Raw genomic sequence first — 249,682 nt, 5'->3', positions numbered from 1 at the left:
TTTACAGCCAGGCCGCTACAGACCCGCCCCACTGCTGCTCTGATAAGAAGCTGATGTTGGATTCTGTCAGCGTCGGTACGCTCTCGTGATGAATGTCAGATTAAAACTGGTGCTAACCTTGCAGCCACATCTCAGTCAAGTTCTTTATCCAAGTCACAGCAACAAAGTCAGTTCTGTTTTCTGGATGTGGAAAGGTCAGAGGTCAACCTCGAAGCCTAAGCAACACAGATTCTTGCTGATCTATTGGTAAAAGACGTTTGACAACATGTAAGAGATGAATGAAGAGAAATAAATACACATATTTTAGGACCCCTTTATTATAAACCCTCCACACATTTTTTTTTATGTGATATCTTCAACTTGTGCACACAACACTGCTAACAACCAAACAAATGGAGCAGATTACATACAGCCTCGCTTTGAGGAGAGAAAAAGTTACTGCTTGGAGTTTCATACACCAGCTTTACTTCATCATTATTGTTATGGCAGTATTAACCTAAACGAACTTTGAACTGGGTTTATTCTAGGTTTACTTCAGAAAACTAGTACTAATCTAAATCTACAAACTTCTTCCATTTACCAAAAGACCACCGAACAGCACAAGGCTGATGAAATTGAATAGTTCACCTTCATGTCTGTTAATGTCAGCTTGTTCTTAATGTGGAGCTTTCTCTATTTTCTAGCTTGAATATTTCCCTGCTCTCTTACTTTTGCTTTCTTGTCTTTCCCGGTTGCTTTCCCTTTCTTTTTCTCACTTACTTTCTCTTTTGCTTTCGTGCTTTTCCATAATGTTAAGCGATCAGACACACTGACTATTATTTATATTGTAAAATACTCGGTTAACACATTTGCACTATTTTAACTTCTTTAAGTTTCTTCATGTAATCTCTCTTGAACTTTCTCAACAGAGGTTTGTGTAATTCTTCATCTGTGGTTGGTTATTTCCTGGGGTGCAGATCCCGGGTGGGTAATTTGACAAAAATAATTATGAGTAATTTGGTTTTGTCCCCAGGTGACATTTGAGAATGTTATCCATAGCCTGTCATTAGTTATGTGATGATGGCACAGATGCTTTTGGTACAAACACACACATCATATCGTTTTCCATTAATGCCCGAGACCTCATGCTGATAGCAGCAATCTGTTAATGTCTTTTAAGCAGATTATGAAGCGAGGAAATCGCTGGATTGTTTGATTTACAGATGCGACTCTGTCACGCTCTGACCTCACGAGTCACTGGGACCAGTGACCAGCACAGTGGATTTTAAACCAAACAGTCATGATGTGAGTCTGTGCAGACTTTCAGCTTTAATTCAAGAGGTTTGATAATCGCAACCTTTGGAGTTTCCAACTAACTATGCAATCTGGTCAAAATCGTCTGCAAGAGCAACATGAGCCTCTAAGAATAATGAGCTGGGAGAGTTCTGTACCAGCAAAGACTACAAGTGGGTCTTTTCCAAAGGAGAAGGGTTAATCCTATGATTCTCTATATATATTTTAAAATATACCAATAACCTCTTATGACTCCATCCATTCGCTTCTGCTTATCTTTTTCAGGGTCACGGGACCTGTCCCAGCAGTTTTAGGGCAACAGGCAGGATACACCCTAGACAGCTCGCCACTCTGTTGCAGAGCAAACACATATACACAGACAACCATTCACATTCACTCCCACGGGCAATTTAGAGTTTCTAATTAACCTAAACCCAATAAGTGCATGTCATTGGGAGGATCCAGGTAGAACCCACACAAACACAGGGCGAACATGCACACTCCACACAGGCTGATGGTAGAATTGAATGCAGAACCTTCTTACTGTGAGGCAACAGTGCTAACCACCGTGCAACCATGCTGCCCAGATACCATTCTCGGGCGTGCTAAGGGTCGTATGGCCATAAGCTAAAAATGAGGAGCGCTTCACAAATTTGCGTGTCATCCTCGCGTAGGCGCCATGCTAATCTTCTCTGTATTGTTCCAATTTTAGTATATGTGCTACCGAAGTAACACATATACTACTGTATATACTGTTGTGGGACATGATCATGCAAAAAGTTGTTGAATTACTGCATCATGTGTAGTGATGGCTAAAAGAGTGTTTTTTTGAGCTTACATTAGTATTATTTTTATAAACGTGGAGATCTTGAAGGCCTTAAACCGCAGCTGTTCACAATTCTCATTCACCCCGTCAAATCTAAATGAGGATGCGTTCCCAGGTAGTGAAATGAAGGTTGAAATTTCCCACTCCTTGCGAGTGCGATCGATTACACAGGTCTGGAAAAAAAAAAGTTTTTTTCAGCCGCATGGGATATTTTTGTTAAATTTCATGTTTTTTAGGGTGCTGAATTCAATTTTCCTCCATCATGTACAGTCTTTTTTTGCAAAAAAGGACAACAGCGATGAAAAAAATCTATATTTTGTTACAATTAACTATGTATCATTTTTCTTATAATTAAAGAAAGAAACAAAAAACTATTCCTTCACAATATATTTACTACTTTTTGTCTGTGAAACCTTTTCTTCTTCTCTTTGATGCTCCTCCAAACACGCTTTCGCTTTATTTCTCTTGATTCTCACTCTTAGAAATATTACATTAATATAAGAAATTATTACTAGATATGGTTTTTTGACTCTAGTATAGGATACCAGATTAAAAAGGGAAATTATACGCTTAAGTAAACTAAAAGCATGAAAACCTGACTTGATGGAATTTAAAAAATATTTTTCCAGGTTTCAGTGATTATAAATCTATAAGGAGCAGTCAAAAAATCCTATGCAGTTTTTTGGTTGCAGACATGTGTTATTGAATTCAATAACAGAAAAAAAGTCAGATGTTTCTGCGGGTATGTGGTCACACTCCCTGATTGTGACTGTGTTCACTGGTCCCCCCTCACCTTCACATGTCCACATCCTTCACTGTAGGGTTTAACATGTCCTCACCGGTGCCTCTCTCTCGTAAATAGGCCAGTGTAACCTCGGCCCTCAGGCAGCCTGTTTCGGTGTGTTTGCAGTTTGGAAGTTGTGAATGAGGCCAGGCTGTAACTACCACCGAGCTGAGCAACTGGGGCTGAACGGGGACATGTGTTCACCTGATGCACACAGTCGTAACTGTGTCATTGGGCCTTTACCCATCCTCTCATCCGAGTTACCTGCCTAAATGCAAAAGGTGTGAATATGTAAGTGTTCATGTAACAAAAACCCACCATAACCCGCTATCATCCATCCGTGGATTTGACAGAAGAGCTGGATCTCGAAGCGTCCTTACTCACCTGTAGTTGTGTGTGAAACCACGTGACACGTCACTAAATCAGTTCCACAGTGGACATCACTTCACACATTGATGATTTATATTCAAATTCTGTCTGCCTTTTTCTCACCATCATGCCCTGTGTGCGTGTTTCTGTGAAACTTGTCCCCGTGCCAGCGTGCATTAATCTCCATTATTGAATCACGTGTATTAAGAGTTTGCAGGGGGGGAAAGAAAAGGGAGGACAAATGGGGGAGAGCTCTGCTTTGTTTTCATGCCGCGCACATGTCGTGGGTGCCTACCCCAACCTTTTGCCCTTGTGCTGTACAGTTTCAGCCGCTCCTTTCGGGCCTCATAATGGCCGCTGTCATAGCTGATTGTGAATCACACGTCATTAAGCTGATAGTTTTCTGCTATGATTGAGTGGCGCACGTGAAGGTAGATGTAAAATTCAAGAGAAATGCACACTGTCGCCTTTCTAAACGTATGTGTAGTTAATCTTTTATGGGGTAATGCATTCTCCATGTGCAACTGTATAGCATGTTTCATTTGGGATCTCTTATTCCGACCTTTAGCCGACTCTTTAGCATAGCCTTTCTCTGGACTAGGATTGGTTAGATCAATTGGCCCACCTCTAGCTCCAATAAAAAATGGTGTGGATACTTGGGGTTAAGGCTACGTCCACACGTACCCGGGTATTTTTGAAAACGCAGTTTTTTCTATGCGTTTGCTCCTTTCGTCCACATGTAAACGGCGTTTTCGGTCACTGAAAACTGAGATTTTTAAAAACTCCTGCCACGGTGGAGATTTTCCAAAACTCAGTTTTTGCATTTACATGTGGACGAGAAAAACGGAGAAAACGCAGCGTCAAAGGTGTGCGCCTTTTTTGACGTCAGACTGTGCGCCACATTATTGTTTCGGTGAAATGGATTTCTACAATGGCGGACTTAGACAAAATACTGTTATTGTTAACTTTAATCTCTGCAGTGTTTACATGCTTACATATACAACACAGTTTCTGTCCCTCCACACATAGGACTCAGTTCTGCTTCTATGTGCTATCTTTGTTTACTCTTTCCCGCCCAGGTTTCTAGACTTCTGATTGGCCAACATTTCTAAACGGTTAGGAATATATCGCCACCTGTTGCTTTAGCATGTTCCTAGCAGCGTTTTCCTTTGTTTTTGCGTTTACGCGTGGACGGGATTTAAAAAAAAAAAAAACGAAAACAGAAAATCTCCGTTTTCAAAAATACCCGTGTACGTGTGGACGTAGCCTAAGTTTTTAATTTTTTTGCTGTTTTGTTTTATCAGTTGTTCTTAACTTATTTACTGTATAGCACATTGGTCCTGTGTTGGCTGTTTTAAAGTGCTTTATAAATAAAGTTGGATTGGAACTTTCTACCATAAGCTTTTTGCTGTCTATTTTTGCGGAAATTCTAGTTTTATTTTGGCATACCCATGTCTACAACAAAAGCTGTCACAGTGCCATATAAGCTATGCTGTAGCATTATGCGCACCTTCTTGTTACTACTACTGTTACACATCTCAGCTGCAGCTCTGATTTAATGATGTGAAATACCAGCAGGTCACATTTTTCACCAGCGTACGTGTGTGTGTGTTAAGCCAATCTCCATCAAATATAGGGTGAGAATGCCTTATACAAATGAGGCCCTGTAAGTTTGGCTCCGAGCAGAAGCAGAGATGCCAAAATGATTTTTGCGCCCATCGATTTTTGACAGGGTAGTCGATGCTGTTGACTTTGTGGCTTGGCCAGAGAATGTAAAACCTCCTGCCTCAAGTTTTCTTATCTACAGGCTCAGGAGAGAGGAAGCGGAAGAAGGAGCGGGGGTAAAAACCAGCGTGTCTTTCTCATGCAGAGTGTTTGCCCTGCTGTTCATGACTTAAGCACTTTTTCTGTTTAGTTTGTCATCAAGTTCACTTGCAGAATTAATCTCTCACATAGCAGTTCCTTCATCTTATTATATAAGCATCCTCCTCAGTTGTCTCTGTCTGTAGACTGCTCCACGACTCTTGCAGGAGGCACTTGATGACATCACTGTTGATTGTAATGCTGCCAGTGATGCCCATCATTGGACACAATTACTTTTATCGATCATCTCTACCTTCTCTCCTCTCCTTTGCTCGCCTCCTTTCAACTTTGCAGACACTGCTGTTGGCGTCAGATCCATGTGTGTGTGAGTGTGTGTGTGCGCACAGCAGGAAATGTCTAACTCATATCCAGAGAAATCTTCTTTAAAACTTGGATAACATCTTTAGCAGCAGACCAGCTTTGACTTAATCTCCAGCGAGCTTTACACATCAGATATAATTGTTGTCCTCTTTTACTTGCAGCTACATGACTAACAAATGTGCTGCTAACAGATGGGACATAGTGTATGGCACAGACGTGGGAGTTTTATCAATGTCCCATAAGAGGCGATTTGTTCGGCTGAGAACAGGAAACAGACAAAAGACCTGGAGGTGAGGGAGAAAAGTTTCACCAGTCAGTCATAACCAACTGTAAAATAATATTGATTTTATACAGCCACGTGTTTCAGATTTGCACCATGACAAACAAGAAGAAAGAAATAATTTTTTGTTTCGTTTTTACTATTTAGACAATTTGCGATGTCTGTTGCCAAGCTTTAGATAGAATGTATCACAAATTACATCATTATCTCAGAGTTCTGACTAAATCTTACAAAATCTGAACTTTTTAAAAATCTCCTTTTGATTGATAGCTGTGACAATTTGCAAGTAACAGAGTCACAGATTCGGTTTCCATTTGCACTCCCGCGGGCAGCAGTCACTTTCTGGCATACAATAACTTTTTGGCACAACACCTGTAGCTAAGGGGGCAAAACAGTCGCATGAATGCTGCTGTTTGACTGAGGAAGAATAAAGTAGTCGTGGTAAGCCAATCACACGAACACTTCAACATGACAAAGCAACAAGGTGATGGATACCAGTTTTGAAATTGTGTCGATAGGCCACGTAAAACCAGAGTCATGATAAACAATATACACGCGTGTTTTTTCCTGAATAGTTTCGTCATGTTTACTGTCTAAGGACAGCGCTAGCAAGCACTCTCTGCTTATGAGCAAATCCCCCCCCCCCAAACAAAACAAAACCTGCCCTTTCGTGTTGGTGGAAAAATGCACCACGTCGACCAATCAGAAAATGATATGGCAACATGACATTTGGTTGTTTAGGAAGAGGGGGAAGTTTTAGGAGTGATGGTGAGAGAGAGAGAAAGTTTTGAAATGTGAGAGATTTGTGACGTTTAGCGGGTTTGGAGTGTGTAGTTAATGTGTTGTCTTGTGTAGTTAGTGTGTAGTGTTGTGGATAGTTTTGTGTTGTGTGTCAGAATGAGGCGACTGCTGACTACGGGTAGAAAACAGGAGGAGTGATACACCTGCTGCTGTCAGACCTGCAGGTATCAGGCTGTGATGTTCTCCTTTATAGTGGACAGAAATTTTTGGAGTGGCACAAATAATTTGTGTTGCATCTTATTGAATGCAGAACAGCTGACTGTTATGTAAATAGTTTGAAATGGTTATTTAAAAAAGGGGTAAAAGGTAAATGGCTGCAAATATCTTTGTTGTTTGCAAAACTTGTGCATAGGATTTTAAAATTGACCATTTATATTTGCATTTAAAGTCATGAAACATGATTAAATAAACATGTTTGTGGTTGTTACAGTAAAAATATAACTTTTTCTACTCAGATTTCATTTTTTTTGTCTGATTTTAGATCAATTGTGTTAATACAGTATGTCAAAATGAAAACATAACTGTAAATTCAGACACGTGAGGTTGTGCTGAAAAGGATGATACCAAACAAGGCAAAGTAAATAGTTTTTAAAGGTGAAATGTGGAGGGAAAATCAAAAGTAGTTAAAAATGGCCAATTATACCCTGGACCCCAGAGAGTTAAACGTTTTTTTTTTTTTAAAGTAACGCAATAAATTAATTACTTTTAGAATCTCGTAACTCAGTTACTAACTCAGTTACTTTTTTTGAAGAAGTAACTAGTAACTATAATTAATTACTTTTTCAAAGTAACTTGCCCAACACTGGTTAGTCTGTTGTGCGGTGTAGTGCGGTACTTAGACGGCCATCCGTACTCTCATTAAGATGTCACTGAGGTATTGCAACTCATTTGGCTGCTATCTGCCCATTGAATTCTTATCAGCTGTTATCAGTCCCATACGTATCACTGTGGGTGATACGCCCGCGTAGCAGGCTCAAAAGGTACTTTTCATTACTTCAAGGGGGTTGCCCCTCCACCCCACCTCTGCTAATGTGGACTTGAGCTTCTGTTTTAAACTAAGCAGACGTCGCCCATTACCTCTGTTCATGACATGGTAACTAGCCACTTGAAGGAGCAGGAGGATGCCTGCTTGTGATGTGGGACTGATAGCAGGCGATAAAAGCCATGAAGTGGGTGACTATTCAAATAGGTGGGGGAGGTTTTAATTGACTCATACCTGCTGCTTTTTGTCTGCTAAAATGTAACAAGTTCTAACTAACTACACAAATCAGGAGTTTGTTATTTTTGCAGTATGGCCTCACCTGATAGGCAGACCACCTGCAACCAGCCCCGTCAACCTGCTTTCTCTTCTTCCCCTCTACACCCCTCATTAGCCTTTCGTCAGTACAGAATTATGCTGTCGTTTTATTATCCTCCTGAGGCGCCTGGTGCTGACGCAGCACTAAGGAGTTGTCTTGTGCCGTCTGCGTTTTTTCTTTTCCAACCCCTTTTTGCTTCCGCAGCCCAGGAGAAAAGGAAACGAGGGAGGAAGGAGCAGGAGGAGAGGGAGGTGATAGGATGGCTACCATCCTAGATGGCGGCATGGAGAAAGAGCAACGGCAAGGCTAGCAAAGACACGTGTGATGGAGAGGCAAACCATACACATTAAACTTTACAGCAAGAAAATGACGAGACAGATGAGAGACTGACGTGTTACGCATCTACCAGAGATTACTGGTCCCAGCTCCGGCTCACAATTTGGGATCTAAAATAACTCGTTCTGCCTTGGCTCACTAATCTCTCCCTCTCTTTCTTCTCTTTTCCTTTTCCATCTTTTCCTCCGTCTACTATGAACGTACAGTTCAAAGACCCCTCCTGCTCCTCCCTTCCCGTTCCCACATTAATTAAATCTGTATGTAATTACTATCGTCAAGAAGGGAATCTGAGACGAGCAAAGAAAATTGGTCACGGCCTCGGTATCTTTGAAGTGAAATTACTTGAGCAAAATTTACTACCCGAACATAAAGATGCTTCATCGGGATCGACACGCAGAGGAAGGTGGAGGCTTAAAATCTTAATGTCCAAAATGTGACGCTGGGAACGAGCTTTCACTTGTTGCAACCTCAATGTGACATCTGACCCCACTATGAGGATACAGGAGGGGGAACAGGGAGACTGAGAGGGGTGAGAGGACAGAGCCTTCAATAAAGATTGTGCAATGATTTGTTGCTGTATCTCGCCTGCTTGTCCTCATTTCCTGACCTCAGAGCAAATGTTTCCCCGTAGCATCTTTAATAGTTTATTTATGAAAAGAGACTAATTATTCATAGCTGCTACAGGCGCTGGAAGACAACTATGTGAAGCTGTGACTTTGTAGGAGAGCGACGAGTTAAACCAATAGTACAGATTACATGTTGAGTTTGTGGTGTGACACGCTGAAAGCAAATTAGAAATACTGAAAGCGGTTTTCATGTGTACCTTCTCAGCTGAATATAGACAGTAATAAACAGGGCAGTCTGTAGACGCTCATGTTAAAATCCCCAACTTTACAGGAGAAATAGATACACTCAGCTGGGCCATCAACAGTTTGAGTATCTGTAGCTAATTTCCTGTGTTTGGGACAACTGGTGGTGAATTTTGAAAGTCTGAGGCCTTAGACCAGGGGTGTCGAACTCCAGGCCTTGATCTCACCCTGGATCAACACACCTGAATCAAATGATTAGTTCATTACCAGGCCTGTTGAGAACTTCAGGACATGTTGAGGAGGTAATTTAGACATTTAAATCAGCTGTGTTGGATCAAGGACACATCTAAAACCTGCAGGACACTGGCCCTCGAGGCCTGGAGTTCAACACCTGTGCCTTAGACTAACAGGTCCAGATCGCCTTGATCGATGATCCCCTGGCAACCACAAGGATAAAAGGTATATTCTCTCAACCGGTTGGCAAATGGCTCGTAGCTGTCGCTAGGTGAAATCAATTCCAAAGATTGCTTTGGTTGCTAGCAGATTGCTGCAGTTGTCCGTAATTTTACTGGTAAGATGCTGACTTGTCTGTAAACATATGCTAACTAATCACAGTCCCTAGCACAGTCAGCTTCACTTAGTTGTGCAGGTAACCTCTTTCAACCACTCAAGGAATTCACATTTTTCCCAAAAGGTGGGTGGTTTTCAGGGGGTCAGTGATGGTGAACACACTTAGAAATCTACCTGTTACCAGTGCTAATTTCTTATCTGTTGTTTAAAATAGATTACGCAGAGTGGGATTGCCATACTGACGGTAAAATCGATGTATTTTGGTAGCCTTGTAAAAACAATGTTTTTTTTAAATGACAGAGATTGGGACAAAAAATTGTTTAAGCAATGCAAATGCAAAGGGTTTTTAATCATATTTACAGATAAATGGTAAATGGCCTGTATTTGTATAGCGCTTTACTTAGTCCCTAAGGACCCCAGAGTGCTTTACACTACATTCAGTCATTCACACACTGGTGATGGCAAGCTACATTATAGCCACAGCTGCCCTGGGGCGCACTGACAGAGGCGAGGCTGCTGGACACTCTGACCACCACCAGTAGGCAACGGGTGAAGTGTCTTGCCCAAGGACACAACGACCGAGATTGTCGGAGCCAGGGCTCGAACCGGCAACCTTCTAATTACAAGATGAACTGCCAACTCTTGAGGCACGATCAGCTAGGACACTCGCTCAGAAAAAAAAAAAGACCTACAGTATAATAAAAATATAGCACCCAGCAACTTTGTGATCCGAGGCAAGCTAGGTAGCCAGTGCTAATTACACAAAGCAAACGTTTTCCAGCTCTACCCTCATGTTCACATATTGCCACATCCTTTATTGCAGCGGTCCCCAACCTTTTTTGTGCCGCAGACCAATTTATGTCCGACAATATTTTCACGGACAGGCCTTTAAGGTGTCGTGGATAAATACAACTAAATAAAACCAGTACCAAAAAAAAGTCGCTCGCCAGTCTCGAGTTCACAAAAGTGCTTCAACCTTATTCCAGACTAATAACATGTGAGATGTCAATCATCCTCTTTCCCTCCAGGCTAACCTGCTGCCATCATCGACTCTTCATTCTGTGATTATTCACCATCCCTCCTACATGAACTGCTCAGGCCAGGGGACGGCAGAACACATGAATAATTCTAGCAGAGCTGTATTTATTCTTGCATTTAGTTTAATAGGACTGAGACTAATACGAGTGTGTTTGTGCATGTGAGCCTCTCTTTCACCCATCAATTTGTCCTCCATCAATTGTACTCTCTACACAGAGATGGAAGCTTGTTGGCATGAATAGAAATGTACCTCTCATCATGAATATCCATGGTCCATGATGCAACATTGTGTATGTGTTGTTCCAGCTTTTATTGACACTGATGACAGGGAAAATAAGTAATGAACAGAAGAAGAAACCTCTGTATGTGTGTCTGCACGCACGCATGTGTGTGTGTCTATGTGTTAGCCTTTAAATGTGTGCTTTTACAAAACTGTACTTTTCCCTAAAATCTACATGTGTACTGTATTTCTGTGAGTGTATGTGCATATATTTACATACACTAAGCACACAGATTTATACACACACACACATATATATGTATACATATATATGCAGAGCTTATGATTGGGCTCAAAGGTGCTATTTCAGATATGACTTAAAAAGGCAGGTAATCCATTTTTGCACACACTTTTTCCTCTGGGTGTGTGTTTGGGGAAACGATAGGAGGCTGTAGTGACGGGAAAAAAGAGGTGAAAACAGGCTGATTGGAAGAATGGTGGAATACTCCAGGGAGAGATAATGGAAACAGATGAAAGGAGCAGAAAAATATGGAGATATGATATAGAGTAATAATCTCAGCCTTATATTACCTTTCATGTACGGGCAGTGGTGCGAACTTACATTATACAAACAGCACAAGAGGAGCAGCCAGAGAGCTGGTGCATGTGTGTATGTGTATTCATACTATGTGTGTGCATGTTTTTTGTGGGTAATTCATCATTTGCTCTACTTACAATACAAAGCAATTTTACAAGTAAACATACAGAGAGATTACAGCCCACAAAAGCACCACAACAGAACTGTTGTAGTAACTCACTCTGTGGCTTGCACACACACACACACACACACACACACACACACACACACACACACACACACACATTGTTACGGCAGACCTCCGGCACCCAAAGTGCAGAATGCTGTTTACACTCACTGCTGTGTATGTTGTTGGGATTTAATACTGACAAGAAACATGCGACAGCTACAAAAAACAAAACAAAAACATATCAGATTGTTTTGTATAATGTGTAGGAAGGCAGAGCTGTAGTGTTCAAAAAGTGGGTTTTATTTTAAACCCTAAAATATGACAAAATTATTACCTAAAAGCGATGATAATAAAAGAGATCAACTAAAAGACTGCCACATGAAAATACTGCTTAATTCATTTCATTTTTATAACAGTTGCCCCAGGGCGCTTTACATTGTAAGGCAAAGACCCTACAATGTTACAGTCAGACGACCCCCTACAAGCCAGCACTTGGCGAGAGTAGGAAGGAAAAACTCCCTTTTAACAGGAAGAAGCTGTATGCTAGTGGAGCAAACCATTATAAACACAAAAGGGTGTTTATATGGAGTTAAACCTCTGCAAAAATAAACATCGACGTTGCTCCCGGCTGGAAAAATGAAGCCCATGAGGAGGTGCCTAAAAATGCATTCTATGTGAAAGCCACATTGTGATGGATGCATGCAACCACACAACTGAGATACTTAGTTACCTGACCTCCACTCCAGTCCTTCCTGGTTTGGCTGAAAGAGGAGGCTGAGGGTGGAGCTGGTTTAAATGCAGAAGCCAATAAAGTGGACTGAACCATCTATTGTGATCATGCAGGGGGAATGGGGTTCTTCTTGAATGATGGTTGGCTGTTATCTCTTTAGTTTTCACCTTTGGTGTATATAATGGTTTATTCATTTGCTATATAACTGGAGCTGTTTCTCATTTGAGCAGGTCAGTTTGTTGAGTTATGTTTTTGTTAAGTGACTTTTGAGTAGCGTTATGTTATGTTAACCTCTTTTACGGGCCCACTTGGTTCTTAAAAACTTTATTGTTGATATCTTGAATTTTTGTAATCATCTTGTCCTTTTTTGGGGGTATAATAAAACCTATTTTTTTGAAGATTACATTTGTGCCTGTGTGTTCCTGGCTGCTTGGATCATGACACACATGATGATGATAGCTGCGTTTGTTAAAAGATTTCTGCTTCTACAAAAGTCTGTTTTACACATTTAATAAAAATACTGTTAATTTTCACGTAGTTTCAACAGAATTTTGTCTGCCACCCATTGTTTCTGGACTTTAGTAATCAAAATTAATGTTAGCAAAATGGCCACCACCATCTTGGAGCCAAAAAATATCATGTTATTGATTTATTGGGTAACAACTTTGATTAGCAGCCGACATTAATAAATTATACAGGCACAAAAAATGACACACGATACCTGCTAATTCCTGCTAAGTAACACACTAATCAAACACTACAATTTCGCTTACCAAAGCTGGAGCACATTGTTCTTAGATGGACTGTACCTCACAGAAAACCAAATTTTTTGTTAGACATTTCCATTGAAATGCTATAAAATGAACCAACAGCACAACCTTGATCGAGAGGTTGAGTTCAGCAGCTTGACATGGCAGAGTAAACATGCTTTTTAATGTAAAGTTGGGCAATTTTAAGAAGTCTGACCCAGTTCAAGTCTTGCCTTTTGTGCATCGGTGGTATGCTAGCTTTATTTTCCAGCCCTGGGTGCTACGTTGCATGCTAGCTGTTATCTATTGGCTAGCCTTGGAACCAAACACAGTTAAGACAAACCTCTATGCTATGTCGGGAATTTAGGACGGTCGGGATATAATGTAACTACGGTTACACCTTTCTGCATTTTCTTGTAACTTTAAAGCATTTTCTCAGATTTCCTTGTAGCATAAGGACAACATTTGTTAGGTCTGATTCACTAGTTTGAAATAATCTTTGTGCACAGAGATGATTAATCTGAGGAAAGAAGCTAAGCTGATTTAAATCCTCTTGAAATTTGGAAATTTTCTGCATACAGCTAGCATGCTAATACGTAGCTTCCCATGTGATTAATGGCTACATATTCCTGATCCCCGTTGGCAACACATTTGTAAAATGATATCATAGGCACACATGTATTCTATGACTCAGTTTTTTAATATTTTTTTTCCACAGTAAAATTTGAGCACACATGTACCGTGAGAGCAACGGGACTCTGGCTCATGTCGAGTCTCTGGTGCTGAGTATCTAGTGATGTGTACAGTAACAGCCAGCAGCAGCAGCAGCGAGGTGACATGAGGTGGCTGTCATTCAGCTCTATCTGCATATATAACATGTGCTCCTTTGTCTCAGCCACTTACTCCTCTTGTCCATCAACGTCTACATGTGACAGAGCCGAGCTACGGCTCAGTGCTTCATAGACGGAGACAGAAGGGGGGGGGGGGGGGGGGGGTGCAGGAGCGAGAGAGACCACAGGAAGGACAGTGAGGGAGACGAGAAGAGAAGCAAGTGCTGCGCTGAACACAGACAGCAATTCACGTCTTTCACACTGTAGGATGAGTCATCGCACTCGGCACTGCGCTGTGAACGAAACAGAATGGGGAGAGACACCTGCAGAGAGGGGCTGTAGAGTGTGACAGAGGGCTAGAAAGCATCATACAGTCACATAGAGGAAAAAACAAACAAGCAAACAAGCAAAAAAAAAAACAACAACCCTAGTGTCTGCCGAATCTCCTGCTGCAAATAGGAGGAAAAAGGATGAGTGACAGACAGGAGGGGGGACAGAGTGTTTGAATAGAAACCGCACTGAGTTATAGAGAGAAATTGAATGATGATGCATTTGTGCAAAGTAAAATATAATATATAAAACAAAAAAATATATCAAAGTGATTGCTATTAAGTGAAAGGTTCCAAAGTTGTACGTATGAGATGCTGAATGTTTGTAATGTTGAAGAAAAACTACACAGAACTGGTGAAATGGCTCCTGTTTTTATGGATAAGTCGTCATCTTAGAAAGATGCTCCGGATCCTGAAGAACGCAGCTCACTCTCTGGGCAGTATTTACTTGTTATATTTTGTGTATGTTCTTCAAATGTACTTTAAGAATTTTCTATGGTTGTTTGCAGAGGTGTGATCTCTGGTTCTGCTGCAGGACAGGAGTCATGCAGCGAGCTCCAGGGACAGTACCGGACATGCTGGCAGAGCATGCAGACTGGAGGAGCCAGGGATTGAACCACTAACCTTCTGATCAGTAGGTGACCTGCGCTACCTCCTGAGCTACAGCCACACCTGTAGCCTGCTGTAGTCCATCCCAGTGTTACAGCAGCAATAAAAATTTGCTTACGAGAGCGTTCCATCTGCGAGTGGTGACTGGAGTTTACAGCTGTCATCGAAGTGCGTTTTTCAAACATTATATTCACTTTAAAACGCTTTACGTTGAACCCTAAATGTAGTCTATACATGTATTAGTGCTACACAATGAGGTTGCCCATTGGTTTCTCATTTTTAGCATTGTGTCAGTCGACATTTTAAAGGGAGAAATTAATTCTAGAGGCCAGAGATCAACATGCTTTTTGAGCCTCCCTCAATTGGCCATTCAAAGAACTGCACTTCCATTGCAATCGCAATTTATCAGCCTCAGGTCGATAAAGTAGATGCACCTGGTGATCCGGGTTACCCTTCACAACTATAAATACTTTGTATCATTCCTTAAGCAGTTGTAGGTGCAAAACATTTCTTCTGCTTTCTTCTCATTGATTGCCCAGTGATAAATCGGCCCTGGTAAACAGTCCATTTGAGCAGACACTCTGGGATGGAAGATCTAGCAGAGGACACTATGTTGTTAGGAGCAGAGCGTTATGGATCCCTGCCTCGTGTTTTTCTCGCAAACCTTCCCCCTTTGATTTGAGTTGACAAAACCTTTTCCAGCCAGCTGGGAACAAAAAGATCTTCAATTACAGGCTTTCAAAAGCAAGGTTGATAGCAGAGGACACGCTTGGGTGTGGAGGAAGAGTTGATCCACGTCATTATTCAACAGTACACTCAAATGTATTCAGTAGGTGTATGGGAACAAATCAAGGGGCCAGGGTGGAGGGTATGGCAGGAGCTGGGTTAGTGTCGCTAAACAAGGTCAAAGGAGAAGCTGAGCTGGAGGAAGATGCAGAAGTGAGAACACATGAGTCATCTTCAGACTCATCTATCTGAAGGATTCTCGCACTGTCCTCTCACAAAGTTATGCAGTTCAGTTCATTATGGAGGAACGAGATTAAAGCTGACTTCTGGGATGGCAGTTGTGTTGTGTCCATGGCATCACTTCTGACCTACAATTTTTGTGCTGGAGAAAAAGAAAGAAAAACAGGTTAAAAACATTTTAATCTTTGGTAACCATTGTTTTATGACAGGAACCAAAAGGTAGCTGTAGGAAACAAAGCCGTAAGTATGTTGATGTCACAACAGCCTCCTTTGTTGGCACTGTTGTTCAATTATAGCACCTTGACGAAAGTTTAACTTGATAGTTGTGCACTTCCTGTTGCCAGTGGTTATTTCCTGTCATCAGCACATGCAGTCACTGAATGCCACTGACTTTTTTTCATCTCAGCTAGTTAATTTCTATGAAGATTAGTCTGGATTAAAAAGTCTTTTATCAAGACTTGTCATAGAGAACTGCTGCATCTCTCTAAATGGCTGAATAGGATATTCCTACAGCATGCATGCGATTGTGGATACTCATACATTCAAGTCTTTAGTTGGTATTGATTAAAGTATATGCTGTTGTTTTCCTTATCTTGAGGCATTTAAATGTAGGACATGAACCAATTTTAATTACAGGGCAATAAGTTGGTCAATCAAATCAATTATTTGAACCAATCGCCTGTATTGTCATTTGTCACTGTTCACTAGCTCCTATTGAGTGGAGAAGGGAACCCTGTCAAAGAATAACACGAGTTAATGGGAAAACTCAAAGGAAAGTCAAAAATCTACGAAAAGCAGATCAAAGCAGAGGCATCAATATCAAATTGCGAATGGAAGCATCAGTTGAAGCGGATAACGACAAAACCACAAACGAAGGAGAGCAGATCGATAAATGGAATTGGAATCTTTTGCTGAGCCAGTGGTTGGGTCAACGACTTGAAGCTGGATGGAGATCTATAGATGTGGTTCCTTTGAGTTACACTGATAAGAGAACGGAGCTAAAGATGAGGGCTCCATCGGGGTCCACCCACTCAGTGTTTTCTGCTAACTCTTCTGTTGTTGTGTTGGGCTCATATCTCATGTATGATGCATACTGCAAGGCATATTCTTTTAACACCATGCTCTAAATGTTAGATTTCAGATTTCTACAGCTTGCAGTGATCCCAAAAGGAGTCACAGCTTTTTACTCATATTTGCATTCAGAAGTCAAATATAATCAAACTTTAATAAATGATAAGGTAGCATTAAGGTCAAATACTCCAGGAGCCTGGAGCCAATAAATGCGCTCAACATACATTTAATTTTGATTAAGCCCCTTTAATGAGAAGTAATTACAGCAGTCACTATACACAAGGTCTATGGCTTATGGGCAGCTTGACCTGCTAGTCCTTTTAATAATGTATTTAAGTGTAATGGGGTGAAAAACATTAGATGATGACACAACAACTGTGTAGTCTGAACAAATTGCTTTTGGTATGACAATCAGCCAATGAAGATATAAGGTGTCATTGAAAAGTTCTGACACAGCTCAGTCTGGCCCTGTGGTCCAGTTCCTCTGTGGAGTTTGCATGTTGTGACTGTGGCTGCTTGGGTTCTCTCTGAATACTAACTCACAATTCTGAGTCAGGTGTGAATGTGAATGTCATGTTGTGTGTCTCTCTGTGTAAGCTCTGTGTTATGCTGGCGACCTGCCCAGGGTGCACCCTGCTTCTCGACCAGTGGCAGCTGGGATAGATTCCAGTTCTCATCACCGGAAGTGATCATGGATGCAAAATGTGGATCAGTCTGAAGCAGAACTTTGATGATTGATCTTTGTGCAAGTTTGAGCTCAAACTGGTGAGAACAAACAAAGAGCAGTCTGGAGCTATACAAGGCATGCCCAAGAAGACCTTGAAGGTGGGATCGGACAAATTGGAATGAGAAAAGGTTTTTGATTTTTTTTTAACACACCACACATGACACATATTGTAACTAGCAGTTCTTTTGGCTCCCAAACCAAGCAAGTCCTCATAGACTTCCATGTTAGAAAGTATTACTTACATTTATTTAGGCTGTAGAAACAATATAAACGAAAGGCCGAAGTGAACAAAGACGAAGTTAACCACAAACAAAACTGGGAAAAAATAACCTAAACAATGAGCACTGAACACTGAAACACTGAAACCTGGACATGGAAAGACCTGGAACATGAAACACAAGGAATAGACGATCTGACGGGGAACAAAGGGAAACTCACACAATATAAAAAGCACAAAGGTGATTAGGGAGAGAGGAAACTCATGTGAACCCAGAGGAGGCAAATAGACTAAACGACACTCAGGGGAAGCAAAACTAAATTCAATTCAATTTCAATTCAATTTTATTTATATAGCGCCAAATCACAACAACAGTCGCCTCAAGGGGCTTTATATTGTAAGGCAGATCCTACAATAATACATACAGAGAAAACCCAACAATCTTATGACCCCCTATGAGCAAGCACTTTGGCGACAGTGGGAAGGAAAAACTCCCTTTTAACAGGAAGAAACCTCCAGGCACAGGGAGGGGTGGCGATCTGCCACAACCGGTTGGGGTGAGAGAAGGAAGACAAGATAGAAGACATGCTGTGGAAGAGAGACAGAGGTTAATGACAACACACTGAACATTGGATGAGAGACTGTCAAATAAAACAGGAAACACACTAAGGCACACACTAAAACTCCCTTGACGCGGGGACAAGAGGAAAGAAACAGACATGGGGAAGAGATGGACTGAGGAGGCAGAGAGATGAACCACAAGGAGAGGAACAAGGACATGACTAGGACACACAGAGGGCAAGGGAGACGTAAACACAGATGACACAACAGGCTCACACAAGTGACACAGGGGTGAGACGAAGACACAAGAGGAATCTCGCAGCCAATAAACCATAAACTGGAAACACAAGAAAAGTCAAAAACACAGAAAAAACTAAACCCAAGGCTAAACTGTAAAACTTAAACTCAAAATGCAGGGTCAAAAGACCCAGCGCCCTGACAATGTGTTTGTGCTGGTGGTAACTTTTTGGCATTTTATTAGAAGCAGCTGAGTTTCAGTATGGCCCGCTGTGAGGTACAGCCCGTCCTAGAAGTTTGTGGTTTAGTTTTAGTGTGTAAATTCCTAGTATTTTATTAGTCGCTGATGTAGCAGTGTTAGTGTGTGTCTGTGCATTCCACCTGTATGGTTTAAGGATGCAGCTTGCAAAGTGCAAAGTTAAATAATAATTCCCCGTGTGCTCATAATAGCTACCATTTTCACATTACATACAAATATTCTGATGTTAATATAAAAATCTAGATTGATGTGGCTTCAAAGTTACATTGGTAAAAACTGAAATGAAAACTTTATGCTGCAAGCCAGCTGCTGATTTATGCATGACAAATGTTAGAGGCCTATATTTGGGGAATTGGTTATGGCATTTCAAAGATTAAAATTCAAAACTGAACAGCTATATGTTCAGGAATAATGCATTGTGTTACTGACTGACCCTGTGTGTGTGCGTGTGCATCATTTGCAGAGGATGCTTGCTTTGTGGATGTGCATGTTCCTGGTTTGTTATATCACACTGGGGTTAATCACAACGTGCTGTCCTGATTGGTTTGAAGCTAATCCCCCCTGGAACATTAGCACTAACGGACATCCTCACACAGATGAATGCACACACACACACGCGCACACATAGCCTTTGCCAGACACACTTGTATAGAGCCATTCATCAGTGAGTTTTTTCTCTGCTCCGATCCTCAGGCGAGCTGGTACTGCTGATGAAGATTTAGGACCTCCGCTATGAGGTGTGTGTCTCCCTGTTAACACTACGTCTGTCCCCTTCCCCACACAGTCGCCCATGTGAATCCTGACATGTATGTAAGCTGCCCACACAGGCACTCTCATGATGTGTGTGAAGTGGGATACTGTTTAAATGAATGATGACACTTCTTAGGTTTATTTTCCAGCTTGTTTTCACGTCTTTGTGCGTTGCCAACAGACAGAAAATGCTCTGTTAATCTCTGTGTGTCTCTGTGTGTCTCAGTGGTATTCCACAAGACCTATAAGAAGGATTGTGTAAGAATTACATCAGAGAAACACTCTGCTCTGATTGGTTGGTTTTGGAGGTTCAGAGGCGGGGTGCAGTGCATTTTGTTTATCAGTCCATTACCCTTGTAGGAAGATAAGGATTGCCCACTAGATGTTGGGGATGCATTTGGGTAACGGTGTGCAACTGCCACACACATGAACAACTCAGATCTGCGTACAAAGTGTCGCCTTGTGTTTTCCAAGCTGGACAAGGTCACAGGAGGCATCTAGAGTATTCCTCCACGCAAGCAGTCAGTCATAGCAGAGCTGCTGATCCACTCACCTCTGTAGAGGTCATATTTGCCATCCCCAAAGCCCAGAGGCCTTTGAGGGAACATCAATCATTACAGACCTTGGATACATGAACACACACGTATACTTTAACACTATAGAACTATAATGTGCCATAGGAACAGCCATGGCTATCCCTTTCACCGAGGGATTTCTGTTCCTTAACACCCAGGTTGTATTTCCAAAGGGCATGCATAGAAGAATTTTAACTGTTGTTGAAATGAGAGCTTTTGATGTGAGGTAAAATATGTTCTTTACAGGCTCCTGCTGGGTTGACTTTGGTAAGTACAAAATGTCAAAGCATCTCAAACACAGATCAAGGTTGTTTCTGTTGCCGTCATCAGTCACTGTAGCCTCTGCAACAATTTCTCACCCTTTGCAACATAGTAAAAGCACAAGGACATGAAGGCTTCTCTTTCTTACAATTTCCATTAGCACTAGCTCAAAAATAGAGCGATTCATTTTCGTTCGTGCACTACATTCTGAATACTACTGAATATTGGAAAAGAATGGTAAATGTAGGACTGATGGTTATCTGCTTGAATCAGAAGAAGGTGCTCTTGTGTCTGTGCATCTTATTATAGGACGCAAACACAAGGTGTTACAATCTTTTGTTGCCAGACAGAGACATCCACGCGACACTATTGTATGCCCAACTTTTTCCCAAGTGGACTGTGAGAATAACAGCTTTAGTGCAATGTTTGCAGTTATCTGGATGTGAGTTTGCAAACGTGCATAATCCGGGTCTTGAGCTAGCCAGATGTAGCTCTGTACCAAATGCACAGGCAAAATAGTTTTTGATTGGTGAACAGGTTCGTCTGACCTACGCTGGACAACTTTATATTAACTCACTTTGCTTTGTGACAATAAAAAAGTTAAACCAAGCTCAAGTTGTGAATTAAAAAGTTACATACCTGTAAAAATCTTAGAAGATATTTTTCAGACATTTCATGAAAAACAAAAAATACTGGTATAAAGAGCAGGCCAGGACTTTATAAACCAGACAAAATAATTTAAAACTAGAGGACTAATGTACAGAAGAGGCTACCACAGGGCCTTGTGAAGTTTACAATGTCACGTAGTAACGAGGACTGCAAACCAAACAGAGATAAGTGCTCTGGCCTAGATTGTACGAGTTCTCGCCTGCCTTCCAGCACAGTATCAGCACTACTGTTACTTATGCATGCATAGCTGGTCAGGGCTGCACAGATGAAGTTGGCTCGGCTTAGCAGAAGCAAAAGCCATCTTCTTCAGATAACAGCAAATACTCTTACGGTAATTTATATTTTAATTTTTGTCTTAAAATATTCAATCCCCCTACCCTTACACGCACACAAACAGTGTCTTAAGAATTCAAACCTTCTGGCAATCCAAGCTGTTTGAACTACAGACGTATTTAGCTGACTAATATACAGAGCTAAAATGTATTCAAAATATGGAGATATTAAACATGAATACATTTACTGTCCAGTACAGTCAGCTGGAAATTCTACTTTGTACAGATTGTGAGCAGAATATTATTTTAAAGGATGTGTAGCATAGCAATGCATGACAGTGCCACCTGATTATAGCCCTTCAACCTTCCTCTGAAGAATTCTTGAAAGAGTAGTTGTCAAACAGCTGGCTGATCATCTGCATCCACATCGCCAGTCGGATTCCATCACAGTACAGAAACAGCATTAGTGATGGTTACTAATGATCTTCTTATGGCTTCTGACAGTAGACTCGTCTGTGCTTGTCCTGTGAGACACGAGTGCAGCCTTCAATACCACTGAGTACAATATTTACTGCAAAGAGTAGTGCATGCTGTAGCTACTGCACCGCAGTGGTTTGAATTGTATCAATCTAATGGACTCTAATGTGTACATGTAGTTATGGAGCTCCACAGGGTTCCTTGCTAGGACCAATTATTTTTTTCATTATACATGCTTCCCTTAGGCAATATTACTTAAAGCTAGATCTAGATGATGCCCATCTTTATCTATCCATGAAGCCAGATAACACACAACAACTACTTACACTTAATGGGGCGATTGTGGCTCAAGAGTTGGGGTTTCGCCTTGTAATCGGAAGGTTGCCGGTTCGAGCCCCGGCTTGGACAGTCTCGGTCGTTGTGTCCTTGGGCAAGACACTTCACCCGTTGCCTACTGGTGGTGGTCAGAGGCCCGGTGGCGCCAGTGTCCGGCAGCCTCGCCTCTGTCAGTGCGCCCCAGGGTGGCTGTGGCTACAATGTAGCTTGCAATCACCAGTGTGTGAATGGGTGGATGACTGGATGTGTAAAGTGCTTTGGAGTCCTTAGGGACTAGTAAAGCGCTATACAAATACAGGCCATTTACTATTTAAAGAATTTCCTGCTTCTAAATTCAGGTAAAACTGAGGTTATTGTACTCCGCTCTAAAAATCTTAGAAACAGAGTATCTACCTTGGCCTCCGGTAACACTATGAGGAATCTTGGAGTCTTTTTTTTTTTTTTAACAGAATACGTCCTTCAATGCGCATATTACACAAATATGTAGGACTGCCTTCTACCATTTGTATAATATCTCTAAAATTATAAAAATCCTGTCTCAGAGTGACACTAAAAAACTAGTTCATGCATTTATTACTTCGAGATGTTACTATTGTAATTTATTATTATCAGGATGTCCTAAAAACTCCATGAAAGCCTCCAATTAATCCAAAAATGCTGCAGCAAGAGTACTGACAGGGGCTAGAAAGAGAGAGCAGATTTCTCCTATAATGACTTCTCTTCATTTGGCTGCTTGTAAATCCAAAATCAAATTTAAAGTCCTTCTTAAAGACCTCACAGTACCCTATCACCCCATTAGAGCACTTCACTCTCAAACTGCTGGTTTTGAGAAAGCATATAGTTAGAGCTAGATCAGGTGACTCTGAAGACTCTTATTTTTTAAGTTTGATGCCTTCATAAAGCAAAACTATAATATCTTAAATATTATAGTCATAGTTAAATTCTCTACCTTTGTTTAAAAAGAGATTTATAAACTAAATGTATTAGTAACCAAATATTTCACTCTCTCCTGTGGTGTCCCCAGGGCTCATTTCTGGGACACTGTTTATTCATTTTATCTCTGCTGTACTTGGAACAGATTACTAAGCATTTCAACATGAACTATTACTTATGCCATTCAGCTTAACATGTGACTGAAATGATAAGGTTTACAGATTATCCAGGTTAATGGACAGTCTAAATACTATCAAATACACTGATGATAAGGCAGAATCTTTAATTGTTGCACCAGAAAATGCTGCCTACATTATAATCTCGAGCCTATATCCTCTGTTCACGTCAGTGTGTGTAGTCTAAGATTTTTGTGTAAAACAGCTCTGTTGCTGCTAGGCTACATCCTGGAACAAACAGAAGGTTCCACATCACTCCCTCACAAACTGTTTCCTCTCCACTGGCTCTGTATCGACTCCGTTTAAAATTTTCACGGCACAGAGACTTGCATTGTCAGTTGAAACACGGTCGAGCTGCTTCAAGCTCTCTCCCATATAAGTCAACCGGTCTGAAATGACTGTTTTTAAAAATTAATTCAAAAATATTGTTAATAAACAGTCTCTTCCTGGCGGAGTGAGCCGTGTGGTGTGGAGGAAAGGGGGGACCCAAAATGCAGGAGTGACTGATGATACGAGTGATGTTTATTTACAAAGTGACAATGGCAGAAACAGGCAGTGAGGCATGACAAAACAACTGAAGAAACCTAAACTGGGAGAACTAAATGACAAACCTGAGACCATACAAAAGGGGTGCGGGGCAGAGAGACGCAGAGACAGGAACACCATAGAATGCAGACGAGCCGACAATGAACACAGACCGACACCCACTAAATATACACACACAAGGTAATCAGGTAATCACACACAGGAGGGAAGAACAGCTGAACCTAATACACATGAGGACCGGAGGACACAAGCTGAACACAATGACAACAGACACAGACCTTCAAAATAGAATAGGAAATCCAGAACATGAGCCTTCAAAGTAAAGCAGGAACACACAGACTGATTTACAACACAACACGGGGACATGAACAGAGCACCAAGGACAGACACAGGTAGGGCTGAATACACACACACACCAAACTACAGGTTCAACCCTAAACCAATACAAAATCAGAATAAACACAAAGCACAAAAATGAACTTCAAGGAAACACAAAACGCTGGGCCAAAATGATCCAGGACCATGACACTTCCCCACAGGTTCCTCTTTCAGCACATCTGAGATACTGAGCTGAAGGTGGTTTGTAAAGGTGGCCCGTTACTTTTCACATGGAAATCATGTAAACACTTTGAGGAGGGGGAAATGGCATTTCTGTAAATTCACTTCTCACTGTATTAATTTGATCCTCTTATAATAGAAAATAAACTGTTAACTACATTTATTTATTTTGCTTCACAACAAACTGTTGCTGACTTCAAGAGAGATCCGATCCCAACCTGTGATCCTCTGGCGCCCGCAGAAACATTAACTCTCTTCATGTAAAACAGATGTTCCTCATTCCTCAGCGCCGGTTACAGCTGCTGCTCTCCACTCGAACAACACAAAATAGATAAGCTCTCCAGGATATTTATCATTAAGTAATTGCGCACGGATCCAAGTGAGAGTCATTATGCTGAAAGTAGAAAATAATCTGGGGTGATTTGGCTCCCCACCCATCAGCCTTCCTCTGCGTTCTCTCCCATTGCCAGCCATTTCCCCTCCTGGTCTTGCCATCCTTCTCCACTTAATCCACCTTGTTGTGCCCTCCCCCCCTTTGCCGATCTCCTCCCTACTTCCCCCCCTCTCCCTATTCTCCTCTCCCCCCAAAAGTGACCAGATGCTGGCAATTTCATGACTGTTGACTTATTTACATTTTTGCAATCATGGGAGCGCATGAATATTTATGCCGCTGGTCTCTTGCTGCGGGGCATCTGCCTATACAGCCTGCTTATTTGATGTGTGTTTGAGCGCATCATTTCCATGACACCGTGTGTGTATTCACAGTTGCATTCTGTGTGTTCCTCAGCCATACATTTCAAGTGTGTACTTTTGTCAGCAAGCAGTGAACAGCTGGTGTGTGTGACTGTGTGTAAAGCAGTACTGTACTTCGTTCCTCCTTTCTGTGAAGGAGCGTGAGGACGCAGATGAAGAAAGCCAATCACTATTTTATGAGGACTAAACCCTCATGGCACACACATTCTGTCTTTTCTCGCCCTGAATGCTGTTTATAAATGGATTATTTTCAGAGTGCTGGAGGATGTTCAAGGAATGAACTACCCTGACTTTGAGGCTATAAGTACATCTATGCTTGGCTGATACAGTACAAGTTTTTTAACATAGCAGTTCTCATAACATAAAACTATTTCGTACTTTAATCATCGTGCATTTTGGCTCAGTATATTTTTTTATTGAGCATATTTCAGGCATGTAAAATAGGTTTGCAAAAGTTGCTACTTTCCTCACTTTGAAGCAGCTGGAACAAAGTGAATTGGCATGCTGTGTTGTTTTGTTATCCTTTTATTCCTTGCCTAAGGGGCTGCTGCAAGGTGTAGTGGTTAGCACTGTTAGCTCACACCAAAATGGCCCTGGTTTCGAGTCAACTGGGCCCCACTGGGACCTTCCAGCATGGAGCGTTCGTCCTGTTTCTTTGTGGGTTCTAACCAGGTAAATACCCACAAATTAAATAAATTAGGCCTAAACTGGCCTATGGCATGAATGTGAAGGTGTGGTTGTCAATCTCTTTGCGTTACCGCTATGGTAATTGGCAGTCTGTTGATGGTGCACACTGCCTGTCACCCAGTCACCTCAGGCAGGTACCAGCCTCCTGTGATCCAGACTTGGGAAATTGGTTAAAAAAATGGATGGATGATTATACAATCTTCCAGTCCTTTTAAATAAATATCAAAATCTGTAATGGCATATATCATTTAAAAAGTTCCTTACAGAACCATTCTGTGATCGTCGCCTTTATGATTATGGTTTAATTCAATTCAAGCACAAAACACTCAACTATGATGGCTTGAGCGAACACAAATACACTGCGACTTAAAAATATCAGGAAATAGAAACATGTCCCAAAAGCACACAAAACATCTTATGAGGCAGATAAAGATGTAAGGTAATCTATTTTAATCGCATGATTTATGTAATATTGTAGATTCATGTTTGCTGTTAGCCGTTCACTGTTAGCTTGAAGGGAGGGTTACTGACTTTGCGGTCCAAAGGCAACAATTAACAGGATTATTGTTATCTTCATGGCAAACTCAGCCATATGCTGTTTTACACTCATGTATTGAGGGCTGATGTACGGGGACTGCAAATCCGCCAAGACTCAAGCTGATACATCAAAGTAAATAAGATCAAACACTGAATTTCATTTGTCAGCAGGTAATATAATCCACCTAAATGATCATCGCTGCTTTTCACAAACAAAGGCATCTTTATATTGAGACTAAAACGGGGCAAAGCATTTAGAAACACGATTAGATTTTTCATGTGGTTTGTAGTTTTAAAGGATGGTTTTGTTGGAACACCCTAATTCACAAAAGAGGAAGTGGTTTTGAACTCTATCATAGGAAAAAAAGAGTTTTTCTTAATTTTTCATTGATTATGCCCCATATTTACTGCTTTCTATGTCTTCTAAAAACAGCAGAACTGGATGTGGCTCACGTGTCACAAGTTAATGTAGCAGATGATGGATTCTACCTTTTCCTTTAATGCACTTTTAAATTGGTTCTCACCAACTTTCTGCCACACTGCACATACCACACAAATGTAATTAAGTGAATTTCCCGCTTTACTGTGATGGAGAAATTAAAACGTAAAACTAAACTAAAAGTCAGATCCCTTTGATTATTTGTAGAGTTTAGTTTTGTGTCTTTTTTAAATTCCATGTTGACTTGTAATGATTTTTGATGTGTGGTTTGTTGCAGTGACTCATCTTTTTCATGCAGTTAAACCTCCCAATGAAGGTTAAAGACTCTTTGTACATGTGTTTTTAGATTGTGCACCGAGGGAGAGAGCTGAGTGTGCAAACAAAGGTGACATGCACAAGGAAAAACATTAGCGCTATTTATGCCACTGGCCGAGGGAGCGACTGCGTGCACACACATACACGCTGCAGCATGACAAGCGAGGGCTGTATGATTTAAGACTCTGGTCATGTTCTCCTCCATTTCCTCTTTAGCATAGCCACGATAGCTTTCTCTCTCTCTCTCTCACACACACTCACATACACACAAACATGTAAAATGATATAGAGAACCTAAAGCTCTGTTGCATGATAACAAAGGATACATTTGTGCAGACGCAGCCGTGTGCACTCCACAGTAAACAATTCAGGGTTTGCTGAGGTCATGAAAGGTTAACTGAGTGATTTCACCCAGTAATCATTTCTATCTACGAAGCAGAAGATAAACAATCACTTGCATCTTCCACTCTTCATTACCCGCTTCAACCTGTCCCACTAACCAAGCACAACACTGCACATAATGCATGGTGTTCGCTCTGTTTTCAGTAAGCCACCTAATACCTTGAAGACCTTTTAATGTGGTCTGGAAATGATCTCCTAGCAAAAGCTTCTTCATCAAGCTGCACAGGCTCAGCAAAATGTGGAATATTTATGTTGGTTCACAGTAAACCTTGTTGTGGGGCTTCTTCTTTAAACAGAATTCATCAGCACACACATCAACACGTACCCAATTTATTTATTTAAATGTATTAATTTATTCTTTAGGCACTTTATAACTGGCAGCCTGTCACAAAAAACACATCACTTGCTCCTGATTCTTTAGTAAATTCTATCAAAAATGCCAAAGATAACACAGTTTGACAGACATTTTTGCACCAAAAAGTGATTCCCAAAGCAAACGTTTGGTATGTTTCAGGATGATGTGCAGTGTGTCCTTAAAAAAACAAAGAACAAAGGAAACTGGACAAGTGGAGGATAAAAGAAGAAGTTCCAATCCTAAAAAGAAAAATATCTGCAAAAGATTAACAGTAAAAAGTTGGAAATAATCCAGCAAAGACCTGACACCTGAGAGTCCTTCACTCTCCATCGAATGTTCGCTGAAGCCTCATCAGAAACATCTCAGCTTAAGCGAAACAGAGAAAATGCTGAGGTAAATTACACAAGAACTGGATGCAAAATGAGTGGCAACAGGTCTTGTAGAGTGGAAATGTCAACATTATTGAAGCAGTGTGGGATCATCTCGACAGAGAACGGAACAAAAGGCAGCCAAGATCCAAAGAAGAGCTTTGAATGTGCTTCAAAGAAGCGTGGAGCACTCTTCCTGAAGACAAGAGCTGAAGTATTTGCAAGAACCAACGACAATTCAGGTTGTGTTGACGAATGAAGGTGGTCATTGTGACAAAGTGGAGAAGCAGTTGTAATTCTCTCCATTTGTCCCATATGTGTTTACCTTTTTTTTGCACATTGTACACATTATTCTGTTTCTATGTATTTGCTATGATTTGCTATTTGTCAAGTAACATTGCTTCACTCACTATCCCGGGTTTGTTTGTGTAAGCGTTTTGTTGCCGGCAAATCAAACATTCTGCAAATTAAGACAAATACTAAGTTATGTTTCTTTATACTTTATTATGTTACAGATTAAGTCATTTGTTCATACTTACTCTGTTTGTCTTTTCAGTCTTCATGAGTGTCAGGTGTGGGGAAACGCCCGCTTGGCATTTCCTCATTTTAAAGTCCTGATCATGTCACACATGACATCATCAGGTCAAACCATGTGGAGGGGTTTCTTTTTCCAGAGAGATGCTTCCTTTTGTTTGTGTTAATGTTTAAAGGGATTTGTTGAATGTTTTTCCTTTTGTTAATACTGCCATTTAGTTGTGTAAATGTGCATATTAGAAGTGTGTAGAGGTTTTGTGTTTTTAGATAACCTGAGTAGAGTTTTAGATCCCTCAGTTGAGTGAGTGGTACTGGCTGGGCAATTGGAGGGAAATTGATGGCCCTATTTAAAGCCAGTCTCTACCAGATGCAGGAGAGAGGAGAGGTGAGCTGTGTCACCAGAGCCATGTTATGTTGAGTTTTGTTAAATGAATTGATTTGGGGAAAGTTTTGTTAAGTTATACATTAAATTAAGTTCACTGCAAATAAATTGCTCACCTTGGAAACCCAAAATGTCTGCATAGTCTGCTTCCCTACCACCTTCCTTGACGTTCGAGTGTGACTACCTCACAAATGGTGGCAGCAGTGGCTCCAGGCCAGTAGGTAGCAGCAATGCAGAAAGGGGCCAGACCAAAAAAGCACCAAGTGCCAATGGACTCTGCAAGTGAGGAGCCTCCAGTGCTCAATCAGCTAGAGGAAGCAGAGCAAGAGCAAGGTACTGAACTGCATAACCTTGCTGAACTTTCAAACCTCCTGCGTGGTTTTATGAGGCAACAAAGCGACAGAGAGGCCCAATGGGAACTGGAGAAGCAGCGGCAGGAAGATCGCTGGCGGAAAATTCAGCACCAGTTCACTCAGCTCCAGCAGGAAGTGCAATCAGAACGTCGAGAGCATCAGCTGTTGGTGGAAGGTGCAACAGCAGATTCAGAGACACGTTTGAGGCCTACTGCGGAGCATCCAGCAATGCCTCAGTTACAATCTAACGTCATGGAGGCCGCAACAGCATCTCAGTCTGCCTCCTTAACAAGACCACCAGTTTGGAAAGGGCCTAAAATGCAGCCTTATAATGAGGACGAAGACATTGAGCATTACCTAACAACCTTTGAGAGGATCGCAAGCGGGTGCCAGTGGCCACACGAGGATTGGGCATTACATCTTGCTCCACTTCTCACTGGTAAGGCACGAGCTGCTTTTGTAGCCATGGACATTGATGAGATTATGGACTATGTAAAGGTGAAGAAAGCTGTTCTTGAAAAGTTTGAAATATGTGCAGAGACTTACAGACTCCGATTTCGCTCCACTACGTTGGGCGATGGCGAGACACCTAAAGAGTTAAGGACACGCTTGAAAGAACTGTATGATAAGTGGATAGTTCCAAGAGAAAAGTCCAAAGATGAAATAGGTGACGTCATTGTTTTAGAGCAGTTCCTGAGAGTTCTCAATCCCGAACTGCGCACGTGGATAAAGGAGCATAACCCAACCACGTCTAAGCAAGCAGCAGAGCTGGCTGATGCTTTTCTTGCAGCCCGTCGGCCACTAAAGAACTATGCAAGTCCCAAACAATTAGCCCCTGTAATAGCAGGTAGGACAGAGAGTGGTAACAGTCAAAAAACTAGGAATTTCAGGCAGGGCCCCCATAATTCCACTAGTAGTCGGGCTAGGGAAATCAAGCAACGTGGGCCTTTAGTGTGTCACTCCTGTGGTCAAACAGGTCACTTTAGGGCAGATTGTCCAAGTCAGACTGTCAGTAACACATATATGTGCTTTTCTTCAAGGGGTGTCGAAGATGAAGTTGAGTCTTCAGCGCCCTCTTCTCAGCATGAGCGCACCACATGCGTTTTTATTGAGGAAAAGCCATGTGTGGCTCTTCTGGATTCAGGAAGCAGCCGTACCTTGGTTAGGCAGGAATGTCTTCCTAGGGATGCTACATTTTGTGGCAAGGTAAAAGTTTGGTGTGTTCACGGTAATGATGTGGATTACCCAATTGCCAACATTAATATTCAGATTGACGGCAAGCTGTATTTACTTTCCGTGGGAGTTGTGAGTAAACTGCCATATCAGGTTGTGTTGGGCCGTGATCTTCCCATTTTGCGAGATCTGATAGCCAGGGGAGAGGAAATCAACCCAAGTGTTACAGCTGAGTCTATGGTAGCAGTCACCAGGTCAAAATATAAGCATCACGCGGAAGAAGGTTTAGGTTGGGGTGAATTTCCTTTCGCTAACAGTGATGTTACTGATTTTGAAGGATTAAGTCAGGGTCGCATAAGAAAGAGCAGAGCCCAGAGACGACAGGCTAAGCTGAGGGGGACAAAGTTCACTGAACCAGTTCCAGTGCCACAATGTGATGAATTACTAGTCGTACCTGATGAAATGGCTCAGCTTCAAAGAGAGGATCCATCTCTAGCTCCCCTGTTTTCAAAGAGTGTCACAAACGCAACAGAGGTCACTGAGAGAGGCAGAGAGCTATTTTTCCTAAAGGGCGAGCTATTATATCGCCGTAGTAGGGTTGGAGACCAGTTGGTTGTGCCTAAGAGTTTAAGATCCACAGTACTGCAGTTAGCTCACTCAGTCCCTTGGGCAGGACACCTGGGTCAAGCCAAAACCTTCTCTCGTATGTCAACTAGATTTTACTGGCCACAGCAGTTTACGGACACTGTGCAGTTTTGCAAGTCTTGTCCCGAGTGTCAGTTAACAGCACCCGGAAGGAAAGGTGACAGGGCTCCCCTGATCCCTATGCCAGTCATAGACACCCCGTTCTCTCGTGTTGCGATGGACATCATAGGCCCATTAGAGAGGAGCAGTGCAGGGCACAGGTATATTTTGGTAGTGTGTGACTACGCTACAAGATATCCCGAGGCTTTCCCCTTAAAAAAGGTTAAAGCTCGTCAGATTGCCAACTGCTTAATACAAATGTTCTCGAGGGTAGGCATCCCAAAAGAAATCATTACTGATCAAGGGTCCAACTTTACATCTAACTTCATGAGAGAAGTCTATAGATTGCTGGGGATCAAAGGTATTAAGACAACTCCCTACCACCCACAAACAGATGGCCTTGTTGAATGTTTCAACAAAACCCTTAAAGCTATGTTGAGGAAGTTTGTGAAAGATACAGGAGCGGATTGGGACCAGTGGCTTCCTTTCTTGCTCTTTGCCTACAGAGAGGTACCTCAAGCTTCCACAGGGTTTTCTCCTTTCCAGCTCTTGTATGGCCACGCTGTCCGGGGTCCCCTTGATGTGTTGAAAGAAGCTTGGGAGGCTCCAAATTCCAGAAAACAATGCAATGTTCTTTCATATGTACTGAAAATGAGAGATAAGCTTGAGGAGCTCCAAGAGCTGGCCAATACTCATCTGGTTGGTGTCCAACAACGTCAGAAGCAGAGTTATGACAAAGCAGCTCGTAGGAGGATTTTTCAAGAGGGACAAAAGGTTTTGCTGCTTCTTCCATCATCTGAGAACAGTCTCCTTGCCAAGTGGCAGGGACCGTATGTGATCAGTAGGAAAGTGGGTCCAGTTACCTATGAACTGTACATGCCTGAGCGTCGCAAGAAGCATCAGATATTTCATGTCAATTTGTTGAAAGAATGGTGTGATCGGCCAGCATCTTCACTAGAGTGTTGGGCTCGTGCCGTGGTCGAAGAGGAGGAACCACGGGAGCTGTTCTTTCCTTCTCCAGCAGGTCAACAACTAGTTCCTGATGTGAGTCATCTTACTTCCAAACAACAGACAGAGGTGAAAGCAATTATGCCTGCTGATCTTTTTAGCACTAAACCAGGTTGCACCAATCTCATCCAACATGAGATACGTCTCCACTGTCCCAATCAAAAACCTATTAGGGACACCACCTCACGGGTTCCTGCGAAGCTGATGCCAGCATTAAAACAAGAGGTGGAAGACATGCTTGACATGGGGGTCATTGAGCCATCTAGAGGTGAGTGGTGTAGTCCAGTGGTTCTAGTGCCGAAGAAAAATGACCCTAAACAGAGATTTTGTGTGGATTTCTCTAAACTCAATGCTGTTTCTGCTTTTGATGCTTATCCGATGCCAAGAGTAGAGGAACTGATTGAGCGTTTGGGGAACGCTAAGTGTCTTACGACATTAGACCTTTGCAAGGGCTACTGGCAAGTACCTTTGACTGAGTCTTCGAAAGATTTGACAACTTTTAGAGTTCCCAGTGGACTTTATCGCTTCAGAGCAATGCCTTTTGGTCTGCACGGTGCACCAGCCACATTTCAGAGGTTGGTGGACGAGGTTTTGGGAGGTGCAGATGGGTATGCTGCAGCATACATTGATGACATTGTGGTGTTTAGCGAGACCTGGGAGGATCATGTTCAGCATCTTTCTGATGTCTTTCAACGGATTAAGAGAGCCGGGCTTGTCATAAATGCACACAAATGTCACATTGCTAAGTCTGAGGTGGAGTACTTGGGTTACGTCATCGGGGGTGGGGTCATCCGCCCTCAGGTGTCAAAGATTGAAGCCCTGAGTGCCTACCCACCTCCTACGACCAAACGGAAAGTGAAATCGTTTTTGGGTCTGGCGGGGTGGTATCGCCGCTTCATTCCCAACTTCTCTGCTAGAGCAGCAGTCCTTAGTGACCTTACTCGCAAATCTAGCCCCACAAAGGTTAAATGGACTGCCGAGTGTGATGCAGCTTTTGTTGATCTTAAAAACTGTTTGTGTAGTGAACCTGTTTTGCAGTGCCCGGATTTTACCCGGCCATTCACTTTGCAGACGGACGCTTCCGGAGAAGGACTTGGAGCAGTGTTGCTGCAGGGTGAGGGTGAGGATAAACGACCAGTGGTGTATATAAGCCGTAAGCTCTTTCCTAGGGAAATGAAATATTCCACTATTGAGAAAGAGGCACTGGCAATAAAATGGTCTCTGGATACATTGAAGTACTATCTAATGGGTGATGAGTTTGTTTTGGAAACTGACCATCGTGCATTACAATGGATGAACAGAATGAAAGACTCTAATGCCAGAATCACTAGATGGTATCTGTCCCTACAGCCATTTCGCTTCAGGATCCAGTATAGACCAGGGCACAAGAATGTGGTGGCCGATTTTCTGTCCCGTTCCATGGAGGAGTGAGTGCCTTAAGGGGGGGGGAGTGTGACAAAGTGGAGAAGCAGTTGTAATTCTCTCCATTTGTCCCATATGTGTTTACCTTTTTTTTGCACATTGTACACATTATTCTGTTTCTATGTATTTGCTATGATTTGCTATTTGTCAAGTAACATTGCTTCACTCACTATCCCGGGTTTGTTTGTGTAAGCGTTTTGTTGCCGGCAAATCAAACATTCTGCAAATTAAGACAAATACTAAGTTATGTTTCTTTATACTTTATTATGTTACAGATTAAGTCATTTGTTCATACTTACTCTGTTTGTCTTTTCAGTCTTCATGAGTGTCAGGTGTGGGGAAACGCCCGCTTGGCATTTCCTCATTTTAAAGTCCTGATCATGTCACACATGACATCATCAGGTCAAACCATGTGGAGGGGTTTCTTTTTCCAGAGAGATGCTTCCTTTTGTTTGTGTTAATGTTTAAAGGGATTTGTTGAATGTTTTTCCTTTTGTTAATACTGCCATTTAGTTGTGTAAATGTGCATATTAGAAGTGTGTAGAGGTTTTGTGTTTTTAGATAACCTGAGTAGAGTTTTAGATCCCTCAGTTGAGTGAGTGGTACTGGCTGGGCAATTGGAGGGAAATTGATGGCCCTATTTAAAGCCAGTCTCTACCAGATGCAGGAGAGAGGAGAGGTGAGCTGTGTCACCAGAGCCATGTTATGTTGAGTTTTGTTAAATGAATTGATTTGGGGAAAGTTTTGTTAAGTTATACATTAAATTAAGTTCACTGCAAATAAATTGCTCACCTTGGAAACCCAAAATGTCTGCATAGTCTGCTTCCCTACCACCTTCCTTGACGTTCGAGTGTGACTACCTCACAGTCATACCAAACAAAGTCTGTACAAACTCTGTTTATGCCTTATTTACTGAATTTCCATATACTTTTTCACATGTTAATAATTTGCTGTACTAATTTCCCATTTCCTCAAATTCCTTCCTAGTGTTACAGATCACTGTAGGTATGCTTAATCATTTTTCCTGGCACAAAATCAACTAATTCTCTCTACAGAATGTTTTACTTTGAAAGGTTTTTAAACTGAAGACTTGACAAAGAGTACCCAGAACAAAAAAGGAAAAAAAAGAAGCAGCACATGAAATGCTGAAAAGTGTGTTTTGTTGTGTTAACTAATTATTGTGGAAAGTTAAATCACATTAATTTAGTGATCATTAAATGTGTTCAGAATTTGCAAATTAATGATGATTCATGTCATAAACCACTGATCTCCCCTACATACACTGTTTTTATGGGTCAGAAGTATTGGTATCGACAACACTCGCCCTGTAGTGTTTTCCTTGAGAAGAAGTCTACTTGAGAGAGCAGATTTCTCCTGTTTTGGCTTCCCTTCATTGGCTCCCTGTTAAATCCAGAATTCAAAATCCTGCTCCTCACATACAAGGTCTTAAATAATCAGGCCCAGTTTGGATTCGGGAGACAGACACTATCTGTACTTTCAAGATTAGACTTAAAACTTTCCTTTTTGCTAAAGCATATAGTTAGGGCTGGACCAGGTGACCCTGAATCCTCCCTTAGTTATGCTGCAATACACGCATGCTGCCGGGGATTCCCATGATGCATTGAGTTTTTCCTTTCCAGTCACCTTTCTCACTCACTACAGTGGGGCAAAAAAGTATTTAGTCAGCCACCGATTGTGCAAGTTCCCCCACTTAAAATGATGGTAGGATTTGTAAAGAATTTATTCGTAAATCAGGGTGGAAAATAAGTATTTGGTCAATAACAAAAATACAACTCAATACTTTGTAACATAACCTTTGTTGGCAATAACAGAGGTCAAACGTTTACTATAGGTCTTTACCAGGTTTGCACACACAGTAGCTGGTATTTTGGCCCATTCCTCCATGCAGATCTTCTCGAGAGCAGTGATGTTTTGGGGCTGTCGCCGAGCAACAGGGACTTTCAACTCCTGCCACAGATTTTCTATGGGGTTGAGGTCTGGAGACTGGCTAGGCCACTCCAGGACTTTCAAATGCTTCTTACGGAGCCACTCCTTTGTTGCCCGGGCGGTGTGTTTTGGATCATTGTCATGTTGGAAGACCCAGCCTCGTTTCATCTTCAAAGTTCTCACTGATGGAAGGAGGTTTTGGCTCAAAATCTCACGATACATGGCCCCATTCATTCTGTCCTTAACACGGATCAGTTGTCCTGTCCCCTTGGCAGAAAAACAGCCCCATAGCATGATGTTTCCACCCCCATGCTTCACAGTAGGTATGGTGTTCTTGGGATGCAACTCAGTATTCTTCTTCCTCCAAACACGACGAGTTGAGTTTATACCAAAAAGTTCTACTTTGGTTTCATCTGACCACATGACATTCTCCCAATCCTCTGCTGTATCATCCATGTGCTCTCTGGCAAACTTCAGACGGGCCTGGACATGCACTGGCTTCAGCAGCGGAACACGTCTGGCACTGCGGGATTTGATTCGCTGCCGTTGTAGTGTGTTACTGATGGTGACCTTTGTTACTTTGGTCCCAGCTCTCTGCAGGTCATTCACCAGGTCCCCCCGTGTGGTTCTGGGATCTTTGCTCACCGTTCTCATGATCATTTTGACCCCACGGGATGAGATCTTGCGTGGAGCCCCAGATCGTGGGAGATTATCAGTGGTCTTGTATGTCTTCCATTTTCTGATGATTGCTCCCACAGTTGGTTTTTTCACACCAAGCTGCTTGCCTATTGTAGATTCACTCTTCCCAGTCTGGTGCAGGTCTACAATACTTTTCCTGGTGTCCTTCGAAAGCTCTTTGGTCTTGGCCATGGCGGAGTTTGGAGTCTGACTGTTTGAGGCTGTGGACAGGTGTCTTTTATAGAGATGATGAGTTCAAACAGGTGCCATTCATACAGGTAACGAGTGGGGGACAGAAAAGCTTCTTACAGAAGACGTTACAGGTCTGTGAGAGCCAGAGATTTTCCTTGTTTGAGGTGACCAAATACTTATTTTCCACCCTAATTTACGAATAAATTCTTTACAAATCCTACCATGTGGATTCATGGATTTTTTTTTCACATTCTGTCTCTCACAGTTGAAGTGTACCTCTGGTGCAAATTACTGACCTCTGTCATCATTTTAAGTGGGGGAACTTGCACAATCGGTGGCTGACTAAATACTTTTTTGCCCCACTGTATGTATTAATAGACCTCTCTGCATTGAATCATATCTGTTATTAACCTCTGTCTCTCTTCCACAGCATGTCTTTATCCTGTTTTCCTTCTCTCACCCCAACCGGTCGCAGCAGATGGCTCCGCCCCTCCCTGAGCCTGGTTCTGCCGGAGGTTTCTTCCTGTTAAAAGGGAGTTTTTCCTTCCCACTGTCACCAAAGTGCTTGCTCATAGGGGGTCATATGATTGTTGGGTTTTTCTCTGCATGTATTATTGTAGGGGCCTTACAAAGCGCCTTGAGGAGACTGTTGTCATGATTTGGCGCTATATAAATCAAACTGAAATTGAAATTGAATTTAAACTTGTAGTATCAGATTGATACTACAAGTTACTTTGCAGTATGGACAATCAATACTTTGAATACACTCTTGCAGTATAATATGTGCTTAGCTCACAGAAAGTAACACTTTATTCCATTTCTCATGGTTTTTATCCTGTTCATGGTCAGAGTGTAATGCACTCACAAGACACGGATTGTTCTGTGTAATACAAGCACAAGATAATCAATCCTTACTTTGTTCATAATTCCTTTCAGCTTGACTCGAAACAGAAATAATCAGTAAACATAATTTCTTACACATGTGATCATCATTACTGCAGTGTAAATTCAGCATTTTTGGAATTTCACTTTTGGCAGTAAGTTTAATTTTAGCAGCCATGAACTTCCATATCTGATAATATCTTTTACATTTTTTAAAATGTCGTTTTTATCTCCTTTGCTGCCTCCAAACAACCCTGAAAGCGCACCTAAATCTAACAAATACAGCATCCAGTATCTATTTTTACTTTCATCAGTGCCATCTTTCAGCGCACTTCTTCCCCTCAGGAGCTTGACTGCCTATGAGCCTTTCATCATCTCACCCTCATAAAGTCAGCTCCACCACCAATGGTTTATTAATAACATTACGGGCTTCTAATCAGATTATCTTCTTGAACTTCATCTCTGGAGAACTCTCATTATCCAAACAAATGCTAAACAAGCTTCTGATCCGGGACTCAATTTGATCTCCAAGTAGCCAGCCAATCAGCTGCTTCTTGAACTTTTTCCAAGCCTCAGGACACCCCCCACTCAGTGTGTGGGCCTCATCCATGGTGACCGATCAGCTGTTGACCAGGCTGTATGGATGACTGTCCCCTGGCTACTGCTGTCAGATTCGAAAAGCTCAGCAATAATGGCTAATCCAATTTAGCAAATCCCCGCTGTCAAAAACTCAACATACAGCACCCAATACAGTGGGGAACAGATCTGTAGAATACACATAAGACCTCATGCTGTGCCATGTTTCATCATGATTCATCGTGGAGAAAAACTCTCTAAGCTAGTAAAATCAAAGACCGGTCTCTGGGCTGTCTTCATGTGCCAGGCAGACTCCAACAGGACAGAGCAGTGAGTACAGAAGAAGAAGAAGAAGAGCTTCCACACGAGGAGATGTCATAATTGTTGGGATCAGAAAATAAAGATGAAAGACTGAAAGACTAATTTACCCAGAGGGTTGACTGCCTTCTCAAGGTAACACAGGGGTGAGATTACAAAGACACAGAGCCTGAGGCGAAACCTCAGGAAGACAAAGGATGGAACATAAAGTGATGAGAACATACTGGGGAAAAATTCTGCATGTGTGCTGAAGTGATACAGTGGCTGTCATCCAATCATTAAATATAGCAAAGCTGGGATGCAACCAAAGTGCAATTGTGTTATTAGGAAATATGGAAGAAAAAGGAAGAAAGAACTTGTCTTCCTCTCTACTTTAGAGCATGCTCCTAGCATCGCATGAAAGCAGCTCTACAGCTCTATCTCCACTTCCCTCTCCATCCTTCGCTTCCTCTTCCATCCCTCTTTTCTCCTGTGTGGATCATGGCAGACTAATCTCAATCTGTTTCGCTGAGATATCACACAACAGCTCTGTAGCTGCAGCGGCGCCAGCCCATTGGGCTCGCCGGTCTGCCAGCCGGCACCGGCTCGCGGCAGCTCTGGCGCTCGCCTAACTTTAGTGTTGGGGGGGTTTCCATCAGCCGTGCACAAACACTCAGCTCAGCTGCTCCAACAGCGTCTCTCTGCCATTGTGCCGATTGTTCCGTCCCCTGCTTCACACACTGAGACGTTCACGCTCCGCTTTCCAACGACACTGAGACTAATTAAGACTGCAAGTAAAATGCTCAGGCTTTTAAGCAATCCTATAATTTTTTCTTAACTGAAATTAGGAGTTTTTAATGAACACATGGGAAGCAATTGCTTCGCTTTGATGGGGTTTCACATAAAGTTGCTGAATTTTCCCAAAATCCCAACAGTTTTTAATGACAGTTTCACTTTTAGTGGCTCCGGTTGATGTGTCTCCACTGAACCAGCCCTTGATGGGAGCTCCTCTGTGAACAATTGCTTAAACGTGTTTAATTAGATGCTACACTGTGTGTCTCTGCGTGTCTGCGTGTCTATGCTGTTACACAAAGTGAGAGTACAGTCTGTAAAACTGTGCCTCTGCTGAATTTCCCAAGTGTGCACACCTTCATTTCTGTCACTTTTACCGTCGCTACAGACTTTTAATCACAGATTACAGCTTCTTAATGCCAATTAGACCGAGATCACATCATTATTATAAGTTCATTAGATTTAAGAGACCTCGTCATATTTCTGAAACTCTGAATGCAATACTTCACCGCACTTTTTATTTGAAACTTTTGTTCTTCTTGAGGCATTCCCAGTCTATTTGGCTTATGACCTTGGCACCAGCAGCATTTTTCTAGGAGTGGAGGTAAATCAAAGTAAATCAAAGACTCATAATGTGCTACTTGAATACTTCATAGCAGGGATGTCAAACTCATTTTGGATTGCAGGCCACATACACACTTAGATCTTGAATCAGTGTTAAGAAGTGTAGTATTTCCAATGTATGTCAGGCTTTCTACGTGATAAAGAAATGTTGCTGTAGATGAAAGACATCTGTCAGCATAACTCTTTGGGCTTTCTAAGAACTGTCCTATAGTTATAAAATAGAAAGTTTTATTGAATTCATAGAAAAGTGGCATTAAAAAAAATGCATATCCATTGTAAATAAAGAAATTTTTCCATTAAATCGTCTTTCATTGTTTATTTATTGCTTTATTTCTTTGTTGTAGTATGAATGGTCAATTGGGAAGTCTTTATTAGGCGAAAACGTTGTAAAACTTAAAATATAGTTAAAAGTCCAAATTTTATGACCTTCTTCACATTTTCTAAAGCAGCACAGTGGTTCAGATTTGAGTCTTTGCTGGTCCCTGAGCCTTATGTTTGACACCCCAGCTTTATACAGACCTGAACCTTAGAAAAGATTACAAATAATTCTGGATAATTTTGTTTCTTGATCTCCTGCTGCCCCAGATTTACTATGACACATGGGTCCAAATCCAGAATGGCACCCTAACAACCAGTCAGTTGCCTAAACTAAGACCAGTCTGCCTCAGTTTGGCAGTCGGTGCTGCCCGAAGGCTCACCATTGCTGTTTTTTTTTAAAGCTACTATGGCATCAGCAAAGTCGCTTCAAAACACGACTCCCCGACTGAACCTATACATCCATCTATTGCCTGCAGTCTTTGCCGAAAGGCGAAGACTGCAGGCAAAGATGGCACTGACCACCAGACACAACTAATGATTCCAGGGACACAAAGAGCTGCGGTTATCTCAGGCAGAAAGCTTTGGGGGAAGTATTTCAGTCTGGCAATAAATTCCTATAAGGCATCAGTTTCTGAGGTAAACACAGTTCTTGGTCTGCCCACGTTTTACAAGACCCAGGATCCAGTACCTCAGCTACTATTCTGCTCATCCTCAAACTACTCCTTTATAATTTGAAATGGTCAAGATTGTAGGAGTTAATTAAGTTTGTGCTTTTAAGTTAAACAAATCTAAAGAGTAATTGTACTTTTGATTATTAGTAACTGGGTAAAAATTCAGTTGTTTTACCAGTTTGAAACAGTCTGTTTTTTACAGCATAAGAAAACACAGTAAGCGTTTGCTATGTAGTCTCTCAGCTTATCCTTCCCTGGATATATTATTCAAACCGAAATATCTGCAGGTAGATGTTGGGGCGGTGGAGGGGTTGAAACAGCGGACAGGGATGCAGTTCCACTGACATGTCAGAAGGATATTAGTGACGCCTGCCTGAACTTAGTTGCAGTTCCATTAGTTTCCCACTGCTTTTGTTTTTTGAATGTTTTCACAGCAGTTTCACCGACGTCCCCAGATACGAACACTGCTACTTAGATGAATGCAGGACAACCAGGTTTGTGAAGATATACCAATAACTGGACAAAGCTGTGGATTTATCCGTCTTTTCCACAGCGTAACCCACCCTCACTTTGACCATGAAGCTGTTTTCATTTTCCACTCCACTTAATCTGTACTGCATTCATCTCCTTAGCTGTTTGTCAATAAACCCCCCCCCACGTATCACTCTGCATATTGATAGCATCGCCACGACCTCCTAAACACCCAGAAGTCATCAACGGCTTTAATTAAAACTTCAGGAATAGAGCTCATTTACGTGGAAGCAGACATGCAGCAAGCAAACGGTGTGATGGGGTTGAAAGTTGAAGTTGAAAGTTTTACAGTTGTATCGTGCTCGCCCCACTTCTTCCACAACTCTCAAAGGGAGTAAAGAAAGTTGTATTGAACAAAATGAAGGAGCTGCTGGAGGCCTCTGAGCTGCGCCCAGCGCTGCGGAGAGATTGTCCGCTCTGCTCGACTGGGTGTTCGTATCTGCTCGAGACAACGGGTCAGTTCTCTTCCTCCTGTCTCTGTGTTGCTCAGTCCGCTGTGGCTCTGTAAGTATTCAGAGCTGCTAGCCTTCTCTTCTGCTCCTCTAACTCTGTCTTTTTAAGTGGCTCTAATACTCCCTTGTCAGCTTCCCCTATTCTCCTTCCTTTTTCCCCCCATCTCCTCTTTCCATTTCCTTTCATGTCTTCTTTCCCTCATCAGCATATTTCTGTCCGCAGACATAATGTCAGTGTCCCCTCGTGTCTCCCGGCTTCTCTGTCCCTTTTTCTTTCTCTTAAAATGTCATATCTGTGTTGCATTTTGTTGCCCTGTCACGTCCTGTCCTGCTCTGTCTCCTCAAATAAAGCGTCAGTGAACCTACCTGCTCTGGACCTCTGCTTATGAGTCTAGTCTTACAGTCTGTGTTTGTGCCCACACATGAATATTCATGATCTTGCCTGCAAAGGAGACACATACAAAGAGGCAGTGTGTGTGTGTGTGTGTGGAAGAGAGTGACTGGTTCGCAGATGGAGCTTCTACTCTTCGTCTCATACTGTATACTCAGCAGCAGGAGCGCACACACACAGCACTGTAGATGAGAGGAGAGGGCTGTTCCTTGATCCGTGTATTGTTTTGGAGATTGCCAGAGAGCCTTCTGAACTGAGTCACTTTCATTTTGCTGAAAAGAGAAGTTTGTTGTAGCAGCAGCTGCTGGGATCCTGCCTTAATTGCCTTGATTCCTTTGGTATCTCCGCCCCTTTGTTCTTAACTGTGTGTTTTTATAAGAGAGCAGATCCACAGAGGCACCCGCGATGTACAGTGCTGTAGTTGGTCCATTTCTACAGGGAACCCTTCAAAGTCGAAGAGCAATACCGACTGAAACATTAAGTGAGCTTCCGTCCACCTAAATTTAAAGGGACCTATATACAATATATTCTGCCAAAACAATTCACTCAGCCATCCAAATCATTGTGCTCAGATGTCCCGATCACTTCCATTCAAGATTCAAGATTCTTTATTTGTCACGTGCATGGTCATACAAGTACAACACGCAGTGAAATGTGACCTGATACGATTCACAACTGTGCAAAAAGGACACATACAGTGAGTGAATATATACAAAGAGACATTATGTGCAGCAAGTGGGTGAGTTATATACATCATATAAATAAAATAAAGTCGGTGATTCACTGGAAAAGCTGATAGAAAAAGTTCCTGTATAACATTGTTGTATATTAATAAAGCTCCCAGTAACCATAGATGGATTCAACTTTTAGTTATTGAGTCATTTATAAATTATGAGTAATTTTCATTACATGGCATCTGTGTCCCGTGTCTCTGTGTCCTTTCTCATTCTATTGTGTCTGCTGCTGAATGGGATAATCACATAGAAAAACAGTTCGTTCCAGCATTTTGTACTTTGAGAAATAGTCTTAAATCATCTATGATCTCATCATCATCACCTGTCTTTTCACAATCCTGATTGGTTTGTTGGGTAACCACTTGCTCCGAGCAGGAAAAACAACCTTGACTGGAAGTCATTACACCTTCATCCCTCAATAAATACACAGTGTCACAGAAACAGTCCAAGGTCTGGCTTTGCTAAAATAAATGGCAACAGAAGGTAGTGTAATATTTATGACAAGACAATAACAAGTCCAGCCAAACCTCAAATCTAATGGAGCTCTTAGCAGCACACAATGTTGACCCGAGGCAAAAAGCTGTGCTGTGATTTTATGCAAATGCAGGCATTTTTGTTTGAAGCTGATATCTAGCACTAATATCAAGCTTTGCTGCCTTGAATGTTTAGAAGAGTTTCATATTTTTATCTGCTAACATAGAGCACGAGTTTGTATTTTCAAAACAAAAGAAGAAAAAACAGGCAAGAAGGTTAATGCCACTTTGTTTGGTGAAGACTAAATAGCAGAAGATTGTGTCCAGTAAGAATTAAGCACATATATTCTACTCATATAGCATATCAAGACTCACACTTTTCTCTTTAGCTGAAACTAACAGCGCCTGTACTCATTAATTGTCATTTTGGTTCCAGACTTTGGCCCCAGGCTGTTTGCAATGTTTTTTTTTTTCTTTTTCTTTTTCTTTTTAATTGAATTCTTAATGAATTTCTGTGAGCTGCTTCCTTGTTACTTGTCTTGTCCTGCAGACACAGAATTGAAGGGAGGGCTGCTTTGCTGCACCCACATAATCACTTTTTGTGAGGAAAACAGGGGTTTAGTTCTTTCTGCATGCTCAAATTAGAGATGAAAAAGTTGGTGGGTTGCACAAAGGATGCAGAAATTGTGGCTAACTAGATGGGTAACTTGCGAAGCAGCAAGCAGTACGCATTTTTGTGTGACTACTGCTGTGCAGCTTAGAGTAATGTGGTTGAGCGCTGAGAGACTGGCCAGCTTTGTCACGGGTACAGCATGGATTACAGCTGGCCATGCTGTTTCTGGCTGTAACTGGTTAGATCGTATGGTGTTGAAGAGCGAGTACTTTCACTGTGTGTATAGCTTCTGCCTGACTGCTTGAACAGCTGTGTCAAGTCTAATATCTAGGGGCATCCCCGTATACTAAACTGTTTGGACATTTGGTACATTGATAAGAATGAACCCAAAGTCGTCTTTAGTCATAACTCTATGATATCAGAATTAGTTTCAACATTTTCTCCCCAGTCTTGGCAAACAGAGGACAAAATAATGCAAGTAAGGTTGAAAGTTTCCACATACTCATCATGAACTTAGGTGTCATCATAATTTTGGGCTTTTAATCATTTCTTTAAACTGTTCTTTTCCAGAGTGGAATAATTGTATAGCATAAATGTGACTTCAATAATGACTTTAAAAGGAAGATTTGGGTTCAGAAGTTGGAAATTGAGTTTTCTGTATTCCAAACAGGCTCAAAAGTAAACATATAACTTACCTAATATTTGGTTTAATGTCTCCTAGCAAGTCGCACAAGTACTAAATGCTTTTAGAAGCCATTGACAAACTTCTGGCTGAATATTTGTTCACTCTTCCTGGCAGAATTAGTAGAGATCATTTAAATTGGCACGAACCAGACTTTTAGTCATCTGCCACAAATTTTCAATGGATTGAGGTCTTGGATTTGGGAAGGCCATCCCAGCAGTTAAATGTTAGCTTGCTTTATCCATTCCAAAAGCAACCTTGATGTGTTGTTTAGTTGGAACATGCCTCTTTATATAGTTCTCCTTCTTCATTATTCTAACCACTGGTACCATGGTAAATGGACTGATCTAGCATTCACACACATACATACTCCAAATTGCAATTCGGGGTTAGTATCTTGCCCAAGGATAGGGCTGTAATGGTCCAGGTGAGCTCCAGTGTTTTCCTATACCTTCCTGCGTTCTCTGGTATCCACCCTGAATGAAGAACTTGTCATGCCTTGAGGCGACTTTTGTTGTGATTTGGCGCTATATAAATAAAATTGAATTGAATTGAATTGAATGCCACCTGCTCAGCTCACCTGTTCCTGATCCGCAAGCTATCGGCAGCGTCCTCATCTTTCCTTTGCCAGTTCGTCAGCTAAAACCTCAAGTTGGTAGCAGGCCCTCACTTCATGTTCCCTGTGAAAGACTCGTACTTACCATATCTTCTCTGCGCTTCTAGTTGCCACGTTTCTCCATCATTCTACTGCCCGCAGCTCAGGATCTTCTGGACGCTGATCTCCATGACAAGGCTTCGTTTTATCGCTGCACACTTCACCGCTCAGGTTAGACTCCTTTCCAATACTCCTCACTTCTCCTGTCTAGTTTCCCCTGCAGTCCTCTCTAACCACACTCTCTCTCTGCCCAGTTCAGACCTGCTCTCCTCTGTGTTGACATTAATTCCGGTGCTCAATTAAAATTAACTAGTGGAAACCTTACCATTGCCTTCTGTACTTGAATCTGCTTTTGGCTTCCCGCACTAGCCTCCGGGCTCTCCTGACAGTAGAAGCAGGGATTGAACCACCAACCTTCCAATCTGCTCTACCTCCAAAGTGGGGACACATCTGAACAACTTGTTCTTGCCTGCAATTGTTTGAACTAATGATTTTTGAATCTGCAGTTGTTTAGAAAGGGCCCATTAAGCTTTTAGAGTTGACTTCCCAAAGCCATGACCTCAAACCTATTGAAAATTTGTAGACTGTACTTAAAAAAGCCTGGTTTGTGCCAACAAACCAGCTAATTTAAATGAACTCTACCAATTCTGCCAACCAAATATGGTTGCTGGTGAATGGAGCTGCGTGAACCAGCTCTTCATTTGTTCTCCCAGTTGCACTACTAAACTTTGCCTACCAGTAACCTCCAATACAACGAAGAAGGACAAACAGGGGATAACACAGAGCATGCATGTTGCCTTGTGCCTCGTTTCTTGCACGACGCAAGTTAAACACAGATTAGCATCCTGGTCCAGTCTCACTTGCCACCACTGAGAGATTTATTTGCAGCACCTAGGGAGGCCAAAGCGGTGGATACCTTCATTATGTGTTCATTAAAGCCCCCCCACAGAAATACCCTCCACATCAATCCCAATTTGGGGCTCATTTCTCTCAGGCCTGTACGAGTTAAACGGCACTGACTGACACAAAGGAACGGTGCATTATTGGATTATTTGAGACAGCGTAGAGCCGCTGGGGTGTAATTTACCAGCATCTAATCCACAGCTGTACCTGGAGATTTAGAGGTTAGAAGGGGTAGAACAACACCAGCAATCACACATAACGAGGAAGCGGAACTCGTACACCATGTATAAAACACACAAATGATAAACACGCACTTTTTCCAGCCTTCAGATCGGCTTTGACACGGCTCCGTTTATGGTTTTATAAATGCGTTGTATGTATTTTCTATCTTTATTGGGTATATTTATCTGTGACACCAAAGTCCCAGCATGACGTAGGTTGAAATATGGCGCCATAATGCATTAGCGCCCTCAGCTACCTCCGTGCAATTGCTGATGTCGAGATGACAAATCCTGAGCTATATGTTGCACAGCTCATATTTTTTTCTGTACACAGTATAGATGCTTGAATGCAATAAAAAGCATGCAGTCCTTCATTGTTGCACGCTTCAACACACATCCCAAAATTCCTTCCTTTGAATTCGTCTGCAGCATGAGACTTTATGAATTAGCCTGAGGCTTCCTGCTGTCACATGCAGTATATACTGTGTATATATGCTAACCTATATAAGACAAGGCTGCAGCCCTCTGCACTGCTTTCTTCTGCTACACTTCTTTACACACACATCCACTCCTGCTGGCTCCCAGCAGGGGGAGAAAGGGTGGGTGACAGATAACCGTGCATGAATACTGTACAGCAAATGAGGCATGAACCGGTTAGCATGAACCATTACTTTTATTTTTTGAAGTGGTGTTTTTCACTTTGACTTTCCGCTGGTGAGTCACACACCATCACAAATAAATGGCCGTGTTGTTTGGGGAGGTTAAAAAAACACAACAAGGAGCTTAGCTGTCTGTAAATGTGCAGCCTATGAATTTTCTTCCAACATATGTTGCAAACAGTAGTTCACAACCTTCAATCAAAGATTCCTCAAAGCCACAACTTGTATATTTTGTCCAGCACCAAGAAGTGTGTGCCAGTCAGTACCCAGTTTTATTCGCATTCAGTTGAGCAGTTTTTACCTTTTCCATTCCCTGCTGCTTTTTGTGGCATTTTATAGCCTTCGCTGAATCCCTGAAATCTGAATATCATTGAGCCGCCCACAGCGAAACACTCACTGTGTCATCATTTTTTTAACTGAATGCCTCCCATCTGTTTCAGGGAAAACAAAACAAAACCATGTAAGTGATGCATGATATTCACTCCTCACTGTTAGAAAAAACAGAAAGATGATGAAGAAATGGATGGTGAAGAGAAGTTTTGCAGGTTGTTGATTGCTGACACTCGCTAAAAACAATGAAGAGCTTTACATTAAACACACTTGCTTTCTTGTCATTACAGTTTAATGTAAACCTTGAGTCACAAACAGGTTTTTTTTTATAATGGGAACTCCCCCTTTGTACATTTTCTTGAGGGTTGCAAACAGAGTTTGTGAATCACTTCTTACTCTAAATTAACTGTCATGTTTTGAGCTAGCCTGAGAATAAATTAGCATTTAGTTTTCATATGTATCAGTCAATATGACGACTAATATCCTGGCATGCAGGGAACAAAAACTAATGTAACATATTGTGTGAAAATAGTTATTTAATATTCCCACTTGATCCCAGTTCTTTTGATAGATTTGTGAAAGAAAAAACCCCGTATGCTAACAGTCTTGCTAGGTGTGAAAGCTAGCAGTCCTGTGAGGTTGGAAAGTCCATTGCTAACAGCATAATACATTTTTAATGCTTCAGAAATATTTATCTGTACAAAGTTTCAAGTACTATGACTTGGACTTCAAAACGGATTTCCGCTCTCCTCATTTATATCCTGAAAAGGCGAATCATCATAATCTGGTTAAATTATAACCTTGGAACAAAGTCAAAAAAACTTGTATGTGTGTTTGTAACCTGTGTAATTTCTCCCAGACTTCTTACGTGATTTGGTGCGTCCACTTGCAGCCACAGTCTTTGCAGTCTGTGGTTTTTGTGTCTAACTAAAGAGTGATGAGTAAGAGGAAGCTTATGGGAAAGTGTAAACTGTCAGTTGGGTGGCTAGATCCGTGTCATCAAATTCACTTGTCTCACACACACAGACCCACAAATGAAAATGTGCACATCTTGCCCTCTTTGACCTTCTTGGTTTTATTGTCTCTTTCTCTCTCTCTGTATTTATGTCCCTGTGTCTTGGCCAGCGTTTGTGCTCGTCTCCTTGGCAGTTCTGCTCTCCCTACTGGTACTATCTGTACTGTGTCTTGACACATGGGTGCCAAGTAATGTCTTGTGCCTCTCCACAATCTCCTAAACCAAAAATCTTGATGCACCAGTTGTTGTTGGGACTGGACCCTCTAAGCTGCCAGGCTTAAAAGGTGCCAGAGTTGGCACAAGGCATGATTTAAAAGATATGGCAGAGGCCGGTCGTGGTAGGATGACTTCTGATGTGGGTTGGTGTAATTCTGTAGAGAGTTATGGGATGGCCTGGGGGTGGGATGTTTGGGAAAGACACCCATACTGCTGTAAGAGGAGAGTGCACTGACAGAAAGAAAGGTAACTACTATTTTAACAACTTGGGAAACTGCAATACAAGGGTGTTATGTGCATATATATGCGGGGCTAAGTGGGTATTTGCTGGGGGTGGGGAGGATCCTGCAGTCCAGCAGAAACAGCGAGGAAGAGAGACCAGTGACAGGTTTGCCTACAAATCACAGAATCATCTTACATTTGCCTTCTCAGGAAAAAGCTGGCCGCTCCGGGGGCTGACACACTCTTGTTTTCCTGCCATTACAGTTTCATAAAAATCTTGAATCACAAACAGGAGAGGATCTGGGCTCCATTTTTCTTTTTAGCTTATGTTATGAGTTTTATCATGGGAACTCCCCCTGTAATATTTCCTGATGGTTGCCAGTAGAATTTGTAAATCACTCCTTACTGTAAATTGACTGTCTAGGTAAATTAGTATTTAGTTTCTCTTCACTATTCAGGCTGAAATCCTGTCCATGTTTTGTGGGCTGCTACATTCATATCAGGCTCGGGCTAATCAGGAGTGTAGCAGTGGTCTCACCAATCCCAGGGTACGTAAACAGTGATTCAGCGGCAGTTGCTAGGAGTTCTTAAATTAGCCCTGGGGACGTTCTCGTAAAGAAACAAACACTGTGGCTAAGTTTAAGTGCTGCGAAGCAGGTGCCATATTTCTTCAGTGGTCCCTTTTTATGGACGTTGCAACACCGAATCTATTTTGGCTCTGTGCATAAATGATGCTCTGAGTGTCGTGTCCATCACCATTTCAGCTGTTCAAAAGTACATAGTGCCAATGTGCTTGGGAAACATATTAGTCATACCAAATGGGAATGGGAACGCGATTGCTTTTCTACTCTTACACTAGAAGTACACTGGGTATTGGGCACACTCTCTAATTTTATGGTAGTTTCATTTTAACGAAGAGAGACAGCGTATCAACCAACAATCAAGAAAAACATGTTACATAAAAGTCATAAATAGATTTGAATGTCATTGAGTAAAATAAGTATTTGATCCCCAACAAGCAGCCAGAATTCTGGCTCCCACAGACTGGCACTGTGGCCATGCGGCACACAGATCACAACTAACCAACCAACCAACCAACCAATCAATCACAGATACTCCTGATCTCTACTTGTATTTTGTATGAGGCATAATTGTCAACAGCCGTTAAAGGTCAGGGACAAGACTGTCGATCTGCACATGGGTTGAATGGGCTACAAGAGCATAAACTGTTGGTGCCATTATTTGGAAATGTAAGAAATATAAACCATCAATCACCATCGGTTGGGAGCTCGATGTAGTTTTGTGCTGTTTCACCACCTTGGCAGTTGGGCCAATTGTGGTCATGGGGTTAATGACCAGTCAAAGCTCTTCATCAGTCCCTTGACTACAAGTCACATTTAACCCTTAAATTCACATACTCAATGTACTTGAAGTACTTTATGTACCTCAAATCTATAGTTAACTAACCAAACATGCATGTGTTTGAAAGTAGTTGGAACACCCACAGAAAAAGCCACACAGGCGCAGGTAGAATATACTCCATATTCAAGACCAGGATCCTCTCCTTATCAAGCACCAACCTGTTCCCCACTCATACAGTACCAGCTTGTCATTCACACAGTAAGCCTGTGCTGAAATCAATCCATCAAAAAAAAAAAAACATGTACCCTATATTATATAGGATATATATGCAGAGATGGGCAGTAACGCGCTACTTGTAACGCGTTACTGTAATCTGATTACTTTAAAAAAAAATAACGAGTAAAGTAAGGGATTACTATCGCAAAACAGTAATTAGATTACCGTTACTTTCCCGTAGGAACGCTGCGTTACTGCGTTACTAAAACCGTGATTTTTTTTTGCGAGAATGTCTCATGACATTGACGTAAGCGAGTGCGACGTTCGTGACAACAGCTGTGTGCAGATCAACAATGGATAATATATTGAGTGCAGGAGAGAGTATGAGCGTGCAGCGTTTAAAGCGTGGAGGTACTGACCTTACTTTCAGTTTGATTCCATAAAAAGTGACAAAAACATTAGCGTCCATCGTGCGTGGGAAGAAAACTTCTTTTTACAGCGAAAAAACCCCCTAAACTTCCAAGCAAGCACCGAGTGCGCAACGACGTAATGGGAAACTCACAGAGAAACTTGCGGATTCTTCCACTGACCGCTGCGGCACACCTGCACCAGGGTAAACCTCCGCCTACCCTACTCCTGCTTTACAGGTGAAAATAGAGCAACAGGACCGTTAGTCTTTGATTTTATTTATTTTCTGCTGTGTTTTACTTGATTCTATTTGAAAGACTGAGTGTAAACACAAAAAATATTTTATTTTATGTGCTGGAATGTGCAGAAAATAAGTTTAAATATTAAACTAAGTTCTTCAAGTCAGAGAATGGTGCATATAATTTAATATTTATTTGATGCATAAAGTTAAAAGATTAAAACTGATAAAACAAGTTAAAAAAAGAGACTTTTCCATTTGATTACATTTTGTATGATGGATTATGCAGAAAAAGTAGAATTGGGCTGAAAGATCTATCGCTTTATCACCTATTCAGGTTGTAAATCGTGTTTTTAAAAAGTAACTAAGTAACTCAGCAATTAATTACTTAAATAAGTAATCAGTAAAGTAACGGGATTACTTTTTTGGGGAAGTAATCAGTAATTAGTTACTGATTACTTTTTTCAAGTAACTTGACCAACACTGTATATATGCTATATTATAACATTATAGCGTATATTATAGACTTATACAGCTGAACTTCTTGTTGGAAATCATCAGAGAAATCACCCACTGCTGGCCATTAAAAAAAAGAGAGGTTTAAGACACTTCCATAAAGATTTTTGCTTGATATAAAAAGTAACATTTGGTGGTATACTGGTGAAAATATGTGTTAAAAGTAGTGATTGGGCATTCCAAGAAAAAGTGCAGGTTTACTGGGAATTCTTTTAATGAATTTTTTGGTTCTTTCTATATCATGCCCACCCCAAAATGGTGTCAGATGTGAGTGCATAGTTTAAGAGAGTCCTAACTGCAGAGCACCACACATGCTTTATTGGTCTGATGCATGCAGTCAGGAATGTGTTCCTCTATTTTTGTCGCTTAATGGGACTCAGCAAACAACTTCTAGGTGCATTGATGGGAAAATATTGGCAATGAAAAACACATTTTAGACAAAAAAAAAAACAGCTGCAAAAACTCTTTTTTGTTAACATTTTTTAGTATTTGAAAATTTGAAAAAAAACCATCATACAGCTCTTTTTTTATTTATTGATGAATGTTGAAGAATATAAATGCAGAAGTGTTTGTGCTTCTGAATCTCTTCACCATCAGTCGATTATCTCTCGGGGTCTTTTACATATAGTCAAGTGGATTTCATTACCCTTTTTTTCTTTGAAATTACTTACAAAAGCTTGTACAGTCACATGCCTTGCTTGATTTGAATAAGAATTGTGTGGTAATTTCATTGTTGCTACTTAACTCGATTCTTATTGGTCCAATAATCACTGAATAGGTGAACAGACTGATAAATGACAGATAGAGAGGTACGATGTGATTAATTGCCATAATTTACCATATTGCTACATCCTTGGCAACTGAGTGATGTCCTGCTGCCAGCTTACCACCTGTGTCATTCAGTCTGGGCATTCATAAATTTGCCCTCCGGCATCAAAATTTGAACATGGGCCAAAAGAACAGAAATATGTATGGAGATGTCAGCTGAAGTTAGAGGCAACTGCCAGTTCTCTCACAAGATTAAATGCACTCTAAATCTGTAGCTACTCCTGCCTTTCACAATCACCTGCTCAAACTCCCAAAGTGCTAAACTTGTTTTTCTTTCTTTCTTTCTTTCTTTCTTTCTTTCTTTCTTTCTTTCTTTCTTTCTTTCTTTCTTTCTTTCTTTTATTTTTTAATAGGCCTTAATCAGTGTAGTCTTTAGAGATTAAAACAGTTTTTATCTGACAGTGTAAGAGCCTTGGTGGAAGTGGTAATTACAGGATGTTAGCTGAGCAAGCAGTCAGCACAAGTATGTTTATTTTTTTTTTAAAAAGAATGACTTACTTGGATTATTGGTGGGTCCAGAAAATTTTAGGCATCATTGATGGAACATCAGAAGTGTCACCCAAAAAATACTACTCAAGGTCATAATGCTCAAAGACTTTATTTGACCATTTTCACATCTACCATGTATGCTAGACAGAAGCTGGACATAACAGCATTTCCAACAAAGTGGCTGGCGAGCCCAAACTAATAGGCAGATAGCGCACATACAGTGAACTTGTGTTTATTGGTGTGGCCAAAGTTTTTTCAAGTATGTAGGCCAGTACCACAGAATACTTATAATAGACCTCAGTCTTTATATGCAGAATAATGACAAAAAACCAACAAACAAAAAACCAACAAACCCAAAAACAAACTCTGAGGACACACCTGATCAAGCTCCTGAGATGATGTGCCAGTTCTGGTTTAGGAGGTTGAGCAGATCATCTGATAATTGAAAGGCTGGTTTTTCGATCCCTAACCCGAAGTTGCTCTCCGATGAATCCTTCAGAGTGTGAATGTTAGAGAGAAAGTACTTATTTAGAATAAGCATTGAGGGCAGGGAAAGTGTGGTAGTTTAAATACAGCAAGTTGTACAAAGTGCTTCGAGCACTCAGGTAGAGTATACCAACATCTTTGTACTCAGCTACATCGCTCAACAAAGTCAACAGGACCACATCATCCACAAAGCATAGATATCATCCTGACACCACCAAACCTAATACCTTCTAGGCCCTGGCTGTGTCCAGAAATCCTGTCTGTGAAGGTTTTGCAAGAAATAACAGTTGGACACTGACACCCAACGGGTCTAACAGCACCAAAACATGCTCCCGAACCAACTTTCCAACTGATTTGGTTGAATTCCTTCTCCAAGGCCACAAAGTAGGCCGACTGGACAAACTACCACACACCCTCAAGTATCCTTGAAAGGTTAGCAAGCTGGTCCATTGTTCCATGAATACATAATTTCAAGGCAATTCATCAAATATATTAATATTTTATTTTTTACATTTTTTTTTGTCTTTGTTCAGGTTAACTGCACACGTCTGGGAATGTGCATTAGTTCAATATGGTCAGTTTGGTAAGAAACCGGGACACTATGGGTCAATAATTAATTCTTATTGGAAGAACGAACAAATGCTATCAGAAATGCTACGCGTGGAGCGTTTGAGTGTTGTGCTTGAGCTGGAGGAAACTGAGCTCCAGCCTGAATTACAGAAAATGGAAACTAAGAAGAACAGACAGCGTCTTGTTAGCCACGGCATTAAAAGTGAGTATCTGCCTGTTCTAAGTTGAGAAAAGTGAGTTCTGGGTAAATTTACATGATGTTTAATGTACTTTACTAGAGCGTTTAATGAGCTAGCTGTCTAGCCTGTCTTCCATACTGGTGTCTGTACAAAACCTTACAGTGCAATTTAGGCCCATTAACCAAAGTCTGGGTGTAAACACTCTCGTTTCATTCTGCGTGATATGACCCCATAACTATGTGATGTTGTGTTTGTGTGCAGATAACATGACGGCAGAGATAGGAGGTCCTGACTGAATCAGGCTATGTGTCACAGCATCTGTATGTCCTCATCACGGCGGAGAATGCAGCACCGACAACCTTGCTTAGTTGGACTCTTTAAGGTAACATCACTTTAGATGTTGTGGAGTGGAGGTGGCTTGGTCTGAACTGGTATAACATATGAGAGGTGATAGATGGGAGATAGGGGAGGAGGCGACGGTGAATCTCAGACGTAGAAGGAGAGATCTGAATGACAGAGGGGGAGGAGAAAAGGGAGGGAAGAAGAGGAGCAAAGGGGAGGGTTTAGGGAAATAGATTTGAGAAAGAGTGAGGGAGGGAGTGTCTGTGTGTGTGTGTGTGTGTGTGTGAGAGAGAGCGAGAGACAGACAGAGCGAGAGGAGGGAGGGATTGAGCGTGTGAAGCACGCTGCCAGCACACGCTCGGTGAATGCACTGTGAACGGGAACATGCCGGAAAGCGAGTCACACATGCACACTCACACTTACACGACATGCTGGTCATCTGTGTCACACACCCTCGCACCCGTACACCTTCACAGTGTATACACATGCACACACACCCATCTCCCATATTCACTCCCTTGCACGTGTGCAATCGGGCTGAGAGAAGCCTTATACCGGAGACACAGACTTTCCTCTCACACGGACGTGGACTGTGCAGGTGGACTCGGCAGAACCACACCACACTGCTGTCACCCACCAGTAGACACTTTTGCACGCGCACCGGCAACACAGCACCCACCGTAAGGCAGAGCTACCTGCTTGCACACCCCCCCTTCCTCTGTCACTCCCTTCTCCTCATCACCTCTCCCTCCCACCGTCTCTCTCTGTCTCCCTCTATTCATTCATCTCTCTTCCCCCCCGCTGTGAAGTGGCATGAGTTTCTGAAGGACACAGCGCTCCGCTCTGCTGTGGTGTAGTGCGCTGCTGTTAGAGTTGGTGAGCCTGATCCGACAGGAGGGATAGATAGACTCACTGCACTCCCTCCCTCTCTTTCTTTCCCTCCCTCTCTCTCTCTCTCCCCCCTCTGTGTCGCTGTCTGTCTCTCTGTCCCCGCGCTCTCTCGTTCATGAATGTCACCTCTATCTCTGGGAAATGCTGGATTTGTCAAGTCTCCGTCTTTTTCCCTGTCTTCTCTCAGGGCGCGGGTGAACGCGACGGGGATTCCAGGGGAGCCTGAAAGATGCTGAGGAAACAAGCCGCGCTCCGTTCAGCAGAAGCCGCATCCCTTCATCAGCTTGCAGAGCTGATACCTCAGGTCGGACAGTCACTACTTCTTCCTCTACTTCTCTTGCTCTGACTGTGTTCGAGGTGGAGAATTTTTACAGGTGAAGGCAAAGAAAGGACGGGAGTCACAGGCTGTCCCAACAGTGATACTCCTGTCATTTTGGAGAGTTAATGTGTGGACCCCTTTTTTGTCCCAGTGAACAGCATCAGGCTTCTTATTTTTGGGACTGAGCAGGTGAAGAGGACTAAATTTCATCGTTTTTTTAATGGTTCTGGTTTTATAATGCGACGAGTCCCGTTTTGAGACAAACTTCATTTGTGCTTGGAGTACTCTTAGACTGGGACAGAGGTGTCAGAGGGATAGCGGCTACACTGCACTGGAATTTGGGTGGATAACAACATGACTCGTCCTGGCAGAGGTAGAGTGACATGTGAAAGCTTTACTTGAATCGGTCTCCCAACCACAACGCACAAATCCCAGAAGGACATATAAAGGCAAACGACCACTCATCCAAACCTCCGTGAGCAGTGGTTGTCAGACTTGGGAGGGCTTTTAAAGGATCCACCCTTCTCTTTCCTCCACCTCCAACTCTTCCTCCCTTCCTCTCCTTCATTTTCTGTTCCCTCCCAGTTGATTCGTCCTAGGAAGCCCCCTCCTCCGCTCTGCACCCCTCCCTCAGTGGTGCTCCGTCGCCCTGGGTGAGTGGGCAGGGGGGTGGCCCACGGTACCCCCCGACACCTGGGTGCCACCGAGCCGCCAGAGGCTGGTGAGGGGGCAGCTGGGTCAGCACTGGGAAGATGGCCGCTCTTGCCAGTTCCCTCATCCGCCAGCGCAGGGAGGTCAAGGACCCCCAGGCAAACCGGCAGATCGCCAGCAAGCGAAAGCCCTGCCCGAAGAGCAACAAGTCACTTTGCCAGAAGCAAATCCTCATATTAATATCAAAAGTTCGATTATGTGGCAGTCGAGGGAGAAAAATGGAGAAAAGACCAGGTGAGTTTGTAAAGGCCTTCCTCATTCAAATCCCCTTTTCCAGTTTGGCACTTCCCCTCTGTAACCCCCACCCAATCCCCTCTTTTTCTTTGCTCTGTTTGCTGGATAACTGAATTTTAGTTGACTTGCCAGACGACAGATTAATCCTCAGCTGTAAAGCCTGTAATTTCAGAGTTCAGGACTTAATCTGAATCTGGGAAACATTCCAGCCCATCTTCCTGGTAGCTGTACCCAACATGTCCTGTGTTTATTGTAACAGGGCTCGTACAGGAAATGGACAGAGTAAATTCCAGCTAATACACTCAGCTCTGTAACACTCACCACAGGCATCAGCCAACCTGTGCTGTGACTTTAGTGATGACTTTGTCAGGGTGCATGTGGACACATTCACACTCATACACTGACATAGACACGCACACACACTCTGGTAATCTGCAAGCCTACGGTAAATGTGGCCCATGCATGCAGTGATTTACTGGGAAGTAAAAATGTCAAGAGGTCTCTCATTTGTAATTCTGACAGCCATTACTCTCCCTGTGCTTCCTTCAAAACAGGTTAAACACACTTTGGACTAACATGTCTTGTTTGCAAGTTTTTTTTTTCACACTGAACTAAACAGTTGATTTGTTTGATTAGGGTGACCTTGCTGCACAAGTTGCACAAGAGGGTTTGTGCCCCTGATATAAACCTTTGGGGTCTGTTAGAAAATACTTTTCTAAATTTAGATAAAGAGAGGCAGGACTGGGTCGTGAAACACAGGCACACGTACAAGTGGAGTGGACTTGGTCACTGGCAGTGTTGCCAACTCCTCAGTAAGGAAAATCGCTATTGGCTGTCCTAAAAGTCGCTAGAAGTCACTAAATGACGTCATCACCTAATTTGCATAATTGGTCATGCTAATGTAATTGTAACCTACGTTGTTGGAGACAGAAATGACATCGTGGAAGAGACATAAAGTGAGTAAAAAATGTCCTAAATGCACTTAGAATTTATTTAGAACTACAAATAAAATTTCTTTTAGCAGTTATTGTTTTTTTAATGTCACAATTCCAACCCTGCTCCTCTATCCGGGCTTGGACCGGCAGAAGTGACCCGAAATAGGCACTCTGGTAGAGTTACTTTGTGTGTGTTTATAAGTAGTTTTAAACCTTGTGATCCACATAACAGCAAAAGAAGAACTGACTGTGTTACAGTCAGTGCGCGATTCATTTACAGTTTGGATGCATTGGTGTGAACATCTCCTGCCCTGATAGCGCTTTGGCACAGGCAAGGTGCCCACGGCAGTACCCGCCGCTTGTTGACTGTAAGAGTGATACGCGCTTTCACATCAAAAAGTCGTCATAAATAAGTCTCCAATAACACCAGAAAAAGTCGCCAGATTTGTTGCTAGTCACTTTTTAGAAAAAAAGTCGCTAAGGTGGCAACACTGGTCAACTGGTCGACTGACTTACTTGAGCCTTGAGCCTCACTGAATTAACAAAGGATTAGGAATAGGTGTAACTCTGAGGTTAGAGCTAGCCATATATGCTTTAGAGACAGGGGAAAAAACCAAAATAGATGAAGCACATCATTTTTCAGGTATGTCATTTTATTATATTTGTGCCTTGATTTTTTTTTTTCAGATTTAACCCTACCATCAGATTAGTATGGAATTAAAAACGTATCGATAACTCGAATTTCGAGTTATCTTTCTCGAAATTTTGAGTTTGAGTTTGCTCTTCCAGTCAGTAATCTACATGGAATGCCCCCTCAAAACCGGATCACAACAAATTGGTGCTTTCGAGAGTACGTTTGCTGATAGTAACGCCATTTAATTCAGCTAATAACACAAGGATTTCATCACTTGTGAAGCCACGCTGAAGATAATCAGCAATTTGTGCTTTCATGACTGGCTCTAATACTGATAGCTTAGCTGTAGTATTTGCAGCTGAGGGCTTCAGCTTCCGGGTAATAAGGAAATGACATCATTCACGTAATTACTGATTGGCAGTGCTAACTCAAAATTTTGAGTTATTAACTCGAAATTTTGAGAAAAGTAAGTCAAAATTTCAAGAAAATAACTTGAAATTTTGAGTTATAGATACTTTTTTTTTAGTGGCAGAAATGGGCTTCCATAGATTAGGGATTTGGGGATCATAAAACTTAATTGTATATTTAATTATTTGTCTTTCTTATATTTTTTAAGCATCTAATTGAACTCAGATGATTGGGAACTACATTGAGGAATATCAACATTCTGCTGTCATTACTATGTTTCACATTATTAATAAAAGTTTTGACAATCTGAACAGGTGTGTGACCGGATGTGATAGTCGACTGACCAGTTTGGACATTGCCTTTTCCCGTCTACTTGCCCTCCGCTGTCCTTTATTGCTACTCTGTGCAAAGTATGCATGTTCCTGTGCACCTGTGTGATATTTATTAGCGGTATGCCGAGTTCTTTGTGATAATTACGTAGGGAAACCTCTGGCGTGTGAAGCAGCATCTGCCATAGAGGCAGCTGCTCTCTATATTATAATTATGGTTGTAAAATATGTTGGACAGGCCGTGGCAGTGCCAGCTCCTTGGGAAAAGGCCACGTGCGCTACCATTCCCATTGTTTAAAGCCATTTACATCCTGCTGGCTTCACTGCTTCTCACACTGCTGTGGATTTATTATCGTAATCACGGGCACGTATGGAGGCTGTGGTTTGAGACACATTACCAGCTTCTCCATTTCAAGTTATGATCTACAGAAGCCTGTGATGAGCACCGCGTGTGACAAGATATCTTCATCATGTGTGCATGTGTCATGGACCCCCCGTGTGTCTGTGTGTATGCTAGCTGGTGAGTGCGAGTTTGAATCCTCATCGTGTGTGAGTTTCTCCCTCCCTCTCAGAGATTTACCCGAGGCTACAGTTGACCCCTGGCCAGGAATAAACAACTGGAATATTCTCGAGCTGTGGCCTCTACCTCCTCCTCTTCTTCCTCCTCCTGGCATCACTTCAGACCAGCTTGCTTACAGCTTACCTTCACTTTGCTTCCAAATGCCTTCCATTGTTTCCATGGGCTTCATTTGCCTTCTTTTGGCTTATTCTGCATGCTGTGGCTTACAGTCTGTTGAATAGTCATGTATTTTCATTGGTCGCTGTTATCTGACATGAGCTCCTTTGGCTCTGGTTACCTTTTATTGGTTTCTTTTAACTCTGAGACTGTTAAATTAAAATTCAGCCCAGATTTAACTACAGACATATTACAACACGAGAGCTTTCACAGTAAAAAAAAGAAGAAGCTAAACACATGAACTTATGAATAAGGTGCACATGTGCAAGTATCCCCAAGGCAGGTAGAGAAACACTGATCAACCCCAGAGCACCATTAACTCACTCAAGTTACACGTTAGTCCACAACTCACCAGAAAGCAGCAGTGAATCTTTAACTCCGAGCCAACGTTGTAACATCAGACCACTTGCAATGTGATCTGTGCTGCTTTTTCTCCTTGTTTTTTCCATTGTTCATTAAAAATCGGTCTCTGTCACCCTTACTTGTTTCCATCTGAAGTAACTGGACCTTTTTAGTCCCAGGAAGTCTAAAATGTTTGATGGGTCTTGTTGTGTGTTTAAAAATAAAGCCAATATTACTAGTCTGCTGGTTATTGAAGAGATTGCAGGGTTAAAGTGCTTCTACATTGACTTTACCTTTAAGAACCTGGAAGTTAATCTATCTTTGCTTCCTACTCTATAGCGAATGTTACACAGCTTGAGTTATTGTTGAATGTTCTGATACAACCTATTGGAGAAAAATGTGGAAAGGTTGGTAGTTTTGATACCACTTATGATGTGCTGCAGGTCTTTTCCAGGGAACCCCAAAGGAGATTACACAGCTTGGTGCAAATTTAGGTGGGGATTCAATCCTTTGACGAAGCACACAAAATGCCATATCCTATAAGTAAGCAGAAAGCATTAGTGAAATGATTTATTCAGCCTACCAGAGCTCATTTAATTATGTAATCTTGTAGTGCCATTTTGAATACATTAACCGATGGAAAACTTCAAATCTAGAGAGTTGTGTGGCATGAGTCAGCACAGATGAGCTGCTGTGTGCCAGTTTAACAATCTGCCCACCGTATTTACAGACCAGTGTGTCAGGGACTCTCCACAGACACCTCAAACGTGCACCTCAGTCTTTCCGTATGCCTGTAAGCGTGCGTGTTTACGCTATCGTGTGTCAACCGCTCTCTGCTAGTACGTCACTACATTGTGACTGGATACTTCAGGTTCCCTTTGTTGAAGACCATTTGAGGCTATTGCAGGAGAGGAGGAGGTGTACTCTGAAACAATTGTGTGTGCGTGCGCACGTATGTGTCCTCAAACATTCGCTTTGTACCTGTGCTGTAGTGACGGCCGGAGTGACGTGTGTTTGTGTGTCCTGGCCCGACCCACATACATCTCCCCCTTACCTTCCCTCTTCTACTGTCACCCCACGTCTCCCGCTATCTCACTCCTGCACCTCCACACACACACACACACACACACACACACACACCCTCTAACCCTCACCTAAACCATACTAATGATGCCCCAGCACTACAGCCCACTCAGCTTATAACAAGGTCATCTTGCCCCACACAAACACACACACTTACACACACACAAACCACCCTGAGCAGAGACACAATTTCAAGTACAAACATACAAACCCACACACTCATACAGGGACAAACACAAACAAATGATGAGATTTTATGATAATTTAGGTAGAGTGTGTAGGAGAGAGATAATTTCACCCCGGCTTTGTGCTTGTGTGTGTAAGCAGGGTTGATATGATCTAATGAGGATGTTAAGCCGCCTATTGGATATCAAAGCGAAACCAGTATAGCTTGTCTTGTCCTCTGACTGCCGGCTGGAGCTGCTGTGGAAACCCTCCTCTCTTCTGTTAACAGGATAGAATAACACTCGGAGTTGTTTCTGCAGCACGGGGGCCAAGTGTTCATCCAGCAACGGCAAATTGGTGTGTGTGTGTGTGTGCAGCACAGAGAGAAAATCTGCGTGCATTTGTATCAGAGACAAAAGAGGAATGACAGTGTGACAATAGTGGGCATGCACACACATGCACACACACAGCCTGACTCTGTGTGTGTGCGTGTGAGTGTGTCCGAGGCTCATTGTTGTGTCGTGATACATCAGGGCACATCAGCTCCTCTCATTAACACACACTGATTTATCAATAACGTGCGGCAGCGTTTGGAGAGCACACATTGAACCGGGGCGATTTACTGCCTCGTAGACCGGACACTCTGGACAGGCCACACGAGGGAGGACTATATTTCTTTCTCTGCCTCTCTGTTTGTCTCTCTCTTTATCAGCGTTCTCCCTCTCTCCTCCTGCTGGTCAATCCATCAGCTTTCTCCTTCTCTCTCTATCTCACCTCTCTTTTTTTCTCTTTTCGCCCATAGCTTTGATCACCCCGATCTTCCTCCACACACACATACACTTATCTTTTCAAGGACATCTTGCTTTCTTATAACTGTCCGTCTCTCAGTGTCTTCCTGTGTCTAATCATCTTTTCTTTGGTCCTTTCTTTGTTTATTCACTGGACACTAGAGAGACTCTTGTTATTGTGAATCCATGTGATGTAACATGTGGTTGAGTTGTTAACTGATCACCAGTGGGTGTGATGCATGCCCTATACCAGCTTTATCTTCTAAAATTATACCGGTGTACTAATTTTCAGCAGATGATACATTCTAGGAAAAGTTCAACCCACCATAGACTGTATGGATGTGATAGACCTTGCCACTGTGACATCACACATTGGTGCGCCACCGCAAGGTTGCATTTATCACTATCAGAAAACAAACTTATTATCCACAAAGACCAAAAATGTTGTTTTTACAAGGTTGTAAACTGGATTTTAACTGCAATGTTATTGGGCATTACAGATAAAGTGACTGGAAAGACAACATGTCTATTTAATTAACCCTTTAATGCATCAATTATGACAACAACAATCAGAATTTCATGCATGAAAGGGTTAAATAACAATAATTACAATGAAACACGTCATACATCTATAGTAACATTAAACGACCAGTGGGTGGCAGGATATGGAGTGACAGATCATTGCCCAATGTAATGGTTTATGTGCAAGTGCACCATCAACACTGACACAAATAGGAGAAAACAGCCTTTGAATAGCTGTCCACTGTAGTGACAACTATGCGTGAAAGGGTTAAAACCACAGTCCTTACCCAACATTAGAAAATGGCCCATGTTTATTAAAATGCAACTATAGACAGGAGTTTAAAAGACAACACTTCAAATATTTGTAGCTCTTTCAAGGGTCCCAAAAACACACTCTGATATCACTTGAATTAATTGCATGTTAAAGAAAAATGGATGGATGGATTTAATGGAGACATTGTTACCAGAAAAATCTCTGATTCAGCTTTTCATGTGGTGCGAGTTCACAGGAGCCATCGTAAAGCACTTTTTGTGTACCACATTTTTATTTTCAGTTTCTCTGTTACTGACAGTTAGTTAGAGATAACCAGCCTTCAATCTGCTGTCAGCCAAACTACTACTACCACATGCTTCATGCAGTGCATTAGTAGCTGATTACATCCATTGTTTTATAACCGGTTCTGCTCTCCGTCTTTGCCAGTGCGGCAGATGTTGTGTATGAAATGGGGCCCAGAATAAATGATTCAGAGATGCTAACATTTGCCCTGTGTGATGATCAATGTGGGCTTTCAGTCCCGCCCCTCCCAAACAATTGATTTATGGAGACAACCGGCATTTGTTTTTGCTGCAGAGTTTTTTTTTGGATCAGCATCAATCATCATTATCAAACAAAATCGAATATTTCTGGTGGAAGTGCCCGTATCTGTGTGTGTGTGTGTGTGTGTTGTATTTTATCTGGCATCTGTCTGAACTGTGGGTGAGCGCTGATTGGGACACGTTTGGTTTATGAAGTCTAGTAGTTCCTACCCTAGTAGGAATAAAGCGAGCTGCTTGTATGGCATTTTGTTGGCACGACACGGCACAGCGAGGCACTGAGTGCGTCAAAGTGTAATTAGAGCAGGGCAACGAGTGCCACGATGAGTTTCAGATCTGAAGACGTTGCTCTTCAAATGACCTCCAGTTGAGATCGTATCACACACAACTGAAACTCAGTGTTTGTGTGTGCATGGGAAGACGTTTGAGTTCATCAATCCTAATACTCAACATCCTGCTTTGGCATCAGACACTGTGATTTACCATCTTGAGAGCCCGAGTAACAAATAACAAATAACGTCAAGCCAACGCTACCACCATCACCACCAACCCAACATCGCCTTTCTCAATGTCACAAACCCCTACAGGAAGACTGTCCCTTTAATCAATGCTTGTAGTTTAACCCATTATATTAACATGCTGAGGGCAGCGAAGCCATCATTTGCATTTGATATGCAATCAATTTGCCGCATGGTCTCTGTGCGGAACCGGGCGAAACGTGCATCACATGGCGATGACAGTTTAGGGGTACAGGGAACACAGACAGACGTACGACTGCAGCAACAATCAAGCGGCACGAGACCCTTCTGTCTAACATGATGACACACAGCAGTGCAGGGAGATCCACATAAGCACACAACACACACGCACGTACATGTCGTGGTCACGCGTTCGGAGTCTGATCTCTCTTTCAGCTCCACCACACAGTGTCCCTGACCGAAGTGAGGCTCTCCAAAAGAAAACTCATGAAATCAGATGCCATTTTTATCTCCCTTTCTTACTCTCTCTGTGTGCGTTTGTGTGTATAAACCTCTCATTCTAACACATACGCACCACATCAAAAGTGCTGTCGAGTGATGTGCAAAGATAAGCTGGCCTTATGGGAAAAGTCTCTGTGTGCATGCTTTTCTGCTTGCGTCTGTATCTGATTAATTTACTCTGATCACAGGGTGGTGGTGTAGGATTTACTGACAGGTGCTCTGGCCCGTGGCAGATCAGCACACAGCACACACGAGCAACCCTTTTCTTTATAGCTTCTTTATATAATTCTTTTAAAATGTTGCTAACATGGGGTTAGACTTGTTATGTTTTCTTCTATAACTGGTCATAAGAAGTAGATCTCCAGGCTTTCTGAAGGTCTTTTAGAGTTTTTCTTTGGACATTTCTTTTCACTTATATCAGTCCAGTCCTTGCACATGATCATTTTCAGAGGAATAACTAAAAGGACGAACCAGTGTTGTGTTGCACTGACAACAAATAATTTTAAATTATTTTTTTGGGCACTTTGTTACTAATAACCTGTCATAAAAATATAATTTGTTCGATTTTCCTTTAATTGAATCAACAACAAAAAAATACCACTACCAACAAGATGATTCTTAAAGAGCTCTTAGCAGATTAGCAAAACATGCTAATCTGCTAGTAGTTTAGCATGTTTTGCTAATTGGCTAATGTCCCTACAAAATTTGAGAAACTGGTTAAGTGAAGGACAAAAGAAGAAGTGGCATGCCTAAGAACTATCTGCGGCACATGAACAGCATAGAAAGTCGTGTCTTTAAGAAATAGGACAAAAGATCCAGCAAAGACCTGACACAGGGCTTGAATAGCTTCATTTATTAGCATGACAATCCCAAACACGCTGCCAGTTAAAGCATACCTGAAGAGGAAAACATACCATTGATCACTGAGAGCCTGGACATCAACATTAATAAAGCAGTGTGGGATTATCTTGACAAAGAATGAAAGAAAAGAAGAGCTTTGAATACCCTTTAAGAAGCCTGGAGAACTATTATTGAACACCACTTAAAAAAATTACAAGAAAACCTGTCTAGAAGAGTTCAAGCTGTGTTGTTCAGGTTTTTTTTTTAGTTTTTTTAGGTTTTTTTTACCTTTTTTATTATAGGTTAGCATGTTTTTCAACAAATCCCTGCACCTACCTCCTGTTTTCCTAGAAAAATATAAAGAGTGTGGTTCAAGACTTTTGCAATCTACTATATACCAACCAAAGTGTGATCTAGTTTCCAGTCCATAAACTTCAGCTTGCACAAGTCATTCAAAGTAAATTTATAACAGAAAACCTGCCCAATGAGCTGGGTTTGGACTTTAACAGCCAGGGGCTTCTAAGACTGCTATGAATGATATTAACCTAAATTACAAGATCCAGAGCTTCTGGCATATGATCCATCCAAAGAACTCAGTGTGGCAAGTGGACTACTGCTGCTTTCATTCCAATTTTAACTAAATTCCTCATGGAAGTGTAATACTGAATCAAGTGTCCCTTTTATTGATGTCTGAGCAAGAGCGGCTATATGGCAGCATACTGTATGATAAACAGGGCTGCTTCCAATATATTTGTATTTTGCAGTGAAGAGAAACGTATTCAGCCACAAACACAGGGAGACACAAGCACACGCAGGACCAAATCCCAGGACCCCCACAGATATTTACCACTTGTCCTGTACTGTATTTACAGTGCTGTTTCCAAGTCACTGCACGAATAATCCTGCATTACGCCTCTTACGAGTGTCTATAGAGAGGCAGCAGAGGCAAATGTCTTCCTTATATAATCATAATTGATTGTGTTAGTGTACAGACATTGAACAGGTACAGCTTTTCAGACAACTCTCCAACGGATACGCACACAATGTGTGCACAGTAACACAAACACTACTGTACTTGTTTTGGAAAGAAATGTGGCAAATTGCATAGACAGACTTGCAGTTTACATTTGCAGTACACACACACACACACACACACACACACACACACACACACATACACATACACATACACACAGGTGATAAAAGAGCTGCAGTCTACACTGTATCACCCTCTTTAGGCAGGTCTGTAGTTTTAATACTGTGTAAATCTTAAACTGGAACCTACAGCACACACGTTTCTTATGTAAAGGATTTTCTGTTAATTTCTTTTATATGTCACACACATAATTCATATGTATATGCATGTGTTTGTGTGTGTGTGAGTCATCTTGCTGATTGCGGCATCCTGTCTACCTGTGTGTTGTTCCCCAGCGGTACACAAGCACAGGTGCATAACGTGCCCTTCACTTTAATGTGCCATCAATCTGGAAAGCTGGAGGCAAGCCAAAGTGCAACCTTCCCAAGCCACTGCACACATCACGTATGGACACACGCAGCCATACGTGTGTGTGCGGTTAATGTATGGTGGAAATGCTTGCCTTAACATGAGAGTTTGCATAGAATCGAGAGGAGAATTTCTTCTAATCCCGGGGCTTTCCCTGTGCCATTAAATTATCCATCATGCAATTAGGTTGTCATTCATCAGAAATGGGCAGAGACGGATCGAGAGTGATAGAAGGTCCTCTTCACCATTTATTAAGTCTGCACTGAGCATTAAAATCTTATAAGTCAAATGAAAAATTTCAATTTGTAGATCTTTGATCAGCCTGCTCTGTTATTGTCCTTAAACCAAGCAGAAATATCACAAAAATGTCATCTCTCAATTTTTAGCAAAGATGAATTGGCATAATAATCTGCAACCAAATTTTTTAAGGTGTAAATTGGACACGAATAAATGCTACACTATATGGTTGAATTTTTGTGTGTATAAGCTGCAATAATTAGCACTCTTACACCAACTATGTTTTAAGCATCTAAATCAGTGGTCACCGAATGGTGCACCGAAGCCAAGTGATTATATCATAATTATTATTATAAGTCATGGTCCTTGAGATTTGTTCTGAAGTGGTGTAATTGAAATCAAACTGAAACTGGTTCTTTGCTAATTAGCATACAAGATGCTTGCAGCTACAATAACATCAAATGTTTGTTTGGAAAAACCCGTTTTGAAACTGTGAAATGCCAAAATCCAAATACATGTATGCAATGTACGTTTATATGTAGTCTAATAATTTGCCTCAGCTGCTTTAGCCTACTTCCTTTTCACAAAATAAAAGGAAATACTTAGCTTATCCTTTACATCTTACAGGGCAAAGCTAGCACAGTGGGCTACTTCTATTTACTATTTCTCTTACTTCATCATGCAGCACATCTTGGCGAGCACAAGCTCTCTACAGGAGTGCAGGTGTGTTGCTTGAGTGGAACAGCTCGGTTATTAGTTCTTAATTTGCATACTTAACATTAAGACAAATGCATCAGTGGCAGCTGTCGTCGCGGGCCGCCTAACGGGTATTAGCGGTGTAGAAACTATTGGCGTTGCAACTGCTGTGTTTACACAACTCTGCTAGCCAGCAAGACAGCGGCTGGTCTAGCTGTACACTAACTGCACCTTATCCGGTCTTTAAGTCTGACATCATTAGCCTTGTCTGGGCTCAAACTCCGCTGCAGGTCCATAAGTCAAACAATCACTGCGGCATCACTGAGAGTTGAAAACTGTCTAAATTCTTTCATCTGTGATAAAATGATCAGTGTGGCTGCTTTACCAGGTGTAACAATTACGTTTAACATCCAGGCATCCATGAAAACGGAATTTATGACATTTAACGGAGTTAGAAATTAGCAGGAAGTTAGCTCGCTACCTTCCATCATACATAAATACAATATAGCATGTCCTGACTGAGGGATTTTGGAAACAAATTAAAACGTACAGCTCTGCTATCACTTCCGACATAAATGAAGACAGAAAACTAAACAGCAGTGACGTTTGTAGGGTTACTGAAGTTTGGCTAGCTGGTATATAATGATGTGCTACGTGACCGCTAGTGACACAGCTATGTTAGCATAATATAAACACGCAAACTTTTTTCCACTCAATAGTTAACATGAGGATTCTCAATGGTCAGCGACAAATGTAATCGCATGGCAGGATGCTGTAAACAGACCAAACTTCAGCCAGGAGAACAACTGAGAGAATCCATCCACAATATGAGGTTAGTCATTCATATAGTGCTGCATGAGCTGTAGTTACATCCAGAGATGGGCAGTAACGCGTTACTTGTAATCTGATTACTTTTTTCAGGTAACGAGTAAAGTAAGGAAATACTATTGCAAAAATGGTAATTAGATTACCATTACTTTCCTGCAGGAACGCTGCGTTACTGCGTTACGAAAACCGTGATTTTTTTGCGAGAATGTCTCATGACAGTGACGTAAGCGAGTGCGACGTTCGTGACAACAGCTGTGTGCAGATCAACAATGGATCATATATCGAGTGCGGGAGACAGTATGAGCGTGCAGCGTTTAAACCGTGGAAGTACTGACTTTATTTTGAGTTTGATTCCATAAAAAGTGACAAAACATTAGCGTCCGTTGTGCGTGGGAAGAAAACTTCTTTTTACAGCGAAAAAAAACCCCTAAACTTCCAAGCAAGCACCGAGTGCGCAACGGCGTAATGGGAAACTCACAGAGAAACTCGCGGATTCTTCAACTGACCGCGGCACACCTGCACCAGGGTAAACATCCGCCTAACCCACTCCTGCTTTACAGGTGAAAATAGAGCAACAGGATCGCTAGTCTTTGATGTTATTTATTTTCAGCTGTGTTTTACTTGCATCTATTTGAAAGACTGAGTGTAAACACAAAAAAATATTTTATTTTATGTGCTGGAATGTGCAGAAAATAGGTTTAAATGTTAAACAAATTTCTTCCAGTCAGAGAATGGCGCATATAATTAAATTTTTGCTTGATGCATAAAGTTAAAAGGTTAAAACTAATAAAACAATTTTTAAAAAGTGTCACGGCTGGCGGAGTGAGCCGTGTGGAGTGGAGGAAAAGGAGGACCCAAAATGCAGCAACTGATGATACGAGTGAAGTTTATTTACACGGTGGCAGTGGCAAAAACAGGCAATGAAGCATGAGTAATGACAAACCTGATCTGGGAGAAACTAAAGAGCAAACCTGAAATCTACAAAACTGAGAGCGGAGCAGAGAGACGCAGACTAAGGAACAAGATACCAAGAAACACAGACGAGCCGACAACGAACAAAGACCGACACACACACACACACACACACACACACACACACACACAAGGTAATCGGGTAATCGCACACAGGAGGGAAGAACAGCTGATCTGAATACACATGATGACTGGAGGACACAAGCTGAACACAATGACAACAGACACAGACCTTCAGAATAGAACAGGAAATCTAGGGCACGAGCCTTCAAAGTAAAGCAGGGAACACAGACTGATTTACAACACGACACGGGGACATGAACAGAGCACCAAGGACAGACACAGGTAGGGCTGAATACACACCAAACTTCAGGTTCAACCCTAAACTAATACAAAATCAGAATAAACACGAGGCACAAAAATGACTTCAAAGAAACACAAAACGCTGGGTCAAAATGACCCAGGACCATGACAAAAAGAGACTTTTCCATTTGATTACATTTTGTATGATGAATTATGCAGAAAAAGTAGAATTGGGCTGAAAGATCTATTGCTTTATCACCTATTCAGGTTGTAAATCGTATTTTTAAAAAGTAACTAAGTAACTAAGTAATTAATTACTTTTGAAAATAAGTAATCAGTAAACTAACGGGATTACTTTTTTGGGGAAGTAATCGGTAATTAGTTACCGATTACTTTTTTCAAGTAACTTGACCAACACTGGTTACATCGTACAGTTTTAAAAACTGAGCTTTAAAATGATTAGCAGTAATAAAAGTTTTTAGGGGCTTTTTGAGAATAAATAGAAGAAAATACAAAACATTAAACATGTTAAAAACAGTAAAGCCATATTAAACGAGACTACTTTGGGCCCGGAAGCAGGATTTGTCACGTCATCACTTAAAGACCGGATACTGACAGACGATGTGCTTTGCTTTCATAGCTAGGGATTCCATGCCTTTTACCGTCTCAGTAAACTACGACCCATAGTGGTCAAGCAATACTAACTTAATTCTACTAATCTGAGTTTGACATACTTGCCTTGCAGCACTGAGTGGATGATCTTTCACCAACCTCTCTCTTCCACCGCGCTTTCCAAAAGCCATACCCGCAACCTTGTGGTTGTTAGTTCAAATTCATTGGCCAATGTTTAGCGTCATTTCGTTATGTGTCCCAACATCCAATGGCATGTCACATTGTTTTCATGACCGTGCCCTCGCCCCAGGTGCAGAGGCCTATTTCTGTTCAGGAATGTTGCAGTTCCTACCTCTACATTTATTTTTTAAAATATATAATTAGCACAGCGTGGCCGTGCAATGTTTAATGTTTTTTTTTTTTTTTACGTTTTTATTCATATTAATTATATTTTCACTTATTACCTCTGAATTATTGAAACAGACCAAGATGACATAAAATTTTCAGCAAAATTATCATTCAAATACTCCTTTAATTATTAATTGTTCTCATTAATTTTTGATCATTTTATATATTTTTCCATAGTATTACATTTGAATTTAACAGTTCACAGTTAACAATGTAACTATGCATATGTATAAAAATATATTTAAAAAATAAGAAAATATGTTTTATTACATTTACAGTGATTTTATGTTATTTTACATTTGACATGTAAAATCACAGTTTATTTATGTAAATTTAATGATATTCTAGAAAAACAGTAAAAAAAACTGTGAACTACACAGTAAAATAGAGAAGGTCTCTCCTTCCCTTCCCCCCCAACCAGTCACTACAGATGCCTGCCCCTTCCTGAAGCTGGTTCTGCTGTAGGTTACTTCCTGTTAAAAGGGAGTTTGCCTTTCCCCACTGTCACCAAGTGCTTGCTGTTAGGGGGTTGTTTGATTGTTGGGGTTTTCTCTGTGTTATTGTAGGGTCTTTACCTTGCAATATAAAGCTTGAACAGGTGACTATTGTTGTGATCTGGTGGTATTTAAATAAAACTTAGTTGAAGAAGCAGAAGAAAATGGATGGATTGACTTGATGTTTTATTCTGTATGACCAAAAGCAAGTGAATGGGCCCAAAACTCATCAGCAAAGTATTTACTGAGGTCAGGACCCTTTTTCCCCATTAGACTTCTATAGGACCAGAAGTGTTTGTGCAGTCACAGTTCAAGTCAGGTTTGACTTATTTAGGAGTTACTTAAAGAATCTTTACGCAAAAAAGCTAACGCAGTCTGCTTTAGTCTGATTCCGTCATTGATATGGTTAAAATATTTACCTGTTCTAAATTTGTATACAGATATAGAAATGAAAATTATACCCAGCTCAATGAGCTGCTACTGTTATGTGTGGTTATGTGTTTATGAAAGGCAGCCAGGGTACCTAGCTGTTTTTAATCCTTAACCTCCTAAGACCCGAACTCTTCCATGGCATGCATTTTTAATTTCTCTTTGATATTTGGGCATATTGAATGTAAAAACAAAGAATTACAGATTTGTTTTTTTTTTTACCTAATTTTTGTTTCCAAGAAAAACGAGAGCTACATATGAGGATATTCGTTTAAAATTTTGATAGAACAGTAGCAGTATAATGTCCTCATAAGTGGATATCAGGTGCTTGTAGAGCAAAATTGAGAATTTTGGTCTAAAAACCCAAAATGTGATGTCCACATATGTGGACGCCATATGCTGTAAGCCACCCAAGGCCTTTGCGCCATGAAGACAGCCATTCAAAGATATTTATCATCATTATTTTTAAACCATTTGAGTTTCATTAGACATTCAGTAAGGTCACAATGCAGATTTAGACTCATGACGTTTTCTTCCATAATGACTCAAATCTCTAGAACATCAATCACGTCTTTAATAACTAATAAGTTAACCCATGTTTTCATGCAGGCATAGGTGGTGAAGCATTGAATACTTACATAACTTATAACTTATTTAACCCCTTTTTCATCACAAATTTATGTCCGTCTTCTCTTAAATGTAACCTCATCATTTCAACACACCTCATTGCAGATCTGCAATCAGTTGTAGGTTCATTGCACATTCATACAGGCTGAGGTATTTCACATATGTAGGCTTGTATGTTTATGACAGACTAACAAGCTAATGCCTAGTGCCTAATGCAGAGCTGAGGAAATTCCAGTGTTGTGTACCAACTCTACTAGAGATGGCACGATACCACTTTTTTATGTCCGATACCGATACCGATATCATAAATTTGGATATCTGCCGATACCGATATGAATCCGATATAGTGTTTTTTAATCAACAAAACTGTTTTTTAAAATATCTTGCTGCATTTTGCAAGTCTGCAAGTTCATACTCAAGTTTAAAACAACAACTACACTAAAGCTATTCTGTTATACCTGTATACAAAAAAAATATTTCATAGTTCAGCAATACTGATCAATCTAATAAACTTAGACCTACACCATCCTCCCTATTCTGGTATTTTAAAGAGTACTTAGCGTAAATATTAAGCAACCTAACTAATAGGGTTCCAACTCCCAGCAACAACAAAAAGAAATAAATAAAAAAATAAGGAACCACCCCTCACGCGCCACCTCATGATGCTTAATCGACGTAATCAACCTTAATTTGATGCAGTGTGAAACAAAAAGCACAGAAATCAATTATTTTTCAAGAAATATTAAATAGATTCAACATCTTTCTTCAACAAAATTGCAGACTGCACAGATGGTACCTTCCCAAAGTAAAAAGTACTATAGCTTACTAGGGTATATATTAGACTTAATAGTCACTATATACAGTAATTGACTTCTATTCATTTTACATCAAATTAAAACTTTGGGTGTCAGATAATTATTTATTAAAAGCTCGGCATTTTAAATGAGGATAAGAAAGAAAAGTATGTCTTTGTGCCCCCTTTTCCCTGTTCATGCCCTATCGGCCCCCCTGGCTAAACTTTGCTAGATCCGCCCCTGCACAGTTACCAGCGTCAGCTACGTAGAAAAAGATCCTGGTGTAGAAATTAATATTAAATAAATTCTAACAACAGCTTATCAAGCTTAAACGTGCTGCTGTTGTTCAGCCGCTGGTTTCCTCTTTCTGGTGCAAAGTGGGCCAAAAACAAACAAGAGACACGGACTCGCGACAGAAAAGCCGATCAGCTGATCATTTAAGCAGTTTCACGATTGAAGTAGCAGCGGAGAGCGAGAGGCAGTCGCTTGTTAAGCTTAACGCAGGAATGCTTTACAAACATTCAGAGATGGACTTACACACTTGCTTTACTTCTCTCGGGGATAACTTTGTCGGAGATGAAATGCCAGGTTGCTAGCGAAGCTCCACATGCTATCCAGACCACCGACAGGTCCGGCATGCCACAGCTGCTCTATCACGTGATGCATACTGCTCCGACTGCTAACGTTCTGAGGTGAGTTACGGCGTGTTGCAAGTTTTGTGAGGTGCTTTCGTGATATTTAATGGATCGGATTACATTTTTTATTTTTCTCCGATATCCGATCCAGTAATTTAGGTCAGTATCGGACCGATACCGATACGTAATATCGGATCGGTCCATCTCTAAACTCTACCCATTCACATAAGGCTATGCCAGCGTCTTATATGCTTTCTCTTGAGTGCAAGGACGTTTCTTGGTTGATTCTAATTGAAAAAACAAAACTGAAAAAAGACCTTGTGATTAGGGTTGGAAGACCTCTCAAACGATCAATTCTCAAAAAAGTGCTCCAGCTTACTACACATAAGTTCTTGTACAACTATAATCCAAGTGAAAATGAACTTTATTTGACTTTTTAAAATTGTATTTGTATAGCTCTCTGCCACTACACCTTTCAGATGCCGGTAGGTGCTGTTGTTACTTTGCTGTGTTTGGCTAAGTTTTGTACTTCTTCTAACAAAATGCAGAGAGCGTAGCTGAGCGGTGTATCGTGTGTCCGACAGGTTTTCTTTGTGATACCTGGTTCAACAAAACCTAAGATCTCAAACAAAGATAATGGCTATCATGGCAGAAAAAAACCCTTTTCCGTTAAGCTACGATTTCTGCTTCAGGCTCAGTGCACAGAGCCTTAAACATGTCTGACACTAGGACTGACACTTGACTCTTCTTTTACACAAAACAAACCTATCAGGAAGAAACCAGAGATAAAACTTATTCTTGCATTATCTAAATTCCTGAAACAGAATTCATGTAAATTCCTTTGTGCTTACAGTTTGTGCTTCTTTAATGCGACTGCATGGGGCCATCTGGGTGTATCAGCCCCACAGGTTTCATGTATAATGTGTTCTGTGATCTTTTAGTGTCACTTTGGTGCTTTTTATAAAAGATTTTTTCCATGACTCTGAACACAACCTGGTCCACAGCTTGTTATATGTTCAGCATAAGTTACCACGGCAATTCTAGTGCCAGAGTTAGATGCCCCTCCCACTGTCATGGAGGAGATCTTTGCCTAATCTGGCAGATGATTGGCTGACAGATGTAAGGAAGCTCACAGGGGCGTACAAAACTACAGAACGTTTCTCAGATGTTCTCTGGTCGCTCCTTCCTTTCACCTTACGTCAACCTTCTTTGATCTTTATGTTAGTTCATGTTTAATAAATTATATTTTCTTAGAGTAGTTCTCTTGTGTTGGCTCCTTCTCTGTCATTTACCTCGAGCCATTTCCTGACAAATGGGGGTTCTCGTCATCTTGGGTGCAAGAGATCCAAGGCGGTGATGCTGGATGATTCTCCTATTTGACACAAATTTGCATGAGGACATAGACAAGTGAGAAGAAGTGATTGGACACAAGACAATTTCTTAAATAAAAATAAATAACCATAAACATAGAATGTGGGTTAATCCCCAGCGGTACAGTTTCCTAATAGCTTGGAAAAATGTATTCTCCAGGGTCACATGCTTGCTTGTATGTGATTTGTTAGCACAGCTCCTTTCTCCAGTTGGAGAAATGATTGACCAGTTTACTATGGAGCCAGAATTTTAAACAGGGGAAACTACCCATCTGTATTCATTAGAAACTGCAACAGGGTAATGACCACAAAGATTGCATGTAGCAGATGGACAAAGCTGTCTGCCGGTTTATTGCATGCACTGGCAACACAGAGAAAACAATTTAAATTCAGAATATGTGTAAATAACATGAACAGCTGAAATCAGCAAACATGAACACAATGTTGGGCTGAATGAAGGAAGGGAAACACCAGGGCCCGACTGCACACAGGGCTGTCTCACAGAAGGCTGTGTCTCTGTCCATATATGCTACCATAAAATAAGTGTGATCCATGCGAATTACACTATCAGTACAGCTTCCTCAGAGTTCCTGCTGTTTTTCTAAGTGTGAAATGAGGAAGCCGCTGATTTTACTATAAAACTGTGCAAATGCTGTTTTTTAAAAAAACAGGAATGTGGGCTATGAAGTGAAGCATCCGCTGCTTCCTCTTGCTCTCTCTTAGACTAAAATTGAGATGGGAGATGGTGTGATTAGAGCAGACGAGGACAGACTGAAGTTTGACCTCTAGCTGAGGATATGGAGAGAGTGGATGAGGAGGAGGAGGAGGAAGGAGAGATAAAGAGAGATGTAAGTGGGATCCCACAGGTCAGAGGTCCAGCGGAAAGAGAAACGATGATAGTTGTGTTTTTAATGTGATCAGAATTCAGATGGAGGGATTTTTCTTGTGCTGTGCTTTTCTGAGTATTGCTTCGTTGAGCATGAATTGGACAGAAAGGTCTATTTTAGTTGCTGCTTGTCATGTCTGGGTGCAGTAGGTGCGATTATTCTTACAAAGGTGGAGGCTGATGGAGGGTATTGACTTTTTGTCAGCTCTCGTTGAACTAGAGACTTTTTGGAGGGCTTTAACTTTGAAGAGCTGCGAAATGAAGACATTTCTGTTTGGACCTGGAGATAAAATAAAAAAAACCACCCTGACAAAGAGGGAGTGTTTGTTCACGCCAAATCTACTTGAACCTTTGAGCACACACACACACACACACAGGTCCTTTTTCATATACTGCTGCTTAACCTACACACTGTGCTGGCTGCTCTGCCATCAGAGGTAGAAGTAGAAAAAGAAAGTCTTAATCCAAGAAATTCAGCTTCATACGGACCATTACTCATTCCTGTGTTAATGGGCTAATAACTGAAAGCTTTAAGTTAAGACAGAATGATCCAAAACATGGCACCTCTACAGGTTTAGTAAGCTAGTTAAAACAATTTGATTTCTCTTGAACCCCAACACTGCTGTGACTGAGGGCAGGAGTGGGAACATTTGGTTTTCCAGGCTCTGACGCCTGTGCGTTAGCCCCAGAAATGACAAGATCTCAGCTAAAAGCTCATACAAACCATTTCTACGACCAACAAACACAGCTAAACAGCAAACTATTAAGAGCGCAGGTAGGCACATTTTGCGAAATGATGCAAACACAAAGCTCCAAACACCCATTCACTCGACAGCACATAACGCAAATTAACTGGACCAGCCACAAAGACCAAAGTCACGCTTCATGTTTGAAAAACAGTAGCATGAATTGAGCTTTCATTCCAAAACTTAAAAATTTGCGGTTATGTCTCATTCCCTGAATAACTCCATTTCCCACAATGCCTCAGAGCTGTTTCTCATCAAAACACAACACCAGTTTTCTGCCCAGTTACAGCGATTTAATTGGATGACAGCGAGTGTCTCGAATTTTGCGTCACATGGAATTCTCGCCTTGCAATCGGTGATTTATGGGATTGATATAAACGCAGGGATCTTACTGTAATTCTATTGGCTCATTTAATCAAGATCACGATTGGCTCAATCATGCTAATAGAAGCCAAAGTTACTGCCCCTCAGAATTTAAAGTCCCGGAAATTATTTTCACTGTGCAAATTACATTCATGCAAGCCACATTACGAACATGTGTGGGCAATTCTTTACAAAATATTCAAAGACAAGCATGTTTCAAGCAGGTAAATAAAGTAAAATAATTTCTGCTGTTCAATAACTACAACATTTCAGCTCTCACAGACTGAGCCAAATGTGCCAAACTGCAAAATGACTGGCTATGTCTTCACTAAAACCTCTGTAACTTCAGCCTCAGCCTTTGCATAGATAATTTCCACACATTGATTCATGATTTTCTGGAGTTTGTTGTCTACTACAGCATATTTTCAAAGGGGTTATATGCTATGAAATAAAATAAATAAATAAGCAAGCAAATCTTATTTTTCTGTGATCCATCCTCAGTTACCTTTATGTCTGTGAAGGTTCTCAGTCATCCAGGTCATCGTAGTCAAAGGAGCTTGCAAAGAAAAGCGTCTGGACTTCTTTAAGTTGCTTGAAGACGTTTCACCTCTCATCCGAGAAGCTTCTTCAGTTCTTAGGGTCAAATGGTGGAGAGTCCCAGATTTAAACCCAGTGGGAGTTTCCCCCCAAAGAGGGACAAAGGACCCCCTGATGATCCTCGACCTAATCACATGAGCCAAGGTGTGAAAATGGGTGTGGGTCACAGTCAGCCAGGGTTTCGGGTGAGCTCATTGTGAAACCTAGCCCCACCCTACACAGCCAAATCTCCAGTGTTAAATTAACACTAGAGAGTGTCTATATGGGTCCACACCTCTGAGTGTTAAATACAACACTGTTGAGTGTTAAATTAACACTTTTGACAGTGTTATATGTTTAAAAGTAACCTAGTCAGTTTTGAAGATTAACAATGGCTAACACTTAGCAGTGGTGATTTTCTAACACTGGAAAATAACTCAAAATGTTAGAAATATTCCAGTGTTAGAAAATCAGCAGTGGCTGTGGAAGTGGCTGTTTGGTCTCTCCAATGTAGAGGTCTGAGCATTCCTCGCTGCACTGTACAGCATACACCACATTGTTAAGTCGGTGTTTTGGAGTTATGTCTTTCGGGTGAACCAGTTTTTGTCTGAGCGTGTTGCTGGGTCTGAAGTACACTGGGATGTCGTGCTTGGAGAAAACTCTCCTGAGTTTTTCTGATACACCGGCTACATAGGGGATGACAATGTTGTTGCGTCCGTCCTTCTTATCCTCCCTCGCTGGTGTCTGATCTTCTTTTCTGTGCCTCTTTGCTGACTTATGAACGCCCAATTAGGATAACTGCATGTTTTGAGTGCTTCCTTTACATGTGTGTGTTCCTTCTTTTTCCCTTCAGGCTTAGAGGGAACATGTTCTGCCCGGTGGTGTAGGGTCCTAATTACTCCAAGTTTAAATTCCACTGGGTTTAAATCTGGGACTCTCCGCCATTTGACCTTAGAACTGAAGAAGCTTCTCGGATGAGAGGTGAAAGGTCTTCAAGCAACTTATAGAAGTCCAGACGCTTTTCTTTGCAAGCTCTTTTGACCAGCTACCTTTACAAAATACCATCTTCTGTAATATTTACACCTCTGATGAAGTCTCACAAGCATTAGCTTTATTTTGATACCAAGATTGTTTATACAGAGTTTGTAATTGCAGACAAGTTGAGCAGGAACTTAAGAAAAAAAAACAAACCCTTGGGGTTTAAGAGGTTTAAAGAAAAGGGGTGAAAAAAAGCTTCAAGGACTTAAATTTTTCAGGAGCTAAGGAGATAATAAGGGTATAGGAGGAAAGGAAGCAGGAGGCAAAAGCCATATATCTTGGAAAGCCAGAGAGATACAAAGATAGGGAAGAGGAAGTAAGAACTAAAAGCACTCTAAAACAGCGAGGAGGAGATAGTGAGATAAGGATAAAGAAGGACAGAGATAGGCAGGTGGAAGCAAGGAGGGAGGTAAGAAGAGGAGGGGATGTAGGGATAGGAGGAGGTTTAAGGATGGAGAGGAGGAGAGAAGAAGGGAGGAAAATTGGGAAGGTGTAAGAAGGAGGAAAAGGTTCGAAAACTGTGGATTGAGAGAAGAAGGCAAGGCTGGGAATAGTGGTGGTGGTTAAAGGTAAACAAATTAGGCTGGAGTCAGTACATGACGCTCTGAGGAACTTTTATCAGATAGATTATCTGAAAAATACCCGTGTGTGTGCGTTTGTGTGTATTAATGAAGGTTTCAGCAGTGAGCAGGAGAGACCTACATGGATAAGAAACAGAACATGTGAGAAAGACTGGATGTAAATATGAACATGCCGTGTGTGTGCGAGCGCTGTCGTGTAGCTGAGATTAGAGTCAGGGGCAGGGTCCTTTCTTTAGGAGAAGATAAGCAGACATAATTAAGAGGCCATCAATAAACTTGCTAATAAGCACTCCACGTAACAGACAGACGGAGTGAGCGAGGATCATGTGTCATCGTGCATGTGTGTAACGCAGGGAGGGAGGGAGCCGTGCTCACTTTGCGAGCGTCTTTCATTTTTCCTATCAGGCGTATCTGCTGGCTTAGATAACTTATCATTATGAGATATATCCTGCCTGTGACACATACACACTGTCGTCTCCACTCCATTTGCATAAAGAGGGCTTTTAGCGATGCCCTTGTACCCTTAATGACAGTATCTCTGCATTAGTCAGTGTTCACACACAGATATCCTCACGCAGAAGCATTGCGTATTAATTGCTTAACATTCTGCCACATTTCAGTGAAAGGATGCTAACGAGCGAAGCGTAATGTTTACCATGAAACGCAGAATTATTCAGCGGGACAACAGCTTCACAGACGGCCTCTCAGTGAGGTCCAGAAAGCCCAAAGAAGCTGAGGGCAGATAAAGAGAGTGGATATTTGGTAATGAGCCTTTTTAAGTTTTTTTTTTTAGCAAAGAAATAACATCAGTGGACGTTTGGTGCTTTGCACTGAAAATGAAAGTCAACAGAAGTATGACTGATTTATGTGGATGATAAAGAACAACCGTCGGTGGCATTTGTGAAACTTTAGATTTCAGTTTAGAGCGACAGGTTTAATAAAATGCATACAGACAGAAGAGTTTCTCTAAATACTGAATGAGAGTTACGTACCATTATTCAGCAGGATATACTGGATTTAATTCACACTAACTGAATCCTCTTCCTTCTTCTACATGTGAGCTCTCGAGCATCAGCGGCAAATATTCTAACCCCCTCCCACACACTCACCTCGTGGAGCGTGTTTTGCTACGTGTGACTTTCAGCAGAAGTCTAGATGTTAAGATTAATGTCAGTCAGGGAGCTGGGGAGTGCTTGTGTCGGAGAAGTAAACAACATGTTGAAGTGCATGTGTGTGCACGAATCACGGTTTACATTTGATCGTGTGTGAAGTTCAGGTTGCGTGCGGGGAACCATCCTGGGAAACACTGACTGGGCTGCAAAAAACGAAAACAGGAGGAGCATTGATTCTTCCTCCGCAGAGATCCGATCTGATACCGAGCTTGTGCCACGTGCACCGCTGAGCTGGAACTCTCAATGCATTTCATTCTTTTAGTTCTTTTAGTTTGAAAATCCAAAAAATGTCTGTCTATTAAAAGGCTCAGCCTGACATGCGAGTCAAAACCCTGCTGTGGAAATGCAGCTAATGCTCACATTACTGTATATTTTATTCTGTGAATGCAATTTCCAAAAGATTGGCATTCAATTTAAGAATGTGCACACGTTATACTTACACACTTGGACACTTGGGCAACTGCTTTATTGAAGCCTGACGTTGCAGCGCTCAGACTGTAATGTGTAGTGTCAGCATGATGTACAGCCTAGAGGTTGTCCACTGACAGTGATTTTGTGGACTTCCATGTGTTTCTGAATTTATAAAATCAAACTGGCTGTAATATTGTAATCAGTCCAAAAGGAAAAGCACTACTGAGAGCTCCTGTCCAGTGTCTGGTAGAGCTGAATGATTAAACATAAGCTGATAATGCTAAATGCAGCTTGGCAAAGTCCCAGCCCTAAAAGTCCCTTATGAATCCAGTATATTACGTACATTCATCTATTCATTTGTCACAGTTGTTTTTATAGGGTGTAATTATAGGAAAAACAAAATTAGCTGATTTGTGCGGTGCCCAGCAAATAAAGACTTCTGTCTACTTGCTGTGTAGTAATAAAGCTTTATGGTGACTGAGCACTATTTATTCAAAACAGACGGTGGGATAAGAACGTGGTTAAAGGAAAATTGAAGTTTATATATGTCAATTATTATAAAACTGCACTTAACAAAGGTATTTGCTGACGTTGCCAAACTCTGTCACTGCCCTTAACCTGCCAGGCAACCAGATTGTTTTTATGCATACATGAATGAATGTGCAGTGTTGCTTACAAATTTCACAATATATATGTATTTGTTTCTCTGAAGACATATCCACATTTCTGTATATATTTTTTTAAATCCACAATTTTTTTTATAAAGATTCGTCTTCTTTAGAAATGTATGAAAATACATAATGACAATATATATTAATAAAATAGAGTGAATTTTAAAAATGTTGCCAACATTATAATACACTGACAATTTAAGTCAACTAATTTAAGTTTTTTCTACTTTACACAGCAAAATAGGAATATATTTTTATTTGATGATCGAAAATATAATTGTCTACCTACTAACTAGTAAAAGCAAAAGATTAGAAAGAGTAGAACACCAGGGTGAAAACAACATCCAGATAAAGGGGAAAATGAATGTGATAGCAATAATATAATATTCTATCAATCATTTTTAAAATACTATTTTTAATGTGTCGAACAAGCTATTCATTAGCTCACTGCTAACAAATGATTAGCTAAATGTCCATTTGAAACATGATGTCTGTGAAGTAAGATTTTGTTGCAAAGTTTTATTTTACATAATGGTTACACAGTTTATTTACAACGAAATCTGAATAGCACATTGATAGCTGTGGTCAGGGGTGGGCAACTCCAGGCATCAAGGGCCGGTGTCCTGCAGGTTTTAGAGATCACCCTGGGTCAGCACACCCAAATCAAATGATTAGTTCATTTTAAGGTATGTTGAGGAGGTAATTTAGCCATTTAAATCAGCTGTGTTGAGGCCTGGAGTTCCCCCAACCCCTGGCTTAGGTAAAGCTCAGATCAACACTGATAGTTCTGATAACCTCTTTACACAGCTGGTTTCTCATCACGCCCATATTACTGGTGAATTTAGCTAGTGAGATGTCATGTCTGACATTAAATGGCTGCTATTTTAGCCAGTTTACATTAATGTTCTGGTTGTAGTAATATAACTGTTTTACTCAAGGAACATAATTATTAGTTTAAATTAGTGCTGTCAGCGTTAATCTCGTTAAAATGACGTTAACGCCATAACCGCATTAACGCAGCAAATCTCCGTTAGCGCGTTAGCGTGGATCGCCCCTTGCGTGGGGCTGGATGGCACTAAGGCGTTAACAAGCTAACCGCGCTAACATGTTGATGCTGTGCAGCCCCACGCACAGGGCGATCCGCACTAACTCGCTAACGGAGATTTGCCGCGTTATTGCGGTTATGGCGTTAACGTCATTTTAACGACATTAATGCTGACAGCACGAATTTAAATTATTATTAGTATTAGCACTAATCAGTGTTGGGTAAGTTACTTTAAAAAAGTAATTAATTACTAATTACTTAATCAATATTGTATTTAAAATACTTATCTAATTACTGTGTCAGAAAAGTAACTTAATTACTCAATAAGTAATTTAACTAAATACTTCTCAAAATCCCTATAAACCTTGAGTGGACAAACAATAGAAATTAAACTCTTTAAATAATAAATATATTTTTTTAAAGACGGAGACTCTACAGTACGCAGTGGTAGCATCTCTTCCACAATGTAGCCTGCAATCATTTTTTAAGCTCACCTTTTTAAGCACCTTCCGTGCTGCTGAAGTAAAATCAAGTTTTGCCTGCTTAGCAGGAGTTGCCGCAGTGTTATCCATGGATGATGAACAAGGATCACTCAGAAGTGTTCGTCCATGCTCTCGTGTCAGGCGCTTCAGTAATTACTCGTGCTATTAACAGCGGCCGATAGTTTTTTTCTCCCCAGGACATAGCTTACATACAGTATTACTGTAATATTCTTGTCTGCTTGTTTCAGAAAAGTGAAGAGACGGGAATATGTCCATTTCATAAAACAGCCACTCGCTTCAGCCGAGTCCGACATACCTAAAAATGAACAGTAATCAGTTACTCTACTTTTTCAGTGGAAAAGTAATTTAATTACAGTAGTAACGTGTTACACCCAACACTGGCACTAATAACAGTACTACTCATGTTAGATTCTTGTTTTTTGCTCATAATTGTAAAACCAACATGTCACATCTTTAAAATAACAAACAAAAAAACTTTCTACACCTCAGCATCTTTTACTGACAATGCAAAAAGTGTCTCAAATCACAGTTTACTAGAACTGCTTTGTAAACAAGAGGTGAACAAGAGAGTGGTTTCAGATAAAACATATGCTTTCATACGTCCATGGATTGACAGTGTTTGCCGTGATGTTTGACTTTACTGCAAAGCTTGTGTTCCTCTTTAAGCGAAAGCATTTTGCTCTCCTCCCCCATTTCCACCTTTCCCAGCCTCTCCGCTCTCAGTCCTCCTGGCTTTTGGCTTAAATGTAATTACAAAACTCTACTCCCACACCTGCAGCAATTAGACCGACAAAATGGCTGAGGATCTGCTGCCTCCCACTCCCCACGCCTTACCAACAATTAAACTACAGAGACAGAGAGAGGAAAAATGAGTAAAGCAACACGGGAAAGTTGATCATGTTATTGAAAACCCGCCTCTCGCCTCTTTACTTCTCCATGAGCCATCATTTATGCACAAATTATTCCTGTTTTTCTGTGCTGTTGCATGACAGTAATGACTGGGCTAATGATAGCAAATATGGCTTTACATGTTGTGCCACTGTACAAACTTGCTGCCGGATCCTTTGCATTTTCATCCTTGGCCTTAAAAAGATATTATAATATTCATTGTCAATAGTTATAATGGCCTTTTGTATTCCTGATCCTGCAGTCCTCAAATACTCTGCGAATAATGTATGAATTTGACACAGCTTTAAACATTATTTAAAATTTCTCTCCACACTTAAAAACAGATTGTCATAATTGTCATTCTGTTATTATCAGTTCTATGCAGTGGCCCTGAAACACAACAAAAATAGAAATAAATACTGTAAAAGCTTGTAAAGAAAACACAATCAGGGTACTTTCTGGTGAGACAACGGACCAACTGCAGAAATGACAAGCTAACAGTAAAGCTAAAAGCGAGCATGTATCTGCATTTTATATGAATAATGTGAATAAAAAACACATTACTTTAAGCTTTTTTTTACCTCACAACATCGATGAATCTTCCACTTCTTTTAAATTCTCGGTTTATTCAGCTGTTTTTTGTCTATTCACGTTGTGTTTTATTCAACATCCAATGTGGTTCTTGTGTTTCTGCAGCATTTTATTACTGGCTGGTATTTTCTTATGTCATAGAAAATTTGACCTCACAGGGCCACCATAGTTCTAACGTTTTACTTTCTCAGAGGCAGAATAAGTGCCTCTCTGCACTTATCATGCATAAGCAATTATCATGCATAAGCACTGTTACTACAGTAGCTGTAAGGGTGCTAAATTCCTAATATTTTGTCCAGCCAATGCACCTTTATTACTTCATGCATATAGTGCTGATTTTAAATTTCTTTTGTCAAAACTAGTTGAAAGTAATGAAAACATTTTGGCAAAAAGGCTTTAAAAATATCATAAAAGGTAGAATGTGCAGTGTCCATCGACTGTGTACATTAAAACCAACTTTTAATACTGTATAAGGTCGTGCTTCTGATTCTTGTCAAATGTGCGCACTGGCCTGTGTCCAACTGCCTCAGCCAACGGGCTCAGACATTATTTAGAGCACCGCTGATGGTGACTCAGGTTGATCGTCAGACTTTAACATAGACGCAATGAAGTGTGAGCAAGCCTGAGTGGGTTTTCTGTTTTCCTCGTGTGTGTGGGATATTTAATTTCATATTCACATGTGTCAGAAGACAAGTGTTATTTTCAGCACAATATGAAAAGTGGACAGAATTTAATTTAGACTCTGGCTTAATCTTGTAGTGCACCTGAACGCCTCATTAACTCACCCGCAGAAATACAGTCAGCCCTTCTGCGCAAGTACTTGGTTACTGCTGGATAACGCAGAGGACTAAAGCCAATATAAGCTGCGAGCTCTGAGGTGTATCACATGGATCTGTGGCCCCGTGGGCAGCCCTGCTCTGCTGCAGCCTTGTAGAGACACACGATTGCATGAAACGAATCACTAGCGGTGAGCCAGACAGACTGACCTACCAGCAAAAAGGAGGAAGAGATGTACTGAGGGGACGACTGGGAGAAGATAAGCGACAGATGAACAGGCGAACAGATGTAGGAGGACATCACCAGCTGGACATGATGGGGTTGCCCGGTTGGGTTTTAAAGGGGAGGCCTGCCTCCTTACGCACAGAGGGAATTATCCACGTCCAGTACAATAAAGTATGGTGTATAATTACAGTGCAGTTTAGTAGCTGGAAGGAAATTGAATCCTTCAGAACCGGGACGAGAGCAGCGAGGGAAAGAGAGGGAGGTAGATAAGCAGGTGAACAAAGGGGAAAAGTCTAAAGAGAGGAAGCCTACTGTAGCTTCACTTTTTCTATTATCTTGGAGGAGCAAATTAGACTCCGAGGCACCGGAGCTACTGTACAAACTGTGCCTGTGTGCTCTCTCTAGTTTCCTGTGATTAGCTGTGGCCACTTTAAAAAAATAAGAACGCTGCTGCGCTGTGAGGATATCCCCATCTAGCTGCTTTCATTTTAGCTGACAAATGAACAGCAGCCTGTGACAATTTCCCCTGCTCCACCCACCCCGAGGTGTCACTCCAGGACACTTTGGGTGGCTGTTTGTTGTTGAGTCATCGCTGTTTGGCGTCACCAATCAAAGCGCGGTTGTACTGGATGGGAAACAGCTGCTTTGATGAGATCAGGAAATAATTAGGAGTAACATTTTGCGAACTGCGTGGCATTTCGGTTGATTGCAGAACTGCCAACGAGAACATAGTGGAACGAGCGTAAGTGTGCATGTGCTTTGGTATGAGGGCACGAATGAATTGAGGACAGACCAGAGGAGAGAGTCTCTGCAAATCAGTTTAATTAAAGAGTACCGATGCATGAGATTAGATTGGGAGCCTATGGTGTAAAAGATATGATTACACAGTGAGAGAGACACAGAATAGGAGATGGAGGGAGAGGGAGAGAGAGAAAGGACAGAGTTAAAGAGAGAGAGAGTGATGGTGAGAGGTTGGGAACAAACACAGCGGCACACTCCTGTGGTAGTTGTCGCCTGTGGTGATGCACAGCATGCCGGTCCCACGGTGCTCCTTAGGTTACCACAGCACCTGGGGTGTTTCCTGTCTTGACGATTTGGTACCTCCCGAGTCAGGAGGGGTGTGCGTGTGTGTGGCTGAAACTTCTCTGGCTGTGCGGACTGTCTGTCGCTGAGAGCCTAATTAGTAGTGTCGTTCAGAATCTGGTGACAAGATTCAGCACAAGTGCTGCAGGATGCACAGTCACCCACACACACATGCAATGTCCTTGTTCGTGAGAGAAGTGAATCCCACGTGCACTTTCTTGGATGAAATCCTCAGACCTAAGGCGACTCTTTTAATGTCATTAAATAGAGAGCTTTAGTCAGAAGTCATGTTTCAGCTACCGTTTTCTACAGTCTTTGTTACAAATTGTTACAATCATTGATGATTGCATAACCTGAAATTCAGGTCTGAGTAATACACTGGTGAGGTGTATGACCACTGACATGTGGAGTGAGTAACATAGTAGAGTAAAATTATGTCTTCATCACGGCACCTGTTGGTGGGTGGGATATGTTGGGGAGGAAGTGAACATTTTGTGTTTCGAGTTGATGTTTTAGAAGCAGGAAAAATGGGCAAGTGGAAGGATTTGAGGGAGTTTGCAAGGGCCAAAGTGTGATGGCTAGATGACTGGGTCAGAGCATCTCCAAAACACCAGTGACAGGGTCATGAGTGGCCAAGTGTCAATGAGTTTCAGTTTCAAGTTTCAAGTTTGATTGTTATGTACAGATAAACAGTGTAGCCACACATTTATCCAATGAAATTCTTTGGCTCGTGCTCCTTAGCTTTACATGAGCATGTAGAGAGTGTGCAGTTATATTAAGAAGAAAATAACAGAAATTAAAAGTAGTAATACAAATGGTGATGCACGTAATGTGGTCCGGTCCAACAGACGAGCTACTGTAGCTTAAATTGCTGCAAAAGATGAGGCTGGCTTTAATGGAAAGGTGTCAGAATATACATTGCATTGCAGTTTGCTGCCTATGGAGCTGCCTATCTTCAGTCTGGTCAGGGTGCTGATGCTGACCCCTATCCACTACCGGATGTGCCAACAATGGGCACATCTGTATCAGAACTGGACCATGGCAGCATGATGTGGATGACTGGGTAAAGTGTGCATCACTTACCTGGGGAATACCTGGCATCAGGATGCACTATGGGGATATGGCAAGCCGGCAGAGGCAGTGTGATGCTTTGGGCAATGTTCTGCTGGGAAACCTTGGTTCCATTGGTCTGATATGTTGACTTGGTCTCCAAATTAAATTAAATTAAATAAACCTATATAGCATTGATCATATAACACTGATCATATTCGGAACAAAGGTTCCCTCAAGGTGCTTTGTATTATAAAGCAAAGATGCTACAATAAAACAGAGAAAATAGAAAAAATCTGCAACTTTCATATGACCCCTAATGAGCAAGCACTTGGGAAGGAAAAACTCTCTTCTAAACAGGAAGAAACCTCCAATAAAAAAGGCTCAGGGAACGGCAGCCATCTGTCTGGGGGTTTTCTGAAACAAATGCATGTGTTTCTGTTGACAGTAAAACTGTTAAAACCTAGCATCTGCTTTCTTGCTACTCCTCTATGACATACATTAGCAGCTAGTTTTTCTGTTTTCTTCTTATTATTGATCTTCTTACCCACTTTAGATCATGGTGCAGTGCCTTTAAAAAACAATGACTATGGATAATAAAGCATACCCTGCACTAGGCCAAGTCAGTTTGGACCTTGGCCATTAGCTGTGAACTAGCCAATTCCAGAACCAACAGTATCAAGTAAACTCATAAAGCCTCTAAAAACAGACACGATAATTTAAATAATTTGTAGAATACATTTCACATTACTATTGACATTGACCACATGATCTCTGCCACACATTACACTCAAAAAGATTCATAAACACGAAGCTAGCAGTACCTAGCTTTGTGCTAGCAGTAGCTAGCTTCATGTTTATGAGCTTTCTGTCTCGCTAGCTACTGATAGTGAAGTGGGAAATGAACTTTTTCTACATACAAGCGACAGTATCTCCACATTGTTAGTTGAATAGCTTTGCCAGGCTACAGCACACCTGGTTGACATCACATCACAAGTCATCATTATCACATTTATTTACTTATTTATAAAAGGCGCTGACCATAACTCCTAGTTAGCTGACAGCACCTGTTGAATTGTAATATTTGTGTTCTTGAAATTAAAAAAATAGGTAACTGCATGTATGTCATATGTTAAGAAAAATGTTGTTATGCATTTATTACTTTTAAATTTGACAAGTGTAGGATGCAGCGTCTCCACGAAAGACAAGATTTTATTGGCATTTAATGGCCGATATCAGCCTGATTTAGCACCACTGTTGTTCTGCTTGGAGTTAGAAATATCACAGCCAGCATGACAGATGGCTGTGAAGGATTACGGGTATAACCTGAGGAAAAAAAAGGTATTATAGTGGTATTATGGTTACATGAGTGCCGATGGCCTCATTTGGGACCTGATAAAGGGATAAGCAAGACAGGGGGAGGAAAAGTGAGGCCGCTACACTGCGAGGCAAAGTTTGTTTCCCTTTTATGACTTCAGTCACTTGTTAAAAGGAGTTTTTCTAGCTTGTAGGAGTAGAGAGAAAGTGAGAGGGAGTGTATGAGGGGCTGATTAGCATTGTGCCCCATGTTCCACTGCTGCGGCTTGGAGAGAGAGAGGGAGAGAGCATGAGGAAGACTGAAAGAGAGAGAAGTGCTGGCTCAGCACCGTACCAAAGGAAGAAGGAGAAGACGAGAGGAGGAGAAGGAGAGGAGAAAGGAGATGAGAGGTGTTAGTTCCATATGTTTAAAGATGACTGAGAGCAGAAAACAGTGTGGGGCAAAAAGGAGAAGCAATTAACTGAGATAAGGTGCTCCCTCTCTCTCATTCTCCGTGCACTTCGTGGTTCTGGGCTGTCCCAGATGGAAGCCCGACAAACGTGGAGACTAACCCTTGTTCGAGCCAAGGGAGAACAAAGGCAACAAAGGCCGTCTATTTCAAAACTTGAAGACGCAATTATCACATCGAGATTGTTGCCACGATCGACATCGACAAAACAGCCAGTCACAATGCAGCGCAGCCACACCGTCTGCTAATAAGGTTAACTTCACAGGCATGTGCAGAACGATAGTGTGAGCTGGAGGCATGTCTGCAAGATTGCAGACCACAGTTGTTAGCTTGCGCTAAAATTCATTCTGCATGTTACAGCGTTTGCGATGTAACTACCGTACATGTGGAACACCTTTACCAGACATGCTCATCATAACAGAATCACCGCAAACACATGCAAGATCTACTCTGAGCTGAAACCTCATTTAGCAGCACGTCAGACTGATATCCAATATAGTTCAGTTTATGAAATCTATATTGCCTGTATGATTCTGAGTAGTAGTAGATCATCTGAGATGATCTACTACAACTAAGCCGTGGAGATCTTCAACTAACATCCGAGTATCTCATCCACCCGGAGATCGTTAAGCAACCCCCGGGGCTACCCGCAACAGCAAGCCGCAGGAGGAGACGTTGCGAGCGGAGGCAGAAGAGAGGCAAGTGGGGAGGCCTGTGGGCACGGCTAAAGACTAGTCCGTTTAAACCACCACTCCCGATCATATTCCTCTCCAACGCCCGTTCAATCCGTTACAAACTGGATGAAATACGACTGCAGATCGCCACTCGACGGACTTTTAATAACTGTTCGTGCATGATTTTCACTGAAACCTGGCTGGACAGCGCCATTCCCGATGCGGCTATCGATCTAGCAGGCCGCACCGCCTATCGAGCCGACAGGTCTGCGGACTCGGGTAAGAAGACTGGCGGGGGGCTGTGCATCTATATTAACAACCTTTGGTGCACGAACGTCACGGTAACGGAAAAACTGTGCAGTACAGAGGTAGAACTGTTGGTGTTAAAGTGCCGTCCATTCTATCTCCCTCGGGAATTTTCTGCCGTTTACATCTGCGCTGTTTACATTCCACCAGATGCTAATGCTAAGCTAGTGTTAGCACAATTGAGCAGCAGCATCAATAACAGCCTGGTAGCACACCCGGACAGTGTCTTTATTGCGGCTGGGGATTTTAACCACGCGGACCTGAAATCTGTACTTCACAATTTCCACCGTAATGTGAAGTGTGCTACCAGAGGAGATAGAACGTTGGACCAGGTGTACACCAACATGGCGAATGCGTACAGAGCCCAGGCTTATCCCCACCTGGGTCTGTCAGACCATCTCTCCCTTCTGCTACACCCAATATACACACAAAAGATCAAGAGCACTGGGATTACAACCAAAACCGTGAGAACATGGCCGCAGGACGCTATTTCGATGCTTCAGGACTGTTTCCACTGCACAGACTGGGATGTATTCAAGGTGCAGGACACTGACAATCGTGTCGCATTGGACAGTTACACCTCCACTGTCTTGGACTACATCTGTTTCTGTGTGGACAATGTAACAACTTGGAAACGATTCCGTGTGTTCCCTAATAATCCACCCTGGATGACACACGGAGTTCAACAACTTATTCGAACAAGGAACAGCGCTTTCAAATCCGGGGACCAGGAGGCATACAGTGCTGCCAGGGCCAACCTGAGAAGAGGCATCAAGACTGCCAAGCAGCAGCACAGGAGGCGTATCGAGGCCAGGTTTGAGAACAACACAAACCCAAGGCAGGTCTGGGAGGGCATCAGGGCTATCACGGACTACAAAAGAAGAACACCATCACCCTCAGCCGACAGTTCTACTCTGGCTGAGGATCTAAATCTCTTTTATGCCCGTTTTGACAGGGAGAACACCGACCCTGTCCTGTCCCCTCTCCCCTCAACCGACCCTGCTCCGGTCCTGAGCACTCATGAGCTGAGGCGTGTGTTCCGGAGCATTAACACCAGGAAGGCGGCCGGGCCGGATGGAGTGCTGGGCCGGGTGCTAAAAGACTGTGCTGCGGACCTGGCGGACGTCTTCACCTCTATATATAACACCTCGTTGTCCTGTTCACTGGTACCATCCTGTTTCAAAGCAGCAACCATCGTTCCCATCCCAAAACAGTCAAATGTCACATGTCTGAACGATTTCAGACCTGTGGCACTCACCCCCATTCCCACCAAATGCCTGGAGAGACTGGTCATTAAACACATCAGAGCTGCTTTTCCACCATCCCTGGACTCGCACCAGTTTGCATACAGGGAGAACCGGTCAACCGAGGATGCGATCGCCACAGTGCTGCACACATTACTGAAGCACTTGGAACACAGGAACACCTATGCACGGCTCCTCTTTGTAGACTACAGCTCGGCTTTTAATACCATCCGGCCATACAAACTCCGTCCCAAACTCCACCAACTGGGACTTAACTCCTCTCTGTGCAACTGGATTGTGGACTTCCTCACTAACCGTAGACAGAGTGTCAGAGTGGGTAAGAACACCTCTTCCACCCTTGTGGTCAACACCGGTGCCCCTCAGGGGTGTGTTCTGAGCCCTCTGCTATACACTCTCTTCACCCATGACTGTATTTCCTCCTGCGCGTCCAATCTCATTGTTAAGTTTGCAGATGACACTACAGTGCTCGGACTTATATCCAACAATGATGAGACAAACTATAGGACAGAGGTGCAACAACTAGAGTCATGGTGCCACGACAATAACTTGGTCTTAAACACCAAAAAGACCAAGGAGATCATTGTAGATTTCCGGAAGAGGGGTCATAACAACCATCTGCCTCTCTTCATTGGCAGTGAGGCGGTGGAGAGGGTGAGCAGTTTTAAATTCTTGGGGGTAACTGTGACCGAGGACCTGTCCTGGGGCAACCATATCACCTCAGTTGTACGGAAGGCCCAACAGCGCCTCTACTACCTGAGGAGACTGCGGAGCGCACACATTCCCAGATCTCTGATGTTGAACTTCTACAACTGTGCCATCAGCAGCGTTCTGACGTATGGATTTCTAGTGTGGTTCCCCAGCTGCACCAAGGCCGATCAGCAAGCACTCCAGCGGGTGGTGAAAGAAGCTGGCAGAATTATTGGAACAAGTCTGCCAGAGATCAGTAATATCTTCCCCACTCGCTGTCTGAGGAGGGTGCACAGTATCCTGCGGGACCAACATCACCCTGCGCGCCACCTTTTCCATCTGCTGCCCTCAGGGAGAAGGTACAGGTCTATACAGGCCAGAACATCCAGACTGGCCAACAGCCTGTATCCACAGGCTGTGAGGCTCCTGAACTCTCTGCCCCCCTCTCACGGACAATAACCATATCCAACTTCTTAATAGCAATGAACTGGTCTGCATTGGTGCATCATATCTTTATTCTCTTCCCCCTCCTGCCCCCCCCCCCCCCTCTTTCTTAAATAGATAACTATCATATCTGATATCATATCTCACAGTACAATAATATTGAATGGGTTGCATTGTTGTATTTTGTCATGTTTCTCAGGTCTTTGTCTGAATTTCTACGAACATTATTGCTAAGGATTGTCTTATTGCATTGGAGTCACACTGGGTTAAATATGTACACTTGGGTTTTAAGGGGTATTTATTATTTTCTTCTTTTTTTTGGGTTGTATGGAAGCCCCAAACGCAATTTCATTGTTCTTGACAATGACAATAAATAAATAAATACTAATACTAAATACTAGTAGAAGTGAGTCCGCTCTTAGCATGTGGGGCTTTCTCTTGCTGTGAATTGTCTTCCAGATGTTGGCAAATAATCTGCAAAGAAATACAAATGTGATGATATATTTTAGTGTACTGATTATTCTGTCTACAGATAGAGTGCTAAACCATAGGTGGTTAATGGTGATAATTAACAAATGCATAATAGGATAATAATAGAATGTAATATGTTACCGTAGGCACACTTTGTTTTACTTCAGATTCGTTTTTTCTCACTGACACTCACACTGTCTGTCACTTAATTTTCAGCTGTCAGCCTGAGTTTCCTTTCTCCTGGTTTTTAAATGCTGCCTCTCGCGTTACATCGTGCCATCTATACTGTGTGTAAGACACCCTTTATCATTATATTAACAAGATGTGATGATAAAAAGCACAAATGTCATATTTATATGTCATGTTCCTTTCGATTATGTGACTCATTATGTTTGAGATTACATGATGATGATCACTGCGCTCTAAAAAGCTTGTTCAAAAATGCTCATAATCTAGTTTTTCCTTCCCCGTAAACTAGACATAGGAGAGCCTTCAGCTCAAACACTTTTGTGATTTGTCTTTGAGTTTATTTCATTTATTAGGGTTTGCTTGTTTCATCTTACTTTTTTATTCTTCAAAAAAAAAAAAAAGTTTAAGCATAGTTTTATTGTTAGCTACAGTATTAATATTGTTGTATTTTTATTATTTCAATGTGGATTTATTAGCTTAAAAATCTAATGAGCTAATCGATGACATTTTTTTTTAGGACAGTGGAGTCATGATTATGGCTCAGTGGTTGTGGCCCCATGCCCCCCTTTAGACTCACCCCTGCTTTTCACAGAGCTGCGCTAACAATGAACAGCTACAAAGTTTGGTTTGCTTCATGTTGGCCTTTGTTGAACAGGTGGTTTGATTCAGCATTCCCACAAACTTTTAATGGGGATAAAACTAACAAGTGCTACAAATTTCTTTCACTTACTGTTAGGCTCACAGTCTCAGTAAAGGCTCCACCTCTTTAGTCTTCGTCGGACTCCGCCCCTATGTTAAACTACGTAGAAAGTGACCGCCTAGTGCTACAGAGTCGAGGATTAAATAAAGCAATGAAACAAAAAAATTTGCATCAAGACTTTTTTAAAATTGAGTTATTTGATGCATCGCTGGAACCCTAAGCTATAATAATCGTGTAGAGAGCCACATAATCACACCAGGTGATATTTCACCAAGTTCTCGTTACCACACAGATTTGTACTGTAATAACTCAATCCCACACCTCCCTGACATTGTTATTAGTGGATTTATTCTCAATCTGCTACTTAAAATATTCCCCAACAAATCATTATGTCCTTCTGTTTGAATAATATTTGCATAATCCTGCACAGCCCGTCTGTGTTTTATGTTTCAAGCCTTAAAATATGAGTAAAATAGCCACACATCTATGAAAGGATCATTTTAGTTTCTCTGACTGCAATCCTTTGACATCTATTCTTCACCTTTTTTTAGTGATAGTGTCGTGATCTTCTGAAACATTGAGTAAGCTGGTCTTTACATTGAGACAGTGCAGTTAATTTCTCCCTGATTTCCTGCTTTCGAGGACCAGCACATACCGAGCTGTCAAGTCTCTCATAACAATGTGAGCGCAAATTGATTTGTCCTCTTTCTCTCAGCGTCTCTGCATGAGATCCAAGTGAAGGACTGAGCAAAGAGTCCTTCTGGGTTGTTTAAATCCGTCAAGTCATCGTCGATTCACCCTTTCCCGCAGCCCATTATCCGTCTGCTCCTACGCACTCACACTGCTGCTACTTGAGGATGAAAAACCCACCTGAGTGTGTGTGTGTGCATGCGCGTGTGTCGGAAGGCAGGAAATGGTCATTAACTAATGCACGGTGGGGAAGCATGTCCACCGTTGCTGGCCTAGCTGAGGCCGGAGGTCACTGACGCAAAAGCACACCAATCCCTTGCAGGGCTGACTCTGTCTCATCCATCTCTGTCAGAGTCTCAGCCAAGAACACACACACAGACACAGCCACACACACACACACACACGCACACACCAATGCACAGAGACACATATGTAGGTTATCCTCAAGTCCATGTGTGAACACGCGGGCTCGCATGTCAGACGTGCGCACAAACACGAGCGAGTAAACATACATGGCCTGCGATCTCACACACACAGTGAGCGCACAGAAACAGATGGAGCATCCGCAAAGCATCTGGCATCACTTCCACGTGCGATTTCGTTGCGCTCTCATGGGAAACGATTGTGAAGCAGAATGACAGCAGCAAGTGTCATGACCCATTTCTATTTATTTCTTAGTGTAACGGGATCTTCAGCTGTACACATTCATGAACCCAAAGATACTTGATGAACGTTCATGACGCACCATGAAGATATTGAGCTGGCTCTCAGGAACACGGAGGCCTGCGCTTACTCTGGAGCATGATAGCATTGCAGAGATCTTCGCTTAATGCCTTTATTAGCGTCATTTAAAGCTTTTTTGCTGTCTACTCTGACTCTTTTGTTGGGGACATATAGCAAAGCAGTGCACAAAACAAATGTAAAGAGTCCAAGGTGCTCTCATATTACGTGAACTCATCCTTGACCTTTTCTTTGTGCGTCTACTAAGGTGCCCTAGTTTATCGGCACAAAGACAGGCGACATTAAAGGAGCAAAGTACAAATTCAGTGTTCTATAGATTTCAGTGCTTCAGCTAAAACTACCATGACCTGGTCTCACAGCGGAGACAGTGTGAAAACACAAGTATTATTAACATGTGTGCACAGAAATACTTCAGAATTCTGCCTTATTGTGCCAAAACATGTAAGATGGTAAAGTAAGAAGATATTGTGTAAGAGCAAAGAGGGTGGCATTTTTAAACCGTTTTTATCACACATTACTGGTGATTCTACAATTGGTTTTTTTTTTATAAACCAGTAACAACTGAGGTGTTACTAAGGCGACTAACGAGGGTAGTCTTTTTTTTCCAGATTTACAAAGTTTGACTTACAGCTACAAACTCAAATTATATGTCAGCATCAACATAATTTGCAGCTGTAGTGTACTGGCGTAGCTCAGGAGGTAGCTCAGGGAATTACTGATCGGATGGTTGGTGGTTCGATCCCTGGCTTAAACCACCAACTTAGGGTTAATATCCTTGGGCAAGGTATTAAGCACTTAAAAGCATAGAAGATGTTGTATGAAGTGCTTTGAGTGCTCCAGGAGACTAGAGTCCAATCAGTCCATTTACCGAAACAAAGAATTTGATTGGCTGGGGCACAATTTTGTTAACCAACCAACACAGGATGCTAAAGCACAATAGTATTAGCAAACTCTTAATTTCACGTGTGACATGAAGAGATGCAAATGAAAAGTGAAAACAGGCCAAATAAAACCTTTTATTGCTGATGATTGATTAAAATGTGTGCTTTGCTTGGCATGAACCTTTCCTGTTTCTGAAGTTGGACGTGCAAACATAATTCATATCGAATCAGATAATTTAGGGATGACCCCACGCTTGCCCTCGTTTGGGTTTCTGATGTTTCTCTGCATTTGTTAGTGTGTTATTTCCATCAGGTTTGGTATTGATGTGACTGTAAGATAAATTTCGGTATGATGTGGGAATTAATTTTTCATTGCTGTGAACAGATGATGCAGATTAATCTCACAGTGTCTACAACAAAGATTTATACAAACAAGGAAAAGATTTTGTAATGCAGAAATGCACCAATATAACTGTTATCCTCTTCCAGGCGCTTTTCGGACTCGAAGAGCCCCAGCTTTACACTTTCATCGGTGGGAGTTATAAACTTCAGAAATTTGGCCAATTTGTGTCTTTAGGGCTGTTTCTCGCACATTTTCATGCGTGATATTTATTTCTTCCACTTGCGCGTTACTCTGAGTTATTGCATAATGTGGTTTAAGTGTCATCCAGAGAGCTCCTATAGACAGGAAATTGGCTCGGATTTACCTCTAATGGGTCCAAAGGGAATATTCCTATTTATCTCCGTGTAGGTCAGCACTTACCAGGAAAGAGCAGAAATATAGCGTGGTGTTAAAAGGCTGAGAGATGTAAGGTGTTGTTAAAGGGAGTGAGGAGGAAGAAAGCAATAAAGTGAGGAGGACAGAAACACGTTGAGAAGGTTTTCCAGAGAAGAAATAGAGAGATGCTGGCGACGAAGAGAGAAAAAGTGTGTGGGTGGAAAGTTTGGTTCCCGGCCATTGACTCTTTTCAGTGTTACAACACCAGGGCCACTGGTGATTGATCTCTCCACTCGCCTCCCACCCTGCTCTCTCCCTCTGTGATGGCCCTCTGCTCCTTTTTCTCTTGCTGATTCACTTCTCTCGCTTTCATCCCCTCCTTCTGCAGATGTTTTCACATAGTTTATCTCTATCCGTCGCCCTCTTTTTCTCCCTTGCTGTTTACCCTGATTCCTCATTCTTCACTGTCCTTCCTTCCTCCTCTGTTGTTCCACTTTGTATCATTAATTCTATTGTTCTCTCATTACTTGTCCCTCCTCTCCTCTTCTTCCTTTTCATGTTGCACTTCCTCGTGGTGCTCTTCCCTTCTTTTCTTTCTCCTCCTCATCGTTTTCCCCCCATTGATTCTTCTTGTGCTTTCAAACTGCTCTGCCTTCTCATTTTCCTTCTCATTTTCCTTCCCAAGTCCATTGCACATGTTTGCAGTGTTTCTCCACAATAGTCCGCCCATCAGTCATTGTCACCCTCTTCTCTCGCTCCTTTCCCACTTCTCTCCTTCCTAACTGCTTAATTTTCTCCCCCTTGTTTCCTTCCTTGTCGATTGCCTCCTTTTCTTCCTCGCCCTTGTCTCTTTGTCCTTTCTCCTTCCCCCTCAGGTGATATTGGGTCCTGGCCTGGGTGGGCACAGTCTTCCTCCTGATCGTTACTCTAATTAACATCAGTAAAGAAGGGTCCTGGGATACTGAAAACCTCTGCACTGGCTGACTCACATTGCTCTCTATCTCTGTGTTGTCTTCGATCAGGCCTCTAGCGCAGGCATTTACAATAAAGACATAGTATTGGGAGACTGACTCATTTTAATCTTGCCGTTTTTATTTGATTTTATTCAAGAAATGCTGGTTTCCCTATAAATAGCAAAAGTCCTCAGTGTTGTGCAAGTTTCTGTAGCTCTAGTTTGGTTCATTAGTAGGTCTGGAGAAGAAAAAATGACGTTTTTCAGGAAATCCTCCAACACAACCAATCATCCAACATCTAAACTCAGCCATTCAGTAAAATCCTCAATTTTACAATATTTAAGCACAGCAACCATTTTCTTAAAAGAGACCAGTTATGCTCATCTGAGGCTATTATTTGTTATTCTTGGACTCTAGAGCAGCTTGGCCTGGTTAATAGTTCAAACAATCCGGATTTATCTTGGACTACAGTTTGCATAAGATGATCATTCCGACATCATCTTATGTTGGAAGCAGGCTATTTTAGCTCTCTTTCTCTTTGCAGGATTTTCCAAATCAATGTTGTGTGCTTGAAATGAACACATTAGAGATATCTGCTGTCGTAGAGCGCCAAGAGTAGAAAAAACCCTGTCTAACGTTGAGTGTTTGCAGCAGTCATATGTCTGAGCTTTTGGGTCACATAGGTTACGTGCCCATTATGAACACCAACCCAGAACAGAACAGGATATTAGGATGTGTTAAAAGCCCATACACTACTCCACCACCAGCATTATTTCTATCTACTTAGCATTAGGCACAATTCCGGCTGTTGAACTGGACAGCACGTTGCTCCTGGTGTCCATGCTGGGATACAAGCACCAAATTAGTTAAATGAAATATTGAAAACCAGAGTCAACAATGAAGGAACCAATCATAAAATACCTTAAATGACCTGCAACTGCCTACTGAAAACCCAAGCTGTTGGGGCTCATTTACACCTCGTGAATATGGGACAGAACAGAAATAGCAGTGGCACTAAAACTCGATTTTCACACTTTAGTTTTAGAACCTGTAAACAGGACCTTGAGATCAGGTAATAAAACACTGACACTGACAATTGACACATGAATTTTACTCAGTGGAAGAGGCTTCCTGGCAATATAATCAATGGTGATTTCAAATGTCTACGCATGTAAAGCAGTGTGATGTAGCGGTTTAGTTTGAATTCAGTTCCATTTTCTTTATAAAGCTCCAAATCATAAGAACAGTCACCTCAAAGTGCTTTATATTGTAAAGTGAAGACTCTACAATAATACAGAGAACGCACCAGCAATCAGACGACCCGCTAATGGCTCCAAAGGGACCCAGCAAGTACTTGACGACAGTGGGAAGGAAAAACTCAGTGTTAACAGGAAGACAGCTCCGGCAGAATCAGGCTTAGGGACGGGAACTGCTGGGACTGGTTAGGGGTAAGGGGAGACAAAAGACACATTATGGAAAAGAACCAGAGATGAATAATAACAAATAAATGTAAAGTATCATATAAACACTTACTAAGACTTACTGGTAATGTTGTATGTTTCAGTGCTGGGTATTTGGTAGCTTTATTTCTCTTTTCACTTCCAACGGTTTTCCTCTCTGCACCCACCTGGGCCCCTAACTTCTCTTTAACTTTTATGTTTGCCTTTCTTGTACTCCCCACATCTTTGTGCATATTTTGCAAACGCACAGACAGTGCCCTCCCCCTTCCTCCTCCTTCATCTTTGCTCTTTTCTTGATTTATGCCCACCGTCTTTGTCCCACTCTTTCTCCTTTTCATCCCATTTTCTATCTTGTTCTTTATCCCCTTTCCTTATCTTCCTCTCCATATACTCTGCCTCACTCATTTTCTGAGACAGCTGCTTTTGTTTCTGTCTCGTCTCTCTCTCTCTCTCTCTCTGACTTAATCATTAGGCCATTCATTTAAGCTTTAAATCATTAAGCTTTGGAGTGCAGACTGAAAAAGTTCACCCATTGCTTTTCTAATTAATCCACAATGTCTCGCTCTCTCTGCCCTATAAATGTGTGTATTGTGTCGCTCTCTGTTCAAGTAGTTCCTAGTTCCTGGTCACCGTTTTTCTTGTTGTGTGCATTGGATCAATTTGTGCTTGTCCAGGTGTGGTTGCTTTGTCAATGTAGTGAATCATTTTTGTAATTACTGTAGAACACAGCCAGCATTCATAGCCATTATATTCATATTGGAAAATCCTGGAGGGCACAATTTATTCGCTGTCCCAGTGTTCAGTGTAACATATTTTCTCAAAATGATTCTTGCATACTAATAATTTGTTCAGAAGTACAAAAGCAAATGACTTTTTCTAAGGGTAGAGAGAGGTTTTAGTTCATAGTAAATACTGCAACATCTAAAATATTCTGTCCAGTGTGTCAGTTGTGTTTTTATAATCTAATATGACCCCAGAAGCAGCAGTTATTTCTTACTAGGACATATAGGAAAACAACTTAATTAAACCATTTTACCATTTTACAGAATTGCATGCTATCATGTTTTGCTCATTATGTTTTGATTTGGCAAATAAGTAGATACAAGCCACCACAGGCCACCACTCATGCTCAGCCACAATACCAACGGCTCATCTGACGTTAATGCCAGCTCGCGTCAGCTGCTTGCTCAACCGACACCTACCGACACCTTCTATGCATCAGAATGTTAAATCTCATATAGGGTACACTGTTTAAGCTGCTGTAGATTGCATAAAGTTGGATCTGCAAGCTGCTTTGCAACCCACCGATACCAAGTGCATCTTTTCATGCTGTGACTGCCTGATGCCTGTTCTGTACTGTGCTGGAGTCTTGCTGATGCTCTCCCTGCATTACATTTTCCACAGATAGGGTTAACAGACTTCTTTTGGCTGTACTGGTCCTGAGCAATGTTGGTCAAGTTACTTGAAAATAGTAATTAGTTACTAATTACTGATTACTTCTCCAAGAAAGTAATCCCGATACTTTACTGATGACTTATTTTCAAAAGTAATGAGTCTCTTTATTACTTAGTTACTTTTTAAAAACATGATACACAACCTGAATATGTAATAAAGCAACAGACCTTTCAGCTCAATTCTATTTATTCTGCATAATCCGTCATATAAAATTGAATCAAATGAAAAAAGTGTTAGCATGCAGAGTGCACAGCGGACGCTAATGTTTTTGTCACTTTTTACAGAATCAAACTCAAAGTAATGTCAGTACTTCCAAGCTTTCAACACTGCATGGTCGTACTCTCTCCCGCTCTCCATATTATCCATTGTTGACCTACATGTTGCTGCCTCGGACATCAGACGTTCGTACGTCATCGTCATGAGACACTCCCACAAACAAAATCATGGTTTAGTAATGCAGTGGGCTTACTTTAATTTTTTTGCAACAGTAATCCCTTACTTTACTTGTTACTTGAAAAAAGTAATCAGATTACAGTAACGCAGAACTTTTAACGCGTTACTGCCCATCTCTGGTTCTGAATAAAATGTGATTTATAGGACACAGTTTTGCAGATTGTCTGTGAGGAGAGTAGTGTGATCTTTCTGAAGCCAGCGTGAGGAGTAGGAAAACTAGCATATACACGAGGGTACGCATCGGTCTAAACTGGTCATCCACCTCTGCTCATGTCAGAAGAGAAAACACGTTCTTACACCGTTTATAAATAGTGTGAAGTATTCCCCATAGCTTTTAGTATATTCTTCTAAAGCAGCTTCTCATGCTGTGTTTGCTCGATTTGACTGTTGACTTGTTTTGTGTCCGAAATGTAATGAGAAGACTATCTCACACACGAAAAAGTAAAATTCATGGCTTAATTGTAGCTTCACTCTCACTCCAAAAAGTCCACGCATTACAGTTTCACACGCTAACTGTCTATCTTCATATCACAGCTTCCAAAAGACACACACTTAAGGTATAATAAGAGAACTGGCTCAATAATGAGCTAATAATGATGATAGCGGCCAGCTTTTCGAGCCAGCTGACATTCTGTTCTCCTCAGCTCTTTCTGCTGCTGTTTGTGTGGGGGCATTGATCTCTCCTCTGCAATACAGAGTCTGACACATCAGAATCAGATTTTCACACACACGTTAATTTAATCTTGCCTTCCTGAGCAGTTACTTTCCCTGCAGATTTACTGGGTACCCACTTCTTCTCCATTTCTCAGCTAGCCACTGTGCTTTCTTGGTTTTCTTTTCTTTTTTTTCTACTTCCTTTTAAATGGTGTTATTTTTGTAATTTTAATTACAACCAACAGCATGTCTTAAGTGCGGGCCTGGTAAACTTTAAGCAGGATCGCAATTCATCGGTTTTGTCAGTATTGATTTTCCTAAAAGCTGAAGTTGGACCGCAGTGGGAGAGAGAGAGAAAGAGAGAGAGATTGAAGGGGAAAGAGGGAGAAACAGTTTGCTTTGAAGGCATCCCGCCCCTTTCTCGCTCTCCATCCTATGAGGGATGAGGCGTCTGGCGGTTTGGAGATGATTGATGCTCCTTGTAAATATGGCCATTACCATATAGGCTCTCCCCACCTCTATCCCCATTATTCACTGTCACCTGGGGCCACCGTGAACCCCCTAATTTTATGCAATTTAGCAGCACTCTTAATGTGAATATGAAAACACAGGAACTCGTGTGGCACTTTCTCATCTGAATGTTTTTCAGCTTTCTGGAGGAGCATTAAAAAAAAGAAATAAAAAGGCTTTTATTGTGATTTGAAAAATCATACTCCACTTGTTCCTATTTCAATACAGGATGTGTTATTGCTTTTGCGGCTGCTGCCGAGCGTTTACCAATGGCTGCAATAAATGCTGGGAGATGAAATACTAGCAGTTGTAAAATCCATATGTCCATGGATTAATAGCATCAGGCTTTCATGCTAGTGGTGAGGAAGACAATATTAGAGTCAGTGGGGAGTTACAAGCTTATTATCTGAGGAGAAGCCGAGGAGTGTTTCGGGGACCAGTGTGCAGAAGCATGACGTGTTAAGTAGCGGTGACCAAGGACTGAATTACAGTACCCACAGAGCTGTACATGATGGAAGAGAGATAGGAGGAAGTGATCCTTGCACACTGGATGGGATAAACAGAGAAACTGATTTATGGCATGAAAGAACCGAACAAACCAAGTTTGCTGATGAAGATGTGAGATGCAGGGCCCTGGCTGCAAGAGGAGTTTGGTTCACTTGTCTTGGCGAGAAATTACAGGCGTGAAATGGAACTAGATAAGATATTATGTATGTGTCTCTTACTCCTTTACAAAGGTGCACTTAAAACAAAGGATGTGTGAGACATTGTTTTCTCCTAATGCATGATTACGGAGGCAGGAAGTCTGTCCACAAACAACTCGTCAAATTTCTAACTTCATTTTTGTGTCTTGGCCTCACTGCCCTATTTACAAAATCCCTGGAAAAGCCCCTGGTACTCTTGCCACTGCATGACACAATGGCAAGAGCAAGCGTGGACGGTAAAGACGACACTCTTTCACATGAACAGCATGCAGCTGTAAATTACTGCTGCACTGCTGCTCAGCCTCGAGGAGTAATTACCTGTTTTTTGTTTCCACCTGTCACGCGGCACAAAGAACAATCTGTCAGCCAGCTCACTGAGTTACAGTAGGTGTTTCAGAGGCAATGCGACTTTACAGTTGCACTTGGAGGCTATGGATAGAAACAGCCCCGACTTTTAATGCAGTTCATTTCCCCCACTAAACTTTTAATCACATCTTAATAAAAAGATGCAACTAAATTAAAAATATAAAGCTTTAAATGACTGGTAGTAAGTGGAAAAGATTCACACACTTCCTGTCAGGATTTCTGTACGGAGCCCCGCAGGGGACATGGGAGAAAAAAAATAATTAAGATGGACTTTTGCGAGATCTTGCAAAACAAACTCGGGATCTCGCAAAAGTTTTGCGAGATCTCGCAAAAGTTTTAGCCGCATTCTTCGGAGGCCGCCAGCTCGAAGCTCGGGAGGTCGAGGCACGATGTGCCGGGAAAGCGGTGTTCCTCCCGGCTGTAGTAGGTCTCGACCTCCCGTTAGCTTCGAGCTAGTGGGTGTCAGATTTCCGAAAACGTCGGACCACTTTTGCAAATATGTGATGTCTTGTAAACCGAGCAGGTATCTGACGTTTACACAACTACATTCACTCCTCAAAATATCTTAAAAGTGTATTTTGTGACCCAGAAAGAGTAATATTACAACTAATCTCGCAAAAGTCTGTCTTAATTTTTTTTCTCCCATGTCCCCTGCAGGGCTCCGTATTTCTGGTATTAGTGTTCAACTAGAACTGCTATTTTTCTGTTGCTCCTACATACCACCGCTTGTCCAGGTTTAGCTTGACAGGTGAAAAAATGACTCTAGGTTATTTGTACAAGCAACTAATTATGAACCTTTAAGTTTTATTCACTTAACAATAAAACTTAAAAGTTCATAATTTGTGCAAGACAGTAAAAAGATACAAAGGCATGTTATTAACGAAAGACAGGGATAATTTAATATTTTTTTCTATTCAGTTCATCTAATAGAATGAAGGTTTTATATTCCGCAGGGTAAATGAATCCACTGTTGCATTCATAACATAACATGACATAATGCAATGCAACAACACATATTAACAAACTTCATCCTTAAATTAAAGCCTTGTGCAACATTAAGACGTAGGTTCATCATAGATGGTTTTTGAGTGTGTCTTTTTGAATGTGATGTATAAAGCTGCGGATTTTCTCCCAGGGAAGGTTTTTCTTTTAATTGTTCCAAGAGTTAATGAACTACAATGACCATATTTCATAAGTGATGTTGCACATCTGTGCTCCCTGGAGTTTGACTGTGCCGCTGCTGACAGAGACGGAACAGAGAACGCGTAAGATGACGACTCAACAAACAGATGGAAGTATAATCATCAGCTCTCGCCGCAGTGCCATCAGCTTCAAGAGCTTTGGCAGTCTTTAATGTGCCTAAAGGAAAAGAAAAGAGTTACAGTGGAAGGATAAATGAAACATCAGTATCTTTAATGTTTCCCAGTGAACTTACTACCTGTGGGGAACACATGAAAACACATTATGGTCCAATCATAGATATCTTTCTCGCTCTTTCTTCTTCGCCATGTCTGCCTTGCTACATCTAACTCCTCTTCCTGCCCGCTCCTCTTCCTCTGAGTGACAGTCTGTCATTCAGCACTCTCTGCTGCCGATAAAGTGCTGTCCCCCCTTTTCCTCACTGCTTCACTATTTAAAAACAGCAAAAGTAAGGATTTCCCTGCAGGCTAGGCATGCAGTTTTTGGGGATGAGATGAGTGAAGATAGAGAAAAGCAAAGATGCAGGAAAAAAAGGAGCGCTCAAAGAAGAGAGAAGAAAAAGAGGGGAAAGTTAGAAAGAAATCTTTGAATTGACCAATGTAGATTGCTGTGAGGACACTTAAGATGGGAAAGACAGTCAAGGAGAGAGAAATATTTCTACTGTGTGTGTCTGGTGTGTGTTTGATGACTGAAAGACAGACACGATCCTTGGCAGACCATCTCTGCTTCTTCAGCAAAGTCCATTCTGTTGGAGCTGTCAAAACACACACACACACACACACACACACACACACACACACACACACAAACTTTAAGAATTGCAGTGTGTAATGGCCGTGAAAATAACACTAGCTATTGCCCAGTTGTCATCTGACTCGAGGCATCGGGCAGCTGGAGGGTTCAGGGTGACTTTGATGGTTGAAATTCTTAATAAGTGAAATTAATCCCGCTCTTTATTAAGGTCACTCCATAATTGGCGTTGAATGTCTGTGGGATTACGAGCACAAATCCTCGTCTGTATAAACACACGCACAGCCACATGCTCTTGCGTTGCAGGATATGATTCGCAAACTCTGTTATCTGTCGACTAATGCTGCGATTTTCCCGGGGATACATTCTGATGGGACAGAGTGACTGCTGTCCGCACAAGCACGAATTTGTTTTAGCTGTAAGAGGCTTTTCCACACTGCCAACAATAGAAATCCAAGGGAAACTCAGCAGAGTTGTAATTAAAACAAAAACAAAAACAAGTAGATGTCAGTAGGAGCTTTAAAAATGTCTCCTTCAGTTAAACCCAAGCTTGATTCAGTCTTTGCCCTCAACTCACCAGGAGTCCTGGACAAGTGGTACCACTTACCGTATGCAGGATTTGCCAAAGTGTTTGCTTGCAGTCCTACAAAACCCAAGTAGTAGCTTAACGGGGATGTTCTTAGGTTGAATGCTGATTGGTTAAAAAACTGGCCTGAACGGGAAAGGAACTGACATTGGAGTTCAACACAAAGAGGCAAAAGGGTGAAAAGACAACAATGGCTGCTGTGGATGATTTTTATTGATTTGAACACACTTCGCTCTTTATAGGTTATAACTTTTCTCTGTAACTGGAGGAAGGACAAACAATGGCTCACGCAAGAAGAGCCCACACACCACTTGTTTTCATATTTCTGTGACCTGCGTGAAACATCTGCAATCAGCTGTGTATAGGCTCTGTGAAGATGTCCTGGGGGACAAAAAAATTCAAAAAGATAGTCTGCATTACAAAGGAAATGAATAAAGGGACTAGAAGATGCTATAAAGTGTGCGTTTTTAGAGCTTTGCAGATGACTAAAAGCATTTTCACACCTGACTGGTTTGTTTGGACAGGTGAGATAGCTACCAATTGGAACCTGGTGAGAAACAACTGGACTGAGACTATATTTCCAAATGTCATTTTGTTTACTGTGGTGCAGTCTAAAAGCAAAAAGAAAACCACGATGTTATGTGATAGCAGATGTGTGATTTTAGCATGAGTGGAAAGCACAGGAAGAGCAGCGTGATCCGCTGTGAGTCATGAGGGTCCTGATGAGGCATCGAGGATGAAGGATTACATCAAGAAAGCTGCATTACTTAATAACTTTGTTTATAAAACATCAGTGGGAATATGATTCATATCTTTATATCTTTCCTTTGGTCTGGGTTAAATGAAGCACACTGCACCAATGAGGACATGAAAGTTGTGATGCAAGCTTGTTTTTTTGTCCTAGCTTGATGGGAGCTCTGCTGAGAGACAGGAAATGAGGGAGAAAGCTGAGGACTGACATGTAAATGTTCTCATAAACAGACAAAAAGAAACTTTTTTAATAAGAAAACTAAACTCTTTATAATCATAGCTCCAGGATTATTCATTTTTCTCTTTTGACGTCAGAGGATTATTTCAGAGAACTGAAGTTACGTCTTTATTAGCTGACTTGTCTGTCTCATTTACTGTGCTCATTTCCGTTTCTATGTTTTCTTCTTGTGGGCCTTTGTGCAGGCCCTCAGTTCACTCATTGTCTGAACCAACTTCATATGATCTTCTCTGCTGGCTGAACTGTAGGTTGTGGGGCTGCGGTGGAAATGACCACGTTAGAGACAACCACCCCTTCTCGCTGATGTCACACAGATCCAAAAGTAGAAAAAACTTTCTGAAGCATGAGCTTTTGAATCATTGAGAGTACTTGTACATAGACTGACCTCATTATTTGAAGCTATCTTTAATATGAGCATGCACAGCTATAGCAGTATATTTATGACAGAAACTAGGTCCCCTTTAATAACTTTACAGCCACTTGCTGATTAATCAGCTGCTTGGCTATCAGCTGAGTGTAATCTTTAAATACCCTCAGGCATGCAGTGCAGCCATTATAAGTGCGTGATACATTCCTCCTTCGACTCTTAACTCGATCCAAGACGAAGTGTTTCAAAAACTAAATGTGTGATTGCATAAACGGTTTCTTCAGTATCAGGGTGAATCTTTGAACTGCAAACAAATGCAGCTTCAGTGACTTAAATTTTATTTTAAAGAGAAAATGCAAACCCTAATTTCTAAATATTATAAAAAACGTGTCTGTATTTAGTTTGACTTTGTTGGTAATGTTCGCCTTTTTCTGCAGCATCACTCTGGATCTGTTTCTAAGTGTGTGTGTGTGTGTTTGTGTGTATTTAAACTCTCGGTTTAACTAACATCCTGCCTGAGGTATGACTCAAGGCAATTTCTCCTCATTTTAGCTCAAGCGATGCTCTACGTGTGTGTAAATACAATATCTCTGCTCTGCACATGCATCAGCAGTCTCCTTGTGTCCAAGCAGCACTTCCTATGTTTTGAAACACAGCATCATCACCAAATATCCACACGGAGGCAGAGTCACGCAAAAGGTCAGCGTCAGCCTCCCACCTCGTGCCCGTTTGTCACCGGGCTCTGCCCTTCCCTGTAGCAGATGTGTTAAGCAGCACATGGCCTGGTGTGTGGGCTGAAGCTTAATTTGGGATTAACACTCAGGATATTACAGATTACCTCACTCTGCGTTTGACCTTCTGTGTTTAGTCAGCCAGCGTTGGATGGATGAGCTCTTATCTTTTAGTAGTTACAGCGACTCAATCTCGCCGCTGAGGCCGGAGCCTCTAATGAAAAGCTCCCAAAGATGTTGTGTCACGCTGTCAGCATGAAAGCAAGGATTACACATCACAAGTCTTTTGACTAATTCACAGATATAGTGGGGGTTGAACATTTAAGAAGTAATCAGCTTCAATTCATAGATTTCCGGAAAGATGTTCGAGTCACAAAGCAAACAAATAATTTCAGTCGCACACGGCATCGGTTTTGATCGCAGATGTACTACAAGTGTCAAAATGCTCCAAGCGTTAGAGGATGTATCTAAGTCAGTTGTGTCAATATGACGCTTTCCTGTTTTTTTTAGGAATCCATTAGTGTTGGACCAAAAAGATTGTGCCTCTTTTCTTTATTCAGCTCTTACTTCAAAACGCTTTAGTGCTCTGTAACTGCAAACAGTAGTTATGACAGGCTGAAATATCTACTACACACACACACACACACACACACACACACACACACACACACACACACACACACACACACACACACACACACACACACACATACCCCTGCTGTCAACTGAGGACCAACTGCCAGCTGCCCCCATACTTCTCTGTCCTCATCTATATTTGATGCACCTCATTAAAAGTTGATTGTGGAAACACTTCAGCATTCCCGACATTCCTTTTGATCCACTATTTAGTCTCCCTCAGCACTTCGGACCGAAAAAGTCCCCTCAGTCATGCGTGAGTCAGTTAAAGGCAGGAAACAGAGCGCGTGAGGAGAGCTGAAGACATGCCAACTTATCTGTAGTGCGACAGCTGGTCCAATACAGCTCATAGTTGAGAGCAGGCTAAACAAATGTAGGGAGATTGTTCCTTGCCGACTGTCAGTCATGTTGCAAAAACCAGTGAATTTAAATTTCCAAAGCAATAAACGTTCAGAGGACGGAGAGGGAAAAACAGATATGGAATTTTTGGATGGATCTAGTAACTTGTGTTAGTATTTAGCCGTCTAATCCTACCCTGCACTTTGGGAGATCAGCACCAACCACTGCTAGCAAACAGTGCTTTCCAATATCAAACTAAAACAAATACCTTTGAGAGTTAAAGTAAATTTAATGGTAAGGTAAGTAAAGTGCACACATATCCACCGATTAATCAACAGACCAACAGCATACCAGGTGACATTTAACTTAATATGTGGGTCTGTGGGGATTAACTTGCTAGGAAGCAGTTTTGAGTGGCCACCCAAGGAGCTACAGCTTCTAGTCTACAACAAGATTAGTGTTTCGGGCTGATATACCACTAAGGCTTTACCTCAGTGAAATTTACTACACGTCTAAAACAAATCTTTTGACAAAAATACTAATAAAAAAATTAATAATCCTGCTCTCATAGATATGTTTTCCTTTAGTATTCCTCAAACAGCTGACCTTGAAGTTCTAACACTTTTCTACGCGTGTTAGAAGTGGTCACCTTTTGAAGTGACGTGCTGCTGCGAGGCCTCTCGTGCACGAATGCAAACACGCACACGGAATAAAGCATCTTAAACAGCTTGCCTCCCTCGCTTGAAAGATGCATGTTTTAACCCAACGCCGAGGTCCCATCAATCGTGTTGAAGGCCACAGTCACACACGCATATACGAGTACACATACTTCACTGTTTGACTGTTTCGCTGGGTAAATATTAAGACCTGCCTCTTAGGTAGCCGTGTGCATTAATATATGTCACCTGATGAGAGTGTATGTGTGTTCTCGGACGTTAGCGTGTTTAACATTGTGTTTACTCTGCAGAGCCTCAGCTGAAGGGCATTGTCACGCGGCTCTACTGCAGACACGGCTTCTACCTCCAGATGCTGCCGGATGGCACCATGGAAGGCACAAAGGACGAAAGCAGCTCCTTCTGTAAGTAAAGGAGGACAGACTCTTAGATATTGTTGCTGTACAAGGGTTCTATTTCATGCCTGAGTCAGTACATGCACCTCTAGGAGTTTCCCCTGCTTCCATGTCAAAGTGTGTTTAAATGGGATCTTCCTGGTAAGACAGATTAACATCCTGAGAGCACGCAGAGGCACGACAACCCTGCCATGCTTTCTGGTTTGATTTGCACCAGGATCGATCAGGCTGAAAATGCATGCACACTTGGCGAGGTGGACTAGGGGAACAGCTGCCAAATGGGATTCATTCTCATTGCATAATATATCACAGAAGATCTCTGGCACTGATTAAGCTCTTCAAAGACATGCTTTTAATTGTTTTGCTTACAATCATTCTGACCTTCAGGTTGTAAGCCTTATGTGCCTATGAATAACTCATCTGTGAGTATACACACTGCAATGTAAGTGTGCATGTTGTGCTCTCAGTTTCAGGCACAACACCCTGAATTATTTAGGTACATGTCAGAGTGCAAGTTTCCAACAGAGTTCAATGAAACATTAAAGGGTCTTTAACCTGCTGGGTCCATGTGCTGTTGGAAGAATCCGTAGCAGCTAATATTCTGGTGTATTTATCACTAGTAAGTAGATGTCATGTGATGTCTCCTAAATGTTCTATCCAGGCAGTTCAATCACCACACAGACTGGATGTTACAGTGGTCACAGCTGTTCATTGGAACAACGTGTCAATGCTGCCGCCATATCGCTCAAGGGGAGACAGGCTGTCTAATGCATGCACGTCTGCAGTCTTTACACAATTAAAAATCCTCATTAATCACTGATTTTTCAAGTAGCTTTCAAGACAATTTTTTTGTTGTAAAAATGGTTTTTTAGCAACAACTCTTAAACCATTGGAAGTCATGTTTATTTCCTATTAAATGGTGACACTTGTGAGGAAAATACATTTGTTAGTTGAGCAGCAGAGTTGTTGGTTGAAAGATGTGGGTTGCACCTATTAAAAACTTCCCAAATCTTCTCTGCCAATGCCAAACAGCTTAATCTGCTACTCCCTCTTCTTTGGCGTCGTTCAGTTGATTGGATGGTTGAAGTATGAAGAAACAAGAAATTTTGAAAATTTTGCAATAATTTTACAATATATTCCTTTAAAAAATTGGGGCCCTCTGTAGCATGTGGAAGAACTTGTGGTGATTTTCGTTGGTAAGTTAGCCATTGTTTGTTTCTGTCTATCTGCTGGTCTGACTTTTCTCAGCTTCAATCATGGTTTTTAAGAGAAACTTAACACCCTTTAAGGCACAAATACTGTAACTGAATTATCCTGTTAAATTAACACGCTCGATCTATTGAAAGGATATTTCCTACCTAACTCTAATGTTATAGTTTTATTGTTAGCAATAGCTGCTAACCGCTACCCAATGATAACTTAATAGATGGCTAATGTGGCTACTGGATAACTGCTAACAGTCTTTGCTGGCTGGGTTAATGATTATGATAACTGTTTAATGCTTCAGTGTTGTTGAAATGGGAGATTCTCTGACCTCTCGAAATTCCTCATGAAACAGCGTTCAGTGTTGTGAACACTGACTATTGTTCATGTGTTCAGCTGCTAGCGATTCAATTTCTAACTATAGTATTTCAAAACTACTTAATGGTATCAAATAACCACTCTGAAGATTTTATTGAAGACCTACAGTTCTTAACAGTCACACAAAAACCTGCTGTCCTTCTTTGGTTGCTGAGTTTGTGATTGTGCACACACACCTAACCCTGCGAGGGGCATCGCCTAGAACATTAATGACTCAAAACATCCTATCCCATGATTCCCTAGAGTCTCTGGATGGACTCCAACCTTTCCAAAGAGATCAATATTATATTACAGGAAATCCCTGATGTGGCAACACGGCAGCTTTTTTCTGTCAAAACACCAGTTTGGGTGGGAAATATGAGCTTAGCACAATTTTGGATTTACACTCTACACAGGGAGGGGAGAAAATCACACGTTGACACTCAGCTGTGGTTCCCCTGTACAAGATTATATTTCAGCATTCTATTAAGACGTCAGAATCCTTGTGGCTGCAGGATTGTTACTGGGTTGGAATAACCTGGATCTAACCTTGAGGTGTTCGTTGTGAGGTTTTCCCCTGGCATTTGTCCTGGAGACTAGCTTATGTAACTTGGCAGGATGATATTTGCTGATGGGAAACATAGCAGCGCATAAAGTGTTTATTTAGTGAAATAAACAATGAGTGAAATATTTCAAGACAACTCTCCAGAAGACTGATTCTCCAGATTCTCACATAACAATCCCCGGGACTGTTATCCCTGAAAGCTGGTTTGGCACCGAGGTTATGAATCCTCTAGCCCAAGGAGGTTGGTTAAACACCTCCATAAAGTGATTAGATCTGCACTCACCTCTCCCTCTTATGTAACTGCACACCTACGCTGAGGCAAATGTCGGCTGAACATTCTGTCTGAAGTGATCACATAATACCGCTGGGCACATCTGAAGGCGAACAGGGCTCATGCCCAGACAGATGTAAAGACGAGCATTGTGTAACAGCACCCCTAGCGTGCAGTGGCAATAAACTTCAGTCGGCGGAGGTCAGACCGCAACTTGTTTGCAGGGGTTAATTTTTATAACAACACTAATTCCATCAATGCCAGTATCTGGTGCATGGCTTCCCTGAGCTGTTACATTTTCAAAGGCGGCATGTGATAAACTCTGCAAAACCCAAACTGTGCACTTACAGATTATTTATTAATTCAAGCAAACAGTCTTCTAGAGATTGACATCAGTGAAATAGAGTATCAATCAGAGACACAATCATCCACCTGGCTGCACAGAACATTGAATGAGCAGAAATTGCTGTGTGAGCATCAACTCTTATGAACTGTATGAGTGTGTGTGCATGAGAATGTGTGGAAATTCAGACCATAAAATGCAATGTGACCGACAAACAGACACCTTTTGCTTTAACTCAGTTTCACTCTTGCATATAGAATTCACCTGTTTTTTTTTTTGCTTTCTTTTTTTTTTTGGTGATACATTGGGCTGATCTGACCATCCAATGCAGAATCACGATACAGCCAGAGAGAATACTCTTGAAGTCGCGTTGATAGAATCTCCTCAAACCTCCTCAGCAGCCGCAGAAGGAAGAGTTATTGTCTCACTGCTTTTGTGACCAGCTCAGATCCTCACTGACGTTGAGCCCCGGAAACTTATTCTCTCCTCCTGTGGAGAGAGTAACCCAGCAGTGTAACCTGCTTAGTTACACACTGAGCCCAAAAGCCATTCGATTCTACCAACTCTGTTCAGTCTGTCCATTGTTACTTTCTCTCTTGGTGCTGCTAAAAATGAATTAGCTGTGACACTGGGACTTTCTGTGTGCTTGGCCTTCTCAGATCCTGTTCTCACTCCCGAGGTATCAAATGCTATAGATGGTAGAAGCTGTCAGAATCACAGAGATACACAGAAGGCATCCTTTAGTGTCAGTTCCATGAACCACTGGCTGTGGCAAGAGTAAGATAAATCTCAGCGTCCCAACTTGACACATACATTTTAAAAACAGCTGATATTTTTTTTTGTTTAGGAAAATTCCCAGTAGCTAACTGAAAACTAGGAAAGCATATGAGGAACTAACTTTCAGAATAAAACATGAAGTAAACACAAAGGACAATCCCCCCGTAGCAGGAGGAGGAAGAGGACAGAAACAGGTATTATTCCCAGTCTTTTTACTTTACATCTATCAACAGATACCCCTTATCCCAAACTCTACACAGGTTACAGGTGATCTATCTTAAGAAGTAAATGTATTTGGACTTTGGAAATAGACTAATCACTGCCTAACATTTAAAGAAAAAAAAATCCTTATTGATCATGGGGACAAAAGCAAACCTTAACCCAGGTTTAGGGGCAAGATTAGGGTGAATTGTTGGAAGTTAAAGTATTTGTAATTTTTTTCTTATATCTGAAACAGATCAACCCTTATATGTAACAATAGCCACCTTCTACCACTCATCAGCCTCATTTTCAGCAGTGATTATGCACCCCACTGAAGTGTATAACACAAAAGTGTGTAACACCAAAAAAGGCCAAATCAGCATCAAATGGGATAAATAATTAAGGGAGGAACAGGGAAGTTCATATCTGAGGCGCTGGCCCATGCAGCCAGCTGTGATACTCATCGGCTGATCTCCAGGATGAAACTTTCGCCTGTGACCTGCTGCAGTGAACGACCTCCAAGGGGCAGGAGGGAGCCCGGTCCATTGGCTCCCTCTTGTCACCTCTCTACCTGGGGTACCAGGCTTTACAGCAGCTACCTTAACCTCCTGTTTCTCCTGGACCCAAATGTGTCAGGAAGGCAGGACACTGAAAGGAAAGCCAAATGGAGGGAAAGAAAAAGCTGGGAAGAGGTACAGAAGCCCTGAGGGGATGTAATAGAACAAAAAGTGACAAGAGTGGCTTTTGTATGGCCTTGGAATACTTTTATCACTTTTTTAAAGCAAGCGGCTTCAGGGATTTCTTAACTAGGTGACAGAGGAAGCTGTCACCAAAGCACACTATATTTTTGCAAGTGAGAGATTGGTGGAAACAAAGAGGATCACAGAGGAGTGGAGAATGGGAAGACGGGCCAGAGCAAACTGAGCCAGTGAGACAAGATGGGCTGGCAGAGAAAGAGAGTAAGTGAGACGGAAGGAGGGGGGGAGACGTGAGGATGACGGTGAAAAAGGCAGAGGGACAGGAGGGAGTGATGGGGAGCACGAGGAGCAGCTGGCATACAGCTGATGGCTCCTCAATCACTGTGTCTCCCCCCTTTGGTGGGAGGTCAGAGGAGCTGCCCCCCTCTGCTCCTCCTCTCCTCTCTCCTTGCCTGTTCTTGGCTCTTCCAGGCTGTTATATAATAAAGCTGGGAGAGGAAAGAGGGGAGGGAAGAGGAGCAACTTTAAGATTTACTTATCTTTTCAATGGAAATGAAGTTGCTGTACTGTGTGTTGCTCTGACATGTTTTAGCCACTTTAATAGAAATCAATTACACTTCATAGTTGGTTGAACATTTGTTTAAGTGCAACGCAGATTCTTGGGTTTTTAAACTTTCCATTCATTTGAAAAGTTCATGGAGACTCTGAATTTAGTTGAGATGACCATTAAAAAAAGTTTAATTATTTCTGTAATGATTAGAATTTTCTTCTAAGTTGTAAAGATATGGGAAATAATTCTACGTCTAGTAGGGCTGCCACAATTAGTTGAGTAGTCACGATTATGCCGACGATTTTGTCGACGACTTAATTAATAACCCTGTTACCGTCGTTTGAAGCTCTGTAAGATCCTGAAAGACACAGGAATAAGTAGTAAGATTTAAGAGTGTAATAATGGACTGAAACAGAAGATGGCAGCAATGCATCTACAAGGATGCCAGCTGCCATTAAACGCCAAAGAAGAAGAAGCATTCCCCGGTATCATAGCTATCCCAGAATTCATAGCGCGAATCAGCCAGTTCCAGTTTCAAACAATTGCGGCAGCTACTTATTTTTAATTTGACTCTTTCTGGGTCTCTTAAGTTATTTTCAGGTGAGAATGTAGCTGTGTAAACTTCAAATATCTGCTTGATTTATCAAAACATCACATATTTGTAAAAGTGCTCTGGCATTTTTGGAGAAGTCTGTTAAGATAGCTGACCGGGAGGTCAATGTTCACCAGAGCCAGCGAGAACACCGAACCCCGGGCACATAGTTTTCAGGCCCCCTACAGTCTTTCGCTACTCAGTTTAAACATGATATATAATTCACTTAGATAACTTAAAAATGTTATTGTTTGGCTTTTTCCAGTGTTTTATTTGTTCCTGACCAACTGAAAGTACCACCAAAGGAGCAAAGAATGCTGGTAACCGACATGTGTCTGTGCTGGAAATGTCAGATGATTACCAATTTGTCCAAAGATGCTAAGGACTAAATCCAAATCAAGGGGTGATGACCAAATTGCTTTCTACGTAAACAGTGTTTAAGTTATGGATAAAATTGTAACTTGAATAATGTGCCTCTTCAGGAATTTGAGTGGTTTGACTGTACTGCTGCCAAACAACTGTGGCTACATTTAAGTTACATTGTGTTCTTATAAATGGCCTCGGGCCATTTCGAAAGTGTTTCAAAAGGTCACATGTACCTGATGTCAGTACTGGTAAAAAAAATCTGAGACAGGTGACAGAGCAAAGGAAGATTTAAAATACCTTAAAAGAAAGAAGGGAGAGAATAAATTCTGTGGATAGGTCATGAGGGATTGATCTTGATTTCCTTCGGGGGACGAAGAAAGCAAAAATCCCAGAAGGAGACAGATTGATGGACACAGAGAAAATGGAAGAAAAATGGACACAAGAGAAAGATAGATGAAAGCTATTGACTCTCAGCGTGTACATCGGGAAGCCATGAGGAGGAACTTGATTCCCAGGCTTTTATCCACTGTAATTACCATCTCCCACAGTTGGAAGGAAATTTTACTTATCTCGCTTTGCACTCTGGAACAAGTCTGTTCTTTTTTTCTTTAACTTTCCCCCAGTGCTCGATAACGCTCCTGCGCAGAGGGCAGGGAGGCAAAAAGCTTGAAAGGCAGATGAGGGAAGCTCAGCTCTGTGTGAGAGCTGAAGCATCCAAGGATTTCCTCCTTGGAATATGTGAATATTGAAAGCCAAAGCTCCATCTGACAGATGAGGAGAAAGGTGGAAAGAGTAGCAGAGCGGGCTCACAAGGATGAGAAGAAGAGCATGAAGAATACCAAACAAGAAGAAGTGAGGATACGAGGCAGAGAGAAGAAGAGAGAGCGATGAAGAGCCAGACAGATGAGGCTGCAGGGTAAAATAGGACAAAGATGAATGGGAGAGCATTGGTTTCACAGGATGGGGAGAATGACAAGAGGCAACAGGGGAACTGAAAGGGAACAAATAAGGAAGAAAAATGGAGAGATGTGTAAAAAAACCCAATAAGATAAGAAAAAGGGACGTTAATTCATGACAAAGAGGGCTGAAAAGACAAAAAAAAAACACCAGGGAAAGAGAGGAGAGAGATGGATGGAAGTGAAAGGAAGACAGATAAAGGCACAGAGAAATCAGTTATGGAGAGGAAGGTCTAGAGGGAAGAGGTGGAAGTTAAATAACAGGACTGTGAAAGTAGTTGTCTTGTCATCAGAGCCATCGACCACTGGGGAAATCAGGCGTGAAGCTCAGCTGCAAGTCATTTAATCTGCTCTTGAGCCATTAAAGCTCATTTCTTTCCAACACAAATGACAACGTGCGAAGAGGCTATTTCATTTGTTGCCAATGCAAATCCACTTTTCTGTAGCTTTATTAGTTCAAGTGTCACATTAATGATCCCAGTGCAGTGGGCTGTCGGGAAAAGACTCCATTTCATATTCTTGCGACTATGTTGGGATTTTGATTATTTAAGTACAATGTTATTAAACAATGTTGTAAATTAAATAAGATCATGACTATCATCCAGTAGCTTTCAGTGCAGCTTAACTTTTGATCATTCCAGATAATAAGGAATTATTCACGAATACGTTAGAGTTCACAGCTTGACGTTAACGCTGAGCAAAAATACACGTTATTTAAAGTCATGTTAACATATCCAGTTGTAATGTGGTAGGTTACCACTGCTAGATATCGTTACCTTTAAAACTTGTTACGTTAAAGGATTACGGTCAATAATAAAATTAAAATGAAATTTCTGGTTCAAATCCACGTCAGTAGGTACGGAGGAATTCAGCGTCTAGAGCCACCGCCACTGTAAAGCACAGTGGAGGCTGTGTCATGGTTTCAGGCTGCATCTCAGCCAGTGGTGTTGGAGATCTTGTTAAAACTGACAGAATTATAAACAGAAAAGCACTGAAATTCTTGGTCAGCAATGCTTTACCATCTGACGAGCTTCTAATTGTCAGCGGCCTGGACCTCAACTTTATCAGAGGACTGGGGATGATCTTAAGAGAGAAAAAAAAGAGACTTTAGGGATGATTCATCCCTAAAATAAGAGCCTTTGGGAACTGACTCGATTGTGTAACCAACCAAGAACTCCAGACTTGTCATGTAACCATTGGCTTCATCTTTCAGCTGAGGAGGTTACTTCTTGGATTAAACCATCATGGGTCCTTTTTATGTCGAGTTTGCATGTTCCCCCTGTGCTCAGTGTGGGTTCTTAGCTGTCAATGTAAACACAAGTGGTTATGTAGCTCTGTGCTGTACCTCTCGGTTTTAACAAGATAGAACCTGGATTAATATTCCAGGCTATATTCCGGTTCTCACTTGTTGTGAGTGGGGAGAACCTTCAGCTCCTCTGTGACTCCTCCTCACGACCACACTGGTACTGGGAATTCCACCGTGCTTGTCCTTTTGCTTGTCCTTTAATAAACACACTCTCCACCGGCCTTACAAGGCCCGTTTGAACGGCTGCTGGCTTATCATACATGAAGCGAGCAGTATTCATACAACCCGTAACATTACTTTGAGTTAGGGAGTTAAAAATATGAGGTCCATGCGTCCATGTGCAAGAACGTTTCTCTCACACTCCACAGTTAGCAGTGGTGCACACCTGCGACATCACCAAACACTAAACTAGTTTTCCCAAGGAGACACCACACAATTCCGACTATTACAATAGGTAGCATAGCAAATGGACAAAAGCTATAGGCAGGCAGCAGTGTGTCTCTGTGATCCTCTTGCTCTACAGTGGTAACACTGTAAAGAAAAGAAGCTACAATAATCTAAAATCAGAGTAAAACTGAGTATTTTGTTTAGAAAATATTGTATAGCCAAGATAATTGGGTTAATTTAGTTACTTATCTGCGCTTATCTCTTATAGCACTGGTAAATTGAATGATTCTACTTAAAACCTCCTTCAGTTTAAAATGCCTGCCCTCTGGAAAATCTAGCACCATATGCAAAAGCTATTCATGTGAAAACTTCTAACTGCTGAACTTTAGATGTCACCTACATCACCGAAAAGTTGCATCTGAGCGTATGTATACCACATTACACCAATCCAAATCATATACTGAGCCGTGACTGGCTTCTCAACCAGTGGTGATGTCACAAAATCAATATCTATAGACACAGAGAAGGTCAAACATCTATGTGTGGCACATTTTTAAGGAGCAGGGAACTTTAAATAACTGCAAATAGTAAAGACAGATGTGAGGTGAAAAGGGGAATGTTAGAAAGCAACAGATGGGTGAAAATATTGAGAATTACTTACTGCTGAAGACAAATCATTGAATCTAGTTTTATCTTGCATGCTAACAGCAAGTTCATTTATATGTTTGCTTGAATGAGCCTATAGGATTTTAGCCTAGTTATGGAACAGTCTGGACGACTTACAGTATTTGAGATGCATGAATGATTTGAGCTCACATTGTGTGTCATCACTGACGAAAACTTATACTGTATCTGTAATTCCCTCGATTTACTCAGTGACCATCGACATAACTCATAACTGAAGGGTATGAGTGGAACATGTGCAGGAACATTATAATCTTAATAGTGTAGGAAACTCAAATGCAAGAACATAACTCGTTCACAGTAGCTCAGCTTCTCTGTAAGCCCTGTTACCGTTTATGCATTCTTTAGTCTGTTCAACATAAGTAAGAAATAGTTTAGACATAACCTTGGAATGAGTCAGTTTTAGATGCATCAGCATCTCGTGACAGTGCTCTTATCCAACCAGCTTCACTGAGACTGGAAACTAAATGAAGCGCAGCTGTCCATAAGTTAAACTCTGTGTGACTTCTCAAAGATGACTGTAATCCTCTTCTCATTCCTGTAGAGACCAACTGTGCTGCACAATGCAACACTGCAGAGCAGCAGCGCAGAGTGCAGGCCTGCAGAGGCCCTCCTTACAGCTTAACTCTATGTCCTGCTTCCCAGTGCTGAGCCGCCCCTCCCTTTCCTCTTCCCATCTCTACTTTCTCCTTGTTTATTTATTGTGTAGATGATCTCAAGCCTCAAATTGACTGTGGGATTGATTTGGCAACGGCCTCCCCTTCATTTCCCTTCCCCTCTTCTTCTTTCCCCTCCCCCAAAAGACTTTTGATTAATCTAGCAGTGTCCTCTGTTCTACTAGAAGCGACTCAAATGTAACGACGGAGAGGAAGAGGGATGAAATGGGATGCCTCCGCTATCCATGCAAACAGTTATGTTATACATGCGATTAGCAAAGCTCTTTTTGATGGAGGATAAGAAGGAAATAAACAATCTGAAGTGTGAAAGCAGGAAAAAAGAGAGTGAGAGAAGGAATGAAGCAAAAGCTAAAGCCTGATTGTTTTGACCTTCTACTGGTGTTGTCCAAATACAGCTTATAATGATATCAGGGACATGCACACACAAATGTCTTTGTTATTTTGTTGAGGGCAGAATATTATTTTTAATGGCTACTATCAATTTTGAGCCTGTCTTATTCCCAGGATGTCAAAGTATTAAAAGAATCAGCAAAAACAAGGCAAGTGCAAACCAGCCGCTGGACTGCTACCAAAGAATATCTCGTGTTTCATAGAGGCAGCTTTTGAAGTAACAGGAAGTAATGTCTGACTTTTTAGATTCATAATTCTGGGAGTGAGCAGAAATTGCAATCTCATATATCGATTTTATCACTTATAAAATATTCTAAATATTTTTGTCTTTTAAATTTTTTCCCACCTGACTACCATTAAAACATAGATCATGAATGTTACTCAAAGAACACTTAATAATTATACACATGATATCTTGCTAGAGAAAGATACAAGCTTCATGCTAACAGCATCTTTGTTCCTGTTCTGCATGTAGAACAAAAAATATTGTCAGCAATGTGAACTGACACTTCTATCACACTTTTGCTGCTTAGCTACATGACGTTAATCTCCAAATCCAACAAAACAGGCTAATGTTAGCCAAAAACTCTTATGCTGTAGCTGTTGACATAGACTGATGACTTTTATATTGTCACAGCTATAACCCTTCAAAATATCCTGTATTTTTACAGAACATCTAGTTATTTCTGTAGGTTGTGTGCTAGCTACAAATGCTAACTATAAAGTTTTTGTATCTTTATGTTTGTAAAATGTAAAACTGTCATGCAGGGACTACGGCTCATTTCTGTCTTTATTATCTTGGACAGTGTAGTCCACCTGCATGTGTTGTGGTGGTTTTCTTCCTGTGTGTATAGATAACATGCAGTTATCGCCACAACAGTGCACCTAGCACTGTTAGGAAGTGAGAAGCAGTAGGAGGGTGACAAGAAGGTGGGAGGCAATGTGTGTGCATGTGCCCAGCTCTATTTGTCATCCCAGCCATGCTCATTGGTGACACCTTGTTCATTTGCGAAACCAACTCTTTGAAATGCAGGAATCGATTGAGCAAATAGAAGCAACATGCTGAAGATGGAGAAAGGAAAGAGAGAGAGAGAGAGAGAGAGAGAAAGAGTAGGGTGGGCTGTCTTTATATTCAGTGCAGGTGGTAAAAACTGTACGTTACAGTGACTGTTCTGTGGAAAGTTGGAATATAATCTAAGTTTTTAAGTTTTCCTCAACAAAAAGTTAAAGAGCATAAATGCTGCTCGAAAAAGAAGGAATGTGTTTTGTTTTCCAAGTTGCCGTACTAGAAAGAAAATCTTAACTCTTAAGAGGTCAGAGCTTAATCTTCATCAGAAATAATACTGACAAGTTGTTAGTTTTTAATCACGGCCAGCATTGACTTTCTGACACCATCTGATAACTTAACTTCCATCCATTATGTTGGCAGAACTTTTGATTTGAAATTGATTTGTCTATTAGTGGCTAATGGCTTCATGAATCTAAAACATGCTCCTTAGACTTCATTTTTCATCCGTGTAAGAAATCTGTCACTTTGACAACTGGGCTCTGACTTTATAATGCACTCTTGCAATTTGCCAAAAGAAGACGAAATCACTCACACATACTGCATCCCAATTATGCTTCAGTTTTTATATTCTCGACCAGAGTTTAAACGAAAAGCTTAGCAGTGTTGTCTGCTTTGGCCTTTAGGACTAATGGCAGTATGGGAATTTTGCCAAAGTCAAAATCAACTTGATTGTAACAGACATTGTGTAAAGAAATGAGTAGTTGCTGGTAACTATGTGATGGTGGAATGCTTCACAAGACAACAGCAAGTAGAAGCTGATACTCTAAAACACAAAATATGAGCACCTCTCCTTAGCGTAAGAACTAGAAAAGTGAGACACAATACGCTGGTAGGTGCATGAGTCCAGTCTCTAAAACCCAGTTATTAAAATGTTCTGTACTATTTCTCCAATCTTTATACAACGTCTGAGGTCGTGTTTGTTGTGTGCGGCAGGCAGAACTCGACTCAAAATTCAGCTTTATTGCTGGACTCCAAAAGAACAAACAAAAACTGGGATACACATGAACTAAGCAGGCAGGCAGGCAGAACAACAGCAGGGAATGAGGGAGAAAGCGACACTGGACAGACGGAAACAGGGGGCTTAAATACAAGAGGAATGACGAGGGAACAGGAAACACATGCATGAGGCAAATTAGACACAACGAGACAGCAGAAGCAAAACTAAACACACCGAACATGGAACGCAAGACTGTCAGAATAAAACAGGAAACACTAAGACGTAGACTAACTCACAACATGACATTTTTTGCTGAGAGGAAAGAACAGTCAGGGAAGCTAGATGGATTAAGGAGGCAACGGGAGGAGATAACGAAGGGGACGCAGGAACAGTTAACGGAGACAACACACAGGGAGAGAGCGAGAGAGCAATGATTCGAGACAGCACGAGAGAGCGAGAGGAGAGGCATGATATGACGGAAACATGGGATAAACATGACAGGCAGGGGAGGCATGGAATTAAACATAAGGAGGAGAACATGGAAACAGAAAAAGGAAAGAAGACACAAGGACACTCACATAAACAGACACACACAGAGAGTTCACAATTAGCATAATTTCTGACAGATTTCAAAGGGAGCCTTCAGAAGTTGTTGCTTCCAGACAGTAATCCCAGCCTAAACACTCTTACGGCCAAATGGGCTTTAACTGAGTGAGCAGTAATTGATGCAGACAGGAGATGTTAATATGTATACAACCTGTATCCATTTGGTAGATTATACCAACAAAACCTTTGGTTTCCTGTCGGTGGGTGATGGTAATATTACTAGCTGTTCTATTAAAATGTCATTTTTACTGTGGCGTAATTTCTTTTTCTAGCAAAACTCAGAAATGAAGCAGAGTAGTCGTATCTGACATTGTTGACTAAAAAACATTGTTGAATTTCAATAACTGAAAGACATTGTTGTCCAGCAGTGTGAACACAGACGTGACATTTCTATCCACACTCAAACAAGACACACATTACTGTGACATGACTTCAGACTGTCAAGGAAGAGAGACTCCTTGTAAGCCATACCACCCTTATATATATATATATATATATATATATATATATATATATATATATATATATATATATATATATATATATCTATCTATCTATCTATCTCTATATATATATATCTATCTATCTCTATATATATATATATATATATATATATATATATATATATATATATATATATATATATATATCTATATCTATCTATCTCTATATATATATATATATATATATATATATATATATATATATATATATATATATATATATATATATATAGATACTGCGCAGGACCCTCAAGCTCCCAGGCCTCTGGTAGAGGACCCGAGCTTGAAGGATAAACCGCCCGCAGGGGCGTGCTGGGTGTTTTTTTTTTATATATATATATATATATATATATATATATATATGAATGCCATCATGTCACTACTGACCTATCCAGAGTTAGGGTTATTGTAGAAGGTTAGTTTTATTTTAGAAACCTGATAAATCAGACATATTAGAAAGTAGAAGTTGCTACATTTTGAATGAAGTCTCATATAGTTTATCTACAGAAGCATTTGGGTGTAACGTTCTCCTAATCCTAGATGGGTCACCACTTATCTGGTAGATTTTATGAGCTTAAGTGTTTTTCATAGTTATATTGTTTTGTTTGATCTTTCAAAACTCATGTGTATTTTTTTTGGCTCAATCCATGTGCTTCAGGGGCTTTAACCCTCCTGCCATCCTTTAAAAAACTCACACCCATCACCCTAGGGACCATTCTCAGCCACGCCATAAAAAGACCATATATCCATATCTTATTCCACTTTAAATTAGCCAACCTTGTAAAACTACTTCTCCCTGAAATATTCATGTAAAGTTTTAATTATATTTTCGTTGTTTTAACCCTTCAAATCCCAGTGTTATTACATGAGCGCCCTGTGTTATAAGCCCCAAAAACCAAAAAACAAAACTAAATATTTCCACAAAAAACCAGTTGAAGTAATATGTGATTGTCATTATAAGTAGGCCTTTAGATGGACCAAAGATTGGCACCAACATACATTTTGACCTGCCATTATTTTTTTGCATTTTTTTTGCAATTTAAAAATTAAAACTTCAAGGCCCTGAGTCTTCATTGACATCCAAGAAAAGAAGAAAAAATAAAATCATATGATGATAATTTGGGGTTGAAAAATAGCGTTTATAATGGAAGTCAATGGGCAGAAAATGGTCCCCAGGGTGATGGGTGTGGGGATTTCTGCTGCTCAGCCATTTTAGGCTGATTTAAGGAATTCACACTGGAATATTAACATTGACAGGTAAAAACTATCCTGTGGCAAGTTTGGTTATATTCCACTGAACACAGTGGAAATGGCAGCCATTTAACACATAGCAGTGGCACAAAAAGGTCCCAAGAAGGCAGGAAGGTTAATCATCTCAGTAGCATTTGGTCATCATGACACTGTGACCACAGAGCAGCTGGCAGCCACAGGCTGCTTTGTCAGTACCGTTCAGCTTACCATGCCACATCATATAAGAAACTTTTTTAGACACTCAGACACGATCTACATTCATACCAGAAAAGCTTGTGCATCTACAGGAACAAAAATGAGAAGGAAACAGTGACTGTTGTTCTGGTGTCCAGGCTGAAGTTAGCTCTTATGCAGAGCTATGCATGTAGGAGATCCAAGGTTTCACAGGAGGACATTCAGCAAACTACATTACAAAGTGCTGTTTAGTGTGTCGGGATGCAGAAAATGAATTCACTTTCTAATGCACGCTATTCTTAAAACTCTCTGCTGAGCTACCTTCTCTCTCTCCTTCTCGCTGTGTCTCTATCTCTCTGTGGCATGAATCTAGATTTTAGGGAGAATCCAAAGGCCTGCCCGGCGACCACCACCACACTTAACCTCTTCACTAAAAGACTATAAATGTCAAACTATGGAAAATTCTTTATGCCCTTAATGAGTTTTTGGGGGATTGCATTCCTCGCATTTTTAGCCTAAGCTATGACCTGCATTACTTAATAATCTGGTTCACTTTCAAGCTATATACAGCCTTTAAAATGTGTGGCACACCTTGGGATGCAAGATTACAGAGCTTTGATTAAAATGAGCTAATGCTGATTTTTCTAATAAAATGTTCAGGGTTCATGCACACGTTCTCTGTGAAAATATCATTATGACTGTCAGAAATCCCACTGATTAAAAAAAAAATTCACAGCTGCATGTTTTTTCTTTTCTGAATTTACTTCATTGTAACTGCCACGTTCAATAATAGATTCGTGTATTGCAAATGAAAGTATTCCTATGGCATGTAGGGCAATGTTCTGTTTTTCTGATGTACACCTGGTGTATTCAAGAACAGATAAAAGAAAGCAAAGGAATTTGCCAGGTCTCTGTCCTAAACAAGGCACTCAAATGTATCTCGATATCAAGCATTAAACGTATTGAACTCTTACTCTCACCCCAAGAAAGGTAAACACAAAATTTCTGTCTCCAAATCCTTTCCGCCCTCTCTCTTTGCCTTTTTCACAAACTTGCTTTTCTCACCTTTGACAGATAAACTGTACAACAGGGAGTGTGAAACAGGAGACAGCTGGAAAGCAATTGTCTTTTTATGCCACGAGAAAGCACTGTGAACGTTTAAGAGACAGAATGATTGCTCTAACATCACTCCTCCCTCTCTGTGTCTTGCAGTGCAGTTCAACTTGATTCCTGTGGGGCTCAGGATAGTGGCCATCCAGAGCACCAAGACAGGGCTCTACGTTGCCATGAACAGCGAGGGCTACCTCTACACTTCGGTATGAATAGCAAACACACTGTCATTCCATGTTTGTTTGCTCCGATAGAGCTAATACAGATATATGCCCAAAGTTTACAGGCTTATCAAGGTCATCTGTAATTGCAATCGCTTTTCTTAAATTGCTGAGTGACATGTGATAGCTTAGGCCTCAGTCACACAGGAGTACAGAGTGGTTGGAGACTGCTTTAGGGAAAAATCTCCATTTGCAAGTGGTCGCTGGCAGTCACCGGGTAAAATTGGTCTTCCAGCAACCACTTGCCAACTACTTGGGGAATACATATTTTCTTTAGCGTCTGCAGATTGCCAGATGTGAATGTGGTGACTACTCTTTAAGGCATAATTAACACAGTTCTGCTGATCTATGTGCCAGTTTCCATTATAGTGGACTGATAGCAGTGTATTACTTCAGTGAAACATGAATCTCCCTCCATACACACAACTTTTCTAAATAACCAGCTTTGCTCACAGTCAGTGAGGCAGAGGTGGAGACGTCTGAATCTGCGCAGCGCTTGTAAAGATCTGTACATTAAACAGTTTCCTGCTCTCGGTCACAGCAGCACTTGTATGCCACCATTTTTTGAAAAAGCACAAACGACGCTCCCGCTGAGGTTTCGTATTGATGTGAAGACAGAAGCAGCAGAGCCACAGATTTGGAATAACAGGTGATCCGAGTGCACTCTATCAGGATGCAGAGAAAAGCTTTTCTTTTTTTTTCCAGCTGTTTTTTTCGTCCTCTTGGCAAAATGGCAAAGTGTGTGAGATCTTGTTTGAAGTGCATCGGTGCGCTCACTTCAAAGTCCATCCAACGCTGCCTGCGCACATACTGCCAGAAATGAGGAGGGGAGGTAAAGGGTTTCTGTCAGGAGCAACAATGCAAAAACAAGCCTGGAAAGAGCGCACACACATAAATCATCCCCCTGTGCTGCCACACATACAGTATGTGAACAGCAGTTTGTCCTTAATTCTAGCAGCTTCTCACTTTGTCAAACACAAGCTGCACTGAGCATAAGACAGTTCTTACTTTACAGTCATCCTGGCCTAGAAATTACATAATATTAAGTAAAGTTAGTTAATAGGTTTGTTACCTCATGTTTGCATGTATAGATAAGTTGAATGTAGCCTCATTGATACTATCTATTGATCGCTGGACTCATTTTGAAGCTTCAACATTAGCATGTTGTCTTTTTGGTGTCAGGAGTGACAATATGTGGATGAGAACTTGTCCACAACCACAAGCAAACTTGGTAAGTGAGCCATGTCCACAGACAGTATGGGTGCAATGCGCAGATGGATGCCTGCTAATTAGTAACAGCTCAATAAATACTAGAAGAAAAAAAATAGGACCACAAAATTATTGGATGAGCTGTAACATGCAGCAGGTGATATTCATTGCCAGATATCTCTTGTCAAACACCACAAATATGGTGAAGAGGTCCAGTTCACTTACTTTAACTTAGTTTATTTTAGGTTTAGCACTTTAATATTAAAACAAAAACAACTACAAACATATTATATCGTTGGCTGAATTTGGACATTTTAATATGGAAATTGAACGCTTTGGAGACTACCTCAAGTGTCAGAGGAACTGGCACATTAGCATTTACTTAAAGCTAAACCAAGCTAGCTGTTTTGCTAGGTGACTTTGCAAGCTAATGCTACATTAATATCATTATTCATAATAATAGAGACCAGCTGAAAGATGCAATTATAAGTAACTGTAAGTTACTTATAACTGTAAGTTACTTATAATTATAAGTAACTGTAATAACATTTGTTTACAGACTACTTATAATCAAGTGGTTTGATCACTTGTAGTCAGTTGTCAAACAGACTTTGGTTGCTAGCAGTGTGGGGGACACATGAGGGGTTTGTCTAAATGAATCAGTTTATCTGATAATTGACTTCATTATTTCTTTATTAATTTTGTTTTATTATTATTTTTAGAATTTACCTGAATTAACCTGTTTGATAAACAATAACCAGCAAATGGACCAAAAAAAATAAAAGACTGGATATCTTCATGCTACACTGGAAGTCCCTGAAGAAATATACCTTCCCCCCTAATGAGACCCAGAAAATGGTCCTTGCATGACTTTTCCAGGGCTTGGAACCATTTCTCGATCATAAAAAACCTTGAATACACACACACACACACCTCCAAACACACAGATGCAGAGGTTATACTTACCCAAGCATTCTCCTGACAAAAAGAAAGGTGACCCATTTTCACTAAGGGAAATAACCACAGGGAAAGAGAGTGTTGAAAAAAAAATGTTTAAGAAAATCCCTCTGAGATGGGAACAGACGGAGGACAAAGGAGTGGTGTTGGATTTTTTTTTATTTTTTTGCTCTCCCTCACCTTAAGTAGCAGCTCTGCTATTGTTCTGCACAAGTGAGCCCCAAAGACAGAGATGGGGAAGAAGACCCAAGGCAGGTTTTGTGCTCACCGGCCTCGGGGTCTGGAGAGAGGGAGAGTGGAGTCTTGACATCCTGTTATGCAACCATTAGTGTTTTAGGAGCCTGCATAATTTCTTGAAAGATAGGGGAATTTTAGGAAGTGGTCTCAGAGAGAGAGTTTAATATGAACATCTAGTGGAAACTGCTGTGCGACGTGGGAGAAGGAGAAATACTCAGTTGTTGTTTAATTTATCTGCATCCTTTAAAGTTTCATTGTTTTTGGAGGTAATGCCTGTTGGTGGTTGGTTTGTTTTACATTTGCCTTGGAGCTGAAGTTGGAGTTATCTGATAACTGGGTATGAAACATTGGTGTCTCAGTTAAAAGACAATAAGTTCAATGAAAAATGAGCCAATGTTATTTTAACTGGCTGTGTCTAATAGTTAATGAATAGTTAAGAAAAGGCAATATAGAAAACATAATGTAGTAAGTTGATAGTAAGTAGTATAGAAGCTCTGCTTAACATAAGGCAACTGACAGCCATACAGCAATTAGACAGTAACTCTGCTATCAGTGTGCAATTCAATGAGGTCAAGTTTGCAATCACATGCTATCAGTCAGTGATAAATGTGGGATCTGTTGCTATCAGCTGCAAGCGTTGACATCTACATACACAGAAATTCACGATAACTACTTACATTTGGAGTCCAGCCAGAACGGATCCATACCATGTTTTTAATATGTGCATTTAACCCCAAACCACAATATGCACATGTGAACCTCAACAAAGCAGTTTCTGTGCCTAAACCCACTTGCTTTGGTTCCTGTATCCTATCAAACACAGAGACACGGATTAAAAATGAATATAAACTGTGTCTGAAAGGAAAACCTACAAACTGAAAACTGTAGCTAAAACACATTAACTGAATATAAAAACAAAAAACTAGAGTTCAGAAACGACTGAGTGAGAGCACGGTTGCTACGTCCATCTTTTATGTACAGTTTGTGGTTACAACAACATCTGCTGTGAGTTCTGCTTACACCAATTTGTATCGTCCAGAATGAGTTTCTGGCTAAAAGCAAAAAGGATCAGTTGATGGAAGCACTACATTAATGTGAAGAATCAGTTGAAAAATAGCAACTGCACAACTAGGCAACCAAGATGGTTTACAGAAGTGTATACAATATATTTATACTTTGGTTATATTAGTGTTGACTGAAGTATTCTCCAGCGGGATTGTAACCAAGGGGTGTAAAGTTGTTCCCGTCCTTCTCCCTTTTGTAAAATAAGAAAAGCTCACATACACGACATCACTGCAGTGGCTACTCAGCATTAATCTTTCATTGGCCTCTGTGGTAGATGTCATGTGCTCTGCAACATGCACGGTAAATAATTCCAACAGTTGTTTGAAAGACATGGAAATGAAGCACGTTCTGGGTTTTTTAGGCAACGGCTCAGAGAAATGAGAAAAGTAGTTTTCTGTTTTCTGCCTTGGTCTTCCCCCAGAACTGTAATTTATCTTTATTCATCAGTTGCATCCTTCCCATTTGTTGCTCCTTTGTTGTAATTTTCCTCAGTATTCTCCATCTGATCTGTTCTCATTTTTAAACTCAGCACTCCTCTGCTGCCACAGCTCATTTTCCCCACGAGGATCACTGGGATTTAATATAATCACCTAATCTAATTTAATGATGACACCATTTAAATACTTCAAATATTTGTGATGACCTCAGTTTATCTTGCAAGCTGTGTAAACAGCCTCAAACAAAGATTTTGTTTAAGTCAGTGTACTTAATCATATATTTTACATTTAATTTGTTGTTTAATCTTGCACGCCAAAAGAGAAAGGAGCCAGTGACAGAAAGGAAGCAAGGAAATAAGTAGATACAAAACGACTGAGTCTCTTAAGCAAATTTTTCTCCTTTCCACAAACAGAAAGGTCAAAGCTTCAGAGCTATCCTTCTCTGCTCTGTAACGCAACGTGGCTTGGAACCAGGATCCAGTATTAGAACCACACTTTTTTTGAAGTAGAACAAATGCAGCAGTCGACCAAGTTTGTTGATTTCTGCGAATAACTCGTTAAGGAGCAGCATCATAGATGAACTAACCAATCAAGGGGACAGTAAATGAAAAGCTTGAAGTGGAGCTAGTGGAGCGCATGGCTTTGCCTTCTTCCTGTCTGATGGCAAAGTGTTGAAAATGCTCTGACTCTAGCAGGCACTTAAACCAGTATTTCTCAGGTGGCTAAAATCTGTTTTGCTGCTGTTCATAGCAGCACATGGCTTCACTTTCTAAATCGCTCAATTTTCTGTCTGCTTGGGGGGGAAGTTGCCTAAAGACATCTATTACTGCTAACGCACTCACTGTGGAACAGACAGCACTTCAAAGAAAGTGAACTGAGTGAAGTATCCCAGCTGAGTGGACAGTTTATCCTGTGAAATGGGTATTATTTTAAAAATCAAAAAGAAATATGACTCATTTCATGGAAATCAGTCAGGGCCTCCCACCTGAGCCCCTCCAAATCTGCTTTGTTTTGTACAATAGCTGTAGAACATCTAATGAAGCCATGCAGAGTTTTGCTTTCATATTATGAAAATATCCCAGTTACAGGCCCTGAAAGTGCACAGGGGTGCACTGAAATGTGGCGCTTTTAAGTTACTTTCAGCCCTCATCACTTCCTAAGCACAGGAACTAGCCAGCAATGACTCAAATACCAATATTTGCCATTAGAAAACAGTAAACGTCTATATACAGTACATGAGGTTGATTGCTTTAGATGGCACTGTGGTGTGACACACACACACACACACACACACACACACACACACACACACACACACACACACACACACACACACACACACATCATGAATAATACATATTTTTCATTATACAATGAACACCCAATTCCACAGCTTGTTTTGTTTAAACAGTATAGACATTCTCTGACAACCACACACAGCATTAATGAAAGAACCTTCAAAGGAAAAATAAATAGAAATAATTGAAGAAGTATTTTTCTCTCTCGAGTGTTGACTTACCTGCCTCACCAAGAATAGGCGGCCTTGAGAGATATTTAAAGACCACCAAACAACATAGCCTTGCTTCTTGTAGCAGTTAGCGAGGCAGAAAAGGCTGGGACGTGTGCACGTTGCTGCAAAGTAATCTGTTGTAAAAAAAAAAAATAACACGCTTGTAATACCTTAAAGCATAGGTCAGGAAGTTGTTGTGCACGAGATAAACAAGGCAGTGTGGGAGCGACAGGCTAAATGATGGAGCGAATGTCCTTTTGTCCCTACATGAGCCTCTTGTTTCGGGAGGATAAAGTGAGATGATAATAGAGGTGAGAAGGAGAGAAGGGGAGTGAGTCACTACATTGTATTTTTTTTTTTTTTTGCATTTACATAAAAATATGCAGAAAGGAAATGGGCTTTGTTTAAAAATGAGATCCTGACTTAGAAATAAGCTTAGAGATTGAATTGAAAGATGAATTAAAAGCTGATACAGATGTAACATTTTCAGGATTTTCTTCCGTGCTAGGTGGTTTTCATGAAAATCAGTATTCAAGGCGAGAGCCCCTTAAACTCCTTGAGAATAGAGTGGCCGGTGGGGCAGTTTGATTGACTGGAATGGCTGAATCTTAGCACCAGTAATAACAAACTGGGCTGACTGTTGAAAGGAAGGAAGACGAAAAGATCGGAAGATGCTGGGGAGAGAGAAAGGGAGAAGGATGGCCTGACAGCCCCAGACTTGGACCGAACATAACGTCCCCTCTGGGAGCAACAACCACGGCCATGCTCATCTTTCTTCCCCCACCCTCCTCCTTCCTTAACCCCACCCCCCCCCCCATCTCACTTGTATAGCTTTTACTTGCCTGTCAGTCTGTCTTACTCTCCGTCTGAACATTTGTGTCTGTTGGCGTCTCTTGTGGTTTGTCCTTTTCCTGTTCCCTCCTTGCTTTTTGTCACTAGCATATCACTGTCTTGATGTGTCCCTTATCTGCAGTCCTCGTCCTTGCTGTGTCCTCTTTGTCCTCGTCTCTCCCTTTGTCCCATTCCACCTCATCCTGAAACCTTTCCTTTCTGCTGTCAACCCTCCCTTCTTATACTTTTATCCCCTCCAAAAAATGCTTTTTATGCTTTGCTGCAGACAAATGAGATTTATTTGTATTTATTCTAGCATACAAATGTTGATGTTGAAAATCACGCAAACATTAGATACCATCTACACACAAATGCAGCATCTTCACTCTTACAGTCACTAGACTGATACTACTGTGTAGGTTTAATTGTTGATTAATTGAATGTGCCAGAATACTGTTCCTGATAGTCCCTGCCCACTTTAACCCACGGCCCTATGAAACCTACATTGATGCTTTATCTCAGTGATAGCTAAAGCTTGACTCCGTGATCATAACATGCACAAACATAAACTTCGTTCCTTCAAGAGACAGATAGTCCAGCTGTATGAGGAAAGAGGCCAGATGGTCTGTGTGTATCCATCTGTCTTTACACATCCCCAGCAATACACAATTCCTCTTTATCATCCTCCTGTCGCCTTCACCTCTGCAGTACCTTTATTCATCTGGCCACCATACATCTCTCTTTATTTCCCCATCTAGCACTTCTCTTTCAGTCTCGTCTGACTGCCTACAAATTTTAAATCATGCATACTGAGAAAGCACTTAAGAGCAAATGAGCATGTTGCAGTTATCTGCCCTTCATCCATTCTGATACCAAGTAGTTAGCAAAGGAATGTTTGTTTTAAGTTATTAATATTAATTCTGGGACAGAGAGCAGGCTTGTGCAGGTTTGTGGAGTTCTGTGCAGTGGCTGGGCACTGCTCTTGGAGAACTGGGGCATGTGGTTCAGCTCAGCAGAGGTTAATGGCGAGGGGAAACTCCTTGTCATGGTTCTATTGTCTGAGGCGGCTGGGACCCGCTTACCTGTGGGCACCTCCTGAAAATTGCTTTCTGATAAAAATAGTGCTCAGCCGTGGACCTGGCCCACTTTATTAGTCGTATGCTCTGGAAAAGCCTCCGGGGTAGAGAGATGGCAGCGGAGAGGGATGGAGGAGTGATGTGTGAAAGGGGTGCGGGTGGTGTTTTGAGATGCAGTCACACACAAAGCAACAAAATGAACCTGTACACCACACACCCACACTCACATTCCCTTGTGCAATTTAGCCACCCTCCACATCCCCACAAACACACATGTGCAACCAGGTATAAACAATCTGACAGAGGCAGGCAGACATAATTGGGCCGAACTCCGATACCCGGGACCGGCTCTGGCCAAGCTTTCCGCAGTTAACAGGGGAAAGTTGGACAAAGTAAAACTTTGCTCGAATGACATTGCGAATATACACCCTGAGGATAAACGAGCAGAGCCCCACTTCTGTCTTCTTTCACATGCGAAACATATTGTACTATCTGAATAAGCTGTTATTGCAGGATCACGATTACACATAAGTTAAAGACATTTTCCAACACAGAGGTTTTGAATTTCACATTTCACAGCTTAAATTTAAGCTTTAAATACTGTAGAAGAACTATATAAAAAACACTTGTAGTTATGGTTTGGGCTAATATGACCTTCTAAAGTAAAAAGACTATATTGAGAACCTCTGCTAGCATAGTCTAGTTGATAAAGGATAATGGATGGAAGCAGCTGCATAGACTATAAAACAGTAGGTGTTTAGCTAAGCTGTGGATCCACACTGACCTTCTTCTTGCTCAGACCTTGTAAAAGCAACATCTCGGGATTTCCTTCTTTCCTCCTGCTAATTGTTACAAATGCTAAAGGACTTAATCACATGGTATTAGTCTGAGGTTATTCTTGGTACCCTTAAAATAATACAAATACAGAAAACAAAGAATGCAGCATACAAACTGTTTGTATGTTGTAAATTGTGTTTGTATGTAAAAGTTTGTGGATTGCTGGGAGAAAGGAGTCATAGCAGTGAAAATGTTTGTCCTCTTAGCAGTCAAGCTAAGCTAAGCTAAGCTAACTGCCCAACATGCTGAAGATTTGCATTAGTTAGACTAGTTTACCAGCTAGCCTGCTAACTAGCCACTTCTACATATGTTTTTTACACTATGAGTTGACTGTCCCTAGCTTTTTAGTTGGCTGCACTGTTATTATCACCAATTATTTTTGAGAGTAGTTACAGAAATGCAGTTTATTTCTCTCATGTTCTTGTTCCTTTGTTCCTTCGTTCGTGTTCTCTGCACTGTTTGTGACCTCCTCTAAGCTCTCCACTGGGAACTTCTTTTGAAATGCATTGAGGTACAGGTCACTAAATTGCCTTTGGTCACAAGACCAACCCGGGAGAGGAGGTAACGAGACGTGAATTAGAAAAAGGAGAGAGGGGTGGTGACGAATGCCTGCAGGTAGGCATGTGGAAGAAATGAGAAAGGGATGGCACAGGAAAACAGTAAAGGAAGATTTCATATCCGCTTTATAATGCTGCAGCTACAGCTAGAGCAGGCACAATGGCCTTGCTATGATTTGACAAGAGTTACGGCCGTCCCAGTGAGCTGAGAGGGTAAATCCAAGTTCTGCATTCTGATCAGTACCAGCAACTAGTAAACACGCGCACACACAAAGGGGGTAACATGCACACAAGCAGACAGCTATATTTGTAGACACATTTTATACAGTAATTTATAGGATACAAAACATAATTTAGAAAAGGTTCAAGTAGCAAAGCCTTTTACTGTAAATTAATTCCTGTAAGAGGGCTTTCCTTTATAAATCTCATGCTGTGGCATTTTGCTGTCATGTCTCACAAAACCAGTTAATTGGGATGGATGGTCTTTGGTGATATAGAAAGTTACCACATCCATCATTGCATTGTGTTCTATAAGAGCAAGCAGCTCCTTTCTCTGTAGAGACTGGCTACGAGGCAGCGTGTGTGTGTGTGTGTTTTTCCCCCAAGATATTTAGTTCACTTTGTTTTCCTGCAGAGATGTTGTGAAGACTTCTGTGCGGGGATAACAACACCAATAACTTCTATGTAGCTCATGAATGAAAAGATTATGTTTATGTATTAATTCATATTATCAATTTAGCAGTGTGACAAAGTGGGTGAGAAGACCATTTGTCTACATTCTTAGTTAACATTCTTGTTTTGATTTAACCATATTTCACATGTAATCTGCAATAGGCAAACATCTACTATCCCGGGTTTGTTTATGTTCTGCACTTTTACAGATTATATAATATAACATCTTGGTTTAAATCAATTCATGCAAGTTTGTTAAGTTAACATGTTATTTATTTCAACTGTTAATTTGTATTGTTTGAACTTACCTTTACCTACCTGTCTTCCAGAAGCAAAAGGAGGAAATGTAGTTCTACTTCCTGCTTTATACCTTCTGGGTTCATCTGAGGTCACAGGAAGAGACCAAGGGCAGGAGGGGAAGAATTCTTATAATTTAATAAAGTTGATTTTAAAGGGTTTATAAAGAAATAGATTTAATGTTGTGATATGTATTGATTACACCAGAGTTTGTTGCCAGTCAAGAGGAGTAGTAGAGGATGAATATAATCATGTTCATCTCACCTACCTACTGAATGGAATAGTCCAGAGGAGAAAGTGTTTGATTAAGGGGACTATTTAAGCAGACGAACTCAGGTGTTTCAGAAGAAGGGTTCAGGTCAGTGTAGCTGTGTGCAGTTTGACCTTAATTTCCGTTGATTTAAGTTCAGTTATGTTTATTTGAATTGAGTTTATTATAGAGTTGAGTTTCTTATTTGTTTCTTTGTAAATATTCTTGGGCCACAGAATGGTGAATAAATCACTTGCTACACTGGACAGCATCAGTCTCCTGCACTTCTTTGACCGCTTAAGTCGAGTCCTACCACATTTGGTGGCAGCAGCAGTGGGATTCCAGGCCAATTAAGGAGTGGAGAAGATGTCTACCCGAGCAAAGAGAGGGCATGTTCCAGAATGTGAAGCAGATGATTTACAAGATGGCAGCGACCAACAAGGGGCAATAAGTGGCCATATTTCTGGACAAGAGAATGTGGCTGAATTGTCCAAACGTTTTGCAAACTCTGATGCAACAGCAGGCTGAACGCGATGCTAAACTGGAGCAAGAGCACAAGCGCCAGGATGATAGATGGAGGCAAATCTGGCATCAGTTTGCCCAGCTTCAACAGCAGATGCAGCATGGCAATCTAGAGCATCAGTTACTTGAAGTACAAGCATCTACATCGGCTTCTTCGAGAGCACCTACTCCAGAACCATCTGCCAGCACACAAGAATCAAATAGGCTTGACTTGGAGCCGGCACATCAACGCAGTGAGGCACAGCTTTCAACACTGGTGAGACATTCAGGCTGGAAGGGGCCAAAAATGCAACCTTACAATGAAGGTGAGGACATTGAACATTATTTAATCACCTTTGAAAGAATTGCTCATGCTTGCCAGTGGCCGCGAGATGAGTGGGCTCTTCACCTAGCACCACTGCTAGCTGGTAAAGCACGTTCCGCTTATGTAGCCATGGATATTGATGACACTATGGACTATGCAAAAGTAAAGTGTGCTGTCTTGCAGAAATATGAAATAAGTGTTGACACCTATCGAATGAGGTTTCGTTCTAGTACCTTTGGAGCAGAGGAAACACCAAGGGAGCTGCAGGTCCGCCTAAAGGAGTTGTACATCAAGTGGATGAATCCTGAAACAAAGACAAAGGATCAAATCGGAGACGCCATCATCATGGAACAGTTTCTCAAGGTTTTGAATCCTGATCTTCGGACGTGGGTTAAGGAACGTAACCCAAAGACTTCCAAGGAAGCAGCAGAACTGGCTGAAGCTTTCTTAGCAGCTCGTCGACCATCAAAAGACTTCACACCAGTTAAGTCAAATTCCAACGTGCCATTCAACAAGTTAGGTGGTGGCCCTGACTTGAAAGTTAAGCACACAAGACAGAACTGGTATAACTCAGATCCTGCCAGATCTGAGACAAAAAATAAAACCAATAAAGCATGTCATTTGTGTGGTCAGATAGGTCATCTTAAAGCTCAGTGTACAAAGATGTCTGTTAGTAAAAATTACATGTGTTCTGCTAGACAAACTGAAGTCAGTAAGAATCACAAAAATGAAATTGAATGTCAGCAATGTGAGCCATCAATTGGGGTATTTGTTGAAGACAAACCCTGTGTAGCTCTGTTAGATTCAGGAAGTAATCGCTCTCTGGTTAGACAAGACAGTCTTCCCAGGGATGTGATCTTTTCAGGAGCAACAGTGGATGTGTGCTGTATTCATGGTGATAAGGTATCATACCCAGTTGCTGAAGTTGCAATTGAAGTAGAAGGCCAGTGTTACACTCTTTCAGTGGGAGTGCTGCAAACGCTGCCTTATCAAGTGGTGTTGGGCCGTGATCTCCCAATACTCACAGAGCTAATAGCCAAGCATCCCTGTCAGACTGAAACCGTTGAAAGTTTGTTAGCGGTCACAAGGTCAAAAGCTAAGGAGCTACAGGTTAATGCTTTGGGTTGGGATGAATTACCTTTTGCAAATGAGGATGCCCCATTGGATGAGTCTAGCACTCGTTCTAAACCAAAAAAGAGCAAGAGACAGAGAAGACATGAAAAGGTGAAGGGAACAAGAGTAGCTGAACACATTTTAGATCCTTTAAAGACTGAGTCTCTCCCCAGTGCTAGTCAGGTTGCTAGGCTTCAGAAAGAGGATCTAACACTTAAACCATTGTTCTCTAAATGTGTTCCAGAGTCAACTACAGTTGAGGGAAGGCAGGAAGTGTTTGTGGTTAAGGGAGATTTGTTGCATCGCCGTAGCAAGATTGGTGACCAGTTGGTGATCCCCCAGAGTTTGAGATCTACCATTTTGAAAATGAGTCATTCCATTCCCTGGGCAGGACATTTGGGACAATCTAAAACATTTTCTAGAATGATTCCCAGATTTTACTGGCCCCAACAGTTCAGTGATACGGTACAATACTGTAAAGCTTGCCCACAGTGCCAGTTAACAGCTCCAGGCAGGAAAGCAGAGAGCTCCGCTTATCAGTATGCCCATCATTGATACACCCTTTTCACGCATTGCCATGGACATTGTTGGCCCACTAGAACAGAGTAAAGCAGGTCATAAGTACATACTTGTAGTTTGTGACTATGCCACAAAATATCCTGAAGCCTTCCCTCTGAAGAAAATAAAGGCTCGTCAGATTGTTAACTGCCTGATTCAGTTGTTTTCCAGAGTAGGTATCCCAAAAGAAATCATCACAGATCAGGGGACCAATTTCACTTCTAAGATGCTTAAAGAAGTATATAGTTTGTTAGGGATCCAGGGTGTCAAGACCAGTCCCTATCACCCACAGACTGATGGCCTTGTGGAGCAATTTAACAAGACCTTAAAATCAATGCTCAGGAAATTTGTGAATGAAACAGGGTCAGATTGGGACCAATGGCTCCCATTTTTGTTATTTGCCTACCGAGAGGTTCCACAAAGTTCTACTGGGTTTTCACCATTCCAGCTACTTTATGGGCATCCTGTCAGAGGTCCAATGGATGTTCTGAAAGAAGCTTGGGAGGGTTCGATGTCAGAGCAGAGGTTTAGTGAACTCTCACATGTCCTCAAAATGAGAGACAAACTAGAACATTTCCAAGAACTTGCTAATAACAATCTGGCCCATGCGCAACAGCGGCAAAAACAAAGATATAAAGTGTCAAGAAGAAGAGTCTTCCGTGAGGGACAGAAAGTTCTTCTACTTTTGCCAACTTCTGAGAGCAGTCTTCTTGCAAAGTGGCAGGGGCCATATGAAATCACAAAGAAGACAGGCGCAGTCACATATGAGCTTCATTTACCAAACCGTCGAAAGAATCATCAAGTGTTCCACGTCAATCTTTTGAAAGAGTGGACTGACCAGCCACAGGACTCAACATCCATGTGGGCACATACAGTTGTGGATGAGGAAGAGCCTCAGGAGCAGTACTTCCCTTCTTCAGCTGTCAAAACTGTTTCCAGATTTAAACCATTTGCCTTTGGAAAGACGTCAGGAGGTGCAATCACTTATGACCAAAGAACTCTTCAGTCTAAAGCCAGGTCGTACACACCTCATTGAACACAAAATCACTTTGCATTCTCCAGACCAACGGCCAATTAGAGATACCACTTGCCCTATCCCAGCTAAGCTATTGCCTGAGTTGAAAAGTGAGCTGGAGGAGATGCTGGCTGCAGGAATCATTGAGCCATCGCACAGTGAGTGGTGTAGCCCTGTTGTGCTTGTACCAAAGAAAGATGATCCTAAGCTTAGATTTTGTGTAAACTTTTCTAAGTTAAATTCTGTGTCTGCTTTTGATCCTTATCCAATGCCGAGGGTTGATGAACTAATTGATCGTTTGGGAAATGCTAAATTTCTGACTACCCTTGACCTCTGTAAAGGTTATTGGCAGGTTCCCTTGACAGACTCATCTAAGGACTTAACAACATTCAGAGTGCTGAGTGGACTGTTTAGATTCACAGTGATGCCCTTTGGTTTGCATGGAGCACCAGCTACATTCCAAAGGTTGGTGGATCGAGTGTTGAAGGGTGCAGAACAATATGCAGCTGCCTACATTGATGACATTGTTGTTTATAGTGGTACATGGGAAGATCATCTGAAACATCTTGCTGATGTGTTTCGACGTATCGCAAATGCTGGACTTGTCATAAATGTCACATCGCCAAGCCCGAGGTGCAGTACCTGGGTTATGTAATAGGGGGTGGAGGCATTCGCCCTCAGGTTGGAAAAGTGGATGCAGTTGCTGCAGCACTCTTGCCAAACACAAAGAAAAGGTTGAGATCATTTTTGGGATTAGTAGGTTGGTATCGTCGACTAATTCCAAATTTTTCCTCAAGAGCAGCTTTATTGACTGACATGACAAGAAAATCTAGTCCTACAAGGATCAGGTGGACGAAAGATGCTGAGGATGCATTTAATGATTTGAAAGACTGTTTGTGTCAGAAACCTGTTTTGCAGTGTCCAGATTTTAACCTTCCATTCACAGTACAAACAGATGCCTCTGAGGTGGGTCTGGGAGCTGTTTTACTGCAAGGAGAGGAAGGGCAGCAGTTGCCTGTCCAGTACATCAGTCAAACTTTTTCCAAGGGAAATGAGGTATTCGACCATTGAAAAGGAGGCATTGGCGATTAAATGGGCTCTAGACACCTTGCGATATTATCTTGTTGGGAAAGAGTTTGTTCTTGAGACTGATCATCGTGCTTTGCAATGGATTCATAATATGAAAGACACTAATGCCAGGATAACAAGATGGTATTTATCTCTCCAGCCTTTTCGTTTCCAGGTCCAGTATAGACCTGGACATAAGAATGTCATTGCTGATTTCCTGTCCCGTGACTCAGAGGAGTAACGGTCTTAAGGGGGGGGGGGGGGGGGAGTGTGACAAAGTGGGTGAGAAGACCATTTGTCTACATTCTTAGTTAACATTCTTGTTTTGATTTAACCATATTTCACATGTAATCTGCAACAGGCAAACATCTACTATCCCGGGTTTGTTTATGTTCTGCACTTTTACAGATTATATAATATAACATCTTGGTTTAAATCAATTCATGCAAGTTTGTTAAGTTAACATGTTATTTATTTCAACTGTTAATTTGTATTGTTTGAACTTACCTTTACCTACCTGTCTTCCAGAAGCAAAAGGAGGAAATGTAGTTCTACTTCCTGCTTTATACCTTCTGGGTTCATCTGAGGTCACAGGAAGAGACCAAGGGCAGGAGGGGAAGAATTCTTATAATTTAATAAAGTTGATTTTAAAGGGTTTATAAAGAAATAGATTTAATGTTGTGATATGTATTGATTACACCAGAGTTTATGTTGCCAGTCAAGAGGAGTAGTAGAGGATGAATATAATCATGTTCATCTCACCTACCTACTGAATGGAATAGTCCAGAGGAGAAAGTGTTTGATTAAGGGGACTATTTAAGCAGACGAACTCAGGTGTTTCAGGAGAAGGGTTCAGGTCAGTGTAGCTGTGTGCAGTTTGACCTTAATTTCCGTTGATTTAAGTTCAGTTATGTTTATTTGAATTGAGTTTATTATAGAGTTGAGTTTCTTATTTGTTTCTTTGTAAATATTCTTGGGCCACAGAATGGTGAATAAATCACTTGCTACACTGGACAGCATCAGTCTCCTGCACTTCTTTGACCGCTTAAGTCGAGTCCTACCACAAGCAGTTAAATACTGTAGTTTCTATTTGTGACCCACGTATTTATCCAGGAAACATCAATAAAATATTTTGTTATTTGGTTTGTTTGTTCCACCACCTTTATAAAGTTACATTTGTATTCGTGTGAGTGTGAAATTCATTGTCTTTTACCTCTGCTTTGGTTAACCAGCTGCTCTATACTCTGTTTATGAGCTCTGATACATTCGTCTGTATTGTATGAAATTAAAACAGTGAGCAGAAAGAGACTACAACATACTCATTCTGAACAGCATTTAGTGTATACAAGTCAGACATCAGGTTAAAGTTAGGCAGCAAAAAACACCCAGGATCAGGCTAAGATACCTCCCGCTTATTTCTGGCAACAGATTCAGCATCTTCTTGCTTGTGGCACTGTGTCCTGACAATTATAACTAAACATCTTCAATTTTTTTTGTCAAAAGAGATTATTTTGTCATAGCAAAACTTCCATGTTATCATATGTTTATTTGACCTCTAACAAATACGCTGGCTTTTGTTCAGCTATTTTTCTTTATTTCCCTGCCGTGTTGCACGTTCACATTTTTAAACTTACAGAGCGTTATTGCCATTTTCATGAGTGTTGCAGGGCTTGAATGCATTAAAGACTTTCATTTCCAAAGAGGACTTTCTATTGTATTAGTCATGCACTGTTACATCAAAATATCATCAAGCCAGGAATGTTTGACTTGAATAAAGTAGCTACAGTCTTTTATCCATCCATCCATCCTCTAGACACGGGGAGACTCCACATAAAAAGGACCCCATCAGGTGGAGTCAAACTCAGGATTTACCTTCAAACTGTAACGTAAAATTAGTGCGCAATGTTAAAGGTCTACTGCACTTGTTGTGAGAATGACCTATTAAAGATTGAAAGCAAGTTACATCTCATTGTTTTTGAGATGTAGCTTAAACCTACACAGTAGTAAAAACTGAAAAAATATAACAACCCACCACCACCCGCACGCACGCACGCACACACACACACACACACACAAAAACCCACTACAGGCTGAGAGGACAGACAGTTAGCAATAACCTGTTAAATACCTTTGTATTTCTCCCAGGTTGCAGCAAAGAAACCCTACATATCTCCAACAGCTGTTTAGCAATATACACCTGTCTCCAAGAAAAGACCAAATGTCTGTGAAGGGAGGCTGGAGCTGATTAATGAATGAACACAGGGCTTTCATATGAGTAATTTATGCCACAAAACTGCATAGTTAGACTTAGGAAGCATGACACTTAAGGATATTTCACAGAATTAGCCATGTTGTAGAAAATCATCTCAGAAAATCTTTCTGTCGATCTGTGCATCAGTGGAAACAGTATCTCATATACCATGCTGTATACACCAGGTTCTAAATAGCTTCAAAGCTGCAGCTTGGGGACAAATGTAAGCTTGCTTGTTGGTAAAGTACTGCTAAACCTCATTAGGATGCCCAATATGTATGTAGCATGTAAAATCATCCGCCAGCTTCTCCTCAGCCCATACTAATACATGTCTATGTGCCCTGTCACGCACAAACTGATGCTCCTGACAGGTGGCAAACTGGCAATTAGTCAGTTCTCTCAAAAAAGTCTACTTAGAGTATGACCTGAAAGCTGCCTGCCCACACACACACAAACACACACAAAAACTCACACACACTCCCAGCTCCTGTCCTCTGACCTTCCTCACCCACCCATCGAATCAGAAAATGCTTATGTCTTTTTCTTTGAGTCAGCACTCTTTTTTACCTTTCCACCTTTCTCTCTTTCTTTCTCTCTTTCCCCTGGTCTTTTGCATTTTGACCCCCACCCCACAGCCCAAACTAAGTCTCATCTGGCAGCTAAGATGTGCAGACACGTGACAAAGAAGGAATGGGGTGAAATGTGAAACAAGGCAGGAATGATACTGAGATAAAGAGAGGATAACAGGATGGTCGGGGGGTAGAAGCCTAATATAAAAGGAGAGATGAAAAAGATATAAAAGGCAGTGTACAGGTAAAGACGGGTTATCTTTGGTTGCCTTTGGAAAATCCCCAAATGCACAGCGAGGGTCTGGCACTCAAGGTGAGAAGCAGAGGACATCCCTCCCTCCGTATCCCTCTGCTTCTTCCCCCTCCTACACCCGCCTGCACCCTCTCCAGCTGTTCTCATCACATTCGGCTTTTTTGTGTGCGCGGGGTTTTTTTCTGCTTATTACGAGTCTGCTTTCTGCTTCATGTGCACTTGTTTATTCATCTTTTGTGCAGACAAATATCATGAACATGTGTTTACAGACATTCATGCTGAATATATTTTGTTCCGGTATCTATGTGTGATGCCACAAATGTCTGTCTGGATATCATGACCATTCATGCCTGATCGAGCTCCTTATGCCGTCCCCTGTAAAAACCAAAATATTATCAACAAAAAGACATTGCCAAAAAAATGTTTCTACTCTCCGTAGGATGGCAACCCAGATGCACGAGAGGGTTCAGCGAGAGGCCAAAAGGTGGAAAACAGAGAAAAGACAGAGGACAGACTTTTAGAAAAAGCAGCTGGGTTGTTATTATCCTGTCAGATAACAAAAAATTCACTGTTCCTTAAAGAGAAATAAGCTCGTTGTATCTGAGAGCAATCTGGATCATGACTTGGATATCCAAATCTGTGGCAGCTGGTGTTCCCCGGTGTCATGTTATTTTATTTATGTTGTCAGATCTCAGTACTTTCCCATGGCTGAGAAAAGTTAACTTTAAACTCAGTGAAGCAATAGACAAGTTTTCTTAAAAATAATCACTGTGGGCTGTAGAGGGAAATGATCCTTAGTTTACTGTGTGGTCAGAAGCCTGTCAGCATCCAGTTGCTGTATTAATGGCTTGGATGAACTTGTGGCTCAGGAGGAACAGCAGGGCATCTACTAACTGGAAGGTTCGTGGTTTAATTCTCCAGTCTGCATGACAATGTATTCTGATTCCCAATACTTTTGTGTGAGTATGTAAATGTTAGGTAGGAAGAAGTGCTTGTGTGAATAATGTTGTATAAAGTCCTTTGAGTGTTCAAGTAGGGCAGAAAAGCGCTATATAAGAATCAGTCTATTTACAAGAACTACAGTTATTAATTTAGGCAATGTCTCAATGCCAATTGATAATTATGAATATTTCTTTAAGTTGCTGCTTTTGTGCTGTTCAATTCAATTCAATTAAATTTATACAGCGCCAACTGACAACAACAGTCGCCTCAAGGTGCTTTATATTGTAAGGTAGACCCTATAATAATACATAGGGTCAGAAGAACCCAACATAAAGAGAAAAACAACAATCTTATGACCCCCTATGAGCAATCAGTTTGGCGACAGTGGGAAGGAAATACTCCCTTTTAACAGGGAGAAACCTCCGGCAGAACCAGGCTCAGGGAGGGCTGGCTATCTGCCGTGACCATAACATACAACCATCTACAAAAGCATTGGACCACACTTCTTAATGTTTGCATTCACATGTCTTCAGTCTCATTGCAACAAATCTATATAGTCAAGTATGCAAACTGCCTTTAAAAACATCTGTGAAAGAATAGCTCATTCCAGGACCACGATACTGTAATGGGACGCCACTGTTACAACAGGTTAGATCAGGAAACGTCTTCCCTCCTACATGAACTGTAAGTGGTTTTACTGCAGAGTGGAAGCGTTCAGGAGCCACGGCAACTCAGCCACTTTAGGAGTTGTAAGTGAAAAGACAGCTTGGATGGACAGTTATTGACCTAAAAATGCATAAATAAAATTAAAAACTGTCACTCTTTATTAATACTTTGAGTTCCCTCTGTCTGTCTTAATAATTACAATAGATGCAGCCTCCTCAGCATCAGCCTCCTCTGATCCAAATGCACCTGAGAATGTTACTGAGAGGCTGTTCAAAAGCAGCTTACACAGTCTTTTGTGAATCCTGTTATTTTTTTGTAGCATACTGTCCTACAGCAATAGAGCATACTTACACAGCTACAATGAGGATGACACATCCTTTTTTCAGAGTGAAGCATCTTTTCGCCTCTGAAAAAAAGGTCCTAACAGCCCCGTGTACAGTGGCAGTCCAAGTCAAGCAGAAAAATGCTGCTTTTAAAACTCAAGCAAACAGGCTCTTTTCTGGTTTGACAAAATTGCTTTGAATGTCAGAGCTTGTTTTTCATTTAATAGCTGTGGATGTTGATGCGTTTTAGCACTCGAGCTGACTAGTTTATCCGCTAGAGAGTACAGCGCTCACTTGGAGATGGAACTTTCCTTACCTAAAAGCTGAGCAGCTGCTTAAATGCACAGTTTGAAAGAATGGCGCTGATGATAGTGCGAAAGAGCAAAGCAGCAGAGCTGTATGTTGTCCATAAACGATATAATAAATGATAATTATGCCTATCTTTAGAGAATTGTTTTTTCCAAGCTCCTGTGATGCTTCCTCAGCTGTTTGTCCTCAATTAAAGTTGTTTTTCTACTCATTTGCTCAGATAATAATCGGCTTTTCTCTAAACAAGCATTTGTGAGGCTAACCTTGCTCTGTGTGCAGATTGTTATCCTCCTGACAAGAGTTGCATCTGTAGGTAAATATTCAACATGCACTTTACAGAGACACAGTCATTGTTGTTTTATTCCTCTGTCACGTATGTCCTCTGCCAAAATGCTGCACTTCCATGGCTTTATTTTGTTAATAAATATTTGAGATTTGAGGTTTTATTAATCAGTCATCTTCATTCATCTTCAGAATAACAACTAAAGTAGAAATATGCACAGAACCAAGAGCCTTTCAGGTGAAAGAAAACAATTCCTGTTCAATTCAGAATATTTTACAACCCAGCTATCTTTTTAAACTTTTGTGCCCTGCAGGATATTTTTATGACACTTCTTTTTTTTTTTTTATTCGATTGTGAAGTGAAAAGACAAGATAGATGTGACAGAGAAACGAGGGCTGATAATTTCAGCTGACAGTCGTCTGATGGACTTAAAGTTGTGAAGCCAAATTTGGCCTGTAGACCTTTGTGATGACACGATGCACTCGTCTACATGAAACACAAAGGAGATTAAAATAACTCGGTGTCACTTTGACGCTGATGAAAATGTGCACAGTACAAAAGTTTTGACCAAATACGTTAATGTGCACTCATCTTATAGTAGTCACATCTACTAAATGTAATGTGAATGGAGACGAACCCACAAAGAATTATCAGCAGATTTCTGTAGAGTAGCATCTGTTTACCAAACGCTTGCATGACTGTCCCGCCCTTTTAATGAAATGATTGTGTGAATGTTGTGTTTACAGTTTTTTTCTGCTTGCCCCAAGTGGCTACAGACATTGGTAATCCGATTTTTTTAAATTAAGTTTTCTCTTGTGTGTGTTACGAATACTTGAATGTGATCAACTTAGCAACTGTGACTTCACACTTTAGTTTCTGGACTCTGGATTTTGAAACCTCATGATTACCATTTTGGTCAACACCATGTTAGCTGCATAATTCCAGTCAATGCAATTCCGTTTATTTATGTTTTACATTGTAAAGTAAAGATTCTACAATGATATAGTGAAAACTCCAATAACCAAACGACCCCCTATGGGCAAGCACTTGGAGACACTGGGAAGGAAAAACTCCCTTTTAACAGGAAGAAACTTCCAGAACCTCATGGTGGGGCAGCCATCTGCTGCAACTGGTTGGATGTGAGGGGAGGGACACAGGACAAACGACACTGTGGAATAGAACCAGCGTGTAACTAAGGGTCACCTAATCCAGCCCCAACTATCCGGTTGTTCAGTCTGACGTCACTAGCCGTGTCTGGGCCTAAACTCCGCTGCAGGTCCATATATCAAACGATCACTATGGCATTACTGAGAGTTGAAAAACTGTCTAAAGTCTTTCATCTTTAATAAAATGATCAGCGTTCTGCTCTACCAGGTGTAACAATTGAGTTTAACATCCAGGCATCCATGAAAACGGAATTTATGACATTTAACGGAGTTAGAAGTTAGCAGGAAGTTAGCTCGCTAGCTTCTATCTAAATACAATATAGCATGTCCTGACTGCGGGGTTTTGGAAACAAATTAAAACGTACAGCTCTGTTATCACTTCCAACATAAATGAAGACAGAAAACTAAACAGCAGTGACGTTTGTAGGGTTACTGAAGTTGGGCTAGCTGGTATATAATGATGAGCTACGTGACCGCTAGCGCCACAGCTATGTTAGCATAATATAAACAAGATAACTTTTTTTCCCCTCGATAAAAGTTAACGTGATTGTTCTCGGTGGTCAGGAACAAATGTAATCGCATGGCAGGATGCTGTAAAAGGACCAAACTTCAGCCAGGAGAACAACTGAGATAATCCATCCACAATACGAGGTTAGTCATTCATATACTGCTGCATGGGCTGGGCTGTAGTTACATCCTAAGGTTTTAAAAACTGAGCTTAAATAAATGATTAGTGGTAATAAAAGCCGAGGGAGGTCAACAGTGATCACTGACTGTTTTAGGAGCTTTTTGAGATCAAATAGAAGAAAATACATAACATTAAACATGTTAACAACACAAAAGCCATATTAAACGCAGACTACTTTAGGCCCGGAAGTAGGATTCGTCACATCATCACTTAACGACTGGATAAGATTGATGCTAGAAGTTATGCTAATGCTAATACGCTTGGTTAGCAACCTGCACTGTTAAGCTGTACAGCCTAAAATGTACATACTAATTAGTGTAAAACCAAAGCACAAACTCCCTGGAAGACTGTAATACACATCAGACCACATTATTTATCAGATAATTCAATTCAAATGCTCCCAAAGGTGCCAACACCACAACCAAAGTTCAGTTCAGTGATTTCAATGACCAGAGATAAGGCATAGAGCAGGGGTCCACGAGGGCCGGTGTCCCTGCAGGTTTAGTGTCCTTGATCCATCACAGCTGATTTAAATGGATAAATTACCTTCTCAACATGTCTTGAAGTCCTCCAGAGGCCTAGTAATGAACTAATCATGTGATTCAGGTGTGTTGACCCAGGGTGAGATCTAAAACCTGCAGGGACACCGGCCCTCGTGGACTGCGATTGGGGACCCCTGGCATAGAGCCAAACCTTTTTATATTTTTAGGAATATTTATTTATATACATATAACATATGTTCAGAAATTGTCCAAAGCTAAAATAAAAAAACAACTCCCTTCAAGTAGAGGAGGAGATGGTCTGGGCAAGCTTCGCACATTTCACATAACTTCCTGTACGGGCGCATGAGGCGTCCTGTACTGTAGCTCTTTCCTTAACAGTCGCTGCAATGTTCAAATGAGGTCGCATTAATGTAAAAGTCACCCATATGTGAATGGCAAAGCCATCACTTTAACTGCCTAATGAAGCCGGCAATGTTACATAGTTGATGTCTTAAAAGGACTTTACTGGGTCACAGGAATTAAACACCTCAGCACCTCATCTGATTGGTTTCACTCCACCAAAGCTGTTTTTTTGTTTGCATTTTGAAACTAAGCCAAATTTTTGCAAAACTTTGTAGAGGGATGGTTAACGAGCAGTGAAAGTATCCATTACATTTTTATGCAGTTTATTGTGCCTTTAAAAAAAACAAAACAAAAAAAACCGGAAACTGGATATGATCTGGATCTGCTGCTGGATTTAAATGTAACAATATTTTTTTTAAAGAGATACTAATTCTCATGACAAAGGTTGTAACAAAATATAAGATATAGATAGGAAGAGCACATAATGAGTTGTGTAAGGCAGTCAAACTGTTTGCCCTTGACTCCACAGCCGTGACTTACTCCTGTTGTTATCCAAATGAAGGCTCATTATTTTAGCCCATATTCAGATTATCACAATTTTTCCTTTTAATATGTTAAATAAAACATGTAACACGTATCTCCGACCAGCAGCATCCCCAGGACACAATCCCTAAGTGTCTGTGGCTTTGATTGAGGGCCACTGATTAACCTGCAGTGTCAGCTCAGCTTACAAATTGTTTTAAGTTATTCACGCTTGGTTGTGTTGCCCTGCCGTGTCACATGTCGTATGGAACCCTAATCCAGGTTGTTGTCTTTTTTTCTGCACCAGAGCTTGTTGTCTTTTTGCAAAGGTCTCACATAAAGTCCCCCATCTAAGTGAACTTGAGGTTCATTGTTTAATAGCAGCTGTGTTGCTGAGAACAGGGCTGAATGATGTTTTTGATGATAGTAAGAGAGTATTCCTAAAATACTTTCTCAATTTCTCCTTCCTCAGCTGTCATGTTTCTCCCCTCGTTTCCTTTATCCTCATTTGCTTTTTTAAAATTTATTTATTTTATTTTTTTTACCACACCTCCTCCCCCTGTCCCCCCCCTCCCATCACTCGCCCAGTGATCTGTCCATCCGTCACTATCGATGTCAGTGTGGTGTGTGTATTTGTGTGTGTCTATATGCATGTCATCTGGCACTGGGTGGCCTCCCACTGATGTAAGAGGGATCTGTCATGTCTCTCTGTCACAACAGACACGCATGAGTAGATGTACACACACACACACACACACACACACACAAACACACACACACACCTAAATGCGCATGGTGGACTTGTCTCTACTCAGTCTGTTCTTAGTGAATGCATGAGCAATTTTTCCTCTTTTCCTTCCATCCTAACCCCTGAGATTTACTAGACATTTATATTTTTCTGCTAAAACAACCTTCAAGGCTGCCAGTAGGTTGTGGAGTTGTAGAAGTTATTATTTGTTAGGGTTATATCCACTTCTGCATCCAGAGGTATGAAATACAACATGATGGGACATTTCAACTAAACTCTCCTTAAAATGTGGTTTGTTAAAAAGCTGCAGAGAAAGAATCCCTGGGTGGATTCGTGGCTGTTCTCCAGCTCGAGTGGTTTTTAGCAGGCTAAACGAAGCCCTTCAGGGGGTTACAGAGTGACAAGTGGACACCGGTTAATTTTGTAGCATCAGGAGCTACAGCAGCAGCAGAAGCCCCGGCTGTGTGTTTGGAGCAGCACCTGCTGAACACAAGAGGAACTGCACTGGAGATGCTTTAATGTAGTTTGTCTCTTGGATGAGGGGAATGAGGGGTTATTGGGCTCAGGTGACAGATCGTATTCTCTGTTATTAGACTGAGGCTTGTTGGTGTCCTCGGTGAAGAGATACGAGGATGGCTGCCTTTCCTCAGCATTGATGAAGGGGAAATGATCAGTTAGAAAATCAGCCTGAAGTCCACTGAGAGCAAATCATGAAGACAGATGCTCATCTGTCCCCTGTGTGTATGCTGCTTGAATAATGTGTGTTAGTGTTTAATTTTGAAAAGTCTAAACTCTATAAAACAGCATTGCTGATCTCTCCCTGAGTGCATGCTTTTAACTACGTGCACAAAGCTTTCTTCTGCGTACAATTATATGATTTATTTGATATGTTCGATACAGTAGAAGTCATTTTAATCTTTTTTTAGTCACTAATGTGAGATGGAGAAAAATATCTGTTAATTAACTATTTAATAGGGCTGTGATAGACTGGCGACCTGTTGAGTGTGTACCCAGTCTCTTGCCTTAGTACAGCGAGGATAGGGTCCAGTCAACTTGAGACCCTGAACAGGACAATGAACTGAGAAAATGAATGGAATATATTGTAAATATCTAGACCACTGGTGTCACACATACTATGACCTTGGCCTTGATTTGGAAAGTGTGAAATTTGCAGTGAAGTCATGAATTACTCATTAAAAAGCATTTCTAGCATTTCTAGGCATTTCTAATAAAATATGTGGAAAGTTATCCGTATTTTAAGTCTGTATTTTAAATCATTTAACAGGAAATAAAACCCTCTGCTCTCTGTTTTTTAAAGGAGGGGCTGACAGGTATCACTTTGGTTAGTCTTGGATTGTCAGCTTTTTCTTTCTTGTTTCCTTTGTTAGGTTTAAATCTTGGCTGTTTGGCAGGTGAACATTGTCAGGATGTACTTTTTTACACTTGAAGTAACTTGTAATATTTTTTTAACCTGTTATTCAAGATTTTTACTGCTCTGACTGAGTTTAAATCATATACAGGCATGATTCAGACACTCCATCTAACTGAAAAAAGAGTCTTATATGTGCTCATGCATGCAGATATTCACTTTAGTGCCCCACTCCAGATAGTGTGTTAGTTTGAAGGCTTAGTACACTTTTGTGTAGTAATACTGTATATACCGATTGTGTGGTACTGTAGTTACACTTTGACAGCACAGTAAGTGACTCAAATCAAGCTGTTCTCTTTAAACCTGACATTCTTCTTACGCTTTGGGAATGGACTGGCTTTTATATAAGCCAGTTTTCTAGTTGGACTACACTTACTATACACTTTAAGCACTTTATCTACCTCCCATCTACAGCCAGTTTGAAATAAGTTGATCTAACATGCATGAAACCCATACAGGCACAGGTAGAACATGCCGACTCATCACACAGAGGCACCAGCTTTCAAACCAGAAGTCTTCTTGCTACTTGTTATACGTTTAATTCTTATTCGTTTTCAGTGTTACTTTAATATTTTATATTTCTGTATTATTTTTATTGTAGTCTCTGGATTTTGTTTTGTCTCTAAGTTGGGATAGCTATCATTAAGGAGCAGACTGTAGTAAGCCCAGAGTGCCTAAATTGCCGGTGTAAAATGTGGGCTGGCAGATGCAACAACAACTTGATTGTCTTAAAACCATACTTGACTGTGTACTGAATGGAGATCTTTTTCCTTAACTAAGATTTTTGAAACCCATGTTTAAGATGTCAACACTTATTTTAGAAGGAATTCAAAGCACTGGCTAACCATATATTTGGTCTTACCCACGTCGAACTCTTAGTTTGTTTTTATTTTCTGTCAGCATAGACACTGAGTCAAGATGACAGATGAGGGAGCAGCCTGCCCTTTAACATCAGTCTGCACCTCAGCTTTGAGTGGACTTGGCATTTTGTTGAGGCTGAGACGTTAAGAAGACACCAGACACTCACAAGCACATTTTGCACATCTAGCAAAAACACAGTAACTGTTATAAGAAATGGCCCAAGAAATTTAAAATGTGGGGGAAAGTAGCCCTGATATCTGGTTTGCTGCTGACATGACACATGCTTAACAGAAAAGTCACAATGATCTCACACACATAACTGCACCATTAAGTTACAGTGAAGGTTTACCTCAAAGCAAACTTAAAATAGTTCGAGTAAAGGTCAAAATTTGAAACAGCTAAAATATCCACAAACCACCAAAACAATCTCTTTTCATATACAATTAAAACGCTTATATTCTCTGGTGTGGTTATACTGTACTGTATGGTTCAACACACTGAACAGGAATATGTCATGAGTCACTCTTGTATGCTTTTCATACAAGTTTCACACGAGACAGATACAAACTTCATAAGATTTATATATATCTTTTCCATATGGGTAGCAGCGGTCCCCAACCCCCGGGGCCGGTCCGTGAGTCGTTTGGTACCAGGCCACGAGAGTTGTGTCTTATTTTGAAAGAAATAATTACGTGTTACTATAGCGACCAGAGATTAATTAAGGGGCAGAGAGGAGGATGTTACTCTCAATGTTGTTGGCAGATTTCAGGAGGACGCTGCTAATAAAGTTACACAATTACACAGCGAATTTGTGTTTATTATTATATAATAAATACCACAGTTTTTGTCTTGGGCGTATCATTTTATTGTGTTGTATTTATCTGCAACACCTTAAAGGCCGGTCCATGAAAATATTGTCTTACATTAAACTGGTCCGTGGTGCTTAAAAGTTTGGGGACCGCTGAACTATAGTGATGCCGTGAGAATAAAGGCATGTTAATTGTACGTGAAGAGTGAGGGCCTTAGAGCTGTTTTATGTTTTACCTGATATAAAATGCACCACCAATCCAAGTGCTCCTTTTAAAACAGTTTAAAAATGACGTTTGTTAGAAAGCTGTAGGGAGCACTGCGTCAACACACTGGTCGCTCAAAATGATTTAGAACTTTTTGGAAGTGGAAAGACTGTCGGAGAGGCAATGAGTGAGGATTGCTTTGATGCACCTGAAGTCATCATATATGTCATCATATATCTTCAAATGTAGATGTGCCTGCACATGATGGCACTCTGGAGCAGTTCAAGTCATTTCCATCAAACGTTCTCCCCTGAGGAAACTGAGGACTTCACAGTAGGACCCTGTGTTGAAAACATGGTCCTTGTTGGAAACTGTGATGTGGGCCAGTTCCACTTTTCAAAAAATGTAATAAATGGGGTGTCCCAAGAAAATGAAAAAGTAAAGCAGAAGAGTTTCCATGTGAAAATTATACCAGGAAATTACATTGACAGGAGTGCAAGAACACTGGGTATTAGAATACAGTCAGTTTATACATCTGTGTTCACAACCCTGCAATAAAGTCTTTAAAGATCCTGCACAGAAAAAATGTCAAAACAGCAGAGCTGATGAAACATCCACTGAAAACTATAACAAGTTAAAATAAGCCAGGGTTATCTTTAAAATCCTTAAAGCACACAATTTAATGCAATGTGATCACTTTGTGTTACTTCTCCTAATCATGTGACCTTTTGTAGCCTGCAAAATAACAGAGCCTATCACAGAAAAGATGCTGCATCTTACCACACTTGCTTACTTTTGAGGATCTCCTAAATTTGCTTATCTGTTTCAGGTTCAGTTTAATTCACATAATTAATCAATTAATGGTCTTGAGCATGCATGTCTGATGATGGTGGTGGTGGGGTGGTAATGAGCTGCTGATCAGCTTTAAAGTTACCTTACAATCCTTTAAAGTTCCTACACACACACTGCACAGAGAAGATGAGACACATCACACTGCAGCGAAACGAAGTTAATGATAGCAATCTGATTACACCTTCAGAGACACTGCAGACCTTTGGATTTCACTCTGTGCTAATAGAGCTAAGGTAATGGGTGGGCAAGGGAATGAATGGCTGTCTAAGTGAATGGATGTGTAATTAAAGAATGGGCGATACAGTCGATGTAATTAGCTTGTTTATGTGTGGTACAATGGATATGGGCAGGCGTGAGGATCTGGGCCTGGAATGGCAGACGGAGAGAGGGAGACGAGATAGGAGACGGCGAGGAGGGGCGAGAGTGGGAAGGAGAGAAAGAGAGGGAGCAAACTCCTTATTCAGGCCTTTTCTGCTCACCCGTCACATCAAGGCTCGAAATCAATCCTGCAAATTGGTTTGTTCCTGGACAAGGTTACCAAATGACGGAGGGATGGAGAGAATGAAGTGGAGGAGACACGGAATATGAGATAGAGAAGGAATATGTGAGAGCTGTAACCAGAGATTGTGGGGAGGACGATGAAGGGGAGGAGGGTGGGGATGTCCCGCTGTTGACGTATTGCCTAATGCGGGGGCTCTGTGTGTGTATGTGTGTGTCTGAGTGTGTGTGTGAGCTGAAGGCCAACAGCGACGTCATTAAACTATGAAGGAGGTGAAGGATCCAGTTGATTGTTGTTTGTTACAGGTAAACCGTAGAGACTGAGTTATGACCTGCTGGCTCACAAAACACTTTGTCCGTGTGGCAAAGAGGCATGTACATGTTGGGACTGAGTTTGTCTGTGTGTGTGTGTTTGTGTGTCTGTGTGCATGCCACAGATGTTCCTGTAAACCTGTCACAATGAAATGTGGAACCCATTTCCTCCCATTCCCAGCTGAGCCAGTGGAACCGGAGAGTAAATATATAAATAATAGAACAGATAAAAAATGATGCAATCTCCAAATGTGTTATTCTTCTCCATTGACCTGACGTGTCTTTTTGTGTGTGTGTGTTGCTTACAGGAACACTTTACACCTGAGTGTAAGTTTAAGGAGTGTGTGTTTGAGAACTACTACGTCACCTACTCGTCCATCCTGTACAGACAGACCCAGTCAGGGCGGGCTTGGTACATCGGCATCAACCGGGACGGCCAAGTCATGAAGGGGAACCGCGTCAAGAAGACGAAGGGAGCTGCTCACTTCCTGCCCAAGCTTATTGAAGGTAAGCTTGTACGGTATGTACATGTAAAGCATGTTGCTCTCTATCATAAAACAATAAAAATTTCAATTTCAACAAGGGGGCAAAGAAAAAGATCTAAAATAAAAAGACAAAAGGTCATACAGAAGGAAAACCAAGGATAACACAAAAAATAGCAACTGTAACAAAGGAAGCAAGAAATTTCATCAGTCCAGAAAACTTTTTACTTTCCTTAACCTTCATGCAGGATATGAAAATAATAAAGATACAGGATAAGTTATAGAGATTAAAAGTTACATTAAAATGATCAACGTGATCACTTCACGTTGATCATTTTTCAAACCCCCATGAATAAAGTAACACTCATAATCTACTCATGACCTCAATCCATTGTTGAAAAGTTTGAACACATCAGCATGTCAGGAAATTACTATATCATCATAATCTGAGTCACAAATGTGAATCATGTCTTTTCTGTAAATGAGTTTTAGTGCAGAACATTAGATGCATGTATTGAGATCATATCATCAATTATTAGAGAACATACCGCTGAAACTTGTTATCATCCTTTTCTTCTCTTTTATGCTTTATGAGTAGAATTTATAACAGCAACAATAAAAACCTACAACGTTTTTCAAAAGCCATTTAATAGTGCATGATATTTCCTCGTTGCCCGGCACAGAACAGGTGCTGCACCTGCAGATAGTGAGCATGGATCAGTGCACACTCAGCGATGGTGGGGTTTATAACCCATGCCCACTAAGGCTTTATTTGATGATTTTCAGTGTTTATTTACTCCTGATTTTCTAACTGTTGTGTGTAGTCTATATTTTGTATAACCTGTACAGCACTGTGGTCAGCTGAGATTGTTTTGAATGTGTTATGCTGTAGAAATAAACTTTGACTTGATTTGACCTAAGACAGTGCAACCTACAAGGAAAAACACCAGCAGAAGTGGCAAAAATGAATAATAGAGGATCTATTGCTGCTTTTCTATTATGTTATAATGTCCACTCCCTAAGCCAGGATCTGGTTTCTTCCTGTTAGAAGGGAGGTTTTCCTTCCCACTGTCGCCAAATGTTTGATCTTAAGCTAAATTTAGACTTCTGCAGGAAACCTACGTCCTAGCTGGTAACCAGAAACTGCTTTAATCCCTACACCACAACCTTCCATGCCTTTAGACTTGTTGTGGTATACGTCATCCCAGCGTGTAGTTACATTTCTCAGAAGAAGCACTCAAGGTTACGTAGAAGGTTGCAGCGTAGGGTTAAAATAGGGTTCTGGTTATGGCGTCAGTTACTCTATGCCGCATTAGTATTAGTATAATTCACGTGTTATGGGGTCATCTGATTGTGTGTTTATTCTCTGTATTATTGTAGGGTCTTATCGTAGGGTCTTTACTTCACACTATAAAGGACTTTGAGGCGACTCTTACTCGACTCGATTTTCTTATTGTGATTGTATAAATAAAATTAAATTGAATTAAAAGTAATCCATATTAGCCAGTATACTGTATATATTCAATTCAATTTTATTTGTACAGCCCCAAATCACAACAACAGTCACCCCTAGGCTCTTTATATTGTACACTGTAAAAAAAAAAAAGTAATATAAAAGTATTTTACTGTGTATTTTACAGTTTTGTACTGTTCTTCTAGATTATCATTAAATTTACATAAATAGACTGTGATTTTACATTTCAAATGTAAATTAACGTAAAATTACTGTAAATGTCATAAAACATAATTTTCTTGTTTTTTAAATGTATCTGTCTGTACATGTGCATATTTAGATTGTTAAAATACTTTCACAAATGTATCATAATTTCACAAATATGTGTAAGTTATTTGAAAGATTGAACTGTTAAATTCAAATGTAATGCTATGGAAAAATATATAAAATAATTCCTATAAACTTTTTTTTACATCAAATAATTATTATTATTGTTGCAATTTAGGGTGATCGTGGCTCAAGAGTTGGCAGTTCGCCTTGACACTCTCGGTCGTTGTGTCCTTGGGCAAGACACTTTACCTACCGCCTACTGGTGATGGCCAGAGGGGAATTGTAAAGCGCTATATCAATGCAATCCATTATTATTTAAACCAACTGTTAACTGTATATTTCTGTACATTTAAGTATTATTATTCATATTGCCACATTCATTGACCTTGTTTATGGGTAATTTCATTGTTTAATCACGTTAAAATATTTCTAATTTAATGTTTAAAAGCACTTGAAAAAGGCAAAATCCCATGTAAAATTAGGGCAACAAACTGTATTGTCATTACTGAAAATAACCGTATTTTTATGGGAAAGTTATTTTCTGTTATTTTCTGGTATTATTTTGGCGCCCCAGCTGCTGGAATATTACTGATTTTTTAGGATTTTTTTTTTACGTTGTAAGGTAGACCCTACAATAATACATACAGAGAAAAACCCAACAATCACATAACCCCCTATGAGCAAGCACTTGACAGTGGGAAGGAAAAAGTCCCTTTTAACAGGAAGAAACCTCCAGCTGAACCAGGCTCAGGGAGGGGCGGGGCCATCTGCCATTACCAGTTGGGGTGAGAGAAGGAAGACAAGATAAAAGACATGCTGTGGAAGAGAGCCAGAGACTGATATAATATACTGTATGCATTTATGTGTCCAATCTTTCTAATTTTTCTTTCTCCCTCCCCAAAATAAACTTGCCTTGCCCAGTGGCTATGTACAGGGAGCCCTCTCTACATGACGTTGGTGAACAGAGTCCGCCCAGAAAAACGCCCAAGACCTCCAGTGATTCGCCTGTGCTCCAGAACGGCAAGAAAGATCCTCAATCCAAAACCAAAACCTCCTCCTCCTAGCACTCAGAGACACAGGAGAGAGGAGTGGTAGACAACACGTGGACAATGGGCACCAGCGGACACCTGAACAAGTTTGTTAGGGCTACCCTCCCCCCCACATGCTGCCTGTAATACTGATCCCATAATGCACTGGTGACAAACTGGGTAAAAAGCAGAAGCAAGTCCAGGCAGAGTGGAGTTGGCCAGTGGGAGGCCCCTTTTACCTTTACAGAAGCCCATTCACACCAGCCCACCATGTTCTTATTTAATGACCTTTATGATTAGCAGAGCCTGGGATCTAAAAGCAATAACTCCGCAAAGAGGTGAAAAGTGGCCTAACATTGTACAGCATGTCACCACAGCGTGTTCAACCAGCTGGAAGGGAAAACCCCCCACACCCTCTAGACATCATCATTGAGATCCTTCCAGTCAACCAAATATCCAAACAAAGTCTTCCTGGGTTTAACACAAAGAGTGCACTGGGTAAATCTGTCCCTCTGCTGCACATGCTCCACAATTGGGTTACGTCTTTATTCCCCTATGGGGTTTAATGCTAAGGTTAGCTTGACAAAGAGTCATGCTAATGTGAGGCTGTCACACAGACCCTTTGGTTCTAAAGCCATCTGCTCACTCCACATCTTCAGCGTGTGCGTCAGCAACTTTGTGAGATAGCCTGAATATGAGTCAGTCCTATATGCGTGTGTGTGTGTGTTCCCTTCTTCCATTCACCTTTGCTACGATTTTATTAGTTCGTGACATGGACTCAATTTTCCACTCTGCGGCACAAGAAAGCCCCTCCCTCCTCTGCGGCTCCGTTAATGGAGTCTGGGACTGATCAGAATCTTTCGACCCTTAAACGAGGGGTCAAAAGCTCCCCCGGCACATTGCGTAACCGCATAACCCACACTCATTTATACACTTACATCTACACATGCATGTTTGTGGTTTGTGCAGCACGTGCACACACTTTAGAGCCCAGATGTCCATGAGCATCGGCCGCTGAAAACCATCTCACACCTTAACACACTTAGCAAAGTGACACGCACGCTCGTGACTGCGCCCACTAACATGACACAGTGGTGAGTGTGTGTACGGGTTCTGGGAGATGATGAGGATATCATCAGCGAAATGGGTTGGTAATGGAGCCTGGCTGTGCGGTTTGTGATTGTGCTGCAATAGCTGTTTTCACTGTGGCCGGCCATGCATTGCACAAACCCTCAAGGGCCACACACTATCTGTGCAAATCATCTTTTGTTTCACTGCACACACACAAATACACACACACATATATATAGAAATGCCAATTTTGTATTTTTTCATCATACTCTGCCATCATGTTCAGGGGGTCTGACTTGAGATTTTGACCTAATTTTGTGTGAAATAGTCAATATTCACACATACACTGATATTCCAGTGAAAGGCTAAAACTAACAGAACAACCTTTCATTGGATATAAATCACAATCAGTAATCCTTTTAATTGGATTTAATGTCAAGTGGCTGTCTTGAAACTAAAGATAAATAATATATGACAGCTGGCTACGCAGCGCTGTGAGTAAAGTAGTCTGAAAGTGTCTGCATTTTCTGAGTTTTAAGCTGTTTCACTAATTTGTCATACACTAAGAGTTATCTTGCATCCGTATGAGAATTACACTTCCCCAAATTTTCGCGCTGCATAGCATTGTTCAAATAAACCGTGTTTATTCCTTAAAGATAAAGATAAAGTTAGAAGACATTATGGAAAGCAGCTCTGGTGGAAAAAGCTCAGTTCCCCCTGAGCAATGAGGCAGCAATACTCAAAAAATAAAAAAATGCCCAAAATGCTGACTTTAAGTAATTTGATTTAATGTAAGTTTCCATCTATTATTTATTTATTTTATCATGTAAGTACAATGTAAAAGGTTCACTTTAATGGTCAAATGAAATTTAGTTGATTGATATACCTTCGGTTTATACCAAGGTGATCCTTATTTGAATAAAAACCTTTGATTTTAGAAAGATTTAAAAATTTTAATTTTAATTTTTAAACTTGTAATTTTCAGGTATAAGTTTGGGAGTTTCAAAAGTTACATTTTCAGAGACTTTATTTGCATGTATTCCCAGATATCAGTTTGGGAAGCAGATTGTACTTTGAAAGAGTACAATTAAATGAACTATGCCACCAAATTGCATTATGGGAAATGTAGTAACTAATGATCTGTTTTGCTGGAACCAAAGTCAGGATTTCTTCAGCTTCTTCTGCACTGATTTTTCATATAAAGTTCCCATACTTCATACATAAATTAGTGTAGGGTACTCAGTTAAATTACTGTAACATTAACTAAAGAAACTAATGCCGGGGAATCATTTGTTAATGTAATTTTTAACATTTTTAGAAATGAACTCTGCAGTTTTTTGGGGGTTTGGTTTTATAGTAAATCTCTCCCAGAGAGTTTGATTTTGATGCAAAGAGGAATTCAAGCCTTCTTTACTTGTCACGTCCTTACAGTTATTATTTAGAGCTTATATACTGTGATCCCATGATATGACTGAGGCAAAAATAATTAAAGTTGTATGAGCATAGATGATGGTACAAGAATGATGGCTCTGAAAAAAGGAAACTTAAGCGTCTCACATCTTTTTGCCAGTGTTTATTTGTTAGCCTGTCCTGGTAAAGAAAATCACTAGCATATTTAATATTTCACTCCTTTCTTTCCGGAGACCTTGTTTGGTGCATTTCCATTTGTTGTTTCCATTGAACACAAAAAGCAATCATTTTTCATATCAAACTTGCTACAATATGCCAGGCAGGGTAATTGTTTCTGCCTTATGTTTATGTACTGTGGGAAGCGAGGGAGTCCTTTGTGTTCGGGAGGTAAAGGCGAGGCGAGATTGATGATCAGGGCAGAGGGAGAGAGAGAGAGAAACAAAAGAAATGAGCGAGAGAAGAAGAGAAAATTTTAGGGAGGATAATTATGATGATGAGCACAACAAAAAGAGATTTAAAAGGGAATTATGCTAAGGTCGACACTCTTGCCTGAAGACACACATTTACTAGCGCTTCTCCTTATGCGCGTAATCCTCTGCCCCCATGCAACCTGTGGTTGTAAATAATAATAGCTGATAACCCAATCAGGATGGAGGCGAGGGTGCTGAGCAATGTAATCTTCTACCTGAGAATTGAAGCAAATTGTACCTCTGCTTTCCTGAAGGAAGAAAGGAAGGAAGGAAAGAGCAATCCAGTGAATACTTAAAGGAAAGGAAGTGGTCTGAGAGAGAGGAAATAAATAAAAGAGGGGGTGAAGGATATAAAGGAAGGTGATTCAATACATATATGATTTAAAATAATATATATTTTTTAATTTATTGTACTTAAGCTACTGTTAAAACCTTACTTTCACACTGAAGACCTTAATTAAACTGTTAAATAGACATTCAGGTTGATGTGTTTGACCAGACACCCTCCCTGGATCACACGATCCAGAACACAGTGTTTGACTATTATTTGCAGAGTAATTAGTGTTTAATTAAAAGAGGCTCCCTCCTCCCAGAACTGAAGCAAGTCTGTCTGAGACTGGATTCTCTTAGATGGAGAGAGGAGTAACTCAACAAACAGAGCTTTTGTAACATCTATATTATGTATTTTAAGGGCTGGGAAATCTATGTTCCAATATTTTTTTATGTATGTCTCATGACTGTTGTTTTTGGGTTTTAAATAGGGGTTAAGGGCTAAAGTTTTAGTTTAAATAATCTTTGTGGAAGAGTTTAAGGAGCACGGATTTCGCACAGATTATTTTTACCATATAGATAAACAAACGTTTGAAAGTGTGTTCAGACAGAGCACCACCAAAGGCATTGGTGTTACGATGATAAATGACAAACTTGGCTCGTGTGTGCAAAGTTAAGCCGCTGTAGGAGTGCTTTAATCCTGCATTCTCTCTAATGGCCAGCAGGGGGCGACTTATCTGGTTGCACGAAAACGTCAGATTCTATAAAAGCCTTTGGGACAATGACCCAAAACCTCACTCCATGACGGTCTCGTTTGCTAGTTCCAAGATTTAATCCCATGTAGAGAGAAAAAATGCTAAAGCTCAAATCAGTGGATAAGAAAAATGAAATAATCTTTTCTCAAGCATTTTACAAAACTAACTATAAAGCATTATTCTACAAACAAGTAAAAAGCATATACCAGTTAAGGGCAAGCCAGTGCATCTCTTTATGTTTATGTGAGAGCTCAGCCATTAGCTCATCTTGCCAGGAACTATGCGGTCACCCTCTATTCTAGAATACTGTTGATATTGCTACATTCATAAAGGTAATTATAAAAGTGGCTTTTTTTTTTTTAGCCCACAGCTGTTTTCATTTGCTAAACCAGTCCTCATCTCATCAAAAAGGTGCCCCGTGTCCTGTCTGAACACACCTCTGAGGGTAAAGTGACTGTGATGAAGTCTTGATCCACATTTTTAGGTTTGTGGTCTTTTGACAGAAAACCTTCGATACAAAGCTAAAAAGAACGTAAGAAGCAATGAAAGTGGAGAGGTGTCAATATGGGAAATGTGGGGTCCTGCTAGTTTGGATCTTGTCTCGTGAGAGTGAGAATATCTTTTTTAGTCCCTTTGTAATCCTTTCCTGACTCTTAAATACAGAAAATCACTGGAGGGGCCCTTTAACTTTCAAAATAAAAGCTGCATGAGAGCAAATAAGGAAAAAAATATTAAATTTTTATGGAGTAAGTGTAGGGCTGTGAACATTTTGTGTCATGCCTCATGTCATGTCATACAGTGACTTTAAAGCCAAACTTTTGTTAAACCAGTCCATCTTTGTCACTTCACTGACCCCACGTCAGTCAACACTGACATCTAGTGAATGATGGATTCAAAGCTAACTAAACTTCGGTGTGTTTTGCATGTGTGTGTGTGTCGATTCAGCAATTAAATGCAATCCATTAGAAATGATCCATCAGCCACTTAAAGCTGGATCAGACATCTGAGTGTCCCACTGTAAAATATGTAGACACGTTTGATTTTTATCCGACTGTTATTTAAATACTAGGTGCAGCCTGATTACTGATGTTAGTACCCATATTTTTTAAGTAACAACTCCGATTTCCAGTTAATAATATCATCGTCATTATTGTGATTTTTTTAAGCTCAACTGAGAAGTAATCAGATTAATCCTGGAAGGTTTTATCTGTTATTTTTAGTCTATTTCAAGCTATGGTGGTGATCTTAAAGAGGATGTTGCTTTGTTTGCAGTCTTATTGATTTTACTTTTGCGGTGGCAGAAAAGTAGAATTACTAAATCATTTATAGCGGGTGGAAGGTTTGTGTGGCCACACGTGTTTGCACCGGTTTGTGTGTGTGTGTTTTATGCTGTGTTCGTACACACCTTCTTTTCCCTCCGTCTCTGTCCTGCGAGTCTTTTGTGAAGCCTGAAATCAGCCCGTCCGCTCTCAGCCTTCAGGCTTCACTTCAAACGACTCTGCGTAAATTACAGGATGTAAAGTTTGCCATTTCTCTCGGCGGCCGTCTCTCTGAGCACATGTTTGATTAGTGGACACCCCACTCCCCTCCCGTGGCTGAATTTACTGCTTTTAACTGGCTGATGAATGTCTCCGGATTCAGCTCTAAGCGTTAAATATTGGCCCTTTGGTGAGCTCGGCGTCACTGCTTCTTTATATATGAAAGGGATGGGGAAGGTGTGCCAGCTTGCGCCTAGATATCGAAGGGAGCTAAATGATGTCTATCTGATGCAGCTGCACCCTTCACACACACACACACACACACACATACGCACACACATACGCACACACCTCTCCCCCCAGGGACTCCCTTCCCTCCCATTTCTCCCGAGTCAGGGCCCTCCCTGCTTACTGAGCGAATTACAACTGCAGTGAGAGTGAGAGGGTCATCTGGGGTTGTGAAGGACTCAGAGAGAAAGAGAGAGGCATGTGTCACATACTGTAGAGTGGCTACCTCGCGCCTCAAAGCCTCTCTTTGAAGTTCCATTTCCTCTCGGTGAGCCTTTTTTGCATACAGCTAATATGACTTCCCTTTGACCTGGAGGCAGCGCGTTTGTGTGTGTGTGTGTGTGTGCAGATATCCCACCTGCCAATTCTGGTAATCGTATGTAATGTTTGTGTAGCTGTTACTGAATATTTCTGTGTGTCCTTTATGTGTATCCAAGCAGAGAGAGAATAAAGTACAGAGAGCGAGAGAGAATAAATCAAGAGGCCAAATCAATAAGCATGAGTCCTTGGGCAGAAAGCAATAAACTCTTATTAACAAGGTGCAGCCACATTATCTGGGAGGGTGTGGAAAAAAGGGGAGAAATATTGATATAGAGAAAACAACTGCGTGTTTTATTAGAGCTTTTATTTTTCTAACACTTTGCCCTCTTTTGTGTGTGTGTGTGTGTGTGTGTGTGTGTGTGTGTGTGTGTGTGTGTGTGTGTGTGTGTGTGTGTGTGAGCTAGCAGAGCTGTTTAAGCGTGCGTGCGTGCATTACTTCGAGGTGGAGTCCCCTCACCACATCTGCAATGCAGCAGAAAACACAAAAAAAAGAGAAAGGGAGGAAGAGAGAGACTCACGTGCTCTGACAAAAGAGTGACGCCTTCCTCGGGTGTTTTTTTTTTAATGAAAAAAAAAAAAGCTTTTAAATTTGAGAGCTGGAGTATTCAATGTCACACCCTGAGAAGCATTAATGAAACTTCAGCTATAAAAGTTTTGCATTTTTGTTGTTGCTTTTTTTTCTTTTTTTTAAAGGCACACCCCACGATCTCTGAACACATCTGCATTGCACACACACACACACACACACACACACACACACACACACACACACACACACACACACACACACAACCCCCTGCATAGCCAGCGCAGATGTGGCTAAATCGGGTGACCTTTACAAGCAGATCATGGAAGGACTTCACCTCTTACAAGCTAATGCACCATCCACGCTTTAGTGGTGACTTTACTCTGTAGTGTTTCTTTACCTGTTTTCTAAAGTGTCATTTGTCAATCTAAGTACTTTGGGTGACTCTCGTGGAATTACTGTGATTTATAATGATATGATGTGAGGTCACATGTGATCCACGTAACTCCTGGTTAGTCACATTCACGTGTGTTTGCTGATTTGATGTGGTTTTGTTGCTGTTTAAATACATATCTGTGTCTTTTACTCTCATGTTGTGGAACTAAAAAGCTAGATCTGTAAAGAATGAGAATTGTGGGGTTTCAAACCCTCTCCTTCCGATCCCCCAGAATCCACCTGTCTGTCACGTACCGCCTGACTGACCAACCTCTGACCTTCACTGTCATCTGTCCTTCAAACATGCACACGGACACATTTCACGTGTGTGTGTGTGCTTGTGTCTGTGTGTTATTCTCTGATCAATCTGTCACTCGTTTTTTTTCCGTTCTGTTGGTTTTTATGGACGATCCAACTTATTGTGAGTCTTCCAGAAAGAATTTTAAGGAAATCATCTTAACATTATTTTAATGTTAGACATATTCTTGTCTTCCAAATGCAAAAAGAGTGCTTCAGTCTTCCAGCTATCAAAGCCACAATGACACTATTTTTGTATTCAAAATGGGGCAAAAAATATATCTATATATCTCTCTATATAAATATATACACGCAAATGTGGTTGGGGTGCAGTAACTCCCCCTGTTGCTGGCAAGGTGGAACAACACAACATTGAAACACCATCCAAACCCATGGATCGCTTGGAGGAAGGAGCTGAAAAGGACTACAGAGAGCCCTGGGAGTTCGGAGACTCAGACTTGTGGGCTGAGATGGAGGATCACAGATGGGCTTGACTACAAGCATGCATGCGCCAATCATTTACTGGACACCTTCAAAGAAACAATCCTTCCCCAATATTTACTCTTTGACACCCTTTAACCCCTTGACCCTCCCCCTCTTCAACACTTCTACTATCCCAAACTCTTCTCTCTGCATTTGCTATATGATCTGTATTTATTTCTATAATAACTTACCCAAAGTCAAAGGAGACATATTATTGGATATAATTGAATAAAACAAACTAATATATTTGTATGATTGTAACACTGGTCTCTGGAGTTTTTTTCTCTTTTTAATCAGGTCTTCTGTATCATTACATCTGCTTATTAGCTCTATGTTTGATTTATTAAAAAAACATCTAAATATCTACATACATATACATTCAATACATGCAAACCAAGTCAATTTAATGTCCATTTAATGAGCAAGAAGATACTTTTGGATGTGCCCTTATTTCCCAAAGTGAGACTGCAGCAGATGGCTCCACTACAGTTTACAATATGATATAGTATGGAAGATGGATGTAAATGCCCCCTGGTTATGTAATCCACACGTTAAAACCTCAATATTAGCCATTTTTGGGAGCTAAATGTTACCATATTTGATGGAAGAGTAGAGTGTGAATTTATCAGCTTGGTTAGGAAGCTGTCTTCATAAACTCTAACACTCACAGTCACAGCCAGTCGAAGTAATAGACTAATAAAACACAAGAAGAACTCGGAAAGCACAAACCTCTGCCAAGGTAATACTTACTTTTATGGGAACAACATTTTATTTATGTAAATTTATTTTGTTGCTTTTAAAAATACTTTAAAATTTCAGTGCTGTAAAAATCAGATAAAAGGAGCATGACAAACTGTTACTTTGATTCCACAGACATTCTGTAGGAGTAGTAATGGATAACATGAATAACTTGCGCTTATTAAATATTATTCTAAAATATATTTCTAACTAACTGGGCACTCTTTCTTTTGACAATACTTTCTTTAAAGATATAAAGCATTTTGGGTTCAGCTTGAAAGAAAGCCAGATTTAAAACGCACAAGTGAGATCAAATGTGATATGATTTTTTGAATCTTTATGCAGCATATGTTGATAATACACACTACAGTTATTAAGACGCTAGCTATAGGTTATAAGGCTTTTTGTCTGTTTTTGACCAATACATCATTGCTTTGGATGACCTTAGTGGATGTAAGCCAAATTTTAATGGACTGTTAACTAGAGATGGCACGATACCACTTTTTTATGTCCGATACCGATATCATAAATTTGGATATCTGCCGATACCGATATGAATCCGATATAGTGTTTTTTAATCAACAAAACTGTTTTTTAAAATATCTTGCTGCATTTTGCAAGTCTGCAAGTTCATACTCAAGTTTAAAACAACAACTACACTAAAGCTATTCTGTTATACCTGTATACAAAAAAAATATTTCATAGTTCAGCAATACTGATCAATCTAATAAACTTAGACCTACACCATCCTCCCTATTCTGGTATTTTAAAGAGTACTTAGCGTAAATATTAAGCAACCTAACTAATAGGGTTCCAACTCCCAGCAACAACAAACATAAATAAATAAAAAATAAGGAACCACCCCTCACGCGCCACCTCATGATGCTTAATCGACGTAATCAACCTTAATTTGATGCAGTGTGAAAAAAAATGCACAGAAATCAATTATTTTTCAAGAAATATTAAATAGATTCAACATCTTTCTTCAACAAAATTGCAGACTGCACAGATGGTACCTTCCCAAAGTAAAAAGTACTATAGCTTACTAGGGTATATATTAGACTTAATAGTCACTATATACAGTAATTGACTTCTATTCATTTTACATCAAATTAAAACTTTGGGTGTCAGATAATTATTTATTAAAAGCTCGACATTTTAAATGAGAATAAGAAAGAAAAGTATGTCTTTGTGCCCCCTTTTCCCTGTTCATGCCCTATCGGCCCCCCTGGCTAAACTTTGCTAGATCCGCCCCTGCACAGTTACCAGCCATCAGCTACATAGAAAAAGATCCTGGAGTAGAAAGTAATATTAAATACATTCTAACAACAGCTTATCAAGCTTAAACGTTCTGCTGTTGTTCAGCCGCTGGTTTCCTCTTTCTGGTGCAAAGTGGACCAAAAACAAACAAGAGAGACGGACTCGCGACAGAAAAGCCGATCAGCTGATCATTTAAGCAGTTTCACGATTGAAGTAGCAGCCGGAGAGCGAGAGGCAGTCGCTTGTTAAGCTTAACGTGGGAATGCTTTACAAACATTCAGAGATGGACTTACACACTTGCTTTACTTCTCTCGGGGATAACTTTGTCGGAGATGAAATGCCAGGTTGCTAGCGAAGCTCCAAATGCTATCCAGACCACCGACAGGTCCGGCATGCCACAGCTGCTCTATCACGTGATGCATACTGCTCCGACGTGCTAACGTTCTGAGGTGAGTTACGGCGTGTTGCAAGTTTTGCGAGGTGCTTTCGTGATATTTAATGGATCGGATTACATTTTTTATTTTTCTCCGATATCCGATCCAGTAATTTAGGTCAGTATCGGACCGATACCGATACGTAATATCGGATCGGTCCATCTCTACTGTTAACATGACCCTACTCTAGACCCCTAAAAAGTTTCATCATAATTTATTCAACACTTTTCAGGCTATGGTATTTACAAACAGAATAATGAGACACATCAAATGCTACCAAAGAACATGACCTCCTTGGCAGAGGTAACTAGAATTTCACTCGAGCACAGAAAGTAAGTAGCAAAAAGATCTGCATTGGCTTCATTTTTCTTCTTCAAAGGTTGCAGCTTAGCTTCAACATGCCAAGAAAATCACATCGTGTACTTTGTTTGCACTGTAAAAAATTTCCAATGTTTTTACAGTGCACTTTTAGTTGACCTCGGTTGGCAGTTGGCAGACTTTTATTTTGAAACTCTAAGAAAATGCAAAAATTGAAAGGATAAAACAAGATAAAAAGAAAATGATTAAATTGATGCTTTTTAATATACATACAGATGAACAAAAAGGAGGAAAGTTGACACTTTCAGTGAATAAACTATAATGACTTCCCCAAACATTTAGAATAAAGTTACACAACACAGGTTAACACATAATCTCTTTTTACTCATATTTGTAGATAAACAATCAATGTAATTTAGCTTAACTACTTCAGAATTAAATAATCATCTCTCATGAAGTCCTAGTTTGAGTTACTGCCAAAAAAAGCTTTATGCACTCTCCCCTGACCGGTGACGTGATGTGTGACTTGACACCGGGCGCTAGCTGTTAATAGTTAGCTTCTATGGTAATTAAATTGGCAGCAGGCCAAATGGCAGTGACAGTGTGTCATAAATTATGGTGGCGTGGATGGTCGACGAATGTGTGCAAGAGCAGTTTGGCATGAAGAGATGAGAGGAGGGACATAAAGACGGGGATGTAGATGTTTTACTGCAGGGGCAAATCAGAAAATACAGCAGTGTCTGGAGTGTTTCATCAACTTGACTTTATACTGAGAGAATAACAGCTGCTAATGTCTGGTCTGTTGGTTCTGCGTGTGTCCTGTAGAACCAAAACATACATCAGAACTGAATGCACAAAAAGTTTAAATACAGTTTAAATAGGATCATTTAACCCCTCAGTTGGGCAAATAGGTTAAGCAATTAAAGGAAGTGATCGCAGCATGTGGGTGTAGGCAAGAGGAAGCTGGGGAAGAAGACTCAGCTGGAGGTAATGTCTCAGTGACATATTACAAAATAGGATTTTAGGTCAAAGGGTCATGAGATTAGAAAAAGAAAAGAGAAAGTCATTAAATAGATCAAATGAGCTGATAGTGAAAACTCTTGAGAACAAGAAGTTATTATTATTAAGATGGCAGCTGCCAGCGTGTTTTTGCATTCAAGAGTTTTGGAGCTGAGGAGAGCACTTACTGAAACAGCTTTCAAATCCAAATGTTTTCCAATTAATGTGTGATATACTCCAGGATTTTAGCATCTCAACAGTTTTGGGCCTAATATTTTAATTTCATAAAGCACTACATGTTTTTGTTAGGTGACAGGTCTGGTCAGCAGGCAGTTTAGTTTAGCACCTATTTCATCTTTATATAATAATACATGCAGAATGCGGTTTGACATTGTGTTTCATCGTGTCACCTTTGGACTGGATGTTGCTCTAAAACCTGTAAATATTGTTTAATATGAACTTTACAGGTACAAACGTTATCCATGCCATTTGGACTGATAATAACCTGATTGCTCCCTTTCCAAAAATAATAATTTTAAATTATTATCCAATAGTCAGATTATTTCAGATTATTTGAGGCCCATGCAATTTTGGACCTTGTTTATGTATGTTTTTTGTTCCTCTGAATTATAGAGTTTTATCTTATAATGTGGCTACAGAACTGGCTTCATGGTTTTCTGAAGCAGAAAGCCAAAACAGCTGAACTGTCATTCTGTCAACTATCATTTCATAGGTTTTCTTTTTTCCCCCAAAAATTCTCAGAATCTCTTTTAGCTTCACAGTTACATAAACAGCAATCTAACTTTTTGGGGAGGGTTTTGGAAGAGGAAATATACCAGAAAAAATTATACAATTTTTTTGCATATAAAACCTCACAAGAATTTCTGCCAGTTTGATGCTTGTGTGTATCCCCAACCCCTTCACCAAAGCCCCACCCCTTCCTGGAGGTAATTGGAGTACACAGCAGCTGGCATGGCTGCCTGACTGACAGACAACAACAGTACAAACTGAGTACTGACCAAGTCAAAGTTTAGCTGTAGAGTTCCAGTGAGCTGAACTGGTAAAGAAAGCTAAGCAGGGAAGAAGTTTGATTCACTCATTCAAGATCTATTTCCGGGGAGGACAAGAGTTTGGTTTTGGGCCTCATCATGAAAAGCCTGGATCTGTTCCTGCTGGCATGTTGCTTATACAGCCTGAGCACATTGGGAGGTAAGTACAGGCTGACACAGTATACTCATGTAACAAAGCGTTAGTTGTCATGCAAGGCCAACATGAATACTCGTGTAGTATCTAATGTAGAATAAGATCATAGAATGGAAAGTACCAGAAAAGAACAAATTCATAATAGAAAACTTTACAGTAATACTTGAGAATATGATTTCTCTGACACAATGTCAGTTCCTATTGGAATACTGTACAATAAAAATGTTTTATTAGCACGTTTCGACGTAGGCTAGACATTAATACAGGCCCAGCAGTTTATGTGTTTTCTTCTGCTCATGTTTCTTTAGCTTATCAATCTGGTTTGAGTGTTTAATGTCTTTTCCCATTCGTATTCTATTTTTATCTTATTGTATATTTTTATTCTATTTTATTCTACTGTATATAGTATATTATTTTATTCTATTCTGTACAGCTGTGTACTGTATTTATTCTTATTGTATTCTAATTTTTGCGTCATAACTTTTGCACTGTCCACTTCCTGCTGTGACAAAACAAATTTCCCACGTGTGGGACTAATAAAGGTTATCTTATCTTATCTTATCTAATTTAGAAAATGGCAGAAATCACAGTGAGTCATTTATCAAGAGAGACATGTAGCATATCGTGCTGGTGTAACTGTGTAAAGAGCACAGAAAGAGCACAGAAACATGGTCATTAAACATAAAAATGAGAACCTTCAGTGGCTCTGTGAGGCTGTACCTCTTTGATCTGTTAACATTAGCATGCTAGCATTTGAAAAGCAGACAATATAAAAGATGGATGTGGCTATTGTGATGTCGCTCACTGGTTTCTGAAGTCCCAATTTGAAACATTGAGCTAAACATTACTTCCCTCTTGGTTGCAATAAATGTTAAAAGATGTAAGAGTTTATTTCCAGATTGACAACAGGAGGAGGCTAGTCTTTGGTTGATTGGTGAGGGAAGAAAACTGTGAGAAGTGTTGTGGAGCAGCATGTAATGGAATGTACTCAGATAGCAACAAACGTTTGCAAACCTCTTTGGGCCACAACAAGTCGTGAATGACGGCATTGGCTCATCGGGTAAGTCTGACTGCCTTTAGTCACAGGGTTACCTTTGGTGGGTCACATGCAGGTACTGTTGCAGGTATGTTGTAGCTTTTGGGCCACATTACACTTCTTGTAGCCCATGTTAGGTCCCTTCAAGAACTTTGGCTCATACGAGTTTACCATTACTGTACAGTAATCGTGCTGTGCGTTCTGGAAGTAGCCCTAATTAGGCCAAGACGTGTCTGCTATTGAGACAAGTGACAAACTTATTTCATTAGCAGACAGGAGCTGATGTACAGCTAAAGTTGATGAGTTTAGAGGATCGAGGTGCGGCATCCACACGAGCTCCAGAGTGACAAACGTGGCATACAGGGACAGTTAAGCACAGGGATTATATCACGTAGGGAGCCATGACAAATTTATGATATGTACCTCTCATTCAAATTGCATCTCATAGCATCAACAAACTAATAAAACTCACTAATGAATTTATGCCGAAGACATTTTTGAAAGATAACAAGAAATGATGAAATAGCGAAACAAAATACCTGTAACACAATGGCAGATTTCATCTTTAAGGACTTGTGTTCACAGCAGTTATAAACTAAAGAAAATACGATCAGAGACACGACAGTCGCAGAGAATCACAGCCAGTTAAGTTGAACACATTTCTTCAGAGAAATCAATAACTTCATTTTTTCATACAACTTATTTGGTAAGTTGCCCGGTGGTTACTGGACAGTGCGCTCAAACCACTCTGAGAAGGATGTAGTGTATACTGAACTTTATTGCAGTCAGTTTCAATTTTAAACCATGTTTATCACTGCTGAGCCACTACTCACTCGGTGAGTTTATGAGAAAAAAGCTGAATAACTGGGTCTTTTCAAGCAGATACTCACATATTCTCTCCATAAAAGAAAAATATAGTACAAAATCTTTTTAATTTTAACTGGTTATACAACCATCCAGTATTTTAGTTTTAGCTAATTCTTTAGTCAGTCTTGTTATTTACCAAGTGATCTCAGCTGGGTAGTGAGATAAAAAATGCTAAATTCTGGCCTTCGATAGTCACCTCCCGTTCCATCAGCAGCCATGCTTCCTTGTGCCTAGCTAATGGGGTGCCTTGCTGGGTGATCGTCATCATTTATTCCTGTCAGGTCAGATCCTGCTGGGGCCACAGCAATGCCAGACGTGATGAATGCTGCGTCACAAGAGCTGCTGATTATAAATGCTTCTAACCTTCCAACACCAAGGAGGAAAATGTTGCAAGTAAATCAGGGATTACGCATGAAAATGCAATGGAATGCAAGTGTTTGAGTAGGTTTGCGATTATGCAGACCTGAAGCGAAACATTTAGCATTGATATAAAAACAGGACCTTAGAACCTCAGGAACTTATTTGAAATACATGTCTTTTACTTGTTTTAATTAGAGAAAATAATGTGGGAATGCACTACTACTACTTCACATGGTAAGCCAATCCATCTGTCAATCCTGAATTCCACTTAAAGCAGTCTATCCACATCCAATAGCAGTACAGCTTTTCTGACTGAAAGGTCTGACTGATTGATTCTGGACTTGAAGGTGGTAATTGTCATCTAGTCACTTTTTTGGGGGGGTCATTGGTCAGTGAAGTCAACAGCATAGCATAATTTGCAAAAAGCAGAAAGACATAGAGCTGACCTTTCACCCCTTGGCTGGACCTAGGAAATTGGTCTGTAAAAGCAGTTAACAGAATTTTTGGTATTAAACAATCAGGAACTTTACATTGAAACATTATAGTAATCATCAAAATGAATAATCAATCATTTTTTTTTATCAAACATCCACTTGTTGCACACTATTGACTTCGGTATTGAGACAGTCGTCGATTGATTATATTTTGATGCACAGCACAGCTTGCTCGGCGACACAGTGTCACCAGTGTGTATCTAGTGAGTGAACTCCTTTATTAATTCAGTGCATCAATGCAGTCAGCAGCTGCTGAGGCTTTTGGAGGGACATATCTAGCTAAATCTGAGTGAATGACTAGCAATTATTAAAGGCCTTCAGTTTGAAGCCTGCCATCACAACTGACCTCTGTCAATGTGTATTACAGGTGCAACTGAATCAGAGAATACTCTGATGAAGAGCCTCTTTTCCAAATACAACCTTAAGGTCCGACCAGCTCGTACCCCTGAAGAGAGGGTGGTGGTTCGCGTGGGCATGATCCTCACATCCTTCGTCGGACTGGTGAGGCCCAAAACCCCAACACAAAAGTACACACAGTAAACAGCAGGTCACTGCAGATTTAAAAAAAATCTAAATTCTAGCATAGTAGAATAAATTTAAACAAGGGCTGATTCTAATGGATTATAAGCCAGGTCTCCATCGACCCCTTTCGAGAACCCAGGACTGACTGTAACCCAGCATGATGTAACAGAAGTTTCGACCAGTTTAATGCTGATTCCCAGCACCAAAATGTTTGCCATTAGCTGACAATTCACAAGAACAGTCGCCTTAAGGTGCTTTATATTGTAAGGTAAAGACCCTACAGCATTTGGGAGAAAACATCAACAAACTATGACTGCCTATGAACATCTGCTTTGTGACAGTGGTCAGAAAAAACTCCCTTTTAACAGGAAGAAACCACTCCCAACCACCTGTCCTTTAAGTAAGACTGCAGTCTGAACAAAATGAAGAGAGCAAAGCACTCCGTTGGCTAATACGTTATGAGGTCATGAAGATACAATGGAGCTTAATTATTTAAGGAACTATATATGAGAAGGATTTTACTTCTAGTCTGGATTTAGCAGAAATCCAGTGAAGAGAAGTTAATACTACTAGACGCTGTTACTGCTCTTTATGCAGTGTTCTGAATCGACTGACGGCTTTTCAGAGAGCTTGTAGAACAGCCTAATCATAAAGAACTGAAACTGTCTAGCCTAGAAGCTACATTCCTTTAATATCTTTTCCAAGATCTGAAAAGATGAATCTGTCATAATCGGACACATCAAAGTCTGTGACCATGCTACAGTAACTTCATGCTGGAACTCTTAGCCAGAGAGACGATGGTTTTTCTGTGGCTTTGCCTCTGAAATGTAAATGTAAAGCTTATCTTCCATATTCTCCACCATGAATGAATCCCAGTGCCATCTGAATTTAAATTCACAACCAGATGGCAAAAATGAGTACTACTACTGAGGTGTAGTGAAGTACTATAGTTTTATTCATTCATGCTGGGAAATAGTGTTTAGTGGCATGCACTGATTGGGCTGCTGCCTGTGTGACTGCATTAAAGGATAAGCCGTACACACACACACTCACACACGGTCACTTTATGAGCTTTTTATTTTCCCCTTTACTCTCTTCTCCTAGGCAATCAAAAACCAACACACATAGTGCATCCACACACCCACACTCCTTACACCTCCACTCAAGGTCACGCTCTCTCTTCCTCTCTCGTCACGTGGATCATCTTAAGCTGTGGAGTTGACCTGTCTTGAAAACTAACCCACTTGGATTCTTAGTTTGACAAGTAACTAGTCCAGCTGGGTAACTGCAGAGTTATTATTAACACTGGGCCTGATGGGTATTGATATGCAGGCAATGACATGTGTGAGGTAGCAAGATGTGTTTGCATGAGGAAGACATCCAACGTTTGCTGCCCCCACTCATGCTTTGGTCCCAGCTGTCCCAGTTGGGGTTTTAAATAGCAGGCCGAGGAGCAGAGAAGCTTAGCCAGAATTCATGACTTGACCTTCACATCATGGGTACAACAGTCCCACAATGCAATATGTCACATTTTGTACATGCAAAAATGCCACTCATGCAGCAAATCCCCTCATGTCTCTGCCTCTTAGTCCTTTTGTAAAAGAGTTGTTTAGAGACTACATGTGTCCCCTGCTTGTTAAGCTAAACTAATATCCCAGTGGTTCCAAAAATTCCCAAAACATTAAAAATTCCTCTGCAATAATGTTAACTAGTCCAATAAAAGAAAATTCCAATAAAGTCTTGCAAAAAAAAAAAAAAAAATCTGAGTAATATTGCGATTTAGTTAATAAGTCATTTAGACACCTTTGTAACAACAAGAGGTCGCGCCTAAACACAAACATAAACTACTCATTCAACCAATAGATTCAACTCCAAACCCTTCTTTCAATAAAGTGGTATTGCCTATCGCTGCAACATCATGTCCCCTGGCCTCAGGGCTGGACTGGGACAAAAAATCGGCCCGGGCATTTTGACTAGAGACGGGCCAACCAGGTATTACAGGAAAAGGCATAAAGCCTTTGAATGAAAACAGACGCTGTGATGTACACCCTCTTGTTGGTATATGTATGATTTCTATACATTTTACATCAGATAAAAACTTTGGTTGTAAGATTCAGATAATTATTTTTTAAAAGTGAGACATTTTAAATGAGAATAAGAAAGAAAAGTATTTCTTTGTGCCCCCCTTTCCCTGTTAATGCCCTACCTGCCCCCCTGGCAAAACTTTGCCCAGACCCGCCCCTGCATAGTTACCAGCTGTCAGCTACTTAGAAAAGGATCCTGGTGTTATTTGTCTCTCATAAACAGTTCATAACTTCCCTTCAACTCATTCATGTCACCTAAAAGGTAAACCTGTTTCTCCATCACCTGTTCAGCTCTGATGATTCAGTAAGGACATCTCCTGGTTTCATCTTCATGTTTCCCTCTCACCAGATAACCAAACCGACATCATGACCAGCAGCTTTTACAGCTGTGGCTCCAGCAAACATCGGCTGATACTAGAAATTAATATTAAATAAATTTTAACAACAGCTGATCAAGCTTAAACATGCTGCTGTTGTTTACCGCGACATCCGCTGGTTTCCTGTTTCTGGCGCAAAGTGAGCGATAAACAAACAAGACAGAAAAGCTGATCAGCTGATCATTGATCAGTTTCATGATTGAAGTAGCTGTGCAGCATAAACACACAGAATAAATCCAGCTTTGTGTGTTTTTCCATTATAGCTAAACTACGGGACAAACTGTGTTCCTTCTCAGCTCAATACGAAACGCATAATGTTTTCTCTGAATGAGGGACCATTCCATTTTTTAAGGAGCGGTTGGCAACTCTACTAACTAACCTAATGAATAAAATAAAGTTCACTATCAGTAACATCAAAGCACCCACCCAGCTGTATAGAAACTCCGTCATGCTAGCTAGCACGCAGTACGAGTTATTGTAACTGACTGTAAAAAGTCAGCACAATGAAAATAAACTCCACCTAAACTTGGTTTATATCTGACCCAGATAGACTGCAGGTCATAACTTCTTACCTGAAGTTCAGTTCACCTGACACTCGGACCGGCGGCCGCCTCGGGTCTCTGCTCCTCCTGCCTCTCCTTCCCTCATCCACCTGCTGGCCTCTGTGGAAGCTCTGCCACAGCCACCACCAAACAACTGAGTTATTTTTACACATCAGCCAGCATCTGGCCAATCCATCACCTCTCATTGTTCATGCCGTTACAAAAACAAAACAAAACAAAACAAAAAAAACATCGGCCCATAAAAACGAAAAATCAAACGCAAATGATGCCCGATGGCCAGTCCAGCTATGCCTGGCCTGTTGGAACAAATGGTTTTAACTATATAAAGGCGCTTACTACAAAGTTCACCACTGAGTGTATGTCATGGCTGTCTGATCACAGTGATGTAACAAACACATTTCCAGAGGCAAAAAATGACACAGGTATTAACATTAACAGTATGAACTACTAAAACTTAACTTTTAACCTGGTTTTAACTTTGAACTGTATGTATTATTTAGATATCTTTTAGACATCACACTGTACTTGCTGTCCTTCCATCAAAAGGTTAAGGCTGAAAGACGAACAAATAAAAAATTTTGAATCACATTGAGGTTCGATTAACCTCAGTAGAATGTATCCTGACTGTGGGGGGAAGTCCATGCAGTATGCACACTCCACACAGAAAGCCCTCAGCTGGCAGCATAGTCTAAACCAGGGGTGGGGGAAGTCCAGGCCTCAAGGGCCGGTGTCCTGCAGGTTTTAGATATCACCCTGGGTCAACACACCTAACTCAAATGATTAGTACATTACCAGGCCACTGGAGAACTTCAAGACATGTTGAGGAGGTCATTTTGCCATTTAAATAATCTTTGTTGGATCAAGGACGTATCTAAAAACTGCAGGACCCTTGAGGTCTGGAGATCCCCCACCCCTGGTCTAAACCAAAAACCTTCTTATTATGAGGCAACAGTGGTAACCAATTCTTGCAATTAAATGCTTGCAACAACCTAAAAACCTAACTTTTCATGCAAATGGAAGGCTTTTCATAGACTGATGATTGACTAACCGGATTTAGTCCATTAAACTGATGGATGGTGTTTGGTGGGAATGGTACTTACAGCACTTTTCTGCTTTTGCTGAGCACTCAAAGTGCTTTCTTATTATAAGCCCCATTCACAAACCTATTTCTACACCTAAGAGCTGTTTTAAAACCTGTCTTTCACATTTCATTGAATGCTTTGCAGGCAAATTAGGATTCAGTATCTTAACCACAGATACGTTGACATGCACCTTAGAGAAACTGAGGATTGAACCACTGACCTTCTGATTAGTAGACAACCTGCTCTGCCTCCTGTACCACAGCTGCCCTGAATACCATTTTTCAAACTCTCACCACCACAAAACCTGTAATGCCATTAGGGTGTTCTTTGTGCATAACTCTGTATCTGTATCCCTACAAAATGAAAAACGATCTGAAGCAAACAGTTATGAAGTACATACTGAAATGCATATTTTCGCATTTTTATAACAGAATATGAAAAATGAAGAAATGAGCACCACTGTTGTCATGAATCTGGTGAGTCTATTTGCATGCCTGCTCGTCATACTTGCAAATTGAAGTAAATCTTAAGCCGATAGAATGAATTATCCAACAGCTTTCTGAGTGTACTCTAACTGAAAAACTCTTTCACATCACACTGAGCAGCTCATCCGTGACTCCTACTCCAGTGGCAGTATGTTTATTAACACAGGGCCTCGTCTTTCGAGTACAGCTCAGTGCCAATGCACACTGTGCATATAATCAGTAGAACAGTTGGAGTAGTCATAATAGCAGGCAAAATGAAAAAATATGCAAATTGTGTTTTGTTATGCAAGGACAAATGCACAGGGAAGCCATCCCTGTGGAATCTAATTACAGAAGTGGAGAAATGAAAGATAAAGTGATACAATGACAAATTGGTTGCATTTGTTAAAGAAAAGTTTCTGCTTGCTGTCATTTTCTGCTTTAATCCCAACTCTTTTCATGGACTTGTGGATAATAACATCCCTACGTATTAAAAAAAAACAAGCTTTTATAAAAATGTTCAAACAGGAATGGACAGATTATCGGTTGTCATGGAAACCGAAGGAGCACAATGGGATTCAGGTGCTACGCATCCCCTCTGGGAAGGTTTGGCTTCCTGACATCGTCCTCATCAATAAGTAAGTATCAGCATTGCAACTCGCATTAGCATTAGCATCAACGTTAACATTAACAAAGACTTGAAAGGAGAACGTTTTTGATCTCTTTGTTCCATTTTTGTATTTGTATGCAGTGTTTGCAACCTTTTGTACTTACTAATTTACCCCTACCTGAGTGAAATAAACAAGTATTGCCATATAGTAAATATTTTCATATCAAATCCGTATCCATCGTACTATATTGTTTTGAAATTGGACAAATTGCATACCCCTGTAGCTTGTAGCTGCAGGCCACTGGAGACTAGGTGATGGGCCAGGTAAATTATAGTAGTGCTCATGTGTATTGGAAAAACTATATAACACAGCATTAAATTAAAGATTTAGATACTCAGAACAGCAAGTTTAGTCTTTTCCCCATATTGGCTCACGCAGACACGCTCCCATTAACACCACTGTAAATATCCCCACTGCTCCATTCATCAACACTTTATAGGCAATTAAGCAGCATGGCTCCCTAATAACTGAGCTGATAGCACCGCTCAGCTACTTCAGCTTGTGAGGCGTTCATTTGGAACCGCACGGATACACACAAATATGCACGTCCACACAAATGCAAATTTGCGCGTGCTTCTCTTGGGTTGTTCAATGCCGGCCATTTTAGCAGCAGCACTTTCACAGGGACAGATTTTTAGGAGGGCCCGGGGTAAAGACACAAGCTTCTCATTGTTCAATTATCAGAGACATAAAACTCAAACACTGTACACTGACAGAAGGCTAAATCTGTGTCTAATTGACTTGATGTCTTTGTTGTGCATTGTGTTATGAGCCCGACAGCTTAGTATAGGAACAACATTAGCGCTGCACTTACAGTCAAAGTGCTCCATAAAAAGTGTGCAATCTCCATTTAATGCCAATTACAATGTTTAGATGTGGGAGTGGAGCTAAATGTTCATATTCTACACAGCCGTGACTTTGCCTTGTCTGTCTCTTTCTAAGCTTTGTCAGAGGAACTGAGATGATAACAAAACAAAGACTACAACTGAGATGCAAACTTTGATTGCTGCTATTTTGCAACTTTATAACTTAAGTCAGCAGCATAGAGAGTTGTTATTGCTTCAGTACTCTAATAATGCCTTGGTGGTGCAGCTGCGGAACAGAGACACCTCACTGTTTGTCACATTTTAGTTTATGCTGCCTGGATTTCCTCACCAAGCCCTCTCAGCTATCTTTGTAAAAGCAAAGTCACAATAAACCATCCATCTCCAGCACAAAATAGATTACTTCCCATAGTACGGAGGGAGGGGGGGTGTCTCTGACCTTTACAGAAAAGTGAAACCAAAAAGTCATTTCTTGTTACAGTTTTACTCAATTGCTCTGTCACATTTTTGAAGTTTTCTTAAAAACACATTTTCCAAAGCAGATCATACATGGAGCAAAACACTATATAAATACAGACCTCTGATAAAGAAAAGAAAAAGTTTTCACAGAACTTTGTGGAGTATGTTCTTAGTGCATCTATAGAAATTAAGACAGTAAATAGCAGCCAGATGTCACCAGCCTAATGCAATTGAGGAACTGATCATCAGCAAGTGTCACCGTGTCTCTAAAAAGTAGAAGTTTTGGCAGTTTGCAGGTCTGGAGCATTCAGCTGTGTGTTAACACAATGCCAAGGAGGTAAAACATCAGCAACGATCTTAGAGAAGCAATTGTTGCAACACATATAAGTGAAACTAATGACAAATGCAGGGACTTTTCGTCTAAGAAGAGTCTTATTTAACTGTTAGACAACAGAACAAATGCAATTCATTTGACACAATACAATTTGTGCTATGTTTCAAGATATGTTATGGAATTCTGTGATATGTCACCATCCATAACATACTACAGATTACCTCAACATATAACATGTGATATAGTTTGATTTATTAACCAAAACTGGCTAATTTGTATTTCATGTTTTGTTTTCAGTAATGATGGACAGTTTGATGTGGCCCTGCATGTCCATGTTCAGGTTTACAGTAATGGCAGGGTAACCTGGACTCCCCCTGCTCTGTACTGCAGTTCCTGTGGAGTCAAGGTAATTTACACAGATCTACTATGTATTTATCTTCCATCCAGTTTCGTCTAAGCTTGGACGTTGTTTCCAACTCGTTTAAATGCCAGTTTTTTGTGTCTAGGTAACATATTTCCCATTCGACTGGCAGAATTGCACCATGCAGTTTCGCTCTTACACATATGACTCAACAGAAATCGACCTGCAGTATGCCCTGAATTCAAAAGGCAAGGAGATTCGGGAGATCCAGCTGGACGAGTCTTTCAGTGGTGAGCACTCATGACGTGATACATATATTCTTAAGTAGAAGTACTTCAGATGTATTTTCATGTTACTGTATATTCAAAGCATCGCATTTTTGCATAACCCCTTCTTGTGGTTTGCAAATGTGTTGCTAGTGTAATACGATTACTAAATGCGCTAAAATTAATAGAAATCTAAGCTGTGGATGTTTCTCTAGAGAGTGGTGAGTGGTACGTAAGACACAAGCCAAGCAGGAAGAACACATTTGATGACGAATATGAGGAAATGACTTTTTACCTGATCATCGAGAGGAAGCCTCTGTACTACATCATCAACATCATCATCCCTTGCATCCTGATTACTATCATCGCCATCTTCAACTTCTATCTGCCTCCCGATGCAGGTAAACACTTTACAGAAATTGCTTTCAGATCACTTGATGACTATGAATTAAAGCTCTCTTTATGTGATCGTTATCGTTATGTTATCGTAAACAAGCTCCACCTTGATGTAAAACTGCTAATACCATTTCCCAATTGAGTTTGTGTGGTCGGTTTAAAATGGGCAATCAGGCATTTAGCTAATTATAAACGGATCCAATTTCAGATTAGATAGGTGCTTCGTGGAACACAGTTGAATTGATAACCTTTAAAATGAAGGAGGTAGAAAAACAGCTTAGAGCAATCGGCTTGACTCTGTCCTTTCCCTTATACGCTTACCTTTATGTTTGGACAAGCCTGCTCATTGGGTACATTGATTGATTAGGACACGCATATGCAAAATACAACCTGAGATATTAAAGTTTGACTTAGTACAAAACCCACAGATGTGCAAATATGCATGAACCTCAATAAGGTACACAGATCGGAACATAACATACTGCATTCCTGCATAGCTGCATTAATATTCATTGACATGATACTGTCATTATGCATTGATGTAGGCATGTATTTTAGTATATAAATATATTAAACATTGATAAAGTTATTATTTTCTTGAACAATGATGTAGGCCTATTTTTAGGAGTTTAAAATAGCTATAAAAAGTCATTTTAACACTCTGTAATATTTTTATTTAAATTTTTTGGAACGTGTGGGAAAAAAGTATTGCAGAAAATGTCTGATTAGGATAACTGCTAAACGTATCATAGTTTACTGACCAGTGTGTGCCATCTGCTTTGTTCACTGAAAAAAGCAACCAGGCAAGTGACCTTTAAAAACAACCACTAAGAGTCTTATTGGGATGATCAAGCAAAAGCTTCTTTTTGCTGCTCCCGTATTCACAAGTGGTCGCCACCAGAGATGTATCTGCATATTTGATTGGCGGAACTTTCTGCTGAATCGCCTTCCTGATGCAACCCTCACAGGGATTTGTGTCTCCTACTAGTCTTGAACCAGGGTCATATGAAATGACTGATTTGAACACGCAGTAAAGGGACACATAAACAGCACAGGGAATCGTAGGGTTTGTTTTTTTAATCTCCTCCAGTTTTACATTAATTTTCCAGTGATGCAGAAAGAGATGCTTTGCTTCTCAGTGAGAGGCCACAAACTGCTCTCTTAACATACCAGCTCAACCCTTCTGGGCCCTGTACTATGAAGCAAGTTCAGCATACCCAGGATGCCTTTCTGTTATCTGGATTCATTTACCCCAACGCTGACAGTCAGGATAAGCCGTCACACGGAGTTGGTTAGCAACTTGCTAAATTAACCCTGGGTCTTGGTGTAAATCGTTTGCAGCCAACAGAAAGAAATCCATGCATCCATCCACTCGCTTCCGCTTGTCCTTTTCAGGGTCGCGGGGGGCGCTGGAGCCTATCCCAGCTGTCATAGGGTGAGAGGTGGGGTACACCCTGGACAGGTCGCCAGTCTGTCGCAGGGCCAACACACAGAAACGGAAATACATTAAATTTAAATAAAAAAGTTGTCTCTAAGAAACCAAGAGACATTAGATACTACTGGAAAACCTTAAATCTTCCTATTGCATGTGCACAGAGGTCTGAGGGATCCACCAGGACTGGTAACGCAATTCTATTGGAGAACTAAGTTGATCTCTAATTTTGCAGGAGATTAGATAAGCATAAAGCATAAATTATCATGTGATGCACCCAGGTAAGACGTGAACCACTTTTGCAGTAGATAAAACTGCAGGTTAACCCCAAAGTTACCTTGGTGATGAAATCTGGCCTCGTAGTACAGGCCTGTGGTCATTTACAAACACAGTTCGTACACAGTTTGTACGTGACCACGGAATGAACTAAAGAGCCAATGCTGTGTCACCCAATCAGCCTCACTTAGAATGGGAGATGAATTTTTCATTAGCATCATTGCTAGTAAATTACATTCACCAGATGCTCCTCGAATCTCAGTGAGTTGAAAATGGAACAAACCTTGGCCCGGTAAAGCTTAATGAGTCGTAACACAGGAACAAGAAATGCGCTGTTTCTGACTTTCCTAAATAATTGTGGTTTTTTTTTCTTTGCAAGGTGAGAAGATGGGTTTGTCAATCAATGTGCTGCTCACCCTCACCGTGTTCCTGCTGCTGCTGGCTGATAAGATCCCCGAGACCTCGCTGGGTGTTCCCATCATCGTCAACTACATCATGTTTACCATGGTCCTGGTCACATTCTCTGTCATCCTCAGCGTGGTTGTCCTCAACCTCCACCATCGCTCTCCCAACACCCACATGATGCCAATGTGGGTCCGCAAGGTGAGCGTACATTTCAGGGTCACACAAGCTTAATTTTTGCCTGCTTGGCACATCATCATACAAGACTTCTGAAAGGAAATAATATCTGTGTCTCTTAAGAAATAGTTTTTGTCTTTCTAGCATGTGTTGTTACAGTGTCTTGCATATATACTGTAGGTTGTTCATTTGTGCCAGAACAGCCCAGAAGCACAAGCAATCTTTCTTTCTGTTGTCAGAGGTTTTGTCAGAATACCACCTTTCATTTGCATTGTGAAAATACGTTAAGGCAAGTCATTAAGTGGCCAGCATGTCTGTGAGGAGAGCTGGAAAGGACAGGGGGATATTGGGAGGCTATGTGATAAATGAAAAAAACTTCTAAACATTGAATTATCTGTCAGCAAGGAAGTAGAGCAAGCGGTAGGTTAGGACCATCAACTCTAATTAGTGTGACCCAAGAGACCATCTATCTATCTATGCAACTCCAAGGTGAGTTGCATTTCCAACTTCAACAAGACTTCAATATGTTATATGTTTTGTTTAAATTACAGTTAAAAAACACCAGATAATTGCAACAAGACATTGCACGAATGCTAAAGAGACTTTAATGTAATGTCCATATTTTTAGACACACATTTTTCCATATTAGAAATTGGTTGAATGTAGTGAATCATATATACAACCAAGCTACACCTACCAACTTCCTTCAAGCATGACTACTCCTGATAGTCACAGGCCAAGCAATGATCTTTTTAGGACACTTTTATTACAAATCTTAGAAAGTAGATTCAGTCCATTTGCAGGTTGCGTCCAGATCAACAGAATTAACCTTCTGTGAATTAACTTTATTTTGTACTCAGTCAGATGGTCATGGAATATATGTCACGACTGGGGCAGCAGCCATGTGATGTGTGGAAGGAGGACTCAAATGCAGCACTTATTCAGATGTGAGGGTGATTTATTAAGAATACCGAACATAAAGTGGGGATGGCAAAACAGAACTAAGGATGACCTAAACTGGGAGAAACTGAACCAAAGAGCAACAAACCTGAACATGAAGGGAGGACAGCAGGGAGAGCACGCAGGGGATTCACAGAGTAATGCAGAGGCAAACACACACTATAAATACACAGAGGGACACTGGGAAATCACACACACAGGTGGGAGACACAGCTGGACCTGATTAACCTGACGAGACAGGGGAACACTAACACCAGGGACCAACAGGGGGAGCACAAACCCAGAAACCCACTATCTAAAACACAAAACACAAACCATTCAAAAACAGCCCACAAACAATAATGAAAATAATAACAATAAATACACCAAACACAAAATCACTGAGTCACGGACTCAGGATCATGACAATATAAAAGGCAGAATTTCCAGACTGATCAACAGCTTCCTCATACAAGCTGTTAAAATGTTGAACTCCTGATTAGGATATGTACAGTAAATGCACTACAAGTCAAAAGTTTGGACACATCTTCTCAGTTAATGGTTTTTCTTTATTTTTAACACTTTCTACATTGTAGATACAAACTGAATACATGAAAGATATGAAGCAAGATGTATGGAATTATCTAGCAAAGAAAAAAGTGATAAATAACAAAATGTGTTTTATAGTTTAGATTCCTGAAAGCAGCCACTCTTTGCTTTGTTGACAGCGCTGCAAACCCTTGGCCTCGTCTCAGTGAGCTTGATGATGAAGCTGAAATGGTTTTCGGGGTTCATTTGTGGAATTTGTTGGCTTCTTAATGTGTGACCTAAACCCAATGGAGATGGTTTGGGGTGAGATGGACCCCAGAGTGAAGGCAAAAGGACCAACAAGTGCTCAGCATCTCTGGGAACTCCTTCAAGACTGACGACCTCATGAAGCTCATTGAGAGAATGCCAAGAGTGTGCAAAGCAAAGGGTGGCTACAGGGTCAGGCTGAGTTCAGACACTAGATTGTACATGAAAAGACCAATCATGAGATGTGGCTCACAGAAAAAGTACTACCTCTACTCCATAGTACCTCTACTTCCCCTTTAGTAAATTAATTGGGGAAAAAAATTTACTAATTTGATACAAAGAAGCTTATGAGTAACCTGAGGGTTAGGAAGTATATTTCTACATTGTGAACATGCATGAAAACTAAAATCAAGACTCCACCTCAAAAAATTATATTTTACCAGCAGTTGTTAGCATCTTGAAAATGGTCACTGTCTTGTATATTCAAATGGCTAATGGGTCATCATGTTAAAGACTGTGCACCTGAAATACATAAATTAAACTTTGGCATTAATTTGGCTTTGAAAGCTGTGTTAGCGTGGGTCGAGGCAGACTACTCAATTAGGTCCACATAGTTCTCGACACTTTAAACGTCATGTTATACCATTAACCTCCATCAGTTGCTGTTGCCCCCAGTGTACATTGTGTGAAGCTAATTACAGGCGTAAGTAGCAGCTCTGTGCTTTGGTCCAAGTTCTGTCATGGTTTCAGGGTACATTCACCACAGAAAGGCTCCCACACACTGGGCAGATTGAACTGCTTGGCGCCGGATTGATGAGGAAAAGGAGGAGCATAGATTCTGTTTCACTCCTACTCGTGGGTAATTAAAGAAACAATAAAATGTGAAAGGAAGACATTTTTGGACGCAAAACATTAGAAAGAAACGAATGATTAATTTTGTATTTATTGTTTCTGTGTTTCAAAAGCCTAATTTAAGGCTGGTAAATCAGCCACTAAAAGAACAAATATTTAAGTTTAAGGAAAAAAACTTCCTGTAATGGCCACCAGTCCTAAAGTGAGTGTGTCTCAGAGAAAATGACCAAATTTATGTAGTAGGCTGTCTAGAGCCTGTTAAATGGTGTTTGTTTCCATATCTGATTTCAATATTAATCCCTATTAATGACTAGTATGAAATGTACTGGGGTAATTTTTTTATGGCCTAAAGTTATGTTTCTCCTTCAGCGTTTGCTTGTATTCAGACACAAAGCAGCTGGCTCTTCAGATTTCTGCTACGTATGCTTTTTGTTTAATCCCATTATTGCTTGCTAAAATTTGTTGCACATTTAATATCACAGTTAATTACTGATGCACCTGGTGACACAGCTAACAGTGACACTCCAAATATGGTCATATCCTATTTCAGCATTTCAGCCCATCTCTAGGTAGACATTAACTGTGCTGCTCTTTATTCCACCCCCATCTTGGTGGCTGAATTCAGTGTTTCGTTTTCTTTCTCCAGACAGTCACTACAGACGACTAGGACACCTCCTCCTTCTGTTCCATCACCAGGTGATGCTTTAGATGCTCTCGAGTGCAGAGCTTACGTCTCTCTGTGGTGTCTGCCCGAGCACCACACACACTCAACAGCAATACTATCAGAGTTTTAGCAGCCATTGTTGAGGAATACGGTCTTTGTAGATGAAGTGCTGCTCTCCGAGGTGCTGTTTCCTCTCTTATTTTCACTGCTCATTGTCAGCCAAGCTGAGGGAAATCAGACAGATGTCACACAGTATCAGTAAGGAAGAAAGTTGAGAGACAATTGGGGATTTTCTGACATTTCTCTACTTGATCTATGATAATTACTAACAATATTTTGAATGTCTAATTGATAGTGCCATTGTATCATTTCTATGGAAAATGTTCATAAATGTCCCAGTCAGTCCGTCTGTTTCTTTTGGCATTTCTGACTTGAAATCTCACACATTCCACTTCCACTCTGGCCTGAACAAACTCCTGAGAGAAAGATTTTCCTATAAATGCTCCATTTTCTTCACCAACGACTGTCTGTGACCATCTACTCTTTACTGCTGCTGTGGGAGTGAACAAAAATAGTAAAGTTTATTAAATTTTATTTAAATTACATTAAAAAAGGACCCTCCATCATGTCTCAGAGCTCTCAGTCAAGTCTATCAGGCTCCAGCGAGTGACTCACTGATGTGCTGCCTCGGACTGAGAGCTAGGAAACATGGCAGAAACAGCAGGTGAAACTAACGCATACTGGAAGTTGTATAAAGGCGTGGACGTTTGGTTGTAAATGAACTCAAAATCACTATTAAATTCGCTATTGAGTTTTTGCCAGTTTATGTTCCTCGCCAGGGGGCTATTATTGACATCCATCTGTCAATACTGGTGAGCCAGGAGTTCTTTCACAAAAAGAATATGAAAGCACTTCAAAGCGCAGATAGAGCAGCCATTTACAGCATTTATGATATTGATCAAGGCTAAAGTTCAACCCTGACGTGCTGTTTTATCATTGACTCCCTTGATATTGATATCAAAGGAGCTCCAAGTCCGACAGCTTCTGATGAAGACTCAACGCACTTAATTTTTATCATGTCCTATCAAACTGTTTTTTCTGTTTTAATTACACTCCCTTGTGCCCAGGACAGCCTGAATCCTTTACTGAAGTGCTTCACTGAAGCACACAGACTTATGTACTGTGTTCGAAGAAAACCTCGAAAGGAGACTTTGAAGAACTGGAAAGCATTACCCATTTAGTTTCTCCACCCACATCATTCAGCAGCAACTGCTTTCAAAGGTTATCTTACTGCAAAATTCAATATTTAGAACTATTTGTCATCTCTAATAGGCAAATACAGGGCAAGTGCACTCCAGCTGTCCCCTTAATCATGAAACACGAATCCTAACAAATGGACTTTTAATGCCAGCAAAGATGATGGATCCATGAGGTGTGAGTGCTAACAAGCTATTGACTGAAAATATACAGCAAATAAACTTCTGTGGTCTTTTTTCAGCAAAAGAAATGCACATCTACACATTCATAAATGAATGCTATGAAATGTGTTTTTTAACATCTCGAAACTGCTAAATTCTGAAGATGAGCATAGAGTTTGCTCAGACAGGCCACAAAGAAAAGCCTAGCAACAATTCCAGCAAATGAACCAATCTCAGAGCCAGTCCACAGCATCTGAAGGCTAAGCTGATCTTATATAGGGTGCACTATTTAATCTAGAGAGGGCAGGAATCACCAGACATGCCACAATATGATATTAACACAATATTTCATTCATGATTCGATATTAATGTGACTTTTACTGTGTATTGAAATAACATATATTGCAAGTTATCAACTTTTTCTAGTCCAACTTATGCCCTTAAATTTAAACTAATCAATTAGCCAATCAGACAAAAGTTATCTTACTGAGATGAGATTTTTAAGCATACCAACCAAAAACCTGCCAGAAATGTTGCATGTTGGCAATTGCATGCAGTCTTTTTCTGATAATACAGCAATTCACTGTGATAAATTGTAGAAAATCAAATACATGTTAATGTCTACATAGTCAGAAATTCAAATTTAAGTAACTTCATAGGAATAGGAAATCCCAGTATCACATTTGCAAGCTGCTTTGCCACCGCCTCCACCCCAGCTCCTGCTTCTACATTTATCACTTTATACTTTGCATGTATGTGTGGAAGAGCAGGAAAACCCTAGAACAGAGCCATGCTGACAAATATGATAAATGGTAAATGGACTGATTCTTATATAGTGCTTTTCTACTCTCCCGGAGTACTCAAAGTGCTGTATACAACATGCCTATATATAAATGACTGCGCATGGAAACATGGTGTTTCGGCAACCCTGATGAAGGCCACAAGCCGAAAGTGTTGGTCTGCAAATAAAGCTGTTCCCTTGTGTTTTAAATGTTGCTGGAGTCTTCACCTCACCAGATCATTGTCCCCCTCCACGCAGTCTTGGAAGTAGGTGAGGTTGTTCCTAAAACCTGGGGATCTCTCCACATGGAAACAGTCTTCTGGCCGAACTGTCTTTAATGGGAATTGTAAAAGTATCTCTGTTCTTCTTTGCCTTTACTCTCCACCTAGATCTTCATCCACATGCTCCCTCCTTACCTGGGCATGCTGCGGCCAAAGGTGGAGACCCCCCTGTCTCTGGAGACCGTACCCCGCCGGGAAAAAAAAGTCACTGCAATTAGCATAGCTTCTGACGAATACTTCATCCGGAAACCTGACTCTTCCATTTTATTTCCCAAACCCAACAGGTAAAGCCAGGCTTATACGTGCACATGCTTGCTCTCGTGGTTGTGAGTGTGCCTGGATTTGGTTTAGCCTGCATGTTTGAAGAAAAAGCAAATGAACCCAGAAACAGCATGTGTGAAGTGGAGCAGGTGAACAGTTGTTGATTCAGGCAAAACCTGGACAGATGGATATGAAGAGATTCCATTCATCATTAGTAGGATGAGAAGCGACTGCTCTTGTCTCTGTTATGTCTTATGGGATTCTTGAAGTGAATCACATACTGGTATATAAGTTTAATTCCATTATATATATATATCATTAGATGTGTTTTCCAAATATTACTTTAGAAACAATACTTGTGCAGTAAAATAAGATCAAATACATTAAGAATAAACAAATTTGATTTGATGTCATGTCGAAATGGATTCAAATATATATCACTTTAGTGTCTACACAACCTTGCACTCATAGAAGTTCAGGTTTCCTCCTTAGCGCTTACCACCTCAACTTAAGACGAATTAAAATTCTGTTATATTTTAGGTGCTTTTTTCACTTTGAATTAAATTCAACAGTGTTTAAAAGCACAGAGCCTCTTGAACAGACAAACACCATATTTAAAGATACCAAATGCTACCATAATAGCAGCAGCTGCAGCACAAGAAGTAATTCCTCTCCTCTTCTGTCACCTATACGTGCACACATTTATTACATTGTGCTGCATAATATATTCTCTCAGTGAGGCCAACGAAATCTATCCAATGTTTTTTGGCTCACAATAAGGAAAAAGAAGAAGAAGAAGAAGAAGAAAGAAGATCCCTGTTCATTAGCTATAAGGGCTTTTCTACACTACCTGAGAACATTTATTCAGAATATGAGAACCATCTCCACATTCTCACATATTTAGAGTCATGTGAAAACGAAGGTACACCCCGTTTCAATTCTAAGGTTCTATATATCAGGACATAATTATAAATGGTTCTAGAAATATTTAAATACAAGCTCAGATGACAAAAATACAACATATTACACAGTGTCATTATTTATTTAACAAAATCAAAACCAAAATATGTGTAAAGGAAAGTTATGGATGCACTGTTACGTTTCGGTGTGTCAGTGTTTTGTTTTTGGCGTGACTGTTATGTGTTTCCTGTTTACTTTGAAAGTCTGTGTTATCTTAGTGTGTTCAGTTTACGTTTCCTTGTCTCGTCAGGTCTAATTTGCCCCAGCTGTGTTTCCCTCCTGTGGTCCATTCCCTGATTGCTCCTTCTATGTATTTAAGCCTTGTGTTTCAGTATGTCATGGTCGCGATCTCCCCCGTGTTGTAAATAGTTTGGTGTTTTGTTGTAAATAAATAGTCTGTTGTAAATAGTTGTGAATGGGTTTGTTAATACTTTCGTCATGGGATATTTTCGTTTTGGGATTTTGGTGGAGAGCCTTCGTGGTTTTATTTTCCTTATCTTTGTTTTTCTACGTTGCACCCCGGTTGCCTAGGCCGGGGTGTAACATATGGGGGCTCGTCCGGGATCGCTGGAGGGTCCGAGGACCGCTCCAGCCTTCATCCGCCTTCGCTGGAGGATCCGAGGGACCGCTCCAGCCTTCTGCAGCTGGTGGGCTGCGTGTCCGTGGGTGCAGCTGGTGGGCTGCGTGTCCGTGGGTGTAGCTGGTGGGCTGCGTGTCCGTGGGTGCAGCTGGTGGGCTGCGTATCCGTGTGTGCAGCTGGTGGGCTGCGTGTCTATGTGTGCAGCTGGTGGGCTGCTCGTCTGTCTTCGCTGGAGGATCCGAGGGACCGCTCCAGCCTTCTGCAGCTGGTGGGCTGCGTGTCCGTGTGTGCAGCTAGTGAGCTGCTCATCCGCCTTCGCTGGAGCGTCCGAGGGACCGCTCCAGCCTTCATCCGCCTCTGCTGGAGGGTCCGGGGGGACCGCACCAGCCTTTGTCGTCGCTGGAGGGTCCGTGGGACCGCTCCAGCCTTCATCCGCCTTCGCTGGAGGGTCCGAGGGACCGCTCCAGCCTTCATCCGCCTCTGCTGGAGGGTCCGGGGGGACCGCACCAGCCTTCGTCGTCTGCTGGAGGGTCAGTGGGACCGCTCCAGCCTCCATCAGCTTCGTCTGCCTTCGTTTCAGCCTTCGTTTGTCTGAATCAAACTTTTCACTTGGGGTTACATGTTTGATTTTTGGGTAGGGGGAAATGTTACGTTTCGGTGTGTCAGTGTTTTGTTTTTGGCGTGACTGTTATGTGTTTCCTGTTTACTTTGAAAGTCTGTGTTATCTTAGTGTGTTCAGTTTACGTTTCCTTGTCTCGTCAGGTCTAATTTGCCCCAGCTGTGTTTCCCTCCTGTGGTCCATTCCCTGATTGCTCCTTCTATGTATTTAAGCCTTGTTTCAGTATGTCATGGTCGCGATCTCCCCCGTGTTGTAAATAGTTTGGTGTTTTGTTGTAAATAAATAGTCTGTTGTAAATAGTTGTGAATGGGTTTGTTAATACTTTCGTCATGGGATATTTTCGTTTTGGGATTTTGGTGGAGAGCCTTCGTGGTTTTATTTTCCTTATCTTTGTTTTTCTACGTTGCACCCCGGTTGCCTAGGCCGGGGTGTAACAGCACTTTAGCCCACTCATTTTTTTACAAAAATACTTAATTTTTTTGTGGCAGTTTTCCTGATGAGAGAATTGAAAAGACAACGTATATAACCACATGTGAAACGCCTGTATCATCCCATAATCCAATACAAGGTTTAACTAACTAAAAAAAGAATTGGGTCCAAAAACTATTTTCAGGTTTCTCTATTCCACACGGTCAGAAGTCTCCATACAGACTCAAATTAAACACTTAAATTGTTTAATAAACGGAGATGGAGGTTCCACATTGTCTTTTAACTTAACAAGGCTCGACTAAAATTTGCAGCTGTTCACTTGGACAAGCCGAGCCAGAAAGGTTTTATGGTCCAATGAGACAAACACTGAGCTATTTGGTACAATGACAGGAGGCATGTTTAGAATAAAGGTGAGGATTTAAAGGTAACACTGTACCAGCTGTGAGGCATGGTGGTGGTAGCATCATGCTCTGGGGCTGGTTTGCTGCCAGTGTTACTGGTTGATTCCACATTAAATGTATTAATTAAGGCTCAAGTTCATATAGTAGGTTATGTCTGAAGCCCTGGTTTCCCCAGCCTCCATCTGTCATTGCTCTTAATAAACTTTTATCACATCACATCTGTTCCTTCTCCTCCTGCATCTCCATTTTCATCTACACTGAGAGATCCAGGCAGTTTGTGTGTGTTTGTATTTAAATGCACTTTACTTCATCCACTATACTTTATGTACTTTTGCTATGCCAAAATATTTTACTAAATGCACTAAAATATCTTCTTTGAAGTCTCATATTGTCACATATTGTATCGATGCCCTTTCTACTGAAGCTTAAACTGTCAAATCATCATTTATGGAGCTGTTGCAAAGAAGGAACAGATTGGCTGTTTAAGATCTCCTTCTGTGAGGTCTTTCTGACCTTTGTTTTATTCAGTGACAGATGTCTGAGTGTCAGTAATGACTACTGCCAAGGTCTTATCTTTATTTAAAGTACTCTGAGATGTTACAATATATATATATATATATATAGCTTTATAAACCCAAACACCTCCACTGAAACGCAGTTTGCAGGTTTACATCAAAAGTTCCACAGAGGGCTGCCGATGATGTTGAGTAAAGAGCTGGATGCAGGCCAGTGTTGCACAATTTGGCAACAAATTGAATTACAGTAACCCCAGTCTCGATCCTTTGTGCATGAAAATTCTTTGACGTTCCTTAAGTAGTTACATAGGGTGGGGACCTGTATGTCTTCCCAATCAGCCATACGACACTGTCAACTAACGTAGATTCCTGCTTCTCTCACAATACACCATGAAGTTTGCTTCACAGTGTAGCTGTCCCTCAATCTCTACTCCTGGGAGAAATTAGATATGTCTAGAGGGAAAGAATCTTTGCTAAAACAATAATGACCCACCCAAATGGACTCTGACACATTAGAGTCACTGTCTAGGTGAATGAACAGTGAGGGGGGAGGGGCTCTGTTAGAGGAATTTGATGAGACAGCAGTATCTCTCTTGGGTCCACACGTACATTCGCGCGCCTCTCTTAATTGGGTTTAGTGCATGTCTTGGCACCAGACGCAGCCAGTTTTAGTTGAATTAGTCTCCTGAATACTCATTTACTTCTCGCTGATGAAGTGCTGCTTTGAGCCGTACAGGAGGGAAAAGGGAGGAGGGGGTTAAGAGGCCACACTGTGTCTCCACCTCCCTTTTTCCTTTCTCTCTCAACCTGTTAGGACTTCATCCTTCTTAGGTCACAGATTCTTCACCTGCCACACTCGCAGGATGAGCAGCGGTGGCAGCGCTGCGTTGCAAACCTCTAATTTCATGCAAAGAATACCAAGCAGCTGTCTCCTCTGTCCTGCCTGAGAGGTTACCACTTTTAACGTTGTGCTACACTGCCCTCTGGTGGATACCTGCCTATCTTGTCAATCTTTTTTTTTTTTTTTTTGTTTTTTTGCAATGTTTTTTAAAGGAGGTGTTTAATATTTGAGGTGTTTCATAAGAAAAGCAGCTGCTCTGCCTTTGTAGAGGTTATTGAATGTCAGGTGAAAATCCATAAAGTTTTAGGCTGGAACTTAAGCAATGCTACTCAGAAAAGCACTTCAGCTGTGATGTGCTTGCATGCTGTATGACTTCGTAAGTTCATAGAAGTATAGGAGGTCTTAGTGTGTCTTTCTGCTGAAGGCAACAAGGACATAATTAATGTGCCATTGTTGAAGGACATGCTGCATGATTCCGTGCAATAATTATTACCGAAAAATTATAGAATGAGTTATGTAATGTAAATGATCAACTGTGTGAAGCAAGACTATATCAGTGTTCAACAAGAAGTCTGAATTCCATCCTCCTGATGATAACAAGTTGAATTCATAAGAAACGTTCTGATCTGAACAGAGGTTTGTGAAATAGCCACGAAAAAGTAAAATGTTTTTATGTTCATGACAATGAATTGTTAAGTTATGGTTTTTTTTCATGGTATTGAGCACATATTTGAAAGTAATACATTCCAGGAGCATACATTTTTGGGGGGTAGAAAAAGAAGGAAAGTGTAAGACTTGTTGTGTTGCTAGTGCGAGAGTGTGCTGACTAACTTAGAAACACGGTCTTTCTCTTGCTTTTAAATCCAGACACATGAGAGCAGACTGATAGAAATAATGCCACAATGCCCATTTTAGTACAATTAACATTTTTGATACTAGACTGACACACTTGCTGTTGTTTGACCAGATGTTAAAGCTGGCTAACATTCATAATTATAGTGCTAGTAGTAACAGGGCATTCACACGTGTACGTTACTTCTTGGCTGGATGGCGGGAGCTCTTGATTTTTAGTTGAGCACATTTACTTCCAGATTGTCATAGCAACGGTAACTCATCAATGACAAGGCAGGCTTCAGTTAGCAGTTAGCATGATCTAATCTAACTATATATTACAAATTTTGGTCATATTTAACGACTTGTTTGATCATATTGTTATAGTGCTGATGACGAATTAACTTCTAATAACAGGCTTGTCTGAGGTTATTGGTGAGAGTCATAAAATTTCATGCATTATTTATTCAAAACAATGTTAAATACCCTTTAACAATAAATTACTCACATCATAAATACATGTATTTAAATATGTAAACTACATATGTATTAATTTGTATAAATATAAAATGTTTTGTAATTGTAAACAATTGTAAAAAAGCATTTTGGATATTTTGTTTTAACTAGTCTGAAAGCAGACATGATAATAATAAAATAAAATAAAATAATAATTGCAAATTATAAAGTTCAATAATAGTGCCTTCGAAGATTGTCTTTTTGCGATGTAACTAACTGACGTAACACATTTTTTACTTTCTATGTTTTGAAAATAAAGAAATGAAAAATAACTTGACCTCTAAAGTTAGAACTGTCACGTTAATACAGTATTTATAACTGACAGCAGAGTCACACAGGTACACACAACACCTTTCTACTAGCTTCTCCCAATAACTCCTGGCACCCAGTAGCAGCTGACAGTTGGTAACTAAGGGCAACAACTAAACACAGAAACATGCACACACACACACACACACACACACACACACACACACACACACACACACACACACACACACACAGAGCAGCTTGGTCAGCATGTGAAGGGCAGCGCCTTGTACAAACTCGCAGAGGGGGACCCGGGGAGCTCCTCTGACCTTCTCATTATTCCTCTGTGGTTGACAGTAAAGTGCAAAGGAGACGCGCAGCCCAGCTCATAAAAGCTGAGCTATTTTACAGCTTTTAATTAGTGTGGGCTGACACCTGCTCACACATCGCTACATTCTGCACGCTCGTGTGCATTTGTTGTCTTTGGGTGTTGACACTCTGTCTTTTTCCTGAATCCGTCCAGACATATATATTTACCATCACAATATTTTGTTTATTATTGATACTTTTCTGTAACATTATTATAATTGTGCTGTCATGAAGGTACCAGCCGGATGGCATATGCACAGACCTGAGGAAGTTCATTGATGGCCCCAGTAGCTACCTTGCACTACCTGATGAGCTCAAGTCAGCCATAGAGGCCATCACATACATAGCCGAGGCTCTGCAGGCTGAAAAAGACTATGAAGCGGTAAGTTTGAATGTTTGAGCACGTTTAACCTTCTAAGATCCACAAGGTCACATCTGGAGTGAAGGGCAGGGTTTGATCATTTCGAGCATTCAACAGATAAAGCTTAATCACTGAATATCTAAGTTGTCTTTAGTGATGACCCCTAACCCTAAACATAAACCAAGCAAAAGTGTTTTTGTAATGCATATCACTTAGAATGACAGTTTTCTTTGTCCCCTAATTGTCAAGATTTGAGATGACATTTTTGAGGAGAACCAACATATTATCACAGGGTTAGGGTTAGAGCTATCATTTACTTAAACCTTAGAGCATTAATATGTTTATTGTCCTTCCATTTTTTCTTCCTCTCTACTTTTTATCTGAACAACATGGCTTTATTTCTGACGTTTGTACTGTTGTCTTTTTGTCTCTTGTGTCTGTCTGTCTTTTGCCATTTTCCCACTGTTTTCCTTTCCTTATATTCATTTTCTTTCTATCGTACCCATTCTTTCTCTTTTTAATCTCTTGTCTTTCGCTGGCCTCTTTTAGCTGAAAGAAGATTGGCAATATGTGGCAATGGTGGTGGACCGGATGTTCCTGTGGATTTTCGTCGTTTTCACCACTGTGGGCACGCTGGCCATCTTCGCCGATGCTAGCTTCAACCATACCCCTACGGACCCCTTCAAGCCCTTCTGAAGCACAGGGGTGTCTGATTTTCATGAACCATGTTGCTGGAAGTTACGAATCCCTTGATGTACATGTAGAGGAAGACAATTGTAACTGTTAAAATAAGTACAGTTTCCAATGCATTGCCTCATCACAAAACACACAATGCCTTTTTAAATTATAGCTGTACTAGTACTTAAAGGGCCAGTAACTGACAAACCATATGGATTTTATGGTGTTCTTTTTAGATTTGTAGAATTTTAAACTTTTACTGTGTTTGTTAGATTTGGGAGAAAAGCTTTCAAAACCCCAAATTCATATAATGTACTTTGCAAGCCTACGATTAGGGTTATAAGTTAGGACTAAATAAGGTCTATGGTCTAGATAACCCCAACCCTAGCTCCATTCATAGGCAATTACAATATGCAATTTTTGTGTTTATATAATTGCTTTCCAAGTTTTCTCATTATAGAAACAAAGACAATAATCGGACACACAGAAATCAGAAACAGCTGAAAAAAAAACCCCAAACAGTTTTGGCTTCAACCAAAATAAATGGCTAGGTTTCCACTGTAAGGACTTGGATACCAGAATGTTAACAGGGTTACACTCTGTTGCAGACATGGACACACCCATCATCCTATGGTGAAATTTAGTTAATTTGGGGCGATAATTTTCATCGATGCTGACTCTACCTGACTCAACCAGAATTTGTAAAAGAAAACAAAGAAAATAACAATTCTGATGTACATCACATGAAAAACTACTTACATTTCACAAGTCTCCAAACTATTTAGTCAGGGTAGGTTTACCTCAGAAGATTAATCTGGCCCAAAACCTTCTCCTAATTCCAGATGTGTTGCCAGTGACAGTTTGTATGTTAAATTTTTAAAATAATTAAAATAACAAAAAATAATAAATGCATTGATGAAATTGCATGAAATGTAACTACTAAACCAATGTTAGCATACCATACATGCGTATAAATGCTACAATAGAAACTACCAGCGTGGGATTTTTTTATTTTGTTATTAGCTGTAGTAGGGTTTGAAGTGTGGCTCCAGGACTGGGTGTTCATATGTGGTGTTAACACATAAACACCAAGACAAACCAGGCCCTATAATGAGCGTGCTGCAAGCCCATGTCAGAATGTGCTGGAGAGTGGCACATGCTTTGCGGTATATTTCTGCAGACACAGTAATCCTCTGCATTTCAGGCATTGGTGTATGTAACGGAGCAGCACACCAACCCCATTCATCTGCTGCACCAACAGCCAATGGAATTCCCAATAATAGAGAAGACTCGTGCCTCTCGGTGCCTCATTTTGTCTGGACACACGCATGCTGCATGTCCCTTTTACCACACCTGTCCTCTTGGTCTTGTGCTTTCATTTTGCTTTTGTCTTTTAAATAGAGATCTGAGGGGAGAATATCAAAGGCTCCATCTGTTCTCAGAATGCTATCACCTGCCCACCCTGCTATTAATATCCCCACATGTTGGCACTGGTCACCGGACACTACTGCATGGGCTTCCCTGTTATTTCTCTGTGTAAATACACTCTCTCACTGAGATCTATTAGCGCAAGTATTTGGGGGCTGAAATTCTGCCAGTCCACGGCAGCCCACCTTGGCGACAGCACTGATAGCCCCTCAGTATTATAGACCACCATATGTGACGTTATCGCTACACTAGTGGTTGAATTGCACTTGTTCCCTTTCCCGTCTAACACATAACCTTCTATGAAAGAGTAGCTTTGAGAAGCCAGGCTGCACAAAAACAAACACAGAGGTCATTCTGAATGATGTATTCACGCTGAGAATGGCAGCTCAGAGGAGGTCAAGTCAGAGGCATTTTCCCCTCACTTAAGTTTCAATCTGCTGTTGATTTATAGTTTTATGTTTTCACACTGGAAAGGCTCACCAGCATGAGGGAGAGAGGATGGAATGACCCAACTGAGAGGAGAGAAATTTAAAGGCAGAGACAGAGAGTAGGGGATGGAGGAAAGATGAACTTTATGAGGCTTGAAATATAGACATCAGCTTCGTAAAAAGCAACACGAAGGATCAGAGATAGAGCAGAATCCGGAGTTCACTCGGGGGCCTTTGCTTCATCGATCATTACGCTTGTAGTCCTCGCAGCCCTCTATGGCAAAAAACATCCATCTCCATTTTTATACTTTCATCCACATCTTTTCTTGCCTCGAGCTCACATCAAACTCAGAATCAGCAATGCTGAGGTGCTTTTTACTAAGACCTCTCCATCAGTATTGGCATCACCTCCCTGCTCCTGCCAAGAAGTTTGGTAATTCTAGATTTCATCACGCCACAGTATCTGTGAAGCAGAGCCTTTCATTTTCAGCTCCTTAAATCACAGTGTGACTAAAGCCATAGTTTTTATAGGAATTTGTACCTAAAGAACAGACAAACCCCATCACTTGTGCTGTTTAGAAAGATTCTCAAAACAAGTTTATTTCATAATTTAATCAATTTAGGTTTTTTTTACCAGAACATCAACATTGTTTTAAACAGTAAAAAAAAATATATTTCACTATTTCTATGAACATAAATATAAATAAGCATAGCATTAACTGATGGAGGTCACAAAGTCAAACCCAGTCTACAATCCCTGCAGATCAGCTGATACTGTTCTACGCACCCAACTTTGCAAATCTCATATATTGTAGGGATTAAACTTTAGCCTGTCTATGGTTGCTGTGACACTGCAAGTTGCTTTGCAGCCCCCCTCCACTCCTGCTCTTCCTCTTCATGTTGTAGCTGACTTAATCAGTGTCAAATCTGTGAATGCCTGCTTTTGTCTGTATCTCTGTGCCACTTCCTTCCTTCTGTGTGGAGATGACCTTTCTAAATGTTGATGGGTTTGTACGCCATGTCACGCAAAAAACGTTGACGCACATGGAAATAACAATCGTCTTTGACAGGCACGGCCTTGAAATATTGTTTTGGTTTAAAATCATTTTTTATTTTTAAATTGCATAATCGATTTTGCTACTTTTGATTTGTAGGAAAATTAGACAATAAATTCAGTGTTTGTGGTGGTTCGTCGCTGTCTCTCTCTTTATATTCAGGATTACTCAAAAAATGGTGGATCTGCGTAAAAGATGGGCTTGGAAGGATTCTATATCAATGCAAGGACACAGACAATATTAAGCTGAAATTAAAAACACTGACCTTCTGGATCCTGGGGCTCAGTTCCTGCATGATATGGATGAAGTTTTGAGTCTTGGTGGATATAAACTGCTCTTATTGGTGTCACACCACTAGGGGGCAGCAGCTGGGAAGTCAAAATTCCACACATAGTGCCTTTAAATTACTGCATTTTCCCCCCAGGATACTTTTGCACACCTGTTTAAAGGACATAAAATAAAACTTTGATGACAAGCTATTCCTGTAAAACTAATGAGCTTAATAATTTTTTCATTGTCCACCTTTTCAGAAAACTGCTTAATATTTGAAAACCAATTTAACTCAGGGATATAACAGCCAGATGATACCACACACAGCACAGTGCAATGGGTATGACTGCAACAACCCCTAAGGTGGGAGGCTGAAAATGAATATTTAAAGCCTGAAGGAGGTAGAGAAGATTTGATTTACCAGGGAAGATGAATAGCTGAAGGGATCAAGCAGGCATTAAAAGTTAAGAGAGCCAGAGAAGCCACCTACAGCATGACCCACGTCAGCTTTACAGCACCACCAATCATCCTTCGCCTACCGACAACCCCCCAATCAACTTCCCAAAAATATCTCCATTGTCATAACCCACAGCACATAGCCATACCACCCCCTCCACTTCCTCTTACTCCCACACACAATCCCCGCAGTGCTAACCTCAGATTGGTGAGCACCAACAGGTGCCTGCCCCTCAGAGTTCCTAGTACAAGCGCACCCCCCCAGCACATCCATCCAATCAGGTCATGGTTTCACCCAGAGAGTCATGGCCACAAAAGAGACGAAAGGACAGGAGACAGGGTCGTTAGCTGAAGAGCGTGTGCCGTTCGGGGTGTTAACTAGCTGTAACCCAGCTGGAGCAGGGCACTGATTTTCCTGAGCTTTTAGGGGGTGACCATTCATCTTGTATCCAGGTGAAGGTGGGACGTGACTGGCTGTGGCTGCTAGAAGAGCCTTTGGTTGGCTAACAAGAGTCCAGAAGATGATATGATTGCCATTATTGGACAAATGAAGATGTACCTGAGCACTAGCATGAGGATGAATACCTTTCTCTTCGTGTGTGGCTGCTTTTGCCTTACTTTCACTGGTAAGGACGTTTTTAGGAATGCCAGTGTGTGACACTAGTTTTCATGGTTTGAGGATGTTTAAAAATAGATTTTAAGATGAATCATGCTAAGATGATTAAATGTCGCATAATCTGGCCACATAAATCTGGCTAATGAGCATTCCTGGAACTAATAGCAGCATGTTTACTAATAAGTATTTTCAGAAGAGAGACATGATGTTTCTCTTCCATCTAAATCAAAACCTACATAGTGAAATGTTCATTATACTAAAAAACAAACAAAGGAACAACATAAAAAAATGGAAAACTAAAAACAAACAACCATGGTTGCTGGTGACCTGCGGTGCAGTGTTCCTATTCGTCTATGTGTCCTAACTGCTAACTATTTCCTGGTGGGATCGAAGGGAATCTGTTTTCATGTGGAGGAATCGAGGCATAATTTGAATCAGACAGCTCCAGTCAAATCAGATAACACACAAGTATCTCACATCCACAACTTCACCCTGTCACTCCAGTTAAATTGCTATTGATTCCATCTCCTGTTTTTTTTCTTGATGTTCTTTTTTTTAATTCCCCCATTTTTGAGTGGGAAAGGCTAGGCGTTAAAATCATGATTAAAATTGATTTAACCAGGTTCAGCTCAAGGTCAGTTTCATTTATATAGTGCCAATTCACAGCAGCAGTTCCCTCAAGGCGCTTCCTATAGTAAGGTAAAGACCCTACAATAACCTTGACCTCCTGACACCATAATGTGAGTGAAAAGCAAAAGAAATAAATGAATGACAAAAAAAAAAAAAGCTGCACAGGTGAATTCCACCATGATTGTGGCCCTTTCTTGACCTTTTGTCACACAGCCAGTGAGAATTTACAGGTTTGTTTCATCAGCGATAAAACTGCAGTCCCAGGGGAACAAAGCCTGTATTTTATGTCCTTCCACAGATGTTGTCCACTTGAAAACAAGAGTGGCCTCCTTCTTCTCCTCTGGAACATATAATGAATCACATTAACACATCATTGTTTGTTAATCAGAATCTAATTTTGTCCCCGATGGAGCTGGTATCTCAGCCATCCCTTTGATCCTATTCCCTTACTACATATCAATTACATTAGCTCAGTCACCTTTGCTACCCATCGTACACCACCAGCACCTGCCCTGCCTCTCCTGCGTGTCCCGTCTGTCCTCTGTCTTTGCCACATGCTGTTTAATCGCATATTTGGAAAGAAAGAGTCCCTAATGCTGAGCTTTCTGTGATACATGACTTCTAAGACATTGTCTTTTTAAAACATTATAACTTGACAGAGATTAAATGACAATAATAATAATAATAATAATGTCTAAGTACAATTCTACTGATGCAGTTAATTTACAGTACTGCGCAAACGTTTTGAGCCGCCCCTAATTTCTTTATATTTTTGTTTTCAAGAACCAAACCTATGAAAACTTTATTTTTTACATATCTTCTCCTTTCTAGTGGAAAGTTTAACATGGCTTTATCTGTGTTTCTTTTGGTTTGGTTTGTTTTTTCCCTCAGAACAATTCTTTTGGCATTTAAGAAACTGATGTTGATTAATATTTCTTCATGTTTATCATAATTGTCTCCTCACGGACACAAACTAAGAACAAAACAGCTTTGGGTTGAGCGAAATCTCCTTTATGTGTGTTAATCTGACACATGCATTCATGTCTTGGTTTGAGCTCCAGCATAGGCTGATTTCCAGTTTTCAAATATTCTTTCTTTTCAACAGATGTTGGATACAGTATAACAGTATGACAGTAAATAAATTAAGTTGATTACAAATTTTAATTTATGCCTCGGTTCATTAAGTATACAGTATTTGTAAAACTTGTGTAATGTGTTTGTATGATGACATTATAGATTTCATTACTAATTTAGGTGCCTGGGCACAAGTATACAAGAAGTACACATCATGACATGCATATACAAATCAAGATCCTACATCTTCAGCTTAGATTTGCGTTGACAGTTTTAGACACTTTCTGCAAACTTTACCTGGAGATCTGTGACGGCACAAGTAGAAGGATGGATTTCCTAAAAAGCATAGTTAAAAATATGATTGTCATGGTCCTGGGTCTCTGACCTAGCGTTTGTGCTGCCTACCTGTGGAGTCTATCATGTCTTGTTATGTATGTTCAGTTCTGTCCCTCGCTCTCTTGCCGTCACTCTGTGTCTCCATGTCTTGTCTTGCTCCCTCGTTCCCCAGTTCCCTGTAGTTAGTCAGTCTGAATCTCAGTGTGTGTTTCTCATGCTTCCTGTTTTATTTTGACAGTGTGCTTCATCCTCATGAAGTAAAACTGATGGTTCATGGTTTGCTTCACTCGCCTGTTAGATTATTATCCAGCTGTGTTTCCCAGGTGTTTCCACTCTGCCTTGATTCCCTGTGTTTATCCTGTCTGCATTTCCTTGTGTGTTTTGTCGTGCTCTCCCTCATTCCCTGGCTGTGTGTTCTGCCTGTGTGTTAGTTTGACTCCTAGCATATTCCCGGTTTAAGTTTGTGTTCTGTAATTCCAGCAATAAAGTTGTGTTTTGGGGCCTATCCTGCCTTATCTCACACTGCTGTTATGTCTTTTGCCCCTTTATAATCATAAACTTTAGATCTATCACTTTTATTTGCTCATGTAAATCGACCATATCTCACAAATGCAGTATTGATATTCAGAATAATTGTAAATTCTAACTAATAATAATAAGTAGCCTGCTGATACGTGTTTGAGTATGAACAACATAACAGAGCAGTGGTCTGTCCACAATATAGATTAGATGATATTTTTAGCGTAGCTAATCTCAGTGGGAACTGAACCTCAAACCACTGCAGGCCTGACTCAGTGATTCCTGAAGAGCAAACATGCTGTGGTTTGGTGTCAGTGACTCAAATCCACAAATCAACATGTGACTTGCTTGTGTTGAACTTTATCTCACTCACATACACTAAGAATTGTTCAAGCCTTTCGCTTTTTTTTTAGTCAATTAAACCTTACTTCTATAGCACCTTTGAACATGCCAAAAGTATGCAAGTGACTGACAATCTAACAAACGTAAAACTTTTAAGTGGTAATAGATCTAAGGTCAATGTTTTATTTTAATTTGTAATAAAATAGGCTATACAACATTTACATGCATTTATAGACATTATACTAATTCCCAGCTCTGCTGTTTTGTAAGATTCACAGTTGAAACTAGTGGATGAGAGACAGAGCTGTTGGCACACAGAGATCACTTAAACACACACTGACATCATTATTTGAGACTATCACTGTAGTTATGTGACAGAACAGAATGATAACTTTAGAACATAGATGAAAAAGTCCGGTCATCTTCTTCTAATGTAAAGTAAAGAGCTCAGATTTCTGCATCTTCTGCTTGCTAATACTAGAGTAAAACACAAATCTGGAAGACGCAAAAACATGGATGAGGCATTTCTAATTTTCTACAACTATGTAACTGTAGTAGCCTGCACAGTTACTACAGTTGCATAGTTAAATATGAAACAACAGGCCTGATGACGGACTCTTTAAGGGCATTGGTGAGATAACTGCCATCTATGCCACTGCAGAATTTTCATTTGTGACTCCAGTGCCATTTCTTTTTTTGTGATTTCATGTATAAAATGCAAAATTTCACATTGAAAGATCTATTTGTTTTATAGGATCTCTAAGGCCTTGCTGTCTCTCTTTATTTTACCACTTCTTCCCTTCACCAGATTTTCATCCTTCCTTTTTCTTTGTTGCATTTTTGTTCTTAATATCACTGCTGTTCCTTTTGCAGATGTTTTTTTTTTTTTTATCATTTTCTCTTCATTATACTATGTGTCTGCATTCATGCCTTCATGCAGGAGCCTCTGAAACAGAGAGAAGGCTTCATCAGAAGCTATTTGAAAACTACAACATGAAAGTGAGACCAGCTCGTTACTGGGAGGATAAGGTGACGGTGCGGGTGGGGATGACCCTCTCTCAGCTTGTCAGCTTGGTAAATGAACAACATAAACATAAATATTCCCTCAGACATGCAAACAAAATATTCTACATCCTACCAGTTAAGGATTCCGGATAGGGCTGGCTTTATATGTACCAGTTTAAACTAAATTTTTAGCTATTTCAAATCCAAAAATATTACAGCACAATAAATGAAATGCCAAATCCCTTTCTTAATCTGTAACAAGACTATCCAAACTTACTTGGCCCTACGTGATCTCTCAAATGAAGAAATCACTTAAATGGAAACTCTGACAAAATGAAGTAAGCTAAAAGATCTCAAACAGCAGCACAACATGCCAGGATCTAATGAAACCATTGACATACAAAGTCGTTGACATCAAAGCCATTTCTAACTGGTTGACCTAACAAAATTACTCCAAGACCATACTGACAACTCATCAAAGAGATCACAAAAGAACCCAGAACAGTATCTGAAGACCTGCAGGCCTTACTTGTCATATTTAAGTTTAGTGTTCATGTTTCAACAATAGGAAAGTGAATGAGCAAAAATTGGCATCCAGGGAGAGTTCTGAGGAGACAACAACCACTGCTGACCAAAAACAACAACAACAACGACACCACAGGCTCATCTCACATTGTCCTTGAAACATATTTTCTGTAGACTGACGAGACAAAAATGGAACTTTCTGGAAGGTCTGAGTCTAGTTACATCTGTTGTAAGATTAACAGAATTCATGAAAATAATCGTACCAATAGTCAAACATGGTAGTGGTAAAGTGATGGTCCAGGGCTGCTTCAGGGCTTGGATGACTTGCTGTAATTGGTGGAACAATGTCCAATGCTGAAGCATATTTGAGGATAATGATCCAGAATACATCCAAGTCCAACTCTGACTGGCTCAAAGAAAGCAGTCTGAACTTATTTCCAATTAAGATGCTTTTGAAAGACTTTAAACTTGCCATGCATTGTTTGAAAACCCTCTACTGTGGCCAAGTCAAAACAATTCTGCAAAGAAGAGTGGTTTAAATTTCTACACAGTGTTGCGAAAGACTCTTTGCCAGTTATCACAAACGCTTGATTGCTGTTCATGCTGCTGAGGAGGGCATAACCAGTAATTAGATTTAAGGGGCAATTACTTTTCTTTACATAGCACCGGGTAAAACTACAATTTGTATTTATTTTCTTTATCTAATAATATAATTATTTTAATGATTGGAAATATGTAACTGTGAAAAAAAATATGCTAAAGAAAGGAAGGAAACAATTACTTCATAGCATTGTATGCTTCTACACCATGTCTAAAATACATTCGCACTCTATCTTTTACCTAAAATGTAATTTGATTGCTGAGTTTGAATAGAACCAGGATCACACTCATCTGTCTCGATTAGTTTCAATAGAGGAGGTCTGAAAGTAATGGTACTGTCATACACAACAAGATATAGTGGCATCACTAATGTACATACGTCCACCCCTCTCCCTGTTATTATCCCACTGCAGAATGAGAAGAACGGCGAGATGACGACTAACGTGTTCATGAATCTGGTATGAGCATGAAAACATTCATCTTCATTAGTGAGCCTTGCTCTGATGCCTCTCTCCTGTGCTCCTTCGCTCTGCCCTCAAACGGACTTGTCACTTTTCATAACTACAAATTATTTCATGTTTTATCTCTCTTTTTCTCTGACTCACTGTCTCAGTTCACTCCCTCGCCCTCGCTGATTAGATTTCAGGATGGCTGCTCTGTTTGTGACAGTATGTGTGCTTGATTGTGAATGTTTATGTCAGTGGGATTAAATGACTTGCCAAACGCTGGAGAATCAAAGATGGGAATGACAGGGACATCACCTGTTGTCTGTTCGGCTGTTTACTCTTTTTCGTGATTCACTTTGCCTTTCTCCTTTTGTTCATCCCTGCAGGAATGGACAGACTACAGGCTGTCCTGGAACCCAGCTGAATATGACGACATTAATGTTCTGAGAATTCCTCCCAACAAGGTGTGGCGACCTGACATCTACCTCATAAACAAGTGAGTGTCCTGACTGCACTCACACTTACAACATCTTTCATCATGACTAACAGAGTGCCTGCCCTAAAGACGAGGTTGGTCCACCACATTTGGCCAAGACTTAGAATATCTCAAGTAGTGAGTAGTACTATCATGTTTCTTCTTGGATGATTTATAATAAGTTCAATGATCCACTGACTTCCTGTCAAGATGAACTTTTTAATTTGTCTATTTGGATTATAATCAAACCAATCATAGTATTTGTTTGGACACGCCACATCGTGTCAGATTGATCAGCACCAACATTGGTACTTGTTTGATGCTGTGATAGGATAGATACTTTGCCTCAATAAATGTCACGTTTCTCTTCCTTCAGTAATGACGGCCAGTTTGATGTGGCTCTGTACGTCAACGTCTTGGTTTACAGTGACGGCACTGTTAACTGGCTTCCACCCGCCATCTACCGCAGTTCCTGCTCTATAGAGGTACAGTCTAAGCTCGTTTCCATTGAAACAGTACCAGTGCATAGACGGTTCCTCCTTGGAGCTTTTTTGAGAGTCATCTTCAAAATGATATGTTGACTTTAACAATCTATAGGTGGCGTACTTCCCATTTGACTGGCAAAACTGCAGCATGATTTTCCGCTCGTACACCTATGATTCCTCTGAGGTTGACCTGCAATACTTTCTGGATCATGACGGCAAAGAGATCCAAGAGATTGTAATAGATGAGAACGCTTTCACTGGTTGGTGCACGTAGTGATGCTTTTCAGTATTTGTCCTGTTTTTGTGAACAGGGTGTCGAACTCCAGGCCTCGAGGGCTGGTGTCCTGCAGATTTTAGATCTCCCCCTGGGTCAACACACCTGAATCACATGATGAGTTTATTTCTAGGCCTCTGGAGAAATTCAAGACATGTTGAGGAGGTCATTTAACCATTTGAATCAGCTGTGTTGGATCAAGGACATATCTAAAACCTGCAGGACACCGGCCCTCGAGGCCTGGAGTTTGACACCTGTGCTTTACGTGTTCTGTACGTACATTTTTTTAAGTGGCTTCATTTTTTATTTACCAGACTGTGTCTGATTTAGAATAAATCCTCTTTACATTTAACTTCTTCTCCTTGCGCCTCACCTTGGACAGAGAATGGTGAATGGGCCATTTGTCACAAACCAACAAGAAAGAACGTTAAGGAGGACCTGTATGAGGACATCACCTTCTATCTCATCATAGAGAGGAAGCCTCTTTTCTACATCATCAACATCATTGTGCCCTGTATCCTCACCAGCGTGTTGGCTATATTTGTCTTCTACCTGCCTCCTGGAGCAGGTCAGCACATGTGACATGTTGTGACATTATGACTACACATCATTGCCAAGAGCAAGCATAGGAAGTGAAAAACTGCCTAATCTCATGACAATAAGCATGTGTCTAATTTGAGCTGCTCTGTAAGTCAGGGCGACCTTTAAAGAACTGTATTGATCTACAATACATTGAAGGTGAATGATGGATCACTGTTATTAACTGTCGTTTTGCAGACACATTTCATAATAATGCTTCACTGCCAATGAAAAAACAAACAAAACAGCAGAACATATTCAACGGAAAGCTTCAGGGTTTTTACAAGTGTATAACAAACCTAGCAGGCTGCTCGGCCTAAGATACCACTGACTAAAAGATAGCAGTTTGATATAGTACCTCAGTGTATAACCAGATTAGAGCCAATTGCTAAACCCTGAAATTGATGGAAATCAGCCTGAGTCTGATAAATATCAGCAAGTCTCTTGATAGCAAGTTCCTTAATGTCTTGAATTCTGCTCTTGTTAGTATAACACTGTCTACAGACAAAATGTTTTCTACCTTACTGTCATAATTAATTTGTCAACTTGTCCCTTTTCTTTACAGGAGAGAAAATGACTCTTTCCATTTCCGTCCTCATTGCTCTGACTGTCTTCATGTTGCTGCTGGCTGACAAGGTCCCAGAGACTTCCCTCGGCATCCCAATTATTGTCAACTACGTCATGTTCACTATGATCTTGGTGACCTTCTCTGTCATCCTAAGTGTGGTAGTCCTCAACCTGCATCACCGAACACCCAGCACACACATCATGCCAAGCTGGGTCCGAAAGGTATTTAATAATCATCTAAAATGTTTATGTAAGAATTTGAAATCATGGATCACATATAATTTTTTTTATGAATATACTTAAACTTTGAGGATATCATAAAGGTTACTTTATATGTAATTTAACTGTCCTGTGATGTCAGTTTCTCAGGTGCAGCAATGTGTTTTGTGTTCCTGACCCAGGGCATGTTTAGTTACGGTCTTATAGGTCATGGTTCAATGAGAATATATTTTTACAAAAAAACGTAAATCATTTTTTTAAAAGTACGCTGGAAAGACCTATATATAAAATATAATAGTTTTTCATGACACCAATTATTAAAAAAACCTCTTTAACATTATTATTTTTTTATGGGATAATAATAACTGTCACCGTATCTGTCTCCCATCTGACAGCACTCATTATGAAATGGGAGAAAATACTGAGTCTCCAGAGACGTTGTAGCACACAATATACTGTAGATCATTTCACACCAGAATGGGTCAATTTGACAGCCAACATAACAGGAGGGTTAAGAAGACTTTATTTAGTGTTTATTTTTCTCTAACTGTAAGCTCACATTTACACTGCTGGGCCATCTGTGACTGCCCTAGCCCCGCCCAACCCTAATTTTAGCCAATCAGAATATTTCATTTGTGTTTTTAGAAAATTGTTCTTTCAAGTCTTGCAAACAGACAACAAAAAACAACTTTTCACATTTCCCCCCCAGAAGTAGTACTTTTGTCTTTCTCCCAAAAAATACTGGGTTAATTTTCCTAAATATGATGCCTTAAACTTTAGAGCGTTAATATTATCAAAAAATGCAGAGGGGTGTATAGTGTTAATTTATTATTATACACATGAAATGTGATTGATAATTAATGAATAAAGGTTCATTATGTTTAACTGCATTACCAGAATAGCAGAACAGCAGAATAAGCAGGTGAGAATTTACTAAACCACGTTCCACAGATTCATTAAAAAGGGTTTTGTGCACATTATAATTCTATAATTTGAAAGTATGTAAGCATATGATAAAAATACAAAGGTCAGTATGAAATTTGGTTGGATAGGACATAAAAATGCACCACTTACAGATGGCAAAAATGGATACAATTGAATGAGTGTTGACATTCAAAGTTAACAATCTAATAGCAATTAGCTTCTGAATTTTTGCTGACTCTTATGATTAGGCACTTTGCAAAAGTGTGTTAAATTAAGTAGTTGTTGATTGTAGTTTGTCTGAATTCATTGTTTGAAAAGTGACATTACATGTAAAGCCACAGAGTAAAACAGATACCTTCTATAAAGTTGTAATTTATGCTTGGGTTAAGTTGGGTCAGCTTGAAACAAAAGTACAAACCTCTGTGAAACCACTGAATTCCTCCATTTGAGTTTTCAGGTGTTCATACATTTCCTGCCTAAATACATTGGCATGATGAGGCCAAAACCAGAGGAACCCTTTTTGGAAGAGGAATCTTCTGATGACACACCTATTCAAAGCTACAATGGGCGACAGCCGGGAGGAGAGTATTTCATTCGCAAGATCAACCCTGATCTTGTCTTACCTTGGCGAGGCAGGTATGACAAAGAAAAAAGCAATCTATTAGAGGTGTGACTGTGTCTAAATGAAATTGTATGAGTATCCAAAAATATCTACTTCATTTTCTTCGTATTAATAATTCACAAAAGCTTTGTTCATCTATTTGTAACCTTCCTTGACAATCGCTGAGCCAATATACTTCAAACTTCTTTGGTTTATTGCCAGGAAACAGCAGTTGGCTTGTTGTCATTTTGATTAGCTCCTCTCAGATCTCAGATTTTGTGCAGAAATCATGTGGATACTGCCTGCTCTGGTGTTTGTGGAAGAAGCTTAACTCTAACCCACATATATATAAATGTACAGGTATGGCTGTAAGGCTGTCTCTGAATCAAAATGTACTGACATTGATCCTCAACCTCAACCCCGACTCCATTCTGACAGCAACCAAAACGTACTTTTGGGAAGAATATGAACATATTTTGATGGGTGCCAGTTAGAATTAATATTTTCTGTTTCCCTGAAAACCAACATTTAAGTGAATTGTTTTTAATATAAGTTAAAAAAAAAAGACATATTGCACCAGAATAGGGTTAGGGTTGAATGCCACAGGTTGAGCAAACAAAAAACATCACAACTATAAAGGTGAAACCTTTCCCCAACCCTAAGCTAAATTCTAACTTTAACTATTAAAACAAGTCTTAACCAGCGAATAGGTCTGTGAATGGTTGTGAAAAAAATGAGCGGGCAGTTTTTTTTTCAAGGCATTAAATAACTAAGAAATAGAAATAAGTGGAGTTTGTGTTATGCACATCAGCAAAGTTGGTAAGACAGACTCCACACAAAGTTTTCCACTAGCAGAAAACTTTTACAAATATTCATTTTTCTTCAGGCAAAAATGTAACATGTTTGATGGGATTAAATGTATTGGTTTATATCATCAAATAAAGACAGACTGCCAAAAAGTTCTAGCGCCTGTCACGAATATTAAGAACCACAGAGCTGAAGTATTGACCCTGAGGCTAATTCATCCTGATTCAGCCTCTTTCTAAGCTGAGATGTGCAGATCCTGATGGGGAAAGCTATTTCTATTAACATTAATAAAAGCCAGTGTGGGCATGAATCTCCTTTGTAGAGTGTGCCAAAGTGTGAATGTTGGATCTGGTGCCAGATCAGCTATTATAGTAAAGTACACTGTGTGCTGGAGTTGGCAGAGTTATAGCCATCATTGCAGAAGCTCAGAGGATCTGTCAAGGCTGCAACAGTAAACACATCTCCTTGAGCCTTCTGATATCATATCTAATAAGATTGTGTTAAAGGTGTTTTTAAGAATTGAATTGTCGTACTAATTCAGAATGTATTGGATGCTTCAAAGGCATGACTGAAATGCAGAATATATATTCAAATCTCCACAAGTTGGATTATAACATTATAACAATCTCGTTAAAATGACATTAACGCCATAACCGCATTATGCAGCAAATCTCCATTAGCGAGCACCTTGAGGCAACTGTTGTTGCGATTTGGCGCTATACAAATGAGTTGAGACTGAGATTCCACTAATCTGGTCTGCTTCTGTAGTCCTGACTGAAACATTATAATACCTATTACCACTGATGAACTGCAGAACGTGCAATGATAATCACTGTCAGATGATGAATTTGAGCAAGTTTTGGTAATTATTTTATGTTTTCTGAAATGCATCAACAATTCAATCCAGATGCTCAGCTTACTGTTTTAATAAAATGACTAGAATGTGCGTGTGCATGTTAAAGCCGTGTCATAATGCAGTTTTAGGGTTGTTCATGTTTTGCTTCATACTGTCATTGGTAGTAGTTAAGAATGGGTGAGATAAGCTACTCAAGATAACCAGAAAGAGTGTAGTTGCTTAGAAACATGATGTCTTTATGTTACCTGCTTCATTCTGGCTAATCAGCTGGTACCTTGCCTCGTGGGTCTTGCCTCATAACCAGCTTCACAGTCCCATGAATGAGATCTTGTGCTGGACAGCTCTCATCCTGTTCCAAAAGCATCACATTCAGCCCCAGCTAAGCCCCACACCCACATCCACAGTCGCCAGCCACTAAGCCTCTGTTTAGGTTTGGCATTAGGGGGTAATCCCACAGAGAGGAGCTCGAGGGACAGTGAAGAATAGATGAGTGGAAGGGAAAGCTGGTGCTGAGTGATAGAGGCATAGGAGGCTTTTGTCGTGTTAGATGTGGGAGAGATGGTGGCTGTGCTATCATAGAAATACAGACATGATTCATCTATATGTCTGTTGCCTCATCCGGTTCTGTGAAAAATGAGGCAACACACTGTAACTTGATTTCACTTATCAGTTGACTATCAGACTTGTTGCTTATAAGAATTTTTTTGAATAAGAATTTTGTGGATGTTTGGTGATATGAGACAACTTTATACTATTCCAAACTCTGTGTGCTTGTTATAAAGTGCATACATGTTCAAAAGTTGATTCTGTTCATCTGGACGTAGCGTTTTGTGGGAGAAAAGTTTCGTCACTCATCCAAGTGACATCTTCAGTCTCAGCTGACTGCAGGTTTCCCCAAATCTTATAAACAGCACATTTGCATAATGACTGAAACCAGCCCACTGAAGGAACAATGGGCTGGGAGGTCAGTTCCTTAATCTTAATTATGCAAATTCTCATGACCATTGATCAACAACCACTGATCAATGGCCATGAGTACCATTCACAGAGAGTATACATATGCATACATATATGCATACATGTTCTATTCCCACATCTTGAAGCAAGCATGCAGTTTGGGCAAATTTCTTTTATTTTGTTTTTTATGTTTTTTCCGCTCTAATAAGAGTTAAACTCAATATAGATATATTTACATGATGGTATAGTTACAGTCCCAATGTACAGTACATACATGTGCCTGTGTGTGTTTGTCACAGTGAGGACTCCGTGAATCTGAGGTAATGAATACAAGCTGTGGAATGTGGGTGGCGTGTGGACCACTACTTACCACACACACGCACACACACACACGCACACACGCACACACACGGATGCATACACCAGCACCAGCCTTCCTATGGGAGTTGATTCATTTTTACTGTCCTATCCATCTGTTGTCATGCTGTCTTTCTGTAACACGTCCTGCTTCCTTACTGACGCCGTCCTCATTCTGGTGCTAGTTATCGACTCTCACACTGAACAACTATAGACCATATACATAGACTGCACATATGTAGTGATGGTGCCAGTGTGACAGGTGCACTGTGGTGCCCAGCCAGCCTGTTACATGATATGCATCCATGATATCTACATGTTTTCATATAATGAAGAATGAAAACAATGTGAATCTAGTGGGTGCAAAGAAAAGTTGGAGCACAGCGTAACTGTTCTCAAAAGAAAGGTATGAACTCTCTCCACCATTTTCCATCCCCAAATTTAATAAGTGGGATAAAAGGCATGGATACATCACACTCAAATAGAAATGCTTTATTTAATACAAAGGATGTGCAAAATACAGGTGACAATCTTAATTTTATAGACATAGATAGATTGCATAAATCCCTCAAATTTGTCATTTCATAATCTAGTCTTTTGGTTTAATTATGAAGTTTAGTTTGTTACGAAGCAAGTGAGTTACAGAGCAGAAGAAAGAAGAAAGATCCTGCCTGGGTCTCAGTATAATTTGGTGGTTTGACCCTTATGCCGAATGGCTGTAACAGCGGTTTGACTCTTCCCTGGTCCATTTCCTGCATGTTATTCCGTCTGTCTGTTCGACCGTCCTATCACAAAAATAAAAGAGGCCTAATATAAATATAAAGATTGTGTCAGCACATGTGTTTCGCTTCATGGAACAGCTGTGTGAGACAAAGAATGAAGAAGTCAAATGTTACTGCATCACGTAAACGTTAACCCCTCTGCTTGGAGTTTGCTGCTGTCACTCAGTGTTTAGAGGAGCTGCAGGAAGCCTGCCTGGGTCAAGGACACACAAAGACACATTCTGTATGTTATAAAGAGTCAAGACAGATGTGTCTAAACAGAGTCATGCTTTGTTTTAGCAGAGATTAACCACGCTGCACAGTGACTCGTGACATACGCAGCATAAATCTCAGGTTTTGAAACATTTATGAGGTTGTTACTACAGTTTTTAACTTCTCACAGAAGTGTTTTTGTGACAAACTCGAGCGGCAAGATATCCTCCAGGTTAGAAGGTGCTTTCTTTGCAAAACACATTGTTCTTTGTCTTATACAGTAAGAGGGGTTTTGAGTTGAATCTCATATTGTAATTGCTATAATAAATACAACACAACACACAACTCCACCTAGGACATGCTGGGCTGACTGGTTGTGTGTTTATTCAATTTATTTTATATTGGAATCAAAATGGTCCAGATTAGTAGTAGCAACTGTTATGATTGTTGAGATCTACACAGAGCCCAGTCGGTAGTCTGTGTATGTTAAATATGTTGAGAGGATGAGGGTTAATGCTTTGTGCTATAATTACCAAATGTTATCACATTAACATGCTAAACGCTTAAGGCTACGTTCACACTGCGTTGATGCGCTTTCGCCTGCAGTGTGAACGTAGCCAGCTACGTTCACACTGCAGGCGAAAGCGCATCAAATCCGATTTTTTTGACCCTATGCGACCCATATCCAATCATGGTATGACAGTGTGAACGGCACAAATCCGATATTTTCAAATCCGATCTGGGTCACTTTCGTATGTGGTACTGAATCCGATACATATCCGATGTTTTAGAAAGCGACTGCTGTTTGAACGGTCAAGTCGCATTAAATCCGTCTTTTACGTAACTGACACAAGACAGATGCCAATTATCAGCTCCGGAGAAGCGCCCGAGAAGACATCGCGAACGCTTCCTGGCCATCCCGTGTAGATGTCAGTGAAACTGCTGGGAAGACAACGTTGGAGAAACGTGAACATTTTATTTGTACTGTATAATGTTCAGATTCTGACAGAAATCTGCAACTATCCTTTGAAGCACCGCTCCTCTCTTAAACAGCAGTAAGGATAATTATTAGGCTATTTACATTATTATGTAATGTAATTATTATGTATGCAAAAATTGGAAACGTAAAGTCCGAAGTCTTTATATTAAGGGCCATCAGTCAAACAATACTGTTTGCTTTGGGTCTAAACAGAGCGTGTTGTGTGTGACGTCTTCTTTTGCGCATGCGGGCCGCTTTGAGCGTTCACACTAGAGCACGTTTGCTGTCGCATTTTATTTGTAGTGTGAACGAGCAGACAAAAAAATCGGATTTGATCAAAAAATCGGAATTGAGCATTAAGACCTGCAGTGTGAACGTAGCCTAAGACAGTGTGAAGGGTCAAAAAAAGCTCTAGCTGCTACACATTAGCGTGTTAGCATTGTCAGTGTGCGCATGTTAGCATAAACTAGCAAACACGAAGGCAACTACGAGCATGACTGCAGACTCTTAGTATTGCTTTTTAAGCTGCATAACATATAGCATATAAAAGCTAGTTAAATGGAAAACTTCCACAACAGGCAAAAAAAAAAGCTTTTTGCTAAAAAAAAAAGAAGATTTAAAGCAGAAGTTTTTTGCACTGCATTTTAAAATGAAAACATATTGCATTTATTTGCAATTAAAAACACACAGAGCAGAAAGTGTGTTACTGTTTTACATCCACAGACACACAAGAAAAGAAGCAGGCAACATGAGGTCAAGTTATGGCAATTTTATTTTTGTATGTCAGTACATGCATTCAGAATAGAGTTTTTAAAATACATACAAACGTCCCAAGTAAAGTTTGGGGGGATTTTTGTGAAAGAAAGGTTGAGAGAGGGGGAAGGAGGAAGATGCTGCTGGGTCAGTTCTTTCTCAGCAGTCTGCTCCAGAATCCCCTCCTGTCCTCGGCTTGCTTTTCTTTTGCCTTCAGCTCTTTTAAGGTTTTGTTGAGCTGCTCCTCGGCATCTTTAAATGTTTCTTTCAGCTGCTGTTTGGCCAGTTTCCCTTTGTGTTTGAGGAGCTCTTTAGCTTCCTTTTTGTGCTTTTGTATTTCTTTAAGTTCATCTTTGCAGCCTTTCTTGGTCACCGTCGTTTCTTTCTTGAATACCTTCAACTCAATTTTCCCTTCTGCAAGTTCCTCTTGCACTTTCATCAGTTCCTCCTTCATGTTTTGAGTGTAACTCTTTGTATCTTCCATTTCTTTCTTTGCTTCCTGTATTTTAATTTTCTCTTCCTCCAACACTTTTTGAGCTTCCAACAATTCTTTCTTCATATTTTCAATCTCATTTTCTGTCTCGTGTTTACATTTTTTCTCCTCTTCAAGTTGTTGCTTCACATGCAGTAATTCCTTCCTTAGTGTTTCAGCTTCAGCCATTACATTTGCAGCGTCTTGTGTTGCCAACTGCATTTTGCTTTTTTTCCTCTTCAAAAGCTTCCTGCACCTCCTGTAATTCCTGCATCACATTTCCTGCCTCCTTCTTTGCAGTTTGATATTTATTTTTGGCTTCTTGTGCTGTGCTTTTCTCTTCCTCCAATGCTTTTTGAGCTTGCAACAGTTCTTTCTTCATGTTTTCATTCTCGTTTTCTGCCTGTTGTTTTCTCATCTTCTCTCCTTTAAGTTTGAGACCCACATCCAGTAATTCCTGTAATACTACTTCAGTTTCAAACTTTGAATTTTTAGCTTCTCCTCTTGATTTTTCTGCCTCTTCTTTTAATTTGACATTTTCAGCCTGTATCATTTGAAATTTAAAATGAATCAGCTGTACTGTATTGTGAGGTGAAGCACTCGCCGATCCTCTTCTCGATCTCCCTTGATTCATTTTGGCCTTTTAAACAAAGGAACCAACGTTTTGTAGAGGAGTGAAGTGAAGTTTTCGATGTTTCTTCGTCAACTGTCGTTTGTCCTGCACAGAGATGCTGCTGTAGATGTGTCTCTAGCTGTGTCTGGATACAATGAAACATGCTGGAACTAAGTGCTTGTGTTGCACAGTTCTACTAAACATTCCATTTCATGCATGCTCCGCCCACATGGTCAGGAATGTCAGGTGCTGCATCTCCAAATGCTGCTCCCGTTGCCTAGCAATAACAGCTGTTTACTTTTTGGGGTCTGGTTCATTGTTTAATAAAGAAAACATGTCCAAGTATTGGGTGCTGAGGCTCAGCGCATATTCTAGCCTGCTGTGTGGGTGGGCAGCTAGAAATCACTGGTGGGCAACATGAGTGAGGAGAAAACTGGAGCAGCCAAGCAGGGAGCTGCAGGTTGCTGGTTTGAGTCTCTGTTCAGATGCTGGTGTCTCCTCTCTCTGAGATGTCTGCAAACAGTCCCAGATAAAACAATAAGGATAATAAACAAACACGTGACTAAAATAACAATTATGACTCTGATGTGTTTCATGTGTAGCAGGATGGCCTCTATACAGCAGTCGCTGCAAGCATCCACATCGCCACACTTACTATTCTTTAAGCAGGCGTGCTGGGCTCCTCCTAAGGAAAGTTTGAAACTTCATTTCCTTCATGCTGGTGAACTTTTTACCAAATATTTTCATCAAAGCTTCTCCATCACTGACAGGGATTGTTTGGATCTTCACACTCATCTCCACCAACCCTAAAAAATGAGTCTCACTTTGCTCATATAATGCCAGGAGTGTCTCCATATTCCACAAAAGTCTATGCAAACATGTAACAGTATCCCATATTCATAGAAATATTATTGATATTATAACAAAAGCTGTCACCAACACAATTGTCCCAAGTGCTTTTTTTTATTAGTTATTGCAAATGCTTGACTGCAGTTCTTGCTAGATGACAAAACCACTTATTAGGTTTAGAAGGAAATGACCTTTTCTACATGAGGTAAAGTTGGAGAGCTGTTTCCCCAAACTAAATGAAATCATCATTTGAAAAACTACAATCTGTATTTACCCTGAACATCTGTGTTAACATTTGAAATTGGAAACATGTAAGTGTAACAAACATGTTAAAACATAAGAAATCAGGAAGGGGCATGTATAGGAATTTCTTTTACTTATGCATTAATCACATTATTTTATTGTATGATACCTTGGTGCCACTGGATTTTAACATGTCTCACACTCATACAGTAAGACAAATGCTGGGGGTCTAGTAAGGAAGTTGGGGGAAGCAGACAACTCCACAGGAAGAGTCTTTTGTGTCTTTGAGGACTCTGGTAGGAAGCAAGGGAGTGTGAACCTTAAGGTGTGAAACAGCTGTGTACTGCCTTTTGTTCCTGGAGAAGGTATTTAACTGAGAGCCATGCTAGGCCCAGGGAGACTCTGCTGACCGTCTGTCCCGCGGTCATGCAGGGACTTCATCAAGCTTGCTTGTCTGTTCTTTGTGTGTTTTGATTAAAGAATGTTAGCTACCGCTCACCGCTCGTCTGCAGGCTTTATTTAAATGGAAAACTTCCACAACAGGCAAAAAAAAAAGCTTTTTGCTAAAAAAAAAAGAAGATTTAAAGCAGAAGTTTTTTGCACTGCATTTTAAAATGAAAACATATTGCATTTATTTGCAATTAAAAACACACAGAGCAGAAAGTGTGTTACTGTTTTACATCCACAGACACACAAGAAAAGAAGCAGGCAACATGAGGTCAAGTTATGGCAATTTTATTTTTGTATGTCAGTACATGAATTCAGAATAGAGTTTTTAAAAAACAAACAAACGTCCCAAGTAAAGTTTGGGGGGATTTTTGTGAAAGAAAGGTTGAGAGAGGGGGAAGGAGGAAGATGCTGCTGGGTCAGTTCTTTCTCAGCAGTCTGCTCCAGAATCCCCTCCTGTCCTCGGCTTGCTTTTCTTTTGCCTTCAGCTCTTTTAAGGTTTTGTTGAGCTGCTCCTCGGCATCTTTAAATGTTTCTTTCAGCTGCTGTTTGGCCAGTTTCCCTTTGTGTTTGAGGAGCTCTTTAGCTTCCTTTTTGTGCTTTTGTATTTCTTTAAGTTCATCTTTGCAGCCTTTCTTGGTCACCGTCGTTTCTTTCTTGAATACCTTCAACTCAATTTTCCCTTCTGCAAGTTCCTCTTGCACTTTCATCAGTTCCTCCTTCATGTTTTGAGTGTAACTCTTTGTATCTTCCATTTCTTTCTTTGCTTCCTGTATTTTAATTTTCTCTTCCTCCAACACTTTTTGAGCTTCCAACAATTCTTTCTTCATATTTTCAATCTCATTTTCTGTCTCGTGTTTACATTTTTTCTCCTCTTCAAGTTGTTGCTTCACATGCAGTAATTCCTTCCTTAGTGTTTCAGCTTCAGCCATTACATTTGCAGCGTCTTGTGTTGCCAACTGCATTTTGCTTTTTTCCTCTTCAAAAGCTTCCTGCACCTCCTGTAATTCCTGCATCACATTTCCTGCCTCCTTCTTTGCAGTTTGATATTTATTTTTGGCTTCTTGTGCTGTGCTTTTCTCTTCCTCCAATGCTTTTTGAGCTTGCAACAGTTCTTTCTTCATGTTTTCATTCTCGTTTTCTGCCTGTTGTTTTCTTATCTTCTCTCCTTTAAGTTTGAGACCCACATCCAGTAATTCCTGTAATACTACTTCAGTTTCAAACTTTGAATTTTTAGCTTCTCCTCTTGATTTTTCTGCCTCTTCTTTTAATTTGACATTTTCAGCCTGTATCATTTGAAATTTAAAATGAATCAGCTTTACTGTATTGTGAGGTGAAGCACTCGCCGATCCTCTTCTCGATCTCCCTTGATTCATTTTGGCCTTTTAAACAAAGGAACCAACGTTTTGTAGAGGAGTTAAGTGAAGTTTTCGATGTTTCTTCGTCAACTGTCGTTTGTCCTGCACAGAGATGCTGCTGTAGATGTGTCTCTAGCTGTGTCTGGATACAATGAAACATGCTGGAACTAAGTGCTTGTGTTGCACAGTTCTACTAAACATTCCATTTCATGCATGCTCCGCCCACATGGTCAGGAATGTCAGGTGCTGCATCTCCAAATGCTGCTCCCGTTGCCTAGCAATAACAGCTGTTTACTTTTTGGGGTCTGGTTCATTGTTTAATAAAGAAAACATGTCCAAGTATTGGGTGCTGAGGCTCAGCGCATATTCTAGCCTGCTGTGTGGGTGGGCAGCTAGAAATCACTGGTGGGCAACATGAGTGAGGAGAAAACTGGAGCAGCCAAGCAGGGAGCTGCAGGTTGCTGGTTTGAGTCTCTGTTCAGATGCTGGTGTCTCCTCTCTCTGAGATGTCTGCAAACTGTCCCAGATAAAACAATAAGGATAATAAACAAACACGTGACTAAAATAACAATTATGACTCTGATGTGTTTCATGTGTAGCAGGATGGCCTCTATACAGCAGTCGCTGCAAGCATCCACATCGCCACACTTACTATTCTTTAAGCAGGCGTGCTGGGCTCCTCCTAAGGAAAGTTTGAAACTTCATTTCCTTCATGCTGGTGAACTTTTTACCAAATATTTTCATCAAAGCTTCTCCATCACTGACAGGGATTGTTTGGATCTTCACACTCATCTCCACCAACCCTAAAAAATGAGTCTCACTTTGCTCATATAATGCCAGGAGTGTCTCCATATTCCACAAAAGTCTATGCAAACATGTAACAGTATCCCATATTCATAGAAATATTATTGATATTATAACAAAAGCTGTCACCAACACAATTGTCCCAAGTGCTTTTTTTTTATTAGTTATTGCAAATGCTTGACTGCAGTTCTTGCTAGATGACAAAACCACTTATTAGGTTTAGAAGGAAATGACTTTTTCTACATGAGGTAAAGTTGGAGAGCTGTTTCCCCAAACTAAATGAAATCATCATTTGAAAAACTACAATCTGTATTTACCCTGAACATCTGTGTTAACATTTGAAATTGGAAACATGTAAGTGTAACAAACATGTTAAAACATAAGAAATCAGGAAGGGGCATGTATAGGAATTTCTTTTACTTATGCATTAATCACATTATTTTATTGTATGATACCTTGGTGCCACTGGATTTTAACATGTCTCACACTCATACAGTAAGACAAATGCTGGGGGTCTAGTAAGGAAGTTGGGGGAAGCAGACAACTCCACAGGAAGAGTCTTTTGTGTCTTTGAGGACTCTGGTAGGAAGCAAGGGAGTGTGAACCTTAAGGTGTGAAACAGCTGTGTACTGCCTTTTGTTCCTGGAGAAGGTATTTAACTGAGAGCCATGCTAGGCTCAGGGAGACTCTGCTGACCGTCTGTCCCGCGGTCATGCAGGGACTTCATCAAGCTTGCTTGTCTGTTCTTTGTGTGTTTTGATTAAAGAATGTTAGCTACCGCTCACCGCTCGTCTGCAGGCTTTATTTAAATGGAAAACTTCCACAACAGGCAAAAAAAAAAGCTTTTTGCTAAAAAAAAAAAAAAGATTTAGAGCAGAAGTTTTTTGCACTGCATTTTAAAATGAAAACATATTGCATTTATTTGCAATTAAAAACACACAGAGCAGAAAGTGTGTTACTGTTTTACATCCACAGACACACAAGAAAAGAAGCAGGCAACATGAGGTCAAGTTATGGCAATTTTATTTTTGTATGTCAGTACATGAATTCAGAATAGAGTTTTTAAAATACAAACAAACGTCCCAAGTAAAGTTTGGGGGGATTTTTGTGAAAGAAAGGTTGAGAGAGGGGGAAGGAGGAAGATGCTGCTGGGTCAGTTCTTTCTCAGCAGTCTGCTCCAGAATCCCCTCCTGTCCTCGGCTTGCTTTTCTTTTGCCTTCAGCTCTTTTAAGGTTTTGTTGAGCTGCTCCTCGGCATCTTTAAATGTTTCTTTCAGCTGCTGTTTGGCCAGTTTCCCTTTGTGTTTGAGGAGCTCTTTAGCTTCCTTTTTGTGCTTTTGTATTTCTTTAAGTTCATCTTTGCAGCCTTTCTTGGTCACCGTCGTTTCTTTCTTGAATACCTTCAACTCAATTTTCCCTTCTGCAAGTTCCTCTTGCACTTTCATCAGTTCCTCCTTCATGTTTTGAGTGTAACTCTTTGTATCTTCCATTTCTTTCTTTGCTTCCTGTATTTTAATTTTCTCTTCCTCCAACACTTTTTGAGCTTCCAACAATTCTTTCTTCATATTTTCAATCTCATTTTCTGTCTCGTGTTTACATTTTTTCTCCTCTTCAAGTTGTTGCTTCACATGCAGTAATTCCTTCCTTAGTGTTTCAGCTTCAGCCATTACATTTGCAGCGTCTTGTGTTGCCAACTGCATTTTGCTTTTTTCCTCTTCAAAAGCTTCCTGCACCTCCTGTAATTCCTGCATCACATTTCCTGCCTCCTTCTTTGCAGTTTGATATTTATTTTTGGCTTCTTGTGCTGTGCTTTTCTCTTCCTCCAATGCTTTTTGAGCTTGCAACAGTTCTTTCTTCATGTTTTCATTCTCGTTTTCTGCCTGTTGTTTTCTTATCTTCTCTCCTTTAAGTTTGAGACCCACATCCAGTAATTCCTGCAATACTACTTCAGTTTCAAACTTTGAATTTTTAGCTTCTCCTCTTGATTTTTCTGCCTCTTCTTTTAATTTGACATTTTCAGCCTGTATCATTTGAAATTTAAAATGAATCAGCTTTACTGTATTGTGAGGTGAAGCACTCGCCGATCCTCTTCTCGATCTCCCTTGATTCATTTTGGCCTTTTAAACAAAGGAACCAACGTTTTGTAGAGGAGTGAAGTGAAGTTTTCGATGTTTCTTCGTCAACTGTCGTTTGTCCTGCACAGAGATGCTGCTGTAGATGTGTCTCTAGCTGTGTCTGGATACAATGAAACATGCTGGAACTAAGTGCTTGTGTTGCACAGTTCTACTAAACATTCCATTTCATGCATGCTCCGCCCACATGGTCAGGAATGTCAGGTGCTGCATCTCCAAATGCTGCTCCCGTTGCCTAGCAATAACAGCTGTTTACTTTTTGGGGTCTGGTTCATTGTTTAATAAAGAAAACATGTCCAAGTATTGGGTGCTGAGGCTCAGCGCATATTCTAGCCTGCTGTGTGGGTGGGCAGCTAGAAATCACTGGTGGGCAACATGAGTGAGGAGAAAACTGGAGCAGCCAAGCAGGGAGCTGCAGGTTGCTGGTTTGAGTCTCTGTTCAGATGCTGGTGTCTCCTCTCTCTGAGATGTCTGCAAACTGTCCCAGATAAAACAATAAGGATAATAAACAAACACGTGACTAAAATAACAATTATGACTCTGATGTGTTTCATGTGTAGCAGGATGGCCTCTATACAGCAGTCGCTGCAAGCATCCACATCGCCACACTTACTATTCTTTAAGCAGGCGTGCTGGGCTCCTCCTAAGGAAAGTTTGAAACTTCATTTCCTTCATGCTGGTGAACTTTTTACCAAATATTTTCATCAAAGCTTCTCCATCACTGACAGGGATTGTTTGGATCTTCACACTCATCTCCACCAACCCTAAAAAATGAGTCTCACTTTGCTCATATAATGCCAGGAGTGTCTCCATATTCCACAAAAGTCTATGCAAACATGTAACAGTATCCCATATTCATAGAAATATTATTGATATTATAACAAAAGCTGTCACCAACACAATTGTCCCAAGTGCTTTTTTTTTATTAGTTATTGCAAATGCTTGACTGCAGTTCTTGCTAGATGACAAAACCACTTATTAGGTTTAGAAGGAAATGACCTTTTCTACATGAGGTAAAGTTGGAGAGCTGTTTCCCCAAACTAAATGAAATCATCATTTGAAAAACTACAATCTGTATTTACTCTGAACATCTGTGTTAACATTTGAAATTGGAAACATGTAAGTGTAACAAACATGTTAAAACATAAGAAATCAGGAAGGGGCATGTATAGGAATTTCTTTTACTTATGCATTAATCACATTATTTTATTGTATGATACCTTGGTGCCACTGGATTTTAACATGTCTCACACTCATACAGTAAGACAAATGCTGGGGGTCTAGTAAGGAAGTTGGGGGAAGCAGACAACTCCACAGGAAGAGTCTTTTGTGTCTTTGAGGACTCTGGTAGGAAGCAAGGGAGTGTGAACCTTAAGGTGTGAAACAGCTGTGTACTGCCTTTTGTTCCTGGAGAAGGTATTTAACTGAGAGCCATGCTAGGCTCAGGGAGACTCTGCTGACCGTCTGTCCCGCGGTCATGCAGGGACTTCATCAAGCTTGCTTGTCTGTTCTTTGTGTGTTTTGATTAAAGAATGTTAGCTACCGCTCACCGCTCGTCTGCAGGCTTTATTTAAATGGAAAACTTCCACAACAGGCAAAAAAAAAAGCTTTTTGCTAAAAAAAAAAAAAAGATTTAGAGCAGAAGTTTTTTGCACTGCATTTTAAAATGAAAACATATTGCATTTATTTGCAATTAAAAACACACAGAGCAGAAAGTGTGTTACTGTTTTACATCCACAGACACACAAGAAAAGAAGCAGGCAACATGAGGTCAAGTTATGGCAATTTTATTTTTGTATGTCAGTACATGAATTCAGAATAGAGTTTTTAAAATACAAACAAACGTCCCAAGTAAAGTTTGGGGGGATTTTTGTGAAAGAAAGGTTGAGAGAGGGGGAAGGAGGAAGATGCTGCTGGGTCAGTTCTTTCTCAGCAGTCTGCTCCAGAATCCCCTCCTGTCCTCGGCTTGCTTTTCTTTTGCCTTCAGCTCTTTTAAGGTTTTGTTGAGCTGCTCCTCGGCATCTTTAAATGTTTCTTTCAGCTGCTGTTTGGCCAGTTTCCCTTTGTGTTTGAGGAGCTCTTTAGCTTCCTTTTTGTGCTTTTGTATTTCTTTAAGTTCATCTTTGCAGCCTTTCTTGGTCACCGTCGTTTCTTTCTTGAATACCTTCAACTCAATTTTCCCTTCTGCAAGTTCCTCTTGCACTTTCATCAGTTCCTCCTTCATGTTTTGAGTGTAACTCTTTGTATCTTCCATTTCTTTCTTTGCTTCCTGTATTTTAATTTTCTCTTCCTCCAACACTTTTTGAGCTTCCAACAATTCTTTCTTCATATTTTCAATCTCATTTTCTGTCTCGTGTTTACATTTTTTCTCCTCTTCAAGTTGTTGCTTCACATGCAGTAATTCCTTCCTTAGTGTTTCAGCTTCAGCCATTACATTTGCAGCGTCTTGTGTTGCCAACTGCATTTTGCTTTTTTCCTCTTCAAAAGCTTCCTGCACCTCCTGTAATTCCTGCATCACATTTCCTGCCTCCTTCTTTGCAGTTTGATATTTATTTTTGGCTTCTTGTGCTGTGCTTTTCTCTTCCTCCAATGCTTTTTGAGCTTGCAACAGTTCTTTCTTCATGTTTTCATTCTCGTTTTCTGCCTGTTGTTTTCTTATCTTCTCTCCTTTAAGTTTGAGACCCACATCCAGTAATTCCTGCAATACTACTTCAGTTTCAAACTTTGAATTTTTAGCTTCTCCTCTTGATTTTTCTGCCTCTTCTTTTAATTTGACATTTTCAGCCTGTATCATTTGAAATTTAAAATGAATCAGCTTTACTGTATTGTGAGGTGAAGCACTCGCCGATCCTCTTCTCGATCTCCCTTGATTCATTTTGGCCTTTTAAACAAAGGAACCAACGTTTTGTAGAGGAGTGAAGTGAAGTTTTCGATGTTTCTTCGTCAACTGTCGTTTGTCCTGCACAGAGATGCTGCTGTAGATGTGTCTCTAGCTGTGTCTGGATACAATGAAACATGCTGGAACTAAGTGCTTGTGTTGCACAGTTCTACTAAACATTCCATTTCATGCATGCTCCGCCCACATGGTCAGGAATGTCAGGTGCTGCATCTCCAAATGCTGCTCCCGTTGCCTAGCAATAACAGCTGTTTACTTTTTGGGGTCTGGTTCATTGTTTAATAAAGAAAACATGTCCAAGTATTGGGTGCTGAGGCTCAGCGCATATTCTAGCCTGCTGTGTGGGTGGGCAGCTAGAAATCACTGGTGGGCAACATGAGTGAGGAGAAAACTGGAGCAGCCAAGCAGGGAGCTGCAGGTTGCTGGTTTGAGTCTCTGTTCAGATGCTGGTGTCTCCTCTCTCTGAGATGTCTGCAAACTGTCCCAGATAAAACAATAAGGATAATAAACAAACACGTGACTAAAATAACAATTATGACTCTGATGTGTTTCATGTGTAGCAGGATGGCCTCTATACAGCAGTCGCTGCAAGCATCCACATCGCCACACTTACTATTCTTTAAGCAGGCGTGCTGGGCTCCTCCTAAGGAAAGTTTGAAACTTCATTTCCTTCATGCTGGTGAACTTTTTACCAAATATTTTCATCAAAGCTTCTCCATCACTGACAGGGATTGTTTGGATCTTCACACTCATCTCCACCAACCCTAAAAAATGAGTCTCACTTTGCTCATATAATGCCAGGAGTGTCTCCATATTCCACAAAAGTCTATGCAAACATGTAACAGTATCCCATATTCATAGAAATATTATTGATATTATAACAAAAGCTGTCACCAACACAATTGTCCCAAGTGCTTTTTTTTTATTAGTTATTGCAAATGCTTGACTGCAGTTCTTGCTAGATGACAAAACCACTTATTAGGTTTAGAAGGAAATGACCTTTTCTACATGAGGTAAAGTTGGAGAGCTGTTTCCCCAAACTAAATGAAATCATCATTTGAAAAACTACAATCTGTATTTACTCTGAACATCTGTGTTAACATTTGAAATTGGAAACATGTAAGTGTAACAAACATGTTAAAACATAAGAAATCAGGAAGGGGCATGTATAGGAATTTCTTTTACTTATGCATTAATCACATTATTTTATTGTATGATACCTTGGTGCCACTGGATTTTAACATGTCTCACACTCATACAGTAAGACAAATGCTGGGGGTCTAGTAAGGAAGTTGGGGGAAGCAGACAACTCCACAGGAAGAGTCTTTTGTGTCTTTGAGGACTCTGGTAGGAAGCAAGGGAGTGTGAACCTTAAGGTGTGAAACAGCTGTGTACTGCCTTTTGTTCCTGGAGAAGGTATTTAACTGAGAGCCATGCTAGGCTCAGGGAGACTCTGCTGACCGTCTGTCCCGCGGTCATGCAGGGACTTCATCAAGCTTGCTTGTCTGTTCTTTGTGTGTTTTGATTAAAGAATGTTAGCTACCGCTCACCACTCGTCTGCAGGCTTTATTTAAAGATCTTGAAATGGACATGTGTTTCCTTGAGAAATAAAATGATTATTGTCTCATCTTTCAATAATAAAGTCTTCTAAAGGAGAAGTTCCTGTGGGGGTTATGAGAAAAGGTCCACAAAGTTGCAGTGACTTTACTTTTATTCATTTTTGTTTTTGCATCTTCTTTGCTGACGTTCTCCCTCTCTGTGTTTCAGGTGTGAGAGCACAGTAAAGCTCCAGAGAGTCCCCAACACTGACAGTTTCTGTCTGATCCTCCCTCCCAATCTGAAGTCAGCCATCGCTGCTGTGACATACATGGCCGAGCAGCTGAAGAAGCAGGACACGGATGACTCGGTGAGTGTCAAGCAGCTTGTTATTCACTCTGCCTACAGTTCCTGAGTACAGATTGTTCCAGACATGCCCTAGCGATGTTCTTGTGTCATTACCTACTTACGGTACATTGCTGACTCAGTTTTGTGTCTGCGTGTGTGCGTTCTCTGCAGCTGACAGGAGACTGGCAGTTCATCGCCCTGGTGGTGGACCGTCTCTTCTTGTGGTTGTTTGTCATCATCACCACCCTGGGAACTCTGGCTATGTTCCTGGATGCCAGTTTCAATTACACACCTGACAACCCCTTCCCATAGTGGATTCCATATGCACAGCAGCTGGAGTTTGATTCATTGTTGCCACTTTACTTCTACTTCTTGTTGGTGCTTTCCGAGATCCCCGGATCTAACTTTCCATAATATCTATTCCATAGGTGTGTAGTCAGCCTCTGAAATGCTTTGTAATTAACTTAACAAGTAGAAGCATGCCTGTGATTTCATACCACAGAAATCGTGTAAAACAGTGATTTCTCTAAATGATCCAAATAACTATATAACAATGTGTGATAGTTTTTTTCATTTTTTTTAGTCTAACACTTGAAATACTTGTTTGTTTGGTTTTTGTAACACTCATGTTTAATGTAATTTGAAATACAGTAGTAGCTTTTGACTATGTTGCCCTTTGACATGTATCTTTGGTCAGATTCTGGGACTGTAATGTTGAACTTTTAGCAGTAGAGGGCAGTGACATAATGTTCAAAGATAGAGTCACTGCTGAGGAAAGAAAGGTATTTTTAAAGAGGCGTGTTTTTGCTTATGCCTTTGCATGTATAATTTAAGAATATTTAATTTTTAACTACAACTAAATATTAAGATATATATGTGCTCTGTACTTATGAATGGTGCAAACTATGCTTTTAACACAGTGCAATTTTCCTAAAACCCAAATAAGTACATTTGACTCTGTAGTGTTTAAATCATTTATCTAGCATTAATGATAATTTTTGTATTTTTTATTTACCTTAACCAGAAATGTATGACTAATTTATATTGGTGAAGAGGAAGAGTATGTCACTTTAATACTTTTAATATTCTAAAGGTTCATAAGACTAGATAAAGAAGGAAAACATATTTATAGAAAATACAGAATGCTCAGTTTATTATGTTCTCTGTGGAAGGAAGGGAGGAAGGGTTAGATGCAAAGAGTTTAACTATTTTAGCATATTTCTTTAGCCCTAATCCGAATCACTGGGGTCCATACACCCCAAACCCTACAGGAATATTTTCGTAATATCTCGCACGTGTTTTTTTTTCTATCATTCCGATTTTTATGATTTTGTCAGTGCCGTGAAATCATTGTTTTCTATTCCTGCTTTGCTTAGTGCTTTTTACAAATACAAATGTTTTGAGGTGCCAGGGGACCCCAGTTGAAAGCACCCAATTCCACCTCTGCAGTTTTAATAAACGGAAGTATTTGTTTACTTAATATTTGTCATGGGCTCTAAATTAACACACCGTGTCCAGGGGACTAGGTGCACACTGACAGTCATTTTTAAAAAAAGAAAGACTTCATTGCTGACTTCATTACCTGGATGGGAAGTGGGAGACAATGCTGGATCTACTGTACCTGTGAGAGCTGCAGCATGCCTCGGTCATACCACACATGAAAAGGAGAGCAGATACTGCTACATTGCATGTTTACTCTGAGCAGCAATGACCTTTCTAGGAGTTAGGAAACCTCCACCTGCTGACTGACAAGTACGCTGTTGGAAGATCTAGTTAACCAAAGAGTTTCCTTTGCCCCTGATTCACAGACAGGAAGGTTGAAACTATTTGCTCCTTTTTTCATTGCTAGCATAGCATGCGGAAAATACTACAACTGCCCATTCCGTCTGGCTAGCTTTAGTCTAATTAGATTGTTTCTTGTCCCTTTACAGCCACAGAAAATAAAAACTCTGTTCATAATATTTGCAGACAAATGATGTGGTTCCGTTGGCTTTGTCAAGTCATGACTTCTAGCTTGCACTGGGGCAGTAGGCGAGGGTTAGGAGTTTGGTCGTTTGGGACTCAGAGTAGAGTAAAGCCACTTCTACTCCACATAGAAAGGAGCCAGTTGAGGTGGTATGGCCATCTGCACAGGATGCCTCCTGGGTGAGATGTTTTGGCCATGTCCCAGGAGGTGGTGAGACAGCTCCAGGACAGACCCAGGACCAAGATTACATATGTGCGCTGCCTGGTGTTTATTTTGCTAATTTCTGTGGTTATTTCAGTTATTTTATATTGGGGTCAAAATTACCTCGACTGGTTCATCATATAAATCACAAACATATTTAAAATGACAGAAAACCACAGAAGTGGTAACATTGCCTGATAAAAAGCTGCAAGTTGCATTAAATATATTTTCATTTTGCATAATGGGCAAAACTAATGACATTAGTTGCATTATCAATGATGCTTTGGGAAGAAATAAGTTTTGCTTTTGTTATTATTTTGCTTCTCACAGCAAACGCCCCCATGGACCCCACACATACATACATATATATGACAGATGGATGAGGGTTAAACCAACAACTAATGATTATTGTTGAGATAATGTTAGTTAAGCAGTTTTCCAATGCATGTCTCCTTAGAAACGTCCTACTAATTCAGTTTTGGACAGATTGTTTGATAATCAAGTTTTAGTTACTTTCAAGTTGAACTACTGTAATCATATTCAATAAGAATGTGCCTTTAAAAAAACCTTTTAAAACTGAGACTCATCTCCACAGTCAACAAGACATATTCTGTAAAGGAATAAAGTGAAGTGTAGAGGCTATAAACATGACTTGAGTATAGAGTTAGTTTCACTTTAACAGGAGAGTTTGCTCAGTCCACAGTCCCAACTCAGCATAGCTTTTTGTTGTTGTTGTACTGTTGCCAATATGACCTCAACTAAAAATATGTTAGAGTCGGTTTTAAATTCATGGTCGTGCTGACTAAGATTTGGCAGTTGAGAAGGTTTTAGCCTGTTGGATTCAGTTTTAGTATCAGAATGCCCTTCAGTTAACTTCTCCTGAAATTTGTTGTAGTATATTTGTAGTAATAAAATAAAGGCAAAACCACTGGAAACACAGCTTACAGTTTTCATATAGCAGTGTGTACTTTTAGAAAATCAGCACATTCTGGATCTTGCAAGTACAGTTTAAAGACAAACTAATCTAGCTTTCTAATCATTCAATTGTCATTCATTGTCAAGAATTTTTCAAAACTTTAGTGCACACATTACACAGTTAACAGTGACCACGTATGTGTTCTACCTAAAATGCACAGGAGAGATATAAAACTGAGAAAAGGATGCCCCTCTTCTTCAAATCCTCCTGCTGATAAGGCTCTGTACATCCTGCAGATAACTGTCTGAAAATGTTTCTGTTAAGAATGCAGCTCCTAAGAGAAAACAGTGTCTCTTTCATGTCGTGCTACCTACAAGGGAAGACAAAATAGAAGTCCACAAGACCAAGAACACAATCTATTTGTCCTGTCCTGCTGTTGCACAAAAGCCGAGACTTCTTGTATAAGGAAACTGAAGGTGGAGAAGAGAGGGGACATGTAGAGACAGGCGCCATCCCCTCATTTATGCACTGAGAGCCTTTCAGGGAAAAGCTGTGGGCCCACTGTGTTTTATTGCTAATGCCTCAGTGACTTCCAAGGGCACTTAGAGTTTAATCATGGGATTTGCACTCCACTTGCTCACTTCAGACCCAAGCAAGGCCTCAGTAACAGGAGGGAGGGCCCCTGAGAGAATGTTGTTAGTGCCCCTTGTTGGTCTGATTTAGCTGTTTTCTTCTTCACCTCCTATTGAGCTTTGAGCAACGGCTAAACCGGCAAGACGAATGTGTGTTTACGCTTTTAAAAAAAGAAAGTAGTAAAAGAGAAAGGAGGAGATAGAGAAGAGGGGTGGAAAGAGCAATGTTCTTCCTTTTATTTTTTGTTCTTTGCAGTCCAAGACCTGGGTGGAAAAGCAGCCAAGAGGACATCATATAAATCAGGTTACCAGTAGCAACAGCACTGCTAGTGCTGAGCCCCTAACCGTCTTCCCGCTCATCTTCCTCTTCCACGTATCACCCAGCGCTCACCTTTTCAGATGTTTGTCTTCCACCCCTAAAAACCTCCTGCCTCATCCTCCTCCTCCTCATCAGCTTCTACTGTATAGAAGAGAGAAACAGAGAGATTCTTTATGTGTTCATTCCTCCCCAGCAACAGTGAAGCATTTGGTGGTCTTAACAGCAGAGCCCTGAGGCCAGGATACAGTAGAGAAGAAAAGAGTTATGAGGTGGTTTAAAGTGGGCAGAAAGGGCGAGAACGTGACAAAATGTAAAGTTCAGAGGAAGGCCGAGTAAGGGGGGTAACAGAGCTGCGAGAGCAATCTGAAAAGCCTCATTACATCTTAAATAGGTAATCCAGCCAGTAGGTGAGCACATTCCCATTAACCTGGCAGTGGGAATAACTTCCTCCAGGCTTATGGGTTATTACTTCCTTTCCCTTTACTGTAGGGCTATTGTTTATCCCCAGCTTGAAGTCATACACACTGCAGTGCTGACCCTGACATCTGACCCGGACAATACGTGCTATTGTCTCTTGGTTTCTGTCCATTCACAAAAGGAAGTGGCTAAAACTGGTATGTTAAGTGGACCTAAGAGAATACATATATTATGATATATTATTAAGAACCCCCATGAAAAGTTTTTTGAAATTTAATAAATGTACATTTGTGACATTATTTGAGTCCAAACAAAGTTTGGATTGGCCATTGTTGGAAGTAATTAAAAGGCCAGTTTTTAATGTTTTTTATATGTATGATTTTTTCATTACTTATTATAATTGTACTAGTAATTATCTTTAACATGTAAGGCTACAAAAGTCCTGAGAAGTTCTCCAAACATGAAGTGCATGCTCTTCTGCTAACTTTTCTGATTAGATATTCTTCTGTTTCGATGAATTTTCCTTTTTTGTATGAAACTGCCCCATGTGGACTTTCTTCTTTTTATATTCTTAACCTACTGGTTATTCCTCTTTTTTTTTTAGCTTCTTTTCAATCCTGACCTCATTAGCGTGGTGTTGAACACATTAGTTTAACAAGTAAAAGGTTTGATTCCAGCAGGAAACACAAATCCCTTTGGGGCTGTGTCAGTGAGGACATCTGGGGCAATCATGTACAGCTACCTGCTGTGATAAGCTTCTATCTCACTGTAAGTAGGAAAGAAGTTAATTTGGAAGTCAAAGCTGTGGATGGAGAATCGCGTAAACAAGATTAAAAATCAAAGTGAAGTCATGTAAATTTAAGGAAAATACTTAATTTTCCGCTTTTGTGGTGATATGAGTTGTGATTAAACGTTTGGGTGAGCCACATGTCAACACAGACTGCAGTGAATTGAAGTTTAGGATTTGCAGTTCTTGCCCTTTTTAGATAAGATAAGATAAGATAAGATAAGATAACCTAAAACACTAGAATAGGATAAGATAACAAGAATAAGATACTATATATATACTATATATAGAATGAAATACAAAGTTGTCAAAAAAAAGAGAATTGCACTTAGTGCTATTGCACAAGTGTGGATCTGTGTGTTTGGTCAGCAGTGAAGTCCTTGTTTTGGGGTCTGACAGCAGTAAGGAAAGACCTGATAAATACAGCGAGATGGGAAATCCTCATCAATAAAGAAACATAATTTTCTCTCGTCATTCAGACTAAGGTCACACATTTCTCAAGGCTTCCTTTTTTCAGACATAGTAGATGCCGCTATGAAGCTTTAATTGTTTTGTTGAGTGAGAGCAAGGTTCCTCTTTGGGTATGTTTTGGTACTTCTTGCATGCACTGCATACTTCTGTAAAGAATTTACTTAAAACATTGTTTTAAATAAAGCAAGGCCAAGACACCTTCAGGTACAACTGCTACACAATGGTACATTTAACTCTTACAGTTAAACTTACTATAGGTTTGAGTCATATCATCAAATTGTGTCTCCAACATACACCTGCACACACTGACATACATAAGCAGAAAGAGCACATTCAGCAGCCTGTCACATATTTGTTCCTGTTTTGATCTTTAATAACTTTCTTAGAAAATGTTCAACAGTGTTTTTTATGTTATTTGACGCTTCAATATGTCCTTTCAGTCTCATACTAACGTTGAGAAGTTAGGTTTAAAAAAACAAAAAAACAAAACAAAACTAACGTTGACTTCAGACTACTCATCCTGAGTGATGGCAGCTGAACAGCGCAGGAATTCACAGAGACGAATTGTCGGGTTGAAAGACGACCTGTGGCTTTGCTGGAAGCGGTGGGGGCATTTCCCAGCAGAGCACAGAAAACTGCGACTCCATGCATCAGCGGGCATGATAATTACACACCCACTTCCATCATCACCAGCAACTTAGATGCCCATCCCCAACTAAAGACCCCCGCCACACACTTCTGCACGGACACGGACACTACCTGCGACTTTTGCATCATTTCCTGACTAATAGACACTTTAGAAGTTCTGTAACTCGAGCAAAGTGAAACGAACACCGGATCCTGTTAGAGGTTCATTAAGAGCATGGCCAACTCCGGGATCCAGCTGCTGGGATTTTTCCTATCATTAATAGGTATTGTCGGTCTGATCATCGGGACTATCCTGCCGCAATGGAAGATGTCCGCGTACATCGGAGACAACATCATCACAGCTGTAGCCATGTACCAGGGACTCTGGATGTCGTGCGCTTTCCAAAGTACCGGGCAGCTCCAGTGTAAAATCTACGACTCCATCCTTCAGCTCGACAGTAAGTGGCGCATTTTTACCCCCTTGGTTTAAAAAAACCACTGAACAGGTTTAGTTCCTGCAGGTGCAACCTGCTCATCACAAATCATTATTAAGTAGTCCTTGTTTATTGTCTTGTCTAGTCATCATTTTATATGGAAAGTTTAAAAAAGAGGAAAATGACTTTAACTTTTAAAAGGAAACAACACACTGGCACGTTCTAGGAAAACCTTTTTTAACCACATGCCATTTGCTCCAGGAATGAACCTGAGCCCTGCATCACCACAGAGATCCTTTAGAACACATGTGGTCAAACTCATGGCTGGAGGGCCAAATCCAGCCAGATGCTAATTTTAAGCAAATTTTCCAGCTGCCTCAGGTCACAAAACAATAAATTTAAAGGTTTTTCACACTGAAAGGTATACCTTTGCGCTATGATACATGTAAAATACATGATCCAATTTCTATTTTATTTTTGAATATAGTTGTCATATCAAGTTTTTGTATTCACATGTTGACTTTAATGTCAAATAAATGGATGTGACTCCAATTGTATACAAGAAGGATGTTAATTACTGATATAATGAGGGGATTTTTTATTTTTTTATTACAGTTATGAATTACATTTTTAATTCCCAGCGTGTCTCTTTGTGAAACTGAGTCCGACACCCCAGCTGTAGAATATCACATATGGTGCAAACAGTGCAGGAGTGGCTGCTGCCAAAATAATCTCTTTCATACCTCAACTGTAGCTTCCCAAGAACAAGTACAGAAAAAAATGATTTAAATACTCGATATCTTCAAACTCACAGGAAGAGACGTGACCTCTGTTTGTAAGCTGGCTACAAAAAGAAAAAACAAGCAAAAAAACTGACAGACAGTGCTGCTTCTTTACTGATGATGATGAAAAATGTAAATGTTTTCACATCTGCTGTTATAGTTAGTACAGGACACATTCTTAAATGAAGGATAACACACTGTGGATACTAAAGCTGTGCGTGATGGGTGTGTGTTGGCCCACTTCAGTGGTTTGTTGTAATGCTGTCATGCTGTATTAGCTGAAATGATGATGGCCTCAGGCTGTTCTCTGTATCTGTCTCTGAATCGGTTTTTGAGGTCACACCCCCCCCCCCCCCCCCCCCAAAAAAAAAAAACCCAAAAAACACAAAACAAAAAACAAAAAAACCAAAAACAACAACAACAAAACAGAAAGAAAGAGAAAGAAAAATGGTTTGTCTAATTATACCAACACTGAGAAAAGTGGCCTGAATTGGTTTACTAAAGCGTAAAGCTTTATTATACAAATACAGGCCATTTACCATTTTTACTATGTAATTAAAATGTTATTTCTAAGACACCTTTCAGGATAAACACCCTACACAATAAAATACCAGAGGATACATTCTCTGATTCTTATATAGCACTTTTCTACTCTCCTGGAGCACTCAGTGTTCACTCATTCACTGTTTTCTGTGCTCTTATGTGCATAGAAAACACATGTGCATCTTATGTGAACACTGTGACAGAGAACAACTTGGGGTTAGCGGCCTTCACTGGCATGCAGGCTTGGAGAGTCAGGGATCAAACCATGAACCTTCCAATCAGCAGAGCACCTGCTCTACCTCCCTCCTGAGCTACAGCCACCCACCGCAACCTATAAGATAAAAACAGAGCTAACCAAATGCATAATGGCCTTATACAAAATCTATCATTGTACATGGTGTATAAAAGGTATACAACTTTATTTATTATGAGATAATTTAGCTGGTTTTTTTTTTTTGAGAACAAGAAAAGCTACAGTGTCCTACAAGCGTCCCATTGTAGAGTGTAATCACACGGCCAAACATTATTAGCATATGTGAAACAGCAGACACTCCAAGCCAGGATACAGTGTATCCTTCTCTGCTCTCATTTTACTGTATAATGGCCCTGTTGCTTGGCATTTCCCACTGATTTATATTCTGTTTCTGCATCCTCCTCTCCCCTGCCTCTCTCCACCCATCACTCCCTCACTGCAAAAGGTTTTGTTTGTTTGGGCAGAGCAGGGATGGCCTAGACTGGCACAGACTGGTTCTACCGTAGGTGGACAGGGGGGAGAGGCAAAAGGGGTCTCACCCTGTGATAGGTTTATAGTGTGTGTGTGTGTGTGTGTGGGGGGGGGGCACTGACAGATGAGAATCATGACAGCAATGTTTCCACGGGCCTCCTCAAAGGGAAGACATTCGAGGGTGTAAGATGTGTTCCTTCATACTGTTTATGTGTGCTCATGTGTATCCCATGGTTTCCCTTCCAGGAAAAGCTCACATTAAAATGTCTTCACAGGCTAATGCAAATGTAATTCACAACCTGGACAGCCACATAAAGCCTCCTTGATATGTTGGAGGCTGTTTGTTAGTCTTTATTATGTTCTGTTTTGTGACTCCTCATTTGCACTTTAACAACAGGATTATTATAAATGGTCTCATTTTAGTTTAGTATTTTTTAGACATTACTGTATGAAACAAAACAAATTATTTTCTTAAAATGCACACCCACATTCCACAACACAAAAGGTCATTTATTCTCAGGCTCCACACTGTTCTGTTACATTTCCTCTGCTTCATCGTTTTCTGTTGCCTTTCTTTCTCTTCCTCTGCTCCAGGTTCGCTCCAGGCCACTCGTGCCCTGATGATAGTTGGCATCATTGTTTCCATTGCAGGTCTGGGTGTAGCCTGCATGGGAATGAAGTGCACCACTTGTGGAGGAAGTGACAGACTACGCAAGGCCCGCATTGCCATGACAGGAGGCATCATCCTGTTAGTGGGAGGTGAGGGAGCTTACCAAAGAACCTAATTTGGCAAAGACCAGTGAATAGAATAGAACAGAATAGAATTCAACTTTATTGTCATTGCACATGTCACAAGTACAAGGCAACAAAATGCAGTTTGCATCCATCCAGAAGTGCTTTAGCCATGATATAGATATATTACAAAATATATATTAGCAATAACATAATAATATAGGTATATAGATATATATGACTGATTGGTGTAAGATTTAAACTGTCAAAATGTTATATCATCCAAAGGTTTTCACATAGGGTCATGTATGGTAATACAATGATGTTGTGCAGGGTAATTTAGCTTTGAAAAATATCTTGTTACATTATAAGATTACCTCCAATAAAAAGTAATCTGTCATGCTACAGCATTACCTGATGAGAAAAATAAATCTTCAGAGTACTTTGGCATTACCAATAATGCAGACGACTTGCTAATTTTATTCAGAAACCTTTATCTTAAAAGCTTGCTGTTGTGTTTTCTGAGCTTTAGCACATGTGTCAGTTATTAAAGCTATTTACAGAACCTTGTGAAACACGTCTGATCAGGAAAAAGTGTACTTTTTACAACGTTTAAATATTTTTAACGTTGCAAACGTTTTAAATGCTGATGTTGGGTAGAGTCTTTACCATATTAACTATCTTGGTTTAGCCAGTTAGCATGCTAATATTCGTGAAGAGCATGCTAATATTCGTGAAGACAGTTGTTGGATATTTGGTGAATGTGTGGTGAATTAGCTTTGAATTAGCTTTCCAGATAACGTACTGCAGCTTTGCTAGCTACCATATGAGACGGCTAATTGTAAAATAGCCCGTTTAAACCCAAACGTTTGTTTTTGCACCAAGAAATGAATGACACTATTATAGTTAATGTTCAGGGAAAAACTACATTTTAACATTTACCTTTCCATCCATGTCCTGGTTGACGTGAAGCATTACAAATAGTAGATATGTTACAATAACTCAAAGCAACACTCAACACAAGCTTGCTGGAAGAACATGCTAATATTGTTGTCTTCCTTTCCAAATATATTTAAAAGGGATGATTGTCACTGATTTGTGTTTGTAAGTATTTCATCACTATATTGTATAAAACATACACATTCAGTGTAATAGCTTCCTGTGATCCAATAAATAATGGAATCCATTTATGTAATTCCATCAAAGCACAATTGCCTAGATGTCCTGCACATCATACAGTAGGTGGGAGGAGGTTTGATCCCCACTCCAAAAAGCTTTCTACCCACTGATCTTCTCTGGCCCTCCAGAGGTCATTAGAATGAATGAATCCTGGCACTGAATCTAAGATCAGAGCTCTAACTGGCTCTGAAGAGAACAGAAACACTAAAAGCTAATTGTTCTGGAGTCAATAGCTAGCTGCCTGGTGACTGTATAAAGGGAATAAAAGCCTGGCTGGGCTTTTTCTGGCTTTGACGATGTGTTGATCGACTTTTGATCTTGCAGGGCTGTGTGCTATCGTAGCGTGCTCCTGGTTTGCTCACAATGTCATCAGGGCTTTCTATAATCCCTACACTCCAGTCAACACCAAGTAAGCAATCTAAAAGCACCCATTTCTTCTTTTTTTCTGTTTTACTGTTATTATGATTTATGTATTATTTATGTATTATTATGCATAAAAATTGTTTTTCCTTTAGTACTGTAGCTAAAACTGGTGTGAGAGAACAGTGCATTTTATTCTTTTACAGCAGTGATAAGCTAGTTATGTGACATAAAAATCTGGATGTCATCTGATCAGCTCAAACTAAATCTGTGTTTATGCTACTGGGTGAATGAGGCTCATAGTAGAAAAGTTTTTTGTTTTTTTTTATCTCTCACTCCGGCTTACAGAGCTCTGGGGACAGTCCATGTCTATTATCCCTTAAAAAAACCCTTAAAAACGCCAATCTTGTGATTTAATGCTATTTTCATACTATATGTTCTTTCTCTTACTCTCTTTGCATTGATGCACTACTTGCTTTTGAAACATAACAACTGCATAAATGACACCAGTGCAGGTTACTTTATTAACACATCAGTTTTGCCTTTGTTCGTAATATTGAAGCTGAGGATTGGGGTTGCCTTGTCTTTCCAGGTTTGAGTTTGGTGCGGCCATCTTCATCGCGTGGGGCGGTTCTCTCCTAGATGTCTTAGGTGGGACCATGTTGGCTGCTTCTTGTCCAAGGAAGAAGCAAGTGTCCAAGTACCCAGCCATCGGCAGTACCCGCTCAGGCCCTCCAAGCAGCACTAAGGAATATGTCTGAGATTCCCCAACCATGTAGCCAGGAACTTTAAAAGAAGCTGAGGAGAATGATCCTCTTCAGCATCAGCGAGGCGGAAAACCGAAGATGTATGGATGATTGTGAATCACATGGAGGCAGGAAGTACTGAAAAAAGACTTTCTTTACTTTGTGTTCAGGCCTTTGATGACCCTTTGATTATTAAGCAGCACCCTCAATTGTTTAATGACGGATGTCTCTCACCCAATCCATACATTCCTCCATTGTTTACAAGTAGTCTTCACAAATACATTATAATTGGATGTCCTGACTTAATAGACAAACCCTCTTGGGCTAGCTCTTGAATTGCAGCCTAAATGGTGGGTTATAGCCAATACTTGCGCCCTCATGTTAGAACCAGCATTCATTAGCATTTGCCATGTAATTGAAAGTAATCAATTACAGTTTGGTGAGTAGTCTGCAAGTCAACACGCTGTCCAACACAGGAACACGGTGACAATACAGCATTTTATATCAACTGTTAGTACCAAAATAGATGTCACAATGAGCAGGGTGTGATTTCACACACTGCGATGACACAGGCCACTTGCTACAGGACTCCCCACAGCTTTTCATACCAGCATGTTACAAAGCCTGTTCAGATATAAAATATCTGATGTTGTAGTCATCACGCCATTATCGCTCTATTGGCCTTTCTATCAGCCACTGAGGTTAAACTGCAACTATTTATTTTGTCAACTGTAGGTCTTTACTCGTGTAGATTTGCACGATTGTTAGTTCACTGTAGCTTCTTGTAGCTTTCACAATTTAGTGTTTTTTAAATGTTCTGAACAGTTGGTTCTATGTTTGTAAATGCCATAGGTTTATATACTTTTAGCAGATAACAGCACCATGGAAAATATATGAAAGAATATTTTTAACATGTCCATCAGTACTTAAATAATAAAGATAATGCAACATTGTTAACTGTGTCATGGTCCATCAAACTGGTTATATGGTTGTTTTCTCCAGTGCAGTAGCACAGTAACATTTCTACTGACAGTCTTTTCATAGATTTTGCACTTTCTGTTTCATTTGAACTAGTAAAAGTAACCTTTAGGGGACATTTCATGAATGTTTTTGAAGACATTCATAACATTCATCAAAGCTTATGTTGTGTAAAACCTTTAGAGAACCTTCATGGAAGACTGGATAATGGTTCTTTGAAGTGTGTTTGCAGCTTTTAAAAAAAAAAAAAAAAAAAATCTGCTAGGATTCTCAGAACCTTTAGGGAACCCTGAGGTGACATTTTCCAAAGCTTCTCTGAATGTGGTCATTTTCAACTTTTAAAGAACCTTAAAGGAACATTTTATAAAACACATTTAAGTGGAACCTTTAAATAACCTTCAGGGAGCAGTTTATTAGTAATGAACTAGTCGATACTAAATGTTAGTAACTTTATCAGAGTTCTTAATGCTTTAAGTATGTTGTTTAGAGTCTTAATTTACTCCTACAGACACCTAATTGATGAAAACATTTAGAGTGATGTTATGCGAGTTACTGTATGCATCCTTTGAGCTTGAAGTAGTCTGGCTATTCTCCTATGAACTCTGACATCTACAAGGTATTGTCACCCAAAGAACTGTTGCTCACTCTTCTTTGGCAATTCTCTGTAAACCATAGAGATGGTTGTGTTAAAATGCCAGCAGATCAGCAGTTTCTGAAATATTCAGACCAGCCTGTCTGGCACCAACAACCAACCCACATTCAAAGCCACTTAAATCACCTTTCTTCTCCGTTTTGATGCTCTGTTTGAACTTCAGCAGGTCATCTTGATCACGTCTACATGCTGTTGAGCAGGTGTACCTAATAAAGTGGCTGCAAGTTTATCTGCGTGATAAAAGGAGTTCAGAGTCAGCTGAACCACAGAAACACAGAGATTCCACAAAGATTCATGTTTTATTTCCCAGGATGCTTTATGAAAAGTTATTTCCATGCAAAGATCAAAACAACTATCTTTGAGTCAGAGAGCAAGCTGTGAGGTGCAGTGCTCCCATGACACCAACAAATTAAGTAACGAGCCAGCAAAAAACAGGAACATGACATCAACATGAGCCGCCTTTTATAGACAACACCATCTGAACCCGAGAGAGCCACTGCCAGCTTAAAAAAAATCCAAAGATTGTCTCTGCAGCGAGGGTGCTCGTTTCTGTGACCTCACACTGTAATTATAAAGTCTGACACAATAGTTCACCTAAACCTGAAAGACATTACCACACCACGTGGGTGTAGTTCACAAAGCAGATTAGAGCTTTTTTATAAATAAACATAAATACAATTAAGTTTGACCTTTACACGTCGGCATGCCAATCAGAGTCAATTTCTTTAAGCATCAATCTGATGTAGCATCAGGAATCATTTGGCAATTTCATCAAAGTCATTTACTGTACACATTTTGTTTTTATTGTCCTCACAGTCATGTAGCCAAACTGGGAAAGCCTGCATTAGGAAACACACACAAAGCTCTATGAAGCCGTTGTTGTTTACTGCCGAGTCAGCAGCTCAAAACCACCAATGAGCTCAGGGAAACGCTGACTCTACCAGATTTGAAGAGCAAAACGGTGGTTTGGTTTATCAAAGTCTACTACGTAGCCCTTAAATAACAGGATGCCAGTCACAGGTTTTGATGCTTCATGCATAGAATTCTGCAACATGTCACTGCACATAACAGGCATTCCCACAAAGTGCACCATTTGGAAACATAATAAAAATCCCACAGACTGAAGCGTTACCTGCTCAGAAACAAGTAAAAAAACAAAACCAAACAGATGCCGTAACATCACAACAAAGTGTCTCATTTTTTAAATAATAAATTATTAGCATTAGTTTTTCTCCTTTGTTTTTTGTTTTTTAAAGCAACTAGCGAGCTTTCATCCACTGGATAATAGTACACCACTTGAATCAGTGAGAGAGTAGAGAATGATAGTCATTGCACAACCAAAGCTTAACAATTCACCTGTCCGATACACATTAACAGGCTTGTGTTCCAACACAAGCAGCCCACGGGTAATCAGTAACCCTCACCAGTAAACAGGCAGGCGAGAGGATGCTTGTCATCTAACCGTTTGCTCAGTGCAACTTTAAAAATGTAGCCCTTGAGAAGAAGCTCTGAAAAAAAATATAGACACTTCCTTCAAATCTTTCTTAAATCCTGATAGTCCACTACCTACCGAGGTATAGTGTAGAGAGCAATGCAATACGAATTCATTCACAGTCTGACCAAAGTTAAGTTAAATAAGCGCTATATACACAGTCAGGGCTTCAACAGGCGATAAATGAGCCGTTTTTTAGCCTTGAAGAAGCTTCAGTAGGACACTTGACAGGAGCAAGGACAAGATCGCTGTCAGAGGGTGTGGGGGTGGGTTTGGCGACCCAGGGGTTTTCTTTGTTGGCACTTCTTGGTGAAGCTTAGGAGATGGGTGACAGGGATACAGGGCACTGCCCGTTGTTGTTCATGATATCATCCAAGTCTTCATCATCCAGGTCCACTGAGGAGGAAAAAGCAAACAAGCAGTTATTATAATAATCACATATTAGCTACAATTCAGTTCAGTTTTATTTTTATAGTGCCAACTCACAACAACAGTCGCCTCAAGGCGCTTTATACTGTAAGGCAGATCCTAGAATAATACATACAGAGAAAAAAACAACAAAAATATGACCCCCTATGAACAAGCACTTTGGCGAGAGTGGGAAGGAAAAACTCCCTTTTAACAGGAAGAAACCTCTGGCAGAAGCAGGCTCAGAGAGGGGCAGGGCCATCTGCTGTGACCGGTTGCGGTGAGAAGAACAAAGCAGGAGATTAGCTACTTAGGCAAAATGAAATTTAAAGGGGCAAGAAGGGTAAGTTCAAATCAAACATTGCTTTTTTTTTAATAATTTGACAAAAAGATTGACCACCCTTGTATCTATATGTTAAAAATAAAGCCACTGTGGGTAGCCAGTTAGCTTAGCATAGCATTACCACTGGAAATTGGGGTAAACAGCTAGCTTGCCTCTAAAAACAAATGTTCCTAAAAGCTGTTTGACACAGGCCATTTCCACTAAGCTACGTTTTCTGCTTTTTATCTTAGCCAGGCTAAGCTACAGTCACGCTGTATTAAAGACGTAAGGGTGATGTCACTTTCTTTATCTAACTAGTTACTTATCTGTAACACCTAATTTTCCATTTACAGATATCACGGTGAAAGGCACAATCAGTGTATCGCTGCACGCCTACTTGTGGTTTTTTTTTTCTATAGTTGCTTGATTTTGTTTCAGTGGAGTTTGATTTGTTTTTACTTAATTCTTTAATTGTAACCTTGCTTATGTCTGCCCATTGACTTGTTCTGCATTATCTATGAGACATCTTTATTTGTATACATCACTGCTGACTGAAACACACATACAAATATAATAGCAACATTTTATCCACCTTATAAATATTTATGACTAATCCAATACAGTTCAACAGCCAATAAGGAGCTCTGACATATCTACTGCTACTGTTATGTTTTATTACATATGTGCATAGAACAAATGCATATGCTGCCTGCTATACTGTCATTGTGTAATTGTAAACTGTGTAGGTGGGGTCATCACTTCATACTTCTATATGGAGCCTCACCTTTCTTGGACCGACCGATCTGGCCTAGTTTGGGTGCCCTCTGTCCGAGTCTCTGAGGGTTGGGCCCGCCACCGTGACCGTTGACCTGGGGGTGTCCCGGGTTGAACTGCCCCGCCGGGCCGGGCTGCCTGGGCGGCCCGCTGGGCGGGATGAGCTCGGGGATACCTGAAGCACCGTACATCTCTGGGAGGCGTCCTTTAGTGTCTGACCGCTAGATGTCCGCACAGCCCAAGCTTTGTGTCGTGATGGAAAGCTTCGCACTTCCGCAATGGTATTAACCGATGAATGTATGGGCAACAGACGACTAAATACTGGAAATTACAGAAGGGAAGTCCGCCAAACCTGTCAACCAAAGTGAACACGTTTGTCAAAAAACGCGAGTGAGAGAGCGAAAAGCTCTGCCAGTTGTCTCCCAACACTTCTCGGCTGTTTACACTACAATAAGCCGTGTACTCGTACGTGTTTTCAGTTGTATTACTACTATCAGGTGTAGCAGCTCCCTTCCTGCCCACTACAACAGCACAGCGACACAAAGCGTGTCTTCGGTCATTCTACTCGCTATAGTCAGAATAAGAAAAGCTTTTCCACCCGTCTCTAAACAACAGTAACTCAGCGGTTTCTCTACAATACGCTTAAAATATGACTAAATATAAAAATACGGCCTCACCTTCGTTTCTTTGAGGCCGCAGTAAAGAGCTGAATTCGGTAAAAGCCGCTTCTGAGAACCGTGTTGTTGTTTATCAGCGCTGTTTCTCTCTCTCCCTCTGTTGGCACGGCGTTGAGGAAGCGTCGATTTAAAGGGGCCTCTCAGCGTTTTCTCGGCCTTGGGGATTTCCTCGTATTGTGTCTTGACTCATAGCGTCTTGCGGACGTCACCGTGCGGTTGACAGCGCTGAACTTCAGATTATACAGTGGAGGTGTGCCAAAGTTCCGAGGGCTCAAAGCGTAATTACGCACCTCTTGTAATGAGAGAGTGACTCTAGAGCCAACCAATGACGGACGGTGTTCAATAACACCCCTCCCCCCCTCCACCCACCCCATACACACCACATAGAATGCTTCATGTCGGGTACTTCACGTCAACCCCCTCTTCCAGAGACTTTCATTTCATTTTATATGGGGAACATGAAAGTGTTTACAGGAAGTTGTTATTTACCACAAAAGTACACAACTTTTTGTCCGCTTTGACACTTTGTTCTTTTTTCAGGTTACTGCAGTATGCTGTGGCCTTGAGTCAGTGCCCCTGGCAATGTCTGAGTTCACCTTCACTTATCTAAGCAACCTGACTCAACCCCAGCCACTTACCTCTGCCACTTATTGACTAAATGAAACAGACAAAAACAAATCTTTAACTTCTTAAACAACACTGTCAGTGATTACAAATTCACTGCCCTGCATTTGGATCAAACTCAAGTGGTCTTTTGTTTATAGTACAATGGAAATTCAAGAGAGTCCAAACACACCAAAAATGTTATGCTAATTTTGACAATACATCTTTGACTCAGTGGGAACTTCATAAGTTCAGTGAAGAAAAGGCAGACTAGGCTTCAGTATGATACCATTTCCATTTTCTTTAATTAAGCTCATATCAGCCATCAACTAAAAATCATTGGTTTTCAACCAGGGGAAATATTACCAAGTACACACTTTGGTGTAGATGCAGCACAAATACTTTGTTTTAATAATCAGTGTTGAGCAGTTAGGTTATTATAGATGAAAGAATCCTGTCCCAAAGACTAAAAATAGGTTTGGAAACATATATTAATTAACTGAAAAATAAACACCCAACTTAAAAAAAAATATAAAAACAACAACAAAAAAAAAGACATTAAGTACTTGCAAAACTGACTAAAACAAAAATATAAATGTTTAGTTTTAGATTGAGTCGATGGATAAAGTTTTGTTTTGTTTTGCTTGAGACGTTTGCATAACTGTGAATCACCTTACTTTGTAAAATGTATTGAAATACTGGTTCTGATTTGGTCAAATTTTACTGATGGACAGCAAACACAAAGGTTCTTCTACAACCCCAATTCCAAAGACGTTTGGATGCAGTGTAAGCTGTCAATAAAAACATAATGTGTAATTTGTAAATCCCAAAAACCCATATTTTATTCACATGTTTGAATGGAGAAAATTTACCATTTTATGGAAAACTGAATTCATTTTAAATTTCATGACAGAAACACATCTCAAAAAAGTTTGTGCTGGTTCATGTTTATCATTGTGTAGCATCCCTTCTCCTACTTAGGCAGTCCATAACAATCTAGGAACTGACTTTTGGCAGAGGAACGTTGCCCCATTCCTCTTAACAGTCGTCTGCACTGCAGGGTACGGAAGATACGGAAGAGGATTAGGGCCACTGGAAAAAAAAAAAAAAGAATTCTGACTTTAATCTCAGAATTCTGAGATTAAAGTCAGAATTCTTTTTTTTTTTTTTCCAGTGGCCCTAATCCTCTTCCGTAGCAGGCAGATCAGTTCAGCACCTGGAATCTTTCACTATGAAGCCATGTTGTTGGAGTAGATGCAGTATGCAGTTCGGCATCTGGCTGTGAAGATATGTTGCTCTAAAATATGCAAATACTTTTCAGCATTGATGATGCCTTTTTAGATGTGCCTGCCTAAAACGGCATAGCCTGCATTTATGAATGACACGGTGAACTGCATTCATAGATAGTGATTTCTAGAAGTGTTCTTGGGTCCATGCAGTGATTTCCACGAGCGAATCATGCCTATTTTCAATGCTGTGCTGCTCGACGGCCAGAGTATCACAGACATCTAATGTTGAATGTCTTCTTTGGCCTTCTTCCTTGCGCACAGAGGTTTCTCCAGATTTTCAGAATCTTTATATATTATATAGATGATATATACTGTATTTAAATAATGTATGTTTTTTCATTCAAATACATTAAGTCAAATTCTTTCTAAACAGACAGTTTTTGTTTTATGGCAGATTCGAGAATCTTAATCTCTGCTTTCTGTATTCTGTTGTTAATAAGATATGTGCTTATAAATCATTGCATTCTGTTTTTATTTACTTATATGCAATAACCCAACTTGTTTGGAGTTGGAGTTTACATTCCCATGAATAGTAGGGTTAGTTTGTTTTCTCTGTTTGTTATTGCAAACCAGTTAACAGGGGTTTGTTTGTTTATTTGTTGCAATTTCTGCTAACATTTCATGTCATTAATGTATCAGCCATATTTGTGTAAAGCCAGCAGTCAAGACTGTTACATGAAAGCGGTAAAAAACAGTTTATGTTTATGTACTGCTTAGAAATGTCAGTAATAGTGCAGTGGTTGTTAAACACCCATACTAATCTTTAATCTGA

General features: G+C 40.6%; 5 protein-coding genes across 7 annotated transcripts; 4 read left to right on the top strand and 1 right to left on the bottom strand.

Annotated features, from left to right (window-relative positions):
* Window positions 1-55,537: 55,537 nt before the first annotated feature.
* On the top strand, window positions 55,538-167,167 carry fgf11a (fibroblast growth factor 11a). 2 transcript variants are annotated; one of them, XM_082528181.1, is made up of 5 exons: window positions 55,538-56,727; window positions 110,469-110,579; window positions 126,646-126,749; window positions 156,118-156,316; window positions 158,996-167,167. In XM_082528181.1, exons 1-5 carry the CDS (start codon window positions 56,535-56,537, stop codon window positions 159,136-159,138), a joined length of 750 nt encoding a protein of 249 aa, XP_082384307.1. In that variant the 5' UTR covers window positions 55,538-56,534; the 3' UTR covers window positions 159,139-167,167. The 2 variants fall into 2 exon arrangements, with proteins under 2 accessions (XP_082384307.1, XP_082384308.1); XM_082528182.1 differs by having other exon boundaries at window positions 156,118-156,329; window positions 158,996-159,117.
* A 3,344-nt stretch (window positions 167,168-170,511) lies between these two features.
* On the top strand, window positions 170,512-201,691 carry chrnb1 (cholinergic receptor, nicotinic, beta 1 (muscle)). Of its 2 annotated transcripts, XM_082528171.1 has the most exons (12): window positions 170,512-170,643; window positions 171,585-171,864; window positions 174,983-175,116; window positions 179,675-179,719; window positions 180,236-180,345; window positions 182,293-182,401; window positions 182,502-182,646; window positions 182,838-183,023; window positions 185,106-185,329; window positions 191,144-191,319; window positions 197,841-197,988; window positions 198,517-201,691. In XM_082528171.1, the coding sequence occupies exons 2-12, from the start codon at window positions 171,804-171,806 to the stop codon at window positions 198,661-198,663; spliced, it is 1,485 nt and encodes a 494-aa protein (XP_082384297.1). In that variant the 5' UTR covers window positions 170,512-170,643; window positions 171,585-171,803; the 3' UTR covers window positions 198,664-201,691. The 2 variants fall into 2 exon arrangements, with proteins under 2 accessions (XP_082384297.1, XP_082384298.1); XM_082528172.1 differs by lacking the exon at window positions 179,675-179,719.
* A 979-nt stretch (window positions 201,692-202,670) lies between these two features.
* chrnb1l (cholinergic receptor, nicotinic, beta 1 (muscle) like) lies at window positions 202,671-230,314 on the top strand. The gene is made up of 11 exons (XM_082520270.1): window positions 202,671-202,908; window positions 206,740-206,873; window positions 208,343-208,387; window positions 208,762-208,871; window positions 209,227-209,335; window positions 209,448-209,595; window positions 209,992-210,177; window positions 210,754-210,977; window positions 212,356-212,534; window positions 229,763-229,901; window positions 230,051-230,314. The coding sequence occupies exons 1-11, from the start codon at window positions 202,809-202,811 to the stop codon at window positions 230,189-230,191; spliced, it is 1,515 nt and encodes a 504-aa protein (XP_082376396.1). The 5' UTR covers window positions 202,671-202,808; the 3' UTR covers window positions 230,192-230,314.
* A 5,809-nt stretch (window positions 230,315-236,123) lies between these two features.
* Window positions 236,124-242,658, top strand: cldn7a (claudin 7a). The gene is made up of 4 exons (XM_082526003.1): window positions 236,124-236,673; window positions 239,293-239,457; window positions 240,934-241,018; window positions 241,562-242,658. The coding sequence occupies exons 1-4, from the start codon at window positions 236,451-236,453 to the stop codon at window positions 241,728-241,730; spliced, it is 642 nt and encodes a 213-aa protein (XP_082382129.1). The 5' UTR covers window positions 236,124-236,450; the 3' UTR covers window positions 241,731-242,658.
* A 967-nt stretch (window positions 242,659-243,625) lies between these two features.
* On the bottom strand, window positions 243,626-247,326 carry LOC309702994 (uncharacterized protein). The gene is made up of 3 exons (XM_082527698.1): window positions 247,019-247,326; window positions 246,352-246,693; window positions 243,626-245,233 (listed from the first exon to the last, which is right to left on the bottom strand). Exons 2-3 carry the CDS (start codon window positions 246,530-246,532, stop codon window positions 245,154-245,156), a joined length of 261 nt encoding a protein of 86 aa, XP_082383824.1. The 5' UTR covers window positions 246,533-246,693; window positions 247,019-247,326; the 3' UTR covers window positions 243,626-245,153.
* Between the last annotated feature and the right edge of the window lie 2,356 nt (window positions 247,327-249,682).

This window comes from Aulonocara stuartgranti (genome assembly GCF_965226115.1).
Source record: "Aulonocara stuartgranti genome assembly, chromosome: 3".
Taxonomy (NCBI): Eukaryota; Metazoa; Chordata; class Actinopteri; order Cichliformes; family Cichlidae; genus Aulonocara; species Aulonocara stuartgranti.
This window is presented reverse-complemented; position numbering and strand designations above follow the sequence as displayed.

Bases quoted from the DNA above. Each gene is read 5' to 3' on its own strand.
- fgf11a (XM_082528181.1), top strand. From the start codon at position 56,535: ATGGCCGCTCTTGCCAGTTCCCTCATCCGCCAGCGCAGGGAGGTCAAG. The intron at 56,728-110,468 runs GTGAGTTTGTAA...TTTACTCTGCAG, and splicing joins AAAAATGGAGAAAAGACCAG to AGCCTCAGCTGAAGGGCATT. The intron at 110,580-126,645 runs GTAAGTAAAGGA...TGTGTCTTGCAG, and splicing joins GGACGAAAGCAGCTCCTTCT to TGCAGTTCAACTTGATTCCT.
- chrnb1 (XM_082528171.1), top strand. From the start codon at position 171,804: ATGAAAAGCCTGGATCTGTTCCTGCTGGCATGTTGCTTATACAGCCTG. The intron at 182,647-182,837 runs GTGAGCACTCAT...ATGTTTCTCTAG, and splicing joins GCTGGACGAGTCTTTCAGTG to AGAGTGGTGAGTGGTACGTA. The intron at 183,024-185,105 runs GTAAACACTTTA...TTTCTTTGCAAG, and splicing joins CTATCTGCCTCCCGATGCAG to GTGAGAAGATGGGTTTGTCA.
- chrnb1l (XM_082520270.1), top strand. From the start codon at position 202,809: ATGATTGCCATTATTGGACAAATGAAGATGTACCTGAGCACTAGCATG. The intron at 209,336-209,447 runs GTACAGTCTAAG...AACAATCTATAG, and splicing joins GCAGTTCCTGCTCTATAGAG to GTGGCGTACTTCCCATTTGA. The intron at 209,596-209,991 runs GTTGGTGCACGT...CACCTTGGACAG, and splicing joins AGATGAGAACGCTTTCACTG to AGAATGGTGAATGGGCCATT.
- cldn7a (XM_082526003.1), top strand. From the start codon at position 236,451: ATGGCCAACTCCGGGATCCAGCTGCTGGGATTTTTCCTATCATTAATA. The intron at 239,458-240,933 runs GTGAGGGAGCTT...TTGATCTTGCAG, and splicing joins CATCATCCTGTTAGTGGGAG to GGCTGTGTGCTATCGTAGCG. The intron at 241,019-241,561 runs GTAAGCAATCTA...TTGTCTTTCCAG, and splicing joins TACACTCCAGTCAACACCAA to GTTTGAGTTTGGTGCGGCCA.
- LOC309702994 (XM_082527698.1), bottom strand. From the start codon at position 246,532: ATGTACGGTGCTTCAGGTATCCCCGAGCTCATCCCGCCCAGCGGGCCG. The intron at 245,234-246,351 runs GTGAGGCTCCAT...TTTCCTCCTCAG, and splicing joins GATCGGTCGGTCCAAGAAAG to TGGACCTGGATGATGAAGAC.